The following is a 288,358-nucleotide window of genomic DNA, read 5'->3' on the forward strand; positions in this document are numbered from 1 at the left end:
TAAGGCTAGAACAGAAACATCTCTTTCTTGGGAAGAACTTGTCAGATGATGGGATTATAAGCATTCATCTAAGCCATAAACAGGAAAGAAGACTAAAGAAAGGGGTTCCAGCATTGACTCAAGATTATTCACTTTTAGAGGCTGACTTTATAGGCCCTTGTCACATAGGGTTTCTTCATACAGTCCAGATTTACACTCTGAAAAAAAAAAAACCAAACCAACGTGGATCCTGTAGATTTTAATAGAACATGTCCTGATCGCTGTATTAATACATATACGTCTGTACCTGTATACATACATACACAAAGTTTGAGACGGTATAGGCTGTCAGACTAATTCCTGTTTACAGTAAGAATAATTCTTACAGTTTCCACAATTAAAAGTATATGAAAAATCAGGATTAGTGCTCTGCTGACACTGTAAGAATGCTAGAATTTCTATAGAGACGTGTGAATTGGACATAAAATTTCCTACACTGATAATTTTTTTTTCATGAAAAATGCTTTTTTAAAAAAATCTAAAACTAAGAAAAAAATCTAATTGATATTGTAATTTGAAACAAAACAAAACAGAACAAACCAAGTTTTCAGTGTCTATTCAGACTGTTCCTCTTATTTCAGCTCTGAACTACCGGAGTGGAATTCATCTCACCCAGCTTAACTATCTAGTTGGTTCAGTAGCCTCAGAGACTCATGCAGAGAGCTGTTGCGCACGTGTATGGGGGGCTGCTGGGTTTTAAGTGCAATTGGTCATGGCTAGAGGCGTGATGGCAACACCCCTGCCAGGGCCAAGGTACAGCTCCTGACAGGACGAGGAGGACTGCAGAGCTCCCACACATTCTTGGCTCTGTCGTTGGCATGGAAAGGGGAGTCTTCCTTTTCTTAAAACTTAGGAACTGGCGTTGCTTATTAGCATCCATGAAGCCAGAAGCCAACCTTCGCAAACGTTTCCTCTGGTTTGGCACGCACAACTCTGGACGTAGTCCTGCGCAGCCATGGGGGTAATGAAGAGAAACAAGACTCAAGCATGAAACAAGAAAACCAGCCTAAGGGCATAAGCAGATGCAAAGGTTTCAAGAGTTTGTGGGTTTATGTTCTCCACTAGCATTACACTCTGGAAACACTAGTATTTAACTAAATGTTCTGTATATTCAAAGAAGATGATTTATTATGGTGATATAAAGCTAGAAAGAAGCCTGTATCTTTTTACAGCTAGGTTTGCCTTTGTTAATTGAATTCTCTTTACCTCAAACCTTCTTCTTTCAGATTACAATTACAGATTTGTTCTCGGTACTGCAATCTGGGCTCCTTTTAGTGTATGTTAAATGGTTTAAGTAGAGGATGTATGCTGAAGTATTCAATAATCATTAACTTTATAATAATTCAGCTCAACAACAACAAAGAAAATCTCTACTATTTAATTCCAGCTGGCAGCGAAATCTGAATGCCGACTAGATTAAGAAGAAAATATATAACACCTTGGTTCCCTAACGAAAAAGCGTATCTCAAAGCTTAGCATAAATAATAGTTTGGGAGCTGTGACTTTGACTAAAATATCGTTGATATGACTGCCTTATCTTGTTGCAAACTGCAAGCCAAATAATTTAATTTTAAAATGTACACTTTAAAAAAAAATTCAGTTAATGGGACTTCAGAAGAAACATTATGACACTGTTGGGAAAGAAAAGTCACACTCTCAAAGGAGGGCAAGCAGTGGGGTTTGTTTTTTGCATATGAATAGTAAGGTACCATCTGTCGTGCAAAGCAGTACGGTAGCAAAGCTTTTTGCCTACAGATCTTGTAGATCATGTAAACTGAAGTAAAATTTGTATTTGTGGAGGGGAACCTGGGGTACTTGGAGGTGAGAGGCCAGATTCCAAGAGATGCTGCTTCCCTGGAAGTTTGGGAAGATTTAGCCCTTTGTGACAGCTTTCTCATGCTTTGAGGCAACAACAGCTGCTACATCCCTCGTGTTCACTTCACTGCTCAAACCAGTGATGATTTACAGAAGTAAATCATTGGGTGCAGTAAGCTCAATAAAGCAACACTTGCAACAAGATAGGAAGGATCAAGAGTACTATCAGCTCTGAAGACTGTTTAGCCCCATGCTGACTTAATGTATCTGATTCACTGTTTGACTACTATGATGGTGGCTGATCTAGAGAAACCATAGGCAGAGATGGAGAGCTGCAGTGTAGCTTTTAACAACTGGATTTTGTTCCCAGGCAGCAAAATTCTTGTGCTTCCTTTGGTTCCCCTTCAAGCAACAGAAAAACCTGAAGAAGATAGCACCAGACCAAGGCTGCCAGAAGAAGGAAACCCTGTGTCTAATCAATCCTGATGGCCCTTTGGCAACTTCTCCCAGATGTATCTGACAGCACAGCATAGACAGTGATTCAGCAAAAAGAGACAAATGTACTCCTTTACATTTAATCTGGCTTGATTACAGTTTGAAAGGAAATATTTCTTTCTCTAAATAGCAAATTTAGAAAAACACCTCTCCTGTTTTTTTTTTCAAACATGTTTGTCTACTGATTCCTGTTACTTTTATTTGTGTATGTGTTTGTCCACATGATTCCCATTCTGTATCATATATTAATTTCTAGCTGTGGCTCCTCTTCAGATAGTTAATCCTCTAGCAGTTTTCACTTGATTATCTAGGAACTACTAGGGTGCATGCACTGAGCAGTTCTTTCTCATATTTTGGGTAAGTATGTGCAGACCAGAAAACATGGAAATGGCTTTAAGCAAGCAGTAAGGCAGGCAAGTTGAGAGAAGCTTATTTAATCGTATGGAGAATCGTATTTAATGTAGCGGTTTGTGTATCTGCAGGGATTTTTATTTTTTTTTTAGAAATCAAGAAATCAGGTCATATGCCATTTTGCTTTTCTTCATTATTATTAATAGTGCTTTCTACTTTGCTTTTAATTTGTTTTTCTTGTCTGTGTCTCCATTTTTCTGAATAATGGAGTAATGGTTCTATGCCAGTAGATAAAATATGCAGCAAGACATCACCTGTTACATTACTTTTTGGCTTTTATCCCTAGAAAGCTTGAGGACTCTACATAATCCGTGAAGGCAGGGGAAGTGCCATTATCTGTATTTTACAGTCAGGGAATTCAGTCCAGAGTGCACAGCCAGAGTACACGGAGGCAACAGCTCAAATGTACACCCGCCCTTTCCTCGCAACCAGGGAAATCTGAGGCTGCACCAAAGTGGGGGCCACCTGCGAGCTGGCATGGTGATGACACAGGCTCACGGAAGCAGGAAGCACGTTTGAGCTTTAGGGTCCAGAGGTCAGCAGTATGACACTGGGGACAAAAAGAAACAATAAAAGAACAACACAGGATTTTTGTTGGCCTAAAGAGTAGTAACCTAGCCTGACAGCCTTTGCAAGCACTGGGAATTTTACCACTGGCTTCACTGGGAGAAGGCTAATTGAGAGACTTTGAAAACACCATTTAGTTTGACTTTTTAGCAGTACGTAGGAGACCTCTGTGAAAACTTCACGTCCCAGTTTCCTCTTGTCTCTTTGTTAGCTGAATATTTCACCTACAAAACACTTTCATGCCCACTCTCTCCACCCCGCTTTAGTGCAAACTAAAATCCATCAAGCACTGATGTCAGGCTTGTTTTAAGAATATTTAGTTAAGTACAGCTGAAGCGACTGTACACTCATTCTTACTTGGTACATGATTGTATTGTCTGCCTTGACAGCCTGACAACTTCATCTGCTGGTTACCAGGCTAAGAACTGGTTGGATGAAGACCTCAAGTAATGATCAGAAAATAGTGCTAAAATGAAAAGCAGCAATCAATAAAATGCAGTAGTAGCAGATACTACTTCTGCTGGGGCCAATATAATGTTTTTCTTGGCATGGATGCTAAATGTTCCTGAATAGGTTCAGCCAACTGGGCTTGTTTATGCCTGGAAGCTAAACCTGGAAAGCCCTGCATTGCTCTTTTCCAAAGTAAAGAGATCACAATATGGTAAAAGGGTTTGAAAGTTTTTAATGAATAGCTGAAAGTCCATGTGTTCCACAGCTGACAGAGTTAAAAACCAGAAAAAACAAACTACCTCACTGAGCTACACTGTGCTCAGTGATACAACAAATGCCAGGTTTGCTTTTTTTAAAAAAAATATCTGCTTCTCAAAAGCAAAAAATACTGTGATATTTACATTTAAATCAGTCAGTTAATGAAGCTGAAATCAATTCTGATCTGAACTTTTAAGTTTTAGCAGTGATGTAACTGAATCTAACACTATACCAAAATGTTACTCAGGCTTTCCTTAGCAAATATTAAGGTGCTTGTTAGCTGAGTCGCAGTCACTCAGGTCCTTATTTGATTTCAGACTTACAATGATCAAGGCTATTCATATTGCCTCATTCTGTTGGATTTTACAGAAAGCAAACACAGGCTTCAAAACTTATCTTCTCCTGAACTAGTAATCTCTTCTCGTGATATTTGATGTGCACAAGGTAAAAACAATCAGTGGCATTTCATTTTTAGTCATCTTTTTTTTGTGTAAACTTCAGGGTAGAATCGAATAAATAAAATTATAAAGCCAAGTCTACACAACAGAAAGCCTACTTTTCTTGCTGTTCCAGTACAGCTATACCACAGACCTACCCAATACAGTATACCAGCTTGGTAGACATTGCGGTATAGAAAATAAGCTGTAGATCAGCGAATTTATGTATTTATTTATGCCATTATATTGCACTATTTTTTTAAGACCTTTGCCAGTCTAGAAAACTTATAAGCCCCTTCCCTCCTCAGGAAGGACCCATTCCAAGAGATCCCTGCGGTGAGTGATGGCTGGGACAGTCCAAACTGCTTTGTGCATAAACTGTATCGTCGTCTGGGTGAGCTGGGGTATGGATTGCTCCCATAGAGTTTGATGTTTGTAAGTACTCATCTCCCACTCAGGAACCCAAAAAAGGCCAGGCTGTCAAAGATCACCATCAAAAAAACCACAACTTTTTTCAATGTCTAAGCAAAGGTAGTGCACATACATAAAAAAGAACACTTGAAACTTTTTCTCTGATTCCGGATGCTGAGCAGTATGGAAAAACCTGGCCACAAGGAACTTTAAATCAATAAGTTTTCTTCTTCAAAAAACAAAAAAGGCCATGATCCAGAGCCCTTTGTGATGAGTGCACCCAATGTCATTTTTTGCTACATTTCCAGCAAAGAAATATATACGTCATACTATTTTGCTATTTGTGTTTATTTAAACATTTGTATTAGATTGTAAAAGGCCTTAGTAGAGCTTTAGCAAGTCTCAGATAAATAATGTGTACTTATTTTTATGCAACAGTGCTTCGTCCAAAAAAAAAAAGGGGTTTCTTATTGCCTTTACCCCACTATGGAAGAGACCATCATTATTACAAGCAGTAGGCCTTGACAGATGAGATTATCTTATGAGGTCTCTTCATATCTGTCCCTATAGCATCGTGTTGGCCTACACCCAAAGGAAAATTCCAACTTTGAGGACTATTCAATCAATTATTTAATTGCTTGCAGAAAGAGAGATCCAGAAGCCTTTCTTATTAATGCAGTCATTGTCTCATATCTAGCAGCTTCCCTTGCTAGTCAATGGCATTACCAGACAGATCTCCATACCAGGAGGTTTTTCTGATACTGAATGCCACCTAATTTTTTCACCTTCATGATATTAAGATCTCAGGAGTAGAAAGGTCTTGTTAGTTTGTTGTGCCCAGCCTACCATCACAGGCACCTTGTTATGTAAGGCTTTGTATAAATTTATAGAGTGCTCTTGCAAGCAATTTTTTTTTAAGTTCCATTTGCTTTCATGGCAAGGCAATTCTGGAACCTGATTCCAGCTGCTAGTGATGAGAAAACTTTTCATTCCAAGGTATTAATGGCCAGCTTATAATTACATATCATTATATCAATGTGGTATGTAAGCTTAAGGTTTTGGGTTTTCCTGTTTATGTTAACTATTCGCTTCTTTCCCTGACTGGATGGAGTAGGCTGCAATCATATTTCCACTCCATTTGTTTTATTAGCCTTAACGGCCAAGCTCAAAAGCTTGGATCACCATTTCTCTAAACACCCTAGAACCAATTATTCCAATTTTACTTTACCTTTTTTTGAGTAAGAGTGATGGACTTTTGCATACGATGGCACACGTGGTCACACCGCTGCTTCCGGTGGCACTCATGCCTCCATGTCTCTACTGGAAACACTTCTGATACATGCCAGATTGCAACACATTGTTCACAGCCATCTCATGCTGGCAATTCATAACCATCCTATGATCACAGAATCACAGAATGGCAGGGGTTGGAAGGGACCTCTGGAGATCATCTCGTCCAACCCCGCTGCTTGAGCAGGCACACCCAGAGCAGGGGGCACAGGGGCGCGTCCAGGCGGGTTTTGAATATCTCCAGGGAAGGAGACTCTACATCCTCTCTGGGCAGCCTGTGCCACTGCTCTGTCACTCAAAAGCCTTCTTCACCTGCCTTCCAAATGGTGCGCTTCTGATTTATCACGTGTCTACACTTTCTTTCTGACTTTATTTTTCTCAGTTTCTGCACTTATACAGTGCTAACTGGCTGCTGCTGTGCATTTCAGGGTCCAAGAAAGTTACTGCAAAATGAGCAAGAACAGGAACATCCTTTGGTAATCACCCCTGTACATGTATGTATTCTGTTAGAAATGGTTTTTCCAAGTGCTACAAGAGCATCTTTTTTACTACTTCACAGTACTGTAAATCTGCTATGTTCTATGAATCTAGGAGCTTGACAGGTTTGAATACCTCCAGTTTAGTAACTTATTTACTTGTTTGCCAAATGTGTTTCAGTTCTTTATCCTCAAGGTTCATCTATACAGCTATTGGTAGACCTCACGTAGATGTAGATGAATGTGGTGGGCTGACCCTGGCCAGCAACTAAGAGTACCCACCCAAATACTGACAGGCTCCCATACCCAGCAGGATGAAGGAGAGACTGGAAAGAGCAAAAGTGAGAAAAAAACATCACAGTTAAGACAAAGACAGTTTAATAACTGAAGGGAAGGAAAAAAAATAGTGATTTGAAAGCAATCACCCATATACAGATGGGTGCCCAGCCAGCCTCTGAGCAACTGCTACTTTAGAAAGACAGCCTCCCAGTTTTATTGCTAGGCATGATACTATACAACATGGAATATTCCCTTGGCCAGTTCGGGTCAGTTCTTCTGGCTGCATCCCCTCCAAATTTCTTGTGCACCCCCAACCTACTTGCTGGGGGGCAGAGTGGGAAAAAGAAAAAAGCCTTGGCACTGTGTAAGCACTCTTCAGCAATAGCCAGAACACTGGAGTGTTGTCAGTGATGTCTTAGTCACAAATCCAAAACACAGCACCATACAGGCTGCTATGAAGAAAATTAAGTCTGTACCAGCCAGACCCAGTACAAAGAGCTTGCTTTAAACTAGCTGGTGCAGAATACTGCTACACACATGGTCACAGCAGCATAAATTGCCTCCTCCCTTGGTGTCCCTAAGTGCTGTGATGCTTAACAAGGATTGAGCTAACGATGAAGTATTTTCTCAGTGTAAGTATTGACAGGTTTTCTGTACTTGACTGGCAGCCTATTTTTATAATTTTTATATCTTTGAGATCTTTTTGCCTTGGCAAAATCTGGTTAAAATTAGCTAACATTGAAAAGCTTCTGTGGGAGGACTGACAGACAGCTGCACAGACAGATTCGGACAGCAAGGAAGCTAGGCTAAGACCCAGACAGCTAACTTACTTAAATTCTCACTGAGCTACTGGCAAGTGTGGAGTAAAGGCAGAGAGACGAAGCTAAGCAGACTAAACAGCCTCATTTTATCATTAAATGACGGCTACACAAAGCATTAAGCATTCCCCAGTCCAGTCTTAATTTCTACTTGAAATTGAGATCAGAAGTTCCCCATTAACCTAAGGGGGAAAGTATTGCATAAGTTTGGGTAGGTGGCTGTGACAAATGGATTACCTTTCCCCCCCCATCCTCTTTTGGGGAGGTACAGTAAGCATGAAGAAGTTTTTTGGATTCAACCCAAAAATGGGGCCTTGTCCTGTGGTGTTATTGGGCATTTTTTCTACTGACTCATGGGAGAATGAGGTTGGCATTAATCAAACTATATCAGTGATGAAAATTGGAGAAATTATCTGATTCATTTTCACCAAGTGTCAGTCTGTCTCTCTCTTGACTACAGATGAAGTTTGGAGCAACCACACTCGTAACTCGGGTACCTTGGTTAAATATCTGGAATCGGTGGGATGACACCAGCAGCAGACAGCCTGATTTTGGCTACTCTTCAAAGATCAGTGGGACACGGGTGGCACAATTCCCAGCTCGCCAGGGAGGACTCCCAAGTCACAGCTGGTTACAATCAAACTTCTTTCTGTGGTGGCATTGGCCCTGTGATATATGAATTACGGAACCAACCTCCTCACTTCATGCAGCTTCAAAGCATGTTACATTCAGAGGAGAGATGAGAGGAGGAAAGATATAAAGGTGGCTTTCAGTGAGCTCAGTCTTCGGTCTGCCAGATGCCAGGCTAGGCCCCATTTATCAGCAGGAGGGAATAGCAAGAGTTTTCCAGAGAGGATTATAATGGCTTTTTATCAGTCAGTGCCAGTGTTTAAAATAATGCCACATAATCACATCCTTATGTTTTCCTACTTAGCTTAACATCTCATGGGGGATTTTTTAAAAGTACGTTTCACTTCTTTTTTGTTGAAATCATCGTACTATGGTGATTGGCAGAATACAAACTACATTGCTAGATAATAACTTTTTTAAAAAATTTAAATGGGACACATTTTTGAAGAGCTTTTTCACTCTTTATTGCAGTATCTAAGAACACTAAAGTTAAAATAGGATTTTGTCTTCTCTGCCATTTACACTTTTGAACATTTTCCCCAGAATTAATTTTGTCTTATACCACCTAATAGGGACTAAATAAACTGCATTCTATACACATTGAGTTGAATATTAAGAAGGTATACCAAGATAGCAGGTGTGATTTTATCTCATGTATAGTCTTCTTGGAACATATACTACTCTATAGTATGGATAGAGTTTTCTTTTCTTTCTGTAAGAAGGAATAAAAAACTCCTAAACTCTTATACAGGATTTTTTTTTTCATTAAAAAACATACATAAAACACTTCACTGGGCAGAAAATTATTCAAAACCACATATAACATTTTAGCAAACTGCTTAGTGGAAAACCCAGCAGCAAATGCCAGCACCACAGGGTAAGTGGCCTCAGTGCACCCTCTCTGCAGAGAGCAATGGTTTGTCAGAAACCATTTCTTCAAAACATGGTTTAATGTTTCTGGAGACAGACCCTGAGACTTCCGTACTCTGACAGCAAACATAATAATATTAGAATCTTCTCATGTAGCTATAGATCCTGTGCAATTCATTCATGTCCTACTTCAGTGAAAAAGAAAAAAATAAGCTTTTAATGTACAACCTTATCCCTCTGTTACTTCTTAGTTACAGACATTGTGAATCTTGCATTGCAAACTTCATAAATAGTGGTGCATCAACAAATGAACTTTGTTATAAATACGTCAACCAACATGGGAAGTTGGTAACAACGGAATGTGCATCCTGGTCTGCCCCTGATGACTTGTCTGGCCTCGAGCGAAATACATCAACATGTACTTTCAGATGTCTGACAAAACTATTCTGTGACAAGATATCTCCTTCTGTAGTAAACTGCTGAGGAGCAACTGTTGCTCCAAATATTCAATATTTCTCATTTAATAGCAAAAAAACCCAAACACCTAAACAAGCAAAACCTAATGGGTGCCTATGCTTCAGTTTAACTTCTTATTATCTTAAATAAACAAAGCAAGGATTGTAATTTCATCAAGAATTGAGTCTTGAAGAGTGAGCAGTGGTAGGAAACTTCAATTTGAAAGCTGAAAGTTTTCTAAGGTTATATGAGATTGGAAGAGCTTTGCTATAAAGGAAAGTATTAGACATGCTTTTCCCTTTTGCTGTTACAGTCTCTTATATCCCAACTGTAGTTTTCATGAATTACAACAGTAGCTATTATATCTAAGGAACAATGTTTTGACCCTGTGCACACAAATGGCTGGGTTATCAAATGTCCTGTTGTTAAGCAGGATGATAAAACGATTTCATCCTCTTTCCTCTGCTGCTGTTTCAGACTGCCTCTGCATACTTCAGTCTATGCCAGCCAGGAGTGCTGTGCATTACAACTGAAAGAGGCTGCATATGAGGATTTACGTGACTAGAGACTGTACGAAAGATAATGGAAAAACTGCATTTTCAGAACAACATTTGGACTCAGTGACACATCCCTTACTCACTGACAATCCAGATTCCTCCTCTTTGAACTTGCCATCATGTTCATTCTACAGCTCGCTGGTAAGAATGTAACTCATCCCATATCATGACTATCACATTCCCACATACCTTTCTGGTACAGGGAGGGCATAGACAGGAAGAGCAAACAGGCTGACTATAAAACAGCCCTGAATTTTCCTTCCTTCTTCTGAAGAGCAGCACCAGTAATCATGAAGGAAGTTACCACTTAAGAGTTAAGACGGCAGAATCAAGCTGATGCCCCCTGGCCTCACTTCACAGGCGAGCTGTGAAAATAAACTTGGATACTGTAACAGCCAGTACCATTAAAAATGCCCGTGAGGGTTTAAACAACATGCAATAAATATGAGCTTCTGCTGCTACCACACACATTGAACAAGGAAGAAAAAACAGTTTTGAATGACTTCTCCTTAAATGAGGCCTATTTGGTCTGTGCTCTGAATATGGGAAGTGGTCTGTGGAAAAAGAACAGGACAGCCATGCAATCTCAGACCTACACAGCATACCAAGACCCACAGGAGAGGGCACTTTCATTCTGGCATTCCACTTCTGAATGGTTGACTTTGCAAAATACCTTTTGCTGTTTATGTGAGCGGGTAGCATATAAATCTAAACTGGAACAGTGCATTAAAACACTTATTAGCTCCACAAAGCTTGAAGTCTCATGCTGTAGCCACGTTTTGCTACTCAGATTCATTTCAAGATCTGTTGCACACCTGTGCCCTCTCCCATCTCCTTACGAGAGCTAACTGTGCGAAGTAACTGTACCTTCCACACCTTTCTGCATAGATCCGATTTCAGCAAGGACCTTGGCAAACGTCCTCTGAAAAATTTTGCTGAAGTGGCTGAAGACGCTACCTTGCCCGTCTGTGTGTCCTGCCCTTCTTCTGTTACTTGCCTTATTCCAATCACCATTGAGCAGTTTGCCTTCGGGGATGATTTTGCTGAAAACCTGGGCTATGCCTTGGAGCAATTAAGACACAGGCACATGTTGCTCCTGCCTATTCTATAGGATCAGTAACCCAAAAGGGTAAGAAAGGTAAGCCAGGAGACCAATAACATCTGAAAATGCCCCTGTGAGATTTGCCAGAGTCTGTCTTCTAAAAAGACCCTTAGCTATGTTGGTAAAGCACAGTTAGAAGGCCATAGTCTCCTCTAGTGTAAACCAGTATCTACTGCTGTGGAAATCCATGGAGCTACTCCAGGTTTACACCAGTTAACTCGTTATACCTGTCATAGTTTATGCCCTGATAAAAATTTAGCCAGCAGAAGGCAAGGTTCTGAATATGCTACACTGACCAGACGTGTGTCAGGCCAGGGCATGTCTTCCTCTCTACGGAGCTGCAGGTCCATCCCATCCCCACCTGCCCCCACATCACTCCAAACAGAGCTGCCACAACCTTCCCCAAAGTGATTTGCAGTCACTCAGGTAGCGAGCTGAATGCAACATTAAGGAATTCAACTCTTGTCTAATTAAGATGATGCAATCAACTGGTCGACAAACACTTAAGGATCTTCTTAATAAGTCTATTTTTATCAGCTTGAGTGCCAGACACTGTAGTGTGAGGTGTTCATTAGTGCTGATATTTGAAGTCAGGGAAGTTTTATCTTACTGTATTTTCCCCCATGAGCATTTGCTCTCTGCTAACCTACTCCCTCTGCCATTACTGTGCTGGCTCCCATTTGCTGCTAGCATCCAATATAAAGTCATTTGCTCTAAATTACTTTAAAAGTACTGATGGCCATGCTTCCAAAAATACACTCTTAATAACTAGCTTCTAGGCACAATTTTAGGATACAGGAAACTAGAAGAAAGAAAGGAACAAACTCAAATTCCTTTAAGTGAAAAAATTTGGGAAAGAAGGTTTTCAAGAGCTATTTTCTTGTGGGAAGATGCATATTTTCTATTTGTTTGCCTTCATTTCCTAATTCAGAAATGGCTTTTAGATTCCCAGAGACATTTATAATAAAATAATTTATCAATAAAATTAAACAACTGCTGCTGCCCCAGCCTGTCACTTGTTGCCTCCATTTAGCTGTGGAGAATTATTAGTAATATTTTAGCAGTTCTTACAAAGCCTTATTGTGCTTCGTATCGTCTAGTGTTCTATCAAAAGAAGACTGTTCATGCCCTTAAGGTATCACGGCTCAGGTGGCTGGTATTTCTTCCCTCTCACCCCCTCTTGAGCTCTATGTAGTATCAGAGCAACAGTCCGAGGGCAAAACTCTTGGAGACACATTAGATTCCCACAAGGTCCTGTTCCATTAAAAGAAGACCTGGAACTTGATGGCAAATTCCACAAAATGCTACAAAGGCAGCTACACGCCTACGGCTATGGTACACAGTGATTTGGCACACGAGCCCAGGAATCTCTTTTGGCTGCCGGGTGAAGCGCACCACTCTATGCAGAAGTCTTTACCATTGGCTTGTGCCAACCTCACTTGTTTTCTCACATGATGGAGACCCTGCCCACACACGGCATTGCTGTTTCAAAGTCCATATGTCTTGGTGAGTGAATGTAACACTGGCTATAAGATCCTTACACTGCAGTAACATGAGCACTGGCAAATCCCCTTGTCTTTGTAGAAGCTTTATTAATTTCAAGTGGAATTTTCGGAAAGCCCCCTTAGCACAAGTCAGTGCAGAAGGAAGGGTCCAATTAGGTCTGCAATCGTTCAACCACTGCCGATGCTTAGAATTTGTCTTCCAAGTTCATTTCTTTGCCTAAATAAGGTACTTGAACTAAGAGAGAAAAAAAGCATTTCATACATGCCAGGTAGAAAGTTTTCCCTCTGGCAAAAGCCTTTTTAATTAGTTGTCATGATGGCACCACCCTGCCTGATGTAGGCCTTGTAACAGCGCTAGTGTGAGCGGGAGGTTTTTCAGCCATTGGTTTTGCAATTCTATCATGGGTGTTGAAATAAACACTGACTTTTTCGATTGTTTGTGATTCCCCTTATGACGAAAAAGGGACAGGAAAAGGAGACAACAGGACAGAAGAGACATGCCCAATGTATAAACAGTCTCAGACTACTAGGTCACTGATGTCTTAAAGGCTACAACTCATTGTGGGTGGCAAAAGAAAGCAATGCTTAGGGAGTCAGCTGCAGCCATCTGTCTCCAAAGAGCAGCTGGTGATGAGATGCTGATATTAATGAAATGGGATTTCTCTGTACTGTCAACTTACTGCAGCTGGTGTATCCAATTCTGATTCACGCTACCATTATGGCCACTATTCTTGGGAGGCAGCAGATTTTGTTGGTAGTATTGCTAATAGCTGGGACACCTGTGGTCCAAATAAGGTGTGAAAAGCAGTAGATTCTGAGTAGACTGTTTTGTGGCTGCATTGCCAGGTGACTGACAGATCCCAGGGCTGAGAGTTTCCTGGACTACTGATTCTTAGTCATCTAGGAGTTGGTGAGTAGGAAATTACATGAGCTATGTTATTCAGATTGGAAAAAAAATATGAAACAGCGTGGTCTGTAGGATTAATAACATACTGGTAGCATGGAAGCGAGCATACAAATAAGACTGTGTCAAATCACTCTGAGAATGGTTGTGTTAAAGCTGCCACTACACCAAACAGCTGGGTCTGGGCTTGTAGATCCAGGAGCTGGTAAGGACATGGGCTCACCAGGCTCTCTGTGTGCACAACAAGCCTTTTTCTGTTAACATTGATGGCTTGAGCTCAGGGGCACCTGAACTCCTGTGATAAATGACAGTTAGTAGGATGACACTGAGGATTCTCTGTAGAGCAAGAGGTGTCTCTTAACAGTAATCCAGATCCCTTGCCCCAGTTTTTAATATATCATGCAAAAAATACCAGATGTACAGTACTCAGCTTTGGCCTTTCTGTATTTCCTATTGCATTTTCTATAAAACAGTGCTGTTGAGGTTTTTATGCCTTCTTCTAATACAAACCCATGCCTAGGCAAAGCAATGCTGGTGCTGGGCTACAGAGTTGCTCTTTCCCAGAAAACAGGCCATTCTTTGAATACTATATAACAGTTTTCATGAGGGATTACCTAAACCTGTGGTCGTGACACTCATCTGACACAAGGTCTTGAATGTTCGAGTCCCGTTTGCAAAGCAGGCATCCCTCTGATGAGGTCTCGCCTAGCAACTGTTCTAAGGTACCACCTTAGTACCAGGTTGAGGCAGCCATCTCCAGGAGGTTGGCCCCTCCAGGGCCAAGTGGGAGAATTGCCCAATTTCTGGCTGAGCCATTTGGGCATTTAGCCCTAAGGTCACTTAGCACAGTTTCCTACTGGAGAGGTATTTGGAACAGAGCCTTTGCCTCAGGCTTGAGGAATATATTAAATTGGTGAGAAGGGACCCAGCAGTCTCAGGCAATACAATGCCCAAGGAATTTGAGGCTTGGTTTCAGGACAGCCTGCCAGTGGTTTGTAAGAGGTTGCTAATTACTATCAATTGCAGTGATTTTTCCAAAGGAAGTGGATTGCAATTGCAAATTCACGTTTGCAGTTTCACATAGACCACAAAGCAGTCGCCTGAATAAACAGCCTTTGATTCACCACCATCCTTTGCTGGATTCAGACTGCTGACTAGCTCCATACCCTGTTGTCACCCCCCCAGCTATCCGCTTTTCACAGGATCAAAGCACAGAAGGGAGGAAGACACAATAGGATAGCTTGTGCAGCGAAGCTGAGATGGAAGGGCAGATTTCTAGTGTGCACAGAGAATCAGGGCCCTTACAATGAAACAGTGCTGGGGGTTGCTGTGCTTTGTGCTGGAGGCCACACTTAGGACTGAGGCAGACAAGAGTCCAGACAGCACAGAGGGGCAGCTGGAGGCGAAAGCAAGCTGTTACACAAATGGTCTGATCTTTTGTGAATGACAGTGGTCATGGAGAGGCTCTGCCTGCACAGTGGCTGGCACTGTTTTGGAAAGGAAAAAGGTGTGGCATCATCAGTTCGTCTGCACCAAACCAAAGGCACCCCTGCATTACAAGCCCTTCCTACACTTCTGGCAAATCCTTTTAAGCTTTCCCCATGCACAGGCTACAGGACAGAACTGGAACCAAACACGTAACATACTGTGGTTAAGGATTCAAAGGTAAATAATTAGTAGATGCCAGCAAGCTACCCAGAAAATCTTTCACACTGAGGCAATTCCACTTCAGAAAGTATAACATCCCTCTGTCAACAATGGTTTCTTTTCATTACAGCCTGCCTTAAGAGCATTGTGGTGTTTTAAATAGCCTAAGCACTATGAGGCCTGGGCTCCTGAGAACTACTCAATCATTTTTCTCACAGGTGTCCAGTCTGCTTTCGTTTCCCAGGTCCTTTTCTTTTTGAGCAACAGCTGCCAAGGGATGATCAGATGTCTTGAAGAGATTTCCAGTTCTTTTAAGTAAAAACATTCCTATTTTAAAGTTTTCATGGTCACTTGATAGTTTTATATTTGGGAACTATTTTCCTTTTCTCTAGAACTTAGTATTTTTCTTAATACAGCATCTTTATGCAAAAGCCAGTTCCAGAGCTGTGTCTACATCCACTGAAATCAATGAAATGCCACTGGGAGCAAGATCAGGCCAAATCATAGCAAAAGGGGTCAAGGCAGAAGACCTGTCTCCTGATGTGACATTGGAAATATGTAGATTCCCAAGACTACAGCTTCAGAGGGGGAGAAAGATTAACTGGAAGAAAACAGAGGAAAAGTAGGGTCCTGTACGCTGGTCACACAGGACACATATTTTCTGTATTTAGTGGGATAAGACAGTCTAAATGCACAGCCTACTGTATTTTTTTAGTGGTATCACAGCCCAAGGCAAAATCAGTACAAAATCTTACCTGATTCTTTTACCACTTTTCTCTACGTCCTGAGCTTCTGATGCTGTTTGTCTCTGTATTCCCTGTTATCATGTCTTATGCAATCTGTTTCTGCAGTTTTGCAACAACAAAGATGTTGTCCCAAATTTTTTTGTTCCTTAATGTGCATAATAGACATTTACAAGAACTGTAAGTATTCGGCTTTTACCCAATTTGCTTTTAGCTAATGCCTTTTTATTTAAAAATCTATTTCACCAACCACCAGCTCATTTTAAGAGAGAAAACAACAATACAGAATGACAGTTGTCTCCATTTTTAAGGGGTCAACTTTGCTTGCATTGAGTATCTTATTCTATAGGGTGTACCACTAAATTTAACCCTTGAGTCTTCAAGAACCATAATTCCCAGAATGTCTTTAAATTGTGGGGTCTCTATGAAAAATTAGTGGGTTCTATTGAAGTATACAGAATAAAATTTGACACAAATATCTTCTGCAAATGCATCAGACTACATAGAAATAATAAAAATATATATGCACCATCCATATAGAGACTGCTGCAGAGTGGATATTTTCTGCCACCTAACCAGGGCTTACCCCACAATTTTCTTGGGAAATAAACATCTCCCTGATGTTCACTTCAGATAAAGCTGTCTTTACAAAAATACCACGTAAGACAACACTGGATAGAGACTGCAACAGCTGATCAAGACGAGAGTTGTGTCCCGTTTGTGCTTCCAGTATGGAAAGCATGGTGCAGGGTTGGTGTGAGGAGCTGCAGTAGGCAAGAGTGTTTCAGTGAGCAACATCTAAGGATGAGTATCTTCTTAAAAGTTATTTTCTCTTTTTTTTAAAATGACCTTTCTGATTCTGTGTAATTGAACGACAAGTAGATAATCAAATGCTGGCCTCAATGTAAATTTGGCAAGGGAACTGGAGTTGCTCCCTGGCAGAACGAAGATGAATGTTGTAAGTGTGGCTTAAAGCTAATGTCTTTTATGGGCAGGGTGAGCATGCAGCCATTCACAGGGTGAGTGAGGACACTGCTACAGAATTCATTACAAGCTAGAGAAAGCAGCACACACTTATTGCAGGGATTGCCATTTTCTGTAAGTTTGTAAAAGTTCAAAATGGCAGGCTCACATAGCTCCTCTCTACACATTATTGCAACATAAAGTATGCCGATATAATTATTTCTTCTTCTAGGTGAGGAAATGGATGTGTACAAGCAAAAAGAATGGTCGTGTGGATTTGTTTCTGACTGTTAATATCTGTCTAACTATATATGCAGATTAGGTATTGCCCTTGAAGACCTGGAGAACAGCCAGCATGCCTCTTCCCCGGTAAACTTGATGTAAACAGAGTTATGCATAAGCAGCATTTGTTATTGCAGGGTCTGAGCTACTCCAGCTTCCAAGTTGCTCAGACCAAGATTTAGCTCTACAGTTTCTTATCTCTGCTTCAGAAAGAGTGGAAGTCTCCTTGGTACCTGCTAAACAGCATGTACCTTGCAGCTCCAAAGTGATCTTTCCTCTAAGACCTTAGAGGAATTTCACCCACACACACATACCCATGACTGTGACAGTGACAGATGGTGGTATCTTTGTGTTTCCAAGCTGCCATTGAAGCCCTCACCTTTTTGTCTCTCTGAACCATGTTTGATCAGAGCTGCAAGATTTCCTCTTACCACAGTGGGGTGTGAGTGGTCCTACCCTCCTTTTAAGTTATCATTGTAATGCAAAGATCAATATTCGTAAAATACCAGGGTCGTTTGTGCTATGCCTTGGCAGAGAAAATGGCAGCCTTGCAACACTCTGAGCAGAGCACGCCACTTAGCTGGCAGAATCACCCTCCTGTGTATGGTTCACTTCAGGTTTTGTCATAATGGATTTGGGATATTTGTATTTTTCAGCCTGACATTTAAGTCCAGGTGGCTCAGCGCCTCTTGTACAGTCTTGTGGACTGTGTCTGAAAAACTTCTGCTCTGTCTTCTGCACATACAGGTATCTCTAAAGCCAGTCAGTCACCTGAGCCACCAAGTTTGGGCCCAAAGTGGTCCATGCAGAAGTCTTCATTTTAATCAGGCTTTAAGAAAACAGGGAAAACAAATCTATGGCATTTTGTATTAGATATGTGTGTAGAGAGAAACAAAGGCCCCTCTTTGCCTCATAGGCAGGCTCAAGTTGAATACAAAACAGCCATGGAAATAATATTTGTATGTGTGTAAGGACTGCTTATTTAATGGATGTCAGTAGATGTGAAAATATTTGGTCTAATTCTCCAAAGAGTAATTTGGAAAACTTTAAAACTTTTTGTATAGTATGATCCTTGGTATTCATTAAAGGCATGGTATGCCTCTAAAGGCATTTCTCTAAAAATTATACATGCACCATAATTGATTAGTAGCCATGGACTTGTTGCAGAAAATGAAGCATGCTGAAAGAAGAAACATTTTAAAAGAAACATGTTTCTTCTGCATCTCAGCCAGTATTCCTTCTGTATGTTCTAGACGTTGCAAAGGGTCAGGCTGAACAGTCTGGACTTAAATTCCTGTAATGCATCTCACACAGCTCCTTTGCTAATGTGTATTCAATTAAAGAATGAATATTCTAAAATTAACTGTGGCCCCAGGGTTTAGTATTAACAGGATGTTCCCATCTGTGGGTACCCCGTGTGGCTTCTGTGCAGGGAAGTGGGGTTTTCTAGAAGAAAACAGTGGATCCACTGTATGGCTGAGGCAGAGGAGAAGCTGGCAAGTCTCACAGCAGCGATAGTCCACACTAGAAAAACTTGCCTGGAAAAGCTAGTTACACAGGCTGTGAATATGTGACTTTGCCACCCCCCCACTGGCATATTTAAAATGATACATCTGCATCCGTATTATGACTTCAATCATTACAACAATGCGTTGCATCAGTACATTTCGGTTTTGGTTTCCATATTGAAATAAACTATTAGCATATATTAACCTACGTACACGTATTTTCATCTGATCCCCTAAAGGAAAAAAATTGTGCAGTCATGCTATACACATCAATCCTTACAATAATTCCTGAACTTGTTAGCTGATTTTAATCAAGCCCAAAAAAGCAGCAGAGATCTCAGACACAATTACTTTCCCACAGATTTCATAAAGACGGATAAGCCAAGTACAGGAAAGACTTCCTGTTATTGCCTGCACGGAGGGGCAGCCTGCAGTTCAGCCTTTATTACACTCAACCTACACAGAAGAGGAACGTTATGAATGCTTTTAAATGCAGGAAACATGTCTCTTATAATCCACACCTTATTAGAGAAACTAACCATAAGACATGCAGCAAGAACAAAGTGGGCTCCTTGAGTCCAGCTGCTCATGGCAGCGTATCATACCGTATCCCTACAGAGTAGCCACCCTATCAGTCTAGCAGTATCAACACTATGGGTGCTGCCTTTCTCTAGGCTGGAATAGCTAGAACTGCAGAACTTTCCAGAACAGACAAGCTTTTAACTGCAATTATATTTGTGAAATCGAATTCACAAGGCACTTAAAAGTGCATGTGGCGAGCAGGGTTGGGGTCCAGCTGTTAGAACCAGCAACCACTTAATTTCACTTCAGCAATGAGAGATACCTGGGTTCCTTACCAACTGGAGTACGTGCTTTGCCCAGTAGGAGTTGGGAGGGTTTTTTGCGTGGTTTTTTGGTGTTTTTTTTTTTTTGTGTGTGTGTGTTTTTGTTCTGTTTAGTTTTCTTCGTACAGGGAAACTCATTGAAAGTCATCCATTTCATGCACAATGAGAAGTGGCCTTTGGATAGCTGGGAGGAGTCATCGCCTGGTCTAAGTTCCTGACTCAACTCTTGAGTCTTGCCCAGTGCAAATAAGGTATTTGCATGTCCACAAGCAACAAGGAAAGAACATCACTGAGGTTGCAAACTCAAGCACTCAGAGTAAGGAAATGCCAAAACTGAGACCTGAGGAAACTCAATTTAGCTGCCCTCGGCTATACGGTGGCGTGTTTTTTAATAAGCTGTACAAATATTAATATACTCTATTCAGTGCTCTGGAGGGTAGAGCCTAAGGAAAGAGAAAGATAATCTGATTCCTTTTCATCCTCCTGGGTCATAGCCACTGAAAGATACACAGTGAGGAACTCACAAACCTTTCTCTTAATACAGAAGTATCTTCTTGCTATGGGCTTTCCAGTCTCAGTCTTTACCATGGTATCTAACAGCTTTGTAAGATTAATTTACCTTTTAAACCCCAATTTAAATAAAGGCGTTTTATTATTCACATTTTTTCTGGTTAGACTTTTGAAATATAGATGTACTGCATCAAAACTACAATTTATCTCTCCACTGGGGAGTTTTCTCAGGTGTAAAACATCCATAAATCCTATTATATTCAGCTGCAGCTTAACACTGATGAAAGCCAAGAAGCCAGATTTTTATTATGACTTCCCAGAAAATGGGGAACATAAAACCAACCAGCTGCAGAGGGTTTGGTCTCAAGGCCAGCTAAGTAAAAGGTGTTCAGGCACTACCACATTCAGCATCAGGGTGCCTGACTTTTGGACCCCTGGCTCTTAGAATAATGCCTAGACCATGAGTGAGATGCCTTGGAATAATACCCCAGAAATCTGTATGTGTAGTCCACAAAGCTGCTTAATGCAGCTACTAGGGGATGCTTAGGACATAGCTGTGCTACAAACCTAGTTGCTTTCCAGAATTAAGTACCTCATTCAGGGATTTCAAGTCTTCTCCCTCTGTCTGGAAGTGTCCCTTTTTTAAAATGCAGCCACAAGGTCAGTGTTTTAAAGTATGGCTGGAGAAATACCCTTTACCAATCTACTTCCATGTACAGTTCAGCAGTTAGACGACTAGCCTAAGGATGTCAGTGACCTGGATTCAACTCCTTCATGACCACGTGGGAGCAAGGGTGCCAGATCTTGACCTCCTGAACAGTACACACTCACCCACCCTACCAGCAGGAATCTGTCAGGGCCCTCCCTGATGGCACCACTAGGTGTTAATGGCACTGAACAGCCTCACCTGGAACCCATATGCTCTGCCCATGGACCAGGACTCCATTTAAGCCCAGATCTGGGCCCTTAGTCACTGCCTGAGCTATACAGCAGATGAACATACTTTCAGTTTGGTCTCCTGCCTTGTTTGCTGGATGTATCCATGTTGTAGCCCTATCTCCAGCTGTGGACCTGCCTCCTGCTGCTCCTGACTGTGGATTTCCTGAACAAACTCTGCACCTGATTCACTGCTTTATCTAGTCCAGGACTGTCAATGCACTGTGCTCTGACTGCTCTAGCTGGTGAGGATAGTGCCTGTGCTGTACACACCCCTGGCTCCAGGCCTGTATTCCTTTGAGCAGCAGCAGTCTTGCTCTTGCTGTTCCTTGAAAAGGTTGTAGCTTCTTGTCCTTCCCAAATGTGGTATTTTAGTCAGGATGCTTCCCTCTTGTTCTCTAGAGAATACCCTCCAGTGACTAGTCTGGGTGATCTTGCTTATATCCTCCTTATGCCCCTGCTTAATGCATAGTACAGCTTCCCTAGTTCAGTGTTTGCTTCAAGAACTTAAAAAAAAAAATTTACACTGAGGGTAAACAGTGATGCTTTGTGGCTGTTACAGACCAGGAATGTAACAGGGCTCTGCTCTGGCCAGCTCATCCAACCTCCCCTGCCAGACCACAGCCTCAGGAGCCCTCCAGCCCCAGTGCAACCATGCACCCTGCAGAGCCAACAGAGCTGTCCCGGTAATACGTCACCCCGGGCGTTATCACCTTCCAGTGCTTTAATAGACTCGGTTCTTCCTAGTCTCTGTTCAGGGAAGATGTTTTTCACTCCACAGTCTGAGCCTGGCATTTGCGTTTTCACAGACAGTGAATATCGCGTGTCAGGGCAGTCGGTGCTTGGATGACTGCCATCCGCATTTATTTTTCTCCACAGCACCCAGGTGGTGGAGTTGGTACTCTGTTCCCCAATTCCTACGCCAAGTGGCAGTCACAGGTGCCCTTCACTCTGTGACAGCTTCCAGCCTGCCCTGCAGGAGGGCCTCCGGCAGACACAGCCCAGCCTGCCCCCTCCATCCCTACCCCACGTTTGCCTCCCCGTGAGGGACGACGAGCAGCCAGCCCAGCCGCCGGCGGCCCTCAGGGGAAGGGAAGGGGCTGCCCTGCGCACCCCTGCCCGGGCCGCTGCCTCACCCGAGGGGCGGCCGCCACCGCCCGGCTCCGACGCCTTCCTCGGAGCCGGCCGGCCGCCCTCCCGCCCTGAGCCCCTCCTCAGCAGCGGGGGACCGTAACGGAGCCCTCCCGCTTCGCTCCCTCCTCCCTTGGAGCAGGCGAGAGCGGGGAGAGGTCGCCCCTTCCCGCTGCCCCGGGAGGAAGTGACATGGCGGCGGGGAGGGAAGGCAAGGCGAGGGGCGCCTTTTTCTTGCCGGAGCCGCCCGGCGGGTGGAGCCTGGCGGCCCCGCCCGAGCCGGCCGCCTCCCGGCGCGGGCAAACTAGTGGCAGTTGGTGGGGCTCGGCTGTCGCCCCGCCGCCCGCTCCCGCCGCCTCACACGCATGCCAAGGCCCGGCGGCGCCAGGTACGTGCTCTTCCCCTGGCGCCCAGCGAGCTCCTCAGGTGCGGGGCCGCCCTTCTCCAGCCGGCGTGGTGCCCCAACACCCCAAAACCAGACCCACCCCAGCCCCGATCCCCAAAACAACCGCTCCCCGTGCCGTAGCGGCGAGGCGAGGGGCCGGCAGCCGCCGGCGGGGTGCGCAGGGCAAGGCGGGGCGCGGCGCGGACAGAAGTTCCCTGATTTATGCGCCGCCGGGTCGGGTCTCCCCCTGTTCGCCGCCGCCGCCGCCGCCGCCGCCGCTGCCGCCGCCCGGCCCCGTCGGGCCGTTTCTCCCGCTGCCGCCGAGAATTTTCCTGCCGCCCCCCGGCCCCCTTTGTGTGGCGAGCGCGGCCCTCGCCGGGGTTCCCTTGGAAACGGCAGAGCTGCGCCGGCCTTGCCCCGCCGGGCCCCCTCCGGCGGCGGCGGGCGAGGGGCGCTGCCGGCCGGGCCGGGCCGGGCCGGGCAGGGCGGGCGGCGGCCCCTTCCACTTTCGGTGTTGCCCTCTCTCGGCGGTGGCGGGGGGGGGGGGGGGGGCTGAGGGGGGAGCGGCTGTGGGGCGGGTAGGGCGGTTGCCGTGGAAACGGGCGGGTGCGATCGCTTTTTACTGCCTCCTCCCCGAAGGCGCTTCTCCGTAGCGAGCGGGCGCCGCCTGCCCCGGTCGCGGCGGGGTGTGGGGGGTGTCGGAGGGGACATGCGAGCGCACGGTCGCGGGTGTCGTGGCGGCTGTTTTTTCCGTGGTACTTATAAGTCCGTGAGCTGAGGCAGCGTGAGCGGCGGCCGGGCGGCCGAGGGGGAAAGCCTGCCTCCCCGGCGGTGTGTTCGCGTGTTGCAGGAGCGCTGCCTTTCATCTGGCTCTCTCTCTTCGTAAAGATACTTAAGCCGTATTAAATAACGGCCACAAACTGATTTAAGGTGTGCCGACTGATATCGTGTGGTGTAGGGGAAGCTCCAAGGTGATTATTGTTTAACTAGGAAGTAGCCCTTGGTAGCGTTTAGTTCAACAAGTGAGTACTCACTCTTATGCCTGAAAAGACAACCAAGAAAAGAGTCTGTTTGAACAATATCACACGGAGACTTCTGGTCTTTATCTTTGATACGCATTTCGAAGGGTTGTGAGTGTTTCAAGACCATGTGCAAACACCTAAGTATGATGTACCTTATGGAGGTGCTTGTATGGGAGAGAGCAACCTTGCTGCTACATGAAAACTGAAAATGCTTTACAAGAGGTGGAAGGATGCAAGAAACTCTCTCTCTCAAAAAAAAAAAAAAAGTCCCCCAAGCATTTCTTTAAAAACAGTGATGCATCCAGCCCAGGAAGTTGTACCAGGCGATTGTAGCCTCAGCTTGTGCGGGCAACCGCTTCACACCAAGAGTGAATTGCAAAAGAATTAAAAGCTGGTGGAGTAGAGAAACTACTGTGGAACAACTTCAGCTGAAATTTGCAACCTTCATTCTTTAACTTCTCATGTGAATGATAAGATTACTGTAAACATAGAGAGGTCTGTTCATAGTGTGCCAGGACTACCTCTGTATAAATACTGACTGTGTAGATCACTAGAATAGTTGATGTGCTGTAAATGTTTGCTGTGAGTTCCTGACCAGCAGCTTTCTCTAGCTGTTTATATCTGATCTAACGCTGTGTTTTTCCAAATACTGTGGATTAAAATACATTTTGATTCATTTTAAGAATTTGTGTAAATGTTATGCATAGCTTTGCTCTTTCCTATTAATGTTTTGCATAACAATGCCTGAATTAGCTGTACCTACAAATGAAACTTTAACTGGATTTTATGGAAGACAGAGGGCTGGGATTCATAATGGAAGAACGTATCAGGAAGCCTGCAATGAACAGAGAAAGTATTGTAAGCTGCTGATGGATAAAGGTTGCTATTAAGCAAAGTTTGGTTGTGGGGTTGGCAAGCACTTAAATAGCAGATTTGAGTAAGTGCTTCACAAGAAGTCATAACTATTATATTTTAGGAGTGGAGAAACTGCACGGAGGGGTCAGCGCCTGCCTAGAGTCGCAGAACAGAGAGTGCTGTGCCCAGAACACAGTAGTTAACTGTGTTTCTTGAACCCAGTAGGCATCAGTTTGGTAGGGGGGCTGTTTTATCAGGAAGTCTTGCTCTGTCCAGCCAAAATCCAGAGTCACTGAAGCAGTGTTCATCTTCTCTCTGGAGCGAGGCGTGCTTTCCTGGAATGATGCTTGTACATCGTTTATGGTTTAATGTGCTTGTTGTACCATAACGGAGAGGAACTTCTCTGTAGGAGAAGGGTTCTCTTGCAGGTGATGGATGAGGATCTTATGACTGTGCTGTGCCCTGCTGAAAAGAGGTGGTTTATTGTTTTCTGTTGTATATCCTGATTTTATTGCTGGAAGGTGAAGACCGCGAGTAATGCCCCTTGAAGTCTCTTCAACACAGAAGACGCTGCCACAGCTGTGCTGAGGTTAGCAAGTTATTATTTTCATGTCGCAGACGTGCAGTTGTGGCCCTTAGAACTTGTATTAGTAATTTGGTCTTAAATTTTAGAGTCGAACGTCCACTGCGTGGTGTAGAAGAATACTTCCCTAACTAATTGCATCACTACTAGTGCTGTTGGTATGTCCCAGTAAGGGAGCAGGTGAACAAGAGGGTAACAACGCGCTGTAGTAGTTGCACTACACTTTAGTGCTTTAGTCAGCAAAAGCTTTTACAACTCTGGGCCTCCCTTATTAAAGAAAAAGTTACATGAGTCAAGGCAACTGTCTCCTCAGGTGTGTTTGATTTAGCTGCACTGAATGCAGTGGGCTTTTTTGTAAGGAAAATAGAAATGTGACTGAGAGCAGTACTCTGTATGCTTTGTTGCATTTCAGGACTGGTACGCGGCAGCTGAGTATGTGTTTTTTCCCCACGTGCTTTTGTCTACAGGGTGGCTTTCCCCAGTGATTCAGTTTCAGGCATTCGGGAAAGCATGCCCACCAATCTGTTGCTTGGTGGTCTTAAGCTCGTTCACATCTGGCTGTGTTGCAAGTACCCTGATCACCTCTGACTAATGCTCGTGTGCTTCTCAGAAACTGCTGACTCACTTCGTTTTTGTGCTTTTCTCTTGTCCTCCTCCAGTGCCTCAGACTGGAGATGTGGTAGGGTCAAGGTAAGGTCAGGGAAAGAGGAAATGGGAATGAATAACTGTGTGTTGTGGCAAGGGTGAAGATGCTGTAAAGACCCCTCTTTGCTAATGGGAGAAGATGATGATGGCTGTAATAGATTTCCTGAAAACGAAATATGAAAAGGAAATTAAAAGGTACATACACAAACCATGTATTAGGAACTGGACCGAGCAGTCTAATAACTCTAGTGAGCCCAGAGTTGGCAGAGGCTGGTCCTGCTAGTGGTCTGCTCTTCATTTTGAACTTAAAGATTTTTTTACTTATATACCTCTGTTTTTACCTCCAGCCGTTCTGTCTGTCCTGTTATATTCTGCCACGAAAAGCTTAACACTAAAGTAATTTTCTGCTGCTTGCAGAAGGGCTGACCTAGCTTGGGGTTTCTGCTGTAGCATAAACAACAGGAACAGGGAAAGACAATTAACCAGTTCTAGCCAGGAAAGAAGTCCAAGGTAAAGGTCACTGAGAGAGGGTTTACTTGCCAGAAGGTTAGGAGCTGCAGGCAGAGACAAGCACAGTGATTTCATGTGTATGTGTGACTCTTTATTAATGTCTGAAAAATTTCTGACATGCACCAGATTTGCTTTTAATCTGATCAACAAAGTTAAATTTCAGTTACATTTTTCCAGCAGGATCCAGGTGAACAAAAAGGTTTGCATGTACAGATTATGCAAGTTTTTTCACCTGACAGGAAAAGGGGAAGACCTGACATAAAACCTGCTGTTTAAGACAGGGAAAGAACATATTTGGGGAAAATCTATGTGTAGAAATGGCATGTGATTTTTAATTAATTTCAAGTGACAACCACTGTGTGAAAGCTAAACTGTGTCCTGCTTCTCCCTCTGTCCGTGTTATCCCTGTCTTCTTGCATCATAGATTGCCTCCTCTTACCGGGTTTTTCAGCACTTTGGAAACTACCATTGCTACAGATGCTGCTTTGCACTTCTGGAAGGTCTGGAAGCATTCTGTCTGCAGCAGTCTATACCTGCACTTGAATTGTTTATGAGGTTTCCCCCCTTCAAGTCACAGGTGGTTTGTTGAGGGTTAACAAGGCTTTAGTTTATTTTATGGTTCTGAGGATATGTTTAGACAGTGATGAAACTTGCATAGACATTCACATATTCCCCCCCACCTCCTTTGATCTGGTATTAGTGAAAAATACCATAAAACAATGCAGTAACATCAGTGTTGCCAGATTAGCAGATGGTAGGCAGAAGCATTACCACTCTCTTCCCACAACCAACAAATGTAAACCAAGTATCTAGAGGATCAAAGTATTTGAAAGAAACTGGCAATTCCTGTTGCCCAGTGGTGATAGAGGTGCAATAGGGTTATAATTAAGCAGAAAGATAACTGGGAAAGTGCTATTCCCAAGTTCATTGAGCCATCAGTGTGTCACTGTCTGGTCTTTACACGCCTATGCCTGTGGGAGTGTGCATAAATACTGCATTTCACCCAAGCCAGAGAAAAGCTTCATTCTGAATTTAAGCCGTGTAAAACTGTCTCAAAGTTATTTGAAGTTAGCAGGGCAAATGCTCAAAGCTGGGCTTTTAAAAGGATTTAGGCACCTGAACCTTTGCAGAGATGATGTAGAAAATCCAGGTAGGTGTTGATGTACCTGATGCTTAATTTAGTGCAAAATATGTGGAAATGTTACTGGATTCTTGCCAACATGTTTAGGAACTGTTACATCTGCACACTTGCCATCCTGTAATGTAAATGCTGTTGGATCAAGCACTATCTCTGAACAATTTTGTTGGAAGTTGAAGGTGGTTTTGACTAGCCCTGGCTTTAGGTGCTGAGAATACAAGTTCATTGATCAGTTAGATCACATTTGGCTGTTTTTGAGGGATAATGTTTTCCAAACAAGGACTATTGAAGCTTGTTGAGAGATTTCTTTTGGCTTCAACAGGATTTGAATCAGGTCCAAAATGAAACCTCCCTTTATTATTGGACTTGATAAATCTGGTGCCTGTGATAAAGGCTTTTATTCTCTGAAGTTCTCAAATTAAATCAGACTGTTATGGGACTGATGATCAGGGAGAGTGAGGAGGCTGAAAGTATTCTGAGTTCATGGTGTAGCAAAGCAGTTCTGAATACTTGTGTCTTAGATGCAGAGGTAAGTGAAAACTGATGTGGAATAGGACCGCTGAAATGTGAGCAAAGCAGTCACCATATTTATTTGGATTTTTACCTGGCATCTGGATGTCTGTTTTGTGTGGGTGCAGCTGAGCTTTTCACTGAAGCTGGCGTATTATTTCTTGGAACCATGCCAACTGCATCTCAGCTGTAAGACATATGTTTTTCTAAGTATTGGGTGTTAACTTTTTAAGGCAGGAGTTGGTTTTCTTAGAAGAATAAATCTGGAAGCTTCCCTGCCACATTCATTCTTCAGTTAAACTATTTTCTACAGAAAGAGCCATTAGAAAACACTTAATGAAGAAATATTAATATCCTGTGTATCCCTGTCTTGCTGTGGCTACATCTTGTGTATGTGTTGTCGTTTCCAGTTTTGGGATGTGATTTTCATAAAGGAGAAATTCAACTACTTCATACTCTACAGTGTCATATGATAGAATACAGCCCAATTAAATGAATACTTGGAAGTTAAAAACGATCTTGCAAATCTTTTCCTGTTTAACATTTTCTTAGTATTCAGAGAGCATACTAATGAATGTTATTTCATATTAATTAAAAATATGCAAATGGCTTAGCTGAAGGAGGCAGTCTACTGTCATAGAAGATCAAAAAAGCTAACAGCTCACTTGGAGCTGTAATCAGGTGGATGGCACTTTTCATTTCCAGTGCTGTTAACAACATCTTGTGATTTGCACTGGAAGCTTTTGGATCCCCTCACAGCCGAGGTCAGCGCTGTTCCCTCGTATCCCTGTGATTAGGAAGCACGGAGGATGCGGTCTGTCCCATGTACCCGCTGTGTCTGTGGTAGCGTTGTCAGCAGGGCTCAGATCCACCAAATGAGAGAACGGGGTTTTCTCCAGCAGGCCATACAGCTGCTCAGAAAGAGACACTATGTTAAAAGTATTTATACTGGGTTTTTTGGGACAGTAGAAAATTTGTTACCAGCCCACAGCTGGTGGCGGAAGTCCTACCTGTAAACCAGTGGTACTGCCACCATGGTGTTTTTCTCAGCTCAGTGATTTATGCCCCATCTCTGCCACTTCCCAGATCTTTTCTTAAGATTTTTGCTGCCACAAATCCTATTTTTTCATTAGTTGCATTTTCTGGCTTTCTTGAATAAACAAAACAACAAAGCCACACAAGTTAGGAATTAGACTTCTAGGAAAAGGCTTAAAGAGGCTGCCCAAAATTACTGCAATGTAAATCACAATTCCAGAAAATATAAAGAGGTCATTTTATGGGACTGTACTGAGGAAACAAAATTATCATTTTCCCAGTGCTGGTGATTTTGATCTTCTGATTGTTGTCCTTGAAGCATCTAGTGCAATGCCTTTAATTTCTTCCTGGGTAGGAATAGTGAAAGAGATGGACGTTTGTGTGCACTTGTACACAATACTGTCGGCTTGGTACTGAAGTTGTAACTTCCAGTTTATGGTACAGAGCCATCCAAGTTGCTGAATCCTTGGTTTCATTTCCTGAGGAATGGAGAAAGGAAGGGAAAGTAGAGTTCATTAGATCAGTACATACCTCCTGGTTTGAACAGTCTCCTGCATTTATACCTGTTGCATCATCTGCTGTCACTGAAGGTCCTTGTGGGATGTGTCTGTTCCCCAACAGCAGCCTGTCAGAAGCTGTTGCAAGGGAAATGTGACCATGGGCAAGAAGGTAAACAAAGGAGGATGAAAAGTACTGTTTTATGTTGAAAGATGGAGCCTGGGGAATTGACAGGTCATGGTTCTGGAGTTGGTTCTGCCATGGATTTGCTGTGTGAATGTTACAAGCTCTCTAACAGCGTCGTTCTGAGTTCCTGGTGTGTAAGATGGACAGCAAGACAGATCTTGTCAGGCTTACTTCACTAGTGTCTTCTAAATGCTGGAGCTTTTCAGATGAAAGGGGATGGATAAATCCAGGAAAGAATTGACAAAAATCCACACTGTTTTCTAATCATCATCTTGCATATATAAGTGGACTTGCTCATGTTACTAAGTGCTGAGTGGATGTGAAACTTCTGGAAACAAGTGCTATGTGTGCTTGTGGTGTGGAAAGCTGTCTGTCGCAGAACTGGAGTTAGGAGGTGATGCTTTTGTAGTCTAACTTTGTAAGTAACTCATTGTGGGTGAGAATACGAGTATGAAATATTTAAAACTTTAAACATGTGATCCATGTTTCCTTGTTCCTTCACACCTAAAGCTGGTTTGGATGTGGGGGAAGTATTTTGTCTGTTGAGAGTCTAAGCAGTTCCTGTACCTCGTGCTGACCCTCTGCATTGCTGTGAATGTAATTTACAGTTCTTTAAAACAAGGTGACAGTGATAGGTGTTTGGCAAGCATAAACCCTGAGCCTGCATAGGAGAGACCTCCTTTCCAAAGCTTATCTCTCACCAAAGGAATGTTTGGGCTCCCAGTGCAATCAAAAAACCAACCAACCAACCAAACCCAACCCCCAAACAAACAACCAACCAAAAAACCCCCAAACCAACCATGGTTTTATACAAGCTCCTGAATGATCTTTTGTCTACCTCCCTCTCTCCCCCTATTTCTTTGGGCTCTTCTAAAAGAAATGTTTTTGTAATAGCCACTGGAGAACTCAGTAGGTACTCCTGTGTTGGATTTGTTCCTGAAATGCCTAGTGCAGAGGTGATCAACCATAGTGCTGTGTGCCCTTGATGTTGGATAAATATCATAATGCAGGTGGCAACATCCTGCTGTACTGCCCCTGCTACCTCTGTAGTTTTTAATGTGGTAATTTTCTGTGCACAGGCGTGGTGGTGTGGATCTCGCCATTGAGAGATTTCTCCCAGGCCGCGCACTGAGGACCAATGGCTTAACTAGACAGACTCTGCTCTCTGTACCTCAAGAGTACAGTTGCCTCAAATGACTGTTCTGTACACAAATTCATGTGTCATAAACACAAAAACATCCTTACTTATGTACATACATACATATATTTATATTTGAGAAGGTTTAGTTTGTTGCAGACATTCAGATCCTGTTATTTGATAAGCCACCTATATTTTTGGACCAAGCCAGATCATCCACTGAGGTGGGTTTGTAAAAACACATTTTGGGGGGGTTGTTTTTTATAGAGGAGGGTGCCAGATGACAGTAATATGTGCCCTGGTTACCTTTGGCTAAGCACTTAATGTTGCCTATGAGACCAAATATTAAATTGGCAATGAGCACATGATATAGTTACTTGCCCTAGACTGTTGTTGTTCACCTGGTTATTTTTGAGGAACTATACAGGTCGCTTATGTTTCTGTGACAGCGCAGCCCACATCCTGCTTAGATTCTTAGTATACTTTCTTGTAAATTGTTGATTGCTGTTTAGTCCCACTGTCTTGCACGGTCCCTAAATTTGATTTGTTTGTTATGTTGTCCTTGTTGGCAGCACAAGTAACTCGTTAGATTGATGGACCCAGATAAAGCAAAAGAGGAAACAGAGGGACTCTGTTGTCCCCAGAACTGAAGTCTAGGGGTGAAGTCTGAGAGGCTCCTCCAGGTCTTACATACCTTAATGCAGCTCTTTCTTTTATTTTTCCCAAGCAAATTGCAGATAATTGTGCTTTGGATAAATAAATACATACCTATATACATGTATATATGAATGTATTAAAATACAGGAACTTGGGTGGGAAACAGTTGAAGAGCTATACTTGGCATGCTGGATAGAACCAACTTGCCTTCCACTGCTGTTTTTGTGAACTCGATGTTCTGTACCCGAGAGGACTTCTCCTCAATGTATTTTTTTAAGATCTCTGCAGGAGCTTGGAATAGAAATGCTTAACTTCAAGGGGTTTGCCCTCTTCAGATAAATGCCTCCTTCAGCATCAGGCCCTGTAGTCCCTAAACACTGCACTTACAGAAGTCCTGTATTACCTTGTGTTTAAGCCCAGCTTGCTATGGCTTCCTTGTTCAGCATCCTCCTCCCTGAGTATTTCATGCTCCTAGAAGAAGGAGCAAGACTGAACTGCTTCTCACCAGAACTTGGGCAGTAGCTCCCCATCTTTCCCTCTCCTTCCCAGACTATGCATGCCTCTCCCAGGCTGATGTCATCCCCTTTGCCTTGCTGTATAAACACTTTTGGCATGGTAAGAGGACAAGGATTGAGGCTGTCAGGGCTAACAGAAGCTGTGCTGTGCTGTGCTGTGCATTTTACCAGCAGAGAGTATGCATATACAGCTAGAGAACTTGCATCCTGGCAGGCATGCAGATTGTGTAGCTGTCTTGCTTTACACTAGATCACAGCAGGAAGAAAATAAAAAAGGGGAGGGGGAAAGCATTTAAAAAACTCCTGGGTTATATTCATTTCTTCAGTTTATACTCTGTTATGCTATTATCTCTGAGTTCAATAGAAAATAAATAAATGTTCAGGTCTATAGCAAATCTATGAACTGGAAATCCTAAAACTTGCTCGTAGGTGGTATTCAATCTTCAGTCTTTGAAACAGCCAGCTGACTGGTCTTTCTTTTGTAGCAGCGTGCATTACAAAATACGAAGTTCAGGAATGCATGAACTTAAAAACATTCTTAGGTTCCCTTAACTTTAGGGAGCCTTAAGATATGCTCAAATTCTTCCCTGATTTGGGACTTTCCTGATGAGATATGGTGGGTTGACCTTGTCTGACTGCACATCAGACTGCTCCCTCACTCCACTGCCTCAGCAGGACAGGGGAAGAAAAGAAGAAAAGCTCATAGGTTGAGATAAGGACAGGCAGATCATTCAGCAGTTACCATTGTGGGCAAAACAGACTCCACTTGGGGAAGACTAATTTAATTTATTGCCAACTGATAACAGAGTATGTCAGCGAAAAACAGAGACAAAACTAAAACTACCTTCCCCCCAAGCCCCTTCTTCCCGGAAGGGAAGGCTTCTTGAGCGTTCAAGGCTCAGCTTGACTCCTGGCTCTTCTACCTGCCCCCCCCACCCCCACCCGAGCAGTGCAGGGGAATGGGAATAGGGGTTGCAGTCAGTTCATAACAGTTCTTTTCTGCAGCCCCTTCTTCCTCATGCTGTTCCCCTGCTCCTGCTAGGTTCCTTCCCACAGGGTACAGTCCTTCAGGAACAGACTGCTCCAGTTTGGGTCCCCCACAGGCTCCAGCTCCTGCCAGAAAACCTGCTCCTGAGTGGGCTTCCCTCCATGGGCTGCAGTGGGACAACCTGCTTCACCATGGTCTTCACCACAGGCTGCAGGGGAATCTGCTTCACCATGGTCTTCACCACAGGCTGCAGGGGAATCTCTGCTCCTGTGCCTGGAGTGCCTCCTCCCTCTCTTTCTTCACTGACATGGGTGTCTGCAGAGTCGTTTCTCTCATGTTTTTCTCACTCCTCACTCACAGCTGCTGTGCAGCATTTTTTACCCTTTCTTAAATGTGTTATCACAGGGGTGCCACCAGCATGGCTGATGGGTTCAGCTTTGGCCTGTGGTGAGTCCCTTCTGGAGCTGGCTGGAACTGGCTCTGTCTGATATTGGGGGCAGCTCGTGGTGTCTTCTCACAGAAGCCACCCTGCAGCTCCCCTCCCCCCCAAAGCCTTGCCACGTAAATCCAACACAGGAGATAATGCTCTAGTAGTTGCCTTTGGGGGAGGTGGGAAGTGATACAAACCCTAATTAGGCATGAGGCAAATAGATGGATAATTCTTCCTCCAGACTTGGGTTTTTTTCTTGTAGCATGTACAGGTATAGTCTCTCTGAAGGCAAATACATACACGGACACAGTCTCACTTTTGCTGACTTTTGATGCTCACTGATAGAAAGAGAGGAGCATAAGGGCTTCCTGTGTCTTGCCTTGCAGATATATTCTATATACAGAAGCATTGTTAAAGTGGACTCTGATATGAAATACAGTGCTGCTTGCTTCTATCTGTGCTGTTCTGATAGCAACTGAAATTCACTTAGAGGTATTACTGAAACTGCTGTAATTTGACCTGAGCTTATTTTCATAGTCCTGACCTTGGTAACTATCCATCCAAGAACTTGGTTTAGATGAGAAAATGCAAGATGCATCATCATCATCATATGCTTGGTGGTTCTTAACTTGCAGCAAAGCATTTAAGGACTTTATCAAAGAGTAGACGTAAGTGAAAACCTTCGCATAGGCTTGAAACGTGCTGTTCTGCAAGTAACAGGGTATAGCGCTGTCTTGCATCTATTTGTAAGTATGGACAGTATTAGCTTAGTCCAGATGCTGTCAGATAGGTGCCATGTTGCTTTCCACGCTCCAAGGACTGTATTTACTACATAAATGTTGGAGAAGGTGGGTGAGTTCTTTGTTTCATTCTTGTGCTTTCTGTAAAAGTGCAAGCAGTTGTATTCTTTACGAGATCACTAGTTGTAGCCTCCAAACTTTTACAGACTTTGAAGTACAAAACAGCATCGTTAACTGGCCCAGCCTCTGCCAGATGAAAGGTGTTCACCTTGCATATCACTGGTGTGACATTGTCTTTTCATCTATGTCCTCTTGGTCAGTTATTCTAAGCAGAAATGCTGAGAGTAGTTGAAGTAGAAATCACAGTGAATCTTGCTGAAGAATGAAACGGGGGGTGGGGGGCAAGGGCGAGGAAAGATGGAGAGCTAATAGTCACGGAGTTCACTTTTAAACCTGATCCTGTGATCTCTTAGTCACATGAATAGACCGACCTTTGAGGTTTGAGTCTTTTATTTTCTATCCAGAGGAAAACTGTTACTAAGGAATGTCCCTTTTTGATCTTTTTGATGCTCTGGTTGGCCATTTTCTCGTTTTAAGGGGTATTTGACAGAAGAGAGTTTCTTGGCAGCTCTCCAGTCTTAATAGCTTCTGAGAAAATGCATTGATTGGCCCTTTTGTTTTCAAAAGATTGCTGTAATTTTCAGTCGTTGTCTATAAGGAAATCAGTTTAATTTATTAAACTAGCATCATGGATTAAGAATTAAAGACCTGATTCTTTATAACTTAAACTGATGTTACATTAATGTTACCCATGAGGAACTTGAGTAAGACAAAGAGCAAGTGGAAGAAGATTCTATGAACTCTTAAAAAGCAAGATTCTAGACCTCCTTCATAAGCTCAAAATTGATTCTTGAAAAAAAATTCTACTCTTTTGTTGCTTGTACTAAGAGTAAACTGCACTTCTTGGAGTTTGGGTAATGAAAACAGTGCAAAAGTATCATATTAAAAAAAATCTTCAAAGAATGAGTTTATGCGTGAGAAACAAAACACATAGCTAGCACTCTATGTACTTGGGTTGCAAATTTTGTAGGGAAAACAGCTTGCATTTAATCGGAAAAGGAAATTAATCTCTCTAGTCTCCCTACTTTTCAGAAAAGCAAAATTTAAACAGTGGCTCTAATTTCTTGTTCCTTTTACAAGCAAGTTAGGTTAGATGCATTTCAGTGGTACTGCTTAAGTAGATGTAGTTTGCCTTTAAAACATGTCTTAGAAGCTTTACATATTTGAAATTTGGTGACTAAGGTGTGAAAGCAAGGAATAAATTACTTTCAAACAGTCCATTCTGGCTTCATAAAATTGTAAGACAGTAATTATCTATTATCAGGGTCATCTCATCTTTGTTTGTTTTAATGCTGTGAAGTTTTGTTTTAAAGACCCAGTATGAAGTAAACGATTCACATAAACACTATATTTTAAGGCAGTTTGACTACTATTACAATGAAAAAAACGAATTGGTGAACTAACGGTCTGGTGAGTTCTTCCTTGTCACAAAGTCTGTTGATCAACTGCTTAGTACAGTAGATTTCTGTTGATTATGTGAAACAGTGAATTTTGCAGGTCTCCACTGTAAGTAGACAGTGCTTTAATCTTATTTTATGTATGGATTTTTTTTTTTTATCCAGTCCCTTACTGATATCTGGGAATTACATTAGATTAGAGTAGTTTTGTGAGATATAGTTAAACAGGCCAGCTAGCAGAAAAAACTTTTGATCACTTTTAGCCGAGGACATTGGCTTAAACCCAGTCACCAGGCTTTTAGGCACTGCAGTGTCTTTTAAACCATCCACTTGTAAGTAAGTGGTTGCTTCCTTTGTGACTTTTGAAGAAGTGATCTAATCCTGCTACTTGGTGAAGTACAGTAGTCTGAATTAGGGAAGTGAAATCTTGTATCTTTCACTGTAAACTTATTCAAAACTTGGGGTTGCCTTTTTGTTTGTTTGTTTGTTTATTTAAGCGTTTGGCTCTGTCTCCAGAGTGTGCGATGGAGGGGCTGGGGCATGAATCATTGCAATGGTTCCTACTAGACAACATTTCTCATTCTACTTAGCCTTCAACAAAAACAAAGCCTTTGGTCAAAGCCCATGCTAATAAATTGTCTGCCACCCTCAGAAAGCTATCTTTAATAGAATGGTTTGTTAAAGCTGGAAAAGCTTTTTGCAAGGATCATGACAGTAGTTACAACAATGAACAGAGGCCTGTTCTGCCATTCTGAGCTACAGATGGTGTCTGCTTTGGTACTGAATAGTACAGCAAGATAAAGGGAACAAAGTCTGTAATACACAAAGGGCACATTTTGTCCGCTAATAATAGGCTTGGGACTGCCATAAATTCTTTATATAAATGATACAACAATACAGGTTCTCTTTCTTAAATTTTTCTTCATCTTCCTTGCGGTTGAAAACCTGGCTAAATATCTTCCTATTGCTTTGCAGCAATTCTTGTGTGTGCTCTTTGCTGTGGTAAGCATAGTCAGCAAGGGCAGTAAAACAAATGTTTCAGGACACTGATGTAGACTCAGTGCCTCACATAATGGGGTCTCATATAAACTAAAAGGGTAGGCATAAAGATTTTTTTTTCATCAGTTAATTCCCTGAGATGCTGACAGCTGCCATTTTGTTATTGCCTATGACTGGCACATTCAGAAATACTGTCTCAGTCAGGCCTTCCTCCCTGGGCAAACCCTCCTGCGCCTCAGAGGGAGAAACAGTGTAGGAATGGAACAAGGTGGCAGCACCTCCTGCTTAACTGTATTCGGAATACTTGGGTGTTGTTTACTGAGAGATCATGTCTTCATATTTTTTCTCCTAACAGATGAGACTAGCATTGGTGGTAGTGATGGTGGGGGGAGGTCAGTGTGGTATTTGGTAGGCTATAGAATACTTGGCAGAGGACGCTTCCTCTGAATGCTTAGCTGCTAAGGTTGGACTGCTCCTTTCCAAAGTGATACAAACAATTCCTAAGTAACCTAAGATTTTTTTTTTTTTTTTCTGGAAACACTGCTGAGTCATGGGTTAGAACTATTGTTGATGTTTCCTTTTTAGGCTTGTGGAGTATAATTGACAGAATTACAGTCCAAAGGAGTAATTGAACATATTGTGTGTATTGTGCTTAGCCAAACTTTTATTCTTCTGCCAAAATCAACTGATATTTGAATGTGAGAAGGGAACAAGCCAATAAAGCTAGATTGAGGGCCTGCTGCTACTTCTTGGTTGGGGAGCGTGGCTGGCATAGCCTGTAGAGGAAGGCACAACTTCTAACATAAATGTCTAAAGCTTGCATTTGCTTTGCAGCTGCTCTTGAAGATAGCAGAGGCCACAGTACATGTCTTATGAAGGTCAGACCATTTAAATCAAAATACAAGTGGATTATTTGGCTCATATTTTATCAGTAAAGACCTGATAGAGGAGTATTTTAGTCTATGGAATGCGGTCATCTGTTCATACAGTTTTGCTGTAGTAGGGCTGAAATGTGAAAATTTGTTTCCAAAGCCAAATGTAAATTGATTCAGAAATATGGTATTCTCTTTCCATGCTCCCTTATGCAAATATTGTCATCTGGCCTTTTTCTACTATAGAATTAACTTTCATTTTAGTGTATTTAAGTGTAAAATGGAAAGTCTGTATTAACAGTTTACAGAAATAAATGCACTCTGTAACCACTGATACTGTTTGATTTTGCAGGTTGTCTTCTGAATTTTGGGTCTGAAAGTACCCTCATGCTTTCTCAGCAAATCATGGACATCATTGGCTTCCTGAAGTCTCAATTCATTTGCCACCTTCTGATCTGCTACATATTTATAGTGTCAGGACTGATCATTAACTTCATTCAACTCTTTACACTTATACTTTGGCCAATCAACAAGCAACTGTTCAGGAGGATCAACTGCAGGCTGGCTTACTGCATTTCGAGCCGTAAGATTTCATTTTGTTTTTTGAAGTATTTTTATATTTCATCTTGAGGGGATTGGTAGAAAAGATCTGTAACAGATTTCAAAGTAACATATATAAAGGTCATTACTACTTCCTACAGCACTTGTGTTTGTGTGAAGAGGTATATGCTTTTTTGAAATGTCCTGTTCTGCTGAAATGTTTTGCTCTTTTACGTTGGGATACTTGTTTGACTCAGGATGTTGAAGAAAGAACACCTCTGGTTTGGCTATCCATCATGTTCCATTAAGTCAAATGAGAAATATTGACCAAATAATAGCTGAACTTGCTGAGATGCATTATCTGTAGGCTTACAGTGTTAACAAGTCACTTCCGATAATGCTTTCAATCTTTTTATCATGCGTGATTTTGTCTATGATCGTGGTTTAGGTGTTTCATGGAAATACTGTTCAGGACTGGGAAACAACATGAAAAAAGGAAAAAGATCTTTGATTCCATGTGCTTCTTTCTTAAGCCAGCTGTAAACTGTTGTTTCTTTGAATAGGCATTTCAGACCTTAAGCTGCATCTGCATGTATTCAGTATACGCATATAGTTACAGAGTACAGCAGGTAGCCTGTAAGCACTGAAAGAAGCAGGGGTTGCAATTATTTTAATTTTCTGGGGGAGATGGGAGCATAAGCGCAGGATATCACTTGTAGAAAGACCAGACCTTTAACTGCCAGGAGACATGACAATTCACTGACACTTGACTAAACAGGTAATTCTAGTGGAATGAATGAGACTGGTATCAATTAATAATTTCTTTGTTAGTAGGAGGTTGGTAGAATCTCTACCCATCAACAGTGGATTATCAGAGCATGTGTAGTTTTCTTTATATTATCTGTCTGCTTATATCTTTGTTTTTGAAGAGCTGTGGCTGTAGTTTCAGCATGGATTTATTGGAGTACAGCTTCTGAATTCCACACAATTGCTCTCAACTTAGAGCAGAGAGCATTCTCCACAGAAGCTGTTAAAAAATCTGGTAATGTGCCTGTGTTCAGTAGCTGGGAATGTGCAGTTAAATGTGTCCCCCTTCCAGAGAGATTTCCCTGGGCCTTTCTGAAACTCAAAAGTACTTTCTAAAGATGAACCTGTTTCAAAGTGCATGCCTTTTGAGACTCCCTAAAGATTATTCAAGATGTCGCTGTCAATGCCAAGTGAGTTATGGATGGTTTCATACTGGGGAAAACAGCCCTCCAACCCAGTGTTTAAGAATTGTGTTGCAGAAATAAAGCAAAATGCTTTTCTTCAGGTCACCTGTTCTGCTGCTAGGAACCTGAAAATGGAAAGCATTGTTAGTATTCATAACAAACTGCTTGAGGGAAAAATCTGCCACATGCCTCAAATTGGAGGCCACTAGGGATTATTTATCTCCCGTCAGTGACTCTGATGTGCAACTATTCAAAGTACTTTTTTAAACATACTTTTGACTTAAATTTCAAAGCTGCTTCAGCATATATAGGCCCAAATAAATTGGGTGTTCTGTTTCATTATTTCTGTAATAAAGAGAGGATGTTCCTTCTGAAAAATTTCGTTTTTGCTGTCCATGTATGTGTCCCTGAAGTAGCGAGTTTGCAAGTACTATTCATTTGCATGTATAAACAGTGGCATGAGTATGGCCAGGTTTTCACCTTTTGCCTGGTAGCACAGTGTATGTTTGAAGCCATGGAATGTAGAAGATACTATACAGCTGTATACAAGTATAACGTTATTACTTTTCATGCAATGCCTTCTGCCCCATTCTTCCTTTTGGCTACTTAGTGCAGATACATCAGCTACTCTGGAGCCTCCAGACTGAATCCGTTAGCTGCCTTCAGTCTAGTCTCATCTATACTGGGGGCTGGTCACTGTGTAAGAGCAAGTAATACTGCATGCTTGTCCTTGGCTGGGCAGATGGCTTTGTACTCAGGGTGGCTGATCTAGCCTTCAGTGTTGATGCTACTGGAAAAGGTGGTGTTGTGAGATTTTTGCCCAGTCATGCTCAGAACAAACTATCTCTAGGTTAAAGACAGTTATTTTAGCTTTACGACAGAGCAAGCTAGCATTTGATTTCAGCCACTCTTATCTGAGTGATATTTGAAAAGGGGAAAATTATAGTTAATTTTAGAAAGTATTTGGAATAACTGGAGAAAGCAGTAGACCAATTAATCAAAATAGATGTGTTTTTTGTAGTAGTGTATGCCTTTTGGGGCCATTGGTGTGCTGACTAATAAATAACTTAAGCTGGGTCTGTATGAGTCTGATGAAAGTAATGGAAACAGCTTGCAGTTTGAGACAATGAAGTTTAGCCTTGGAGAATGTAGAGAGGCATGTACTTTGCAGTGGTCATAAGCATCATGTTGCTTTGAGTGGCTGGTACAGCCTGAGTCACCAAGTCAACTGAAGAGTGAAATAGAGCGGGCATGGTTTAACTTAAGAATGGAATGAAAGTAGCAGCTGCCTTTAGATCTTGCAAGTTAAGTCAGTTCCATTTGATGTCAAAGGTAGAGATAAATTATTTCATAAAATCAGGGGAGAGCGTTTCATCTTTGACACTATGCTCTTTGGGGAAGTTTTTTTGTATTTCTAGTAGTAGTTGAGTTTTCTTCTGTCCCTTTTCCTCCTATCTCCTTTCTGATATAGGAACATAATATTCTCACTTCTCCATATGCAATGTCTGCTGTCATACAGCATATGGGAAGCTAAACTGCTATTGTGGTTAATGACTTGTCCTTACTTCAGTAGTCTAGCTCGAGTTGGGGGTGCTTATCTGTTCACATGAATCAAGTCAGACTAGGTCACGTAAAAGAATTTGTAGAACCGTTTAGGTTGGAAAAGACCCTTACGATCATCAAGTCCAATCATAAACCTAACACTGCCAAGTCTACCGCTAAACCATGTCCCTAAGCACCACACCTATGCATCTTTTAAATACCTCCAGGGATGGTGACTCAACCACTTCCCTGGGCAGCCTGTTTCAGTGCCTGACAACCATTTTGGTGAAGAAATTTTTCCTAATATCCAGTCTAAACCTCCCCTGGTGCAACTGGAGGACTTAGCCTCTCATCCAATCGCTTGTTAATTGGGAGAAGAGACTGACACCCACCTCTCTGCAACCTCCTTTCAGGTAGTTGTAGAGAGGGTAAGTTCTCCCCTCAGCCTCCTTTTCTTCAGACTAAACAACCCCAGTTCCCTCAGCCGCTCTTTATAAGACTTGTTCTCTAGACCCTTCACCAGCTTTATACTGTAAAATGGCTGTATGGAGTAGTTGTGCTTTGGTAGTTGAGGATGTGTACCTGTGTGAGCTGCTACTTCTCTACGGTGAGTATGGCAACAGCACTACAGCTCACCGTAACTACTGACAATCCAGCAGGCTAAAGCCATAGACTTCAAACTTCTCTTCATCAATGCAAGTTAGAGAAGAGGTAGAAACCTGGTTTCCAGTTTGAATTTACAGTGGAAAGGATTAACTAGAAAAACACCTGCTTTTAATAGAACAGGTGTAATGGCACACAGCAAGTTACCTTTATTAATTGGTGTTGAGATGTTGTCTTTCTTCAAACCAGTTGTGACTCCTGGGTTGGTCAGATAGGGTGAATTTAGCTTTGTTACACATTAGCATTGGGGAGAACTTTCTAATGACAGTGTTGCAAATGAAAAAATATTGGTTCTGATAGGCTGCCAGGTTTTTTTTGCTATGACTTTTTATGAAATTTGAATTGGGTAAATGTTAATTGCAGACTGGAAGCCTTGTTCAGCTCAAGTCTCGTGCTCCCCAAAGGGTGTGTTAGCCATTCACCAGATTGCACTTTGAGTTGCTTTTATATCTCCAAGATACTTTTCATGCTTTACTATGAATACACTCTTCCTGCTTGATCCCATTATCCCATTTGACAAATAGCTAAAAAGTAATGTTTGGTTCTAGTCCTCCTTCCTCTAAATGTCTCAACCTTTATGGAAGAGTGTTAGTTGCAGAGAGTTGACAATTAACTAGAACAGACTTTTGTCTGTGTTGGTCTTGAAATGAGCTAAAAGACCAGTAAGGGTTATACACCCTCTGTTGTGTTTCAAGTTTAAAGAAACAAAGCAAAAACCAAAAGCCTTTGGGCTTCTAACTTTAAGAAAATATTGTCTGGCTCCAAGTATATATTCACTGACTGGTTCAGCTGCCTGTTAATCCCCTTTTTGTAAAATGACAACCCTGATAAACTCTTCCTAACACTGAACTCCACAGAGTGAACCTCTAATAAGGAAATTGAATGCTGCAAGCCTCAACAATGTGGTAACAATAAAAATTTTAAAAATAAGTGTGCTTGGAGAACAAAGGTTGGGCAAGCAATCAAACTTACTTTTTATTTTTAAATAATTTAGGGACATGTTGTCCTCAGTCTCTTTTTCCAAAAGACTGAAAGCCAAGATGTATGCCAAGGAAGGAAGCACTTAATGTGGAATACATTGCAGTTCTCATGGATACCATTTGTGCCAGAAGTGGAAGAGGTGGGAATACATCTTCCTCCTCCCCCTTATCAGAGGACAGCAAAGCACCACAAAGGGTACGCATGGCTCTTCTGCACTGGCTCATGAAGTTGGCCAAACACACAGAGGCAACATGTTGTCTTGGGTATTAGTGCCGTGTATGCACATTGCTGTTTGCTTGCTGGGGTAGTGGGAGAGTGGTTTATACCCCAGGGGTGAGCAGAGCATCCTGGGCTCCTGCAGGCTGTTTGGGACATAACTCTGCCATATGCCAAGACTGAGAAGGGGACATGGACACACAGAACAAATGGCTTCTTTAGTGATGCTGGGGGTATTTACTCAGGAAGGTATTTGCTTGTCAGAGGAGCAGTGGTTGCTAACTTGTCTTGCTGCCGCTGTGTTGGGGGAACATTAGCTTCTTGTGCTGAGATCCACCTTGTGCCCCCAGGGTGAGTGGCAAACTAGCCTCCTGCTGATTCTCTGCACCAGGTGAACTTTGCATAAACAAAAGATCTGCCAACAATGTCACAGTGGTGTGGACAGGTACACAAGGGCTGTAATAGCAATTGACTTAGCTTCTAATCTGCCTTCATAAATAAATTATAGGAGTACTAATAGCTATTCTTGTGCTATGAAAGGGGTGTTATTTCACCTCTGGGTAAAGTTACACTATGTAGGCTGCAGTTTGTAAACCCCTCTGAGGCTTTGCATCCATCCTGCTTTGCATAGAGGCACCCTGATGCCTGCTCATTGACTGCAGCCAAACCAAGGTGGAAACTGACGCTTCTCATGACTGAGCTTTCTAGAAACAAAACCAGAGGAAATTGAGAACTGCTTCAAGTTCATCATCTTGGCTGGCTGTTACGAGACAGTGAAGCTAACTCCTTCCACGTACAACTATAGGCTTAGCAATGTGAGAACCGCGCATCCGAGTAAGGCTTTGTGATAGTATCGGGGCCATGTTAATCCTCAAGATCATTTTAATTCCCTGTATGCAGTCTACTCTCCACTGGAGTTTAGAGGAGCCCTTGGCCATGTTACTTGTTGCTTGTGCCAAGGTGGTGCTGGGGCAGAAAGGAGATTTCTCTCCTCTGGTGCAGTTGAGTAGGTGGGAAGGGGTGGAAAGTAAGAGGGCCCTGGAGAGGCAGGGCTTTCTTCCTCCTCCACTTCCCTCTGCTGCCATCTTACACTGCAGAAGAAACAGCCTGTTATTTAAAGTATGCCACAGTGTCCTTAATATAATCCTGTAGTGTTTCATTTATAAAGCAAACTGAGTTAGGCTTGCCACCGTAGATGTAGCAAAGAGCTTTCATAGGGCACTTAGGACTGCTTGCTTTGCCTGTTTGCAATGTTGTTTTGAGCAGCACGTGCAAAATGACTTTTTCTCAAGTGTTGCTTGTACATATAAGCCTTTGTTTTCTTGGTTCAAAACCCCACATCTGTATGAAGCCACTGATAAAGACTACAAGTTTGCAACAAATACTGAGAGAAAATTGGAGGCCAGATTTGATAGTCACATGAAGAGAAAACATTGATTGGAACCTTTGGAGATCTAGACCATCACCTTTGCCTTCTTGTTTTCTCTCAAGCCACATCATGGGGATGATTGTAGAAATAGAGTGTACTAAGGGAATGTCCATTAGTTTTAATGCAGATAAACTCTGTGACTGAGGGCAGGATAGTTACGGTTGCATGGAGATCTGAGCAGGCAGGTGCCCAAGTACCTACCTGGGCAGCAAGGTGTTTGTTGCAGCCTGCATTGAGCTCCATGCTGCTGTGGCAATTCTATTCTTGGCACTTAGACTACCTTGGGTATCTCTAGACAAGCCATTGCCATACCTCTTTTCTGTAATGTGGTCTTAGGTTTCCTCTCATGTTCCCTGCAAATCTGAAGTAGGGGTTTACATGTCAGACTAGGGGAGTGTCCTGCTTGTAAGTTCTAATCATCAGTGTTGATCATTGCACTGTGTACAATAAGGTAGATGATTAGCTTTCTCTAAAATCTACTTTTGTCAGAATGATGAATATAATTGAATCTTTGGATTCTTTTGCTCTCAAAGATTACATCAATAGGGGTATGTTGTGTGTGACAGATTTTGTTAAATATAAGATATTTTTGGAGCAGAGAAGAGAGTGTGTGTATGTGTGTATATATGTATCTACACGTCATCACATGGTAACGTTTAATTTTCTAACTTGCTTTTTCTTCCCTTCCTTATAACTAGTATATACTTAGCACTGCATCATAAAAAAACGCTAGTGAAAAATGAGCAAAGTGACAGAAATGATCTCCCCTTTTGTTGGTAGCAAGGACAACAGAATGTGAGGAAGTAGTATCTGATTTACTGAAGCCATGGAAGTGGGGGCAGCAGGAGGTAATCCTCTGATTTTAAAATACATGACAAGTTACGAACTCTGTAGCAGTATATTGTTATCTTCTACAGCTAGATTGCCTTTTAGGGTTTTAAAAAAAGATCCATTAACATGGAGTGAAACTATGCTCCAGTTTTAAACAGTCTGTGTATTTAAATTTTATGATTTCAAGGTTTTGTTTTCATTTGCCCAAAACATACTAGTAGTCAACAGTCTTGCAAAGAACTCCCTGGATTGTACGTCTCCTAAAAACATGACTGTTAGTTAAAAAAATGTGTCAGTATTTGTTCACAAAATAATGCTGAGAGATCAGTAGATTAAATGTTTCGAGCTATGAAGTTACACTGCAGCCTGTATTGGTGTGTTTTCCAGCTCATGTTGGCTTCATTCTGGGGTCTGAGTGTTCTTCTGGGGGCAGGGGTTGGGCAGAAAGGAGTCTTAGGGATGTATGCCATAATACTGAAATACGAACCTCTTGACTTTTCAAGTGACAGGCTGTATAATGCCATTCATAAAATCAGTCAGGATCCATTTTAGGGGTAGCAGGGATATCACTCCATTTTTGTTTGTGGATGTGATTCTGAAATGTTTTCTTTTTGTTGCTGAGTATTCTCTTGTCATATGATGGCATGTGCCCCAGTATCCTACTGTTGAGTTGTCTGAATTATTGTCCCCAAAGCTTGTGTGTGCATGACCACATATGAGCTTACATAGTTTCCTTCTGGTAGGTCATATTTGCTCTTACGGTTAATTTCCCTTTTGAAGCCTTCCAAAGGGTCCAGGAGATCTCTGTCACCCTGAAATGAGTTTTGCCCTTAAAACCTATTAGTTTCCTTTGGTTTGACAATTTAGATGTTTTGTTAGAGTAGAAATCTTCCACAGTGAAGTGTCATCTACTCTAATTGGTTAATGCCTTCCCCCAGCCTGCTTCCTAATACCCTTTTATTCCTGTTATGTATTTATGGCAATGCTGCTGGTTATCTGTGCAGTTCCCCACTGAGATCAAACCTTGAACTTCTCTGCTTCAATTTGGAAAGACTGAAGGAGCCAACCACTGCAGCAGGTTCTCCATTATTTTCCTGGTAGAGTACGACAGTGTGTTTATTCTCTGCATCCATCACAGCTTAAACTCCCCTTTTTCCAGATTGTGTTAGCTGAATTACATTCATCACTGTGAATAAGTCCTCTGCAGTGCCTAGCAAATGCCTCCGTATTTTCCCTACTACCGTTAACTTGGTGTGTCATCTAATAACGTTTTGGTCCCTCTCATTTTATGCCACTTGCAGGCATTGTATCCAGTTTTCATAGTGGTTCAGGTATTGACCATGAGCTTTAGTGAATCAACCAAGACTGCATGCTGATTGCAGGCATGCTGTGTGAGTGTAGTGCTGTTATGTTCATGAAGGTGTGATCAAATGACATCTGTGCATGACCTTTAGGAGAGTTACTAACTAAAAAGGCTGTGGTCCGTTATGACCAGCTCTTAGTTTAGGAGAAAGGGACTGCTTTCTGGGAAAATGGATGTGAAAAATTTTTTTGATACTGATGCTTTCTATCCAAGACCAGTGAAGAGCTAGAAAGACACGTAGTCTGATCTTTAATGAAAAGAGCATCTTCACTATCACTGATATTATTTTGCTGTTGTTGGAGCCTTTGTAGAGGTTACTTGTCTTCTTTCTTTCTTTCTTTTTTTTTTTTTCCCCCCCTCAGATTCCTGATCTGAAGAAGGGTGATGGTGATAGCCTGCAGACTGGAGAGAGGGATGACAATAGAAGGTGAACCATTCTGTTTGGTGTCTGGCATCTCACATCACAAAGTTTCTAGCAGCTCTTCTTAAGTGTTAGATCTGGCCAGCAAGCTTCCTAGATTACTGAACTGGGGTAAATCTGGAGTGTTTGTATTAAAATACTTCCTTCCGACACAACATAACTCAGGAACATGAAGACATTAATGTTTGTACAAGTTTGGTGCTACAGTTGTTTATTCGTTAAAGGTGACTGTCACTATCAGAGGATCAAATTCTTCTTGAGAGACATTGTGTATTTGTAGAGATCCCATTTTAGTCATAGGGCTGATTTTAATTTCTAAAATGGTACTAAATCTGAAGGATAGCCTCTTGATTCTATGTAATCTTCCTGCAAAGATGCAGAGAATAGCTCACTGATCACCATCACCAGTTACAAGCAAATACAAACTAGAAGTAATCCAAATCCTGTCTTGGGAAGAATGCTACCTCCGCAGGCAGAACTACTGGAGGAATTTTGAATTCTCCTGTGTTTGGTCAGGGAATAGATCTACTGGTGTAACATCCAAGTGAGGTGCAGTGTGTCTTGTCTCATTTGCTATTGGTTGGCTATATATTCTACTCCCCTGCTCCTTTTTGCGCCATGTTCACCACTGAAAGTGTCTACCTAGTTCATTCACCCTCTTCCAAAAGCATGAAAGGCACATAGCAGCAAGTTGTGGAGTAGGTTTTGGGCCTCATCCTGCAGCAAGAATTGCAGCAGCTGGTCCAGTGAAAGTTTAGTGTCTGACTAACTTTTTCCAGGAGGATTTCCAAATTGGTAGGAAGCAGCATTTCCTTTCAGCAGGTACTTGAGGTCTTTCAGTGTGACACTTGGGATGAAAGAGCTTCTGAGAGCATGTGCTTGATACTCCTCTGTAGCTACGTGTTCATTCCCTGTGACTTGTTTGCAACCTTTGGGTTAAGGCTTTGTACTTGAGGATTATGTTGTTTTCTCACTTTGGAGACTATTGCAAGGTAGCAGGGACTTGTTGGGCAATCTAAATGTATGTTGCTGAATTCCCTTTACATCCATCTTCGCATAGGCTACACTTAAACATGTTTCTTCCAACACCGTGTTCAGAAGGAGGAATCCTTTTACTCTGGATAAGAAACCAAGTGGAAATGTGTGCAAAACAACTCAGCTGCTTGGTTCTGGGGCAGCAGTTACCCTTTTGCCAGACCCACTTTGGTCCTTGCTGAAATAATGTTTGAAACAAAATAAGGAACCACAAAGGGATAGGGTATAAGAGATTACAGGGCAGTTGTTTGTGGGTAGATTGTTTTGCTCTTCTGTTAGCCCATTTTTGTTAGTATTTTATATCTGTGTGCTTTTTCTGTACTCAAGCAAATTACATTGGAGTGTCAATAACATCTCCTTTCTCTTATGGTGTTAAGGAAGCAGGAAGTACACTTCAGTCTTATTCTTCAGCTCACTTAGCTGTGTTTCTAAGTTGAATCTGCATTATATTGCATCTCTGACTGTGGGATATTCTTTGAGAGATAGAAAAACTGTGAACTTCTTAATACATGAGAGTTTTTCCATTGTACAAAAATTTCTTACTGCTCATTGGTACTTATATAGCTCTGTTAAAACAAAAAAAAAATTCCAGGGATCAATATGTACTGCTAATGAAAGATTTTGATGAATGAATGTATCTGCTGCCTGTGATAAGTAAGGAAATATTGAGAGTGATTGTACAGACTTAATGTCTCACTGTCATGTCTAAATAAGCTTACCCGTGGTTTTTGGGAAAGCGTGGGAGATCTGCAGCTGTGAGGCTTTTGGCAGAGGGGCTGTCATTAATACAGCTTTGCTGCTGTAAAGAAGCTCCTTTCCTGTACCACCCTTGAATGCTGTGGAAGTTCTTTTATTGGATTTTTTTTTTTCTTAAAGGACACAAACTCATATCGTTCTCTGACATTTTCCAGGCTTTTTCTCTAGTTCATATGGTGTCTCATCTAAAGATGTGCAATGTGCTAATACTCTCTAGTTTGCTATATTGGCAAGCTAGCTGTAGAGAACGAAAGAATCTGTTACTTCCTTCAAACTCAAACCATTTATCTGTAAGGCCTATGCAATAGACTTTTCTAATGTGATTCTTTATACAAAGGTAAAACATAGGGAGGGGGGTGTTAACCTTGCAGTACTCATTAAAGTGCTTTCATTGGCTGGATTGGGTTATATTTTCAGAAATTGAATGCAAACTGATCTCAGGTCAATTTTTGTCAATGAGTTGTCCTACCCACAATTAAAGTTTTATTACTTGAACATGCCTTTTGTGCTCACAGAGGAGGAGGAAGAGACACAGGCAAAATAGCTGACATACCTCTTTAGGCTCCAGATGCTCTTAGTCTATCTAGAGTTTAAAATTGAGACCACAGTGCATTTCCTTTTTAGTATGATACTCTAATTGCAGTATTTTTTTAAATGCTAAGAGTTCAGAAAATTTCTGGTTTGACTGAAGCTTACCATGGAGTTTGTCTCCCTTGTGTACTCATAGGCTCTGACTCAGTGCTAGAAATCTGCATTAATTCATGCCTAAAATTCAAGGTTTCCTGAAAGGTGATTTAAGTTTCCTTAGTTGTATAGCAATAGCTCGTAGCTTCCTGTAGGTGCATGCAGTCCTCAGGTGAGAATTGGAAAGGCTGGAATGGCAGATCTGTGAGTCTTTGAGATACAGACTTTATTCTGATAAGAAATGATAGATTTCTTCATGTGGAAAGCAAATGATGGTTGATAAGTAGACCTTTATGCAAGTGCAGGTGAGCAGAAGAGCAAACAATGTGCCAGGAGCATCCTGAGCTGTGTCAGTTGCACTATTGGACTTAAAGCTAATGGGAAAGACAGGATCTGATATGTGCTGCTACTTGATGTATGTGCCATGGAAATAAGTCCTTGGAAAGTTATTTTTCTATGTTGGAAAGATGAGAGTTGGACCGCTATTAAGAGCAGTGGTATGCTAGGTTCTTTCTGTGTTATGTAGGATATTGGAGTGCTGTAGTAATCTTCTGGACTGTTTTTCAAAGGTGATTCCTGTGAACAGTATGAGAAGGTTGAAAATACTGTCGAGTACTTTGTCCCAAATGGGGTGGGAATGATAATGCTGTCTATGGCCTTCATACAAAGAGTAAGAGTCAGGATGCTGGAGTCTCGTTTATTTCCAGCTTGTGTCATTGACTTGTTGCTGTAGAAAAGTCCTGTAATCATGATTGCATTTTTAAACAGGGAAGACCAAAAAAGGGATAGGAAGGTTGTCTGTTGTCATATGAGCAGTGCCTGTTGCATTTTGGGGGCAGTCCTGTTGGACAGAGGAGCAGGAGGAAATGCCTGCTTGATTGTTATCTGCACTGACTGGTCCTGTTGCCAGGAGGAACTGGTGGGTTGTTGAAAAGTAGGAATATTGCTAAATTCCTTAGGGAAGAAGGATCAGAGGAGCCTTCAAATGTGAGACAAATATCTCCGACATGTGGCTGTTAAATAATTAATTTCCCCAAAGGGTTTGAAAAGAGCATTTCAAAACACTGAGTACTGCAGATCTGTATGTGTGTTAAACCCATTGTAGTTGAGGCTGGCTTTGTTCCACACACTGTGTAACTTGGAGAGAAGAAGCTGTTTTGCAGGCAGATTGTGTATGGATAAAAGACAGAAAAAAGCTGTGAAATGAAACGTTTGAAGCGTGCAGCTGTTTTTTCTGAAGGGACGGTTGCTTTTAACTTTCAGCGTGGAGCTAGTTTAAAAGGAACAGTGGCTAAAGAAATGAACAAAGCTTGTTTCCGTATTCCTCCACCCCCCAGCTCAGGACTGCACTAAAGAAGGCAGCATCAACTGAAACCTCTTGTTTCAAGAATACATATGCTGACTTGAAATTTTGTCTTCACCTGAAGAAAAATTGTGGTTTACATTTTGTGGGCATTATGTTAGAAAGAGAGAATCTATTTGTGCATTTTGAGAGGGAAGGCAATATGGGAATGGGAGCTGGGAAATGAGGGAGTGCCAGTACATATGCAGTAACTGGAAGGGTCCTGTGCAAGGCTCATGCCCAGATTAGAGCTGCTGGCTCAAACACTAGAGGCATGCCTTAATGTACAGGTTTTAACCACAAGTTCTCAGTTCCTATCATAGCCCCTATGAGGATCTGAAATACTCTTAACCTTCAGGATACATTGAAGAGTTGTGCATTTAAGATCTTGCATTAAATCTGATTCTGATCTTGGTTCCCAAAGCAATTACAGCTTGGCTGTGTTACAGGAACACAAGTTTGGCCATATTAAACTGTGTGTAGTTTATCTTGTTCGGTATGTTTCATCTGAGAAAACATTGATGACGCTCCATTCAAAAGGGTGAAACACTTTTATCAATAAAGTGTTTGTTGTCTTCATTCTGTAAGAAAATGAAATGGATTGTGTTCATGGAGCTGAGGCACAGCAAGCACCAGAACTATCGTTGTGTGATGTCGGCCTTCAAAATTACAGCCATAATGTTTCAATAAAGCAACATATTTTTCACTTACTACACTAGCCAGTTCATGCATGTGTACATGCACATTTTAATTCAGTGGCTAAGCAAGCATTGAGGTTAAACTGCCAAGATGATCAAACCGCAAATAAAGCTTTAGGTTTGTAATGGCTGTTATGAGTCTAATCCTTATCTTGTGTAACTCCGCATGGTGTAATGGTGAATACACTGGAGTCGAGGATTATTTTTATGCCAGTTGAGGATCTGGCCAAGTTAAACAAATGTCAGTGTATATTGGGGGGTGGGGGGGAATTAGTGTACTATCACTCTTGAGGAACTAATGTTTAACTATGACTAATGCAAAAATCACATTTCAGCTTAAAGTTGCATTCAATTATAGTTTACAGAATCAGCTTGCGGGGGCCTTTGTTTGGTTTGGTTTGGTTTCTAACTACATAATATATCATCCACTCTCCCAATCTGTGGGGTTTTTTTGTTTTTCATCTTGAAATTATCTTGACAAGTTACTAAGTGTTAAGAGGACATGGTTGTTTTCATTTTAAAGTGGTAGCTTTGTTTGTACTTTAATATTCCAGATGACACATGTATGAAGTTTTCCTTTTAGTGTATTGTTCTTTGCAGTCACAGGCTACCTCTGCACAGAGCATGCGTTTGAGCGGTTATCAGCGAGCTTTGCTTTCAGCAGCCTGTGTATGCCCCGTGCTCTATAAAATAACACTGCCTTGCACGCTTGCCTGGGGACTGTTTCTGTATGCTGCATGCCCTGCCTTTGCACTCTACATCTAAAAGGTGAGCAATGGCAGCGGGCTCTGTGGCCAGCCTGGGGCTCCCTCTGTGCCCCTCACCTAGGGATGTTCGATGAAACCCTGATTCCTGTCCACAGTCCTTGTTGAGTTGTATGCACTTTTTTTTTTTTTTTTAAATAAATAGACAGCTCTGGTTTGAAAAGTGAAGTGTATTTTAAAACAGAGTTTTGAATCTTGTTTTACATTTATTTTTCCTTTGCAGTTTGTTTATTTTTTCTTAGCTAAGAGCAGGGAGAGCCTTCCTTCTCAGGTTTGGGGCTGGCCCTTTGATGTGGAATCTTTATAGAAGAAGCTCTACTCCTACCCGTGTATCTTTCTATGCAAGAGGATATGCTCTTGTACAAAGTTCATAAATAAAAGTATTCCTTGTTGAACTTTCAAGATCTGCTTGCTTGACCCACTGCTTTACTGTGTCAAGGAGTGATCTGATGTGCTGCAGCATCTGGATTTGGAGGGCTCTGGGTTTAGATCTTCCTTGTGGAAGCCTCCACACAAGCCTTGTCTTGTAGAGCCAGGCTGTTGAAGGAGCCTTTGCATGCTATCTGCCTGGAGTGTTGTACTCTGCTCCTGTGCTGATTTTTTCACAAGCTTCTCAGTCACACCCTTAGAAGTCAGGAATAAATTTGAATCATAGAATCATGGAATGGGTTGGGTTGGAAGGGACCATAAAGATCATCTCATTCCAACCCCCATGCCGTGGGCACGGACACCTTTCACTAGACCAGGTTGCCCAAAAGCCCATCCAACCTGGATCTGAACGCTGCCAGGGATGAGGGAGCATCCACAACTTCTCTGGGCAACCTGTTCCAGTGCCTCACCACCCCCAGAGTGAAGCATTTCTACCTTATATTGAATCTAAATGTATCCTCTTTCAGTTCAAAGCCATTCTCTCTTGACCTATCCCTACAGGCCCTTGTAAAAAGTCCTTCTCCAGCCTTCTTGGAGGCCCCCTTCAGGTACTGGAAGGCTGCTATAAGGTCTCCCCACAGCCTTCTCTTTTCCAGGCTGAACAACCCCAACTCTCTCAGCCTTTCTTCCTAGGAGAGGTGCCCCAGCCCCCTGATCGTCTTTGTGTCCCTCCTGTGGATTTGTTCCAAGAAGTCCATGCCCTCCTTACGTTAGGGGCCCCAGAGCCGAATGTAGTACTCCAGGTGGGGTCTCAGGAGAGTGGAGTAGAGGGGGAGAATTGCTTCCTTTGACCTGCTAGCCATGCTTTGTGTGACGCAACCCAGGGTACGGTTGGCTTTCTGGGCTGCAAGCGCACATTGCCAGGTGATGTTGAGCTTCTCATCATCCAACAGTACCCCCACGTCCTTCATCTCAGGGCTGCTCTCAATCCACTCTCTGCCCAGCCTGTATTTGGGCTTGGGATTGGCCCGACCCGTGTGCAGGACCTTGCACTTGGCCTTGTTGAACTTCATGGGGTTTGTACAGGCCCACCTCTCATGCCTGTCAAGGTCCCTCTGAATGGCATCCCTTCCCTCCAGTGTGGTGACCACACCACGCAGCTTGGTGTCATTGGCAAAGTTGCTGAGGGTGCACTTGACGGCACTGCCCATGTTGCCGACAAAGACGTTAAGCAGCGCCGGTCCCCAGAGCAACCCTGAGGAATGCCACTCTCCACTCTCCACTTGGACATTGAGCCATTGACTGCAGCTCTGTGAGTGCGACCATCCAGCCAATTCCAGTCCAGGTAGATGATGTCAGTTGTTCTTCCCTCATTCACTAGTGCTGTAAGGTCATTGTAGAAGGCCACCAAATTGATCAGGCACGATTTGCCCTTAGTGAAGGCAGGTTGGGTGTCACCAGTCACCTCCTTATTTTCCATGTGCTTTAGCATAGTTTCCGTGAGGATCTGCTCCATGATCTTGCCAGGCACAGAGGTGAGAGCAAGTGGCCTGTAGTTCCCCTGGTCTTCCTTTTTTCCCTGTTTAAAACCAGGGTTTATGTTTTTCCCCTTTTCGAGTCAGCGGGAACTTCACCGGTCTTCCATGACTTCTTCAACATGATGGGTAGTGGCTTAGCAACTTCATCCACCAGGTGTGTTCCCTCAGGACCCACAGATACATCTCATTAGGTCCCATGGACTTGTGCACCTTCAGGTTCCTCAGATGGCCTCAAAGCTGATCTTCTCCTACAGTGAGTGGTTCTTCATTCTCTGAGCCCCTGCCTTTGCCTTCTGTGACTTGGGAGGTGTGGCTTGAGCACATGGCAGTGAAGACTGAGGCAAAAGAAAAAAAGCCCTTGAGTACCGCAGCCTTCTCCGTATCCCAGGAAAGCAGGCCTCCCATTTCCTTCCGGAGAGGGCCCGCATTTTGCCTAGTCTTCCTTTTGTCACTGACATACCTATGGAAGCTTTTCCTGTTGCCCTTGACGTTCTTGGCTCGATTTAATTCTATCGGGGCTTTAGCTTTCCTAACCCGATCCCTGGCTGCTTGGGCTCTTTCTCTATATTCCTCCCAGGCTATGTGTCCTTGCTTCCCCGCTCTATAGGCTGACTTTCTGTGTTTGAGTTTGTCCTGGAGCCCCTCGTCCAGCCATGCAGGCCTCCTGGTGTTTTTGCCTGACTTGCTCTTTTTTGGGATGCATCGCTCCTGAGCTTGGAGGTGATGCTTGAATATTAACCAGCTTTCTTGGGCCCTTCTTCCCTCTAGGCCTTTATCCCATGGTACTCTACCAAGCAGATCCCTGAAGAGGCTGAAGTCTGCTCTCCTGAAATCCAGAGTAGTGAGCTTGCTGTGCTCCCTTGTTGGTGCCCTAATGATCTTGACCTCCACCATTTCATGGTCGCTGTAGCCAAGGCTGCCCTTGAGCTTCACGTTCTCCACCAGCCCCTCCTTGTTGGTGAGCACGAGGTCCAGCGTAGCACCTCTCCTTGTTGGCTCCTCTATCACTTGGAGAAGGAAGTTATCATCAATGCATTCCAGGAACTGTCTGGATTGCTTATGCCCTGCTGTGTTGTCCCTCCAACAGATATTGGGGTGGTTGAAGTCCCCCATGAGAACCAGGGCATGTAAATGTGAGTCTTCTCCTGTCTGTTTACAGAGGGCCTCATCCGCTCTGTCTTCTTGGAAGGAATGATGTTTGGAGCAACCTAGGTCATGAGTGATTTCTGTCCTTCAGGTGAGCTTGCTGACATTGCTTCTTCCACTGCTTTCAGGCTACATGGGAGTTCCAGTTGGGGAAAATTTGGGCTGGTAAAAATTACAGTTTTCAAATTAACAGGTTCATAATGATAGAGGACTGAGTACCTCTAGGCTCTTTCAGTCCCTTTTTCTTCATTCTTTTGCGGTGCAAGCTGTTGCAAAGATATTGAAGCAGCGGTGTTGGTAACTGCTGTTGGTTACAGGAAGTTATTGTCCTTTTAAATAATGTTGATAAATTCAAATTCTAAATAGTGTTTATTTGCACTGGATTTCTGCTTTTAAGCTTTTTAGGCAAGACTTTTAGAGAAGATCCAAATGGCTTGCACAGAACCTCAGAGACCTCAGGCACAGTGCCAGCTGGCAACCTGACAACTCTGCAGTTTGCCCTTGGTGGGTCTGATAGAGCAACCAGAACTGGTGCTTATTACTGTGCTTCTCTTAATTTCAAGTGGTTTAAGTCCTGTGAGATTTCCAGGTGACCATCAGGAAGGGTTGATTTTAAAAAGCTACATGTCCTCCTAATGCAAAGAGGAAATGTCAGCCTGCATCAGTTAAAGCAGGGAATTTCAATCAGTTGTAAATCACTAGTGTGTATGGCCTAGAGGATGGGAAGATGATAACTTTGCCTCCACCACCTTGCAAGCTGATAAATGTTGCTTCCAAGTCAGTGAGTCACATGGGTCCTCTCTATCTTTAATTTTGAGAGAATTGGGGCAACAAAGTTGGTAAAGATAATCCAGAAAGGAAATCTCTAGCTAAGTTCAAGGAAATCACTGACTCTTGCAATAGGCTGCTGCCTTTGTTCTGGGATTTCTGTACAGTTTTGATCAGTTCATCATGGGAGAAAATTCTGGTACCTGATATACTTTGTGTAATATTGTATCCCCTGCTTAAATCTTGACGTTTTTCCTGATTTTTTTTTTCCTTCTGTGATTCTGTTCCACTAGAAATACTTGTGATAAAGTTGAAAGAAATATCAGTAGTTTTTACACATCTGATCTTGGGATATCTCTCTAGTCCTGACACATGCACGCCTTGTTTGTATGATGGGTCTTTTTTTTTGCTACTGCTGTGACAAGTCAGATCATGCCTTTTAAAAGAAGCAATAGGTGTTCTTCCTGTACCTACTTGAAATGGTATGTCTCACTTCTACTCTTCATAATTTGCAAAGCATTGAATAGAAAAATGTCTTTGTACCAGAGAAGCACAGCCTGCCTTTTGTAAGTGGCAGGGGCTGTCTATTCAGAAACTGAATAGAATAACGTAAACTCTGAGCCTGTTGATTACGCAAGGTTGCCGTGTACCACATAAGCTAAACCTGTGTTTCCTAAGAAAATTATTCAACACAAATAATTCTAAGAGCACAGTAGACATGCAAAACCAAGAAGCTAGTTACCTCTGTGCGCAGTATTTCTGCAGTGTTATACTGAACCACTGGGACTACAGAGCAGGAAGCCAGTAATGATTTTTTTGTTTGTTCATTTTTTGTGGGCACCTTTTTAGTTTAAGCAGTACGAGGCTAGGTGAATTAGGGGTATCTTCACATATTTGCCTGCTGGAGGACACAAGCTGTGGGCTGTCTGAGCGGGTTGTGATGTTCCTCCTGTGGATTTTCTGACTTTCTTGCTACCCTTAAGTTTTGAGGAAATATTAATGCAAGCGCAATCAAACTAAGTGTGATTTGAGAGGCACTGGTGTCCTTACCTGTGCTGTAATATTGTGCATGCTTTGGGTGCTTCTTAACGTAATGTACTATTTCTGATGTGTGTTACAGTCTTTGCTAAGAAAAAAGTGGGGATTTTTGTATAATTATATATTTATATATTCGGATAACTTTAGCTTGAGGGGTTACACACTACACCTAGTATAAAACTCACTGCTTTATGTGTACTTGATAGGTATATTTGATCTGTAGTACTTTATTTTTAATTCATGAAAGCCATTTATTTGATTTGTAGTTTCTGACCTTATCGTCTCTTTAAAGAACACTTTGTGAAAGTCACTGCTAAGATTAAGAAGCTAAAATAAGCACCAGGACATAGTTCTTGTCTCTCAAGATCTCACGTGATGAGATGCTGTAAGATTACAGGCAAAGACAGGGAATCCATGGAATGCAAGTGGAAAATGAATAATGGTTTTGTTCTGAACAATGTTCTCAAAGGGCTGGAGGTTTCGTGGCTATTCACCATTAACTCTGATGATATAATACAGGTACTCAGTTAGCTTTTTCTTTCCAGTCCTGAAATTCCAATAGAATATCTTGTGCATAAGAAGACTAAGTAGAAGTTATCTACCTTAAGTCTAAAAATAAATTGTAGCATATTATTTCTGGTAATATGTTAGTATTTCTTATGAGTGTGCTACTTACCTGAAATCAAAAGCCAAATGCAAATATCATTGGGAAAAATATGGAAACCTTAGATGCCATTACCTCTAGTTTTCATATTCTGCTGTTCTGCAGAGACAGTAATTCCGTCTTTTTATGTGTTTACACCTCTATGAAATGTAACTCGTAGTAACTAGAGGCTTTATTTAAAAGCACTGCAGATTTTCTTAGTATTTAAATCACCTTTTGCTCAGTTTCCTAACCAAATTTACTTTTGCAATTTGTGCTAAAGATTGCTTTCTTTGGCAACTGGTAGTCTCTTTTATCATCAGTCATTTTCCTCTGAGATAAATTCATATCCTTTCTCATCAGTAACTGAAAATGCAGGTTAAACATGATGAAGGCATGGATTTAGAGCAACAAAAAGAATGGAATTTTCACTCTTGACATGCCATTTTGTTCTGAAATGCTTTCTTTCCAAAGTTCAAATTTTTGTTTGATTTGAAACTATAGAGGATAAACTTGCTTTATGTAGAAATACGCATTAGAATACATGCTAGAAGGAGAGAAATTATATGAAAATATGTTTCCTTCCTAAATATGTGGATTAAACATGGAAGATTCAGTTAAGAGTTAAATAACTTCCCTAATCTTTAGATGATCTAATTAGTACATGTAAGCAATGCATACGGCAAAAAAAACCCAAAACTACAAGGATGTGTGGGCCGTTGTTCTGAGACAAAATATGAGTCCTAAGTATGGACAATGTTGATAGCCCTATAATTAAGGAAATGCTAATGCTTCATTATGTCAAAGAAGTCAATTGTCATTGAAAAAATACAATGTAAGACTATGAGATCTGTTAACTTGGTTCATGTTTGCTTTTGTGCATACCTGAATTTTCAGATCCTGGCCCCCTGGAAGGTGTTTTTCTGTTGAGAACTCCTTTGGGAAAGGTTGCTGGCTGCTGCTATCCTGCTTAAACAGAAGTCTTTGCATATTGCTGCAAGGTACTGGCTTCCTCCCTTGTCCAGAGAATGCTCGTTGCAGCCTGTGGCAGCATAGCTCTGCAGTGTGTTTCTCAAGCAATGATGGAAGAGAGGAGACTTTGGTCTGCAAGACAGCCTGTTTGGACAATCTCACTTTTTTCCTAATGATGGGAAATAGGACTAGAAAGTAGTTTCTGTGTGGTTGAAACAAATTAATGCTGTTTCTAGCAACAGTATAATGTGCTCTTTTTAAATTGAACAAGATTCATCTTATAAAGCTGTTAGGTATTTTTAATCTGCCAAAGCAATTAGAAGAAACTTCAGAATATCAGATATCTGTATTTTCAGTCGCTTTAGACACAGTTCTTCTTATGCTAGTGGTATTTAGCTTAAATTGTTCTTCTTCTGCACTGTTAACCTCCCACATCCTTAAGCCATATTTGTGGGGGGCAACCCGATCTTCTTTCAAAATTTGTTTGATAGCTTGAGTGAGCCAAGCTTTTCTATTTTCTGATCATCCTAATAGCCCTGGTCTGCATCTGCTTTGTTTCAGCTTTTCCTTCCTGAGTGTGGATGTCTGGTACTGATGTGCTGTCCCAGAGATTATCTCAGTAGTGCAATGCGCTGTTCCCTTTCTCTCCAGGAGCAAACATCCTAATGCCACCTTTTTTCTTCTTAGAGCTGCATAACATGAACAGAGCAGAAACTTTCAGTGGCAAGCTAATGTTCCCAGGTATCTCTCTCCTCTGTCATTTCCAAATTATGAGGCTCTGTTTTATTAGTTCTGCAAGGCATCACGCAATGATCTGCCCTATCAAAATTAATTCCATTTCTGTTACCTTACCTCTCACGGTCATCTGATTCTTAGAGTGTGTTCTGACTTTGTGTCATCCACAAAAGCTATTCATTTGCGTTGAATGTTTTAGTCCTCGGAAACACTTCAAGGAGATCTTAATTCAGATTGACCAAAAGACAACAAAAATATATAGTTGCACTTTGTAGTTTAGTTCTCCTTTAAAGCTGTTTACTGATCTTCAGTTTCTCTTTGGTTTAATAGTAATTTCTTTTATTGTACCATACAAATGGCTTAGCATAGTCTGGGTTCATTAGATTTGAAGTCACCCTTTTGTCTATAAAATCAGGGTTATTCAGTGACGACATACAGACCTGCCTCTGAAAAATTATAGAGTTTTTTTTCCTAAATTCCAATTCTTGCAGACACCTCTTCTGAATAGTTCTTTGTTTGTTTTTGTTTTGTTTTCATTCCCATGTAGTATTGAGGCCTGATTACTCCTTCTGTAGTTACCCTCATCACTTATCTGCTCACCAGTCTTAGTAGTGTGTTTTGACTCTATTTTTAAAAACATGGTTTCATGGTCAATCTGAAACTATTTTTTTTTTAATGAGACTTCATTTCACTTGTGATTCAGTATTCTGGGAGGTCATCTGGGTCTTCCCTAGTTGAAATTCATTAGATTATGAGTTTTGCATTACCTTTATTTTCATACTGCTGCCTTGTCAACAGTCTCCTTTTTACTTTCTCATTGATGATTCTAGGGCAAAAGTGTTTGTTTTACTGTTGGAACACTCTTGCTTATCTAAAGAAATTTCTTTCATCCCTGCTAGGAATGACTGTCTTAGTCATTAGCTGTAGTAATCAGTCTGCTCACCATTCAAAGACAGAATTTAATCATAAAGAGTGAATTCTTTATAGTTGTACTGGGTCTAGTTGGTGTGGATTTTTTTTTTTTTTGTAATAGCCTGTATGGTGCTGTGTTTTGGATTTGTAACTAAAACAGTGTTGCTACTACACCAGAGTTTTGGCTATTGCTGAACAGTGCTTGGAGCATTGAGGCTTCCTCTTTTTCATCACTCTGCCCCCACCAGCAAGTACATTGGGGTGTGCAAGAAGTTGGGAGGGGATGCAACCAGGACAGCTGACCCGAAATGACCAAGAGGATATTCTATGCCACATAACATCACGCTCAGCAACAAAAACTGAGGGGAGGGCTGGTTTTGGAAGGGAGCCATTGCTTCTAGACAGGCTGGACATGGGTCTGCTTGTGGGAGGTGATTGCTTTTGCATCACTCGTTCTGGGCTTTTTTCCCCCGTTCTTCTTCCTTTTTCCTTTGCTTATTAAACTGTCTTTGTACCAGCCCATGAGTTTTCTTGTTTCTGCTCTTCATATTCTCTCTCCTGTCCCACTGGTGATGGGGGCAGTGAGCAAGTGGCTCTGTGTCACTTAGTTGCTGATCAGGGTTAACCCACAACAGTCCTTTGTTATATGCAGTTTGGGGCAACACAACTGAGGAAGTGTTTGAGAAAGGGAAGAGAATAATCTGGATTCTTCTGAAAGCTGATTTTGCCATAAAATAAGGCAGGGTCGGAGGACCTTCATGGGAGATGCAGTTTGAGGGAATAATATATCAAGATGGGCATCATAACATCCCAATCCTCTGGGGGTATAGAGGACCCGAGGCCCGCAGCATCCTGAATGAAAAGCATAATAGCAACATACAAGGTGGGGCTGAGCTGATTCAGAAATAGTTGGTACAGAACCACAGCTCCTTCTAGCTCCTTGGCTTAACTGCTGGTGGGGGTTAACCCCATAACATACAGTTTTTGTTTGTTTGTTTGTTTTCTCCACCTAATATGAAAAAAAAATCCTTCCATAATCGAATGAAGTATGGGGTTCGTCCACAGTCTTCTGGTTCTATTCCAGTGGAACAGATTATCCATCCATTCCCCTCCTCTCCCATTGACTTAAATCCAAACTTATCTGACTTACTCAAACTATCTTTTCACAAAAAGAAATATCATGGCCTCAGTTATTGAGGAATAAGAAGCAAAAATCTATTTTGTTTAAAACTTCTGCTTCAGTCCTGACTTAACACTTTCACTACTTCTCTTCTAGCTTTTTCTGTACTAGCAAATGGGTTCTTTTTTGGCCTCTACTGTGCAAAAGTTTACAAACCTATAAGGTGTTTCTGATCCCTGAAATACTGGTCAAAGCTGGTAAAATCCTTTAACCAACTGCCCATTTAGTGGCTCCTGTGTTTAACAATATTTGTAATTTTTTCTTCTTGTTACCTAGTGAGTTTTTCACTGGTGTTTGCATCTTCAGTTATTTGCTTTTCTTTCCTCTGTACATGCTGTAAGTCCTGTAAATGGCTGGTGTTTCTTCTGAAAGTTTATTAAGTTATGCCAGATTCTCAACTTTAATTCAGAGCAAGTTGCTCCTAGCCCTTCTGGTATCGGAAGAGAGCTTGAAAAGAAACTATAGACATTCAAATACCTGGTGGCAAGTACTTTTCTGTGCATTGGGAGTATTTTATAATACTTATAAAAGTTGGGAGCCGATTTGTAACCACTGCATAATTATTGCATTTGATTTTTTTGAGTCTATCAATTTAAGATAGCACTTGCTTATGCTTAATATACGTCACCCTGCTCTCATTTAAGCTTCCTTTTTGAGATTTAGATAGTAATATGCCATCCTAACCATCAAAATGCGAACTGGAGTAACCTCATATGGACTGTTCATCCAAGATATTGTTGCTGCAACAACTTCATCAGTGGGACACAGAAGTTAGTCCTTGTGTGCTCCCCTGGCTAAGGCATGATGCAGGGTCATATTTAATCAAGGCATGCCAGGAGAGGAATGTGAGGTGGATCAGGTGGTGCTTTGCTTTGTCCCGGGGTGGGTCTGTATGCCAGAGCAGGAAAGTTGTTTGGTTGTCCCTTTAGAAGGCAGTTGCTGTGCAAGCCCAAGCTAAACTTAACTGATAAGGGCTATCAAATGCTGTATTACTGGTCAGTGCAGAACACTTAACACCTTTCTTTTAAGTTGTTTCTCACCTACTCTTTTCCTGTTTCCTCTCCCAGCACTCATCTCTTATGCCTGTCAGTGCTCATACAGATGAACATACTGGACTTTTTGGTTTGTGTATATCAAATACTGAATAATTTAATAAGCATAATCTAATATTCACAGAAACCTGACCTCAGCTGCTGCTTGCTGAGATAAGATGTTTCCTTCTAGTAAGGACAGAGCAAAACTTCCCCTGATATTCTTTATGTACATGTCTCATGCAGGAAAACTGCTTCATAGTACAGACCTTGCATAGCAGTCAGGGCAGAACCATTCCTCAGAGGATGTTCCTCCAGAATGCTTTCTGCATCCTAATAGGCCACTTCAGCAGAGCATATTACTACAGTGTATGCCAGAAAGCTATGTTAAACTTCAAGAGGGTGACGTGTAGTGTATAGATCCTTCATTTTGGAATTAAAATTTACTTTAGAAATAGTTGCATGCATGTAACAGTTGAGACAGGGGATGATGCTGGTTGCTTAAGGTAGACAAAAGTTTTTGCATGCTACAAGCGTAGGTTACTGTTATCCTAAAAAGCAGGTTAGTTCAGCCAGTGTGTAAAACACCAAACTACACACAGAGCAGAGGTATTTTATTTAATTCATTTTTTGTGCAGAGATTGGTGCTAGGTGGTATCCCACAAAGCTAGCACACCACACCGAGAAATTACAAGGCATTTATACAGTTAAATGTGTCAGTCACTGCTAATATTCACACGCCTCAGCTAATAATAGGTTAATTTCTTTCTCCCTTCAACTTAAAGGTACAGCTGGCTATTAAATTACCACACATGCTCAGACAGTAAGGGGCTTATTAGAGGGGGGGTGGTTTCCTGGTCTATGGGTGTGATTTTTAGTATTATAATGAGGATAGTTCACAAAAAGGGCACTTTGGTTTAGTTCTTATCAACATCCCAATTAGTTGTTCTTCTTGACTATACACTTTATCACCCTGTTCTAGTTCTCAGCGTCTTCTGAGGCAGGATGTTTGCTTTGATCAGTCTGTTGGCTCTCCTCAGGGATAGATTCATAAAACAAGGGCTTCCCTATCTCTCAGTTCCTGTCTCTGGCCGTCAAATTCTGTTCTGCCAAGCTCACATAGTTCATCATTATGGCTTAGCAGAAAAATAAAAAAATTCCATTTTTGGGGGATATCATTACTACTGTTAAATCGGTACCAACATCTGGAGCCCAACCTGCTTTTCATAGGGGCGGTGGGGATTACTTGTGTGAAGTGCTGTTTGTTAGACATCATGAAGTACTGTGACAGGCAATGCCTGTCAGCATGGATTACAGGAGGCTGTAATGTATCTGGTCTCTATTGTTTGGGATGATGTTTTCTGATGGGCCGCAGACAGTTGGGATAGAATTAAGAAAGGCGGATAATATAAATGATTTGTAGTCAAAAGTATTGTTTCTTCTTATACCAGTTGACATACCTAGAAAACTGGAAAGGATTTGCATGCAGAAACCCTTCTTCAAGTTTAAAAGAGAAATTGCAATCTTCAGGTTAAATTCAGACTGAGAACAGCTGATTTGCAGCACAGACTGGGATCCACCTGGCTGGAGAGCAGCTCTGTGGAAAGGGACGTGGGGGGTCCTGGTGGACAGGAAGCTCAACATGAGCGAACAGTGTGCTGCTGCAGCCAAGAAGGCCAACAGGATGCGGGGTTGCATCAAAAAGGGCATCACCAGCAGAGGTAAAGAAGTCATTATCCCACTCTACTCAGCACTTGTCAGGCCACACCTGGAGTACTGTGTACAGTTCTGGTACCCGCTGTACAAAAAGGATGTGGACAGGCTGGAAGGGGTCCAGAGAAGGTCCACAAAGATGACCAAAGGACTGGGAAGCCTGCCGTATGAGGATCGGCTGGGAGAACTGGGTTTGTTCATCCTTGAGAAAAGGAGGCTCAGAGGGGATCTCGTTGCTGTGTACCAGTACTTAAGGGGCAGCTACAAAGAAGATGGGAAGATGGAGACTCCCTTTTTACAAGGAGTCACATGGAGAGGACAAAGGGGAATGGACACAAGTTGCTCTTGGGGAGACTCCGATTGGACACAAGAGGAAAACTTTTCACAGTGAGGACAGTCACCCATTGGAATAATCTCCCCAGGGAAGTGGTTGGCTTGGCCACGTTGGACACCTTCAAGAGTCATCTGGACAGGGTGCTGGGCTGTCTTGTCTAGGCTGTGCTCTTCCTAGAAAGGTTGGACGAGATGATCCCTGAGGTCCCTTCCAACCTGTGATTCTGTGATTGAAGGTTAATTTATCTATTCATCCATTAGCCTGTGAGGGGAAGAAGGGTTGGCATCTGTGGATTGGGGAGGGTAGCGATACAGGACAGAGAAATACAGGGAATTGTCTGTGGAACATTGATGTTAGTTGGAGGTAGACAGGCATTCTGTCACACAGGTGACAAAAACCATAACTTCATAATCATCCTTCCCAGCTATATTCTGGCTGGTTTCAGTATGTTATAGACTAGGCTTTCTTTGAGTGGAAGCAGCAGTCACTTATATGAATCCACCAATGTGGAAAACATGCATGTGTGCTCAGACAGATGTATGTTGTTTCCTCTTCTCAGTTAATCTTCTTAGAGCATCAGTAACTTCTTCCCAAAACTTTTTGGGGATCACTTGCTGGCTGTATTTGGTAGTTTTTGGACTTTGGGGATGTCATCTCCCTCCTGCTGATAACTAATTCCCATGAAGAACTGAACATTGAGGTTTTTATTATAAACCGAAGGGTTGTAATGTACCATTCTTAACAGTGAAAAGGTTTACTCAAAGCAGCTAAGTAGGGACGGTATTTCTTAAATTGAAGATATGCAGGCTTAAAAATAATAAAATCTACAAGTAGGCCAAAGGTGCATGGAGAAAAAATTATTTTTAGTGTGTATATATAGGAAGTTGCTTAAAAGAAAGCGTTGAAACGAGGCTGGTGCTCCTTTTGCACAGCGACTTGCAGTGGATGCACTGCATTTTTATTTTGCTAAGCAGTTCCTCTGTGGTAGTGCTTCTGTGCACAGTAAAAGAAAGTCAATGGTGTTTTGGGCAACAAGAAACCACATCCGGAAGAGATGTGACTTCCTGGTTTCATGCCCATACAAAGCTAATGTTGGTGTAATGGGAATTTGCCAAGCGGCTTTGTTGTCTTTCATGTTTGTTAGTACTAACTCCTTTGATCAGCACATGCTATACTGACCTCAGTCATTTCTGGCAAAAGCAGCACATTGTATTTGTTGGAATATAAGACTGGTGAAGAGAAGGACATTAAAATGATTTCCTGCAAGAAAATGTTCAGGGTCTCAGAGCCTGAATACATGAAAGGGCTGCGCTTTGCAAGCGCATCTGGTAACTTCTTGTGATGGGTGAGCAATTAAGAGTTGTCATTCCTGCCTTGCTCTCTGTTGGTGATTTCTGTCCCTAAAAGCACAGCCATGTAATTCATTGAAATGTTATTCAAGGGAGTTGCTTACAGGATCTCCCATGGGGACTGGGGCAAAAATCTCCAAGAGCAGAACTGCAGCCAATAGAGAAAGGTTTTGTTTGTTTGTTTTTGTTTTTAAATTTGTGTGCATGGTTTTCCCTGCCATCAGCCTCCCATGTTTTGCTGTGAAACAGCTTTAAAGGAGGGGAAGGAAGTCCAGAGATAACAGTGATTGTACCAACAGCTAGGGTAAGTCGCAGTGGGTGATGGGTGGTGGTGCTGAGGCAAGAGGGAGCTGGACTTTGGTATTCTCTTCGGTTTAAAACAGTCGACTTACTCATTTTCCTATAGGTTGAAGACCAGGACCTCTGTCTTGGAGTGGACCAGATTAGTCAATTCCACCTTATTGGTAGACCTGCCTGTGTTGCTCACGCAGAATAAAGAATGGGAGGGAAGCTGCTTGAAGCTGGAGAGCTGATGCCTTGTGTGGCTGTGCTCCATGAATGACCTCCCCCTCATCTTGGGGAAGCGGGGAAGGCATTCCTTGACTTCTCAGCTACAGTTTTTTTTCCAAGAACTAGCTTTTTATTCCCCTCACCAGAAATATGTAGATGCTTTTTTATAATGATGTTATTTTTTAAAATTTTCTTGTACACATGTAATAATGTTCCAGCTCTGAGCTCCAATAATTTCATGTACCTAATCAGTGCAAGCTTACAGAAGAACTGCCTTCAAGTTTTCCTCATAAGTACTTGCAGCTCCTGTGGAGAAGAAGGGCATAGAGACTAGAAATAAATGACTGGTCAGGTTAGATGGCATAGTGAAGCACTAGAGTAGCCTGTGTAAGGAGGCTGTAGAGTCGTCACTACTTGGAAGTGTTCTGAAAACCTCTTAGGTAGCTTTGCCATTAATATAGTAGATATTACTATCTACTATCCGTGGGGGACAGAGGGCTTTAGAGTAGTCCAGAGAAGATAATAGACTTGCTTTTCTTAGTTACCTGTAGACTTAATTCATTCTATGGAAAATATGTAGGAGGTGCACCTAGACGTTATAGTCTGAAAATCGGGAAAGGTAGTAAGTTGTTATTGTAAGTCATTCTTCTGTGGCCAGGCACAGACTGGACTACACTGTCTGTCAGTCTGTCTTTAGCCTTTTTTGTTTGTTTGTTTGTTTTGATTTTTTTAAAATGCTTTCCCCAGTGTTCTATGCAATATACTCATTCATCATTTGCTGGCTGAACATGAGCCAGCAGTGTGCCCAGGTGGCCAAGAAGGCCAACAGCATTCTGTCTTGTATCAGGAGTAGTGTGGCCAGCAGGAGTAGGGGAGTGATTGTGCCCCTGTACTTGGCACTGGTGAGGCCGCACCTTGAATATTGTGGTCAGTTTTGGGCCCCTCACTACAAGAGGGACATTGAGTTGCTGGAGCATCTCTAGAGAAGGGTCTGGAGAGCAAGTCCTGTGAGGAGCGGCTGAGGGAACAGGGGTTGTTCAGCCTGGAGAAGAGGAGGCTGAGGGGAGACCTTACTGTTCTCTCCAACTACCTGAAAGGAGGTTGTAGTGAGGTGGGTGTTGGTCTCTTCTCCCAGGTTACTAGCGATAGAACGAGAGGAGGTGGCCTCAAGCTGCATCAGGGGAGGTTTAGTTTGGATATTAGGAAAAATGTCTTCACTGAGAGAGTGGTCAGGCACTGGAACAGGCTGCCCAGAGAGGTGGTAGAGTCACCATCCCTGGAGGTGTTCAAAAAACGTGTAGACGTGGCACTTCAGGGCATGTTTAGGAGACATGGTAGTGTTGAATTGACAGTTGGACTTGATGATCCCTGTCTGGTCTTTGAAATGGTGGTCACAGCTTGCCCATTTGTCTTGCTTTTTATTTGTATTGGAGAGTTTACTATGCTTTTACCATATATTCCCATAAGAATTTTCTAAATTCTCTTTCTTGGTGTTGCCTTGATGCATAGGTTAAAGAAAATGAAAAATGTTAGATGCAAACAGTTCTGTTGCTCTTTAAAACAGGTTATGTACTTATTTGAGATCTTCAAATTATTTATTTATTGAGTCAATACGTAACTATTCTTTTAGTTGCATTTTAAAATATGCATTTTATGGTTAATCTTGTAAGCAACTGGTTCCATGGCTTATCAAGCATAGTTAGCTAAAGGAATTACTAACAACTGCTATAGAAGAACAATGTTAGCTGTTTTAATGACTTACTCTTCCAAAACTTTGGGGTGTAAAAAAACAATTCTCAGTAGACTCTGTGTGCGTTTCGCTTCTTCCCTTAAATGTTTTTCATATAACTAGTTATAGTTCAGGTCAGCCTTAGAGGTGTTTTCTTTTTAGTTATTTGTTCGGTAAGTTCAGGCATTGAGGCAGTTCAGATTTGTCCAGTGAAGGGCTAGGAAGCAGTCTACTGTTGCAGGAGGTAGGGGCCGTTCTGTGTAGCAGGATGAGGGTTTTTTTTATTCCAGACAGGTAGAAAACCTCAAAATTCTTAAGCAGATGGAGTATCTGTATTAGGCTTTGCAGTCATGTTGTCTCCCTGTCATTAGCCTCTCCTGAAGCTAGTTGTAACATACTGCAAAGTCTTTGCCTTCAAAGCGGGGATGAGAGATTTCAAGTTCTTTTGGTTTTTCTCCCTCCTTTGTATTAATTGTGTGGAAGTGCCACTGGAGGAGTTGCTTTGCAAGGCAAGAACCCCCATGGGTGAATATGTATTTACCAGCTCAGTTGTGATGATCAAACTGCAAAACCTCATGAAAGGGGATGGGGAGAAGCCTTGGAAATCTTGTACCAGCCCTGGTTAGGAGCAAGAGAATAATTTTTTTCCCCCTATGTAAATTGATTTTTAGTTATGCAGTCTGGCTGGTGTACAAAGAGGAGGAAGCTTGCACTGATCATCTACACTGTGAAGGAGGGAAGGAGAGTGTGTGTGAGTGACCTTGTGCTGCTGAGCCACCGCAGCAAGTTTCTGGGTAATAAATTTCTGTGGCAGGTTGTGGAAGTAAGCTGGTGGCATGATGCAAGAGTAGCGCAAACTGACACTACTAATCATTGCTTGAGAACCACAAAGACAGAAGAGGCTGGGAAGAAGGGGAAAGAAAGAGTAGGGAAGGTGAGGGGAAGAAACATGTTAAGAACGTAAAGGCTGGCAGATGGTATTTATTGTATTTAATACAGGGTCATTCAGTGCCTGCTTGGTGTTTCTGCAGGAACTGCATGAGCACATCAGTCACAAGTGGGCATTCAAGGTGAGGAACAGGGACCTATTTCTGCAGTATTTAGTCAAACAAAAACCCCTCTTATCTGAAACCTGAAGAATCAAACCACATATAGAAATATTTTTGTCTATGCTTTTTTGGAATGCATTTGAGACTGAAAATATGTAACTGAAGAGCTCTATACATGCGTCACACCTATATAGTGAGATTCAGGGTGTATTATTAGTTTTGTTCAAATTCCTTAGGAAAAGACAAAATTAAAAAACCACACTTGAAGTGGGATAGCTTTGAAGTCTTTTCTTGGGCAAAGTTGGCTTTTTCTTCAAGGAAGCCTCACAGTCATCACCTCTACTTGTTGGTTTTAGGCAATAGGTTTAATGGCAGCAGAGGTTATAAATGAGAAAATCCCATCTGGCAATCATTTATTCTCTTAGTTGGGTTCCTAGGTAAGCAAAAGACAAACTAATCCTGTCACTAACATCCTTTCTTTTCTGTGATTGTGTTCTGCCCCAGGATGACACTGTAGATTGTGTAAAGGTTTGCAGCTTGGTGTGGTCATGTCTGTCCCCCATCCCATCCGTCCCCTTCAGGTTATTGTTCAATTTTGCTGTGTTTTGGGGAGTGGAAGGCTTTTATTTCCAATACAAATCTAATGGAAAGCTACACCCTTAGAAAGATGTAAAATTGTGAATGTGTGTCACAAAGCAGCTCTTAGCAGGGGAAGTCTGGAAGTGCAGCTGTGTATACACTTTTGTATCTGCACAGCTCTCTCGCTGAGATATTAATATCTCTGGTTTTCATCGGGAAATTGGTTTCCAACCAGTAAAATCGCTGCTTGGTTAACACATGGCAGTTTAGGTCTCCCTCCACATCTCTGACTATTGTTTTGATGCATAATAGCATGCATTGAATAATATGTACTCCTGTCATGGTAGTAGTTACCTGCCCTAATTAGAAATAAGCAGGGGGACTGACAAGTTGGTCATTTATCTGGACTATAAACATAGTTTTATCATATTAAGGTAATGTTATTTGAATAGAATTGTCTATTAGCCTGGCTGCAACACTGTTACATAAAATTCATTCATGTCACTAATGCCTGTTCTCCAGTGTACAGCACAATGTCATCCAAAAGCTTCAGGCAATTAATTTCGCTAATGATGACTGAAAATGTAGACTTGTTCTTAGCTGTTTTCTGCTTTTGGTCACTAGTTGAGGCCAGTAGGGGACCTAAATTGAAATTATTTCAGAAGTGTTTCAAAGACTGGCCTGGTTTTGATCTTTCCTGAGGTGAATGAGGATTTGTGGTGCTTCCGGGCTTGCCTGAAACCAGGAGAGCATCTCGGGTGTCTCATCCTTCCAGTAGAGGCATTCATATGGCACAGATATGCCCTGAGAAGGGGATAAGTTTCACTTAGCAAAAAACAACCCCTCACATTAGACCTTTGCTTTGGTGCAGATGTTTTGTGATAGCTTTGACAGGAAGCAAACATGTCCCTTAACTCCTCTATCTTGACAGACAGTTCTCGTTAGTCCCGTGGTCCCCTCGGCTGAGGACGTGGATTACTTAAGGAGAGCCACTGCTTTTAGATTTTCTTTTTCCATCTCCATGGACATAGAGCTTACCAAGCCTGTTGGCTTTACTGACTCATCTCAAATTCTCATGCCCCAGACCAGAGAGACTTTGCTAAATAAAGGTTTAATTCACAAGTCTTGTGGTCAGGCTTATAGTTACAAGCAAAACAAATACAAAGCCTGCTTCTTGCCAGTGCTTGGTAATGGGATAAGCAAATACGAGGGTGAAAGCTGTATGATAGTCACTAGGAGACTGCTGAGAAACCATTCTCCGGCTTGTAAGTACAGCTGTTTTAAACAGCCCTCACTGTCCTACCAATGCTTCTATCATTTCTTACAGTTAGGTTTTGGGAAAAATCTGGGTGCCAATCCAGAGTGATTTTGAGGTATTTAACTGTGATTTCCCTGTTACCCCCAACCCCACCTCTGTTTCCTGTTTGCTTTATCAGTTTATCAACTAAGGGACGTGCAGACGGTTATGCTCTTAACAACTATTCTTGGCTCTGCACACTTTGGCAGCCACCCACCCACCTTGTCTTTGGTCTGGGGATGGATGTTGTTCATTCAGTCTGAGCTATTGGCTTTGCTCTGGATGATTGATACATCCCTGTCAAATGTAGACTGCCTCAGCTGTAGCAGGGCATACTTCTGACAAGTTAACAGGATGATGCATAGGGTGTACACATAACAGACCTGGTTCCAGGTGTCTTGTCCAAACTGCTTTCTTGTCTATAATTGTGCAGTGTTTAGAGGAACATGAGGACCTGTGTGTGGCAGGAATAGGTATGTTTGTTTCTGCTATAAGCTTGTTCTGTTCTTCATGTATTTATTGTACTATTGTAAACTATAAATGCTAATTTACAGGTATTTTTGATGAAGTAATTTGTAGCATTGAATTTGCAGTTTTCAGATAAATGAAACTCCTTTTTCTCAATATCACTGTAGAAAATTTCTGCTCCCTCTTTCTGTGCAATGTCCTTATTTCCCTTCTCTTCCCTGTCCCCCCACCTTGCTGTACCAAGATGTGTGACACTGTGGTTTATGTTCAGCATTTCTAATTCATTACAACCTTTTCTTTGCCATGCGCTGTTGAGGTGACCGATACTTTTCAACATGTTACTGTTTTGTGGTTTTGCATATACTTTGTACATTCATGTATTTCTTGTTCTTTATTCCAGAGATGGTGATGTTACTGGAATGGTGGTCAGGTACCGACTGCACCCTCTACACTGACCCAGAGAGTTACCACAAGTATGGGAAGGAGAATGCCATTGTAATCCTTAATCACAACTTTGAAATCGACTTCCTCTGTGGCTGGAACTTTTGTGAAAGATTTGGGGTCTTGGGGGTGAGTTGTGATTAGCATTTAAAATGAACTTACTCTTCTTGGATGCAGAAAAAAACAAAACAAATTCTTTGTGTTTTTGAAAATTAACAGATCTGTGCTCAAATTTCACTCAGCCATTGTCCAGACTTAGAGAGGTGAACTTAAAGCAATGCAGTGCAAGTACGCGGACTACTGAGACAAGATTGCTTGGGCATCCACAGAAATTTTAAAAACATTGCAGTTATTGCTGATGAAGAAGATTATTTTAACCTGTGGAGGTCATTACAGTTGTTTCTCTCTGTGTGCTTGCTAGGTAACTATTACAGTTCATTGTGCTGCAGAAAGATGAGCTGTTCTGTGATTCTGTAGAATTTGTTTGCTTTCTCCAGTGAAGTCTTCCAAATCCACAGCTAGAGTTTGAATGATGTAGTTTCCGTCTCTCAATATCAAAGAGTTGCCACCTCAAGTGAAAGCAGTAACCAGGTTATAGCTAGTAAGAGGAGTGGGAGGAATGAGTTGTCCGTAGTTGAACACACTATTACATTAGGCTACGAGTACATGTGCATTTATTTTCATGGTTGGTTTTTTTGTTTTCCCTGTCAGCTCATGGAGCTGATTAAGTCAAGCCAGCTTGACTTAATTCTACAGTGATGATGACAGTCTCTCTCTAACAGGGATTTAGATAAAGAGTTCCTCCCTCCTAAGAAAGCAGACTAATACCTTGTTTTGGCAGTCTTCTGCAGCATCCTCTTCTAACTTAGCTACTGGCCACTGTCAAAAGTCCTGCCCTTGGATTGCGTGAACCTATGACTTTTTGCAGCCTTTCCTTTGGGCTCTTTGCATTTCCTGGATTCAGGCACCACTCCGGTTGCTTTCACATTATAATAATGACAGTCTGCTTGAAAAAATAAAAAGGGGCCTTAAAACTGGAGGAAAACGAACCTAAGCATTACAGGCCCTGTGTATTACCAAAATGGTGGTTGGCTCCAGATTACTGAGGAACAATTCTACTGTCATGTCTACAACTTGAGCACAGAGCAGGAGGATAACGTGAGACATCAGGAGATGTAGGGAAACCTGTTTCTGGCAGGCAGATGTACGTGCCAAAACCATTGTCCCTTCAATGTGCTCATTATACAGTGGTACGTTAGTATAGTCTATCTAATTGTGTGAGCCTAATGGCTACAGTTCTCTAAATAAATCTGTGTTTTAGAGGGTCAGGTGCTTCTTCAGAAAGCACTATTGTAGAAACTTGAAGGATTATTTCAGTATACAAAGTAATAGGAGCCTACAAGGTCAAAAATACCTTGTTTTACATTGGTGCTGTGTGGTTGGATTGAATCTCATTAGCTTTAATAATTTTTTTTAATAGTTTCCCAAGATAATCAGGATTATGTTTTAATTTTTTTATACTGTTCCCTACACATAAGAAAACCACTACATAAAAGCATAGCTGTTGGACAATTACTGTGCTGCACTAACTGAAAAGAATTTTTCCTATATTTAGATGCTTACAGTCATTATTCAGTTTGTATTTTTGCTAATCTTCAGAATATTTTAGGAGTGGTTTTTTTAAACTGTTTCACTCTTCAGTAATGTACTGTGGTCTTACTTCCCAGAAGCTAACTGTTCCAGTAAGAAGTAGTTCTCATGTGCTCTCACTTGCATAGATGTCTACACAGCAAAGCAGTGCATTTCCCTGCTGAATGGCTAACCAGTTGAGGTTCATCTTAAGCCAGGTTAAAACAACCAAACCAAAAACCAGAAAATGACACACCATCAGTTTCCTGAATGAATTGTCTGTGTGGGCATACTGGTACTTGGCTTGGGACAGCACGGTAGTGGATAAATGCATAGGCATGGGGGGTGTAGCTTGGTTTGACTTTGTGCTACCTTACACAAGCTTGCAGTGTGTGAAGCTTCAGAGTTTGGTGTGCAGCACAGTTAGGAATGTGAGAACCATTATGTTGAGTGCTGGTCTTGAACAGAGGCTAAAAGCAGATGTTTGGGAAAGGAGTTACAAGAAAAAGGCAAGTGTCTAGAGAGACTTCGAAGTGGTGTTCCAGCCTCCAGCGTTTTGTGGCTCAAGGAGTTTGTGAGCCAGTGGGGTTTTATATTTAATGCTATTTAATTTTATACTCCATGAAGTTTCTATGCAAACTTCAGGTATCTACCAACATCTTACTAAGCTGATCTCATGTCCACTGCTGCTGAAAATGAAATCTTGCACAGTGCCATCCTGTCTCCTGCGTCTGTTCTGGTGCTTATCTGCCCTGTGTTGGCATGTTTCAGACACCCCTCCTCTCTCTTCTGCCTTAAGAAATCCAATGAAAAAAGGAGAAAGGACTTGGGGAGTGGGAAGAGGGTGAAGGTGAAGACAACTTATGGCCATAGGAGTGGGACTGATTGTCCTTGGCTGCAGCAGGCAGACAGAAGGGCTTTGTTGTGACATCCAGTTGTACCCTGCAGCCCTGGCGGGCAACAGCAGTGCTCTTAACGGTGTTCCAAGCATGTGCCCAAACTCTCAGTATTTTATAGCTTGAACCTTTATTAAATTAAGCCAGTAAGAACTGATTTTTTTTTTTTGCTTGGTTTTGGTGATTTAAAACCAAAATTAAACTTCCTTAAATGTCTCTTGCCCCTTCTGGCCACAAAAGAGAAATGTCTTTCCCTTTTCCTCTATGTTTTTAATCATGATATGGAAACTATCCCTCCTGGTCTTAGTCACAACATTAAATCTGTGTGTTGTTCTGCTCCTTCTTTTGTTTCTCTTCTCCAGTACTGGCTTCCTCCTTTCTCCTCATAGCGAAAGTCTCAGCAGGTTTATAATGCTCTGTCAGTGTGGTGTGTTTGTTTTTTTTTAATCAATGTGGTTTTGGTTTTTTGCTGTTTGCAGGGGCTGGGGTGGGGGTGGCATAGTCTCTTGCATGTTGTTGTTAGGTCTGTGAACCTGAGTCCTCTTCTAAGGACCCAGTTCTTATACTTTGGTGGCGTGAGGTTCTCTGCTTTCATGAAGGTTTTTAAATGGCTGTGGAAGAAAATGGAGCAAAAATGACCAAAGGAGATGCTAAGAATACAGAAGCATGTGTTTGTGGAGGAGGGGAAAAAAAAAAGGATTGGCAATTTAACATTTATTTTACCTTTTAATTTTGTCTTTAAGATGCTACTTTTGGAGCACCCATTGGAAATGCTAGGAGGTACTAGGTTGACAGTACTGAGTGAGAGCCAGAGATCTATCCATTTGTAATGGAGAAGGAGAAAACCACATCAAGAAGCAATTCTGTGCTCACTTTTACTCTTGCAATTTTTTGTAGCCACTGAGATTGTCTTGCTAGCTACAGTTGGGCTCTATGCAGCTGAATTTACTGACGTGTAACTGTTTGCAGCACCAAACCTTAGGAAGATTTTTGGTTGTAGTGGAAACTTCAAAGAAGGAAGCAAAATTCACAAAAACTAGAAGCTGGCAAGGATTTCAGGCAAACCTGTGTTTAGCCCAAACTATTAATTACTTGCATGTGTATCCCACTTGTGGTTTGTTTTGGGGTTTGTTTTTTGTTTTTGAAGGGATCTTTCTGTTTTGTTTTCAGTCCTCGACACCCATCAGCCACACATACCTGCCTCCTGCTGCTGCCAGGCCTCAGTGATGTGTGCAGGAGGGAGGGAATATGGGGGTGCTTAACGCCAAGTCAACATCATGCTGCCATGGGCAGCATAGGCATCCCTGTACATCTGAGTCCTGACCCCTCCTGACAAAGAGGTGCCTGCAACAAGTTGCAAGGGAAGGAGGAGCTGTGCCGCCGCTTGGCTTTCCGTAGAGTCGGAAACAGCATAGCCCCAACAGGATGGAGTTTTGTCCACACCAATGTTTCCAAATAAAAGGCAGGGCTGTTGTTATGATCCTGAGCCAGGGTGACTGTGTTGGTTGTGTCGTGGATGCTCTGCTTTTCCATCCCGTGCTGGTGTAATGGCTGGGGTAAATGCCAACTCTGGTGTCTGTGTGTTGCTCTGCTCTGTACATAGAGACGTGGTCTTGGTGACAGATCCCTGCACTCTGCTGTGCCCTTCCCTTTTCCTGACTGTGACATTCCAGTCCTAGGACTTACCTTCTTCTTAGTGGTGGACAGCCTATCTACTGTATCAGCATTTAAAGACATTAGTAGCATTTAGTTTCTTCAAGGTGTGTGCTAAGCATGCCTTTGAAAACAGACCCTCTGGACACCAGAACTTGAAATCAGGACTCAGGCATGTTCTGAAGACGGAGGTGTTACTCAGGGCATGAACCACAAACACATTAGTACACTCCCTGCCAGGATTCACTGTACCCTTCTGCTTCGTTGCTTGATCTGACCAAGCAGTGATAAAATAGCTTTTTTTAGTAATTTTGCTAACCCTTTTTCTGAGATGAAGACATTTATACAACCAAAAATTGCCTGCGCTTTAAAGCTAAACCTGCGGGTTTATCTCTTCATCTTCTGGTCTCTTGAGTTGTTAATGCTGGTGGTCTTTCTACCTTGACAAAACACAAACATCATTCTGATTGGCTTATTATATTGGCATTAAAATATATGCATTTCCAAAAGAGGCCATAGTTGTTTATTCCTTGGCAGGGTAGACAAGTCAGAAAACCATTATGAAAAACCAGTTGTTAACTATCTTGCTTTCAGTTTCTCATAAAAAATTGCTAAGCACATGTAATAATTTTTAACCCTAACTATCTGTTTCATATGCCAGGAAACCCGAATTTTATTTAGAAGTTATTTATATTGAAGTTGCTCAGTTGGAAAAACTGAGTATGGCCTTAAATATAGGTGTGAGAAGAGACTTTTGCTAAGTTATTGTATGGGACTGAGTGTGTGAATGCAGTAGTTCGTTTGTACATTTTAATACATGAATAGAAGTTATATAATTGTTCACAAAGGCAGCCAAAACTACATTATTATTTGTATTGCATCTTAGCATATGCTTGGGCATACAACCTCTAAAATATTGCTGTGTTACTTTTCCAACATGGAATGTTTTATTCAATATGAAGTGTTAGAAATTAGGAGCCTAACTAAATTTCTGGAACCATAGCATTGAGGGACTAAAGAAACATCTTTCTACCTTGATGTCCTGGAGAGTATGATATGAAGGACTGCTACATTTCAGAAACAGAGCAGACTCATCAGAAGTATGTCAATGCAGCCTGGAGAGCAAATAAACGAGGCAAGTTGCTGCTGCTAATGGTTTGCAGCTACAATGAATTTGTTTTGAAACTGTGGAACAAATTTTGTTAGACATCCTCAGCTTGCAGGTTAATTTCATGCTGTTTGTTGCATTCTGTGATCAAGAGGTGTCAAATAACTGATGCTGGACATATAAATCAAGATTTTCTTTCTGTGACAGCATAACTGTACAAACACATCTAAATCAAGCTCGTAAAAATAATTTTTTTGCATTATGTTAGTGCGATCATTCACAAAAGGAGAACTTCATGGGTATTTCCATCTGAACAAATTCAGCCAAAAGAAATTAACCTGGATTAAAATGCTGTTACTGTAGACAAGTTGTCCTCATCCAGTGATAATTTCATTAACGCCTGTTGGAATTACACAGTTCTGAGCACTGAAAATGTTTGACTGCCTTCAAGAAGGCAGCTTACATGGAATAAATCAGCACTTTTAAATGAGATTTATTCTATTGAACAAATTTATTCTGCTGAATTTGAAGGTTAGAGGTGACTGTCACATATTTACCAAAGCGCTTTGGTAAAGGAAAAGGTAATGGCCGATTCAACTAGAGCTGCGTTTTTCCCCTCAGGTATTTACACAGGAGCTGTGCACAGGTAGGTGACTGAAACAGAATAGATTGTAGCTCTTGTTATTGCAAGAGAGATGGTAGCTACTGAGAGGGGGGCCTAATGTATTACTCCCACACGAGAGCAGTCTTACCAGTGTAACGCTCTGAGGAGTTTCCTTTCTTTAATTAGTTCGGTGTCATTAGCCTTCCTTCTACTCCTAGGATAGATGGGGTGCACAAAACAACATAAGGTGGTTTAGTTTCTCTTTATCTGCATCTAAGGAGTCATACACTCACGTGTCTAAAAGCACTTTTAAATTTTAAGAATGTGTCAGCACAGAAGATGAGTGAGAACGTGCCCTGGGGAAGAATTCAAACATCCCTTCTGCTTTGGTGGTTATACCTGCACTGCGTGACACCTTAGCTCACATTGGTTTTTTGTTCCACTGGGGAAAAAAACAATGGTGGCAACCTCTCTCCTTCCCCTTGTGTAACTCGCACACTTTTAAAAATATGCAAAATAGCTGTGGTGAAATAGTTACTTTAGCTTGGTTTTTGGAATAGGATTCCTGTGTTTTAAAGTCTGAGTGGGAGAACTATTAGATTGCCTTGTCTGACTCTGCTCTGGAGGTCTTGTACATCCATGTACATACAGAGCACACTTAACATTTGTTTATGATAGGTCTTATAAGACTGAACACTTACTGTGAATAAACTTTCAGAGTATGGGGGGCTTTTTTCTATTTTTTGGGGGGTGGCACTGTTGCTGTTTGCCTCATTGTGCAGTGGCTTGTGCTAGGCTGTAGCTGACAGCTGCCCTGGTTGTGGCTGAGGCAGGCAGCAATTCCCTAAGGTTCTAGCCCTCCCTGCTCAGCTAGAAACACTTGGCAGCTATTGGGGTTTCTTGGGGCAACACCTTGGCTCAGCTGTCTTCCTCGGGCATGTACAGGGGAGAGCAGTGGAAGAGCGTATGAACTGGTCTGTGTGCTCTGAATGGAAGCTATACTGTACATGGCCTACAGAAGAATAATGCTCTTTGGAGGCTTTTAAAGATATATGCTAGAACTATTTACATTTATGTTGGAAATAAGAAAATTACTTGTATTATGAGAAAAGGGAAAAAATAGAGAGCTAAGGAAAGTGGTGGGAGGAGAGCCTGTTCCTCTGTAGCCAATTTGGAGAGCTGGAAGAGGAGTCTGGGCTCAGGATTACTGCTGCCATGAATAGGGGCTAATGACCAACATGGCTTGAAATAGAAACGGCAAAAAGTGTGCTGAATCCTACGGCTGCTCCTTGTGGGACAGCTGGGTTTGGAGTCCTGATATGGGCCCATCACTGAAATTCTCAAATAATCAAGAGGGAGCACTTTATTACGAAGTGTTAAATCACTTGACAGAGATGGTTCCTGCATTCTTAGAAACAGAATTGTCTCATGTCATCTTCTGCTCTGCTTCTGTGTAACAGTTGCTAGTGTAGCTATATGATGTGCACTAGCCTTCCTGTCTTCTGAGCTTTTAGATAGCTTAATTGTTTAAGGTATTTTCCTTCTCAAGAAAGGAGAGCAGATGAGAGAAATGAGCTGAGAAAAAGAATTAGGTCAAGTCTCTTCCCCTAGTAACCAAATGAAGAAAAGTGATCAAAAAATAAAAGCAAATAATTTCTGTTGATGGGAATTTCTACCAGTAAATAATTCCTACCAGTCAAATATGATGTCCTGGAACCCATCTGCAGAGCACTTTGATGAGATACCTTATAATGATATAATGGATAAAAACTGGACCATAATTCCTCCATCTATCCTCTAAGAAAATGTCACTTTTTCAGGAAATGTTGAAGCAACAATTTCTACACACACCCCCTGACACATCCAAATTTATTCTTTAAATTACAAAGTGAAATATAAGACAGCTTACCAAGATGGGCTAGCTTGGAAGACAGGACAGGAGCAAGTGGAATCAGTTCTCCTCCCCAAAGGGATGTCATTCTGAGAGGATCATGGAGTTATGTTCTGGAGTCAGATTTGAGATTTGAAACTTGTTGAAAGCTTAATAAACCATAGACTCCTTCTGGAGGGTCTGGACGTATCACTTCAGTGTCTGTCACACCTGTGAGACAGGATCAGTACTTTTTTTTATATTTCAGAAGCATGCTCTGAAGAGAAATGCATTAGTGTAAGTATTTCTGCCCTTCCATAAACAAACCTAAGCACAACGGAAGTATTTTTATTGCTGCTGTTTGGAGTGTTGTTTAAGGTTTCTTCCATTGGGAAACCATGTGTATGCATCAACATATTGTTGTGCAGCAATGTCTCTGTGACTCTGCTTCTCATTCAGAATAGTTTGGGGTGTGTTGGTTTTTGTTTTTGTTTTTTTTTTTCCTGTCATGGTGAGATGTCCCAGCTTTGGGGAGAAGTAAAGATGCAAGGTATCTCAAGGGAACTTGAGTTGCCACTGCCCAGCGTCTGCTTGAATTAAGAATTCATTTTATGTGGTTTGGGTCTTTTGCATGGATTCCTCAGTGTTTTAAGGAATTCGGTTTGTGTTTTGGGTTTCAGGGTTTGAGTAGGATAGACAGACAGACACACACATATATATGTTTAATTCTGGAAGTCTTCTTTCATGCATATGCCCAAGATTAGATTTGACTATTCTGTTGTATGAGGAAAACCTTATTTATTTTTGTTTTGCTTTTGCACTGGTGTTAAAATTGGGACTGGTTGATATGAATCAATATGTTAGTACCTAACTGTGCACGTGTCATACCCACAGAAAACTCTAATTGGTGTAACTCTTCTACTTGCTTTGACTCTGTCTTGCAGAGTTCCAAAGTGCTTGCAAAGAAGGAGCTCTCCTACATGCCTATCATTGGCTGGATGTGGTATTTCCTAGAGATAGTCTTCTGCAAGCGTAAGTGGGAGGAAGACCGGAAAACAGTCATGCAGAAGTTGCTGAATCTCCGGGACTACCCTGAAAACTTCTGGGTGAGCGACATCTAAGAAGTGGAGTGTAAGGTGCTGTAGCACTTGGGAGGGATGAAGGGCATAGACAATATGTGATAGTCACCAGGTTGTTCCTGAGAACTTTGATTCATGAGTTTCCTGGCAGTATCATGAGGGTATTCGCTAAGAATTGAATTCTGTCTTGAATTTCAAATGTAATAGTCTGTCTTGTCTAGTTTCTTCCTCTATAGTATAGAGTCCTACAGATGTTATTGCAAAAATACCTCCACTGTGATCCATTCAGTAAACTTTGTGGTCCTCTAAATGCAGGAGCTGGAGAGGGGTATATGCAGGGGTTCATGGCGGTATAGCAGATGCATGTGACAACATTGTATTGAAACACGTTAGCTGTATTCTTTACCTAAGCTCCCCTCTCACAAAAGATTGCTGTGTTCATACTGGTATTTTCTCATTCCGTTTCCCTGTGGTTCTGCCATTCTTGTGAACACGCTAGGTCTGACATGGCCCAGTAGAATGGGAGCCACAGATGAGTACCTGGTCAGAGAAGTGGCCCCTGGGGCCATCGGCAGCATTACAGGGAGAGGACTGGTGTCACTGTTCAGTAACAGGAAAGCGTCACTTTTTGCATCACGATCATTTTTAGTATTGAGCTTGCCTTGGATTTCCTAGTCTGGGAATGAAAAGCCTTTGAATTTTTTCTCTTCTCAGTAATCAGAAAAATCCTAGTTCTCGTGAGCTGGTGATGGCAAAAGGGAGATTCAGTTAAGGAAATGGTACCTTAAGTAGCCTCACAAGAGCCTACTAAGGAACTATTGCTTAAGAAGCAGTTTCCTAGTGAAGATATATATGCTGTATCTCTCATTCTCTGAAACAAAACTTTTTTTTTTTTTTAAAAAAAATTGTCATTGTTTTAAATGAGCGCTAAGCAATTGAATCTAAGCTCTGTGCTTGGATAATGATTAAATGACTTCCAGGCAGGAAGCTGTCTAGCAAAGGGACCGTTCTTGGTTTCTAGTTCTAATATCTCTCGCAGGGATTTGCCTGTGCTCTGTGACTCTTAAAAAGGTGTTGAATGCCTTTCTGTACACCTAGGCAGTTCAGCACTAATTGGTGAGCTCAAACCACCACCATCCTTTACTGCTGTAGAGGGATTACTAAGTAGGAGCTATACCGATAGTAAGAGAGAGACAGTTGTTGACGCACACCTGGGGTTATTGCAGTGTGGTGTTTTAATTTGCATTTTTATGGTGATGTAATGTCAATAGGCACAGCAAGAGCACCTTGGAAGGTGGAAAGGCAGAGCATGCTAAGTGGGGTAGAAGGATTTTCTCATCAGCTTCTGTATGTTTCATCTAGCTGTTTAACATTATGCATGTGATACATGAGTAAAAGAGCTCTTAGATGAGCTGGAACTGAAACTGGTTGCTTGGCTAGTTTTCTTCAGTCTCTCTGTTGGCTAAACCTTTGCGGTGGGTTATGAGGACTTGGCATGATTTGGCGATGTTCTCTGATGTGTTTGCATTCAGGCTTGACAGAAAGCAGATAAACAAGTGGTAAATCTCCCAAGATCTGCCTGCTCTCCCCTGCCTGCCAGTAGCAAAATTGTAATAATTCGTGTCTGAACACTTCCACTGAATAGTTCATATGGGGATGAGGCTTTCAGTTGTCCTGGATCTAGTGCCTTACATCTGTTCCAGCTCAGTCATTGGCATCAAAGTTATGGTCTGCAGTTGTCAGTGCCCTCATGCCATAGTGAAAGCAAGTGGGTTGGAGTGAAGGGAAGCAAGCTGGGCACTGAAGCATTTCCTAGAAATGTGTTTGGTTTAGACACTTACCAAGTTTTAGATACCATGACACTCAAACACCTCACTAACAGCGAGAGATTTGCAACAGGAGGTATGTTTTGAGTGTCTCTTGTTAGAGATGGAGAGATGGAGTGACTCATTCAGAGAAAGCAAGTCATTCTGACAGCAAGTAGCAGAGCAGATGTTAAGTCTAGAGGCGAGAGTTCAAACCAGAGGATGGCAAGTTGGATGGGTGGGGCAATTGAGAGTGTTTGGTTTTGGCTTTTTTAGGGGTTTTTTTTTGAGATTTTTTTTTTGTGGGTTTGGTTTTTTTTTTTTGTTTAGGGAGGTGAATTGTGGGGTTTTGTGGTTTTTTTTGTGTTTTTGTTTTGTTTTGTTTTTTAACTCCAGGGCAATTAAATTACCTAAATGGGTATGTGACTACACCTGTCTCTTCTAGGAGTGTCCATTTGAGCTGTGTTGGTGGGAATTAGAGAGGCCTGTGGTCAGACAGATGTAGAAGACCTGAGCTGCTGTCTAACTGTAGTTCTCTCTTGGTTTTAGTTCCTGATTCATTGCGAGGGCACGAGGTTCACAGAACAGAAGCACCAGATTAGCATGCAGGTAGCCGAAGCCAAAGGACTGCCCAAGCTCAAGTATCACCTACTGCCACGAACAAAAGGATTTGCTGTCACCGTGCAGTGTTTGAGAAATGTAGGTAAGGAAAGTCACAAGGAGCAATGTTAAATGGTTATTTCATCTAACTACTGTCACTTTGCCATGCTCTTCTTTTCCCTGTAGCATGTGTCCTAGCAGAAATGCCCTGGGATCCTTTCTGACCTTTTTTCCACTAGCCTGAGAAAATGAAAGATTAGGTTCTACTAACAAAGTCTTGTTTTGGTTTGGGCTTTTTTATTTTTAATTTTTTTGTTTTGTTTTCTATTACTGTGAGTCTGTATCGGGGGATCTCAAGTTGCATGTTTCGTACCTATTGCCAAACTCTTGCCAAAGTATACTATTTCTTAGTATTTACTAAGCAATCCTATTCTAAATGAAGCAAATATCTCACTAGAGAAACTGAGGCAGCATGTCTTAAATGTTTTCTTGTCGCAAATACCTGCCTTAAATAACACCATTTAAAAATAGTAATATTAAAATATTTTTAAAATATTAAAAAATATTCTGCTTTAAATTTCTGTATAGATGTACTCTTTAGAGTTTCTTTGTGGAGCTGGGGAAGGGGAGTAGACCTCAACTGAAGATACATGTAGGTGAAATTTATAAATAAATTATTTCTACATTTCTACATTACAGAACATGAGTTTTTCTTTTTCAATGTTGTTCTGAACTCCCCACCCCCTAGTTATTTCTGGTTACTTGCATTTGCCAACTTTAAGCTGACATCAGTAAGCATATGGCATACATGCCTTTGAAGTTATTTTCTTTGACTAATACAATCCATCAAAGTCTTCTGCTGTGTACTTCATGGGCAAAGGAAAGACAGTTTTGGGGGGTTTAATAGATTTGGGTGTTGTTAGAAGGCTGATACCTAAGAAAGACAAAGTGGTTAGTGGTTTAGAAGAAAATGTTCTAGCTTGACTGAAGTTAATGTCAAAACTTCTTTTGTCTTTGAAGACATGTTTTCATGTGGCGTATCTGGAATAGCTGCTGTAAAAAAAAGCTTTGCAGTCAGCTGTCTTGCTATCCGTCATGTTTCTTCTATGTATCCTCATGCAAGTCAGGCAGATGATATCACTGTTGTAGCTTGTCAGGCATCCACAACTTCTCACCGCCAAAATGGATAGCATAGTTTGGACCTTTTCTGATGTGTGAAGACGTAGTAAGTTATGGGCAGCAACTCCCTTAAGGGCAGTTTAACCTTCCCTTTTGCATAAGGGTGACTGTTTTGCTGAGGGTGGGGGCAGGTAGACTTGAGGCATTGAAGAAGAGCTGCTGAGTCAAAACTCTGTGAACTCCAATGCCCTGAGCTGGGAATCAGGGACAGGTTATTTTGGTGGTGATTTTGTTCTTTTCACTACTCTGTGTAAAGCAAGCAAAACGCGGTATGATTGTAGACAAGTAGCTGATTTGTTGGAAAATGTTTCAAAAGGAAATGTTTCTAAGGAACCCAAGGGACATATAAAAAAAGGTTTGGGCATTCATGTGATATACTGCAGTAGCATTTCTTAGCATCCTAAATATTTGAAATACCTTCAGAAAAAGAAGACAGAGATTGCTAGATTACTTGTATGCTTAGGGAAGTGTATGTTACTACCTCAATCCAGAAGCTGTGACTTGCTAGATCAAACAGGGTAAAGCTAATAAGAAGGCAGTATTTCCCAGCGAAGGTTCAAGGGGAAGCAGAGTCATAACTTCTCATAGATCGTTTTTGTTGAAAAAACTGTGTAGCTTAAAAACCCAACCAGCAAAACTCTGAGGGAAACAGCTGATGACCACACATCAGAGCTACAAATTCTTCTGGGTATGTTGCTTTATTGCCTTGTTGCTTTTTGCAAAGAGAGGGAGGTAGTAAGAATTACTGACTGGGTTACTATATTTCTCTTCTATAGAGACAAGGGGTACATGTGAAGAGCATCTGAAACACCTTTGTAAACAATATTTTATTCTTAGAGCTCCTTGTAACATTAATATGTGCAGGTAACAAGAAGTCCATAAATGTTTTTTGAATTGGGAACATGATGGAAGTCTGTTTTGACAGTCCATGATCTAGAAATGTAAGTTCTGTCTAGAAATTATTCCTTTTGTGTATAAATACTGATAGGATTTGACCATTTATCTCTCTTAATCTGCACTGACAGTTGGTACCCATGTCATAAGTAGCAACATGTTGATGTAGGTGTCAATATATGGAGAGGATATATGCTGTTGAAATTTGGGCTTTTTTTTTTCTTTAAAATATTTACATTGGTAAATAGTACTATTTTACTTGTTTACTGTGAATCCCCTGAGTCTCATTGTTATGGTCTGTCTTATAGTGTGGCCCATCAAGAGACTGTACCCCTGTATTACAGCCTCAAATTACATGTTCCAGACAGCAGCAGTGTGACTGCTGAATTGCTGCTTTGTTTGCAGAAGAAGCAATGGCAACATGTAGATGTTGATGACTTCAGTTCAGTGACATCTCTAATGATCTAGAAGAATGACTTGCAGGCTGATCTGCCTCTCTTGCGGTATGATCCACATCCATTTCCACGGCCAAGTCTGCAGAGGGTATCCCTGTGTGTCTCTGAAACCGAGAGACTGGTGCTGAATTGCCTGAGCCCATTTTGGGGCCTGGCATTCAGGCTAATGCGCTTTCTGCTCTTCCACAAGGGCTGGTGGGCCGGGCTGGAGAGCCTCGCTAAAGGAGGTAGCTGCAGCATGACATAGCAGCAAAGGCAAGCCAAATGTTTGGATCTAGTTCCAAGCTGGGTGTGACAAGAGTTCAGGGTTTCCTTTTCCTCTATTCTTTGTTCTTCCTTTCTGCTAAGGGTGTGATTCAACCTGTCTGAGGCTGTGGTACTATAGGATGGATCAATGGTGGTTTCTGTGGCTGTGGAAGTAATTCACCCACAGCAGCAGTAATCACAGCTTGGTCCTTCTCAAAACTTTGTATCAACTCTTAATGCTACCTGGTTCGGTAGTTCTGTGTCTGTTGGAAGCAGGCATTGGTGACGTCAGTCTGGGAAGTCCATCTGTTTTGAAAAACTTAGCTTCAGAAGGAGTTTGTTTAATATGCATTCATGGGAAACTGCCTCCATACCAGTGGTGCCATATCTGTCAGCATGAGCAGATATATTTGGATAAAAATATCTTTCACACAAAATAACAAGAACCTTCCCTCCTAACTCATTTCTTGCATAAGTGATAATGGAATTCTATTCTCTTCGGAGACTTACTTTCACAAATTCAGATCTTTTCACACAGTTTGATTCTTAAAGGAGTGTTTTAAATATTTTTTGAACCTGCTCTGATATTTTTATTGGTGACCATCTGTGCCAGTTTGGTAGTACAGATGCAATCCCCAGGAACTTCATTGCTAGAAGCTGTTTGCTGTCTTAATAACTTATTGCTAGGTTGTAGAGTTTGCTACCTGTATTGTTTGTGGAAGCAAATGAAAATACAGATCTGTTTCTAAAACACTCATCCCTTACTTACAGTAAAAATAAATGTCATAAACATTGCAGAAGATATATTTCACTGTTACTTTTATTGCCTGGCTGTATATCAGGCAGCTTCTTTCAGCTGTTTTTCCTTAGTTAAGATTTGTATTTAAAAATGTGCCTCATGATGGATTGTAGATAAGTCCAAGTTGTCAACCTTTTCCTCCAACTGTGCATGCTGGGAACTACTGTCGTAGAGGGAATGCATGAGAATAAATTCTAGGGTGCTGTTGTCATGGAGTTCAGTATGACAGTGGGGGTTTTGCAATGACTTTTTTTCCCATGAGCTGCACTTTCTTTCCCATGAGTCCTGGATTGTTTCAATGTTTAGTGATGCTCCTGGTCAACCTCCTAAGCAAGCTACCATGTTAGAGAAGATGAGTGATCTTTTTGCCTAAGATGACCAGAGCAGTGAAATATTAAATCAAAGGATTGTGTCAAGGTGTCTCTTATACCAACAGTACAGTGAATCCCAGTGTCTCTTCCCCTCCCTTTCCCAGTCTTCACTTCCGATCATTGTGCGCTACTATGAAGCTATATGTAGGCATCCTTGTTGCCTGTAGGTTGATTTGTCGGATGATCATGCTGGCATGTGGCACCGTGTCCACAAAATAATGCATGAAATTCAAGAGGACAGTTGAAGGAAATAAAATTCTCTGTAGATATGTAATCCAAAGATTTCTTAGGTCAAAATTAAGAAATTGAGTCATAAATTCTTAAGAATGTAGCTCTCTGTCAGAATGCTGTACAAAGAACAACAAGTTAAAGATATTAAAAAAAAAAAAGCTGGATGGAGATGAGAAAACAAAAAAAACCCTAGTCTTTTTTTTGCCAGAAAATACCAATTCAGCTGGAGAAATCTTTTTTGAGTTATGAAATGTTCTGAGCCTTTGAAAACGCTTCCAATTATTGACTTGTGTTCATCTTTTAATGAAAAAGGTGTTTTATTTTAACTTTTCTGAGAAAATATTTTATTTCAAAATTGAAGCAAAACTTTTAAACGCTGACTAAATTAGTCAGAGAGTGAGACTGTTGCAATGTTTTCAAGATCCTGTGGGTTTATCTTTTTTACTTGGTTTTGAACGTGAAATTTCTGCACTCTTCAGCTTTTAAATGAGAAAGTCATGATATGTCCAGTTCTAATTATGTAATTAAGAAATACAAATTAATGAAGGACAATTCCAGTGTGTCATGCAGCATGCAAGTGCTGGTTTGGCTGTGGAAGCTTTCTGGCAATATTTAATTCAGTGTAGTCTTTTACTCTGGCACTCGTACTGTTGTTCTTTTCTTTCATTTCAAAATGGAGAGGCTTAACACTTCAGTTATTTTATAGTGTACAGGGAGGGTAGAATCATAGAATAATTTCGATTGGAAGGGACCTTAAAGTTCATCTCATTCCAACCCCCATGCCGTGGGCACGGACACCTTTCACTAGACCAGGTTGCCCAAAAGCCCATCCAACCTGGATCTGAACACTGCCAGGGATGAGGGAGCATCCACAACTTCTCTGGGCAACCTGTTCCAGTGCCTCACCACCCCCAGAGTGAAGCATTTCTACCTTATATTGAATCTAAATGTATCCTCTTTCAGTTCAAAGCCATTCTCTCTTGACCTATCCCTACAGGCCCTTGTAAAAAGTCCTTCTCCAGCCTTCTTGGAGGCCCCCTTCAGGTACTGGAAGGCTGCTATAAGGTCTCCCCACAGCCTTCTCTTTTCCAGGCTGAACAACCCCAACTCTCTCAGCCTTTCTTCCTAGGAGAGGTGCCCCAGCCCCCTGATCGTCTTTGTGTCCCTCCTGTGGATTTGTTCCAAGAAGTCCATGCCCTCCTTACGTTAGGGGCCCCAGAGCCGAATGTAGTACTCCAGGTGGGGTCTCAGGAGAGTGGAGTAGAGGGGGAGAATTGCTTCCTTTGACCTGCTAGCCATGCTTTGTGTGACGCAACCCAGGGTACGGTTGGCTTTCTGGGCTGCAAGCGCACATTGCCAGGTGATGTTGAGCTTCTCATCATCCAACAGTACCCCCACGTCCTTCATCTCAGGGCTGCTCTCAATCCACTCTCTGCCCAGCCTGTATTTGGGCTTGGGATTGGCCCGACCCGTGTGCAGGACCTTGCACTTGGCCTTGTTGAACTTCATGGGGTTTGTACAGGCCCACCTCTCATGCCTGTCAAGGTCCCTCTGAATGGCATCCCTTCCCTCCAGTGTGGTGACCACACCACGCAGCTTGGTGTCATTGGCAAAGTTGCTGAGGGTGCACTTGACGGCACTGCCCATGTTGCCGACAAAGACGTTAAGCAGCGCCGGTCCCCAGAGCAACCCTGAGGAATGCCACTCTCCACTCTCCACTTGGACATTGAGCCATTGACTGCAGCTCTGTGAGTGCGACCATCCAGCCAATTCCAGTCCAGGTAGATGATGTCAGTTGTTCTTCCCTCATTCACTAGTGCTGTAAGGTCATTGTAGAAGGCCACCAAATTGATCAGGCACGATTTGCCCTTAGTGAAGGCAGGTTGGGTGTCACCAGTCACCTCCTTATTTTCCATGTGCTTTAGCATAGTTTCCGTGAGGATCTGCTCCATGATCTTGCCAGGCACAGAGGTGAGAGCAAGTGGCCTGTAGTTCCCCTGGTCTTCCTTTTTTCCCTGTTTAAAACCAGGGTTTATGTTTTTCCCCTTTTCGAGTCAGCGGGAACTTCACCGGTCTTCCATGACTTCTTCAACATGATGGGTAGTGGCTTAGCAACTTCATCCACCAGGTGTGTTCCCTCAGGACCCACAGATACATCTCATTAGGTCCCATGGACTTGTGCACCTTCAGGTTCCTCAGATGGCCTCAAAGCTGATCTTCTCCTACAGTGGGTGGTTCTTCATTCTCTGAGCCCCTGCCTTTGCCTTCTGTGACTTGGGAGGTGTGGCTTGAGCACTTGGCAGTGAAGACTGAGGCAAAAGAAAAAAAGCCCTTGAGTACCGCAGCCTTCTCCGTATCCCAGGAAAGCAGGCCTCCCATTTCCTTCCGGAGAGGGCCCGCATTTTGCCTAGTCTTCCTTTTGTCACTGACATACCTATGGAAGCTTTTCCTGTTGCCCTTGACGTTCTTGGCTCGATTTAATTCTATCGGGGCTTTAGCTTTCCTAACCCGATCCCTGGCTGCTTGGGCTCTTTCTCTATATTCCTCCCAGGCTATGTGTCCTTGCTTCCCCGCTCTATAGGCTGACTTTCTGTGTTTGAGTTTGTCCTGGAGCCCCTCGTCCAGCCATGCAGGCCTCCTGGTGTTTTTGCCTGACTTGCTCTTTTTTGGGATGCATCGCTCCTGAGCTTGGAGGTGATGCTTGAATATTAACCAGCTTTCTTGGGCCCTTCTTCCCTCTAGGCCTTTATCCCATGGTACTCTACCAAGCAGATCCCTGAAGAGGCTGAAGTCTGCTCTCCTGAAATCCAGAGTAGTGAGCTTGCTGTGCTCCCTTGTTGGTGCCCTAATGATCTTGACCTCCACCATTTCATGGTCGCTGTAGCCAAGGCTGCCCTTGAGCTTCACGTTCTCCACCAGCCCCTCCTTGTTGGTGAGCACGAGGTCCAGCGTAGCACCTCTCCTCGTTGGCTCCTCTATCACTTGGAGAAGGAAGTTATCATCAATGCATTCCAGGAACTGTCTGGATTGCTTATGCCCTGCTGTGTTGTCCCTCCAACAGATATTGGGGTGGTTGAAGTCCCCCATGAGAACCAGGGCATGTAAATGTGAGTCTTCTCCTGTCTGTCTACAGAGGGCCTCATCCGCTCTGTCTTCCTGGTTGGGTGGGCTGTAGCAGACCCCCTCTATAATGTCACCTGCCCCTGCCATGCCTTTAATCCTGACCTATAAGCTCTCACTCGGCTCCTCATCGTACTCCAGGAATAGCTCCATGTACTCCAGCTGGTCATTGCCTTGGTCTCCCTGCCTGTCCTTCCTAAAGAGCCTAGATCCTTCCATTCCAACACTCCAGTCATTGGAGCCATCCTACCACATCTCTGTGATGCCTAGCCCTATAGGTGTGCGCACGTCTCCAACTCTCTTGATTCCCCATGCTACTTGCATTTGCATAGAGGCATTTAAATTAGGCCCCAATGAAGCTGAGTTACTGGTGGGAGTGGTTAGTATTCCTTTGTGTTGCTCTTCATGTTCTCTGCTCCTGACTGTTATCCTTCTCCAGGCTTTGGTCATCTATTGCTAGTGCTGGCATCAAACTGGTAGAAGTGGGATGGATTGAGGTTCCCCTTTCCCTGCAACTGCAATTTAAAGGCTTCTTCCCCAGCTTGACAGGCCTATGACTGATGATGTTCTTCCCCTTCTCTGACAGATGAACCCCATCAGCCCCCAGTAGACCAGGTTTCTCAAAGTGAGTCCCATAGTGTAAGTAGCCCAACCCCTGGCTGCGGCACCAGTCCTGTAACCATTTGTTGATTTGTCAACAAATGTGTTCTCGTGTGTGAAAACTGATATTTTTTTAGTGTGCTTGAAGTAGATTTTGGCTTATGTTTTGTAGTTTTGAGTTTGGGCTAAAAACCCAACTGTAGTAGGAAAAGAACAGTTGTTAATGAGCAATACATTCTGTATGCAGTGACAGGGTTTTGGCCTCTGTTTTCAGGATTTTCTTGCAGCGCTGAAGCCAGGCTGTTCTCTTCCGCACTGTGAATTCTGTTTTGCAATAACAAATGTTGTGGTGAGTTTTGGGGGCTGAGCGTTGTGACCAAGCCATATTTATCTCTTGTAGCTACAGAGGCTTCAAAACCAAAAGCAAATTTGTTCTGTGTAATAAAAAGCTTTCTTAGGTAGCTCAAGAGCTCTCACAATAAAGGTTCATCACAGTGTTCGTTATTGGAGACCTCTAGAGCAGAAAACCTAAAGTACAGCGAGCTACATGTGAAGTGCACGTTAGTCATTTTTGTGACCCAAAAAAAAAAGTTTTGTTCCTGGCATTGATCTTAGAATTCATACTATGATGCACAGTTGGTTTCAGTTTCAGGAAAATTAATTTTCTTTGGCAATTTTGTGACATCAGGAAAATAAGGATGAGTTCAAAGAAACTCTTTTGAAACGCTTTATGTGGTTTAAAAAGAGTGAACGCTTTTTTTGTGGAAACTGCTTGTTAATGTTGTCTTAGTTTAACTACGAATGACCTTTGCAAATACTTCCACTGTTACTGTGCAGTCCTGAACTGCAGAAACAGTGTTTTCTGGAGACTGAAATTTTGGTTGCAGTTTTGTTCTGTGGACCTTGGATGTTATATTCCTCACAGCTGAATGTCTTCATAGCAGCAGCCCAGCTCACACAGGATGTGGTCTGTTTTTTCTGTCTCTTCCTTTGCCCTATAGCAAGTGTCTCAGTTTTCAAATAACAGACCTGAAGGTCCCCAGAGGTTGTTCTGAACCCCAGCAATTCATAGTTGCATTAAGTCCTCTTGCTGTAGGATGTGTCTCACACACACTTTACCCATTCTTAGTCAAACTGCATATATTGCTCATTGTTTATCAAGTATGTATCAGTCTGGTTATTTTCCCAGATTTGGGGGGGAGTTGTGTCATTCACAGTGACTTCAGAAAGTTGATAGTTTTCAACCATTTGACTCCCAGGATGTCTTAGCTATGTCAACTGTCAAAAACTGTAACTGTGTTCCCTATGCCCAACATGATGTGCCTGATGGGGAAGGAGACATGGGTGGAGAGCCAACTCTTCCGTTCTACTGGTGCAGCTCCTGAAAGGGTCACTGTTTATTTGGCTTCTTAAAACCTGCAAGTTGAATATTCCATTGTCATCTTTACCGTGGTGACAGCTCAAACTATAGTGCTATTGCTGATGACTTCATATTTAAATATGCTCTTTGTCTGAGAGAGAATTACTTATTTCCATTCTATTGCTACAGTAATCACATAACCTGTTTCTCTTCTTGTAGTTTCTGCGGTCTATGATTCTACCCTCAATTTTAGAAACAATGAGAATCCAACATTGCTGGGAGTTCTAAATGGAAAGAAATATCATGCAGATTTATATGTAAGGCAAGTAATCCATGTTTTAATTCCTTTTTGTCATGCAGAAGTGTGTACTTGCAGTCACAATTCCACAAGTAAGGAAATATTTTCAAGTAACTAACTGATAGCAAATCTCTACCAACATAGCTTCACAGAGCTGCACATAAAAACTCATATGGGACGGGAAGAGTTTCTTGTCACGTTCAGTGACTATAAATATGTGGGGATTCTATAAAGCTCTACAAGATTTTTTTGTTTGTTTGTTTTATTAATTTCTGTGTCTGTTTGTCAGCTCAGCAGCAACAGTGGGGTCTCTTTTCACTTGCTTGTCCAGAATATCAAACATCTACTAAGTGTTCAGATGGGGAGACTTTACACCTGTCTCTGGCACAGTAGTTCCCACTCAGGCGGAGGCCAGGCTCAGGACTGTTACGGTTTCTGTTTGTGTAGTTGTTGATGTATTTGACTGCTGCTCCTTCCCTACAAAGAAGGGGGTTGTTTAATGAAAAAGCAGTTACCTGGGGTCTGAATCATTAATGTTTCTGTAAGTGAATGATACCCCCACAATGGCCTCCTTTAACCTTCATGAGAATGGGCCATCTCTAAGGCCCTTCTTCCCAGGCCAGGTTCTACCAGCAGCACCAATGCTGTAGGCACTTAGAGTATGTGATGGTGTAGAGTTGGAGCATAGGAGCCTAGAAGTGATCCCACAAGTGATCAGGAGTTAATCATAACCTCTTCATATCTATAATTGGCTGATCTAATTGGTTTACCTTGGGTAGCCACATGAAGTGGAAGAGGGTGACCTTTTCTTCTTACCTCCCCTTTTCTGCCTGTTTGAAAAAATATTTTCTTCAGAACTGTTCTTGCCCAAGGGTAAAAAGAAACTTTCTCTTGATTCCTCATGGATGCAGCCTAGTGGCCTTGTGTTTGGTGTACGTGGCTTGTCTGGCTATTGTTTATGGAGAAGCAGCTGGCCCTACCTGCATGGGCCACTCCTCCTTGCCATGTCTCCCTTTACACCCTTCCAAGTGTGTAAGTCCATCTGGCTGAGCATGGAGATTGCTTTTCACAACTCAGGCTAGCTACTTGCCCCTCTGTCCTCTTGAGCTTCCTGAAAAACTCTTACAGGCAGGGTAAACCTCATGGCAAAATTTGTTTTGGCGATTATTTGGGGGCCATCACAGATATTCTTAAATATCCTCCATATTTGCTTACTGCAGTGCTGTAGATCCTGCACTCAGTAGAAGCTTTTACAATTTGGATGGCCTGGTTTGTCTCTGCTTAAATTGTGTTGACTTCTAATGTTTGTCATCTTATGACTTTCTTAAAGGAACAAAACAGCAGTGTTGCACCTCGTAATTTATTAACTGCAAACAGGAGTGTCCTGACTGTGAAAAGTGCTCTTTTCTGTGCTGAAGGAAGTTAATTTGATGTTGCTCTTAATGGATATTAATTAAAATGTATGCTATATTGAGAAATGTAAAATTATTAAATATTGCTATTCGCATACCTAAATGAAGATGAGAAGGGGTTTTTTTTCTGTCACGGGATTATTGACCTAAATTCATGTAATGTGATGAAAACTCTGTTTTGTCAGGAGAGGGTTTTTCAGAGATAGGAGCCATTTTGCTGGAAATTATCCAATCAAGCTGCATGTAACAAGAATTATAGGAACTAGAAATGTTACCTGAGAAATACTAGAGTGCTGTACCCTAAGTATAGGAGAACAGTTTGTTTTTTTCTCTCTAATGGCTGGCTGATTAAATACAGCCTTGTACTCCATAGGTGGGGTAAGAAATTAATTAATTCAAAACCTTTGTTTGGAAACAGAAAATTGCAAACCTTTAATCTAGAAAGTGGCTCTGGTGAGTTCAAACGTAATGCATTAGTATTTCAGAAATCTAAACTGAATTTTAGATACATCTAAAAACTGGAGGTGCCTCTAGAAGCAAACTATACTTTACTGGTCTGGGAGCTATTACCACAAATTTTAAAGAAGCTGGAAAATGTAGTGGGTCTTCTGTCAGATGGACAAACTGTCTGCATAATATAAATGCTGTTCATGGGAGCTGCAGTATTTTATATTCTTCAATTTCTCTTGTTTACCATTGGCAGGCGGATTCCCCTAGAGGAAGTCCCAGAAGATGAGCAGGAATGTTCTAACTGGCTCCACAAATTGTATCAAGAAAAGGTTGGTTTTTTGTCTAGATAGAACTTGCAAGCCACTCGTGCTCAGTGTTTTATACTGCTAGTAGACCTTTACAGTGTGCATGTGTAGTGGTCCTGCTTTGGGGGCTTGGGGTTGGTTGGTTGGTTTGTATTTCAGGATAAGTGCTCTGTTTCTGCAGACACAAACTGGTCTTGTGCTGTTTGTCATGACTGCCTTTCTTTTGTACTTAAAGTGAAGTCTTACAGACATGGGTCGGGCTCCTGAGGTAATAGGAGACTTCAGGGAAACACCAGTGAAATACTTCAAAGGAATTAAGGGGTGTTCCTGTAAGAAGGTGACATGGCTGACAGCCCAGCTGAAGTGCCTCTACATCAATGCATGCAGCATGAGCAACAAACAGGAGGAGCCACTGCGCTGCTAGAAAGCTATGACCTAGATGCCGTTACTGAAACTTGGTGGGATGAATCCCATGACTGGAGTGCAGCTATCGATGGCTACAGGCTGTTCAGAAGGGACAGGTGAGGAAGGAGGGGCAGAGGCATTGTCCCCTACATCAAGAAATGGATAGAGTGTGAAGAACTGTCTCTGAAGAATAGCCACAAGCAGGTCGAAAGCTTTTGGTTAAGAATCAGAGACTGAGGCAACAAAGGGAACCTTGTGGTTGGTGTCTACTACAGGCTGCCTGAGCTATTACCCTCAGGGACAAGGGAGCAGGACAGAGCTGGCAGATCTTTAAGGGTGCTTTCCACAGAGTGCAAGAGCTCTCAATCCCCAGGTGTAAGAAATCAAGAAAGGAAGGCAAGAGACCTGTATGGCTGAGTTGAGACCTGCTGGTCAAACTAAAGGGCAAGAAGGAAATGACAGACAGTGGAAGCAGGGACCCGCATCCTGGGAGGAGTGTAGGGATGCTGTCCGTTTGTGTAGGGATGGGGGCAGGAAGGCTAAGGCGCAGCTGGAGCTGAACTTGGCAAGGGGTGCAAAGAGGGCTTCTACCAGTATGTCAGCCAGAAAAGGAAGGTCAAAGAAAGCGTACCTCCTGTGTTGAGCAGGACTTGGCAAACTGGTAACAATGGACAAGGAGAAGGCTGAGGTACTGGACAACTTTTTGCCTCAGTCTTCACTTGCAACCTCTCTTCCCACACCTCTCAAGTAGATGGACCACAGGATGGAGACTGGAGGAGCAAAGTCCCTCCCACTATAAGAGAAGATCAGGTTTGTGACCACCTGAGGAACTTGAGCACACGTAAGTCTGTGGGACCTGATGAGATGCATCCCAGAGTCCTGAGGGAATTGGGTGATGTAGTTGCCAAGCCACTCTCCATGATATTTGAAAAGTCATGGCAGTCAGATGAAGCCCCTGGGGACTGGAAGAAAGGAAAAATTGTGCCCATCTTTAAAAAGGGTAGAAAGGAGGATCCTGGGAACTACAGACCAGTTAGTCTCACCCTGTGCTTGGAAAGATCATGAAACAGGTCCTCCTGGAAGCTATGCTAAGGCACATGGAGGACAGGGAGGTGATTTGAGGCAGTCAGCATAGCTTCACCAGGGGCAAGTCCTGCCTGACCAGCGAAGTGGCCTTCTATGATGGAGTGACTACATCAGTGGACAAGGGAAGAGCTACGGATGTAATCTGTCTTGACTTCTGTAATACCTTTGACACGGTCCCCCACAGCATCCTTCTCTCTAAACTGGAGAGATTGGATTTGATAGGTGGACTGTTTGGTGGATGAGGAATTGGTTGAAGGTAGAGATGGTATCCAGAGGGTAGTGGTCAATGGCACAATGTCCAGATGGAGATAGGTGAGAAGTGGTGTTCCTCAGGGGTCCTTATTGGGACCAGTACTATTTAATACCTTCATCAGTGACATAGACAGTGGCGTCGAGTGCACCCTCAGCAGGTTTGCAGATGACACCAAGCTGAGTGGTGTGGCTGACACCTGAGGGATGGGATGCCATCTAGAGGAACCTGGACAAGCTTGAGAAGTGGGTCCCTGTGAACTTCATGAGGTTCAACAAGGCCAAGTGCAGGGTCCTGCACATGGGTCAAGGCAACCCCTGTCATCAATACAGGCTGGAGAATGAAGGAATCGAGAGCAGCCCTGCAGAGAGGGAGCTGGGGGTACTGGTGGATGAAAAGCTGGACATGAGCCAACAGAGTGTGCTTGCAGCCCAGAAAGCCAACCATATCCTGGGCTGCATCAAAAGAAGTGTGGCCAGCAGGTCAAGGGAGTTGATTCTGCTCCTCTACTCCACTCTGGTGAGACCCCAACTGGAGTACTGTTTCCAGTTCTGAAGCCCCCAGCACAGGAAAAACCTGTTGGAGCACGTCCAGAGAAGAGCCACAAAGATCATCAGGGGGATGAAGCACTTCTCTTTTGAGGACAGGCTTAGAGATGTGGGTTTGTTTAGCTCGGAGAAGAGAATGCTCTGGGGAGACCTTATTGTGGCCTTTCAGTACATAAAGGGGCTTATAAGAAAGATGGGGACAAACTTCTTGGCAGGGTCCGTTGTGACAGGACAAGGGGTGATGGTTTTAAACTGAAAGAGAGTAGACTTAGACTAGGTATAAGGAACTAGTTTTTTACAACGAGGGTGGTGAAACACTGGACCAGGTTGCCCAGAGAGGTGGCAGATGCCCCATCACTGGAAACATTCAAGGTCAGGTTGGACAGGACTTTGAGCAACCTGATGTAGTGGAAGATGCCCCTGCTTATTATTGCAGGGAGGGTTGGACTAGATGACCTTTAAAGGTCCCTTCCAACCCAAACTATTCTATGATTCTAAAATTTTTGTCCCTTGTTTTACCCTGTCTTTTTCACCAAGGCAAAGATCCAACATTAATAGAACAGGCTGATGAATTGCTTTCACATTGCCATATATATTGCCATAGAAGGTGTGCATTTGATTCCTAATTACATAGGACAGGGGCAGAATAATAACGACCGTGTGTTTGTAGATGTCTGCTTTTTTCTTTTCCAAATACTTTCATATGTACCCTCCAAACTTTTAGATTCTGTTTCTTGTGGTTTTTGTTTTTATGAACATAGGAGATAATGGCTGGGGATGTGCTCTTTGAATACATGCAGCGCTCCCATTTCAGTCAGTGGGAGTCATAGGTATGCAAGGCACAAAGGCCTGGCAGCTCAGTTTGCTTCAGTAAATTGATCCAGGTTATGTATTCAGAATGGAATACAGCAGTGCTTCAGATTGAGAAGTGATAGAATATAGCTACGCTCTGGTTTCCTGTCAGTGGGGTGGCAAAATTCTGCTGTCCCATTTGTTGTACTCCACCCAGCAAGCCACGTTAGCATTTCTGTATTGACTATGTTCTAGTCTTTCTCTGCCTCAAACCGTGACTGTTTCTGTTTTAATTCATAGCCCCTTTAAGCAGCTTGATTACAGGAATGTGGAAAGTAAATGTTTTGAGACTTCAGCTGTAGGTCTAGTAGTCTGTAGGTCTCTGATGTGGCTTCTTGTAAATTGTGCCACTAACACCTAATTCAGACATGACCCCTAACACCTTTCTGCAGAAGGGCATTATGTTACCCATGGGCCTGTGCCCTTTCTACACTCGTATAAATCAAATGGTCCTTTTGCTGAACATTGCAAGAGTTCACTTTCTGCTGCTGTGACTTTATCTGTAACCTTGTTTCAGGTTCCTCAGAAATGTTTAGACGTTTGCAGGACAAGAACATAAATCAAATGAGAATGTGGTGATTGTTTTCCTGACTCCCTTCCTACATAGTTTGCAGTAAATCACGTCAAGTTTTTTCTGTTATTCCCTCCTAGGCAAACACTCAGTTATTTCTAGTGCAAACAGAGTGTACATCTATCCTGCTTTCTTCATAACAACTTAGTTTGCTGGTTGGTTAAATCCATAGTTCCTATTTAAGTATAGGAGGAAACAATGTGTGTTCAGTTTTCCTCTCCATTAAAACCTTTTTGGTTGCGTGGCTTTTTTTGATTGGTTAGGGGTCTTTTAGGTTTCGTAGGTTTGGGGTTTTTTTTTCCTGTACATGGCATGTTCCTCTTCCTTCAGCTGTTTTACATCAGTGAAACTGTTATTTCATTGCAGTCATTCCTGGTTTACACAAGCCCATGTCTCTGTGAAATCAGACTGGGAGAATACAGAGCAGGGCCAACCTCTTCAAGAGTTTTGAGGTGATGAAAGACTACCTGCAGGGTAAAAATACAATTCTGTTTCACCTTTCTGCCATGCATCTTTAAAAAGATAATTGGATCTTAGGTGGGATAACAAGCAGCATTGCCACCTAGGTGTTGTTTCCAAAAATGAATTCTGTTTCAGGTCAATGTCTTCAGAGCCAGTAAATATTTATGATAAAATGTAACAAATTGTATTCGAAGGGCAGTAATTCAGTGCAAGATATGCACTCATACCCTGCTTTGTCTGTTTTGGTTATAGCACTCCACTTTCTCTTTCAAAGTAAGAAAAGGTATGCATGCTACTGAAAAACAGAGGCCCTATTTTATCTTGCATTATGGTTGTACGGTCCGTTGCTTATTTTCTGTGATTTTCATAATTTTGTAGTACCTTCTCAAGACTTACATACTTTGTGCTGAATTATCCTGTAACAGCATGATTTAGTAGATGGGGCATGCCACAGGTACTGAGGTTGAGTCTGGAGTGCCATGCACTCATGATGATCAGGGACAGAAAGCTGTTCGAATGAAATCAGCAGTTAGTGGGCATGAAGGAACATGATTTTTTTTTTTTTAAATTGTCTTTAGTAAAGGAGTTCGAGTCTTTGGGAAAAGCTTCTTCCATGGGTGTTTTACCTCATTACCTGATCTCAGTTACATGTACCTCAGTCTGAGATACTGCTGTCTGGGAATCTGATGGGTTTATGTTCTTGCTACTTACCGCTTCGTTTTCTGGTTTAGCCAGTGCTGCAAATGCAATGAACAGGGCCTTGCCAGATGAACGTCAGCGTCAAGCACTGTTCTTCTTCCTTTTCCAGGCTTACTGTAAAGCACCATGTCCACGTGCTTCTCCCTCACGTGGGGTGAATTTTGTCCTTCCACAGATGGCCAGCACTGTATCAGTTAAAGCCAATTTATGAAAGGTGCAATTTGGGTTGCACATTGCCTTTTCTTTTTCTTTCCTTTCCCCCTTCTTTAGCCCTTGCATATTTGGTTGGGTTGGTTTTTTACCTCCTTATAGCTTCAGCACCTGAAATAGGAGTCCTGCTTGCGATCTTAATTTCCATTAAAAAGAAAGCAAGCTTCTAACTCTTCTCACTTGTAAGAGAGGCATGGAAAACAGGGCATGAAAATATATGCTGAAATGCCCCAGGGAGTTAGCAAAGCATAACTGAAGAGGGGAAGGGTACAGAACCGCAGTGTTTGGGAACAAAGGATGTATTTTTTGATACTCATTCTTTGTGGGCTTCCTCATGAAAGGGCAGTAACGTACCTCTGCAGTCAGACCTCCCTGGTGGGAGCAGGGAGGAGGAATCCAGTCAGCCTCTCACAAGATGATGGATATTCCCTGATTTCCCTGCACTGCCTTACCCACCCCACAATCTGAAGTAACTCAAATCTGGTGGGGGCATTAGAGGGAGCATGTTTCTGTGTCCAGATACGATACTTGGGTGGGTGGGATTTATTACAAACTGAAAACAAGCTCTGTGTGCAGGGGAATGAAAGGAACTTAATGTGGGCGAGGTGACTGAGGGAAATTTTGAGGTATGTCATGGGTTTAAATGCTGACTTCAGCTGTTGATGGGTACCATAGGCACCCTTGCAAAAGCTTAGAAGATAGATCAACCTACAGATCTCTTCTGAAAGGAATGTGAATATTTTTAAGGGTAGGACATTGTAACTGAACTGAAGAGCTGTTCCCCACAAAGGTGTAAAACATGTAGTGGAGGTGATGGCATTGACATTGTTTTGCCCGTTGTATATTTCTTCCATCGGTCTCAAACCTCTTGTGAGGTTTTGCCGCCCTTAATGCTGTGCAGAGCCAACAAAAAGAAAACTGCTGTGCTTCTTTTAAGGGAGTCTGTCTTTCCGTCTGTAGTAATAGGCCCCCTAATGGCAATACCAATAATAGTCAGAAATTCTTAACTTTTCTGGGTAATGCTGGTGTTTAGAAACCTAATTGTATATAGTAGAATTAAATTTACTGATGATTAGTAGCTCCGTGTTAAACCAGTTATCAACCAAAATCCTCAAGGCACTATAAAGAAAACTTCATACACTGTGTAATTTGTTGAAGACATCTAATTAATTGGCCACAGTGATCCCAGTACAATCTAGCTCGCATGTGCAAAACAGTCATAATTTTTCTAATCTCAATAAAGAGAGCACAATGTTTTAATTACTGTGTAATCTCTTAAAAGCTGAATGTTCCCTTTGAAATAGATAAAATGGTAGCAGCCTGTAATTGCTCAAGTTGCCATTAAATAATTAAAGAATTGTCTGTCAGCTGGAGTGTAAGTAAATGTAAAATCATACCATGGTAGAAATAATCTTCCTGCGGTTGATTAGGACAATCTTGTCTTTGCCAGAATTTCTGGAAACTGTCATGAAGCATTGCTTTCTTTGAAGAAATGTAGCACTTCATTCTGACTAAACTGAGGTTCCTTTTTCTGTGAGTCTAATTCTGACTTCATTAATTAACCGGTTTTATGTGATAACATAGATTAATAATCTTGGCTTTTGAGCCAGAATGGTGTGTGGGGGGGGGGGTGTTCCCCACCCACTTTGATATCTTCGGTTGATCACATTGGTAAAGGCTGTGCTATTCGCCCTGTTATGGGCTCTAGAGGAAGGTACTGAATTCTGAGTTTTCTGTGTGTTAAAAAACACACAACAAAACAAAAAACCCCAGACCCCACCCCATTATCATCTTCATATTACACTAAAAAGGAGAGTCCTTTGCTCAAAATCTGTGAGAGATTCTAAACTGTTTGCATGCTCAACTGTCTGTAGAGAGAGTCAGCACGCAAACTTCCTTCTGGAAGCTTCATGGGAGCAAGACCAACAAGACCACATCTATGGGACAAAGCAGACAGGAGGGGGTGGTGTTCTTTAGAGTATGGGGCAAGATGGTGTCCGCTTAACTTTTCTGACAGGGATGTGGGTGCTGCTTTAGAGCAATGGTTGGAGAAAACATTAGGGAACAGAGGATCTGCTGCTGAACATGTAGCCCAAACGTTCCTCTGGCTTACCAGCAGTATTTGTCTAGTGACTGTGGCCCTTGCAGGAGGTTCAACAGCGATGTCTACATTGCTGCAGGAGTGTACATCCCCTCACCCTTCTTGTTTGACTGGGCTTGTTATGCTCTCTAGGCATGCCATTTTTCAGGCTCCTTTGTGTAGGAGGCAGAAAGGATGTGTGCATCAATGTAAGCTCTTTGTTTTTTGACTGTGTGTTCGTTGATTTCAAAGTACAAGCTTTCCAGCCATGATTTGGTCTTTGATCTTCCTCCCTGGTTACAGGCATGCAGAAGGAGGAACATCAAAGTCAGGAATGGCTAGTTTTGTTGGCAGATGGGAATTTAATTGTTGCCCTCCTTTGTTCTACTAGGATGCATTCCAGGAAGAGTACTACAGAACAGGAACCTACCCAGCAGTCCCTATAGTGCCACCCCGACGACCATGGACGCTTTTGAACTGGCTTTTCTGGGCCTTATTGCTGCTATATCCTTTATTCAAGCTGCTCATCAACATGATCAACAGTGGATCATCACTGACACTGGCTAGTTTTGCATTTGTCATTGTAATGGGTAAGTTTTCTAAAACAGATTACTTACAGGGTAACTGTCAGACATGTTTTATTGAGGCTTACTAAATATAAACATGACTTGTGAGTTCAACAGGTGATCTGATACTGTATCCATTTTAGCCTGGAATAAGTTAAATAGATTTTTTTTGTTATTTTTTCATAGTTGTATTATTTTTTGTAAAAGCAGCATACAAAATATTCTCTTTTTTTGTGGAAATCAAAACAGTAACTTCCCTGTGGGTTGTCTACAAGAGGTTTTCTTTTCTTGTGTAGTGTATTGCTGCATTGCACTTTGAATGCCTAGAAGAGGTGCTCAAGGCTAGTTTATTCTGCTGAGAATTATTTCATCTAATCATAGTCTGATACGTCACCCACTGCAAATCCATGAACGTGTGATTTAAGGACAGCCTGTTGTGGCCATCCACTCTGACTTACGTAGCACAGGGCGTATACTATCACAGGTGATTCGTACAGTTCCTGTGGTAGTTTTGAACTCCCTTGGTTTGTGTTTAAACCAGTATGTTATTTAAGAGGAGGAAGGAAAACAAAACAAGGAGCTGGCCCACAGAAAGGGAGGGAGATCGCATTTGGTGTCCTTCATGGAAGCAGGAACCAGGTCAGTTTGGCAAATATCATATCTGGGTGTCTGTGCTTTATGGCATATTGAGTGCCTGTTTGAAGAACAAGTTCCCTTCCAGAATAAGCCATACATTTATAAAGAAATACTTTCTATGGCTGCACTGACCATCACATGTATTTATGGCTTGAACACCTTGATGCCTGTGTATATTACAAGTATCATTTGAAAAAGAAACAGAACTTCACAGTCCGTCTGACTTTGAGTGAACTTGGATGCAGAGAGATTAGAGTTGGCTTAAAAAGCCACGTCCAAAATAGCAACATGGACAAAGCAGGAAAAACATAGAGCATTTTCTTGTCTCAGAAGTGCATCTTTGCTCCCTACCTAGGAGATTGTTTCTAACACATAATATTTCTTTGCATTCTCAAAAAGTCTGAATCTTGAGCAGGTCCCATGCTAGACTGATCAAGATGATTCAAGTAATCTCCTTTTGCCCCTCTATGAAGAGCTTGATATGGTAGGCACGCAATGTTCTTTTTCAGAAAGTACCCACCAAGTCAAACCTGCATAAGCTACTGTAGAAGCTTCTTAGATGGAGAAGGGAGAATTTGTGTGTGTGCGTGCACACACACAGGATACTTGCTTTGTGATGCTTTGGGCCAGAGGAAGGAAAATGAGCAAGGATAAGGTCCAACACAGTAGTTGGTATGTTAATGTGGGCAAGGTGGAGGGAAGGGAAGGGAATCCTGTGCTCTTGTCCTCACCCGGAGAAATTGTTGGTGCTTTTTACCCTGGGAATGTTTTGTGTAAAATGTGTAAGAATTTCTTGGAGCAGTGACTACAACTTAGAAGCACCTTTTTTTCACCCACTTTACTTGTTGGAAGGCACAAGTAGTGCTCCCCCTCGCTCCTCTCCACCTTCTCTGACTGATGAATAGGATGGGAGCAAAGAGTGAGCACCGTGGTTGGGGTGTGCTCCTCAGGAATGGGAGGTGTTGGGTTCAGATCCCCTTCAGCTGCAGAGAAAGGTCAATACGTCTCCCTTGTGCTCTTGTTCAAAATAGGTATACAGCAGTGGGCAGGATGAGATACGACACCATTGCAAATGCTATGTTCCTGGCAATAGCACTCAAGAGGGCATTTGTTCTGCCTTTGGAAGAAATGCCTGTGTAGTCTGTTTCATACTGGGCTGTGGAATGATGGCATAATGGAGCACAGAAGCTTAGCTGTTGCAACGTTTTTTAAATTTCTCATCTTTCCTTCAGCATTTCCTCTTAATTCAGCTTCTCCACTCAGTGGGCTGGTTGTTCAGGTGCCATTCCAAAGTGCCTCATGCCTTCTGTACCATTCACAGGGAGCCTCACCGCATAATTTAGGGGCCTGGATTTTAACCTCAGGGCTGGATGCTTTAATGCTTGGCATTGTGGCATCTGTGATGTTTCTGGATTTAGCCCTTATTAATTTAGTTGAGTGACACCGCACCCCCCACTGTAAGTGCAATACCGTCTTGCCATTAGTGGCCTTTACAACTAGGTCACATCTTCTCTCTATGAGGAAGGGAGGGAAAGAACCTGTAAAGAAGAATATCTATGATGCTACTAAGAATGGAGCCCCACTTTCTTGCTGTCTTACTCCCCACTTAGCTTCCTTCTGCTTCTAGCCACAAGGAAAGATTAATAAGCAGGCTGCTGTGAGTCCTCTTTTGAATGCAGTGATAATCCAAAGGTTCTCAGGTTATTTGTAACACTGGAGCTAACAGAAAGCTACAGCAGCAGTCTGCTGCCAGAATGAACGTCTGAGTTCCCAGGCTGCTAAACAGCTGAGGAATGCATTAAGAGTGGTGAGATTAATGGCTCACTGCTGCCCCATACGTACCTGCCACATTCGTGGGATGCTGCAGGTTGCAGTCCTTGGCAATCTTTGAAAGACCCCCATGCTTAGCAACAGCTCTATTCTCATTCTGAATACCTGGTGTGATCAAGCCCAAGTGCTTGTAATTGGCCACATTTGTGGCGCAGCAGAAGATACTGCATTGCCTGTAGTAGTGGCTGTCACCTGATTAGACTCAGCCAGCCACCTCCGTGAAGGTGTGGAGGGGGGAGAATCTGTGGGAGTGGAAGGAAGCTCAGCCTTCAGCAAAACAAACAAAAAGCAAAGCTGGTTTATCCTACTCACTTAAAAATGGATGTGTCATTGCTCACCAAAAGAGCAGCAGTTGCCTTAGTGTGTTACAGTCTGCTTCTGTTTAACTATATCCCTTTAAAAGCAATGTTATTGCTGGTTGGGAATCATTGGTCTCTTTCTGTGGAAGCATCTAAAAACTTCAGCCTAAGCTGTCACATTGACTTTTGCAGCCAATAGCTGAGTTTCTGTAGCAAGGCTGTTCTCCCCAAACTGGGTTTTATATCCGAAGGGGTATCTCTGTCATGAATGTCCTGGGAGTGATACAGCTGTCTTCTGACAGAGGAACAACCAGTATTTCATTTTGCAGTTTGTCTCCAGCCTTAGGCAAGGTCTCAGAAGTGACTTCTACAATGTTGGGAGGTAGCGGTAGATGAACAGAAATGTACCTTGGAGGTTGTGACTCTTGGTGCCGGTTGGAACTGTCCACCTGGCAGAGCCAGTTTGTAGCAAAGCTGGGAGGACTGTACTCGCTGTCTTTTTCCAGTGTGAGCAGTGATTGGTACCTGCTGGCTTAACAATGTAAAAGGAAGCTTTTTCTGTAAATCAGATGGATTTATTTAACATTGTGATCAGGTGATAAAATCACCTTTTCACATTGCTCCTAGTAGACCTTTTCCCTCTGCTCGGTAACTGAAGCAGCATAGGTAGCTTTGGGACATTTTTTATATGGCAATTTGATAGCTCACCTGATACTCCAGAATCAGGAAGCTTATTGCAGTCCCTAATAGCCCATTATAAGTAGATTGCTGTTTCTAAGGGCAGATTTTAGTACCTGATAACATTACTTTTATTGGCATAAGTGCAGATAGCACAAGATATTCCTAAACCTTCTGAGATAGGAAAGAGCGGAGGGACTAGGAGGTCCTTTTACCTGGTACCTTCTGCTTCCTTTTCCCTGTCATTTGTCTTTTAGACAGTCTCTCCTAATTGTGCTCTCCAGTAAAACACTTACTGGCTTGTAAGTAACCGGCTGTTCAGGTCGAAGGAACCGTAAGAGAAATGCCTTATGGCAGGGCAGTCTAGCTGGAGTGAAAGCACTGTAATCCTGCAGACCCTAACTCTTGGATCCAGCGAATGAATAACCAATGTATATATAGCTCTGCTGGTTCAGCTCAAACACTTTCAGCCCTAAATAAACAATGTCTCCTCTTTATACTGAGAATGCTGAGCCGTCCCCTCTTGCTTTGTTGTGCAGCAGTTTGGCTATTTATAATCGTAACAATCCTTGCATTGTGCTAATATCTAACTACCAGTCCGGGGCCAGGAGCCCTTTGTGATACTACTTGAACCAATACAAGGCAGTCCCTGCTCCAGAGGATAAATGCTGAAGCAGTTGGAGGGCCAAAAGTCTCTCTTGAAAACTGGCTTTTGTTTCCTAGGACACATGGCAACAGATTTATGTACTTAACTCACAACTGCTATTTAAAACCTGGGCTGATATTTTGGTGTTAAAGCAGTGAGTGAGTCTGTCAAATATCTGTATTTGACAGCAGCTTTTTTTTGTCTCCTCCTGCTTCCCCAAACTCATTCGGCTCCAAAGAACCCAGAGGTTGGTTGCCTTTCATGTTTTGGTAACTTGTGTTGAAGAGGACAACCTTCATGCTCTAGAATTACTTTATTACACAGCTGTCAAAGCGGTTAAAGGGGGATTGTTGGTTCTGTATGTAAAAGATGAGAGAGCTTCTCTTGGCCTTCAAATGAAGAAGTAGCTCTTCCATGTCTATGCGAAAAGCATAATGGCATTTGGGCTTATGGTGTGGGGCCAGCAGTGATGTATCCGTCATAGGTGAGAGAAGTATTTCTTTTGAACCAAGCGTAAGTAGTAGTGAGCCAGCTTTGATTCTGCAGGAGCTGTTGTATGTCTGCTGTACAGTATGTGCACAGTGCCATTAGGAAACCTGTTTCAATGGATCATGGTAGAAACTGTGAGAGTGAGTCCTTGGTGACTTGACAGTGTCAAGCGCATTTTGGACCAAAGGGTGGTTGGAGTGTGATGTGATCTGGGCAGCGAGGCTCTTGATGCCCATAGGCTGAGATGAGTGGAAGGTGAGGAGTGCATGAGCCAGCAGTGTTACAGTAAGTTTTACAACAGTATATAAACCGTGTACAGGGTTCTGCTTGTGTTCATTCTGCTGGTGGAGCTGCCAGACAATCTGGCCTTTCAGCCTGGTGCCCCAAACTGCTGGGGTTTTTTTACTTGCTTGTTCGTTCTCCTTTATAATATTTAAGATAGGCCCTCAGTGGCAGTTTTACCATTTGTATAAGCTTTAGTTCTACAAATCTTTATTTCGATGTATAACCTATATAACTCAGGTGTCCAGCAGACTATATATGGGAATTTTTTATGCCCCTACCTGCTGTGCTGCTTATAGCACTTGCTGTGTGGTACAAACCCCAGGTAACAGATGAGAAGAAATCCTGAGGTGTGAGAGAAAAGCTCTCTCGCTCAGAGGAAATCCTCTGTGCTGAGCTAAGGTTTTACTGAGGGATGTGGTACTATGTGTGGAGGTGGTGGTTTTCCTGGAGCTAAAGTGTTCCAGGAACGAGATCACACTATTGGCTCTGTCGATTTGTGTTAGCTCAGCCCTCCCCCAGCCCCCAGAACTCTGGCAGGCAGAGCAGGGCCTCAGCAACCTCCTGCATATTTTGACTGGTGGGTAAGGATGGGTAGGAAGACGGCAGGAGCTCAGGTACCTTCTGTAGTTTGCTGTGTGGCAGTGCAGGGATGCCTCAGCTGATAGCTTCTCTCTCCTGCTCTTCTCAGGGTAGGCTTAAACTCTCACAGCTGATTAAGTTAGGCACAATTCCTGCTTGATCTCCCTTTCTCCGCTTCCTTGTCATGAAAAAACAAAACCCTAAGCTCCCCTTACTAGAGTTGTATTTAAAACAGCAGCAGAATAAATCCTTAAACATGATGGTATCACTAGGTTATTGTCATGGTTTAGCCCCAGCTGGCAACTAAGCCCCACCCAGCCGCTCGCTCACTCCCCTCTGGCGGGATGGGGGAGAGAATCAGAAGGGTTAAAGTGAGAAAACTTGTGGCTTGCAATAAAGACGGTTTAATAGGTAAAGCAAAAGCCATGCCCACAAGCAAAGCAAAACAAGGAATTAATTGCCTACTTCCCATGGGCAGGCAGGTGTTCAGCCATCTCCTGGAACACAGGGCTCCATCAGGCTTAATGGTCACTTGGGAAGACAAGTGCCATGACTCTGAACATCCCCCTTTTCCTTCTTCCCCCAGCTCTATATGCTGAGCATGATGTCATACGGTGTGGACTATCCCTTTGGTCAGTTGGGGTCAGCTGTCCCAGCTGTGCCCCCTCCCAGCTACTTGTGCACCCCCAGCCACTTGCTGGTGGGGTGGGGTGAGGAGCAGAAAAGACCCTGCCTCTGTGAGCACTGCTCAGCAATAACTAAAACATCCCTCTGTTATCAACACTGTTTCCAGTGCAAATCCAGACCATAGTCCCATACTTGCTACTGTGAAGAAACTTAACTTGATCCCAGCCAAAACCAGCACAGGTGTACACTAAGGCTTTGGGAGAGTTGTGGAGAGGAGGCAGGCAGTCCAGGGAGAAACCGCTGAGGCATTTCAGCACTTACCCCACTTGCTTCCACAGGCTTAGAAAACATAAACAGTACCTTCTCCTTGCACCCCACCTTCCCCAGGGTGCTGAGGGCTGCAGGGTGAAACGAGGACAGAAGGCCAATGGCAGCTTCTGCCAGGGGGCAAAGGAGGATTAAAAAAAAAAAAGTCTGAACTGCTGAACTAGGTATTTTTTTGGTGTCTAGGCAGTGGCATTCTTGGAACTGGATGAAAACCCCAATGTGCTGTGTGGTTGCTATAACAGCTGCTCTTATTTATGCTCTGTGTCCATCTCCAGATGCTGTTTCTATCCCTTCTGGTTAAAATCTTAATGATTTCATGCTTATTATGTTATGATCCCAGACTGCAGGCTCCATGTTGGATCTCTTGTCTCCCCTAGCTCTTGGCTGTTTAAATGTCAGAGATGCGGAGTTTTTTTTCTCCTTCTGTTTGTGAAACCCTTCACTTGTCCCAGTTATGTGCATTTCCATCCACAGACTAACAGTGACAGTGACCTCCCTAGGAGCCATCTGCCTTTCTGGGCTGTTGACTGCACGGCTGGTGCCTCAGCATCCAGGAGCCCCGAGGGCAGCCCCACGGGCAGCCCAGCTTCCCCACTGCACCACTGTCTGGTCAGCCATTGCTGTGTCACACGAGTGCCCCATCTCTTGTATCCAGTTACCACTTGCACTTCTAAAAACTGTCACTTTACTGTCATACTACAAAACATGACTCTAGCTGATCGGTTTGTTCTCAAGTGCTGGTATTTTAAAAGAACAAAATACACAGCGCCTTTCATCCAAGCAAATCAGACGGAAGACAGTAGGTGAGGTGGGAAGGCACCTCTGGAGACCATCTAGTCAAAAGCCCAGCTCAGAGCAGGGTCAGCTACAGCAGGTTGCTCAGGGCTGTGTCCCATTGGGTTTTGAATATCTCCAAGGATGGAGGCTCCACAACCTCCCTGGGCAGCCCGTGCCAGTGTTCAACCACCTGCACAATAAAGATGATTTTTCTTTCAGCCCTCTCCCATTCCTGTGCTAAAGAGCAGCAAAGGCCAGGACAGAGGGTGCTGTAGCACATGTATGGCTTTTCTGAGTATGTACAGTGTGGGCAGCCGAGCCCTTTACAAAAAAAAAAAAAAAAAGAAAAGAAAAGCAGCTGTGAAAGGGGCTGGAGGGCTTAGGCTAAGTTGTGTTTAACTTAACTTCCATAGTCACTTCAGGAAATATAAAAAAATTTTTTAAAAAAATCAAAAAACAAACGCTGCGCATAGTGAATTATTACCACTAAATCAGCTATAAAAGTCTTTTAAATTAATCTGGTCCCTTGTAATGGACTGTTTCATGAGCTGTAGTTAAAAAATGCCACTTCTTTTTTTTTAATCAAGATCTGAAGCACCCTTGCACATGCTTGTGCTCTTCCAGGCACAGGGTCTGTTAAAAGTAGGCAGAATTCCCTTCCCTGTCACATCAGCATATTTCGTCCCTCAACTCCGGGGACAGGTAACACCAGCAAGCCCCAAAGCCACCCCCCCATTTCACAGCCAGCCTTGTCTAAGGTTTAACAGGGCTGGGCACATTGTGCCAGTGCCTCTTACGCTTGTGTTGGTTCACGTAACATCTTCCCTGCTGGTGGGAGAGGGTGCTCCTGGCCTGAGGCCAGCAGCCTCGCGTCATCCTTAATGAAATACCCTGGGCAGCTTGCTTGATACAGGGGCGCAGGGTTGTGCCTTTCATCAAAGATCAAGTACAGGTAGTTACCCTTAATGCTGTGCTGCTGCAAAGCTGAGAACACTGTTAGTCTCTCAAAATGCAACACCTTTACTGACCTTCAGTCTTTGCCTGTGAGCAGCTTTTAACTTTATTTTTATTTATTTTGCAGCTTCTGTTGGTGTCAGGTGGATGATAGGGGTTACAGAAATTAACAAGGGCTCCACCTATGGCAACAATGACAACAAGCAGAAACAAAAGTAGTATCTTCAGAGACTGCTTCAATCCAAAGGGAACAAATGCAACTTCTGAAAACTCTTAAGTGCATATCATGGTCCTTCAAGTGAGATCAGAGGATGGGTAGGAAGAGCAATTGCCACGTATATCTGAATTTGTGCTCCTGTTATTTTTCTCTGGGGGTTTGGGCTGGGTGACATGCTTGAAAGATGCAATCCTTCGTATACTCTCCACACCAGGTTTGCATTTGTTTGGTTGGTTTGTTTTCCTATGAAGTGTCCTAAGTTTTGAAGGAGGGGAAAAAAAAAAAAAAATAAATCCAATGTGCTTGTATGATGAGACTACCTGGAAACTAACCAGAGGTGCAGGCTTTATCTTTCTTAATGTGCTCTAAGGAATGGATAAATGTCAGAAGATTGTTACAAGATGATTAAAATTGATAGTTGTATAAATCACATGTTAACAATTCAACAACCATAATCTGTCAGTGTTTAAATACAGTATGATGCTCTGCCTGGTTATAGCAGTATTGGACCGAAGCAGCTCCACTGAACTGGCAGTAGAGCTTTTCTACACCTCGAACTTCGTGACAGTGCGCACCACGTGGGCCCTGTAACGCGTCAGCCAGACCCTGGCTAAGGGCCCACTTTGTTTCATCGGAGCCTTGCAGCGACATAACCTGGGGTGGAATTTGGCCCTGGGGCCTGAGCAGAGCTAAGTTACCCACTGCCACATCTCTCCCCAGGCAGTACCTCAGAGGGATGGCTGAAACCTGTAATTCTTTTGAGAGTAAATGCCATTTATAGTTTGGAAAAACTGAGGTAATAAATTCCTTTCAGCTTTAAACACTGACTGAAATTCTAGGCCTTCCTAGCAATGGTGGAAACAAAACAACTGGGTATCCTGTAACTAATGCAAAGCGTGCATTAAAAGTTATGCCCCACACCCCATACTGTTGTGATCCCAATTAATCCGCTTGTCTGTCTTTTCTGATAAATTAGTTTACATGGTGTCTCACAACAGTCAGCCTGAGGTAATACTTAAATTCTATTTTGCTTTTTCTTTTGGGGAGAAGAGGGGAAGGAGGAGACACACCTAGGGCAGCGGCACGGCATCAGTTTTTTATGGCTGTCTGGACTTGCTTTGACACCCTTCTGAATTAAATAAAACTAGAACTGAGGCCCTTGGGAAAACTGTTGTTCTGACATCCCTGGTACTGATTCCAGGGCATCCTCCTCTTTTTTTAAAAACAAGAGTTTAACAAGAGTTAAGGGTAAGTCACTAAAAAGAGCTTGTTTGAAAAAAAGGAAAAGAGGGGACTCCCAACTCCCAGCAATTATGATTGAAAAAAACCCAAACCTTTAAAATTTAAAGATACTGATACTGAGCAGTGGGGATTATGATTGACACTTTCAGTGATGGTGCATTTTCATTGCACATAGGACTAAACTGCACTAGTCTAGGAATGCACAGCCTGTGTGTCTCCAGAGAAGAAAGTGAGCAGTCTTAGTTCTACCAGTTGGTATTAAAAACATTTCTCTCTTCCTATAATATAACAGAGGCCAGAAGCAACAGAGGGTAATCCAACAGAACATGAGTCATTCCATGAAACATGCATTTGCTGTTCAGTACATCAGAGCATCTAGAAACTAGTCTTTCCAATACGCAGCACCACAAGAGCAGGTGTACTAGTGCTTTTAGCATGGGGTAGTAAGTAAAGGTTTTTTTGAGCATGGAGGCAGTAAAATGTACACCAGGAAGGAATATAGGCCTTGGGAAGTGTGAGGGACTAGTTTTGTGGGCTTTTTCCCCTCCCTATCTTGTGTACGCATGTTTTCCCAATGCTCTGAAGATTTCTGGAATAGGCTGTACAATGTCATGAACGCAAACATGGGCTTCAGCGTGTGGTTTTTCAACACATGAAATAAATAAGAGCCCAAGGATCAGCGAATACTGCCATGCTTATAAAGCTGGTCTCTGAACAAAGCACACACCCTGCACCTCTATTTGCTAAAACAATCTTAACCGTGGAAAACTGAGTATTATAACCTGTCAGAGCAGCTGAAGGCCCAGCGATCCCATAGTACTGCATCAGGCACAGTAATGAGCCAGGCCTGAAGACACTGTACACAAGACTTTTTGAAAATGGGTGGGACAGAGAAAATATCTCTCCAAGCTAGCATTTTCCTGTAACCCTTACCTGGCAGATGCAGTGGGCTTTTCTCAGAGTGGTTAAACCCTTATACGCACAGGTGGATAGTTCTGAACAGCAAACACACACATTCATGTAGTGCTAGAAACAAGCTTTTTTTCTTTTTAATTTTAAAGAGCCACTGATTTAACATGTTGGTAGGGAGACATTTAACATTCCTTATGAATCTTAGTTCTTTCCAACTGCATGCAGTGCCACTTCTCCCAGAGGAAAATACCAAACATGCAAATACTTTTGAAAGAGTATTCAGATTATGTCATACCCATTTTCCATGGCACCAACCCTTAGAACAGGCTGAGGGCCAGACGTGCCACTCCTGGATCCATCCTCCTAAGCACTTCTAGACGTCCCGGCACCCAAGGACCGCACCACCGGCCCCTTCCAGCGTTCACTGGCAAACAGAGAAAGCTTAATGGTACTTGCCAAAGTTAAACTGGTCCAGTTCACTGTATTAAAAGAACGATGTATGTCATCAGGAAGCAGTGTTTGCCTCTCATCCCCACAAGCAACTCTATGTTCTACAACTGCCTTAACAAAAGTAGTCTTAACATTTGTTTATACAAAAATAAAAGTATAAAAAGCTGACATGTCGTGAATGAGTTTTCTTTTGGCGGGCAATGAGCTGGTTTTACTTTTCACCTTTATGCCGATTCCTAAATGATGTCCGCTGTTCCTGTGTAGGTACAAGGGCACCTGAAACAAGGCAAATAAGGATACAAACCACTCTCATACTTCTGATACACCACAGAATATGTGTGAGGCACACAGCAGGCCAGGGGCAGGACTTTTACCTCAGATGCTTCCACAGTCATACTCCTATCGTGACTGAAAATAGAGTACTGAAGAGAAGGAAAAGTCTTTGTTTAAACTCAGCATTGTGGCTGGGTTTTTTTTTTTGTGTGTTTTTTTTGTTTGCTTGTTTGTTTTTGTTTGTTTTGTTTTGTTTTTGGTTTTTTTTTGAGAGCCTAGATACACTGCATTGATGACCCACACCGTGAGGCTCACGCTTTCCTACATTTAAATGTCAGATTTCATCATACCTTCTCAACAGCTCACCCAGCTGCTGAAAGCTATCCCCCACCTGTAACAAACCAAGGATTTGTGAAGTAAGAGACAGGACTTTAGAATAAAGCCAAATATTAAAAGCAAGTTCTCTGCTTTGTAAGTTACCCATATTAAGGTCTAAAACTGTAACAGGAACATGTAAGGCATTACTGCAAGTTTACAAGTAACAGTTTTAAGTAATCTGTAATAGGAAGCCAAACAAAATAGTCTGCAACACTTGATCTAATTGCTAACCACTTCTAATGTGTCTCCATTTTCTGAGACTGACGACAGCTGCAGGGTGGTGGGAAGTCAAAGTCCAGGATCAGAAATCAGTTTTAAAAACCTCTTAACAACAAGTTCTTGGTTTTGCCAAGCAGAACACAAGAATAATGTTATCTGATTCTCCTCTTGGCCCCAGAAATGCCATGCAGACCATTCCCTGTTTGCAGTACTCACATTCAAGAAGAAAGTTATTTCGGACTATGACTCTATCCCTTAGGTACTCGGTAGCGTCAGGAATTGCACATCACCTTATTTTCCTCAGGAGCAGATGAAGGAGGGACCCTAATTCTGTTACCACTTGTGTAGTGGAAGCTGCTTCTACACATCTTGAACTTGGCAAAACATTGACTACTGCAACATAAGGGAAGCTTCTTCCCGTTAGGTTAGCTGAGCAGTCTTAAACAGGCATTGAAAAAAAATGTTTAGTGTGATATGACCCCACGTACTTAATTTCAGAAGAAAAACCCTTCACCAACAGCTCCTAAAATAAACCATTTATTGAGAAAAAACTTTTTTAAAAATTTCATTAATCAGCCTTGTGCATAACAAATCTGAAGCTTGCCAAAAACAAATAAACAAAAAACCAGTAAAAGTTCACAGTCAGTGCACTCAACAAACAGATTAAAAAACAAGGTCCATAACGCCTGATAACACTACAGCATTTTTCTGAACCTAAAGAGTTCAAAAATACTACATATTAACATTACAGTTCTCAATCAAATGAGAAACGGGAGAAAGAACAAAAAAGGTATGGTCCATATACAGTAGTAATGGCACTTTCACTGAAACATGCAGCTTCTTCCAACTCGCGGACACCGTCACAGGAGCAACATGTGCCAAGTAAAACATACAGGAGCAGCAGAGGAAGTGACGCTCGTCACTTGTGCAGTCTTCGTAAATTCAACTTTTATACTGTTTCTCAGCACAGTCTTTATGTAAATATTACATACAGTAGTGATTAAAAGATATTTTGCCAGAATAAAAAAGGTCAGAGATTGAATAACTTCATTCTTCATCTGTGCAAACCTGTGAAGAGGACAAGAGGCAATCAATTCAATTGTCTCCCTCCTGCCGCAGGAAGACGACAACAGATCAATTTCTTCAGCACCTTCACTGAACACCTTTGAAGCTTTCTTCTTTCTCCCTTGTTATACAGATAACAAATCACAACTACTTATATACGCATCCTGACGTCTCCCCTGTCACCATGCAACTCCACCTCTGCATTGGATGGGATTTGGCTACGCTTGCACTGATGAGAAGGATAGGTATGATGAACCCCAAACATGCTGTTACCGAACCAGAATACCAAAGTGAACAGCTTTATGCTGAAAAATGGGACAGAACTCATTAACCTACCACGCTCCTACTTCTTCAAAAAAAGAAGTTACTAATACACCTAAATTTGTGGCTGTGAATATTTGCCTATTCTTAAGCAAAGATTAAACCAAAGTTCATGCAAGAACTGCAGATAGTTATGCCAACTGCCAGACAGACATTCAATATGAACTGATTATTAAGTAGAAACTTAAAAGAAAAGCAGACCCGTGCACTGAAGGATGGCACAGTTCTCACACATGTGCTTGTTTCACTTTTTATGGAGGGGACCCTTATTATCTCTATATTATAGAAGTCTCCGCATGTGTACTCGCTAAAGTTTTAGGCATATAGCCCTTCAGATCCAATTAACTGCCACTAAGCTGAAGGTTGACAAGTCTTTTTAATATAAAGATAACGCATCTCAAAAGAGCAGTGAAAGTTTATTGCGTGGTGCACACCAGGTTCTTTTAGTCAAATATTTACCAGCAACATCACACGTGCACCTGAAGAGCTGCCAAACCTTGTTTTCTGGACAGCATCAACTTGTGTACTGGGTTTGTGTGGCAAAGTTTTGGTAGCAGGGGTGCTACAGGGGTGGCTTCTGAGAGAAGATTCCCCTATGTCCAAAAGGGCAATGCCAGCTGGCTCCAAGACAGACCCACCGCTGGCCAAGGCCGAGTCCATCAGCTACGGTGGCAGCACCTCTGGATAATGTATTTAAGAAGGGAGGGGAAAAAAAAAAAAAAAAAAAATCTGTTGTGCAACTGCAGCCAGAGAGAGGAGTGAGAATATGTGAGAGGAACAGCTCTGCAGGCACCAGGGCCAGTGAAGGAGGAGGAGGAGGTGCTCCAGGCACCAGAGCAGAGATTCCCCTGCAGCCCGTGGAGAAGACTCTGGTGAGGCAGGCTGTGCCCCTGCAGCCCATGGGGGTTAACAGTGGAGCAGGTATCCACCTGCAGCCCGTGGAGGACCCCATGTCAGAGCAGGTGGATGCCCGAAGGAGGCTGTGACCCTGTGGGAAGCCTGGGCTGGAGCAGGCTCCTGGCAGGACCTGGGGGCCCATGGAGAGAAGAGCCCACGCTGGAAGAGGTTTGCTGGCAGGGCTTGTGACCCCATGGGGGACCCATGCTGGAACAGTTCATGAAGAACTGCAGCTCGTGGGAAGGACCCACATTAGAGAAGTTCATGGAGGACTGTCTCCTCTGGGAAGGACCCCGCACTGGAGCAGGGTAAGCGTGTGAGGAGCCCTCCCCCTGAGGAGGAAGGAGTGGCAGAGACAACACCTTATGAGCTGACCACAATCCCCATTCCTGGTCCCCCTGTGCCACTGGACAGGAGGAGGTAGAAAAAAAAAAAAAATCAGGAGTAAAGCTGAGCCCGGGAAGAAGGGAGGGGTGGGGGGAAGGTGTTTTAAGATTTAGATTTTTATTTCTCATTATCCTACTCTGATTTGATCGGTAATAAATTGAACTAATTTCCCCAAGTTGGGTCTGTTTTGCCCATCATGGTAACTGGTGAATGATCTCTCCCTGCCCTTATCTTGACCCATGACCCTTTCATTATGTATTTTCTCCCTTGTCCAGCTGAGGGGGGGAGCAATAGAGCAGCTTTGGTGGGCACCTGGTGTCCAGCCAGGGCCAACCCACCACAATTTGATACCAGCCTCCCACCATGATACAAAGCCCTGTGGCACAGCTGCAAATGATGAAGCCAACTAAAAGCTGTTTCCAATTCCCACCTACAGCCACGAGACAAACCTTGACAAAAGGATGATCGAGGAGCTGGCTGGCCGTCCACCTCATCTTTGGGTCACTTTCCAGGCAGTGGCAAAGGAAGTCTTTCCCTTCTGGGCTCACTTTGTCAGGAATCGGAGGCTTATGACCCATCCCCACTTTATACATGATCTGGAAGTTGTGCTCATATTCGTGCCAAGGCCTCTGCAACAGGTAACAGAATTGTTAAGTGCAAGGTTTCCAGAGTAACTTGCTATCCAACAGAGCGTATATTTCTGTACCCCAGGAAATTAAAAACCACCCCAGTGCTCGACGACTTAAGTGTGACAAATTGCTGGGAGTGGGACCAGAATTTGCAGAGAAACTGCTAAGAACAGTTTGCACTCATTCAGTACATGAAACATCCCTACCTTGCCAGTGACCATCTCTATAACAACACAGCCCAGGCTCCAGATGTCTGCTGCCCGTCCGTGCCCTTCTCCTTTAGCTCTAGTAATTACTTCCGGAGCCATGTACGCTTTGAAACAACACATATGATGTCATCAGCTCATACAGCAGAAGGAACAGTATACATTAAGTGATTAACTGGGCAAACCAAATGTTTTTTAATACGTCTATAATGCACTACTGCTCAGCTTTTCTTGCTAAGTTTGTCATTTGCTGGCTTCTTGTTCTTTGACACGCTTCTTGTTCTTTGACACGCTTGCAGCATAACTGTCTTTGCGTTTGAAAAGTGATAGCGGAAAGGCTGGTACAGTACATGCTTTCAGTTATTTTCATTTTTTAAAAAAATAGATTAAGCAGCTGTTCAGAAAGAACAGTACTGTTTCAGCAAGGCTGCAGAGAAAGATACAACCCCAGAAAACACAAGCTCCAGCATCTTTATAATTACCAGACAAGTATAATTTTGTCTTTCCAGTTACATCATTCACCCATTGTTGGCTTCTGGATGTAAAGCCCATCTAACTAGCTACGGTAAAATCAAGTTTCCCTGAAACACACCATTTTACTCCAGCCCAGACTTTTGGCAGAGGTATCTTCTTTTATGGTAACTAGGGAAGGTATCTGCCTAGCACATGCTTCCTTACCTGCAGTCCCCAAAGTACTGTTCACTTCTCCAGGCATTGTCTGGGTGTTGTTTTTCAGTTTCACTGAGCAGCCAAAGTCTCCTAGTTTAATCAGTCCAGATGAGGTAAGAAAGATGTTGGCTCCTAGGAAACACAGTGAAAAAAACAGTAACGCTTGTTAAACTAGTGCTGAAGTGAGGAATGAGGCCTTCTTGATATACTCTTGGAAGTTACACAGTAGGTAATAGCTGAATTTGCACTTAGATATTCACCTGTGGATTAAGCGTGGAATATGATAGCATTAGAGCTGTTGCCCAAAGGGTACGTTACCATTAGCCAATGGGATTTTCGGTGGGTTTGTGTTAACATCAAGTATACTGGAAGTTGAAAACACAAGGTGTTCAAAACACAAAGCAGTACGGCCCGCAAACTCATCAACTTTCCATAGATGCTCATTATGAAATGACTCCTCCAGGAATTTATGAATTCCAGAGTTTATCCTTGTGAACACTGCACTGGGAAGAAACACCTATCCTTAAGGGGCTTCCTGGCAGATGCCATTGCTGCATACCTCCCGCTAGCCATATTTTCAGTTCTGCTGAGTCAAAACAGATGATATCATACAGCTCTGTCATCACAGCAGACTCACAAAGTGGAGCTTACAGCATTTTATTATATGTACTACCAAATGCCCACTCCTATTGTGCTCTACTTCCAGAAGAATTTCTGGAGGAGGGCTACTGTTATAGTAGCTGGCTACACTGCCAACTTACACTAGAAAAAAATTTCCCTAGCATAGCTGAACATATCCAAGGGGAATCTGCAGTTGGCTTCAAGTCACTTGCTCTACACAAGGCTTCAAAATAAGCAACATGATTTTGGTAACTAGCGGTTTTCTTCCGTTCAACATCCTGCCAAAACACATGTTGACAGCCAACAGAAAACAGGCAGGGCAGACAGAGCTCACTACACATCAGGCCAAATCCCTGGATTCTGCAAGTGTCACAATGAAACCACAGGTAGGTTGCAAGAGTCACCTGGCAGAAATACAGCTCGAGCTGCGGTCTCTCTTGAGGAAAGATCAATGGTTTGCACAGAACAAGCCTGCATGTCTCCTCAAGGAGTAGGCAAATGCTGGGGACTTTGTTACACGTAGCCTTTCCCCAGGTCACACAGAAGATTCTTTCAAAAAACAGCTCATCTGAATACAACCTTCAAAAGTTTCTCACTTTTGTTCCACCTTGAACATAGGTCAGTGCAGGGATTCTTGGCTGCTCCTCCTTTGTGTTATGTTCTCTTAGTTAATAACTTTTTCCAGTTAGCTTGGCTGGGCATCCCCAAGATATTCATGGAAAATACAAAGAATCCTCAAAAAGCTCAAGTCAAAAAAAGGCAGTGCAGGTCAATGATGCCAAAACCCTGCCCATTTCTCAAAGGGCTTCTCTAACTACTATAAGAATGCTTGATAACTAAACCAAGATTTATTTAGTCCAAGAAGCGTTGCACAGAACTGCAGAAATAAATTCCAACCTTTAATTACTGGAAACCTTTTACAAGTTCTGAAAGAAGAATTAACTTTTAGTGACTACAACTCCTCTGCACATTGTGCCCCTAAGTCTGCTCCCAGCATTCAGGTGCCAGCACATACTCAAGATCAGAATTCCTTGCCTGGGTTCTGCCGTTTGCCATCAGAGGGACATACATGTCCAGAGTCACCCTGCAATCACGTCTAACAGAGCTGGGTAGACCATCCCTCAGCTCCTTGAGTGAAAGAGAATCCAGAAACACATCAAAGCTGTACAAGAAAACGGCTCAATGGGACACTAAATATGGGCAACGCATCAGAAGAGTGACAGTTACTCTATCAGTAACTTTGAACTACTGCCCACAGCTTTTCTTTTTCTAATGATTACCAAGCTATTACTTGTACAGAAAGTAGATGCACTTAGCCCACACAAAGAACTTAGGAAAAATGCCCATCACTAGCAAACACTTTTAAAAGGATGCTTTGGAAACCTGTGTTCCCATTCCTCAAGAAAGAAACAGGCAAATTCCATGGAAGGCTACAAAGTGGTTTCTCACTTACTGCAGCAGGTAGAAACTGGCAAAGCTGAAGTGCAGCATCTCTCTTCTGACTGAATCTAAAGGTATTGTGATAGTTTGATTTAATACAGTTCAGAAACTACTTACAAGGCCTTTCAAACCAAAGTTTGTCCCTTTAAAAAAGTATGACAATTTAGTGTAAATGTTACTGTGAAAGTCTCTGTTTCGGAGAACAAGACCAAGCTCTACAAGGAGTCTTTACAAAGGGTCATCTTGTTAGACGAAACCTGCACAGAATCCAGCAGGACCTGGCTGAGAGAACAGGAGACACAAGGGCGGTGCCTTGAGGATGACTGATCCTTTTTACCTTTGCCAGTTAATGTGACCAGGAATGTAACAAAATTCCTACCATATCTGCATGGTTAATAAGCAAAATGAAACTGGAGAACATGGCTAAAACAGCAAAGGCACAACATGCACATCTGTTCCTCTCCTCCTTCTCACAATCAAAAACATCTCCATTGGATATACTTGGCAGAGGCAACAGGCAGCCCAGTTCTGCACAGCCCTGCTGCCATTTATACCACAAGACCTGGGCAGACTGAAAACAAAGAGCAAATGTCAAAAGCTGTACCCTTGCTAGAGAAAACAAAAGCCATGACCCAAAGCATTTAAAATGAATTTTCATGCCCTACATCTCTGTGCCATGTCAGCCCCATATTACGCCCAGTGAAAACCGCACTAGCGTGATATTCTACAGGTGCTGGTATAAATACTGTGAGTCTGAGGACCAGCACCAAAAGCCCCACTAAAGAGTGTAGCAGTTCATAGACATTCCTCAGCCAGTACTTGAGCAGCGCAGCTGCCAAATTCATTCAAGAAACAAGCAGGCCAAATGCTACCCTTTGATAAGAATATCAGTTTTGGCGTTCTCTTTTACTCAGCCTCTTCAAAAGCATGACACATGCCCACAGTCTCCTGTTGAGCAGGCTTCCATTACTTACTGAATGACCTTCCTTCTCTTGTGCTCATCATGAAGACATGAAGGCAGGAAAATCAGAAATTTTGAGCTAACAACAAAGTGCACAAGAGGACAATAACACAGTAACACTTTGATGAAAACTTCCTGGCCTCAATCAGAGATGTCCAGAGGTTCCCTTCAGCATTAAATATTCCATCATTCTCAATCATTGAGCAGAACAGCTTCTTTGCAAAAAGTGAAGTAATTATAATTGAGGAATCTGGGTTTAGCCACAGGGGTTAAAATCCAGTACCCAGAAGAAAGATTGAAAAAGTATCCCAAAAGACTTCATCACCTGCTACATACTAGCACCAACTACTATACACATGGACAGACTAATCAAAACCAGGGCAGCCAAGTGTAAAAGCCAGCCAACACCACCCTCAGTTTGCTCTCACAACCATGGGTTGAAAAAGAATTCAAGGCAGCTGTGTCTTGCTTTGTCTTTTACACTCATAGAACTGGATGCCATAATAGCCATCTGAAAGACAACAGTGGCACAAGAGGACACTATTAACCAAAAGATTCCATTTTTGAGCACAAGGTACTTGCAGACACCAGCTGTGGGATATAAACAATCACTCTAAGAAGTAGCTATCTGCTGCTGAATGAAACACATCCGCAGTGATGTATAGCCAACTGGCCACGAGAGATGTAGTGTGATCTGCCAGTGAGATTTCCACAGGAAGGTAGTTTTGGCAGTCTGAATTATGTATTATCATTCTTCCTTATCAGAAAAATAAGAGTACGTGACTACAGAAGAGCTAAAAGTAAAACCAGAGTGTTTTTCTTTACTGCTCTTAGCCTGAAAACTTGAGGATGCAATGTTAGCATAAAAGGAGACAGAGAGCAAGAGACTTCTAATGTACCATCAGGCCTCCTTTATAAAAATACCCTCTGTCTTCTGTCTTCATATTCTGTCACTAAGTTTCAGGAAGGTCTACGCATAGATGTGTCTGCACTGACCCTCTGTTTATAGCTGCTGTTATTCTCAAGGGACACCCCAACATTTGGTATGAGGAACCTCTTGCAACAGAAATGCCCTCAGATAACATAGCATTACAGTTCTGTTGAACAGCTCTTCTCAATTCGCTGCATTTCCCTGCTGAGAGAAAGACCTATTTGGAAATAGATCCAGAAATCAGCAATGACAGAGCAGCACAAAAGAAATCCCTGTCAGCCAGCCTTGGATTTTGATCACAACAAGCTTCCAGGAGAGCGTAATCCAGCTAAGCTGAACCTGGATATGGAATGATCAAGTAAAGGGCAAGGAAGGCACTGTGAAAAGCATGGAGAGAAACATTTGGTCAGGAAGGAGAACAAGAAAAGGCAAGATTGCTGGGGAATGGAGTGAGGGAAAGTGTTTTCTAGGAAAAAAAGCCAAAACTGACTCAAGAGTGGCCTACCTGGGTGGAAGGCCTCTGGATCGTAGATAGTTCTTTTCCCAAATGAGAAGCACGAGGCCAAAGGACCAAGAGCAACTGGGAACCTCCTACACTGCTGCGGTGATTCAAAACCCTGTGAGCAAGAGGGACATAGAAACCCAGCATCGTTGCGTTGCACTGCCTTGTCATAAAATGAGCATTCGCAGGGCATAGTGTGTGCATCGTTTCCCCTACCTACCGTTACATTTCTGCCATAGGTGAGCAATATATGCCAGACTAACAAAACCAAGATAACTAGACATGGAGGATGTTCTTGGAAGGCGCAGGAAAAGAAAAATGAATGTGAGATGCAGACTGACACTGGATGCCTTAAGCAAATGCCAAAACCAACCCCCCTTCAGTTACTGTAGTTCCAGTTTGCTCATTTTGTAAGCAAAAGCTGAGAGCCAGGCATGAGTAGACAAATGTGTGGCAAAAAAAACCCCACTAGATAAGCAGTTTTACTATATCCCTTTAACTTCTTTTAAGAAGGCTTTTATTACTATGTTTAATCAACCATTCGTCTGAAATCCTAAAGCTCCTCTGGAAAATGGGAATCACAAGGAAAGTTCTGATCAACAACTCTAGCACTGTACACTGCTTTTCAGCTCCTAGAAACACCATTGTTTCTTGCATAGATGAGAAGAAAAACAGCATTACATAACTCAGTATATTAGTACTAGAAATAAAAGCACCAAAATTTGAGTTTGGATGAATCCCCAACAATCTTAACAACCTCTACAGAAACTATACAAATCACAGGCAGAATTTCTGAGTTTGCAATGCCAACTGTGAACAACTTCTATGTTCTGCAGTTAAAAATATGCACGCAACTAGCCAGTAACTTGTACACTGAAAATTGAAAAATGAGTGGAAGGCTTTATACAGTTAATGGCTCTATAGGTAACATGCGCTAAGTCTGCAAGTATGCCCCCCATCGCTCCCCTCCACCCTCATCTACAACACTGAAACAACATTACCTTTTTTGATTAACGTTACCTTTAATGTCTCGATGAACAATACCATGTTCGTGTAGTACATTGATAGCAACCGTGATTTGCTTTGAGTAGAGCCTAATGACATGCTCCTGAAGGCCCAGTTTTGATACCTCCTCCAGAGTGCCCTCATCACAGTACTCCATGAAGATGTACATTTCTTCCTGTTGTGGGAACCAAACCGGATTTAATTGGTTTTAGTTTTGGGTTTTGTGTTGTTGTTTGTTGTTTTTTAAAAAAAAAAAAACCAAAACTGAATTAGGATCAAGTTTTTCTTCCATCCTTCATTGTTTGTGAAAAAAGTAATGGAAGTACCGTGTAATGTTTTAATGGAAGTACCTTTTACCATGGAATATCCAATAAATCATTTATTCAGAACTCTATTTTCTTGGGTATGCTTCAACTTCATATATTCTATTGCACAGCTATGGAAAAATCTCTGCTACATGTCTATCTGCATCATTTGTATTCAGCAGATACGATTTGGTGGTATAAAATACGTTACTTTGGCATCAACCAAAAAGCACTCTGGAAATCTGTATGTATATTATGCAGAAATACAAAAAGAACCTTTGCATATTTAGAAAGAAAGTTTGGAGCTTGATTTTTTTTCCTTTCTTTCCTTCCCAGTTCCTGCAATATCGTGTGTTGATTGCTTAGGGAGAGCAAGTTTTTTTTGTTGTTGTCTGTGGCTTGAACAAGCATGCCAACTCTAACTCACTTAAGGAAAAGTTAGGTTCTTGTTCCCTCTCTCTGTCTCCAAGCCCAGCCAATTTCAGCCACACTTAATTCATACAAAAAGATGGCAAAGACACTAAGCTCTTAGAACCAGCCTGAGAAACCAGTGACCCAGTGGCACAGACACCCAAAGTTGTGTCCCCGAGTAAAGAAATGCAGACAGAAAGCAGCCTTTGTCCCCTCCTAAACCAGCAATGGGTCACAGCAAATCAACCCATTCATACTGAGCAAATCAGTCAAAACCACACACTGCTTTCCAGCCAGACACCAGGCATCCTGGTCCCTGCCTGCCTCACTGGGTAGAGTCACAGGAAGGACCCGAGACTCTCAAGGGTAGGTGGGAAGAGCACATGGGAAGCAGAGAGGAGTAAGAAGTAGGAGTATCTCAGGATGCAACTCTGGAATCCAGCTCCGTAAGAAAACCAGGCTTCATTAGTTCTGCTGCTTAAGTAAGAAAACACATTTTTCCTTCTGAAGAGATGCTAGCTGAATTCCAAAAGATCTGCTTCCTTAATATACTTGACTGGCATCAGGAATTAAATGCCAGCACAAATTTTTTTCCAGGAATCAACAAGATATTGATACAACCTTTCCTGCTAACAGTGAAGGGTTTTAGGCTGTCTAGTCTTCATCTACACACAAAAGTTACCACACTGTATATGATACAGCTTGCTTTTACAGCAGTTAAAAAGAGTAGCAGCATTAGAATAGCTCCAGCATTACTCACTCTATTCACTTATTGTGAACATCTCTGTTTATGCACCAGTTCCAAAAGAATTTCTCCAAACTATGTTTCAGAGACCTCAGCATTCAGAGGAAAAAAGACACACTACAATTCACAGAGATATCCAGACAATTAGGCAAAACTAGTATGTTCTCAAGTAAAACCTCCATGATCCAAAGCTTCTTAGGATTTTCCCTCTGCCCTATAAAAAGCCCCACTAATTTACGTTTTCTTACCCTATGGAGCTCCACGCCAAAATAACGAACAAGATTTGGGTGTTTGATGCCTTCAAAAATCTTCAACTCATCGGCTGTTTCTTTGATGGTTTTGTGATCATTAGGTTGAAATCTTATCTGCAAGAAAGATTTTGTTGTTATTTTGGCACTATTTCAAAATACTAAGGAACAACCTCACCCCAAAACCCCAAACAACCCGTCCTAAACCCAAACACACAAACCAAGAAAAAACACTTTTTAAAAATTTTTATTTTTAAATAGCACCATCACACAAGACACAATGTTTTTAATCAGTTTAAAAATAAATAAATTTTCTCCCAAGGTACTCTTAAGGAAATCCAGAAAAGCCTTTTATTTGGAAGTTGCAAACAGTTTGCATTTAAGCCCACAGTGGGGAGGTGGGGAATGTTTCTTGGTGAAATAATTCTGGAAGTTAAAAATAGTACAGGAAAAGGCAGGATACTCTATATTTAGCCTACTGGTGAAGTGTTTCTCAAACAATGTCCATTTAACTTATTTATTCTTCTGCTAAAGAACAAAGACATGCTAATCTGTAAAAAGCACCTGTATCTAGAAAGCAACTTTGAGTGCTACTGATGCAGGGGTGGGGTGGGGGGAGGGAAATATTATTTCATCATCAGAAAAAAAAAACCAAAACAACCCAAACAAACAAAACACAAACCCCACAACACACCAACAAACCCAAAAGAGAACCGCCAACCCCCCCAAAAAAAAAACCAACAGCAAAATTTCAAGTGTTGTTATTAGTTATTCAGTGAATGAGTATGGTACAAGATGTTAAGCACAAGCCCAGTCCTGCTTTTCCACACCTTTGGGATCACACATGTATTACACGTGTGGAAGAACTGGCTCATAAAATGCTCTAGCATCAAATGGCTGGCATGGTAACTGTTGTGAACAGTTGATGCTCACAGTTGTCTGAAGATGTAGAAATGCAATAAAACTAAACAATACGAATGTTCTAAGAAACAAGGTGCTGTAGGGAAAATAGATCTCTACACCTACACAGCTTTACTTACTTCCATCCTGAAAATTAAATTTTCTGCTCCCACCAAGTTAGTCAACAGTTTTGTGACTCAGCCTAGCTCACTTAAACTACAGGAGAAGCTGAAAAACACTTTCTATCTTTTGCTTTAAAGAATAAAGCAGAAAGGAATAAAATGCAAGACGAAATACTGCAAAGTAAAATGTAAGTTTGTGTACAGTCTTCACTAAACAGAAAACTCTTTCCAAAATAATTTAAGATCTCTTAATGGGAGTTCACACGTTTTAAGTAAGCATTCATTAAGTTCACAATACCCCTATGAGATTAATAAAAAAATCCATTTTACATGCATTTAAATTGAAAATTGTGAACTGAAAAGAAAAAGCTTAAGCAACTTCAGGAGGAACAAGTGATAACAGCAGATGTGGCTACATGAAGAAACAATTCGTCCTCCCATCCTTTCCAGTCAGCTAACAACAGCGTTCAGAAATCCTTAATGCCTGCTAAGTCATGCACATGTAGTTTGGAAGAAAACAAGGGCAGCAGTGATTCTTGTATACAGAGTACTCACTTCCTTCATAGCCATCAGCTCTCCAGTGTCAACACTGATACAAGTATAGACCTTCCCATACTGGCCTTCACCTGCAGAATTAAAATATGAAACATTAATTACACTACATTCAACACGCAACACGTACATCAACTGCAATGAGAAAACACCACTGAAAACTGAGCTTGCCAAGGTTATTTGCCTGTATTTTAATTTAAAATTTCAAGTAGCATTTACCCTGTAACACCTGATACTACACTCATAGTCCTGAATTCAAGCTGATTAAAAGTAAAAACGTTATATTAACAGGCTGACCTGAAAGGAAACATCTCAGGAATATGAGGGTTTTCCCCACAAATCCCAAACCAGATAGGAAACAATGATCATATGGGGAAAACAACAACAATATTGGTGAATTAAACAAATCCCGAAGTTTGTGCTCATTTCCATTGATATTTCTGGTTCTCTCAAAAACAGACCTCAAACATTTTATAGGGTTAAACACATGCAGGAATCGCAGGTTCATACCTAAGCAACTGTCCTATTCAAATCCTTCTCCTGCTCTGTTTCTTGTTATTTTACCAGTGAAAACTTCACTGAAGTTCTATCCTTGCTGCATTAGTATTTTGTATTTTAACATTCTGATTTCAGTAAAGCTGATACTGCTTATGTGGAGACCCAAGACTTCAAGACAGTCTTGGATTTCCTTCAGAAATACTAAGCTTGGTATTTCAGGCTGATAAATGAAGGTATAATGAACGTACCAATTTTGTTTCCCCTCTGCCACTTGAAAGTCACTTTCCTCAAACCTACATGCATGACATTATCATAAGATTTCGGTGTGTCACAAACTTGGCCAATGATGTTCTTCCTCCTCATCTCTCTGTATCTCCTTTCTTCAAACAACTGAACAGACTTTTGAACAGCTTCAATCGGTGCTTGCTTGGAAGCAGTGTCTAAAAAGAGTGATGAACAGTTTCCTTGATTGAGAAATACTCGCTGTGTTTGTATTTTGTTACCTTTTGATATCACATGAAGTGACCCAAGTTAGAAGACAACTATTTTGTGAGTCAAATTTAAGATGTAGGAAAAGAATAAAACATCTTAGCCATCACATATGAGACTATCACTTATGAATCACATATGAAACTAAAGTAAAATGAGAATACTGGTACTTTCCTAATCATCTCTTACTTGATTAAAGGAAATTAAATGTATGAAATGCAACACACTTGTTTGCATTTGGCCTGTAACTAACCACCAAGAGATAGTGGAAATTTGTTAGGGTCATTAAGAGCACCAAGGAAAGAAGGAGAGGTAAGGTTTTGCTCTACATAGATGTGAGAGGTTTCTAGGAAAACTCATAGCACCTGTTATTTCAAACGTTTAGGCGTATAAGATAACTCTAGCTTTCAAGTCTTATTGTGAAACAATCCTGTGAGTGAGTGAGGCTGGAAGAAATCTCAGGGTAGTATTAATTTATCCCCTCCTTGTAAGCACAAAAAAAAAAAAATCATACACCTGCCACTGTTGACAGACAGTAGTCTAACCTGTTTCTAACAGCCTCCAAAAGATGGAGATAGTGATACTCCCAAATTATATATGCTACTGCCCACCTATAATTCATACCACTTCATTCACACTAAGTCTGCCTTGCTTTAAACCAAGTCTTTGTCTTATTCACAGTGGACAGCAAAACCAGTTCCCATTGCAGTCTTTTAGACATTTTCGAGTTTTCCCTCATTCTTCTTTTCCAGTTTAAACAAACTCAGTTCCTTCAGTGTTTATGTTCTGAACAAAAAATGTCACCTGGATTTCAGAAAAAAATGTTGCTGTTCTTCCTGCGTTCTGTCTGAGCCACATAATGAGACCAGTTTTTACGTGACAGAAAACTTTTCTAATGTTTCATGAGGTTCCACCCTGCCAGAATATATGCAAGCAAGCTACATGTATATATCTGTACAGTATAGGAGTCTCAGAAGTAATCAAGTTATTTAAGTTTCCTGAAAATAAGCAGAACAGAAAGGAAGGAGCCCCATAATAGGCTTGTATTTGGGAAACAGTATAGGATCACATGCTGTTAGACACCTAAAATAAGAAAATCCCATGCTGGGGAGAGATCTTAGGAAGTGAGGAAGTGCTTCCTACTTCATGCAATTCATAATTGGGCACTGAATAGGGCCAGCAAACTTCCGCAATTCCTATAGTAATAGATGTACTAATTTTACAAAACACTAGCTCATTTTACAGAACTGCTAGCGTATCTTTCAGAAATTGAAAAGATGTAACTTTTATGAAGTTTAATTACTTCTACCTCAGAGAGTACACCTTGTGATTTTGTTAGCAGTATCTTCTGTCTGCAATCAGGATTTTATTTTTTGCCCTTCCTGTGCACAAAGCTGTGAAAACCTCTTCACAATCAGCATTAAGATTCGACCTCTTATTACAGCACTAGTTTAATAGACATGACGTTACAGTGGCTCCTGAACACCTACCTTTGGTCTGGTTGATTAAAGTTCTGAGCTCCCAACTCCGCCGGGATGAGCCAATTGAGTCTCCTTTTGGATATGATGGTTCTAGAGAAATAATACTGTGAGCATAAAAGTGGCTTTATCTCATATTAAGGATTATACCACTATATTCAGCAGAAGCCAATTCTTATATATCAGGACTAATACACCCTACAAGTACAGAGGCAACCTTATAGCAATGTATGCTCTTGAATTAAAAAATTCCATCATTTGTTTTCTAAAGATAAGTAAGCTACTCTGAAACAGCATTTAATTTAAACAAGAACAGAGTTCTCCTTCCACAGCTGAGGGAAGCACTTCAAGTCAGGGCACTCAGAAACAAGTATGTAAGAAATCTCTAGGAAAACAACCTTCTGGGGTTGCTTAGAAAGACCTGTATTCATTCCAAACGTAGCCAGTTTCCCATTCATACAGGTACATAAAAAATGGAATAAGCATAAGGCAGACAGTATTTTCAAGATCTACTTAAAAAAAATTAAAAATCCCCCACACCTCTTCGTATAAATTTTTAAGGCATTTCTTTATTCAAAATCCACTTCATTTTGCAGGATGACCAAAATATGAATTCGACTTTGCTTGGGATTTTCTACTTCATTTTAATTTGCACAAAACACACTATCTTAAAAATCAGTGTTTGAAGGTATTTATTGTAATAAATACCACATATACAGGGGCTGGGGAAAGCTGAAGGAGGAATCCTGACTGGACATCAAGGCACACACCCTGTCCCTTCTTCCAGGATGCAAGTAATAGCAAGTATTTGTAAGATGAATACTGCAGTGGTAGTTAGAGAACTAGATCGAAAACTCTTTGCTGTCCTGATGGGTCCAGTTCATACCTCATTAACAGCATTTAGAAATACTATCAAATGGCATAGATAATTTCATTTTTAACATTGTATCTTAGTAAGACACCAAGAAATTCCTTCAGGTACAATTCAGAAACAATACGAAAGGCAAGAGAATAGCGGATATGTCTGAAAAACACAAGAACTTACTCTGACAATATAAGCCTAGAAGTTAAAAATCTAAGATTTGTGAATGGGAAAAGGTGAAAAAAATTTTTTGGAAAGGCTATGAACTGGGAACAGAGAGAAATATGTTAACGACATAAATCATCTGCACATCCAGGTCACTATCTATCCCTGTGACAATCACCTTCTCGCTCTTCAGTGGGACTGGAGTGACGACTAAGCGATCTGAACTGCAACTCAGCTGCTATTGAAGCCAGTCGATCATTTTCAGGGACGCTGGAACCCCTGTTGAAAAGAGCCATTGTACTAATTAACTTAGCATTGAGCTAAATAACTACTAGTGACAATTTAACTGCCATTTTAAAGAGAAAGAACCTCTGAAGCCTAGGACATGAACCATTAAAGTAGCATGAAAAAAAAATTATACTGAGAAGTAATCTCAAAACCCTTTCTCTGCTATTTTTTCCCTGCAAATGAAGACTTATAATTTTAGTTATGCCCTGGTATGAAAAAGCCCTAAGCTTCAAAAGCATTAACTACTTGAAACTCTTACTTGCCCATATCAACAGAATCCACTATAATGACTACTAAGACAGTTGCTGCAGGAGGCAGCTGGTGCCAGGTATGGATGTACAATCAGAAGTGATTTAACTGGGTGATAACATGAGCCACATTATAAGATGAAGGGTGGTAACTGAATTCATATGATCATAGTGTGCTGCAAATACAGCCACAGTCCATAGTCAGTAATTCAAAAGTTGCTTCCAAATTCTATCCAATTATTACCTAATAGTAGTACAAAAAAAACACCCACAGGAAAAAAAACAAAACAGAAAAAAAAAACAAACACAAAGAAAAAGGACACAATCTTCACAATCCCAAGACATCCTATTCCCAGGTGAATGTACTCAATACGATGTTTACTTTGTACTCCCTACGACTGCCAGCTACATCTTTTAAGTATGAGGAACTGAAACTGAACCACTGGAAATCCTCAGTACTCTTCAAGAAGTTGAGGTTTTAATCAGCAAGAAGGCTGAGGTTATTCCCAGCATACGACATCCACATACAGCACAACAATTCTAGATGCACAAAGAGCTTAAAAGCAGGCAAAGCTAAACCAGCTTTAAAATGTTGTAGGAGCTGAACACAGGACCTTAAGTATCATAGCTTTGAATGCAGGTGTCTAAAATCCATTTCAGGCCCAACTTAGCCACCCAGATCTTTTACTCTGTGTGTCCAGAAAGATTGTGTGCATGTTATTAGGCAAGGAAATAGCGTAAAAGAGAAGGAGACTTGCTAAATTTACGTTCCAGTCCTGGATAAATTTGAAATTCTGAGTAATAACCCCAGCTAGCTCAGAAATTAAACATTTATAAAGGTCATTAGTACAAACATAGTGTAAATGTACAACCATAAGAAAGCTCAGTGTAAACGACCAGGTATTGCTGCGTTGGATTTTACTTTCTAGTTATATTAAACTGATTTTTTTTTTTTTAAATGAAAAACTTCAATAGAACTATGGTGGCATTTGTGCACCACGCACTGCCTAGTACAATTGATTTATGAAGACCCTACAATCAAGTTCCTACATTCAATTTTTAGTAGGTATATAATGCCTACAGTCATGTCATAAATGTCTAAAGAGTTTCTGGAAAGCATACAAATTTTCTGTTTCTGTGCTATTCCAGCAGCTGGACCCCACACCTCTTGCATACATAACCACAAAACACTTTCCAACAGACCAACCTTTCCAACAGACAACAGGATCCAACAGACTCCATTTCTCTTTTGGAGCACAAATAAGTGAAATCCATAATTAAGACTGCAATGTGTTAAAGTTTGCACCTTTCTTTTAGCTATATTAAAACCAGAAATTTGCTATAAATACATTAGGTTATAATATTTTGCCTTCCTCAATAAGCAAAACCCCAGCAGCCTCCAAAACTGTCTCTGCTTTAATAATTTTTCCTAGGTAATACAGGGGGTTAAGCAATGCTACTGAAAAATCCAGGCACTACATGAAAAAAAAAGATAAATATATATCAAGGGATGTTTTAATAACAACCATTACAAAAGTAAAAACTGAGACCTCTAAGAAAAATACAAGTCTCTGAAAAACAGGCCTAAGCAATTTGACTAAAATGCTACATTCACATCAACTTTCATGTTACAATGCATGAAAGTATTACGCATTTGATTGCAACTAAGAAGTAGAATTCTCATTTTTCTTCCTAATGACTATCATCTTGAACCAGAAGAAACTGTAAAAATGCCAACCTTCACCCTTTGATTGATATTGTGTAGGACACACATGCAGAATACACCACTGTATTCAGGTGTGTCAAATTACAAACCTGACAGTTGCGCTGAGCGGTATATAAATCACAACAAAGCCTACAAGTATTAAAAGCTAGCCTCCTATCTCCCTCTTGAAAAACTGACTAACTTCAACGATACGCCTTGGCTCAAAGTGCTGTACATATTCTAGAAAAAAAATCCCACTTCGTATGTTGTGTAAAGACTAATTATTAAATAAACAAGTTCTGTGTTTCCAAAATCATAAATAGTAAGTAACCATCACCCTGCCAGCTTACAAAGCTGCCAGAACCTCTCAGTGAAAATTCTCTAGAATGTTACTTACTTTAAAAGGGCTTTTCAAGAGCATAATGCTGCAGACTACCACCTACCCAGTCTTTTTCAACCGAGGACTTAAAACAGAAGCATGAAGGATATATAATAAATAGATGTAGTTTGAATGACAAAAATTCAGACATATTTGATGTATTTTCAACCAAAAGAAGGGCCCAGACTCACAAGCTGTACATCTAGATGCTACTGTAGGATGCAAGTCACATCTTATCATAAAAATAAGCTGAAAAGGGTTGCAGGAAAGATTTTTATGTAAGAAGTGGCCATTTACTTCCCTCTTAACACCTGAATGCATGCTTCATAATGAAATTGTATCTAAGTTCATTTTGGTCACCATCCGTCTGCTGTTCCTTCACTACCTGTTCTTTCTTTTCTCTATGGCTGTGTGACACAGTCAGACCACGTGTCCCCACTCATACTAACCTCTTGTACAAGGCAGCTCTGCAGTAGAAATAAGAATCCAAAAAGCCATTTATAAACCCTAAGGTAATATCATTGTGCGAACAGCAGGATTTTCACAGTCAGGGGTGCGGGGGGCATCAGAAGTAAAGAAAAAGTAAGTTTAGAGAACTCGGGAGAAATGTCAATGGTCTGACTGTGGTATGGGAGGAAGGAACACCAACCGCCTGAAATATAACAGCCAAATCAGAGGCCAAAAAGCAAGATAGATACTAACATAGGTTTGCCAAAAAATTCACTCGTGACCCCTGCAAACAAATGATACAGGAGTGGTTCTTTTTACATATCCTGATACAGGAATGGCTTCTTTCATGTTAAGTTTATTCTGCACAACCCTAAGAAGCCAAAGGGGTAGCAAGAAATAAAAAACCCTCCTGAAATTTTGTGTGTTTAATTCTGGGTTTGCCACTATATTGTATTTCAAAATATTTATGGCAGACAATAACAATACCAAAACTGTTAGCCAACAACAACAACAAAAAAACCCAAACTGTTGGGCTTATTTACATGTTACCATGTTACAGTCATCTTAGTGCAAAGTGTTAGTTATCAATACTAATTATTTAGTAAAGTTATACCGGCGAACTGACTGGCGTATGTTAATTTCATGGACACTTTTACTGAGCAAATTTGTAACCTATGTCAGAACCGCATGCTTTAACTAACACATTTTTCAGGCGTTCTAAATCTGAAAGCGGTTTTATTTCTAAGACATAAGATTTTGCTCAAGTCAAACATGAATGAAGGGGCCAGTGGAAGACATGATGGGACGGAAAAGCACGGTGCAAATGATCTACTAGGATGCAAGTATGCAGAAACAGTTATATGGGTGATGTAAATAGAATGAGGCTGCTACGTCATGGAGCGGAGCTACCTGGTATCATTTGCACTGCTGACAGGTTTGGGTTGAGCTGAGTCGCTACCGATGGGAGCGGGGCGACTGACAGCAACGCTGCAATGGTTCCGTGCATCACAAGGGACACTCCGCGTGCTGTGGCAAGAAGAAAAACTTCAGGAAACAGTTTAAAAATGTTTGGAGTTGAAAGTTTATTTTAAAAATAAACTTTTGAGGTGTGCATAATGAGGCCTGATTTTAAAAGTTTTTGAAGTACATAAATACTTTTATGTGGAATGAGACTGGGTCTCAAAAGCTTCGGAACTATCAATACGTACGATAATAATAATAATAATGATCTTCAAAACCAAAGTCTCCAGATCTTTAGGGTGGTACTAGTTTCTGCCAACAGCTAAGCAACTTTCAAAACAAAAAGTCAAATGTAGAGTCTGACACTGTGCTGATCTCTTGAAAAATAAGGTCCTCTGTTTGTGTAAAAATATGCACCGCAAAGTTTATTTTGAAATTTTTTAAAACTACTTTTGCATTAATTCTCATGTCTGCTCTTTCAAAGGGAAGCAAAACCATGCATTGTTTTAAGCTTCTTCACAGCAGGTTGGTAATGATGCAGAAATGCCACCATATTCCAGAATTTTTAAGTCTTATCTGTGCTAAACTACAGAAAGCACTGTCACATGCATGTACACAGTCATTCAAAGTGGGAAGGAAATAAAAATCTTGTTAATGAGCAGTTTTCAACAAATTTAAGCTTGTTACATTGAAACATTTCTTTCAGGAAAGACAAAGAGGATAGAAATTAATTCAAAGTGAAAAAACATGCAACAATAAAAACTGTAAAATAAAGGGGGGTCAGGTGGGGAGGAAAGGGGAAGAAACTATATTGTCCTTAGCACAATCGACAAAATCTGGATCACTAACATGCTAATTTTTACTACCTGCTTTGCCCTCAATGGGAAGAAAAGGTGTTCCACTTACTGACAAGTCAGCATAGCCAAGAAAGGATAAACCATTTTAGAAGTCTATACTAATGCTAAATACCTGAAGCCTTCAGGTGTCGGTATGATAAGATGAGGATTTGGTGGATCACTATGGCACCGAGGTACTTTTACAGGACGGGGACTGTTTCGATGAATAGCTGCAAACATAAACAAAGGTGGCACATTTACTCCGATGTCAGAAAAACTCTGTTAGGGCCATTTCAAGACACAAAATTAAAACAAAGTCCTATTTTACAGAGTAAAGTGTGAGCTGGCATAGATTTTCTTCTCCTTTAAGAAAAATCCAAATTATCCCAATTTTAAATAAATCAGTTGGATGTATTAATATTACTCATAATATTGTATCATGTAACTCCTCTATAAAATAATGAAAATTCTGCATAGAATTAGAAACTAGCAATTAGAAGATGTGTACTTACTTCACTAAAACTACACCTTCACTATTTCAACTTCACAGATTAAAGATTTGTTTTCTTATTGAAAAATAAACATTAACAAACCAAATAATAATTACAAAGCAAAAAGCGTTATTATGTTCCTTTTGCCTCACAATTAGTTTTCTCAAACAAGAACAGAAAGCAAAATGAGCTCGGAAAAAAGACCACCACATATGACAGTTTTACCCATACTAATGCCGACCATGAGTCTGCCCCCAAGGAAGCGGTAAAAAGGGACAGGATGAAACCTAAATGAGCCATCATTGTCCTCATGCCTAGCTCACTCATTGCCCGTAAGAGTAGTCTGCAGTGTCGTCCCCTTCCCTCAACTCCTTCTTAATTAGCCAGAAAAATATTGCAGCAGTCACATTGCAAGATAGCTGATTGCCCATCAAAACACGAGTCAGTACTTTCTGCCAGACTAGGTTAATCACAGTGAGCTGAGGTTCTGCTTTGTTTGCACTACCAGGACAATTAAAAGATGCCGGGGCCAGGTGTTGGTTGTCTTGTTATAATTCACAAGGACACTAACAGAAGACCCAGAAGGCAGAACCTAACCCACCTGGGTGGACACAGGCTGTTTCACAAAGCAAAAAGACAAGATAAAACACCAGGAGGCCCCCAGCTACATGCCTAAAAACTGGGTCCTCAGCTTTGGGAAAAGGGGTAAAGATCACAGCCCCTCAACATGGTATGCAAACGGAACTAGGAATTATTTTTCTCCTGGTGATGAGACTGAAAGGAGTATCTGCAATATCTGCAGCCAGGATACAGTTTACATTTAGTTATGTTTATTTCACATGTATTAAAATTTCAGCCTGCTGTTCAAGTCTGCACCATCCACCTGTGTCACCCCCTCCCTGTGCCTCTCAGCCAAAAGCTGTCCAGCAATTTAGTTTGTGTGATCTGCTGTGTCTGCAATAGCATTTGTAAGTGTTTCGGTACTTTGGGACTGTCATGCTAGTGATCTACCTAAAATGGGTCTTCCTCTGAAGAAGCGTATCAAAGTGAATGTGCAGGTTTTACATTACAGTACAGAACTTGCCTAAAATTTATTTTAGACTATGCTTCTTTCCAAAGGATTGGACTGACTTTCATTATGAAAGGTTTCTCAGCTATAAGAGTTTCTCATCAAAATTATATCAAAACTGAAACTTCCTGAAATATTGAAAAACCTCCCCTTGCCTGACTCAGATTACCTTCCCTTCATGTCTTCTGCCATCACCCCTGTCCAGGAAGTGGATGGACATCAAGAGAAAGAAAAGAAGATGACGTAATATTCTGTAAATTAAACTAGTCAGTGGACTTGGGAGAAGGAAGACAGAAACAGTGCTCAGAGATACATAAAAGGGCAACACAGCTGAGAAAACATCCTTTTCTTAAGATAAACAATAACATATGTTGATTTCACTCTAATGCCAAAGATATTTTTCACACTATGACAAATTTTGTGATATTGGAGAACTATTTACCACAGCTCTATTGTCAAGCCCTCAGGTGTAACTCCTCTGTACCTCCAACACTTATATAAGGTCTGTTAGAAGCGTAAATACCTGCAGCACCACCATGAAATTTCTGGAGAGGGAGCTGTCACTGCCTCCTTAAAGTTATAATCACTTCTTTACCCAACCTTTCAAAATATCACAATCCTTTTCCAGCAGATTTGCAATACTTCACATGGATTCAAGGACAAAAATCTGAGGAAAGCATCCGTAAAGCTTTTAAATTTCTTGAGTAAAACCGCCACACATTTACACTTTGTCAGGCAATAATGGTTTCACATCAACAATCATTAGAAGTTGAAAACAGTTTTATTGGTATTTCTAGCATTTTAAAATTACTATCAAAATTCTCTAACTATAGCAGCAAAGCTCCAAAACAAATGCCAGTAACTTCTGCCTTACCAAGGTACAAACCTGTAACAGGACTGTGAGGTTTTCCAATAACATGGCCGATGCACTCATTCATCAGAGCTTGTAAACTCTGGAAAAGACAAACAGAAGTTTGATGCTTTATGCTTAAGTTGTGATGCTTTATGTTACAAGACAGTTGATAGTCATGTGGTAAAGCTCACAGTAATAGAATTACACTGGTTAAGTATGTAATCTGTCAAGTAAGCACCCCCACATTCTATCAATTATATTACACTTCTGGTTTCACATTAGGGTCTTGACTTGGTTGTTTTTTTTTCTTTTAAGGTAGAAGTCTTAGTCTTGCTTGCTGTAAAAAGCTGCTACAACATCTACTGCCCTTCCTCTCCCCACCTCAAGAAGAAACACCCAAAGAAAATGGGTAAGAGTATGACAGCCCGAATCACAAGACTAAAGCCTGTAAAACAACAAATACAAAGCACTGCATATTAAAAGAAATCTACTTTCCTTATTTACCTATGAAGTTAGCAAAACTCACAAAAGGGTGTTCAACAGTTAAGCCACTGAGCTGGGGCTCAGGCAATCTGAGCCTAATTAGTGGGTGTACTATTCACTGTGTATGTAATTTAAATCTTCCTTCTGGTTCAATTTACTTGTCGGACCACCAGGGATAAAATTTGTCTTCACAATAAAGAATTCAAATTATATTGCCAGGTACAGTTGTTATGAAGGCCACTTCTATATACCAGTCATTCAGACTAGTCAAAGTTTCTTACAGAAATTCAGAAATTTAGTGAAGACCAGGAACTTGAAGCTAGATCAACTAAAAAAAAAAAACAAAACACAAACAAAAAAACCCATAAAACTATTTAGGAAAAAAAAAAGTGTTTAGTCTGTGATTGGCATATCTTAGCAACCCAGACTGAGCCAGAATCTTCGCTTTAGATCTACAGATCTAGACTGTCCTTCTATGACATCAGGTATTATTTAGATATCAGATTAGGATTGACATATGCATTTCTAGGTGAAATGCTGTGACCTGTGGATGCCGGAGTTAGATTAATCAAAAGGGTTTCAAGTGATGCTCTCCAAAACTGAAATCCAGTTTAAGAAAGCAAAAGTTCTGAAATGCAGTTAAGGTTTTGGTTTCCCCTCTTTCTCTCACATTTGTTCCAAGTCTGACTTTACTCCATCTTAAATAACACTGGCTCTGAATTCTCTTTTCTGCACATGTGAAACCTCTGTCATAAAAACAGTCTTTTGGAAGAAGCGCTGTGAAAGATAGTTATCAGTCACTAGAAACAAACTCATGCATGATTGCTTCTTAACTCTCCTTCAAGGTCATAACAAGATTATCCATTCAATTTTTGGACAAAATTACAATTTATTATGTCAACAGTCACATTAAATTTTCTAATCTTCTTTCCTCCTTAGAAGCTTCCCTCTAAATACTGAAGGGATCTCTAGCAAGACAGTATCATTAAAATTTACATACATTACTCTTCAAAACACCAGGTGTTTTAGAAACTGTGCGAAAGCAAATAGATATGAGGGTCTACTTGCTAAAGCTAAAGTATTAGTGCATTTCAAATAAAAGCTTAACTCTGTCCTTTAGGCAGACAACCCTTTCCCAACACCACGCACATGGAACTTGCTTATGTAACTTACTTGAGAACTCTTGATTAAAATATATATGAAAAAAGACTAAACCATATAGTTTCTGTATTATGCAAGATTAATGTGGTTGCCATTTCATAACACATTCTTGAAATGAATAAAAATCAGAGGTGCTGACACTCACATTCTGCTATTTTGTGGCAACTGTGCTTTCACTTCTCTGTAGTACTGTACCAAGATCAGAGAAATAAATTCTCAGAATTTTATTTCCACAGGAAAACGGGGAAGGCAGAGCACACAAAAAAGCCAGTTTTAGTCTACTATTTTTTACATAGTAAAAGCAAAAGAAAAATGCTTTAAAGTCTGTTTCACGTTGGCACAATTTGAAGAAATACCTTTAATCAACTGTGATATTGTATTCATACCCATAAATGAACTCTGCGAGCTAACTAAGCCTCAGTAGCTTATACTCAGAAATCTATTATGACAACTATAATTTGTAACTCTACAGAAAAGGTGCTGTCAAATTACCCAAGAGACAAAGGGAGATAGCCTCCCAAGGCAGTACCAGCAACTTGTCAGCAATCTAAAAATATCAATGCCAACGGTCACAAGCGTACTCTATTTAGAATCTTACAAGCTGAAGAGATATCAACATCAGTTACACAGAACAGCAATTGTTTCAGAACGGCATCTGTATTCAGACATAGCTGTATAAAAAATATCCCTGATAACATCTACTGATAACTTCACGTGTATTTAGAAATCAACAGCCAACAGAATAACTTATTCCATACCAAGAAGTCATCTTCTGGGAGAGCTGAAATAAATGCCGGCTCAATGGCTTGAAGAAAATCAAAGCCTTGAGTTGCCCACCTATCTCAAAGAAAAAGACAAGACAGAAAATGAATTGCTTTTTGGCTAAAGCCATCGTAAGAGTTTCAACAACATCCAAGAACAATAAATGACAGTTACTTATTCTTCCTCTGGAAAATATGATAAAATCATTGTAAGAAAATTGATTAATATATAAGAGGTCATATATTTAGCTTGTATTAATATTTGCCCAGTTATATTCACATGAAGTCTGATTTTAGCAAGGACACGGTCAAATAAAGTGAGCAGGCCATGCTTTATATCTCAACTCATATGTGCTTATCTTCAGGAACAGTAACATCAATTCACTCATAATATTTTGGCAACAAGCCAATCCACTATGTTCCCTGCCTAAATTCTGCCTTCTGAAACAAGATCGAAAGAGTACTGATGATTTCATGACTATCTGATCAGCAGCAACTGGGAATCACTGGTTTCAGGGCCTAGATTAGTGAAGTAAAACAAATAAGTAACAGCTAGAGAGAGTTGTCTCTTCAGCCACTTGCTTTTCCCCACTGCCTCCTTTTAGACCTACCAGAATTAGCAGCTTCAACCTACAAAATGCAAGTAGAATCACAGGATATCCTGAGTTGGAAGGAACCTGCGAGGATTATTGGAGTTCAACTCCTGACTGCACATAGGGCAGCCTGAAAGATAAACTGTGTATCTAAGAGCATTGTCCAAATGCTTCTTAAACACCAACAGGCCTGGGGCCATGACCACTTCCCTGGGCAACTTGTTCCAGTGCTTGACCACCCTCTCAGTGAAGAGCTTTTTCCTAATACCGAGTCTGACCTTCCCCTAACACAGCATTAAGCCATTCCCTCACATCCTATCACCAGACACCAGAGAGATGAGATCAGCATCCCTCTCCACTCCCCCTCTTGAGGAAGTTGTAGACAGCAATGAGGTCAGCCCTCAGGCTCCTCTTCTCTAAGCTGAACATATCTAGTATTCTCAGCCACTCCTCATAAGTCCTGCCTTCTAGCCCTTTCACCATCTTCACTGCCCTCCTTTAGACACATTGTAGTATTTTTACATCCTTATACTCTGGAGCCCAAAAGTGCATGCAGTACTTGAGGTGAGGCTGCACCCATGCTAAGTATGGTGAGACAATTGCTTCTTTGAACTGGTATACTGTGCCTAATGCACCCCAGGATATGGTTGGACCTTTTCACCACCAGGGCACACTGTTGACTCACACAGAGCTTACCATCAACCAGAACCCAAGATCCCTTTCTCCAGGGCTATGCTCCAACCTCTTGGACTCGATTTATACATACATCCAGGATTACACTACCCCAGGTGTAATATCTGGCATTTGTCCTTGTTAAAATTTCATAAGGTTGATGATTGCCCAGCACTTGTAATCTATCAAGATCTCTCTGTAAGGCCTCTTTACCCTCAAGGGAATCAACAGCTCCTCCTAATCTATTATCGTTGGCAAACTTAGTATGTACTCAACTCCTGTGTCCAGATCATTGGTAAAAATATTGAAGAGAACTGGCCCTAAAATTGAGCCCTGGGAAACACCCTAGTAACTGGCTGCCAGCCAGATATTACCCCATTTACTCCAACCCTTTGAGCCCAACTCTTCAGCCAATTGTTCACCCATCATATTATGCACATCTAGCCATATGCTGGACAGTTTGTCCAGACAGATATTGTGAGAGATAGCATCAAAACCCTTGCTAAAATAATAATAATTTAAAAAAAAACCCAACCAACAAAAAAGAAACACACAAAAAAATAAACAAACAAAAAACACACCAAAAAACCCGCAAACAAAACCACAACCATATCCACTGCCTTCTCTTCGTCCACTAGGTGGGTAACCTTGTCATAAAAGGATATTTAGTTAGCAAGGCATGGCTTGCCCTCCATGAACCCATGTTGACTTTGACCGATTACTACATTGTCTCTGAATTTTTTTTTCCCCGACAACTCCCAGAATAATCTCCATAATTTTACCAGGAACTGAAGTAAGACTGACAGGCCTATAATTACCAGAGTCTTCTTCCTTGCCCTTTTTGAAAATTGGAACAATGTTTTCAAGCTTCCAGTCAAGAGGAACCTCTCCAGATTCCCAAGACCGTTGATAAATAACTGACAGAGGTCTCACAATAACATCAGCCAACTTCTTCAGTACCTTGGAATAAATTCCATCAGGCCCCATAGACTTGTGTGCACTTGCAGCAGCAAATCTTGTACCAGTTGAAAGTCAACTGGGAGCTTATTACGCCCCTAGTCGTGGTCCTCCAATCCAGGGCTCCAGGGGTCTCAGGGCCCATCATTTGTGTTAAAGACAGAGGCAAAGGGGGCATTAAATCTTCCCTATTTGTGAGGTGACCAATCTCATCAAGTTATGGACCAATATCCTCCTTTTGCTGTTAACACACTTAAAAAGGCTTTTTAAGACTTAAGTTGTTTTGGGGTTTTTTGTTTGTTTCCTTTTGTTTTTAAGATCAGCACACCAAGTTAACTAGCCTATCCACATATGGTTCAGCCTACCCGCTCTTTCCTCTTCTTCCAGCAAGCAGAATAAACCACCACCAGGACAGACTAATCAGCCCTATACTTTAAGGAAAGAAAACTGTCACTGATGTGTAATCTGCTAGCTCAGACCAATATAAGGCACCTACTTTAATGCGAAAGAATTCTAAGTTTCTGATATACGAGCTGCAAAATGCTGCAAAACCACCTAAATAAATCAAGTAATGGTATCATTCTGCTTAGGTCAGTTTCCCAGTTCCTCTGTTTACATCCTCAAAGTGATGTAATTTTGTAACTTCTTTCATTAGTGCCCAGCAGGACATTTTCATAGCACCAACAGTAAGCACAATTTGAGAGACCACTGGACACCACATTACTGTCAACAGACAAAAAATACTTTGGGCTACAACAAAAAACATCCACAAATGCATCCATTACTGCAATCATAAAACTGAAGAATTTTCACTGGAGTGGAAACGCTTCTTCCTCATCTGTGGGGCATACTTCAGATGCTTTCAGAAAGGACTAATGGAAGGACTTCTACAGGGGCTAAAGTTTCCATACATACATCGTTTCTGCGACTGGCACAAAACAATACTCCTTTCTCTGCAGAATGCCCAGAGAATGACTGTTGAGAATTCCGCAATCTTTATTGACTCCTGATCACATAGCAATTTTGTTCCAACCTAACAACCCTTATCTAAAGCCTTTCAATTGTCTGGGTCCAACAATCTCCACTTTTTCTTCCCATTTCCTGTCAGCTAACATGAGGCAAAATGTTCCACAAAATCTTCTCCTAAGCAGTTGTTCATTTGACCATATGCATTTACTATTCAAATTACTTTCAAAAGCCGTGAGCCAGAAGCATCAATAGTTCAGAAGAACTATTACTGAACAATAAAGCATTGTCCACAGTGTAAAAAGTCCTGCATGGTATTTAAACACAAACTACTGTGGCAGTAACAAGTTGTCTGTTACCTGGGTCGCGTGCCTCGGCCACTCTCACATTTTGTTAGCACATAATTCATCCATTTTCTGGCAAAGCTGATATACTTGTCTCCAATTTTCTGTCTGAATTCTCCAGACATCAGACGAACAACTTCTTTATGGTACTGTAAGAAACTAAAGATTACTTTTCACATATTAATAATAAGAAAAAAAATATCATTTGCAATATCCACTGAACTATTTACAGGCTAACAAAACTCTACAGTATGGTAACAGTCGCACCCTATTCTTAGGCTAAATGATTTTATGTAAGCAGTTGCATATTTAGAGAAAAAAATAATGGAAAAGTATGATAGAAAATGTGTTGTAGTGAGAGGCAGCACTTGAATCATATTGCATCCTTGTGTGTATACGGGCATGTGCTGATGTTTAACAGCATACACATCATTTAAGAAACATCCTATGTAAATAAATGCTCAGTTCTGTAATCAGACATTGAACTGCAAAGCAGTGTCTATTTTTAGTTATACTGCAGGTAAGATTAGAGGAAAAAGGAGTTACATATGTACATTTCAAAAATTAAACAGAGATACCAGCTGTTTTTTAGAAGACTATCCTTAGAAGTATGTTAGTGTATGACACAATCTAAAAAATTTTACAAAGCTCACAGGAATCAAATAGTGAAACAGTATACTAAAAGCATCTGCACTCTAAGGAAGGCACTCAAAAGCCATATTCACTGCATCAAAGAACTACCATAAACTTTGAAAGAATGGCTCATATTATAGTAATATGCCAAGTAGGCTGAAAAACTGTGAGAAGCCAAGTTACACAATGAAATTCAATATCAAAGCGTGTTTCTGATTTCATCTAAAATGCTGCCAAGTAGCAAAGCCTACAAGACTACACCTGAATTCATCAAGTTCTTAAAGCTTTTTAGAATTCCATGCATTGGTAACTGGAGTCTGAATTTAATAACCTGTTCTTTTTCAATCATTTTCACATAGGATTTCTGCAGCAACACGTATTTTTTTGTGATGTTCTGCTGGAACTCTTCATATTTCCAGAGTTACAGTTACCTTATTTGCACCAATGTAAAAACAGACATTTGAATTGGTTTTTACCAAAACTACTGTCGTGGTTCAGCCTCAGTCGGCAACTAAACACCACACAGCCGCTCGCTCACTCCCCCCACCCCTGTGGGATGGGGGAGAGAATTGGAAGAGCAAAAGAACTTGTGGGTTGAGATAAGCACAGTTTAATAATTACAATTAAAATAATAATTATAATTATTATGATAATAATAACAACAATGATAATATAATAAAATGGGAAAGAAAAAAAAAACAGAAACACAAGCGATACAACCGCTCACCACCCGCCAACTGATGCTGCACGTCCCCGAGCCGCGATTGCTGCCTCCCTCCCCCGGCCAGCCCCTCCCAGGTAACATACTGGGCATGACGTTACATGATATGGAATATCCCTTTGGCCAGTTTCAACCCGCTCTCTCAGCTGTGCCCCCTCCCCTCCCCTCCCGGCTTCTTGTGCACCCGGCAGAGCACGGGAAGCTGGAAAAGTCCTTGACTAGTACAAGCACTACCCAGCAACAACCAAAACATCAGTGTGTTATCTCAACATTGTTTTCATACTAAGTCCAAAGCACAGCAATGTGCCAGCCGCAGTGAAAAAAAAATTAACTCTATCCCAGCTAAAACCATGACAACTACAAAACAAATGTGTTGTTACATTGTTGCTTCCTTACCTCAAACCCAAAATTATAACCCTGAATCATGGCTTCCCGGTAGTACTGCTGCAAAGTGGCAGATTCAGATTCATCGACTTCAGCATCAAACTCAGATGTGAACATGTGATCAACTCTATCAATGGCACTGCTTATCTTATTGCATAGCTGTAACGCATCACTCTGAGTAACAACAACAGAAAGGGATGGGGGGGGCATCAAATTATTATTTATATTCTACAGTCGACAAGACTAAGGCAAACATGAATCTAACAACTACATTATTTTAAATGGAAATGTACTTTAACGCCATCACCATTCATTCCGTCTTGGAGAAACACTTTCCAGCAGTTGCACTAAGCACGTCTTATAATTAACTGAAGTATTTTAATTAAGTTTGTTTGCTTGAGTGAGATTAACTTTAAAAACCAAGACAGTGAGGGGGTTGGGGACAAAATAAAAACCAAACAAAAAACACCCAACCAAAAATCAGACAGACAAGAACAGAAAAAGTGAGTTTTATGATCTATGACATGACCAAGCCTTTTGTTGTATTTTCACCCTGGTATGCAGACACACCATCTATTAAACTCAGAGGGAAATATAGGGACCTGATATTGCAACTTCAACCTAACAAATCTCTGCTTTTCTGGGTCCTCCAAAAAAACCAACCAAACAAAAACCCACCAAAGAAAACCCTCATCCAACAAACCACCCACCACACACAAAAAAAACCAACAACCAAAAAAACAACAATAAAACCAAGCACAAAAAACCAGAGAGACACCAACCCACTTTTACCTCACAAAGCAACCATCTTCTCCAAATATGGGAAAAAAGTTTTCTTGCAGATCATGGATTTTGATAGAATTTATTTTTATGAAATCAAACACCTTTCAATTCAATAGTGCTTTCCTATGAAGATGTACTTATCCTGTTGCCATTAAGTCCGCTGTGCAATGGAAATATTATTTCCCATTTACCCAGTGCAAAAGTGATTAGACCAATATCACTCAAAAATACACTCACAAATCCTTTGCAAAAACAGAATGAAAACTGTACTGAAAGTAAAGTCCATAAAGGTTCCATAAATACATTTGTGGAATATGTCACTAGCATTGCAATCAAGTCTACTTACATGTTTTAGTTATCAGTGAGCAAAACACCATCAATTTTGACCGAGATAATCTCGAAAACTGCTTACCTTCAGCTGTTGTAGAGCTTTGGCGATGACTGGTTGGCTGGATGTCTGTTCCTGGTGCAGAGATATGAGCCCTTCAATAGACTGCTGGAAAGCTTTTCTCTGACTCACAAGGTGGGCAGATTGAATGACTACAAGGAGGAGGTTATCAACCTAGGAATGCAAGATACCACTAGTTCTTATAAACAAAATCCTCTCTATAAAAACACATCCCGTATCAGCAAACTCTAACTGGTTATTTTTTTTAATTCTACAGTATGAAAGACCTCTCTCGTCACTGTTAAATAAAATCTTTAATTCACACAGAAAAGCTTGATGCTGGCAACTGAACTTGATAAATTCTCATCTTATGAGCAGAGCTCTATTAGGGCAAACACCACAGCTAATTTTCAAGGGGAGTATACTCCTATTCGCTTCTGGAATAGTTTGGGTAACACTGCACTAGAATTACCTTCAGAACAGTTATTCACAGAAAGGCAGCATTTGAGCAAAATAATGATATTTTCCTCAAAGCAGATGGAGGTAACAACTATCACCTAAATAAGCAGATTTTATCCAAGTAATGTAATACACTTCAGTACAAAAACCTACTATTGAACAGAGAAAGCCATAGATTTACCACACAGTATTTACTTAAACTTTGAAAATTATTGAAATGTAAGAATATGTTTTGTAATCCAGAGCTCTGATATTGCAGAAGTCTATAAAAGTACAGAGTCACAGATGGTGTTGACTTTGCTGTGGCACTATGAGTCACATACTAAGCTCTGTTGATTTCAAACTACAGACAATGCATCTGCAACGAGTTACTCACAAAACAAGCACTAATTCATCCAGATTTTCAGTATCTCATCCCCAAAGAATATTTTCACGCTCAAAATTCTTTAAATGTTGATGTGATTCTTCTAGCTTAAGAATATTTTTAAAATAGCATCTTACATTTTCTCTAGTTTGCAATCAAAACATTTTTTTAAAAACACAGAACACAGTCTTCCTGAAGGACTTTTTACTGTCTAACCTTTCAATATTGGATTTTAAAAAATTAATAGAAGTGTTATAGACATACACAAACACACAGTGGTTTATGTGCACTTAACAAACATCAGATAGAATAACCATTTGGAAATGAAATTCCATCTTTTGCTGTTTTAATTTTCTGAATGAAATCCTAACTTTGATAGAAGTACAATGAAATTCTAAGCACTTAATCAAAGGCTATATTTTTACTGTTCAGTCTGGAAGAAGCAACGTGCTTGCACGATCAAAATGGCAGCAGGCATAGGAGAGACTTTTTCAATGGCCTGTAATTGCTAGAGCCCTCTGAATGCTAGAGGCCAGGCACAGTGACATGGAAAGTCACTCTGTTTGTGGACAGTTTAATCCATTTATGGTAGGGATCCAAGGAACTGCATGACATACCAAAAGGAAAATTCACTTAGCTTAACATAAGGATATGAGAACAGGAGGGGCAGGGAGCTGCAGCTGGCTCAGTTGCTAGAGCACAGCAGAGCTGCTGGCAGGGAACCCCTGTTGGCTTGGGATGAAGGAAAGTATGACTGGGAAGATTTCTTCCTGCAGAACTGTTGAACACCCAGTAGCTTCCACAGAAATTTAACTTCAGATGTCACAATTCATCCAAGATCAAAAGTAACTGGTTTCATGCCTCAGTGTGGAAAGCACACAGCCCACCACACATTTCTTGGAGACTAGTGACTTCTTAATAAAATGTACAATTTTCAAGCCCTATCCACACTTCTGATAATGAACACCCAACTAGATATTGAAAGTATCTCTTTATTATAGAAGTCCAACACTGAAAAATGCACATTGTAGAGATTAATCCTTCTAAGAAATGCTAAAAATCAATTTAATTCAATACTTGCATTCACAAAACTGAGAATCAATCCTGTCCTTGAACTGAACTTTTTATTACCTATAAAAGGATGCATGCCTCACTTTATTTACTGTGGTTAATCTGAAAGGATAAGCATTCATAGAAGTGTGGAGATCACATAAATAGGGAAAAAAAAAATCAAACCCACCTGCATGGTGCGCAGCGTGTCGACAGTTTCTACCTGTGGCACTACTTTGACCGGCTGCCCCTCCCATGCACTCCAGCTGTCATCCAATTCATGGTCTTTATCACTGTGTTTGGTCATTAGTAAATAGGCCTCATATGCAACCTCATCTGAATCCTTTGAACAATCCTTTCCAGCAGCTGCATTAAGGAGCTGCAAAATCACAGATTTTTCCCCTGCAATACTATTTGGTACAAATACTTGTAAACTCTCGAGTCCAGGGATTTGTACCTGTAGAAAAAAAAAAAAATACACTGAATAAGTGAATCTCACTGTCTTCTATGATACATAAAATAGATAAAATAGATATATGTCATCTCATTTAAGCAACAGGGGGAGTTTCCATATTAAACATCTGTACAATATACATACCAAAACAATGCATTCAGCCATTTTTGCACTAAAAGTCAAAATGCATTATAAGAAATCATTTGTCTTGAAATCCACTAGATCCCCAACTTTCAGAGACATCTTTCCTTGCACCTTCAATTGATCCTCCTATATATTCTTCTAAAGGAATCTTGTTACAAAAAAGTCCTATTTCACATATATACTATATATGTGTGTATATATATAAAATATGTATACACAAATTTAAAAAATTATTCAAGACTAATTTAAGGCTTATGAAGTACATGTTTTAAAGACTGGAATATTAAAAGAAGAAAAATTCCTTCAGGATCTCTATCAATCCACATAACATTTCTAAATGGCTGCAAAAGATAAGAGTAAGCAAAAATATGGCTAACAAAACATCAGCTATTGTTTTACTATTCAGGGCAGATTAATTGAGTCCAACAAAAGTGTTCTCTTCTAATAAAATACTACTTATACTACTTAAAAACTACTTCTGCATTATACCCGTCACATTGGTAACAATACTTTAACCAAGCCAGGCATCAGAATCACCATGAACACAGCAAAATAGTTGATACCTGTGATTTGACATGAGGTAACTGACTTACACTGAAGTTCAATTCCCTTTTCAGAGTTTGATGTCATCAAGCTAAAACAAAACACTGCACTTAACATTTTACCATTAGGCAGCCGTATTTTGTAATTAAAACCATTACAGTCTATAAGTCAATGTAAAAACTAGATGGCTGTTACTTAGAGCTAAAAGAGGTTCCCAAAACAAATGAGCATCTGATTAGAAAGGCTGTTAAAAATTTACCTATGTGATGTTAGAGGGCCAATATATGAAGTGTTAATCACCAAAATGTGTGTCATTTGAGTGGTGAAAAAGGGGAGAGGTAATACATAAAGAGGATAAACTTCAGACTCAAATAATCTATCCTGATTATTTAACTCATGGGCTTACACAGATTTTTCAAACTCAAGATTCAATTTTTTCTTCAAAACTTGTGTATAAAGAACAATGATACTACCTTTAACTAAAAGGTCTGCTAAGTTTAATATTGTGCCTTAAAACAGCCAACAGTGGATGCCTAGGGAAAAATATTTTTAAAAAGTAAACATTGATTTCCCTGACTATTCTCCCACTCTGAAAACAATTCACAGATCAGGGTCCAGCTGAGCCAAATGTTTCATCCATGTATTTAATAATCCGTTATGAAATTCTCTCCTATGAACTTGCCAGTCCCCCCTTGAACCAATTTCTACTTCTAGCAATCATTTATATAAGTCTAACAAGAGTTTTGTCATGCAAAAATTAGTAGAATATTTCCAATTGGGAATTATATATATTAAATGTATGGAAGGACAAAAAAGAACAGCCGATCCAAATAAATTTAATCTGTTGAAGGAATTGATTTACTTAAAGCCAAACTACAATAAAAACTTGTGGACCTAGGAATTTGTAAGGAGTAAAGTGCAAAACCATAAATGTTGTAATTTATAGCACAGTAAGTATCAGGCACTGAACGTTTAGTCTACTTTTGTTGTACAACAGTTTTCTAGCAAATGTTATTCTGGAACAGAACACAGTCCCTGCATTTCTCACATCCTTGGTATTCTGAAGGAAGCTTGCTAGAGCAGACCTCCACTACAATATTGTTGCTTTATAAAAGCACACAAAACTCAGGTCCATTGTCTGAGATTAGCTGCTTAAACATGTCCATTTTCTGATGTATCTGTTTATCTCAAGCTTTAAAGCACTTCTTTTTCATAACACTCCCTACTAAGTGTTATTATTCCCCTCACAAATGAATAAGTACTATTGAAGCAGAACGGCTTTCCCTAAGTCACAAAGGGAATCTTCGGGAACACAAGGAATTGGACACTGATTCCCCAGAACCTAGATAAGCATTCTCACTCACACACACACACAGGTACAGAAAATAATTTGACTGCCACAATTCAGTATTAAACATATGACGTTTTAAATGTTGAGATATAGATGCCACATTAAAAAATTGAAAGTATGTCAATAAATATCCTTTGGCATTTTGCATAGCATCTCCACTCTACTTTCATGCCTCTAAATTGAATTTACCTTCACATACTCTTTTGTTTTCAGAGCATTCAGAAGATCTCGCACAGGTGCTGACAATGCAAATTCTGCTGCTATTTCAAGGTCCTACAAGTAATGACAAAACAAAAGAATATGCTTTCAGAAGAGATTTCTTTAAAGTAGATAACTAAGATGAGACTCTACTGTTAACTTACCTTCCTCAGCATTTTAGCAAAACCAAGAGCTTTGGAGGCCCTTTCTCTAGCTTCATGAAACAGTTCTTTGAGTGCTCGGCTGGTCTCTATAACAGACCTCCTGAAACATTGGTAAGAATGACGCGACAGTGTTTTAATAAATCATACTGATTTTTTATACCTATTAGGAAATAAAGAATTATCTACATATATGCCAATAGAAAGAGCACAGAAAAAATAAATATTTACAAGCAGCTGACTGAAATAAATTGAACTTGTGCAGGCACATTTTTGATAAGGATATAAAAATCAAATTTAAACAATAAACAATCTCTCATACCCTGAACTGAAAAGGTTACTAGGCTTCAAACAAACAAAATGATGGTTCATTACTACTGCATACAGAAGTATCAGCAATAAAGTCTACGGAGTCTTACATTTACAAAGTTTATATTCTAAGAAATAAAATGCAGTTTGTACCTGTCAAAGGTATAGAAACATGGGTAAGTGTGTTTATTACTATTAAGCCGAAAGGCTTAATACCTGATTTCATCTGATGCAGTACTGTCATCGGCACTGGCCCAAAATTCATCGCAACTGTCCTGTAGTCCAGAATCTAAAAATATTCCTGTAGATTTCAGCAGCATTCCTGCAATATCACTGTAGCAACAGAAATGGTGGAACTTCAAAGTCTTATTCAGGTAGCATGGCACCTTAAACTTCTTCCTACTCTGTCCAACGCGAGAGCACCGCGTTGCCACGTCTGCCTGCAGAAACAAGCATCTTGGGGGCCCTCAGTTACTCTATGTGCACAGGGCTAGCTGGAACAGGGACTTTCCACAGAAGCAGTGATTCCTGTTATAGGTAGACTAAGAGCAATCTGCACTTACTGCATCCTGTAGCTACAGTCATTGTAATAATCCATAAATTCACAAAGACTATCAACTGCTTACTGAGGCCTGAAGAAGCCCAATCTGGGAAACATGAACAAGTGCTGACTCAAATATGTATCTGGTACAAGTCAACACCATAAGCAGAGAAATTAAATAAAACTTACCAGAATAGTTTTCCAGCTTGAGCTTCACCTCCTCTTATATAAGGAGTTATTTCTTTGGTGAAATTCCATTCTTCCTCCAACAGATTTTTTAAACTATGAGACGCTTGAGGTAACTGCTGTAGCATTTGGATCCAGCTTCGCATATAATCAAAGTAAACCTGTACATGGAAAAAGATAATTTAAACAGAAATTGTTAAATAACATGTAACCAAGGACTAGAGCTTCTCAAATCAACAAAAAATCTCAATATTATACGACTTGTAGAAAATATTTCTACAACATTTTTTGTTTGCTATGACTGAAAATGAGCTACACCTTTCCAAACAAAAGGTGCAATTTATGGCTCAAGAAGTAAAAAGTTCTAAGTATTAAATTCTATGTCTCCATGATACTTTTCTGAAAATATTGACAGTATCATCACTCTGCTTGCTGTGCTGCTATCCACCATTGTATCAGTGAATACCCGCAGCAGACAGAGTTTTTGAAGCTGAACTACTGAAAAACAGTTCAAAAATCTTTTAACTGGATTACTCCAAAAAGTTTTATCTCAACATATCCTCCTGGATATGGATAAGTGCAGTGAACAGGATTCTCCGATTCTAGATTATTCCTTGTGTGCCTTGGTATCAAGTCTTATCTCTTTTATTTATTTTTGTTTCAAATCAACATAAAAATCCAGGTAAGTACAATTCTTCTTCAAACATCTGCCCTTCAGGATCATACTGAATGCAAAAAATTAGCTGCAATTTGTTTTAGTTCAGTAATCCTTAACATCAAACAACATCCCTCCTTAGAAATGGTTAAGACGCTTCCTATTAGTTTCAGGTATTTTCAGACCACACTGTAATAGTGCCAAGATCATAGAATCTTAGAATGGTTTGGGTTGGAAGGGACCATAAAGATCATCTCATTCCAACCCCCATGCCGTGGGCACGGACACCTTTCTCTAGACCAGGTTGCCCAAAAGCCCATCCAGCCTGGATCTGAACACTGCCAGGGATGAGGGAGCATCCACAACTTCTCTGGGCAACCTGTTCCAGTGCCTCACCACCCCCAGAGTGAAGCATTTCTGCCTTATATTGAATCTAAATGTATCCTCTTTCAGTTCAAAGCCATTCTCTCTTGTCCTATCCCTACAGGCCCTTGTAAAAAGTCCCTCTCCAGCTTTCTCGGAGGCCCCCTTCAGGTACTGGAAGGCTGCTATAAGGTCTCCCCACAGCCTTCTCTTCTCCAGGCTGAACAACCTCAACTCTCAGCCTGTCTTCACAGAAGAAGTGCTCCAGCCCCCTGACAGTCTTTGTGTCCCTCCTCTGAATTTGCTCCAAAAGGTCCATGTCCTCTTTATGTTAGGGGCCCCAGAGCTGAATGTGGTACTCCAGGTGGGGTCTCACGAGAGCGGAGTAGACATGGAAAACCTTGAAACTCTACTCTGGGTTAGGAAGGTACTGTGTTCCGACAGTCTCAGGCTGTAGCCCCATTCTTGACTTAATTTAATTCACCTTTCAGCCTCAGCCTAATTCCTCTTCTAATACTCTTCTTAGCTACCTTGCCTGCCTCTATGAGGAGTACACAGGGAAAAGACAGTAAGTTCCATCCCCCACCCTCACTAATCCTATCTTAGCCTTCTGATTTTGTACCATTTTTTCCTATCCCTATTTTCAGTCCAGACCATCTCTTCAGCTCTCTTTGCCCAGCCGTCCCGATCTTCTGACAATCTTGATCATTCATCCAATCTTTCTCCCCTTCTGTTGGCGCTACAGTAACCTGCAACTCTGAATAGGCACAAACTGTGATTCTTTGAAGTCTCACATATTTATTATTTACACAGTCTTGTTATCACCCTTTTCAAGACCGACAAAAAGCAAAATACTTATACAATTAAAACTGCTGCCAAAGTTCAAGCTCTTGTCTCAAAGCACCAAAACATTTCAGCTACCTAAAAAAACCCAAACAGGTAAGGAATTTCAAAATGGACAGGATGAACCATTTTCCTTTCATCTAGTCAGGTCATTTCTGCTGGAAGTTTGTAGAAATTTCAGACGGAGATGAAGGCAGGCATGCAGCATAAGAAACTTCAGGTAAAACATTATATTTTCACCACTGCAGGCAATGAAAGCATGTAATACGAAAATCCATGTGTACTCAACAACAGATGTTACCAACAGCTCTGCTGACAAAAAACTAGTAGTGAGGTACTGAGGTGTATCTTGGGCTTTTTTTTTTTTCCCCCCAGAATAATGAGAACAAAGCTCACACAACTCACAGAAGAACAAAGATCAGTCACATGAAAGGGAACAGTAATTTAAAGTAAATTTACTGAAGAATATGTCATTTAATACCTTTCAGAGGCCAAGCATTTGTCTTGAATATACTTCTTTGTGTTTAACTTGTTGCAATAATGAATACACATTAAAAGTAAGGTATCATTAATGGATGACTGCAACACCAGGATATTAAGACATTATGTTAGTCAAACAATATTGGTTGGTTTTTTTTTAACACTAAAAGGTTATTAAAAGTTTAGTTTAAATGTATGGAATTTACTGTTCTATTTATGAACCATTTTATTGTAAATACAGGCAATTTAGAAGTATACCGTACCACAGTCCAGTAAACAAAAATCAGCATTGCTAAAATCATTGCTAAAATGTCAATGGCTACTGTGTTACCTTTATAAATCCATTAAACCAATAAAATTACATTACAGTAGTACAACAACAACAGAAATAGCAAGACCTATACCCAACAGAGACAACAGATTTCTTTTAGCAGTATTCAGATTAATACACTTACTAGAACTTCAAATATTTTCTCCTTTTTGAAGCTTACCATTAACATTTTATGCAGATCCTCTTCAAAAGAATCAATGTTGCAATTAATCGTTTGTAAGTCATCTAACACCTCCCGTAACATAAACTGGTAATATTGCTTCATTAACAGGCCACCCTTCAGAACCTCTTTACACTCTCTCACTAGCTGCAAGAGAAAAACCCAAAACTGCCATCAGTCAAGACATTACTCTTAAATTCTCCCTGGGAAGTAAAAGCTTAATTTGACAGTCCAGTGAGCCTAAATATGTTAGTTTATCACTACATAATTTCTACAGTTTTTAGAAATGCATACAGTCGCTCTATATATCTGCAGGAAAGTTATGAGTAGTCTTCCAGAATTATTTAATTGCCATCATGCCACTTGCCACAAAACTGTAAATGGAGATGGGGGTAGATGTTTCAGGCTTCCCTCCTTGCACAGGGCCACAGCAAGCAACTTACTGGATAGTTAAAAAAGTTTAGAAGTGGCCAAGAGGGCTCACAATCATCAAATCGCCATTTTAAATGGAAGCAAGTCAGCAATAATATGCAACATGTTTGACAGATGCTTAGAGACCTGTCAAAAGTGTTTTACTTGGGAAATTCATTGTCAATCTACTGGGCAGGAGTCCACAACTTTAAAACCCACACCAGACCTGAAAGAAATTGGTGTTTCCTTTGTTGTTTCCCTAGGCACAGCTAACACGAGGAAAGTTATCTTTTCAACTGGAGAAGTGGTCACTTTGAGCCAAACAGCTGTCACCCCTCTCTGAAAGCTTACAGCTTTTATTTATTTGAAGAAACATGCACAACCACAGACACATGAGTACAGAATCATTAAGGTTGGAAGAGACCTCTAGGACCATCAAGTCCAACCATCAACCCAACACCCCCATGCTCCTAAACCATGCCCTGGAGTGCCACGTCTACATGTTTTTTGAACACCTCCAGGGATGGTGACTCTACCACCTCTCTGGGCAGCCTGTTCCAGTGCCTGACCACTCTTTCAGTGAAGACATTTTTCCTAATATCCAATCTAAACATCCCCTGACACAGCTTGAGGCCATCTCCTCTCCTCCTATCACTAGTAACTTGGGAGAAGAGACCAACACCCACCTCACTGCAACCTCCTTTCAGGTAGCTGGAGAGAACAGTAAGGTCTCCCCTCAACCTCCTCTTCTCCAGACCAAAGAAACCCAGTTCCCTCAACCTCTCCTCAACAGCAAGAACAGTTTCACCTACACTAACAAATGTCTTTCTTTCAGAAGTCCTTCCAGTACTAAGTATGTATTCTTCTGAAACTACTACCAGTCTCCAGGTCTGACAACCCCTGACGTTTTCTGAGCAACAATTTCATTAAACCAAGAGTTTAAGAGGAACAGAGGGGTTCATTTGGAGGGTCAGAGGGAATGGAATTATGGGTTGGTTAATCTGCCTTTTAAAATCTTGTATAATGGTTATTCTGGCAAATTAACATATCAATATAGTGGACTCAGTGCGTAAGACATTATAATGGCATCAAAGCAAAAAACATACGATAATGTTATTAATTTTAAAGGAGTCTTTGGAATCTTTTATAGGCCAGAACACGTTACACCATGCTTCCCCACATGCAGGGGAAACAAGGGTAATATTCTGAAATCTGTAGTTTAAAACTTACCAATAGTTAAGTGAAAAAGGAAAAAAACAGTAATTTTTAATAAGGTGGAAATCCAAAAATTACACATTTTATCCCTAATGTGTCATACATTTAAAAAATGAATGTGCATTCTTAACTCTCCACTCAATCGCATTCAGTGTATTGTGTTAACCTAGTAAAGTTTTTTGCCCTTGGATCCAAAAAGTAAATCATAAATACCAATTTTAAATTCTTTGAACAAGTTAACTATCCATTATTCACAAAGACAGCTGGGACTTGGCAACATGACTTATCCATAAAACTTTATAGTATGGCATATCTTACAGATACAAGCAAAGTTCACTTCTATAACTTGCAAAGAGTAACACTGTCTATTCCAAAATAAAAATCCTCTCAAAACTTCATTAATAATAGAGATATTTTTTGTTTAAATAATACTGCTATACAATGATGTGTACTGCTACTGAATAATAGCATCCAGGATTTACAAAATACCCTGTAGTTCTAACTTTAGGTGTCAGCCTTTGGAACTGAAGCTCACAAGGCAATAGGCAAACAAAAAATATGGTCTACAATAAGCACAGTAAAGAATGGGTATGTATTTACACCCAATACTTAAAACCCGAGCAAGCAGAACACAGTAACTAGTCAGTACACTCTGGCCCTGCTCCAAGTGGTGTCAGTCACTTACCAGAAACCAGGTAGGTGTGACTTTCCCCTTTGCAACTAGGTCAGGCTACCTTAGAGTTAATGTATGCCACATGACAATAACAGACCATAGCAGTCTGAACAAAACGTTGATGGCTGACATAAGTACTGTTTACCCAAAAATTCCAGGGGGTACCATGAGCTGTTAAGAACATCTAAACAGAGTGCTGGTCATCAGATATGGTTTTCCCCATCCAAACACACATCCTTTAGCTGGTTTCCTCTGTAATCTTTAAAACATGTTCAAATACTACCTGGTTAACAGGTGTTGGATAACAGAATTGGTAATTAAGAAATCAGCACCTGCATCAATATCCAATATGCTATTGTGCTTCTAGTTATAGACTTAAATGGGTGTTGATGAAGCAGAAATTACTTATTTGTAAATTGCATTTCTCTATTACAGTATCTTATGATCTGGAACTAAAAATCTTCTAGCAGTATTGACCTAATTTCCCCACTGATTTTTGCAAGGAAGAAGCCTTTATGAAGTGACAGTATCATGTACTACCTTTCTGAAGATACAAACTGGTATGAAAAATGCAGAGAGATCTGACAGTTATTTTGCAGAAGATCATGGTGCTGTAAGACACTCAACACAGGTTATAACAGACAAAGAGTACCTAATTTAACCACCTAACAGAAAGAACCCATGTGTATGTGTGCATACGCACGCACCCCCACCTCCACTTCTCAGCACAAATGCAGAACCATCTTGAACTGTTCAGAAACTACACTGCTACCACATAACGGCAAATTGCCATTGAAAGAGAACAGCTCTCTCTAGTAACAGGATCATCAGGATCACAAAAGCTACTGCTAAAAATGAAACATGGATGAGATGGCTCAAAAAGGCTAAGCTAGTGAGAAAGGACAGGAGAAAAAGCACACTGTAGGAAACGTACAATCTGTGCTGGTTTTCATGTGTATACTTTTTCTTGCAAACCAGATTTTTGTTTTCACATAGAATTGACTTGCTAGTAATCCAAAATTTTAACCTCACCTTGGAAAAGTTGAGTATCAGGACTAGCATGCTTGATACCTTCAAACTGTACTACTACATTCTTCAAACGGTACCAAAAAGTAGGAGACACTTAAAGGCCTCAGTGCCCCAAATGACACCCACTAGGTCAATCGCTATAGAAACCAAACTGCACTGTGCTACATGCATACAAAGAACAATTCAAGGGACTGGGTTTCTTCAGCCTGGAGAAGAGAATATACAAGAGGAATCTAATCACCGTTTTCCAGTGCCTAGAGGGTAGTTACAGAGAAAATGGGAACGCTCCTTTCACAAGGATGCATGGCGACCCAACAAGAGGCAACAGGCACAAGTTGCTTCAGGGAAATTCTGTCTGGATACAAGAGAAAGATGCTTTACTGGGAGGAAAAATACACACTGGAGAAGCAGTGGATTCTCTCTCTCACTGAAAGTATTCATGATCTGGCCTAACAAGGCCCTGGATAACCTAATATAGGGCCCAGCTTCCAGGAAGTTGGACCAGAGTACTTCTAACCCAGACTTATCTGTAATATTCTGTGAACTCGCAGAACAAAACAGACCCCTAGACTCTGTTTGGAGCCTGCTCAAGACTTTAGGAACTATAAGTTTTCAAGAAACAAATAGATCCATTTTTGAAATATCCTCCTTAGCTCCTTTGCCTGTTCAGAAATATTGCGTGGGACAGCAAGCATTTGCTGAGTTGAATTCATTTTTTCAATATGATTAGCAAGACAGTATAAACCATCAAAACAGCGTGTAACACACACACTGCTTTTCCAGGAAGAAACTGTCATTTTTTACTTAACCCAAAGTCCACAAGGAGAATACAACATGTAAGGGAAAAAAAATAGCCCCAGTCTCTGGAAAAAAAAAAAAAAGGATATATTGCGCTTTACAATACAGTATGCTATACTATATTTTACTATAACTATGACTTTTAAGACTGAAATTGTAGGTACTGTGCTTTTGGATATTTGGATATAAGGGCACCTAAAATCCTAGTATACCAAGGAAAGAAAAAGTGGAGGAGCGAGGCAGAGGAGGGGGAAGAGAGAGGACTGAAATTTAATTTGGGACCATAATGTAATACAGCAATTTATTTTGGAGCAGCAGATAACTGGAATGTGAAATCATAATCGGCTCAAGAGCTTAATTAAATGTTTACCCTAAAAGACCACCTGATAAAACCCTGATCTGGTTATGCTTGCCAGGGAGCAGGGAGATGACTTCAGGCAATTTTAATATGTCCTGGACTAGACTTTGAAAAATGGCATTGATCTAAGCAGCCTACATTGTATCAGACAACCACCAGAAAAGAAATTCTCATACAACATTCTGAACCAGTGACAGAACTGACATTCTTGGGTCGCTACCTACAGAAAGTATCAGATATTTATATAAAACAATATGCTGAGAAAGATGATCTTTTTCATTTTGTTTTTCTTCTTAATCAGCTTCTATTACGTGTCCACCACATGTTGGCACAGGTCTTAGTTTTGCAAAGAAAAAAGGATCAAATCAAAGGAAAAAATAAATATACAGACCCTTAAAACTGGTTTGCTGCCTAAGAAACCCAAATGGAGGAAGATGCGCTGGACAAGGTTAAACAGTTCATAATGCAAATGGAACAAATACTGTTTACCTCCGCTGGCTGATAATTCTTTAGCCACCAGTTTTAGTTCCCAGAGTCTAAATCAGAGAGGTATACATGACCAGTGGTTTACTATGGAAAAACTAGATCTCCATATGAAATGAAAGACTATTTATAAGAGTTATTACATAATTATACAGTCATTTCTTTAATCCTTTTTAAACCAACAACCTTATCATAACAAAATTACTTTGTCATTTCCAACAGGAAATAAAAAAGAAACAGTCGAAGCAGACCTGTTTAATACTCAAAAGAGATGGTTCTCCAGCAGGTCTTTGTTCCAACCTTAGCTTGAGACATTCATGGATAACATTGAGCAGGACTCGGCAGAGGACCAAGAACGCAGGTTCAAAAGATGGTAAGTCCATGGATTTCAGCTCCTCCCATGATACAGTGCTGCATTTTTGCTCAGAACAAGGTGGGGAATTTAATAACTGCACGTAATCTGAACACAACATAGGATCTGGAAATTCTGAAAACTGTAACAAGAAATAGGTATCATGAAAAGGATCCTTAAACTCTTTATGATTTAGCATTTGTTTAAAGTAGCATGTACAAAAGTCTAGTTTTAAAAGGTAAAATGCTATTAACTGGCAAATCAACCACAGAAGTTTCGATTTCTCTCTTTTTCTTTTTAAAGCTAACCTTTTTTTTTTTTCCTATGAGGATCACCAGGCTGAGGCAAACGATTATGGAACAAAACAATCTCTAACTTTATGTTTCTGTTTTAAAATTATTAAAGCATCTGTTAAAGCTGGAGATCACCTCACTACACAGGAAGAAACTGCTGCTTGAGGTTATGGTGAACGTACAAGTCTAACATAATACATAGGAACATACATTCAGGTCTTTATAAGATACAATACTTGAGAATTTCAAATTATATTAAAAAATAAATAAACCAAAAGGTCTTCCACTAATGACTATACGTAGAGAAACAAGTTTGCACTTGGCTACATCAGGTGAGTAACCTCGTTCCTTTTCAAATACACAGTGCATATATTATATAAAACTCCACATTGTAAAGTAATGCAATATTCAAGAAAGTGTCACTAGCTAAATTGAAGAAAACTATTGAAAAGTAACTTATGAACTTTGGTAGATGTTAAGAAATTGAAACTGAGCTCTTTATATTTCATCTTCCTTTTTTTAATTTCAAGGTAGTTTTTCAATTAATAAATTCATTTTTCATTTAAATGAAATTACATTTCTAATTAGAGAAAATAATTGAAACTATCTGAAACAGATATCCTAGATATCTAAACTATATACCTTGTGATAACATTCCAAGCAAAGCTGTACGTGGAGGTATTCTGGGGTTTAATTCAGGAAGAAAATTTGGACTATAATATGTGTACAGCTCTTGAAGATAACAACACACTAAATCATCTAAGGATAAGTTTTATTTCAGATTAAGTTTATCTTATTCTAATTCTCATTTCACAGCTGCTAACTATGACACCTGAATATCCCTCATTCAGATGTTAGACATAACTACCGTTTTTAGGTTTTTCTTCGGCACCAAATGTAGATAATATCACTTCAAAGGAGGGGAAAACATTACCAGAAATTAGATCAAACAATTAAGTGCTGCCTAGAAAGTTCAAAAATATTTAAGTCACTGTTAAGATTATATAGCAGAAAATAATAAAAAAGGACATTGTTTATTCCTTTACACCTACACACACATTCTTGACATTTGTGCCTGCAGTGTTGTACAAGCTCTGCTTTCTCAGAAGAGCCACACAAAATTACAGCTACCAACAAAGTCAGTTTTCTTACTGTTTTTATTTTTGAATACTGTGATGTTTCTTAACTGTCGTGGGGGATGGAATAGCATATTCATTACCGTTTAACGTTGGCAAAAAACATACCATACGCTGCAGATTCTTAAGTCGTTTATAAAACCATTAGCTCATTAGGCAGAGATAGCAAACATGCTTAAGTGGGGACTTCCTCTATACCTAATTCAGTTGAAGTTTGATCTGTAGTTGATCCACAGTATAAGAATTTATCTTCTTAGATGGTATATTAATGTCTTCTTTTTACTAACTCTGTTTTAAAGAGGCGCATAGTAGCAGAATAGTACCACAGCACCAGAGCTAAAGGCTTTTATACAAGCTTTCATTAATAATAGATCATGAAAATACTGCACTTCTACAGTACAACAAAATATTTAAGAAATACAATCCTCATTGTGATGCGAGTATAGTGCTGGAAAATTTAATTCTTATGAAAATATTGAAGAACTAGTTTACGAGCAAAAATAACACAACAAAATTGAATAAATGCTTTTTCATTTTCTAACATTAAGGGTAACAGCAAAGGACTTTAGGGCTTAGTATTAGACACCTAAACTTCTATTGCTCAAATTGACTGATCTTAATCTTCAATGGGCCCAATATGAAATGTTTTGAGTGACTACTAAATACTTCTCAGAAAAACCCAAGAAAACAACATCCAATCCATTTGAGCTCACACAACATCCATATTCAAAAGCGCAGCCAGCTGACTAAGCAACAAAGAGGGTACCCAGACTTAAATACTGTTCTACTAAAATAACACCTCTGATTTTGTAAACTAAGAAATATTAGCCATTTCCTTTAAGAATCAAATCATACAACTTCTACATAAAACAGACTCTATAGTGCCTAGAGCCGTGTTAAAGTGTAAGAGCCTATGACGAATGAAACTTGTACTTTAGAAAAAAACTAAAAACAGCTATCTGTATAAAAATTTACATACATTTAGCATGAAACAAACATTAAAATGCATACAGTGGAAGAATCCAGAAAGCACATTTCAGATAAAAGATAGTGTTTAAGTAACAATAGAAATTAACATATGTCCAGAGATTTTAAAGTGTATGTACACACATAAACAGAGAGTCAAGATATAAAAAAAAAAATTAGAAAAAACCAAAGATTAACAAAACACTAACAGCTCTGGCTGTGTACAGATATCAAACTCAACTGCACTAAAAAAACCCAAGACACTACATGCAAAGTACCATCAGATGCAACGACTAAGCAATGCAAAAACATCTCTTCCATTTCAGTCTGATATCTTCTGCTGCAGTAGGTACCATGCTTCTGACAGGCAGTGTTTTCTTTTTTTGACAGCATTCTTTTAGTTTGGGGACAGGAAAGAAATATACAATTTTATAACATACACCTTTAGTCTTATAGTAATTTCTTAGAAGAGGACTATGTTCCAAAGAATATGTAATAATTATTGAAAATTAACAAAGAAGTCACAAGGGTAGAGAAGGAGGGAAAAAAGATTAACCTTACATCTTACAGAAGTCATCCAACACTAAATTCCCAAAAAGTTTAATTCTGTGAAGCTGCAGCAAGAACTCTAGCTACAAGTGTTTCATTAAAGAACATTTATGAAGTCCAAACATTTGAGGTATTTAGCAATTTCAGAAATACATTCAAAGTAGTTTTCGATATCCCCAAATTATGTTTTATTTCCTTTTTTATTTAAAAGGTATTTCTACCTATATATTTAAGCTGAACTTTCTATCAAAGTATATACGGTTTGGGGGTACTTTTGGATACTGTAACAGATAGCTGCAAGTTTTGCTCAGACACATGACTCTTTAGAAACATACAAATATTTTCCTAACAGAAAAACTTCCTAGGACGCAAGTTGAAACCAATTAGAGAATAAATAAATATCCAACTAATAGTTTCATTTTTTACAGTAATATCTACATTAGCAACAGAACAAATAAAAGCATCTTCAAAATAAAATAACTTTATAAATTTATTCATCCTAAAAAAACAACCTCCAAGGGAGATAAACAATTCTTGTTCCTTTTGCAGGTGTAACAGTCAACACTAAGAGATCAGCAATGCGTCAAAGACCACATGTGGTAACCATATTGGAACAGGCATGTTGGCTAATAAATTCCTTTGTCCAGAATCCATGGTTAGGCCACACACAGTGCTACTTTATCAAGGAGGACAAGTAATCCTTACTACTGGTTCTTTCTAACATACAAATGCCTGCAAATTAGGTAACAGTATATATTAAGAGACGATATTCTGGCCTGAAAGAATTAGTGACCACAACTTACCATATGAAACTTCAACTACTCTCCTTTGTTTACTGCTTATTTCATAAGTTTGTTTTTAGTAACTCACAATCATTCTTAATTAAGAATACAAAATGACCCAAAGAAAATAAAAATTCAACTAAGAACCACCTGAAGAATGCAACATGCTAACATGACTTGCCTTCATAGATTTCAAGGTTAAGACAGTCCATTCAAGTATCTCATCTGGCCTCAAGCATAACGTGACACCACAGTACTTCATTCATTTAGATGAGGAAAAACCCTAAACAATAGTGACATTTTCATAAAGATGTCTTGCACAGAGATACCCAGTCTTGAAGACAAAAAACCGACCATTTCCATAGCTAATTTTTCTCATGATTCTACTTTTGTGCCTAATTTTCCACAGTAATTTTTCTGACTTACAGCTTTAGACATTAGAAAATGTAACGAGCAAAGATGCTATCATAAAAAGTCATTTCAGTTACAAACAGTAAGAATCAACTAGCTCATGCTTCACACAAATTCTAAGTCAGGTCATATGACAGATTCATTTAAGTGGAAGCAGAACTGGGCTCTTAGTCATAACATATACAATCTTTCAAAAATCAAAAAAGTAACCAAAACTTTCATTAAGATCCCAATTCCTCACGTTTCAGTTAGAAACAATACAGCAGGGGACCCATTTACAGTAGTACACTAGTACTAGTACACAAGTAGCAACCTACCTCCAGCTGGTGATCACTCCTTACCAGCGCCATACGGGCCCTTTGCAATGAACCATGCATTAGCTTGTGCAGTCTTAAAATTAGCTTCCTCAACCCCATTTGCTTCAGTGCTTTATCTACAAACGGCCTGTAAATAGAGGTCAAACAGTGTTGGCTGCAGCTTGCCTCAGCACTGCATTCTGGAATAACCCAAGAGACAGAGTCATCCTCAGATTCAAGCCTATCAAGCCGCCTTGAAAAATGGTCCTGAAAGTCAAAATTTGGCTTATTGGTAAAATTGTTCTTGATGGCTTGTCGAAGTTCCTCAACATTCTCCTCAGAGATTTGTTCTTCACCATCGCTCTCCTCTGTGCATGTTCCTGAGGATTCCTTTACTTCCGTTTCCCTATCCAATTCTTCATCCTCTGGATCATTGTCCTTAGACGGTCGAGGAGAAGGTATTTCAAACACTGGCCAGCCAATGTCAGAAAGATTTTTGATGCCCAATACAGTTCCCATAATCCTTAGTTTTTGATTTAAGTCTTTTGTAATATTTAACCATAGACAGAGTGCCTGCACTCTGTCTTGGAAGTCCTTTGCAGCATACTTTTCATAGTCCTTTTGAAGAGCCTGCAGAGACGGATAAAGTGCTTCTATATACTCTAGCAGCTCCATTATCCGCTTTACTTGCTCAAATGAGACCCGCTGGCGATGGAGGTGATCATGGTAACTTGAGTAACCCAAAGCACTAGTTCCACGTGTTGCTTTGCAAACTCCTTCTCCTGAAGTACCATTGAGACTGGCTCCATTTTTTACACAGGAGAAGCTTCCATAGTTCACTTTGAAGGTGAGGATTTCATTGATGATATCAGGGATAGCTTGACGGGCTGCATAGAGATAGAGGTCTTGGTCATTAATGCTCCGGCCAGCATGCCAAGCTTGCAGCTCCAGCCAGATCAGTTCATTTGATCGGTTCAGCCAGACAGAAGAGGTGTTTTCCTGTCCTCTTTGCTCCCTGTCCTTTTTCTTTGAGACTGAGGTGAGTTTTAACAAAAGCCGCAAGGTTTCAAAGAATTTTAAGCGGTCTGCTGGGCAATCAGTCCTAGAAGTCTGGCGTGCAGTTCTGGGTATTGGCATGGGCACAGAGACTGGAAGCTTAGCATTGCTACAGCCAAGGCTGAGGTAAGGCTTATTGAGATCAACATCTGGAATTGGTTTTTTTGGCAGAGACCCACCAACTGAGTCTAACATAAAGGAGCACTGCACATTTTTCTTGTGATCTCGTTCTGTTGTCCTTAGGGTGTCTCGGATCTTTTTCCCTTGCTTATAGCTGTGCTCCTCCACATTCTCAATGGTTTTCCCATTGTCTTTATGCACAGACTGAGTTGGCACACTCATCTTTTCTGTAAGAAAAAAAAAAAAAGAATGTGACTGCAGCAACAAGAAAAAGCATTGTTCAGTCCAGCTCCCAATCACATTCCTTAGGTTGAGCATAAAACATTGTTTAATACCAATAAAACAAAATAGGCTTGAGTAGAAGTAATACATAGTCTTGGAAACTGCCATTAGAATAGCTAAATCAATAGTAGCACCAAAGGAATTTTTTTTCTCCTTTTGCTTTACCTCTTTTATAGAAAGGACCCCAGAGAATTCTCATTACCCCAGGCATGCCATCCACTGAGAACCGAGTATGATCAAAAAGAAAAGAATTATTTCCAAGTTCATTTTCCATACATTTGTCACAAACCTTCCAAACAAAAACTGAAAGTGCAACAGAGCATTATTAAGTTTCCAAGTCAAACAGAATTAAAGAGACTCCATTGCACATGCAATTTCAAAAAAAAAAAAGTAAAGCATGTACGGATTCTTAAATTTAGCCTGAATGATCCTATCCTGGCTCCCAGGGGGCTTGATCTTAGTTCTGGGAACCTCTCTGTAGTCTTAATATACTGCCTTAACACCAGGAGCCTACTTTCCCACTCTCCCAACACACAAACACTTGCTTTCTCCTTTACTACATACATTACAGCAGCCCCTTCCTGCCCAATTGTGCAATCTCCTCTTCTCTTCCTGTTCTTTCCTCAGGAGCAGCAGACCTTATCACTCTTCTGCAGCACTAACAAAAGCACTTCAGTCTAAGCTTCGCAGATCAGGACAGGAGGAACTACCTGGTATGAAAAGTGTTTCTCTCTCTCTGTAAAGGAATTGGTGGCAGGCTGGAGAGAAGCACCTGTATGTGACTAGCTGCAGTCCAGGGATCAGCAGTTGGAACACACAAGCTACACAATCACAGGGCCCCTGCTTATTCAAGAACAGAAGAGACTTTCAGAACGATGGCTGAATACTTAGTCTTCTTTTCATTGTTCACTCTGACCCTAAGGATTATCTGCTGCACATGGCTCGTTCCCCACTCTAGAAGTAGTAATTCCCTTAAGAGTCTTTGCTACTGTGCTCCTCACTATAACATCCATTAATACCAGAAATACTAATAAGCTTATTTGCAAAACAGGCCTGCTCAGTGGAAGAATAATATTATTCCCTTTCTATACAGGGAAAAACATGACAGAGAAAGATCCGTCAAACCACCATACTTTTGGGTGCCAAAAAATGGGAAGAGCTATTGCTCAACATTTCAGAGCACTGAACACTTCATGTTCAGAGCTCCCTGACTTCAACTGCACCTTGAATTCTCAACAATTTGCAAGCCACATCCCAGAATCTCTAGTTTTCCTAGAAGCAAGCTAGAAGCAGAAAGATTTTAATTTGTGCTATTTGCCTATCACCACACAAATTTTCATGACAGAATGCTGTTATCACGTGATGCACTTCACTAACAATTATCAGATGGCCCTTCATTCTTGTTTCATCTTCTAGCATCTGCAAAAAAAGAAGGTACAGTCATACAGAAACCTGCAGTTTCTCTGGAACCTACAGTTCTCTGGAAAATAACTGGTGTGGTAACACAGCTCAAAGGCTATCCAATGTACGCACACAATGGCATTGTATTAAGGTTGCAGGGATGTCTGAAACGAGAGTGGAAAGGTACGTGGTCAGAGCGCCTTCCTTTGCTTGTCTCCATTACAAACCGTTTTCAGGTGTTAGTGAGCTATCAGTGAGTTAATAAGGGTGTCACCTGCCACACTGCCTCCTTCCAATCCCCATATCTTAAAAAAAAAAAAAGTAATTTAACCCTTGCCATAGCTGTGTGGCATCAGGGCATGTCACAATGCACACAGTGGCACTTAACTCTGGGGAAAAAAATATTTTTAAGGATATGAGGAAAAGAAAGAAGAATCACGAAGTCATCACAGAAACAGTTTCTTGCAAATATGGACTTTATTAATGCCTCTTATATTACTTTTATTTCAGGTATTCATACATCTTTCTCCGAATAGCTATGAAGTACAACAGCAGATGACATAAAACCTAACTCAAACATAGTTTTTCTCCTAGAAATGGAAACCTATCAGTGATTCTAAGAAATTTGCTATGGAATTCACTATAATTGATTTTACATTTATCTACTCAAACACTCTAAGACAGTGGTACCTCACCCTTACTGGTTACTAACTTGTGAGGCTAACCAGCACCAGACAGAACACAAGAATAGAAGTCCTGCTGAGCATATCAGCTTGAATGCCACGCCGTGGCTGGCACTGCCGCGAGGAGGCAACAGCCTAAAAATCTAGGACAGGCAAGCAGCAGGAAGACATTCTGCATTGGTGGGAAAGAAGAAGGAAGATGAATGAGGTTGGCAGAGATGAAACACACACACATACACATCCTCCCCATACTCGGAGGTAGGTTAGAAATTGATCAACTTTTAACAGCACTTCGATGCTGAAGACTTTGGTGACCTTGCAAAGTAAGTGAAAACCCTGGCACATTTAAACATCACTTTCTGAACTTACACTCTAGCTACCAGGAGGTCCTCTAAACCCCTTCAGTTTGTTTTAATGTATTATTCTTCTTCAATATTAATCTTCAGATTCCCAACCCCACCAAAACACATTGAAAGAAAGGTAAGTTAAAAATATGAATTATTGTTAGACATTCAAAATGTTTGAATATTCATCATTCTTAACAAAGCCCAGGCACAATAATCTTCAAATTGTTTCAAAATCCTCTCATTTTATCAAATAAACAGGTGCCAATGACGCAAACATACCTGACAATTCTGCAGTAAGTATTACTGTTGTAACTGTATGAGTTCCTACTAATTTTATTGCAGTTTTGTAATATAGACTTAAATTAATTGGTAAAACAAGTTCAGCTGTACTAACAAATTTTGAGTTACAATTACCTTTAGAGCCACATGGGGCAGGCAGGTTTCAGGACTAGGCAACAACTGTTTGATTATGGGGGCACATGGTACATGCAGTCTGAGATCTTAAACAGCTCATTAAAACAAAAATGAGAAAATGAACTTGTGGAACTTGATGAGGGTAAGAAAGTCGGGAGTGCAGAGGTTCCCCTTCTAGTATGAAGTTGCAGAAGTTCCCTAATAAAAAGCAGACAGGGGCACTCTTTTTTTTCACTTAGTTCAAGAAGCTAACACTTCCATAAGCAAGCAAGCATCGCCGGACTGACATTCCGTACCCTCGGAGTCAGGAGACACACACATGTCTTAGAAGCAACTCTGAAACGCGCTCAACTTAGAAAACATGAATCCCAGGGGTCTTGGGCTACAGGAGAAACAATTCAGAAAGTAGTTTAAACAGATAATTGCATCAGTTTATTTTTTTATACTAAATCCATTTATAATAATATTGGTGTGACAGAAATTAAATGATCATTGGAGATGCAAGTAAGCAAGCCTCTAATGCCCAAAATTCTTTCAGTTGTCTAAATAAAGATACATTAAATGTGTTATATGTAAGCATCTGAAAAGTTATTTCAAATTTACATTTTAAACTGATTAGTTATATCAAACTAACCCCTGAATGAATTCTCTTACTGAAGTAAAACCAATTCAACGTCAACAACAGCATATGCATACACATTCAAGGTCAATCAACTAGTCTACTTTGAATTTGTTGGGTATGGGATCAGTTCCTCCCCAGCCCCAACACAGAATAGATTTTTTGAGATTGTACATATAGGCAAAGTTAAACAAAATGAACAATTAACTTTATAGAAAAGGTATTTTACACAATACAACACTATTCAATTCATACCCAATATATTTTAAGATACACTCACAGCAACGAAGAACAGGATATTATTATTGAGAAGCAAAAACCATTCCCCTCACACATTGCAAAAGAGAGACCTTCCTCCAAAAACTCAAAATCTATTAGCAGGGATGAACAGCTCCCTATTTCTCATAAAGGTATCAATTCTCAATACACGCTTAGCAAAGGGTTACTATGAAATATTATGCATTATAGTTCTTTAGTATCACAATTCCTCTGTTTAGAAACTAAACTTGTTTTCTAAAGCACAGAAAGAAACAAGAAAAAGCACAGAAAGCAAGGGAAGTTATAACTACCATATACAGAACTAAATAATGTTAACGTTGCATTAGAAGAGTTTAACTTAGCCAAAATGCATAATTAAAAGCCAGTAAAAGAAGCTTAATAATTCCAATGCCTACACAGCTCACTAGCAAGTATAATGAAACTTCTCTTCAATTTAGTTTAAGGAAAAGGACTTTTGGTGAATGCTGTCTTCACAGTGAGAGTATTCAGAGCCTGTACAAAATGGAAGGGAACCAAAAGCTTTGGAAGATGTTTGGATGGGCCTTTCTCGTATTATGAATTTGCATTCTACAACCCTCTGCAACTGAAGTACAGCTACAATACTGACTGTTATTCCCTTATTCATCCTAAACCATTTACGTTCTTCCCCCCTACAATTTACCTTGAGAATGTAATCCTTGCAAGTAAATGCACTCTGTGATAATATTTCCTGTTTCATAGGAAGGAATTTTTAAAATTGCTTTCAAAATATTAACTGGCAATAGTCAAGCTGCCATAACAACTCTACCAAATAGCTTTGTCTGACACAGTTTGTTTGGGTTTTTTGTTTTGTTTTGTTTTTTCAATCTATACATAAAACCACGCCCCTAATATAGATATATTCTGTATGAAAATACTGAACATACAATCTTTAAAAAATGGCTTTTTTGTACCCATCATAGACTCAGCAAAACCACTAAAATTGCATGTTTTTTCTTTTTTTTCTTGGAAGGGCAACTTCACAAGATGTAGCTACTGCATGCTTTTTGAAATTATCTTTTCAACAAGCAATTACCATATTCTATATATCTGCTCAGAATTAAAGAAAAAGCTTAGAATTCATATTTTAACCTACAAATCTTTTATTTAGTATTAGATATCATTACTTAGTAACATTAGGAAAAAAGATATTTAAAGTACCTTGGTTTTTTCCCAGTTATGACTTTATAACTAAAGTGTCAACAGAAGTAAATAGTGGTAAATACAATTTAATTGCTTCAGTGACACTAAAGAGTAAAGAATAGTCACTGAAAACCTTATTTTTCTATAAAACAGATGATGAAGTGCTGCAGAACATGAAATTGGGGCAGAGAACCAACTACACCATTAGTGGAGACCATGGAATCACAGGAAAAAAAAAAAAAAAAGACTGGAAAATCTCTCTGAAGGTCATTTTTTCCAAGCTCCAGCTCAAAGCAGGGTTTATTTCAAAACTAGCTTAGCTTACTCATGATCTATCCAGTTGTGTTTTAGAAATCTCCAGAGATAGAGATTTAACCACCCAGCAACCTCTCTGGCAAACTGTTCACTGTTTAAACACTCTCATGGTAAATTTTTCTTCTAATACCCAAAACAGTCTTGCCTTGTTGCAACTTACAACAGCTGCCTCCTGTGCCTTCACTGCACCTCAGTATCTGGCTCCATCTTCTGTATATCTCCTCCCTCAGGTAATGAAGAGCTACTACTATGACTTCATGGTCATTTTAGGAAAAAAAACACCAAAACACCATCCCTACCTTTCAAAGTGGAGCGGCTAGCAGGTCTCCCAATGTTATTTTTCTGATGCTTTGTTGACATACGCTTCATCTGGCGGGGTGTACTAGGAGGAGAAGTTCCATAGAAGGTGTCAGCACTTGCTTCATCTGATAATTCCTCAGGGTCAGATTCAGAAGTCTTGCAAGTAGCATCTTCTGATTTGCTCTCTTTCCTGTAGAGAACAGGTTAAACCATGATGCTAAACAAATAAAAATTATTTGCAACATCTGTTTAGAAAGCTAACCCATCAATAAATCCCAACCACAGTCAACCTTCTGTATTTTCTTGCCACAGCCATGTACACTTAGCCCAAGTTTTTTTTCACACCCATAAGGACAACTTTCCAATCAAGCAAAGTATAGGCAACATACAACAAAGAGGACGTCCTAGTGACACTCTGGTTGTACAATACAGTGTAAACATACATGTATACACAATATACTTGTTTCTGAGAAAACTTGTGGCAAGCCTAAACTAAGAGGTACATGAAACAAAGAAAAGTTCAAAAATACAAACATAATGCAAGAGAGTCAATCTAATAAGTAGCAGAGGTCTTCCCTTCCGTCCTCTACCCCCCAACTTGTGCATACCATGAAGGCAACTTCTAAGTTCACTGAAAAGGCTCTCCACCCCTTACAAAACTTTCATCTAGAATAGAAGACCTGAATGGATTTTACGTCTCTTCCACTGATTTTAATATTTAGTAGGTTTAAACTCAGAACTTTTTTTTTTTCTTAGCAAAAAAATAACACGGTGTCCACAGTAACTTTTTAACTAGCCTCAATTACTTTGGCACTTTGGAAGAAACACTGGTAATACTTAAGAAGAAGTCAGAGCTCATGCAAACACAAAATTAAGATAATGTATACAAGTTCTTCAAACTGCAGCTCCAGATGGTCAGCTCAACTGCTGGATGCTGTATTAACTGAATTCAACAGAAAGCATGTATCTGTGCAGGATTAGTACATATGTCTGTCCAGAGGCCGGTACAACAGCTTTCTAACCCCAGGCAGAACCTTTCATTGCTATTACATCTAGCAGTACCAGCAAAGATTGTAGAGTAGTATTACAAACAGTATTACAAAAATTTTATTATTTTAAAAGTGCTGACTTTTCTTTGTAATTTTCCAAAACTCTGAACTATTTTCATTAAATTGTTCAAAGATAAAACTATAGAGTAATGTTTTTTTTTCCTTCAGGGAGGAACAAAAAAACCCATCAATTATCACAGTTATCCCCTAGCAATGGCACAATTCCACCGCAGAGCAAGACAATCAAAGTCCAGACTGCTATGACTTGTCTCCTCTTCAGCCAAAAGCTCCCATAGGCTTTCCTTCAAGTCAGTGCTGGCACTCATACAATTGCCCACCAAGCCAACACCAGGAGCTGATCTATTTGTAAACTCACATGGCATTAAAAAAGCCATTGTTTTTCGTATGTAAACTCTGGACAAGCTTAAAGACAACTTCCAGTGCCAGCTTCCTCTCACAAGAAGAGGTCAGACGTAAACTAACCATGATGGGCAGCATGCATGCACTTTTATATTAGGACTTGCTTTAAAAATAAAATATGACAAATACAATAAACGAGTAATCATGTCAGATACCCTTTCCTTCCTCCTGGACACTTGCTCTGCCCCTCCAAATAAGATTACTTCAGTAGAAGAGCAGTTGGGCACAATATCACTGATAGCTGGATCTCCTCTGCATCATGAAGTGACACACAGCAACAAAATTAGTTTCAGGCTAAACCTCAGTACCTTTTATGCTGGTCACGGACATACTAGGAAACTTCAAATGTATACATGGAAACAAACAGTCTATCATTGCCCCACCAACAGCATATCTTTTTTATTCTTCACGATACCAAAAAAGCCTCACAAAATAATGAAATCCCTTGGGCAACTCAGGCATCAGGGGAAAGAGCAGGACAGGGTTTTAACCTCTCTCACTATCCCTTTATATGCACCTGATGTTTATATACCCAGGGTAAATATAGAGAAGGAAGAAAAAGGGGAGGAGGAAGAGAGGACTCCAAGGCCAAAATAAGTCCCTAACTCACTTAATCCCATGGATAGGCTGGAGCTCAAAGTGACACCTAGACCTTCTCCCAGATATGGGATTCATTACCCCAGCACAGTCCTCATCACCACCACTCCCTACTGGTGCCATACACACAAATCTCTTGCTTTAACATGTATCTGGGAGAAGAACATGCACCACTCTAGCTTGGAAGAGGGGAAAAAAAATGCAGTTTGCCTCCATCCCCTCACATGTTTTATTTCTTTTGCAGGCGTGCAAATAACACCACCTTGACTGTGGTAAAAGATATGGAGGCAAAGAAACATTCAACCTAAATCAGACATTGCAAGACTAGCATCAGTACCCGATAACTTCAATTTCAATTCACATGAATCACAAACAACATTTTACTTGCTACTATTTTTGAGGCAGACGAGGAATGTTACTCATGCCCTGGTGAAATGAGTCGGACTGTCTGCAGAAAGAAGTATGCCAGAATATTTCTAGCCAGTAGAACAGCAGTAAGGCTAATAAAAAAAAAAAAAAAAAAAAACACACACACACAAAAACAACAAACCACACAACCAACAGATACTATACTTTGCCTTTAGCTATAAACAGAAATAAATACCTTAACTTGCTGAACAGTTCTGTTCTCTGCAAAGCCAAGGAAATTACTCTTCTCACATTACAGCTTTGAGAAGAAGGCAGGCAAGTTCACCAGCTATTGTAAATAAAATTTAGAGGTTACCTAACAAAAACAACTCGGGCGGTACTGTAGCACCACCTGTAGTCTAAGGAAAGCCCTACAGTGAATTTGGCCATAATAACAACCACACAGAATCACCAATACTTTTAGCCTAGTTTTCTTGCCTTGGGAAATCATGCTGTTTTTGCTCTTCTGACAATCTGATTTAATTAACCACTATTGGTCAAATATAACAAAAAAAAAAAAAATCTTAATTTGTTCCTACAGATCTTGTGAAAACAGGTGATAAATAACAGAAAAGGATCTTGTAAATGCTGAACTGGGAAAGTGGAACACAAGTTTACATCTTTTTGGACACCAGGAAAATTTTACTCCTGAGAGCTCTTGCAAACAGCCCTACTGCAAAAAAAAAAAAACAACAAAAAACTTCAGGCAGAGCACACCCTTCTGATTTTGCCAAAGAGAAATCAACCACAAGAAACTAAACCACATGAAACAAGAAGTCATTAGTTCCAGTGCTTATGGAGCTATTTATTTTTTCAGTGATCTCACTGGCCTGGCAAGGCGCAGGGTGGGGTGCTGATGCTCTTGCAGGGCCTTGCAGAGCAGCTCCAGCAGCACTCGCATTAGGTCTCAGTTCCAAGACAGTTTTAAAGTAGGACAAGTTACCTCATTATAAGACGACCAGTGAAAACACGGTTTTCCTTCTGTTTTTCGGTGAGTAAACTCTTAAGAGTGTAACAATCAAACTTCTTCACCAGGCTGAATGAACTGATCTTTAAAGACTGTAAGCTCACTCTTTCCCCAACAGTCACTACCTTGTCTATTTCTTGCTATGTCTGATGAGAGGGCATGAAGTCCAGAAGTATTCAAACACCCTCCAATCTCACACCTGAATTACATACATACCTGTACAGCAGGATCCAGTATGACTTACTTAACATTCAGACTTTTTTCCTCCCCTGGGTAATTTAGTAAGCTGTTCCTTAATTTATTAAAAACCACAGCAGATTTATCACAAAACATGCAGCACTAGAAGTCACATCACAAAACAGCAATCATGCTTTACAGAACTACTCTTGTTAGCAGTAGATGAGATGATCTAACTGGAGCTGGCTGGTCTGCTTAGACAGAGAAAGACACAGGTTGCAGATCAAGTTTAAAAATTCAGCATGTTCAGTTTAGGGTTTGTGTGCAAAGACGCTACCTCAACTCAGAGCTCAAATCAATGCCAGTGAACACAAAGACTCAGTTTCACCAGTGAAAGCCTTATTGTACAACTCACTACATACATAGAGTCTGAACTAAAGCAACTACATCAGCTTAGTCATGCTGGTATCAATTTTTCTCACCCAGACGACACCAGATATCTATGATCATCAGCAGGAACTCTCTGGTATTAAAACCAGCTATAATTTTACTAGATTACTGAGATAGCATTTGTAATGTTCGTGTGCTAAATACCTTTATGAGCTAACCAAAGGCTAATTAAATCTGCAAACCTATAAAATGCACTGCTGGCAAACCAAAATCAGATTATAGTACTGGTTATTACACAGAATTGTTGGTTCCTAAATACTGCTGCTACCGGAGTTGGGAAACATTAATCAAAGCTAATTTCTTGTTTGCTACCAAGAACTGCAGGTTTTCTCCCCCACAGCCAGTGAAAACCATCCTAATCTTAATTAGGCATACACCCAAAAAGTGAAAGCTACAAGTGTGACAACTGAAGTTACTATTTGCCAAGGACAGTTTAAACCCAATGCTTACAAGGAAAACTGGAAGTGCATAGATTTTCGCATCCATCTATTTACAGGCGGCTCCCAGCCTCAATTTTAATGAGCAAAATGCTTCTTATCAATTTCACCCCAGGCATATAGAAGAGACTGTAGCCAGGATGCATACATCAGCAATATTGGGAAAGTTACAAGAGCAGTATGGTAACAAAAAGAAAAACAACCCACAAACCCCCCAAAAACCCCCAAAATACCAGCCCCCACACAAAAATCACCTTGACAGCTCTGAAATGCAACAAAAAATAAACAACCAAGAATGTTTCCAACAAATAACTACTGTATGTGACACCAGGTGCATTTCAACCAGAATCTGAAAAGACAGAATAGAGAATTTCTTCAATTTGCATATGAAGATGACAACAGGATTTTTTTTTTAACTAAGCCAAAGTGTTGGCAATGTATCTACGATTCCAGCTCAGACATGAAAACCGAGATAAATCTAGATTTTCAAAGCCCTGCAAAAAGAAAATAAGAGGGGGAAAATTGAGATATGAAATTTGAAGCAGCAGGACAGGGAACAAAAAGTCTGGTAACCGTTGCTGTTGATAAAGGCCATGAGCCTTTGGAAAAATACAGTCATTTATCACTATAAATAGATTAACAAATGAAAAGGCCACTGAAGATCACATGGGACATGTTAAAATTAAGTAGGCTAAAGTCACACTGAAGAGTATGATTTTTAACCAGTGTAAACTTTTTGCACTTCACTGAAGCATTATTCAAACTATCAAAGTTTGCAACAACCAGTAATAAGAGGTCATACTAAAAACAACGACAGATCTATGGGAGAAACATTTTTTTAAAATCTTCCCTTTATAACAGCTACCCTGATCCTCATAAACAGGAGGTCAAATGTATTAGGCACTTACATAATTAACACAGGTTCAGTCACTGCTTATCATCCCACACACAGCTGCTGGGAATCAGAACAGTAGAGGTCAACTGATAGGACTACAAGCACATAGCAGTAAATTTGAGTTAGAATCATTAAGGTTGGAAAAGACCTCTAGGATCATGAAGTGGTCAACCCAACGCTACCATCCTCCTAAACCATGCCCTGAAGTGCTCCCCTGACACAGCTTGAGGCCATTTCCCCTCATCCTATCACTAGTGACTTGGCAGAAGAGACCAACACCCACCTCACTACAAAATCCTTTCAGGTAGTTGGAGAGAGCCATAAGGTCTCCACTCAGCCTCCTCTTCTCCAGACTAAACCACCCCAGTTCCCTCAGCCGCTCCTCACAGGACTTGTTCTTCAGCTCCGTCGTTCAACAGCTTCATCACCCTTCTCTGGACGCGCTCCAGCACCTCAGTGCCCTTCTTGTACTGAGGGGCCCAAAACTGAACACAGTATTCAAGGTGCAGCCTCACCAGTGCCGAGTACAGGGGCACGATCACTCCCCTACTCCTGCTGGCCACACTACTCCTGATACAAGCCAGGATGCTGTTGGCCACCTGGGCACACTGCTGGCTCATGTTCAGCTGGCTGTTGACCAGCACCCCCAAGCTCTTTCTCTGCTGGGCAGCCTTCCCGCCACTCTTCCCCAGGCCTGTACCACTGCATGGGGTTGTTGTGACCCAAGTGCAGGATCCAGCACTTGGCCTTGTTAAACCTCATACAATTGGCCTCAGCCCATCGATCCAGCCTGTCCAGATCCCTCTGCAAGGTCTTCCTACCCTCCAGAAGATCAACACTCCTGCCCAATTTGGGCAACTACACACAGAAGCCAGGAAAATCACCCACCACTACACTTACAAAGCTGCGCACTCCACAGGCCACTGCACCAACAGCTTCCTGCAGCTTTAAAGAGGTTACACACACCAGTAAGGCTTTCTCAACACTTCCTACAACTCCCTGCCATTTCCATACAGAGAACTGCAAGGTCTGTATGAGGTCCACCACCGAATTACCAAGTACTACTTCTTGACACCCAGTTCCTTTGTTTTAACGGCAAAGTGTCTATTAAATACATGTTCCTTAACAGGGATTCAGCTAGATAAGTAAAGTATGAAGGAAGACAAAGCTTCATTAGCCTGTTTTTAGTAATGTACCTTGTCAATTAGCTACAGTAGCAGAAAACATAGGCACTACACATTGCCAATCAAATATTTTTAAAGCTAAGGTAGCTCTCCCTAAATGTAGCTGTAACCATTCTATTTCAAAGATAAACAATATTCTGACAAGAACATAATTGCAAATTGTCATCATCCCAGGGCTGCTGGTAATGCAAACAGGATTTTTAGGTACCATCTCTGCAGCTGTTAAAACTGAAAAACAAAACAGTATCCGGTTAGAGCTGCTAAACGCCACACACAACACAACTCTGGAATCCACATCTCTAACTCCGTGGGGCAATAATGAGTTTCGTTTTACCTGCACAGCACAAGGGAACGTGACAGTACTCCTGGACCATCAGCACAAAGAAGGAACTTCATTAATCAACCTGTAGCATTTCAGGAAACTAAGACTGAGGATTAAACAACCTAAGTTAATAAGGCTAAGATGAAATGAACTGAAGTTCTGCTAACGTATAGGACTGCTGCTCTGGTGTAAACTCCTAATGTTACATTCCAATATTATGAAAGCATCACATGCTCCCATTTTTTTAATCACCTTTTAAACATTCCCTGTTCTGAGGGAAGCTTTAAGCTTAAATAAATAGACTTGGTTCTGAAGAGTTCCTGAACTGAAAGCAGAAAGGTCTATAAATCCAATTTCGCATACAATCTTCTCTTAAAGATCTGCTACATTTGCGAGTACTAAAAGTAAGTGCTTGCAGCTATTGCATTCAAAGCAGTTACTACAAACTGCTGTAAGGGCAGCAAAAGAAACAGTAGCAAAAAACCTTGAAGGAAGGACTCTAAGGGTAATTCCAAGGAAGCCTTCAGTAAAGAGCAAGAAAAAAATATTGGGGGTTTTTTCATTACATTTTTTATTACAGAGCAACAGGAATTTGCTCACAGTTTTACACAGGATGTATTTAGCAAAAAAATAGCTTTATTTGTACAATCTGCACAGTGCTTACGGGGGGGTAAAAAACAGCCTGGTCAGCAAGACAGAAAAATTCTGTGAGTGGCATGGACATTTAAATGGTGTACATGTCACGTATTCCTACTGTGACTATACCTCCAGACACAGTAAAAAGAAACTGTTCACATTAAAACCTAATACTGACATACAGTAACAAAGATACTTGACTTTGTATTCACATTTGAGCCTCATATACCTGAGCTCAGCATTTCTGAGCAGTCAATGTTAAATCTTACTCACCAATAACTTCTAATTGCTGCCAACATATTAAAAGGACTTACTGTTACAAACTTGGGAATATACTTGGTAAGATTTTTAACAGTATAATTAAATTTTACGTGAAACTTGGCTGACTTTTTAATTTGTTGTCCTTAAGATAATTTGGGTAAGCTATAGGAAAGCACCAAGTTTGGGTTGGTTTTCTTTGTTTAGTTTTTTTCCAACAACAATCACTACCATGAAGATAAATTGCAGATACAGTCCTTCTTAGAAGTTCTTCTAGGGTAAAAATTTAATAAGAACATAAAAGTTTTCAAATTATGAAGGGCAAATGCAATTAGACTTGTAAAAAGCACCGTGTCTCTATCAAGACATGGATCAGCTTCCTTCTTAAAAAAAAAAAAAAACCAAAACAACAAAAACCCCAACTTTATTACTTTTGGAAAATACCACTGCTTGGCAAATGAATACCCATGGGTTTGGGTAAGAAATTGGAAGGAGTATCTGTTACCTACTGCCTTCCCAAATTTTAGAGAGAACAAGAACACACAGACCTGTGCTATATCCAACCAGTAGAACAAAAAGCACTGAAAGCAACTTTGAGCTGGAAGGGGGAGCAGTAACAAGAGCTTTGGTGTTCCAAGTTTCCAGCTCACAAGAATCTTGTAGACATTATTTTACTCTAGAAAAGAACCATCTAGATAGCTTGACAATAAAGTCTGGCAGAAAAACACATAACAGCAATCCCATAGTGGTAAAGGGCAACTTCAGAGTATCATCTCTCCTGGCATGAAGGCTGTATTTAAAAAAAAAAAAACAAACAAACAGAGGAAGCACAAAATAAAAACATTGTTCTCTAAAGCACTTGTTTCCCTTGCAACTCTTCCTTCAGCTGGTAAGGAAAAAGCAAGATTGCTAACTCATTTCTCAAGACCTGTTTTTCAAGCATGCTTCTCTAACTCAATTAGTGTATCCCTATGATCACCCTTACATCTGCACTGACTATTCTACCTTTCTACAGGAGGTGGTTAATCCTATCTAGTTAAATGCATCCATTTCCCATCTCTTCTGAAAGCTAAGACATAAATATTTATGAGGGTCACTTTCAACCTTTCATCAATTTCTCTAACCATAAAAACAGATACTATCTTTGGCACACCAATGTCACAGCTAAAATGAATAAGAAGAAACAAACTTGAAACTTATCTTAAAAGTAGAAGGAAGTTTGAAGGAGACAGAGATGCTAGCAATAATGTCCAGAAGTAATTTGAGGAAAGGAAAAACTATTTTGTCGTGTTGTCACCCTAAGACAGAAATCTCAGGCTTTTCTGTAGTCATCAAGTATTTCAAAATAATTTTTTAAAGAAGAAATAGTATCAGCATAACAATTTCAGTTTTAAGAAATATTCACATTCAAATTCAGCTGTACATAGCTACATTTTTCCTCCCAGAGGCAGAATATGTGAGCAGTTGTCTCTGTGGTCTAGGAATGAACAACCAGTATGCTGGGGAAAAGAGGTGGCAGGGGGAAGGGGGGATTTAGTTATAACAGACACACTAATTTTACCATTTACTGCTGATGGTAACTGAAAAAAAAACGCACTTGTATCATTAAGCAAGTAGGTCTGCAGATGCAGATTTTGCAGAATCTAAGTTTTTATTAGAACAGCTTACAGCACAGAAGCTTGTAAGAGCACAAAAAACATGAAGTAGTATTAAAAAAAAATTAAAATCAAGTATAAAATGTAATGAAGCTACTTCATCCCTGTAGAAAAAATTGTGTGAATAGAAGAGCCTCAGAAATTACCAAGACTATAGCCACAGTAAGCTGACACAAAAAGGGGAACCTGTTCCAGCGCTCCTTTTGTCTCCCAGGTTGCGCATGCCTGCCTCCTCTTCACAGAGGCCAACAATCATGTGAACTCAGTCACTAATTTGACAGGGGAAAAAAAACAGGTAATTGTTTGGTGCACCAGTTACCCATCAGATCAGCAAGCTGAAGTGAAAACTCTACAGACACGACTGCTAGATCCAGAAAGAATGCAGTGGAGAAGCTTGGCTTCCTCTCGGGGAGAGACCGGGGGGAGAAAGTAACCTTCTGTTCCAACACGTAGAGTACAATGTGGAATTGTGTCCTCAGTCACTCTCTTCTGGCTGTAGCTGAAGCAATTTATAAGAGAACTGGCCCTTCCACTTTCCAGTGACACAGTGAGACTTTGCCAGAAGTCACCAGCCCCCAAGATGCACAGGTCTAATTTAAAGTACCAACCCTGTTTCTTCACTGGTGCTGCCGAAACAATCCAGCTTAGCTGGAGTGCCTTCATAAGCAGGATTTTTCCAATTTCAACCACTTCAATTTTGATTATGCAACCAAACGTACCTAATGTTATGCTAGCAAGTTTCATATGGCAGATATTCCTAGTTGAGAGGGGAAGAGAGGGATGTTAGGAGATGAGAATAGTAACTGCTAGTCTGGGTCAGCTGCAAAACTAAAGCAATTTTTTACTTGCAGCAACGATAAAAGCAAAACACTCGTGCAGGAAGACGCTCTAAGGTAATACCTGTATCACTACCAAGAACTGATTGAATTACATAATTCCAGTAGCTTATCTATAAATTAACCTATGAACACAGGCTCATCAACATAGAAATAATAACAGAAACACTAAAACTTCATTAGTAAATAGTCAGAATGTAATAGTAGCCCTGTAATACCCATGTTTTGCTCACTATTTACGCCTTGTTTAGCTTTGAAGACTAACCTATAGCATGGCTGCACAAATGCAAACACCCAGTGCTCCTAGGAAGCCCGGACCTGCATCTTGCCAACTGCTTGCAAACTATGGGTTTACGTTAACAGTTAAGCATCGAGTACAATAAATCCCAGATCACCTAAGGCCTGAGAGAAGTACAAAGCAAGTATTTCTACTGCAAGATCAAGAGTGGTTTGTAGCAAAACTTCATTGTGATAGAACAATCAATGTCTCTGCAGAAATCTACAAGGGAAAAAGTCACTATTGAGGAAAAGGCTAGTATAAAGCTTAGAACAAAACAGTTAATCTTTAATTGATTCCAAATGACATCTTTTCCCCCTTGGTAACTCTCAATTAAGCTGTTTAATTAGAACAGAAAGACCCAGCAAGTGTGAACACGCTTCATTTCTACAGTAGACCTCAAGTGCATGTCTGACTGTAGCCAGTTGCTCCCATTACAAAGCTCCTTACAGCGCTACTGTACTGACTAGCAACATTTATTTTAAGACAGAAATTCAGACAAAATCTTCTGCTTCTCAATATCTGGAAACTACCACAGATAGTTTTATAAATTACTAGCACTTTGATGCTTTTCCCAAAATTCTCCCATATTCTTCGGCAGAAGCTTCTAAGTGCTTGATCATTATATTTACAACAGAAAGACAGAGTCACAAAAAAAAAAAAAACCAAAAACAAAAACTAAAGGCTATTGAAACAGCAGAGAGGTGTTGAAGAACCTTTTGACTGACTATAAAAATATGGTAGACTTCAAACAATGAGTTAAAAATAAGTCAAGCAAATTGCAAATTAGTATTCAGTACATCTTTCTTGCAAGCAGAGATGAGAGCTATTAGACCTATTTAAATCATCTAAGGAAGTGATTTTTCCTCTGCAAGTTACACCAACTAGAAATAAGTATAAAAAAATAAATAAAATAGAACTCTTATAACCATTTTGGCAGCTCTTCATGTTCTCATCTCAGAAAAAAAATAAACAGAACTTCCTGTTCTTTTTTACTAGTAAATTTGGAAACAAAGAAAGGTTAACTAATTTTTCCATCTTAGATTATAAATTTTCATGCAAATTTGGATTACAACGTAACAGCATTTACAGAATATGCATGTACATTCAGCTCTGAGTTTTCTTCCCCATTGATAAATAGATTATTTGATTAAAACTACGCCATATGTTATTTCAGTAGGAAAGAACAACAGACCTATTTAATTTTGACATTGCTCTATAACATGTAAAAAAGTGTGAAAATGTTGATGGATTTGCCAGGTTTCCGCATCCATATTTAAGCCTACCAGGTGAGGCTGCAAATGGATCAAAGGTTAGAACGGTAGAAACAGGCGCTAAGAGAGGTTCACCCAGCCCACCTAGTATCCAGCTCTCTTCTCTTCAATGCCTCAGAACAACTAATGTCAAAATATTGATTGGTTTCAGTCACCATGCTTCATCCTCCATGCTGCTTTTTCAACCTCAACTATATCCTAACCCATCTTTGGCGAAAAAAAAATTTTTTTTTTAAATTGAAATTTCCAACGCTTTATCTTTTGTTGTTTTGTTTGTAATGAGAAGCTCTGAAATATGTTCTCATCACTAAAGACGGTTGAGTATTACATAGCACAGTATAAATCCAAAGTATAAGTGTCACAGTTAAGTTCTTGGCACCTGCACAAATCAGATCCCAAGGTCTCCAGCTACTCAAGTTACACACCCAAAAAATAAAGTATATTTAATTAAGAACTACTTATGAAAAATCTATAGTAACAAATCTGGATGTATTTTCAGGAAAATTTAACCCACACCAGGAGAAGTTACATGCTACTGGGAAAAGAGATACGATGACAGAAAGTGTTAGACTGCTGGGCTCAACTACAAATACATCATATATAACAGTGACAACTTGAGAAACACAGACCTAGGATAAAAGATAATAAGATCTGTAACAGCCATTCTTCCCCCACTCTCACATGCACGAACTTTAGCCTTCTGGCAGAAAGCTCCATTTCTAGATAAGAAAAAGCTACCAACTGGTTTTGATCCCAAAGAATCAGTTCATCTTTTAGATGAAGTCAAAGTCTACTAGAACCTAAAGGTGAAGCATTAAAAGTTGAATATGTTTTTAGTGGAAGCTGGTGCCTACACACTGGATGCTAGACTACTGGACGTGTAGAAAACCCAGATAATGCAACAGAGTTGCAGCACTCTGCACTATTTGGAGCATCCCAGATGCGCAGTGGACATGCCCGTGGAGAGTTCTACAGTGCAGTTGAGAACTAACAGAAGCATACATAACTGTGGCTTTGTTAATACTTCCTGGAAGGATGTAAAGGTTTTTACCATTTTAGCTATGAAACAAACACTGCTCTCAGAGAAGCCATCGGCACACATAAGCTGATGGCAGAATAAATCATAAATGTATGACACATTAGAAAGCAACACACAACGGTCAATGCCATTAAATGTTAGCAGGACACATAAGGAATAGCACAAATTTATTCCTCCTACCCCGTGACAGTAGGAGACATTGATCAGGGCAATAAAGTTATATCCCATCTTGTCTGGATCCAGAACAAACCTGTCCAAGGTTCATGGCAAGCTGATGTGATCTTACATACAGGGCTCTTGGACTGGACACGGGTGACATTTGACAACTCAGCAACACTCAAACTCAGGTGTTCAGAGCAAACATTCCCGTTTGGCTTTATGTTTGCAGTTAGTCAAGGATGAGCACGGGACAATTATCAGCTCTTTAAATGAATAAACTTCAAAGTTATTTTTTTAAATTCAAAAATTTACTTAATAGATTACAAGCTAAACATAGCATCAATGCAGTTAACACTCAAGAGCAGAAGAAAACTTAAGGAAAGTAATAGCCTTGCAAACATAAACAGCATATACAGGAGCAAATCCAACAACACGGCTGAAGAAACAAGAGCTGAGATCCCCTTATCTTCCTGTGCTGACAGAGGTCAACATGTTACTTGACTAGCAGTGAGTAGTATAAAAAAACCTTGTCTTCTCAAGCCATTTCAGATGCAGTTTAAGAGAATGATTTGTATATAATTTAAGAAATGTGGTTGTCATGGGAGCCAAATCTTTATAAGCCTCTGAAAATCCCAATCCACTCCCTAAAATAAAAATTACTGCATATCCCTTATCCTTCCCTCTAAATTCAGCAGGTCTGTTTTTCATCACAGCAGTTTGCATTCCACAAGGGCCAATATCACTAGCTTACATAATAGTAAAACCAACCTTGACACAGACAGCACTAATTAACAGACATAAAAACAACTCAAGCAGTCACACAAGGCAGACTAATCCTTGCTGCTACAAATGCCAAAGACATCTCAACTAGCACTTCGTGTGTGTCTGTGCGTAGGTGGAGCAATCAGTCATTCATCCCAATCTTGCACATGTAAACAAGAAAATGCAATACATGAAGCATAGAGATTACATCTTACCTCATTTAAACACATGACAAAAACAACAACAACAACAAAAACGGATGGTAAAACTCTATCCACTTAAATTGTTTTTTCTGCTGAAGTTAGGATCCTAAGTTGATAAAATAATTTCAAACTCTTTCACTGCGGATACACCATCAGTCATACAGATATTTTGGCAAACAGAAAAATAGGTTGAGCACAATTCATGACATGACCTCAGGCTTCCCCCAGACAACAGATGCTGCAGACTGACAGCCCAATTCATTGTCATCGTAGAGCCAACAAATCCCATAGACAGACCACTGAAAAATTCCCCAGCACAGAGGAAGCCTCCACATTATTCACAATTCTGTCCCACTTTATTCACAGCCTTGCTCCTTCCTTTACCCTTTGCACTGGATGTATGCCAGGAGAAAAGAGGGCTGCGAGCAATCAAGGCACAAGTTAGAGTAGCCCGATGGCTCTTCATGCCTTGGCAGTGCCACCAAAATTGGCATCCCAACAAAGGGAACGCTTAAGGCCTAATTTTATTCTGCAGTGGATTTTGTGCCAGAAAATGCTTTGGAAAGCCTAAAATTTGTCTCAGAAAATTTAAAGCCTATAGGCACCAAACATGTATCTGTTTTGATTATGGTTCTAAATTATCTAGGTGGAAGCTTCTTTCCTTGAAATCCTTCTGTTTGATTTGTTACAAGAATTGATACTAAAATGTGATTTCTTCCCGAAACTTTTTAGTAGCATCTCTTCATTTGTCCATTACCATTGCAGGCTGTCCAATGTACAAGTGCAATCCTACCTCAGAATCAACAACTGCTCACAAGCTCCCCGAGTATGTTTTTGGTTTAGAGCTCCACCCCTCTCTCCCCACTCCGAAGTGTATGTTTCAAGAAGGAAAGAAAGGCCTGGGAAAAACAGTTTGCTTTTGGAGAGGGATTCTCAGTCAGATGCTTTGGAATAAGGACTGTATAATTCAAAAAAGCCATTACTATATTGTGTGCTTGCCTTAGATTTACAACGTATACCACTGCGTTTATATACTGACAAGAAACAGAACCCTTACACAAAAACAGATTTCCAGCACATAAGGTAGTCTCACAACAGTACATCACTAACTTTCTTTTTTTAAACAAATGTAGGTGCATTGCTAATGAGAATGACTGAGTACTCTCCAAGAGAATTAAATTTAACTTCAAAAAAGTGCATTTTACCAATGTCCTTCAGTGCCAGCCAAGAACTCTTTATCATAAGAACACATTTATACCCTACAAACAAGATTAAAAGCTACCTGCTATCAAATGGATTTCGAATTCTCAAGCCTGCACACAGTCCCACTGATTTCAACAAGATTCTGACCTCACAGCTGCAAAACTAAACACCTAATAACTCCAAGATTTAAATCAACTTTAATCATGTTGAAAAACCTTCAAATACTTTACTCTTGTATTACTTTTAAGAAAAAGCAAGTATTATGTTAAGCCAGAGAAGTAGTTCTGTTCTAAAGCAGATGTGAAGTTGATACACAAAGCACACAGAGAAGTGAATCACAGTGGAATACATGCATTACCTGACACAAATTAAGGCTACCTAATTGTTTAGAGACATCTCCTTCCCACGCACCAGCTCACTCTGAAATAACTAATTCAATTTTCATTTGCTGGGTAAAGTTGCCACCACACTATCCACACCCACATCCGACTCATATAAACTGTCTTTTAATAAGCAGAATCCAGCAGAGGTCAGAAATGGCCCTAGACAGGAAATGCCTGGGTGTTTTCCATTCAGGGACTGCAGATTACTCTTCTACACGAAGACAGCCTAGGTCTAGGGTCATGCTGTTGTACAACTTAATTTTAAACCTTTTTGCTTAACCTGCACTATTACTCTTTGAAGATAAAAAGGGACTTGGGAGCTTACAAATTCACGTGCCCTCTTGGCATTCGTATTTCATAATATTTCTGTTAAATCTTATTAACTGTTATACACCTTCTGGTTTTGAAATCCTCATGATGTAAGAAAAACAAATCATTAAAATACATTGATGAAAACTCAAACCAGACACTGTTCAACTCCACAGCCTCGATCCAAACTGGAGTGCATCACCACTCCCCTTTTATTATATCAGTACAAAACAGTAGCTTGCAATATCCAAGAATGATCTCAGGAATGTGACAGCATGAAGTTTTTTTTGCACAGCACATCTGGAATACAATGCTCCTGACTACTCCCTTACAGCACTAATTGATCACACAAGCATTTTAAAAAACGTTTCCTGAATGCCTCCTAGTGAGAAGTGAAGGACATTAACAGGATGTTACTTTAAAAGGAAATATAATTGCCAGGGAATTAATAACTTGGACTTAAGTAACACTTCTATAGCCAGTTGGAAATACTAAACCATGAAGTAATTTGCACCTCCATCTCTCAGCAGGGCACAGATGGAGACTTGCAAAAAGCCGATGCGCAGGTCAGCACCTTTAGGAGGTAACAGCAGTGCAAAACGCTTGAGGCATCACAGCGCTAGACCTCTTTGCAGAATTTAAAAAAAAAAAACAAACAAACTGTATCTTCTGACAGGTACCGATGGCAAGGTTGCCAGGAGCGATACTCCACGATCCTGCTGTTTTATCGGCGCGCCAGAGACACCCCAACTGCCAGGACTGAATCAGGGCCCCTACAAAGACGAGACACCCCTGCAGAGGGGCCGGGGTTTATCCCTGCGGTTCACAGGTCGCGCTCCGTGAGCCCCGCGGGGGGCTCCCGCGGCTCCTCCCCCTCCCCTCTGCGCCCGTCTTAACCACCGCCGCAAGTTTCTCTCCGGGAGCTGGCCCTGCGAGCCCCCAGCAGCACCCGCTTGCTCCTGCTGCTGCTCAACTGGCGGGGGGAAGGAAACGATTTGTTTTTAATTGCGAAGCGCCCACAAAACGCTGCCTTACCCACCGCAGCCAGTAGAGATTTCTTATCGAAGCACTTTCTCACTCGGTGGGCGCTTTACAGGAGCGCTGAAGCAGCACCAGCAGCAGCACTACCCGGAGCTTTTGCACGACGAAGGGACCGGGCGGGGGGGAATGTTAAAATGCTAAAATGTTAAAAGCGCAGCCCCGGCAAGGAATCGCTCCTTCCTGCCGCCGCGCCCGGGGGCGGGGGCGGCGGCCCCGGACCCCCACCACAATCTGGCAGCGGGCGGCCCGCGACGCTCCCTGCGCCCAGCTCCCTATTTAGCAGCACCGAGTACTGACCTCCCCGGCGGCGGCGGCGGCGGCTCCTCCATGGCGGCGGCAGAGACCAGCGCGGCGACGTCCCTCATGCATGCACCGAGGCCGGCATGGCGGCCGATCGCGGTGCGCGGCCCGGCCCGCTGCTGCGGCGCCGGGGGTGCAGCGAGGAGGAGGAGATGGAGCGGGGGGAGGGGGGGGTGTCTCTAACCAGCTGCAGGAACCCGGCCGCGCAGAGCCGCCTGCGCGGCCGCCATCTTGAAGACAGGCTCGGCGGGCAGGGAAGCCGGGAGCATCGCTACGGCGCGCGAGGAGGGACCGGCCGAGCCAGGGGCGCTCGCTCCGCCGCACCCGGGCGGGCGGGGAGCGGCCGCGGGCGTGGGCTGCCGCCGCCGCGGGGACGGCCGCCCCTCACGCAGGCGGTGGGGACCGGGCGCCCTGGGGAGCTCCGGCGTTCGCCTCCCGGGAGGCGGGGGGGGAGGGTGTTTCCCCAGGAGGGCCCGCGTTTATTCCGGCGGAGGCGCGGCGGGAGCTGCCGCCCCGGCAGCTGGCGCCTGGCTCCCTCCCCACCCGTGACAGGGCTGCTAACCGTTGTCGGCTGCCGCGCACGGCGGGTGCCGGGAGTCTCAAAGCCGGCGAGTTCCCACAAGCTTAGCGGCCAGGGAGAGAAGAAAAATCTGATTACCGAGAGGAAGATGGTTTTTACCTCAGCAGGTACCAGCTTGCTTGCGCGATGGCCAACGCGTGCTGAGGCTGGAGCTACCACAGCCCTCCCCAAAGAGTTCAGAGGCGTGAAAGGCCCTCAAGGTCCCCTCGTGGGGGTACATGGAAGAACGAGCAGGGGTGCTCATAGCTTTGCAGAAAAAAAACCAAACCCGGCATCATTTATTCTGCTGCTTACGGAGCACCTTGTTTCATTTTATAAACCTGTTCATTCTAAAGCCTCCAGCAGCACTGGTTATCAGTCCTGAACAGAGAACTGGAGCCCCGTTATCCATTTAGAAATACAGGGAGGGAAAAAATGTAATTTCCTGAACTATAGCTTGGCTAGAATAACAAGGTTAACGCCCTTCAAAGGCAGAAAAGTGCCACGAGTTATTTAATTGTTAGAACTGATAAGACAGAGCCTCGTATTTTGTTCTATAGGACCGGAAACTGAGCAGCAAACCCTGGCATCAGCAATGAATACACATCAAACAGTATATGTTATTTCTGAAGACTGGAATTCCTTCATTAAATTAACAGTGCAAGAAATTTACACTGATTTCTAGTCTGATACTAAAGTTCAGTTGTAAAGTCACTGTTTATGGTATAAAGTTGTCCATGTATCTATCCAAGTTTAAGAGAAGTTTCTACAAATTTATTTTAACAGGCCCTTTGAAATAAGAGATTTTTTTTTTAAGCTGAAATGCAGAAGTTACTTCTACTACACGTTTATCATCTTAATAAATAAGTGCATTAAAACGTGGGACCAGATTAATAACATTATGCAGGAAGCCAGTTCCCCATTTTCTACAGGTCAGAGAAAATATGTGGATCATCATCACCCTGATGGTCATGACATTTAAACATCAAGACATTTAGCATTTATGTGCAGAATTATTGCTTAAGATTACCTCATACAATGGAAAAAAGCAGTATCGAGCATATTAATGATTTTTGGTCAAATGCTTGAACCCAAAACCAATAAAGCAGTTCTAAAGGTAGGTACACACAATACATTCCTCCTAATCTGTCATTGTGAACAAAACCTAGAAATTATAGATGAAGAAAGTCACCATTATAAATTCTGAAGTGCTAACCGAATAAATTACTTGTCATCTCCATAAAAACATAAATTCTCTAAAGCAAAGCTGCTTATTTCACAGTATGCGCTTTTAGTATGACTGCAAATAACAAAGGGCCGATGTCGTTGATTAAATAATTGCATAGCAATGGCTTTTAGCATTCTTTTCAGCTGTGTTATGGATCATCGTCTGACACCATCTTTTGAGCTATTTGCAGGGCAGAGAAGTCTTTATGTTTAGCAATCACAGCAAAATTTTTCTGCTTCTTCAATCAAAGCAATCAGTGTAGTGATATGTTAGAAGCACAGAGTTTTCATTAACTAGGGAAAAAAAAAAACACCGGATACTGCCTTTTGCCACTGACGTGATGGCATGATGGTGTGGATGCGCAGACATCCCAGGGGCCCTCGGCAAAGGTGGAAATGGGGGCTGCCCACTGCCACTACTTTCTGTAAATATTAAGATGATTTACTGAAGCAAATTGGGGTTCACTGTAGCCTCTCTAACAAGGAGGTCCAGAATAATCTTCCCTGCATGCCTCTTCGCCTTTCCCTTTAGGGCAGCCCAGCGTGTTGGGTTGCATCACATTCATGTAGTATACCATGGAGAATGTGCTAAAACGGCAGATAACTGGCCAAACAAAGCAAGGCCGTAAGTTTGATACAATGGCACTTCTTTGTCTGCAGTAGGCCATAATGAGCAACATAGCTCCTGGCATCAAGGAGAAAATTGTAAGAGGAAAGGTTTATGAATGGCTTACAGAGAACTTGGAAAGAAAGAAAGAAAAAGAATTTGGAAAGAAAGAAAAAGCAGGAGTATATGGAGCTGATAGTACAGGAAAGAGCAGATGACATAAGACTGTCACAGCCTATATAGAGATAATATTTAGCAAAGACAAAATTTAAAGAAGTTAGAGGTCTATACAAAACTTAATATGCACAAAATTCTTTTAATTGTTTTTGTCCTTTTTCTAAGGAATGTCTTTTTTTTTCAAAGACTCCCTGACCGCCAGTTTGTGAGTGTAAACATACCAACAGTGCACAAGTGCATGGAAATTGATAAATGAAATTGTTCATTCTAGTTCCACTACTGGAACAGAAAAAGGCACAAAATTAAAACAGACATCACAATAAATGATGTCTTAATCTGTCAGGAAAAAAATAAGTTAAAATATTAGTAATATTAATGGTATTTATTGCCTGATGTGGCAAAATCATGACCCCAAAATTCTAGGTTTAAAAAAAAGAAAACATGCAACTGTCAAATTAGACAAACTTTTTCCAGTTTAAATTCTGTTTTCTGAAGTTTTAGGATTAATTTTCTTCCTTTTCTCAGCAAACGTGTAGGTTCATATTTTTAGCAGATACTGCAATTGCTTAGGAATTGCTTTTTATTCCAGCAGTATACCTTTTATTACACCAGGAGTCCTAGAACTTGCAATAAAAATTTAAGAGATGGCAATAGCATCCTAGTAACAAAAATAGGTCTTCCAAAAAGCTTTTTTTTTAAATCTCTACTGCAGCTACCGTTTAAATTTCTACCTGTTCCTGAGGCATAGATTCTGTTATTCCTTTCTCCTCATTTCATCACAAGTATCAGATGGGATTGTACGTGCAGCTGTGCTTTTGTCATTTGTGACTTCTACAGCTCTTTTTTGTATACAAAAAATATTAATGAAGAAAAAGAAAGATTGGGTCCGTGTAGGTAATTAAATATGTTATAAGAATATCTTTCAAAATTTTTCTCCCAGTACCTGTCACAAGGCCAAACTTTTATTTTACTTTATGAATGTTACGCAGAATAAGGCACAACTTCTCTTTTTTTTAACCAGTCATAGTAATCAGATGGTTCTTCACTGTCAACTGCATACAAAGATTAATTTCTCAAAAACAGGCTTGTAGATTTAGTTTTTCCTTCCAATAAGTTATATATTTTAATTCCACTAAAAGCTGTTTGAAAGTAAAAGCAAAGTTAATTAGACATAGTCCCACTTTCAGCAGTTGACCCTGGAAAGCAGCCTCTTAGGTATAGTTATTGTAAATCTAGTTAAACATGCTGAAGATAGAGTTTTCATTTTTTTCTTGGTCACAGATGAGAAATGCTCTTCTGCAATGCAATGAAGAATAAAACATGAACAATACCAGCATTTAATACCTAGAAGATAATCTGGCACCATTTATTTGTTATGCAGATATTGCAGCTAGCTGCTCCAGAGTCAAAATAAAACACCAAGACATATTTCTACCTGGAAATATGCAGATTCTTCCATCTACAGTTTTGTTGCTTTCACAGAAGATCAGGTTGGGGTTATTTTTGAAAGAAACCGAACTCGGTTTTCAGTGTCGTATAACTTGAGCTTTGCTGCAATTGATTTGAAGTGTGGACCTCTGAAAGAAATTAAGGAGCCACGCTGTATATACCCCTGTTCAATCATCCGCTACCACTGTGATTCATTCACTTCAGAAGCTCGCATGATAGCTGCCAAAGCTTGTTCAGCAGCATGGTTTAACACCCATGCTATAATAGGAGCCAGCTAGCTTGACGGAGGTAGAGTATTTCTGTCTAAACGCTGTCATCTCACATGCTGCATGTCAGATCACACAGGGCTTGATATCATTAACTCATCACTATTAAAGGAGTATTTGTCGGTAAGAGTATCATGAGGTCAGAAGCATTCCTGTGATTATTGCCTTATCATTTCAACTGGGTATTTTTTTTTTTTTTTTGGTACTTCCTGTCCTAAAAAGCAACTGCCTGTAACGCTGCCTCTGCCCTTACTGAAATGGCATGACCCACATAAGAGAAGTGTAAACCTCAGGAAAGTAGTATGCTTTTACTGTGTAAAGCTGGTCTTTGGGCGTAGCGTCTATAAAGCCAGGCATAGCTAAAACCGCTGGCTGGCATTCAAAGGTGCCTGGACACTCGACATAGAAATGATTGTCCATAGATATAAAGAGACTGAAAATGTTTCTGAGTCTACACATGTATTGTAACAGTCTGGCTACAGTAGCTTATGTCTCTTCAAGAACTGTCTTTGGACCCATGAAAATAAGCTACACTGAATGTAGTGCTACTTGAACTTGATTATCAACAACAGAGTAAGCTTGTTTAAAGCTAGCTTTGCTCCTGCTAAATCACACTGTAATTCTTTCCCCAATTGTATTAACAGACATACACAGTGACCAGCTGTGGGGCATTTATAAACAAGACCAAGATCATTGCAGAATTTGTTTGCATTTGTGTTCAATATAGTAATTTCATGTTCTAAGAAGCTCCACTGAAGAACTGGGGCCCATCCTCTGAAACCATGTTTGTAGACCCAGAGCATATCCATCTGTTTTTTGTGTGTGCCTGACAGCATAATTTAGTGCATCATTGCATATAACTCTCCACATTTTCAAGCATCTTGCAAGTTTGAACACTTGCTTGTATTAAAAGTTTTAAAGTGATGCTATTTATTTTCATCAGCCCAGAAAGCAAATAAAACCGTTCCAGACTGTATCTTTTAAAGTAACTGGTTGTATATCTGAGATTCTTTCTATATCCGCCTTATGGCAGCTGCATTATCCCAGCAGAAAACAGCTGTGAGATCTATATCAAACTTCCCTGCCTAGGGATATCTTCTACAGCTCCTGTCCATCTCCCCTCCTTCCAACAGCTCTTTCTATAAATTGAGAGTACTCACAGAAAAGCAACGGAGACGACATATTCCTTTACCCCAGCAGTTCCTGGCTGTTGCATCAGCTGTATGGAGTTATAAGCAGCCATGAGAACATTTTAGTCTTCATTTAAAGTTAATGCCTGCAAACGTTTATATACACAGCAGTTCACTTATGTAATAGGCGTGCTGAAATCAATGGGACAACCTTGGGAGCACAGTCACTCTCATATATAAATGTTTATAGGATCCATTTCCTCCTTCTGCTCTGAATCATCTGGAATAACTTAGCACCCACAGCTTCGCAAGGTGAGTTTCATGGTGTAACCCTGTTGATGGCTCTGTTCTGGTGAACAGCAATAGGAACTAAGATATTCTCCACTTGTCACGATGCCCCCCTAACCTGAGGATAGCAAGATCAGTAGTAACTCATTCTACAACTCCCAGTTGTCTCCAGTTCTGCAGTGTTTCAGGTTTTATCTTACACCTTCATTTCTGTCCACTTCATTACTTAAAAAAAAGCTGTTACCTCATTGAGAACATAACTATTTTCATCCTTCTAAATAATTACACAGTTCATACAGTATATAATACTCTAAAGAGGTAATCGCCTGCCATTTGACATTATTTCAATGCATTCAGAGATTTTTATTCTCATTTGAGTCTTATTGGCCCCTAACATTATTTCTATGATATTTTTGCATTTCCTCTTCTTCACAGGTACCGATGCTTATTTTAAGACACATCCATGCTAGGAAACGTAGCACACAGCACTTGAAATAACTGTTGAATGATGTGAGCTAATCTGCTTTCCTGGCAGCAGCAGTCTCTCCAGCTACAGCCAGCTGAGGAATCCAATTTATGACCCTTGTGTTAGGGAGCTGAGATCCGTGTGACATTCTCTGCTGAGCAGCTACAGAACAGGTAGCCTCCATGCATTTAGCACCTCTGTGAAGCAGTTCAGAAGGAATCATGGATGTTAGTTATGAATTAGTTAATCTATAGGATTTTAAAGAGTCTTTTTTTCCCTATCCATTTTGTACAATGGAGTTCACACATTCTTTTGCAAAGAATCAGAGCACCACAGATCTGCAGGTATCACACAGCATTTGGCTGTCCTACTTAGTACCTTCCACTGAGATGTCCAGGTGCCTTACAAATAGAATGAGATAGTGCATTGGTGGAGAACGGGATGACCTTGTTGAAGCTGAGGATCTGCCATTGCCCCATTCCTCCTCTCTTACAGGCTGAATGCTCTGGCATGATTGAGCCCGATTTCTGCTGTATATCTATAGATGGTCTGAAGTCTGGGAGAGAAATTTTCTTCACCCTTAATGCCAGCAGAGACACCAGCCAGTTAGCCCTGCTACTTAGCCTAGACATTAAGACACTCACATAAAATACACTGAACTCAGTTAAAGGACTGCAGCTTTCTAACGATGCATGGATGTTGCGGCATACAGAGCTAGGAATAAAAATTGTTATCTGCAGATTCAGCACCCAGTTCAACAAGGCAAGCACGCATAATTCTTCCAGTAGTACTGGAGAAGGGCTGCTGACTAGAGCTTGCTTGTTCACCTGTCGGAAGCATTCAGTGTGGGTCAGTTACAAAACTTTATCTCATGTTGCATAACTGTAACCTGCCTGAGATGAGATCACAGAATTATTTATCTTCTAACTAACCCTTTAGATGGACATTTGAGCTATAGCCCATCTGTCTGAGGTGGTCTCTCATGGTCTTCATTAGGCATAGATGGCTACTCACAGAATGTGAAGATACGTATTCTATAAGCTATGGCAGATGACTATAACACATACTATATTTCTAAAGGGACAGTTAAGGTTAATATAAAATAGGTCTGCTATTCTTATCTGGATTTAAAATTTCAAGAATAACACTTCAGTTAAAATTTTTGCATTAAAATATTATATTTACACATTTATAAGACACCTCCAAATGACAGGTGAGTTCTGGGCTCCCCAGTACAAAAGAGACACGGACATACTGGAGTGAGTCCAGCAAAGGACCACAAAGATAATGAAGGGTGCGGAGCATCTGAGATCTGAGGAGAGGCTGAGAGGGCTGGGACTGGTCAGCCTGGAGAAGAGAAGGCTCAGGAAGGATCTTACCAATGTGTATAAATATTTGATGGGGGGAGCAAAGAAGATGGAGCCAGGCTTTTTCCGGTGGTGTCCAGTGAAAGGACAAGAGGCAATGGGAACAAACTAAACCACAGGAAATTCTGTTTCAACATGAGAAGAACTTTCCGTGCCATGACGCTGGTCAAACAATGGCACAGGTTGCCCAGAAAGGTTGTGGAATTTCCATCCTTGGAGATATTCAAAACCCAACTGGTTGCAGCCCTGAGCAACCTGCTCCTGCTTACCCTGCTTTAAGCAGAGGGTTGGGATGAGGTGATCTCTAGAGGAACCTCTCCACCTCAGCGATTCTGTGGTTGATCTCATAAATACATTTGAATTACCAGTAATCTCTAATACACAGCACCATGAAACTTTTGGTATTATTTATCATTTTGCCACAAATTTTGGGTTTTTTAAATTACGGATTTTGAATAAAGAACAACTGCAGGTAAGAAATAAGTTATTCTAAAATATACCATTCACACTGCTGTTAAGTAGCCACTTCTGCTTATTAAATTGTAACTTCCTGACAGAAGAAGGTGCACAAAGACTGCATATATGGATATAAGGACAGCTCTGTCAGCAAGTCCTTTTTCTCTTCCTTTCCAAAGATGTGTCATTTCTTACCAGTGAAGTTTTACAGCCAGGCTGACCACACCGCCTTTTTTTTGGATTTTATAGTTGGACTGTAGGTTAATTGTTTTAAGAAACTTTTGAGGAACAACTAACATTAACAATATCTTTTGCTTTTGTACTCAGGTGATACAAAATCCTGATATCCAAATTGTATAAATTATAAACCATTGCATTTTACATTTCAAATTAACCAAGCCTGTTGTTATTTGGATGTGGTCAGCTTTACTGCTCCACAAAAAGTGAATATGAATATGATGCCCGTATTCTTTTGTACAAAGGATGATTCTGAAAATCTTAGACTCATCTGATTTCAACAGTTGTTTTCCCTGTGTGAGCTTTGCCCAAACAAGACCTGAATTGGCTCGGTGCTATTCCCCATTCATGGCACTACACCTCAGCTGAGCTTTCCGATATATTTTAATTATCTCACTGCCTGTATTTGAAAATACCCTGTAAGCATGTTTAGTGTGGCAAGTACCTAAGATATATTTATATTACCAATAGTTTTCAGTTACGTTTCATGCTACGTTTATTGCAGCTATTCCAAATGTCCTATCCACAACAGCCTGCCAACCAGAGAGTTGAATACGCGCGTTTAACTGTGAAGGGGTCTCTCTCTGTGAAGTAACTAGCTCACATAGACTTCAGAAAGGGATGTTTTGCCTGCCTCATCACTTGTCTAAAGAGAGCAAGGGCAGAGCTATCAAAATTACTCTCTGATGTAATGCAGTGAGTATGAGTCTCCTAGAAAGCTGCAAGTTGTAGGTGTCACAGTCACAGCTTGTAGTGCTATCATCACAGAGTCCAGCTTCCTGTGAACTGAGGTAAAATGATCTTTATGTGAATTTAAAAGATTTCTGCCTGAGAAAGCAGTAACAAGCAACCAGCCTTTTAAATATGCCATTGAATGCCTTTCCTATTTGATCATCAGTATTTTGGTCCACAGCTTAGTAACTAAAGTGCACTGACACTATTTGCAATTTTTAGTGCAAACCAGAAGTGAATCTGATTACTAGCTTGACATCCTTATATACGTGCATAAATATGAAGATTGAACACAAAACAGTTGTGCTTATATTGGTATTCAGAGTCCTAGAAGCTGATTATGAAAATGTGGCTATTTGCCTTTAAAAATAATCTGAAAGATACTGTTTAAATGTACAGTGTCTGCATTCAGAGCTATGTGAAGAATCAGCCAGTTTACCTAAATGATGTTACAAAGCAAGTCCACTAGGTTTTCTGCCTCTTTTTCACATACTTCATACTTTTTAAAAATTTTATTTTAATTTAGAAATATAACATTGCTGATGTATAATATGGGGGGGAAGGGGGGCCGGGGCCAGAAATTAAGAAACATCCTTAAACACAATTACAGCCATGACAGGGCACATCCAGATTGAATGTTTAATGGTAGGTTCTGTTAGTAATCATAGTTATATACAGCAGGTATAGAAAGGATGGACACCAGAAACAAGAGGATGCTGTAGGCACTGCCTTTCTAGTGTAACTTGAGCCTCATACTGACCTGGTTTAAGTATTCATTTAACAATGGTTGACTGCACTGAATTTAGCTGATTTTTTTTCCAAAGAAGTCTTCCTTAAGAATAACTAATTGAGGCTTAATTTATGTCCTTTATTACGATGTGTTTATGAACCATGCTTCTCACCTCTATATGTTGCTTGATTTTGCTGCTTCCATGTTCTTGGATTACATGGCACTTTGTTCCAGAGCATTCTCACTCAGAGTGATCTTCATTTCTGTATGATCTGCCTAGCTGAAAAAGGTTTTCTTGGGGTATTTATATCAGGAAAAAATGGCAGAACTATAAATACAGCTCCAGCAGTGCTTATGACCATAATTGAATCTCTTCCTGTTGCAGCATAAGACTATAATAAAGTGTGCATTTTTTACCAGTATAACTAAATCAATAATAGAGCTGCTACTGGCATGCATCGTAGACATCCATCGTTAGCTTACTGTGAAAGTCTCACTTATTGTATTTATTGTGCATACAAGTAGGAGAAAAGTTTATTCTTATCAGTAAAATAAGAGTCATTTTCAGTGCCAGAAAGAAGCGCCTTTTTTTTTTTTTTCTTAAAAGGGCAAGGAACTTTCTAAGGAACAGGCTGCACAGTTTAGCTGTTGAATGCTCATCCAGCTGCATGCTCCCCATCTGCCAAATATATTATCAGAGCAGTACCCAGGTTCCTTGTCTATAAACAAAAGCCTGGATGTTCTCCTTAGTGCCACCAGCAGCCCTTGATGCTCAAGGCTCGTATTTCCTTGAAGTTCTAGTTAAGGAAAGAAATTTTTCTAAACCCCTAACTCCCACCTAAGTAAGAAAAATAATTAATATTAACATTTTTCAGTCTAGCTCAAGGTCGTTAAACCAAACTGGATTGTTTTGCATTTTCTGTGCAAAATGCAAAAACACAGAGGGAGTTGCAGTGTTCAGTGTCTCTGAAGGTCTTTGCAAGGGTAAGTAGCTACGCATTTAATCGGCATTTGGTAGGGCTAAACCTTAAAGAAAACATTTGCAAAATCAAAGAGCTGCAAATTCAGCCCAGTGACCTGGCAAGAAACCCCTGTGGCTTTGCAGGAGGATGAGGTCACAGCAGAAGGCCAGACATGTCCTAGGCCAGCTCACTTTTGCTGCAGGCCTCCTTGCTCCTTGTCTGCAGAGTCCTGACCTGCCATAAGCCTGAAGGGGAACCACTCTGCAGAGCTTCTGCTTGTCTCTCCCTTGCCCGAGTGCTCCATCCCCTTACCCCCATGGGTAGTAGCAGTGTGCATGGCCCATTCTGACTTGACTTTCAGGTTATTGTGGTGTGAGTCATAACCCTGCTGCATGCTGCGTGATATCTGCAAGGGTAAGGGTACAAACCAGGTGACTGGGGAGGTGCTTTGCCTCTTGGCTGGACATCAACACTCAGCCACAGGAAGAAAATCCAGAAGAAATTGTTCAGGGACTCTGGTTCTTCCCCCCAAGCTCTCTGGTACAGTTGGAGGAGTATTCAAGTTACACCTGTTTAGGGAAGGTGTAACCTCTGACTTGGGCTGCCTAGCTGGCTCAACAAGCAGGAACGGGTCAGGGTGATGCAAGCCCTGCCCATGCCCTTCCCTGCCAGACTATTTGTTCCCTCGTAGGTATCAAGCAGACTCTGAAGCTTTTAAGCAGGGGGGAGGGTAAAATAAACACACAACCATCTTTGAGAGCTACATGCAAAAATAGCCTGGCATTATTACAGTATTTTTACAGAAATAAATCTGGTTAATTTGTTTAGGCAAAAGGTTGCACCTGTAAGGCAAAACATAGAATTCATGAGAGCAAGCAGAAGACAGAACAGGTATTTGGTGAATGGCTAATGAACCGATAACCAGATATTATGGTGCTAGGACAAGTTTGTTAATTTCCAGCAAAGACCTATTGAGAGTCTTACACTAGAAAAGGATGCTAGAAGTATTTTATAGAAGGGAAGCTTGCTCATCTGTACTATTGAAAAGGCCAATATATTCACTGTGTATGAATTTGTTTTTGAGGTGTTTCCAGGAAAAACACAATAGTGAATAAAGGGTGCTTCATCCACAAAAATGTATTTTCAAGTGCTCTTAGAAATGAAACAGTCACCAGCTCTTATGGCACTGATTGCTTAAAAATGGATCCTTTCAAGGGAAAGAGGACAATAAACCATTCTTGCAGGAAGTCTTAGTTGCTAGCATCATTGGCCAAGTTTAAAATTTGCTGGAGAGTAGAGCTGAGGATGTACTAAATCATATTGGGCTTAAGGTTACAAGTGGACAAGCAATACATTATTTTCATTTCACTGGACAAAGTTAGATCCTTGTTCTGCTTATGAGCAGCCTATTAACAGCTTTTAAAATTGAAAAAAAAAAAACCCTCCCAAATGCGTCACAAATTGTAATTACTTGTACAAAACATTCATCAAACAAGTTTAAGCTAATGCCTTTTGCAAGTATTCCTCAGAGTATTTGACATTTGTGCCATGATATTTGTGTGCTGTGTGACATTAATGATGTGTTTATGCTGCATGAGCAAGTGCCTCACTCAGAAGGTTGCTGCTGTTCTGCTGTGGGTTGACTGATGTCACCCCTGTACAGGGAGGCACTGAGGTCCCCATATATTAAAGCTTGGAAAACAAGGGAAAGTGGGAGACGAATGGTACCTCAGTCTCTGCTGGTCTGTCCGTTCTCTGGTGAGATTCCTAGTTTTGATTAAAGAAATTTCATCTACCAGTATGACATACCCTTTGGCAGATGAGCAAAGAAAGTCTCTTGGCTCTTCTCAGAAAGCCAACAAGAGGTGAGAGCATAATGCAAAATAATTAAAAAAAATTTACGCTGTTTCCCAAGATTTCCACTTGTCTCAGAGCATTAGGAAGAACTTTTAAGTCCCAGCTCAAGGAGCTGTGTGAATTAGAGGCAAATATAAACTGAGATTAAATTTCTGTCTTCGGTTTTGAAGCAAAGTGCTTGAAGACGTGATCCAGAAATATTCTAAAGTTTCACTAAGCAAAACAAACAGACAGCAAATAAAAAAGTATCTACATACTTAGGCCAGCCTTCCCATTCTGAGGACCTGAATCATGACTTCTGAATCCTTGGGTTAGCAATTCTGTATTTAGCAGTGACCAAAATGTTCGAAAATAGCTTCTCGCTATTTGTGCGGCTATATTTATGCTTGGTAAAAGCTGCGCTAAACTGCTAAAAAAAGAAACCCAGACCTTGGCAGTTAGCAGAGTATGTCCACAAAGATCAATATGGAACATTGCCTCTTGAATCTGAAGTTCTCTACTAGTGCCTCTCTGCAGTAGCAGAGACTGACAGGAGCTGCCCCAAAGACACTCCTCCTCCTCTTCTATCACACTTCCTTTAAGAGTGATGCATAAAGCAACAGTATTCAAATTGATTGAAAATCCAAAAGGGCGGGTCCACCAGGCAAAAATGTTATTTCCTTTTCAAGTGAAAAATCTGTGATCTCATAAGCTACGTAATTGGAAAACTGGCAAGTGTTCCTGATTAAACGCAGACAAGTCTTAACCAATCACCTGCATTTCCTGCTCTTGTCTGCCCCAGTCTGATTTATTTGCTGATCTTATCCACTCACACATGTGTTATCTTTCAGACAGTTAGTTCTTTGGGACAGAAACTATCACTTTCCATTTTTCTTAAAGATAACAGTAGATAATCTGGCTGGACTTTTTCACTTGCTATATTGTAAGTGTTAAATAAATAACATTTTGGTCAATTCCTAGTCTCAGTGTTGTGTCCAAAGCTATAACAAGAAGCAAATGAAGTATCAGAAATCAATTTGTTCCAGCCTTTATCTGGGAGACTTTCTCATTCTAGCATACAGGTTTGAAAGCTGACATCTGGAGCGATACAGATTAAGTTTTCTTGTCTACCACATAAGCCTTCTGACATATATATGTACTTTAGATGGAAATTAAGGTTGATATGTTAAAAATATGTCCCTCCTGTTATATGTTGGCAGTCTCAACACTGCGGACACATCTTAAAAATCCTCCAGTCCAAATCCCAAATACGGGTACTTTAATGTCCAGAATAAAACCTGGCCAACCCTTACTCAGAGAAGCAACCAGCCTCTTCTCACCCTAATGTGGCTTCTGCAAGTGCCAGTCAGTCACAACTGCACCTCCTCAGGGCACCAGCTGCTCCCTTTGTGCTAGCCTAGGAGAGCCGACAGACCACAGGTGTGCCTGTCATTGTATTGATCAGTACAAAAAAACCCCCTCTAACCCTAAAACAAAGACTATAGAAGGAGAAAATACTGCTCTAATCAGAATAGTGAGCTGTTGTGGGAGACTCCTTTTCTCTGAAATAAAACAGCAATATTGCAGTACACTGGCCTGTATGCAAGCCTGTGCCTGCACTATTGCCTTGAAGATACTATGATGGAAATTTCTGTGTGTCTCATTTTGATTTTTAAGTGACTTATTCTGCCTAGAATTCCTTTATGACTTTCCTTTCTAGAACTTGTATCATCCTATCTCTGTGGTGCAAAATCATATGTTGTGTTATTTGAGCTGTTTATTGCTATCTGTACATTACTCATCTGTACATACCTATATGAATGTGTTACATACACTTTAATGGGACATGTTTGTAAAATATACTGGCATATGCAACTGTAATGAATCTAAAGATCAACAGGTTTAAAACTATGCCAAAGGTGTTTTGGATGACTGTATTTGCCAAATGTAGCTAGCTGTGTAATGATGTTTTGATAGCTCCTGCATAGCAGATTCTTGCACGTTATTCAATAGAGCTTTTCATTGAATATATGCAAGAAGGACATGGAAGCATCCCTGATTTTTCTCTGTCTAGTGTCCTTCAGGAATCAGCTGCCATTGTTCTGGATTATACAGGAGATGAGATCATAGAATCAGTCCATTCTACACCATTAGTGTATCAGTGAGAGGTTAGAACACATTGCCAAGTAATTTATCCAGTTAGTGTTAGAAATTATGATCATGTGTAACATAAAAAAAATATGCAGAGCGAACTATGCAATGTGACCTGGCACAGCAGTCCTTCTGCAACAGTTCCTCCGAAGATTATCTGCCACCTGAGAAGATGCACTTCCTTCCCACCTTCCACCTTCCCTCATGGACAGCAACATGTCTCAGCAGCAAGACACTGAAAAGCAAACAGGCCTGAGCCCCACAGGAAACTAATGGGGTTTCTGTGCTTCTATGGGTTCTAGCTCTGTAGGAGTGAAATCCTGCTCTTCAGTCAACATTCATACCAGCTACCTGGGGAACCACCCTTTCAAGACTACCTAAAAAAGAGACAGTAATTTTTTCAGTTGAGTTCTTTCAGCCTGTTGCTGATATATACACATCTTTATATGTATATAAATATTGGAAAATAGGCACAAAATTACAAAATGCTTGGCTGTTCTTTTTTGTTATTTGCATATTCCATAGCTGTTATTTTACAAAAAAAGACAAAAATATTTTATTAATGGTAACTGCTATTATGCGACTCAGTTGCCTAAAGAAATGCTTTAGAGTGAAATGCAAAACCCACATGCTCTTCCAGAGGATTTAAAAAATGTGATTATAATAACACACAGCCTGTCAGTCCAACTTCCAGCCCTGTACCCAGCAGGAAAAGTCACAGTGAACGTAAGCATGGAAAAAAATATGTAAAAGGTCCTTGCTAGTATTACATTTGTGCATCTGTAGGGACAAGGATGACAGTTAGCCAAGTGCCCTGAACACTCAGTTTCTCCTTTGAGAGAAACTGTGTTCACAGTTTTTTTCTCTACAAAGACGCCTCTGAGCTTGGATTCTTTCCTATGGTGCAGAATGCCAGCTTGTTCTGCAAAGAAAAGGGATTTAAAAGGACTTGAAGCTAAAGGACAACTTCTGGATGGATGGGCAATCATAACAAAAGGAAGTTTGCATTATGCAGAGAGGCAGAACTTCTTACTTCATTGTAGTATGTGCACAAGATCATTTTATTTCTGTTAAATAATTTCCTTTGCTGGTAATGCCCTTCTCGTGTCCTAAGTGATTTCTCTACCTGTGAAACTAAATAGCTACTAGGATGGCAGGAGGAGGCCCTCATAAAAGTTGTAACCCGGCTTTTTTTTTTTATCCCCTGCGTGAAGACCATATGACCCCGAGAGACCAGCTGAATGCACAGAAGCCTTCTCTGCAGTTCTTGTGTTTGGGAAGTGCTTACACTATTTATTTTTACTCTCTGTGTTAGGCTTCTTGGTTGCCTGCTCTTTTGTTCTTCCCTGCTTAGCCCTGGGGAGGAACACCCTGAGGCAGGACCGGCACCAGCAGCACAGGCAGAGTGAGAGGCTTCTCTTGCCCATCAGTGAAGCAGATGGGCTTATTGGTTCAGCTCGTCCACCAAACTTCGCCTGCACTGCCTGGCCAGAGCAGTCTGGCAGGCTCCAAGCACTGCCGCTCTGCACTCAGACCATGAGAAGCTGCACCTTTTTCCATTTCCACCTAAACCCGTTGCATGACAAGGCCAAGCCATTTTCCTCAGACCCTGTCTTGAGCCAACTAAAAGCCAGGCTTGCTGTATGTTTGCTTGTCACTCTCTGGGGAATGACTTAGTGCCTGACTCGTTTATGGGCAGCCACCCTCCTGGGCGGAGGGAACCAGCCGGAGCACCCCAGCCAGCCAGGCACCCCCTGTGTGGCTCGGCCTGGTATTCGCAAGACATGCTGGGGCAGAGGCTGAGGGTTCACCAGCAGCAGGACAATGGAGTAAAGATGATTTACAGAAAGGAGACTGATCCTTCCCACACTGGTCTATAGCCAGGGGCTCCATAGCTGGTGGCAAGGCTGGACAGAGGTGACTCACTGAAGTGACTCAGAGGTGACCTGTGACAGACCTCGCCTCTGACGGTATCTGCTTTGCTGACCAGAGTTGTTACAGATGACCAGTGGAGAAGAACAGCCCTTGCGGGATGTTCCTCAGTATCAATGGGAGCTGTGGGATTGGTTTGGGGTTGGGGAGACTTCACCTCCCTTGTCCTGTGGCACACACCACCCTTCCATCTGCTAGAGAGCACCTCTGGCAGCAGGTCTCCCTGGTTAAACCGTATGTGTGGCCTGGGCCAAGCCCTTAGGTTTTGTATTTGAGGACATGCAGAGCGCTTACAGATCTGCCGCCGGTATGCAGCAAGAGGTGTGGGAGCTCCCGCGGGCCTGCAGGAGAATGAGCAGAGGTGTGGGAAGCAGTCACACCTCTGGCCATTGGAGGGTGGCTTCATCCCTATCAGCCTGTTAGTCACACAGCTGGGCACACGCTGCAGCCGCTGACTGCAGCTTTAGGCATGTCGGCTACCACAAGTCACATCACCCGGTCTCTTCTGCTGCCTTAGTCATTTCAATCCGCTTTGTAAAGGGAAGTCAGGTGAACTCTAATGATGAGCTGGATTAAAAGATTATCATCCCAGATGTTTGCTGCTGCTTCACCACTCCAGTGCTCTCTAGAGCTGCTGTGCAGCTCATCTGTTCTGTGAAATTATGTGAATGAGGAAACAAACCCACCTGTTAATGGCAGAATAGGGAGGGATGGGTTAATGGTGTGAATAGTCTGGGGGATAATCTGGTCTCAGCTGAAATATTTTATCTGGCTGCAATCTAAGTCAAGTTTTATTTGGAAGCAGCTGTAATGGCTTAAAACGTAACCATTTCCTAGCTATCCTTTGCAGTGTAGCGTTTTTCTGCTGCAGACTACTGCCCGTCTAACTGAGCTTCACTCACAGGGTGCTTGCCTGAATGCAAGGCAGGCGGTTTAGACTGAGCCACAGCAGATGGGGACTTTTAAGCTTAGCCAAGCAACTCTGCCCAGAGGCTGGTGTGTAGGGCTCAGATGATGTGCTATTTTAGGAGGGTGATCCTCAGAGAAGACAAATAGTCAAATGCAGGCAATAGTATCTTAAAGCACCAAAGCTGTTTGTATTGTGAAGCTTAAGCCATCCTGTCTGTCCCTTTAAATTCCAGATAATCTGAATTTTCTCTGTACTTGTAAAAGGAATACTTTAATAATTAATCAAAGTAGTTTTACAAAAGCAAAATATATTTTGATTATTTTGTGGATATAGAATTATTTTTTATGTTTTCCCACATGTCTCTGAAAATTTCAAATTTGCATGTGTTGGATGTATAAATCAGAAAAGCTGCAGCAGACCATTATATTGGATTTATTTGCCAGGAAAATCCTCTCAAAATCCTGAAAGTATTTGAATTCTAACTGCAATGAGGTAAACTTGATTGTTTGCTAACTTTATGTAAGGAACTGTAATGTCATACCGTAATAATATGTAAGCACTTCAGTCATTTTTTCTAGGAAGCAGAGGGCACTCTGAAATTTTCAGATGACCCATTCTGATTGCTTGTTCTCATGTAGGATAACAAATACACTTCCCGAACACCAGGGAAAGAAAAAAAAAAGGAAGAAAGAAACAAAATTATTGTCTGACTCCCTTAAGAAGCAGCTCCTGACCCAAAGCACCCCTGGGAATGTACCACACCTTTGGAGCTTCACAGATTAGGGAAGCATGAACAACCAGAAAATCATATTTCTTGAGCAGAAAAGGAGAGCTCACTTTGTCCTGAAAACACAGAGGTCCTTTTATTTTTAAGTTAAACTCAGTCCTACAGTGATCTGGACAAAACCATAAAGGCTGGGTAGGTATTTAAAATACCAGCTTCCCCACATGTTCAGCAGGAACACGCCTTGAGGCTCACCAATAACTCACGTAGCCATAGCCCTGAGCAGGTAGGCAACGATTTTAATTTTTAACGCTGTTAACAAGCACAAACTCACTACGCAGAAATTGAGGAAGCAGATAGGCACGTGTTGTCACCCTCATTTTACTCACAGGGAGCGTAAGCAGTGCTTTACCCAAAGTGGGCCATCAGTCGCTGGGTTTAAGCGTGCAGGGCTCGGGGTGCCTCCCCCAGCTGGCGGTGGCTACCCCACAGGGGCGCCCAGGCCAGGGGTGCCTGCAGAGGGCGGCAGCTTGCCTCTGCCTCCTCCACGCAGTCCCACCGGAGGTGGAAAGGGAGGTGACGTGGAGTTGAGAGAGATGTAATGCGAGAAAACTGGGCACTAGTTTGCAACGACCATGGGTGTCAGAGGGTTTTGGCCTTGTCACTTTCTTGTTCCCTAACCTTGGTCAAGATTTTTTTTTATTCTTCACACCTCCATTTCACCTCCAAGGCCCTTTCTCCTAGCCTGCTCAGCTGTATGGCACCAAGCCCTGGGTGCCTATCTCTGCTGGCAGAACTTGTAGCAATACTAATCAGGATGATAGTCATGATTAATAAGAAACAATTATTTTGAATGTGGCGTCTTGTATAACAAAAGAAAAAAAAGCTACTAAGCAATCAAAAAACCCAAGCAAGACTGGAACCCAAAGAAAGAAAAACACAAAAGTTTAAAGAAAACTTCTCTACTTACTGCATACATAAAGGCCTGCTCCAGAATTGCGCTGTGCTGAATGTCTACTGGGGTCCAGTGGCTTGGGTGGAGTGGCAGTGGGTAAGAAACAAACTGCAGATCAGCAGGATCAGATTTAAAGGTCACCAAGCTCATTCACTTTGGAAAACAAGTGAACACTGCAATACTGTGAGCAACACTGTGCCTACTGTCTATTACACCACTCCCCGTGACTGTTATCCTACTCCTTTTCCACTGTCATTACAATATATTTCTCAGTGGAGAACTGTGACACACCAGATATCAGAGTTAAAAATGCAGAGAAGCAAAGGAAATACCCTGCATACGTGTCCACGGTGGAAGAGTGATGTGCAGGTACTCACACTTCATGGAGACCACGACTTGCTGCTGGCTCCATACAACAAATCAGTCCAAGAATGTATGAAGAGCAGGGTATAGAAATGATTTTTCCTACCCTATTAAAATATATTTAAAAGGGAAGCTGTGTGCCTAATTTTCCATTTACTTGTCTAAAAAATACTACTGTTTCCTTTTATGTTCCCTATGCTTGTTTTCCTCCAAGATCCTGTAACTCAGTTCTAAGGCATACATAACAGATAACAAAAGGTGTGACAGAAAGTGCATGGAGGCTGTTGGAAGTAGTTCTTTGCCACTGCCTTCAGGTGTTTGGTCAAAGAACTCAGTAAGAGAGAGGGAGTCCCTACCCCTGCTACTCCCAGAGCTGTTGCAGGGCACTGATGGGCGTCACAGGCCAGGTGGGAAACTTGTCTAGGTGGGCCAAGGGGCGGGGGACTCTTCCCAAAGCACTTTCAAATTGACGGGGAGTTACCGCCTAGGGGTTACGGACTTACGATGGGAGGCAGGGGAAGAACATCTTAGGATTGTACAGTACTTACTTTGGGATGTTTAGGGAAGGAAACAAAGGCAGGGAATGGGAAGTTTTAACATCATTTGGGGAGGAACAAGTGTGGGAAAACAGAGGGAAAAGGGAACAAAAGGGGCTAAGAGCATGTGAATGGGTGGGTGGTCAGTACACTTGTCTAGCCATGCTCTGCACTTGATCAGCTGTGTGTGTATGTGCAACTGTGTACATGGTGTGTGCGTGTTGGGAACATGCGCTCAGCCTCGCTACGGGATGGACCTGGGAAAATTGAGCTGCAACAGCTCTGTCAGGCTAATGGATTCGGCAACTCCTAACAAAAAGTATACATATATGTATTCGAAGTCAGTAAAAAACAAAGCTGACTAATATTTCCTATGGATATATTGTTCTGAATCTTCACCTTTCCCTGTTATATGCCTCATCATATGCTTCACATTTTTCATTTGCTTCAGTTATTGTGATATTTATAAAGTCAGATTTTTGCTAACAAGTTTTAAGAATTCATAAAATTAGTTTGAGACCCTCAAATACACGTCCTTTCACTACCCGCACTGGGTTTTTTTTTCCCTAAAATTTGTTTGCACAATAAATAAAATGTTAAGGCACCTTTTCTAATTAATGTGTACTGAGGTTTTCTAGTTCAAATTGGTGTGAAAGCTTGATTTTGGCCTGGTATTTTTTCATGCTTTTCATAGTATATTCATAGCTTTGTCTCTCATTGCCCTTTTGTTGCCAGTGTCTGTGCCATTGCTTTCCTAATTACTTAGTCTTCTTCCACTTTTTATTTCATGTCTGCTCCTCTCTTCTCACATGGATTTAGTGAAGCATGAATCTAGCAATACACTTTCTAGGGTCAAACTTTTGCACCCTCAAGAGCAGGACGAATTCAAGGCAAAGCTCTTCTGCTATTCCTAGAGTTCTCATTTCAATAAACAATTACTCGTAAACAAAATACTCCAAAATACTCCAAACAATTACTTGGAGTAAGACCTTGAATTTTCTTACTTTTACTTGGACTTTCCTTGTCGTTGTTACTCGGTTTATTGTTGCAGGCTGGTTCAAATTAGCAAGACACTATTCACGTTATGGGAGCGATCCAGCTCTGGAAATAATGGCTAGAGTTCTCTGCAACATTTCTGTGACTTTGCAAATGAAAGCAAGTGAAAGTCTGTCTCTGGGTATCATGTTTAAATTCTCCGTTGCACAGCTCTCCTCTTTCCATCAGCACTGACATTTCAATCTTGAATCATTTGTCCTTTTCCTTTCTAGTCCTTTTAATAATTTCAACAAGGGAGCAAGAAGCAGAGGGAAAACAGAAGGGACTGGAATCAAGTTTCCGTATAAATTTAGCTCAGTGGAATGGACAAGGAAATAGCAAAAGAGTTGTGAATTAACTCAGTTAATAACCAAATACCTCCTGCTTACAGGTGACAATGTGGTTACTAGGATCTTTATCATTTTGGAACTTGTGCTGTTTTGCCTTTTTATCAAAATGAAATGTCATAAGCAGCACTCTTCCAGACATCCACAGAACAGCCTTTTTAAAAGAAAGTTTGTACAGATACATAGTAAGATCAAAGGATGGATTGGATCAGCGAAAATTCAGTTTCGATGCTTTTAGAAGCAAAGCGTATTTTAACTTCCATCCTTCTGGCTGATCTGGAGACCAAGGCAGATTCAGTGGAAAAAAAAAAAAATGTTTCAGTACTATCTTCTGCCCAAATTGAAGTATGATTTCAGATCACATGTCTGTACTTACACCATATGACTTTTTGCTGCCTAAGGACAAAATACTGGCTCCCACATTTCTTATATAATGTTCACTTAATTGCAACCACAGTATAATATTTTGTAAATTGGAGGTAGACCAATTAGAAGGTACATGGAAAGTACATGCATTTTATTCCTCTTTTTGCTTTTTCCCTCAGGAAATAAAAACAATTTGTGGAGAAGGAAGATATTTTTCATTGCTGTTACATGTTCTTGAGCTGTGATTTTCAGTCCTCACTGTCTTCAGTGATAAACACCACGAACAGTGAGCATGACGAAGAAGTGATACAGGTAAAAAGAAGGGCATAATTGTTGAAATGAAAGAGTATCAGTGGAAGTTAGACATGTTTGTGTTAATGCCATACCTGTGCAGCCTTAAACTGAGAGATGTCCTGTTTCCTCGAAAGAAGAGGATCTTCTTCTTTACCAACTTCACATGCTGCCTGCTACAGAAAAGACCTGAAGATGTGTGTATGTGTGTGTGCGCGTGCTTCCAATGGGAAAAAAAAAGTACTTTGGGCTTTTTCTTTTTGTCCTCAGACTTGATTACTGGAAGAGGTATTGTGAGGTTTTCAGAAAGATGCAGGTCATTTCTCAGTACACTATCCTATACGTAGAGTAAAAGAACAGAAAAAACGACAATTGAGATATTTGTCGTATTTGTGGTCTGACTCAAGGCATCTTGAACCATAAATAAACTGAATTTGTCCACAAAAAATAATGTTAATAATACAGTAGATGTTTGAATATCAGGATATATATTCTCAACAGCAGCAGTGTACTATTATTCTAAGAAAACAAATGAGGGGTGATAATGTCCAAGAGATCTCAGGGGACTAACTTGAGTTTTACAGGTGTACATTAGTTTAGACTTGGATGGCATACCTTAAGTAGCAGATATTTTCTTGAGAAAAATAGTGGTTTTATTAACAGACTCATAATAATGCTTTAGTAGAAACCTAAAAAAGTTACATTACTATGAACTGAGAATATTGATATAACATTGCAAATAGACCAGGTATTCAGTTTCTTTTCGTTACACATGTGCATTTTAAAGTCTGCTCAGCCGCTTGTACCATATTGCTGAGGATGATATTTTGATCCACTGAAGGCTGTGACAACTCCCCTTGATTACAGCAGCACTTTGATGAGCTCGTTTTCATGTACACATTGAATGAAATACAGTAGTCGTTCATTTCTTTGCCTGTTTAGCATTTTTATTTTGGTTTGTGCAGAGGAAAGAAATTCTTACCGGTTCGTGATATGATAATACAAAATAAATAATAAAAAGAATAAAGTGTTGAGTGATAACCTTAACACATGGAAATGTCAAAAAGACTGTATTGATGGTATGAACATATCTGCAATATGGAAATGAGGAAACTTTGTCAAAGTGTGCATGAGGGCCACTAGCAGGGAAAGCTGCATAAATGAATGCTCTGCCAATCCCACATCCTGACTACAGACTTTGAGTGGCAAAGCTCCTTAGATATTGCAATCACCATAATAGTCTGCACCAGAGTACCTCAAAGGTCATCACAAAACACATCACAGGCAGGCACTGTCCTGTTTCAAGAAAATGTCAGAATGATGAAACTTTATCAGCTTCTGGGGGGTCTCCTTAGCCAGCTGGGTGACTCCTGCCTAGAATGTAAAATCTCTCTACACTCCTGTAAAATTCTCTTCCCCAGAGTCTCCTCCTTTTCCAGACAAAGGAGAGTACGTAACATTTTGTTCTCTCGGCTAAATTCTGCCACCTGATTGTCAGTATTTGTCCCCTCATAACTGAATGGAATGGCTGAAGCATTAGGCTACCTTGAGAAAGAAGAAAAGTCAATAAAAATAGAAAGCGCAAAGAAGAGTCTGTGGTCACATATAAAAGCTTGCACTATCGCAGAAGAGACTGCTTGACTACCTTGTCCAAAGAAAGGATGTGTGGTCACAGCCCCCTGACCACAAGGATCTTGACGGCAAATCAGTTATCCCATGTAGTCTCTCATCAGCAAAAAAAAGAGTAAATAAAAAGGCCCAGAGGTTCGCTCCTTTTCCCATCCCATCATCGGTAAGCATGTTGAAGTGGAAGGAGAACTTGCTCAGCATATTCCTGAGAACAGATGGAAGGGAAGCAAGCTCTCTTTCAGTGGGAATATGTACACTGTAGGTGGATTTATCTGATCAAATGCAGAGATCTACAGTGTAGATGTCTCCTGCCCAGTTCATCACACTAAATTCCTTTTGTAGTCAGTGGGAGAAATGAGAATTCCCAGGATGTGGCTCATCCCAAAGTAGACATACATATTTAGTCAGTCAAATTATTTCCAAATACCTATCCCTCAATTGATTGGAAAGGGAATCTGAAGGGTGACTAATTAATCACAGACACAGAAATCAGTATTTAGTTAATAGCTTTATCTTAAGTTAGGTAAGTTGAATTCCACTCTGCATTTCTTTTCTAGTAGGAGCAGGACACCAAAAGATTTTCCTGTATATTCCCCAGGAATGGTGCTGCCATTTCACCTGACTGTATGCTGGGTTTCAGGGGATAGGTACTGAGTTTCAAAAAATCCCTCTATTAACCTGCCTTTTGGAGAGTCCCTGCATCCTCCTATTCATTTTGCCTTGTTTATCCCCCATAGCAATCCCAGGCTTCACTATCTGAAATTGGTGACTACAATAAAAAACAAAACCTTATTTTGGTTGTCCTTTCCAAAGCTCAAGTCCAAAGGGCGTACTTTATTTTTCTGCTAATTTAATTTCCCTGACATCCAGTAATGCCATAAATGCTTGAATACCTAAAATATTTGAGAACATTTGGTATATTCTCAGTGCAGAAGAGATAAAACATTAAAATGGCATAATTAACTTGTAGGATAGGATATTTGCATTATCAGAGAGCTTGAAAACATAAAGCTGGGTGTCTTGAAACCTGTTCAATAAGATTCAAACCCTCTTCAAAGTTTCAAACTTTGAAGTTTGAACTTCAAATTGGAACAGGAAAATGAGACACAAGGAAGTGGCCTAAGACACAGTGACATTTGTTTTGGCGCTTGTGGTCCCATCCTTGTTCCAAGTACCAGACGCCACAATTTCCTGGGCATATGGGATTACAGAGAATTGAGGTCTGAGGTCCTAGAAAGTTTCAGAGAAAAATAGGATATCTGTTCTACCCCTCCCTCCTACAACAGTGCAACTTTTTCTACATCAGTCCTATGGTAGGTTTGTCTAACCTGTCCTTAAGACAACTTTTCAGCTGATCTATTCCAGGGCTTTCTTGTTATGCCATGGCAGGTTGTTCTTCATGTCTGTTATGAGTCTTTCAAACTTAAATTTAAGCTTATCCATCACAAGCACAGAGCCTTTTGCACACCTGAAGGTTTCTTTTGTATCTACCCACTGCCACAGAACTGCAAGTTTTCTTTTGATGCCAAGAAACCTGTGTCTTACAGGCTTTCTTCACAGGTAATATTTCAAGATAATTGACCATTCTTAGTGTCCTCTCTCAAACTGTCTTTGGAAATGCTGTGCCAAAACTGGATGATTTTGGTATTTAGCCCTCTTTGGCTTGTGAACAATGGGAATGCTCAGTCTCTTTTTCGCAGACTAGTTATTTTCCGCTCCATTTTGTGTAACTATTTTGACTAGATAAAATTAAGGTCTTGCATTGCCATTTTTTCCTGGTTGCTCCTGCAACGTCAAGATAATGTGCAATGCTACTCCTGTCCTCGAGTGTACCTGAACATGGTCAAGCTTTGGGTCAATGTTAGTTATTCCATCATACAGCTGAGCCACGGAGACTCTAAGTGCTGCAGAGTCTGGTTGGTAAAGAAATTTGACCTCTGAGGTCAAATGCCAAGACTGTTCTGCATTTTGTGGTGTTTTCAGTCCTTTCTTGAAAACTACAGTTGCATAACAACTATACATTGTGAAGCCAAAGGACAACTGAACCTTCTGTACTGCTTTTTCTTCCTCTGCTCAGCTGTTTTTCCCCATCTGTGATGAGTCTGGCTTTCAGGTGGCACCCACCTCCCTAGACTAAAGCACCTCTTATCTGTCTGTGGAGCTAGGAACTTCCACAAGTGAAAGTCAGCTTTAATAAGCAACTGGGACCCCAGGCAGAGCCTGCCTCTAGGGAGACTGTGCACTTCTAGGCCTTGCCAGGTGCTTTCAAATAGTATTTAGTGCAAACAAACTTCTGTTAGGAGATCCTATTAGAGAAATTTAAGTTAGAGAGAATTCACTCTAAATTCTGTGAAATTTCACAGTTTTGTAAATGATAGCTCAGCCAACTCCTTCCCAATTTACATTAGTCCTTGCTTTCATGTTTTTACCAGAGCTGTAAGAGTTAGGAACAGCCTTCCTAGTTGGAGTAGTATGTGGGAGATAAGCTTTGAACATACACAATTTTAAAACGGACTTTGATAATTTTTTATGTGCGATGGCATGGTACGACTCTCCAATTGCAGGGATCTAGATTGAAGGTCCTTTTCAGTCATGTATTCCTTATCTTGTAGGTAACCCTTTCATAGCACAGAGGATTGGAGTTGAACTTGCAGAGTCCAGGATTCTGCTCGGAGATGTTGTCAATGATATTCAGCAATATTATGTGCACCTTTAGTTAAACAAAATGAGGCATAGCAATTTCAGAATAACAGCATGTCTAGTAAGACGAGCACCTTCACCTTTCCCAGCACCCAGTACAATCATTTAAATATATTTTTTTGTAACATCTGGTATCCCAGGTCATGTCTGGAGATTAAAAAATGAAGGTTGGAACTGAGGAAATTATTAACTTCACTTACCACATTTGTTTGCTGATGTGTAACTCCAGTGGGAATCAATAAAACTTTATGCCTTCACACAGGCAGCTTCCAGCCCCAGCCGGCTGGGCCAAAATGGCGAGTAGCAAAGCTATCTTTCTTTTGCATTTTTATGTTCCAGTAAGATTCTTTGACTTACATTTGAATTAGTAAAGTTAAACCCAAGTATTTTCAAAATGAAGTTTATGAAGTCAGGTTGTGATTTTCAGATTTGCTGACCAGCTGCCAGAGTCACTGCAAGAACACTAGACCCATGCTAGCTGAGCATTGGAAAAAAATCAAGAACCTTTGTTACGGTCTCTGACTATCTGAAAATGGTGATATATATATTTAATGTACAAATGCTAGTAACTTTGTTCCACATTAAAGACCTGTATCATATCAACAGAATCTGTAGCTCTCATCTTGTCTTTGAGAATTGTCTTTTGCAGGGGTTGGCACAGGCATGAAAATGGGTGCCACACTCCTAACAAGCTACTGCAAGATTCTGTGTGATTTAGGGGTGGGCTTAAGGTACAGAACTCAAGTACAACACTTGAGTAGTACCTGAGTATCAGGCTTGAGAAATTAAGCTGCAATCAAGCTGGTGTGAAAATGGTTGGCTGGGATAGTGCTAGAGAAACTGCTATATTTGGATACCCTGTTATCCAGGGTCACTTCCCTGGTCATCCCTTTATAATTACTTTTGGGGAAAGGATAGTGTCTAGACATGGATGTCCTTCTGAAGTTATTAGAATTAGACTTTTTAAAGTCTGAAAAAAATAAGTCTGAAAAACATACCCTATTTCATTTCAGCTAAAACATCTATTAAAACTCCATTGAAATGTGCTTCTGGTCCTGTATCGACTTACTGCCTCTGTTACTATGAAATATTTCAAAATATAGCAATCCTAATTTTAATCCTCCTTTTCTGAAATCCAAACTTCTAAAAAGCAGTGTGAGCAAAGGCACAGAACATTCACTCTTTTCTATGACTCTGTGTTGATGAGGCTTTCTTATTACATATAAAAATGGGAGCAAAATAGGCGTTTAGCAGCTTAAAATATAATTTTTAGTTGCCTAGATGTTGCAGGATTTGTTTTTCAAGGAAGCATAAGTGGATTTACAAAATGCTAAGCAATATGGTAAAATTTTAAAAATATTTATGTTGCTTTTTAGCTTATCTGTAAAAGCTCTGGGAATTTGGGATAAAAATTTCAGTGAACACAGTACACAATCAGCTTTTGTGTAATATCAAAAATGTTAATGTGTTTTCATTTAGACATTAGATAAGACTATTTTATTGTTGTAGCTGCATTTTAAAGATACAGTAACTAGCATGTCAATAGATTTTGTACAGTTATGTAGTAATTCAGAAATACCATATGACAAATATATAGAAAAATGACAAAATATAGCAGGAATGTATTGTGCGTACATTGGGTTACATTGGGTACATAAAGGATTATTTTATCTGATCATCCTTATCATTGCCAGGTAATGAGGGATCGTGCCTCTTAAATATTTTGGATTAATCCAAGCTCATTTCTAAGAGAAGAGTCTGCAAAGCAAATAGATCAGTTTATTTTTATGGTTGTCCTGATCAATTTTCCTGTGCTATTCCTGTGCTTATAATAGAAGGGGATTCAAACCACAATGATGTGTATTATTTATGTTTTGAAATCAGTTTTTAAATTTTTATTTTGAAGTCCTTCTCAGACAGTTTAAGCCACATTTTCCTTTTCTAGCTGCTGCTTAGAGATTCAGTTAAGTCTCACTCCTACTTAAGTATTCTCTTCTGTACAGTTTGCACCAGCTAGAATGCACATTTCTTTATGAGCAAAAATGAATGAGTAGCTGAACTGGAACCATTCTGAAGAACACAAGGAATCTCAGGTTAGAGACAGAGAGAGTCACAGATGGCTCACAAAGTCATTGCGTTATAATCCTGTAAGGGAGTGAAGTATTCTGTCTCACCGTCTACATACTTCCAAGGCCCTCCTTGCTATCACATTTGATTAATTAATAACTTTGCATATATTTATCCTCATGACTCCTCTGTGAGCAAGGCATTTACAACATGAGCTAACATGCAAGGAAACTACAAGTGAGTTCTAAAATGGAAGAGTGCGAAGTCTCAGGGCATTGATTGGGAAAACCCCTCTGCCGCGCACTAAGCTAACATTTGTCTTCAAAAGCAATGCTCTGTACCGCTCTCTTTGCCCTGCCTTCTCCTGTGTTCCTCACTCCCTCCTCCAGCAACACTACCCTGTAGCCCTTCGAGGAGAATGAACTTTATCCAGTTTGCCACCATTAATACCAATGAAAGAAATAACATTTTATCGCAAATGCTACATGGGAGGCTGGAGATAAAATCACACACTGTCAGAAGCTGCAGCAGGAGAACAGCTTGAAGAAAATGGCCTACTGTTCTTCATATACTGTCCCTTCTCAGTTTCTACAGGGCACTTTTAATGAGTTTCCTTGTATAAGTACTCCATTAATCTCTCTAATTTTCCTTTACTTATGATAGTGGAATAACATACATGTTTGGGTAGGACTGAGGTTTGAAATTTGGTAAATATGTTTTAACAAGTGCAGAATATCAGTTAGGTAAGACATATGTAAAGTGATATTGATTCATCAGCAGTGCATTTTGTTTCAGTTTATCTTCTAGAGTGCAAGAAAAGAAAGCGGGAGTATTACAGAGGAATAAAAGACAGAACTCAGAAGGGGGTGCTATGCCAGAAGCGGGCATGTAGCACAATCCACACATCAAAGTTTGGCCTTCTCATATTTGGCTAAATATTATGAATGATCCTTTCTGAATTATCCATTAATAGTGTGCTTTAAGCAATTCTATGCCATAGATTATCACTGAGGTTAATTTATAATTGTTTCCTCCATGTATCTCTCATTCTGACTTTTATCTCTTACCACGAAAATAAGCAAGACAGATATGCTTTTAAGACACTGTGTAATTTGTCCCATTTTGGTTAAAATGGTATCATATGTTTCCAGTTTTTGTGGTCCTTATTTAAGCAAAACACTTACCTGGAAAAAATAGCATTCACTTGGAGAAAAAATAACACAATGAAAATTTCATCCTTAAACTTAAATGGGACCAGAATTTTATTGTTTAGGTAAGAGATAGCATGTGAAAAATGAAACTGAAATAGTATCATTATGTTGATAGGCCTTTTCGCTGCTAGTATGTTATTGTTACTATATGGGAAGCATGCAAAAAGGTCTGTCTGCTCTTCAGGTAGATTCACACAGGTATGACATTTGTGTTACTGGAAACCCTCTGTTGTTTTGTCAATGTCCTCCCTCTGTATCTTCCAAAGAAAATCTCACAGTTCTTTATGTGAACCTCTTTTAAACCCTGTAGGTTAGAAACTATAGGTATCACAATAAAAGTTATCTAGATCAGCTGCATGAAAATATAAAGTACTGTTGCCCTTCGAGACTGTTGAATTTCCTGTAAACTGTGGACATGAGGCTGGTGGTTCTTCAGGGCATTCCAGTGGCGACAGAGAGAATTTTAATGACAGCTTATCTTACAGAAAAATATTCAGGCAGAGACATCAGATCAACAAGAGGAATATCCAGTTTCTTGGCTCTCAGGTTGCATGAACGGCCACAAACATTTAAAATAAAAAAGAAGTACTGTAGTGGTATTGTTTTTTTCTGTTACAGCTTTATACCTGAAATTTTCACTCATGTGGGGTTTGAAGAAAACTACTGCAGGAATCCTGATGGGAACAAAAATAGACTATGGTGTTTCACAACCGATCCTGCTACCAGATTAGCTTACTGTGGCATCCCAGAGTGTAAAGGCCAGAGCATGTATGTTTCTGCCTTCCATTCTCCATTCTCCCCACTATGTCCTCTGTGATGATTTTGATTCTCTTTTGTAAGATATATTTGAGTGTGAGAGAATATTCAAATTCTTCTATGTTTGCTTTATTTTGAATCAGGGATTTGCTTTACATGTGGATTTAGAGCATTTTTATTGATAAGGCTGAATTTGTTCATATGGACTTGTGGCATAACGCAGCCATTAAAATGTTGTAGTTTGATACAGTCCAGTTACTGTGCATAGAATAATGGATTTTGGTTTGGCTTCTCCTTAGGGTAGGGTTATTTTACTTTTCTGTACCTTGCAGTGCTTCTCCTCATACCTTATTCTTGTCTCTTACCTCACTTTTTCCTGCTCTCTCCAACTTTGCTCCTCCAGCTGGCTTTTCACATTTTTCTTTCCAGTACTGCTGCTCATTCACCTACCAGTGCCTCACTCTTGAGCGTGGTGGAGTGGGATCATGTTCAGATTGTCGTGTTTCTGCCTAATTACCTTTAAAAGAAAGTGCAAAACACACCTCAGAAGTCTTAATTACATTTGCAAATATATTGTCAAGGTGAAATCCTACCCGCAAAAGAAAGAGTATGTCTCCCCATAACTGGTCCAGTGCAAGAGCCACCTGAGACTGGTCAGCATTTTCAATATGAGCCAGTCTGGACTGGTCAGCTGCCAGTACACATACCTTACAGTAAACATTTTTTACTGCAAGCGTAAAGGACACAACTTGAAGCGTGAAAAGCTAATCATATAATGTCCATCAAAAAAATGTTTATGACAGGATTTGTAAAATTCCAAACCAGTGGTTTTTGAAATAACGTGCCTCTGGTATGAATGAACAGCAACATGGGATGATGTTTTATCTGTGATGATGACCCTCCAATAAATAAAACTAATTTTAAACAGGTCAGGAAAACACTTTATACCTTCATAAAACAGCTGGTTTCAGATTTCCAGAATGCTGTTATTCTCACTCTATGTTTCTATTTCAGGAGGTTAGATATAAATTACCGTAGGAACCCAGATGGTAAGAAGAGGCCCTGGCACTATATACTACCACCAACATGACATGATCATGGCATTATGGCATTCCTCAGTGTCCAGAGACAGCATCAAAAACCCCTGGTAAGGTGGGGGTGGGGGAGGACACAGTTGTGCTACAGAAGCGCAAAATACAATGGGAGGTGGTCATTTGTGTGTAAAAATCTTTACTAAAACTCTGCACAGTACCATTGATTGTTTATTGATCTTGTGTGCATGCTGCAAAGCTTCCTCAGTCATGGGTAGGAAGTAGGGCTTTTTGATTATAGGGGAACTGACACTGAAGGTTTTAAGTCTGCTGACTGACAAGTTAGAGAGTTCTAGTTTTCCTTTTATATGGAAGTAAATATATGAACATACCAGAAACAAACACAACTAAAGATATATAGTAAAAATCAAAATACTGGGTACCACATTTCATATTGCATGTATTGACAGGGTGGGGGAAAATAGAAAATGTGGATGAAATAAAAAAATAAACAAAAGGATAACAATCAATTATTTTAAATCCTGAGCATTAATCCTCTAAATATAACTCATGAAAAATTACATCTGAGTAAATTTTAGAGCTGTATGTGAAGGTTTTACTTCACTAGTAGAAACAAATGCAGCATGCAGAAGTGAAATTGAAATGCAAGTGCTCCTACCAAGTACCATCTGTTGCATGAAGTCGTTCCAGATACCTTTGCAAATGCCTTCTGGTCTTTATTCTCAAACATTCCTGTGACTGCTTACTAATATGTCTGATTTTTCTGACTCACTTTTATCTATTTCCTAAGGGTTGTGGGAGTTTTTTATTTTTTAAACTTAAACACTTAAATGAAAGTAAGGGAGTAATTTCTGCTGTTCATTACAGACACTGATATGTCAGCACAGTTGTCAAGTCTGGAGGAGTGCTACTGAGAGATAAAGGTTTGGCTTACCATGGAACAGTTTCTTTTACTGTCATGGAAAAGAAATGCTGAGCCTGGAGCTTGGTGATGCCACATCATCACAACAGAACAGCAAGGGATTTCCCAAATGTGTCTGCTTGTTTTGCATTTTTTGTGTTATGTTAGCCAGTTGCTCTTGCTTTCCACACAGTTGCCTTACAGTATTTAAAAGTAGAAGGGAATGTGCTTGATAAAAAAATCAGGGGTCCAAACAGTGAAAATGATCCTTTAGTAATTCTTTCATGAAACTTAAGTTGTGGACTAAATGTAAAGGAAGAGGGTCCCTTTAAATTGCCCTTAAAAAGTTTAAGAGTTACCATTACTATTCAATGACATATTGAAGAACAGCCATTCAGACATATGGCAAAATGGCTGTCTGCTTTCCAAAACTGTCACTTTATAAATATTTGAGAGAGCTGCAATAGCCTTTAAAGTGCTTTAGAGAGTAATAGATGGAAGAATTGAACAGCTTGACGTTTATCAGTGGCCTGGACTCTGTTTTATATGGCAAAGCTATCACAATGGCTAGCAAGACTACCCTTAGTTGTAAACTGGAATGGAAACAACATGGTTAATTTAACTGACTCCTGTCCTTTTCAGCTTTCTCATCTGTCATTTTTCTCCAAATCCTTCTAGTGTATCGTTACTTCTTCCCATATAAATCTCTTTTCAAACCTGCCAACAGCTCATCTTTTATTTTCTGTTCCATCCTAAATCACCCTTTTCTGATCAACAATTTTTTTTTTTTTGTGAGTAAAAGGTTTCTGTTTGTGAAACTGTTGGAGATTTTGTGACTTCTGATTCAAGATGGATAAATTAGTTGAGCTCTTAAAATTCTTGGGGAAGGGAAGACCAGTCCCCTCACTGTCCCATCCAGCCTTCACTGTGCAAATGCTTATATGGGGAAAAACTCACTGAATTCAGTAGAAGTATTGGTAGATAAGAATCCCTACTCACATTCACATGCATATGCATTCATGGGTCCTTGGACATAAAAACTATAAGGGGACTTATCTGTTGTTTTCTCAATTTCTTACAATGAAAAAAAATGTTTTTAACTTTATGGTAAGCTCCTACTTATAAAAGGTGTGGTTCAGTTCAAATGCGCATTAAAACAAATATGACGTTTTCTGCAGTTGCGTATATGTTCTAATGAATGTCAGTAAAGAGCAATACTACATCATTGGTCATTAGCCTGTCGGAACATTTGTACAGCTTGAGGTTAAGACTCTACAAACTTTGTTAGGTTTTTATTAAGAATGAAATGGACAGTTACACTGCTTGCTGGGAAAGTCCCTAGACTCTGTCAGCCCCCAAACTATGTCTTGGCACTATGTGAGACCATGCTAGCCAGCACGGGCCAGAGCCATGCCAGGGAATGTGCTAACAATTAAACAGCTTGCACCATCATGGGATAGCATGCAAGAGCCCAGGCTTCGGCCATGTTTAATTTCCTAGCACAGATATAGATAGTCTTTGCCCCCTCTTCAACAGGCAAGGGACATCTTGATACCGAAATCATTACCAGTCAGGCTGGAAGGACTAGGATTACTGCAAGAACATTCCAGCATTCGGGTGAGTGGGGGACAAGGAAAAGACTACAAACATTTATCCAGGCAGCTAACAGTACTTCCAGCTCTGGGCATGGACACAGATCACCCTCTGAGATGGGCTGTAGATGTAGCTGCTGAGATGAAGACTTCTGAAGTCTTTTGTGTGTACTTCTGAGTCAGCAAGAGAAAGTAGGATCCTGGCACCGTGGCAGGCCACACTAAAGGCCTGGCAAGAGTGGCAGATGACTTTGTACTGGGGAGTGCGCCAGGGCAAGGGAGATGTCACAAGGCATAACCACAGCTTAATAAAATGGAAGCAAAATCAGAAACAAACAGAAACCCTTGCCCTTCCTCAAGTTCACAGGAGCAAAACTCTCAATGAAGAAGGGGAAGAGGAAAGTAAAATCTGTGAAAAAGGCCAATACGGCTAGCAAAACACTCCCTTTAAATACTGCAATAGAAAAAAGTTCTCAGTCTTTGTTATGCACATGCAGTTATGTGCATAATTACTTATGATTGTCCACCTGGACAATATATTGCACTAATGAAAAGTAGGAGGGAATACAGACTGTGCTATGGTCATTGTTGCCCTTTGGAGGATGAATCCCCCTCCCTATTAAACGTGCTCATTTTTGGCACTTGTCTCAGACTTTGAAGGAACTTGAAGAAAGTGGATTTGACTGTAATGTGGGTAGATGATGAGATAGGAAATGCACTAAAAATAATTTAGGAAACAGCTAGGTCTAATTTCCAGCTAATGTAGTGAACTGGGAATAATTTCAAAGTTTCATACGTATTCCTAACCTAATACTACCTTCCTACTATAAACAGCTGGTACGCTTCCCTCACAATGAACTCCTCTGCCCTTCAACTCTATAGTATAACGTTCTTCATCCTAACCCACTTTCTTTATCCTTACTGCAAGCCTGTAGAAAGTACATTGCTCTTAGAAGTTTATTTTCCTAGTTCTTTGGTCATGTCAATATATTCACTAATTTCCCGTAATATTTTTTTATGACTGTATTTCAAGTTTCTGCTTGATGCTCTAAGCAAATCAAAATTTTCTGTTAGTCTTTGTAGTTCAGTTCTTAGATTATTGCTCAAGTGATATATGCCCTATCCTCCATCTCAAATGTAAGAGCTGAAAGGTATGCACCATGCCTTGTCCTTCCGTTTCTAGCGCTTGAACTGCATGACTGCACACCCCATTATGCCATTCTTTTCTCTGTAACTGATCAGGAAGACAGGCTGTAGAAAAGGGCCACCCCATTACAGCTCTTGACTTCTAAATGATGTAAAGGTTCTGTCCAAAACCTAATAGCCATTCCTAATCAGAAATAACCCCAGAGACATGATGAGGGCTCAGGACCCAGTATCCCTTGTCCCCCACCAGTGATCCTGGGCAAACTGCTTGGATGCATAGGGGTGCAGTGCCAAGAGGTGCTTGTTGTGCCTGTGGGTGTAGGAGCGTGGGCAAATAAAGTTTATAAGAGAATGAGTTTGAATAGGCATAATCAGCCTTTTTAGGCATTCCGTAAAAGAAATCACCTTTTCCTTCCATGAGTTTTGTTACATTGATCTCCTTCCGTGCAGATTACAATGCAGTGCAACAATAGCTGCAGACAAGCTCGTGTCAGCACCTGAGCCGCTGCTACAACAGAGGAGTCACTAACTCCTGTTGAGCACCACACTAGTGCTGCTACACCACCTCAGGAGAGGAGCTTGTATCTTCTCTGGATATTTCAGTAACCGTGAAACATAATACATGAACATATTCTCTCAGACAAGCTCAAGAGTGTCTGTGCCAGATGCTGTTAAGGCTAATTACTTTAGTTGCTATATCTTGTTGATATGGCTACCCTGCTTTTTACTCCAGAGCAGAGTTCAAAGCTCTATTGCGTGAATCACATACCTGGCAAAGACAGGTAGAGGGAAGGCAGGGAGGATTGTAAATGAAGAAAAGCCATCTGACTCATTACATGTAGTTTGCAGAAATAACCCCTCGCATTGTTCTGTAAAAATATTAAATAAAAATATTAAAAGTAATGAAATTAAATTAGTTGAAGAACGAAATAAAAGGCCAGTCTTAGCTCCTGTCTGCATCTTGAGCTTTTATGCCTTTATAGCATACAGATTTATGATATTTATGTTATAGATAGGGAGAAGACCTCCCTAGGCAAAGTTCAGGTTATACTATTTATTTGTCCTTGTACAGCTGTGATGATACATTCAGTACACTTCTGTGCCTCCTTTTTGCACATTACTGATTACTGAAGTACTGTCACTAATAGATTTACATTATTTCTTCTTCAGGGAGACAGCTGAAGACATTTAGTTTGTCTTGTCCAAGACAGTTTTGTCCAATATGCACTAACATCTTGGGGTCTTGGTTGTGCCCTGCCTAAGAAACTTTCAGTCTTTGTCAGAATTTCTAGTTACTTTTCTCAGATTAAGGACATGACAGCAGCCAACTGATCCTGGGAATGGACTGCCCTCTCCTGGAAAGCAGCATGCATATTCAAAATACAAGATTCCAAGTGCTGCATTAAAATTATATTCAATTTTAAGAGTAAAAAAGAAATATAATCCATTATAAATTACTGTAAACTAACACTCTGATAAATAGCCAAACTGATTGCTTTTTCCCCTCTTTCAGTATGCTCTGTATTTCAGCACATTATACAATAGAAACAGGTGAAGCACCCATTCAAAACATCCTGTTCTCTCCATGACTGAATCTCACACCTATTTCCAGCTTTCACAGAGGTTGTATTGTTCTAGGTCTTTTGTGACCTCAAAATTTTCACTGACCTCCTGCATTATTAATGGCTATACTTCCAGTTTTCTTTCAGGGCCTTCCATAAATCATGAAGACATCAAGCTGAATTGTGGGACACAGAGATTCTCCATAGGTGTGCTTCGGACTGTGAATGCCTTTCAGACAGCAGTATGTGGCTCTGGTAGTCTCCATGCTCTGGAACTTACCTAACAGCCATCACAATGATTGCCAAGCATGGGGGTTATTTTCTCCTCCAGATGCTGTGCAGGCAGAAGAAAAGAGTCAGCAAAGAACCCTTCTGTTTTGGAGGTTTCTCATCCTTGACAATGGGCATTAGGTGGGATTTTTCACAGGGTCTCATCTGGTGGAAACGGATGAGACTTTTTCTTCATTTTTGTGTATGGCAAATTCAGGACAGTTGCTGAGTCTCAGCGCTGGAGTACACACGGTGCAGTAACGTATCAAATAGCCAGCTCAAAACTTCTCCATTGGACAGGTTGATACACTTCTCCAGGTTGATATAAGTCTTCAGAGCTCTTCAGCACTGTTGTTGACAACCAATTACAGTGCAAAGGAAAAACGACACCAGACCCCCAGTACCCACCTTGTCTCAGTGTTTTAACATCAGAGGTAGGATTTAACTGCCCCAAAAAAGATGGCTGGGGCCATTTAGAAATCTTCAGGTTCTTGAGATCTGTGGATCGGGCTGGCAGAAATATTACAGGATTTGTGAGAGATACACTCCTTTCTGAAGCAGCAGCTGTAGTCCCTGGAGGATTCCCTAGGGAGTCTATAATGGTATTAGATGTTTTACTTAAACAAGTCCCAGCCTAGCTATAATTCTTCTGCCCTATTTGGAAAGAATTTATATCACAGTGAGGCTAATGAAGGTTTTTTCCCATTAGCTATTAAGATACATAAATACGTTTTACTGTTCCATGATAATTTAAGACATGCAATGACGGAAAAGAGAACAAGGTAGCTGTAATGCATTTGAGTCTTTGCCATTCCTTATTATACTAAACTAATGAACCTTCATATCTCAGTATAACTATTTTAATGTTTTAATGTTTTGTTTTGCAAGGGCACATTTTTTCTTGAGTAGCCCATTCCATCATGGTCATCCCTGCCTCCAAATACCATTTCTGCCAGAAAATGTCATAAATAACATTGCTTTTGTTTCTGACAATATAATGAAGTGCCATCTTTAAGAAGAAGACTGACAAGCTGTCTAGAAATGTCAATACACCCAAATAATCATCTGCATTCACAGCCCCAGGAATAATTTTCACTCTGTGTTTAAATAACAAGCACCCTGGACTAGATTCAAATATCTATTGCACAAGACTTTCATCATCCTGATCTTCTCCTTGGAGAGCAAAGAATAGATAGAAATAATTTTTAAGGACTTCAAACTGCTTGAGCTGTGAATTTTGCTGCCTGTGGTTTGGTCACATCAATTTACTTTTTTTAAAAAATGCATGCTTTGTTCATTTCCCCACAGAGTCAACACAGATATCAAAGGCCAGCCTGGCTCTTATTTTTTCTCTTCAGCATGTTTTGTAAATTCCAGTGACAAAATCTCTATTGCTTACAACAACATGTACGTGTGGCAGGAGGAGCACTGTTTCATCCCAGTCCTAGAGCCAGTTTGGCTGTATAATATTGCCAGTTAAAATGTTGCTGTCCTTTATCCCATGTCCTCACTTGCTACTTTTGATGGTTTAGTAGAGCTGAGAAAGCTTTTGAGCAATACCCAGTTATTTCCAACAATGAATATTCTGTAGAGATGAACAAGAGCAATCAAATAGCTATTCCCTAAAAATATGTGTAGAAGTTATTAGATTTATTATAATAAATGCACACTTGTGCAATAGGAAGAGAATAATGGCATAGGATATGTATTAATATCGAGTAAGTTTTTCAACAAAATAAAACCCTAACAGTTGTTACCATGTCCATTATCTTGGCAAGAGCTAAGCAGATTATATATATGAAAGAACATTTCTTCAACAATTCGTTTTCTAACTGAACAACCAAACTTGCAGTTTTTATTGTTAAAGGATCCACTTTTTCCATGTATTTACATGCAATATACATTAGTAGATATACCCAGTAGACTCTGGTTATCTTATTTGATTGGATAATACTGTAATTTCATCACTCATTATTAGAAGAGTAACAGTAGTCCAACATGAATTTTGCAAATGTCTTGACTTTGTTGTCTCATAAAGATACAAGGCTAAAACAGCTCTGTTGCTTGACTTACAAAGCTGTCACAAAGCTGTCAAATCCATTGCATTAAGACATTACAAAATTAATTGTTCATATCACTCCCGTGGAAATATCACCCCTCTTTCATCTTAATCACTGTGCACTTATTGTCTATGGTTTCACTTGTGCTGTGCTTAATGATCTTACATATATGTAATAGAACCTGATAAAACTTTTAACTGGGTCTCTCAAAAACCCGATTTGTTTCTGTGTTGATTCTGCCATTTTTGCTAGAAGACTTAGTCTGAATAACAAAGACTAGCAGTGTGTAGGTATTGTACCTTTTTACTTCTCATATGAAAATCTTATAAAATGGAGAGATATATTTATAGAGAAAAAAAAAACCCAACTGAAACAAAAATTACTTTGAAAAAAACAGAAGAACTTGACAAAGGATGATTTACTTACCCAGGCAGTTTTTATCATCACACACACAATTCAGCAGAGAACTAGACTGATTTAAGATTACTGATCTGATTTGGGTTTATGTAAACTTTTTCATTCTATTTTGCCTTTAAGGATAGTGCACTATACTATACTAGGCTACAAATTTCTCTGTTATATACTGGTTTAGAAGGCACAGGCTGCATAACTCTATAGTTTTTCATCTGCTGTAGGAGGCAGAAATATTTGACACCTGAGGTGTTATATTAAGGATTTTACACCTCTGTAGTAGGGGTAAAGATACTATAGCATCAGTAGCTAATTTTATTAATTATTTCATTGAGTGCAATATTGTCAACCTCACCATTGTCTGTGAACTAAGTTTTTTGTTTTATCATGGTTCTAAATGTGAAATATACAAATATTTTGAGAAAGATTTTTAAAAGTTGCTCGTTGCTTTTAATATAGTTAAACTTTAAAAAAAAAATTACTGTACTGATTTCTTTATAGCAGCTACTGTACATAAGTCACAAAATGTTCAAAATACTGTTTTGCTCTTAAACGGAAATTTTCTAGCATTAGTCTCTTTCAACCAGATGTTCTTGTTTAGAAAAGTTTGGATTAAATCCAGTCAGCAGTTTGGTGTTCTGTGTGTGAGATCACTTCCATTAGGGAAAAAGTAATAATCTGTTACAAATTCTGTTTTTCTTAGAAAATGAATGAAAAAACAGAATTTAAACCAACACTCAAATACTTCTAGATGATGTGTAATACCAGGATCATATCAACAATGTTGGTCTCTGTATATTTATTATAAAATGGAATCGGTTATCTAGATCGAATTTTAGTATTCTGAGTAAGCCTATACAAAAAGACTTGCTTCAAAGTAAATAATATGGCCTTACAGTGTATGTGAAGCAACCTGCTCTATCTTGCCCCTGGGTATCTCTTGATTGTCCTGCTACCACCTTTATCAACCCACCTTGCATGGCTGGAAAAATTAGATGAGCTTTTAGGCGCAAAGAAGGGCTTGCATGCACAAAATTTATCTAATTTTTTTGAATATATTAGTTGATCTAACAGAAAATCTTAACTCCACTTACAAATCTTGTCTTGCCCACGTCCCTAGACCGCCATCACAGCAAGAGCAAGCAAACAAAAAGCCTCTTCCACCTTTATTTACATGGAATGGAACTCTGTTCCAAAGGATTCCCAGTCCACAGAATTATTTTAACATCTGTAGAAGATAACTGATAGACTTTTTCACCTTAATTTTTCTGATGCAGTGAAACTGATAAAAATACCGAAAAGTAGTTGTAGTTACGTAAGAGTTACTAATGCAGATTCTGGCTGTGCCCTGCCCAGCATTTTTTTCTCCTATATCCATATCTTTATGAGGGTTTTACTGATGTGACTTTGCTAGCTTGGCTTTCTAAAGGAGATCTAGCCATAGCTTACCCGTGATGTTTTGCTTAAGATACACATAGATAAGTCGCTATTCTGACTGCTAAAAGTGGGTCCCCTAAAAGTGGATGAAAAAGCCCAGTCTTTGTTCAGTGGGAGAAACAATTCATTGAACAAGCCACACAGCTGAGTTGCTGAACTTTAAATAGTTTTCCAATCCCGCTGCATGCTTTATTTGCCAAGCATATTATCATAGCAATACCAAATATTCTTGACTGTGAACAAAAGCCTAGATGCTGCTTTAGCAGTAACCATCTTTCCTCCCTTCTTTTTAGCAGTAGGTAAGGTCGTTGAAAGAAAACATGTTTTTCAAACATAAATAATAGTTTATATCCCTGTGCAAAGGGTGATTAAAGCTAATATGCTTTCTGGAAGGATTCCCAAGATCGACAGCTAAATCCATTTCTAGCTCACTAGATCAAGTGAGCTTGTTTTGCTTTGTTAACGTGAAGTTCAGGTGCAAAATAAGAATTGCATTTGTACAATGTCTCTGAACACCAAGGCCTCTTTCCCAGGGTGCCTAAGTATGCATTTAATTTGCAAATGTAGGGCTAAACCTTAAAAAGGCATTTGCAAGCCCCTAAATCTGCAAGTTTTGCAGATGATCATGGGGCCACACTACACAGCTCCTGCCTGAGTGCTCTGTCCCTGGGTTTGCTCCCACACATGGAGGCACGATTGTGAGGGAAGAGTAAAGGGACATTTTCTGCAACTGTCCTACCTTTAGGTAGACAGGGCTCTCCTTCTTCTCACCCCAGGCAGCCAATATAGGTCCCTTTTTTACACAAATACTTCCTCCTAGCATCTCTAGCCAAGAAGCAGGAGAGCTAAAGATTGTATTTTTTCAGTCTCCTCCAGGAAAAAACGTAATGTCTCAAGCAGGAAATCTGCATAACCTGATGGTCTGAAACTCCAGAAGCAAGAGAGAGGGCAGAAGAGAACCTAGGTGACAGCTGCACAGAGGACAGAGGATCATGGTACTGAGAAGCTGTTTGCTAACTCACCAGGGAAGAACATGGCATGACCTCACATCAGAAAAGGGAGGAGAATAAAAATAGTTCATTACAGCATGGGTTGGCCAGCATGTCCTAATATAAAGGCTAGTAGCTTCTGCCTGTAGGAATTTAATGTCAAGTTGTTTCCAAGGAAAATAAAACTGTTATTAAAAGGGACTTCATCCAAAAGCACATATTCTTAAATTGTTTTAGAGGTGGAACAGTCCTTTACAGGGAATAATACGCTTTTTTTTTTTTTCTAGAAAACCCAGTTGCCAAAAACACGAGCTAAGTGTCAGATTTGCTGGAGAGCAGGAGCTGAGGATGTCTGAGACTGTTTTAGTCTTAATGTTAAATCTTGACAAATTATATGTTGTTGTCATTTTACTGGAGAAAGTTAGCTCTTTCCTGTGTTCTGAGCTGACTTCTGACAGTTCATTTAAATTAAAAATATGCAGTCATCACAATTGTTCGGCGTTTATTTTATGCTAGTGAATTTCGGTCACCAACAAGTGACCTGTGACAGGATAGGCAGCTGATCACTGCCACTTCTATCAGAGGGAAAAAAGAGGTTTGAGTGAGAAATGTTCCCTTCAGATGAGAAGGAACAAGATTCCTCTCAAAGGGAGGCCCAGTTTAGGACAGAAAAATAAATTTCAACATAATAGCTGAGAAATATGGAGGAAACAAGGCGAACGTAGGGCTAAATAGTTCATATGTTGTACTTGTAAGTATTGTCCAGCATTATAGCTTGCTGTGTTCTTATGTACAGTTCTGACATTTACTTTAAACCCAATAAAACATGTAATAATAGATGTCATTGCAGATTATTATCTCTTTGCTCAGTGAAATGAGTAACTTCTTCCCGAGGGCTGTAAAGGGCGATTGCGCCAGTGCTTCCTGTGCCAGTCCAGCTCCCAGCCCTGCACCCTGCAGGAAAAGTCACAGTGGACGTTAATTATGGGAAAAAAAATTGAGGATAAAAGGTCCTTATTGTAGATACATTTGTGCATCTGTGGGCACAAAGATAAGAAGCAGCCAAGTGTCCTGAACTTTCAGATTCTCCACTGAAAGAAACTGCTTTCACAGATTTTTCTCTACAGAAATGCCTCTGACCTTGGACTTTTCCCCATGGCGCTGGATGCATTGCAGTGGCAGCTCCTGGGAGAGCAGGAAGGGATTTAAAAGGCATGAAATTAAATGGGCTTCTTCTGGACAGATGTTGTTTATAACTAAAGAAACTGTGTGTGCAGAGGAAAAGGACTTCATAGTTCTGGCATGGGGGCAAGACAGGGAAATAAGCTCTTGTTACCTCAGTTCCTTGGCCTGTAGCTGCCAGCCACCAGCCCAGACTGTCCCTGCCCGGCCCCCTGGGGCTCCCCCACAGCCCGTGACCCCACGTCAGCCCCTGCCCCAGCGATGCCGCAGTAGGGCCGGCCCTCAGCTCCCCATAGCCCTGCCTGGCCACGGGTCCCACCAAGGCAGGCCCACCCGTGGGCCTTTGTCCCAGCCCGGCCTTCGGCCTGTCCCCATCCCCGGGGAGGTGCCCGATGCCTGGGGCTGGGGCTGCCCCGGTGGCCCCGGCTGCCTGCTCCTGCCTAGGGGCTGCCAGGCACTGCCCCGATGGACTCATGGGGAGTTCCTTACGGAGCGAATGGTTTTCTCCATGGTCCTTGCCATCAGGAGAGGGTTTGTGCCTTCCTGTTTGTTCCCCTGCACGTGCCTCGGTTGTCTCCAGGTAGTGATTCCCCTGGTGGGGAGGGTGGGGAGTCAGAGCCCATACAGGAGCCGATGCACAAGAAGCGTCTGTCTTGCTCAGGTGGGGTAGGTTGGGTGACCAGCTCAGCTCTCCAGCAAAGTGTCCTCCTAGCCAGACAAACACATGCACTTCACAGACTTCAGGAGCTGTCATACTCTACATTCAACCCAATAGTACTTATACTGTCCCCAGCCCTGTCAGAGCATGTTTTACAGCAGGAGTAGGATAGACGCCCTCATGTGAAGACATCCTGAGACAGGCTTTTTCCTGAACTAGCCCAAGATTTACCACCTGCCAAGAGAGTATTTACCACCTAATATGTCAGAGTACCAGCAGGTCTAGCTTTGTCTACAGCTACAACAAAGGTGATCTAGGACCATTCGTAGGAGAAGGACAAATGTCAACAATGTGGTAAACAGCAGGGATGTAGCCTTTCTTGTGTTGCCTGCATGCAAGCTTTGCTGGGATAAGGAGCAGCCTGGCTGGTACAACTGAAGCACAACTGGAGGAGTACAGTCTGGGGCCACAAGGCACAGGGGTGGCCATAAGGCTGTGGCTCAGCACAGGGCTATGAGGCATAGCAGTAGTCTCAATAATGTCAGCTCAGATATTTGTTCTCAAACAGCTTTTTGGGGCACTACTGTCATACACCTACTTGCTTTAGCACTGCTGAAATTTATCATTAATATATAATGAATATGTATTAGTTATATATGAATATAAATTACTGTGTGTTAGTTTTATGTGTTTTGCTTGAGGTGTTCTGCATGTACTTCAAACCTAATATTGCGTCCATTTGTCTGAATGCATTTTATAAAAGCCTGCCAGTATATTTGTTACGTAAAAATACCCATCCACACAGAGGAACTACTAGGACTATTACGCTTGTACTATCCTGGGTTATTTTTTACAACTCTGCTATTCTACTTGATATTATCAAGCTATTGTAAGATATATATATATATCTTCCTTGCTAATTTCTCACATACTATAAGATGTGAAAGAAGTATACCACAGCAAAAAGTTTTAGGTTAGACATCAGGAGAGCCTTAACTGTAAGGATAATTGTTATCTGATTTCCTGAGAAAGGTGTGGAATTGCCATCCTGGGAAGCTTTTAATCTGTGGTTGTTCATGCAGCATCAGGAGGGACGTGGTAGAGTTGATTCTGTTTGAGGGAAGGGAGATGGACTAGGTGGCTTCTGGGGACCTATTTCCAGCCCTTCAGTTGCTATAGTAAAGGGCACAAATTCACACTTTTGGTGTATGCAGTACATTTCAAATTAAAGATTCAGTTGTTTGTATCCACATGCAGGAGAAGAAAATATGGGACCAAACAATTCCAGAAGGAAATGAGCTCTAGCCCTGTGCCTCAAACCTTCCTCAAAGGCAGCAGGCTATAGAAACCTTCAATTTTAGAAGGAGTTAGGCCTAGACAGCCACCTGTTTCTGACTATTAACATGGACATTATTCCTCTGAGTATGCTGTCAGTGTGCTCTGTCCTTCAGGTGTGTCTCCTGCATATACCAGTATGTGCAGGTCATACAGACTAAAATGAATATCAGTCTCTTGTTTAGCAAGATCATTTACATCAAGGTGTTTTTCTGAAACATTTTGTTATCTGATAATTCATTATCTGGCTATTCCAAGAAAAGAGCTTTCAGTGGTGGTGGGAGCATGCTGGTGACGCCCGTGGTGCTGATGCTGAGAGAGGCTGGCTGGAAGAGAGCTGCTGGGTAGGAGCCAGAGCCCCAGTTTGGTGGGTGCCAGGAGGACACAACCTCTCTCTCACCGACTGCAGGAGAACTGGCAGAGGCCAGGAGATCAGGCCTAAACAAGTCTGACTTGCATGTATTTCTCATCATAGCTGGGAGGCACTCCAGCTAAAAACAACTGAACTGTCAAGGTGAGGCAACTCCAGTTGCAGTTATGGTGTGAAAAGCAGGGGTAAACCGACTGTGCTCAGTGTGCCCCTGGGGCAGGAGGAGCTGTCACCTGAATGAAATCATGTTGCTTGTAGGCTCATACTGGAGAGTTTTTGAGAAAGGAGATTTCTGGGTGTTCCCAGGGTTGTTTGGAGAAGATATTTTTCTTCTTTCTCTGAAGAGTTATTCTGCTCAATCAGTCTTCCTGGGGCAAAGATTCAGTGTGCTGGACTCTTCCCAAAGGAAATCAGAATGCTCTAATAGATGACCTACAGCACTGAACTGCTGCCTGCCAACTGAGCAGAGCAGGTAGATTTGAGGAATTGTTTAGGTGTCACAAATCTAATTTACAAAAGGACAACAAAAAGGATTATCTAGTTCAACCATCATGGTGTAGGAACACATACAGACCCAACATATCTGTCAGACATTTATCAAGCTTGTTCCTGAAACTTCCAGTCATGAAGATCCCACAACCTACCCAGGATAAAATCCAGTGCTTCACTCTCCTTCGTGTGAAAGAGATATTTTTTTTCTAATCTTTATTTTAAATCTCTTTTGTATATTTAGATCCATGCTGCTTGCCTTATCATCCACATTTATGGTGAATAGGCTATCTACTCTTCTTTGCAGCATTCATTATATATATATGCACAAACATACATACATACATATGTTACAATAAACATATATTTATATATCTATATTTGAAAATCCTTCTTGTGTATTCCTCTAGTAATATAATCCCTAGCCAAAACAACCCACTCTTTTTCATTCTGTCTTTCCTCTGACCCACCCCACACAGCTTCCCAGTTCTGTCTGACTTGTAGTTCTTAAACCTTACTCCTTGTAAGGTTTTTCTCTGTCAGACAGCCTCATTGGATCTTTCAGGTGTATGGATAAGGCCTCAAGTCAGTATTATTTATAAGATTTCAATACTTACATATAGATTTTGAACCATACCTGCCTCACAGCCTGGGAAAGGATTATGCTTAGGCACTTACACCGTCTTTTCCTCTCAACTCCAAAATAAGCCTGAATTCACTAACCTCGCAGCAGACAGGCAGTGGAGTATTTGCTGCCCCTGGTTTATAAATAGCAGACCCATTGCTGCAGATGGGGAAGGCACTAGCTTCTTGCCTTTTTCTCATGTCCTTTCTCACAGACACTCCCTCTGCTAATTAGAAATACAATGAATATGCTGTTGCGTGTGAATCCAAGTGCTCATGTGCACCAATTTCTGAAGTGGACAGGGCCAACGTGGATTTCTGGCCATGCCACTGCCTTGGCCATCCACTGCCTTGGCCATGCCATTTTATCTCTTCACACCTTGCCTGCCACCAGAGTAATCTCTTCAGGGTTGAGAAAGTCTAATACCTATCTCAAGCACCTAGTGCTTGGGCTCTGATTTTAGGTGGAAGCTCTGATGTTAATAGTAATCAGCACCATCAGTGGCATCCTCTGGAAAAAAAAAAGTAAGCATCCATGACAACACGCAAATGATCAGTAAAAGAAACCCCCAAAAATGAGGTACCAAAATTTATAAAAATAACTTTCACATGTTGTTGATGAATGGAGCTAGGTCCTGCTCTGTGCTCAGTGTATCTAAACCGTGCCCAAATAGTCTACCTGATTCAGGTTTGTGTCAGTGGGCAAAAACTACCATGAAGCAGGAAACCATTAGAGAGGACACTGCGCTCATTCCCCTTGGAAACCAGCTTGGAGTTGGGAATTCTGTGACTAAACATGGAGAAATATGAAACTGAAAAATAAACCAATTAGCCAAGCAATACAGAAGATGTGCCCACCACTCACTATCCACTCTATTACTTCTGGTGGCTGATCTCTTACTTGCTACTCCTATCAATGTGTCTTTACCAGGAAAAGAAAATTAGTGACTAGAGAAAGTATAAAGTACTTTAAAAACTGGTTCTTCGGAACATACTTGTACCTGATGAGGAAACAATAACTAACTTATATTTCATGGAGCTTGTGACTCACATTATTCTGTTCAGGAAAGTATAGAGAGATGGGTTTCAGAGGAATTTTTCTGTTATTATTTACTCACAGAGGAACTGTCCTTGATGAGGGGTATTTGATTTCTCACTCATTTATTTGGAGATGCATTCATTTTCTTTTCTATTCCTAGATTTGTTTTCCTTGCAAGAGTCTTTAACTGAATCTGAAGGATTAAAATTATGCAATGCCTGTCTAAAAGACCTCTGAAGTCAGCAGAAATATATATATTCCACTGGCAGAATTTACTGAATCAGGGGCTGGAATTGTCTTCTTGATTAACTGACAAGTCTCATGTTCATCACTTAGAGTACACACTCCAAGCAAGTGCAGCAGAGCTGCATGATGTTCCTTAGCAAAGGTATAGAATGAGCAAAGATGTACAAATCTCTCTTTCTCCCAACTAAAAGCATAACGTATTTTCATTTTGACACTTGATATTTAAATTCTTTTGTTTTCATTACTGTGCAGCTCTATATCTATGTTTTTCCAAATGAATTTAAGAACGCTAGTTTGAGCTCACAACTCATTTATTCATTTTATCCATATTTATTTTCCTTTTCAAGGGAGTTGTTTCTTCTCCTTCTCATTTTTCTAATTTAGATGAAATCTGCGCTATGCTCTCACAAAATTTGGGGGTGGTTTTTTTTGTTCCAAATAGGTGCCTCTATTTTTCAGTGCATCATAACCTTTATTATGCTTTTCAGTATCTTACAGTAACAATGTTACACTTGGCTTTTCCCCTCATTCATTCTCATTCTATTTTATTCTGTATTTCACACTGACATGCTGTCTTTCCTACATGGAATATCACTTTGAGAAAATAAAGCTTTTGAACCTGTTACTATTACATAGGTTCAAACCAATCAACTTCAAGTCTCTTATATTGTGGTGGGAAGGAAAAGAGGGAACTGAGAGCAAAAAGAAAAGCATATTTGCATATTTCCTTATAAGCAAGTGATGTGAAATGAGCAAAAAAGAATAATAAAACCCTCGGGATTTTTTCAACCTTATGGACAAACGTCTCCTGCCAAGTATCATGAGTGCTTACTGACATATTTGCTTACACTGGTGGTTTAATGTCACCTCCTTTGTCAAAAATGTATCATCTGCTGCACTCTTCTGGACATTACCAGGACTGCACATTCTCCAAATAATCCCAGACAACGTCAGGTAGAATTACACCATAGTTTTCCATGAACAAAGATGTGGCTTCCATTGTTTCTAATAGAAAGTGGGTGTTAAAACTTCTCTGCTTTTGATTCGTTAAAAATTTAAATGAGATGCAAGAGAAAAGTCTTTTCCATGCTATTTACTAGCAGACCTAGAGCGGCTTCAGATTTCTGCATCTATAGTCTCTGGCATTTGCTATCTGAAGGCAGAGCAAGTAATGCTGCCAGTGGCAGAACAAAAGTGGCTTGGCTCCGCGTAGTTCATACCCCTGCTCATCATGTCCTGCTGCATCTTGTGGTGACCCCACCTCTCCCCTATATCAAACTGGGAAATCTTCAGGTCCTCCATGCCCTCCTCACTCCCAAATGGTCCCCTAATCCTGCTTCTTCCCATTCATGTCCCCATAATCTCTCTGTGGGATACGCCTGGCTTCCATTAGGACAGCCTGTCTCTTCCACATCCATGTGTATGAGGTGGATGTTGCCAGAGGTTGGACTCTTCTCCCTAGTAACAAGCGATAGGATGAGAGGAAACGGCCTCAAGCTGTGCCAGGGGAAGTTTAGTTTGGATATTAGGAAAAACTTCTTCACTGAAAGGGTTGTCAGGCATTGGAACAGGCTGCCCAGGGAGGTGGTGGAGTCTCCATCCCTGAAGGTATTTAAAAGAAGGGTAGATGTGGTGCTTGAGGATATGGTTTAGTGGTGGGCTTGGCAGTGATAGGTTAGCGGGTGGACTTGATGATTTTAAGGGTCTTTTCCAACCTTAACAATTCTATGGTTCTATGTGCTGACATGCCAGTTGGAGGGTACAGACCTGCTGACTAGCCAAGCAGAAATTAATGGTGTTTGCTTCCACCACGAGCGTCCTTATGGAAAACAAATTTTGATTTCTTTTCTCTGTCCAACCACTGATTTTCTGAAGCTTTTCTGAAGCCTCTGATGGAGGACCATCAGCATTCCATCCCTCTGCCAGGTGTGGTTGGGGTTGAATGATACGCTTAAAAAGTGACTGTGGAAGTAGGGATGTGGAGGAGATGTGGATGTGATGATACATGGACACAACTGATGCCAAAAAAGTTACCAAGACCAACCAGCTGTTTTCCTCCTGGCATCACTTCTTCTGCCCATCCTGACTGTGGGCTACACACTGGCTCCCTGCTGAGAACCCTCTGCAGTGCCGCTGAGCTGAGGCAGAAAGGCCACTTCCCCACTGCCTCCCCACCAGTCCATGGTGCATTTCCCACCTGTGCCCTAGAGGCATGCACCTTTTGAGCACTGCTTTTACCCCAGGTGACTCATCTAGTCACCAGTGCTCACAGGATGTGGCTGCTGCACGTGGCCTTTCCAGAATCATCATTCCCCCAACACAGAGGGGAATATGTGGGATTCCCACCTTGCTCCTAACTGTTCTTCTCGGCCCCACCAACCCCAGCTGAAGGCTATACCAACTTGCCAGGCAAACCAGTTGAGACTCCTGAGTGCACTTAGGCTTGGAATGCCTAGCTAGTCTTAGCTGAGCCCCATGGGTTTGATGGAGGTGAAGATGCTGAAATGCATGGGGCACCCTGTGTGCACCCTAAGGTCTGGGCAGACCTAAGATATCAGGAGCTTTGCCTGGAGGGCAAAGACACATTATACAGTGAACCAAAGTGAACACTGCCCCCCAAGTCATGAAGAACAAAAAGCAACTGTGAAATGGGGAACAGCAGTGGAAGTAAGCTTCTTTTCCCCAGGAAGGATACTGGCAATCGTTGAAAGAAATTCTGATACGGAGTTAGCAATATCAGGGTCTGGGTTTGGGGACTAGCGTACAGAAAAACATAAATCAGAAGTTCCAACCTAAGCAGTGCAAGTCTGTGACTGAAAAAATCATTGAGACGTAACTATACAGGACCGTGTAGAATTACATTGTGATTGGGTTCCCATACTTTCCACCACCATGATCCCCATCTTTACCTTAGCAAAGTGAGGCCAAGCAATCTGAGAACAAAAACATGCCCCACAAAACAAGAGAGTGCCTTTGCATTCCCTAGCACCCAGTACAAACAATTCAGCCTGATTTGGTAATCCATCCAATTCAAGGTTGTTTGAATGGACACACCGTGGCAAAGGGGGGCACAGCATGGGAGAATGATTAACTTAACCCACCTGCCTTGTTTGTTTGATGCCGCCTCACTCCCGTGCGAGTCAATAAAACTTTGTGCACCAACACACACAGCTTCCAGCACCTGCCAGCTGGGCCAAAATGGGGATTAGCAAAGCCGCAGCTGCCTTTCTCTTTCTTTTCTTGCTCAGTTCAGGTAAGAGTCCTTTGCCTTCTGCTTGCCTAGGTGAGGCGGGGGCCAAACGCTTGCAGGCTCCATTTGGTGAAGGTAGGTCTGTGTTGCCACTTACCTGGACGATGATAGACTTGGGGCTCGTTGGCCCGCGAGAGTTGCTCTTGAGCAAAGCGAGAGCTGTGGTTGCTCCAGTGTCGCATTCGTTAGAGACACCAGAAGAGCAACAGCCTTGGTGTCTGCATGGGGAGCAAGTGGCTCCCTGCAAACATGCCCCATGGCCAGAAATGGGGGCACCCTTGGAAAGCAGCCCCAAAGCCTGCTACAAAACCCGTAGCAGTCGGTGAGATGGCTGTCTCTGGGTTTAGCAGGCTTTGGATGAAATGCCAAAGCTCTTTTTATTGCCAAGCGTTGCTAAGCACGGTGATCCTGATTTTCATTTATGGCAGGAGTTTAGAAGTTTTTAAATGAAATATTTAAAACAAAATTAAAAATGAAAACCCTCCTTTATATTCCAGCAATTTGACATTTTCTGTTGTCAAGCAATTACAAGAAAATGTTCTCTCTTGTTTTCTTGGGGGCAGTAGGTAGAAAATTAGTCTTCAGTAACTCAGATCAACTTTTCCAGGAATATGTCTGGAATTTTTTTTTTACAACTCCAAAAGAAGATAGGTGTTCCACTAAAGGTTATATATGAATTTCAAGCTCATCTATGAATTCTGTAAATAAATATTCTACCTGTAGTATACATTTCAATCGGAATTCAACCAGATATCATATTCTCTAGTACTTTAACATTGCATATCATTGTATGGCCCTTAAATTACTTTTTAAAAATACTGTTATAAACATATCAGTACAGTTTGTAGGATTTTCTAATAGCTTAGACATTTAATATGACAGAATAACAGGGATGTATCATCGTTCTGGCTTATAAAAGACAAATGATAAAGTTATTTTTATTTGCTTATTGTTATCAACTCTAACTCACTTTCTCCAGAGTGATGGTTCACAAAACTGCCTTAAAAATATTTTTCATGTCTTCTGGATTAGTACTGCTGAAGTCTAGAAAGTTACATATGTAAAAGAAGAAATTGGTTTACTCACATGTATTTGAGCATGTGTCATGTCTGAGTTTGTAAAGATGTGTGCTTTAGCCAGAATAATACATTCCCTGCTGCATTTTTGAATATATTGTATTCTTTTTTAAGTTTACACTTTGCAGTGTTTTTCAGGCAACTAACATCACATTTTCTTTTCTGTTATCTAAGCTTCTGCCAATCTGTGCTGCCTTTTCACTTATGCATGCCACCCAAAATCTTGTGTGTTCGCTCTTATACAACTGAAATAAATCCTTTTTATGGTCACTGAAAAGGAATGGTGTCCAAAGTAGAGCTCTTTGGACAAACATATAGTTTTAAGATGAGACAGTAAAGTTTGGAAAGTAATATTTTCCTATTCTGATCCCCTGCAATTCTGGAAAAGTGGCCTCAGTTATCTTAGGAAAAAGGTCAGGAGAGGAAACACCTTTTTTGCTTAGTCCATCAGGAGACATTGGTAGGGTGTTGGTGCTCCAGACAGTCCTACTGTAGCAGTAAGATTAGATATGGGTGGCCTCAGTGTAAGGGATTTCTTAAGATGTGGATTTTATAGCATTGAGCCAACTCTGCAGTGAGTCACAGAAGATTGCCCTCAGGCAATTAATCATCTTACTTCCATTAGTGGCACAAATACCTTTTATTTTATATGAATATATGTCATGCGGAGGTAGGTGATGCATGACCTATGTCATGGGAGTAATTACACTGGAGTGATTGCAGTGAATTGAGCCTAACATGGGTTTTTGTATAATTCACGTTACCTGTGAGAATGCTGTACAAGATTATGAATTTCCTGTGTCTGTCAATAATAATCTAGCTTGAAAAGTGACGTAATTAAACCATATAACTTCTGTAACATTGTAACCTGATGCTAGATACTGAAATAAACTTTTGTAGAAATTAGGAACAGAAACATAGAATCTTTATAGAGATTAAAGGAAAAGATCAGTTAGGTGGCAAACTCCATTGTGAGCAACATATCGGAACTAAGTGTTAAATGTATTAGTGGGTACATCATATACATCTTATGCACATGCAGCTTTCAGATATAACAATATTAACTGATCTACTAATTTTAAATCTTGGGTTAATTTGTTGCAACAGAGATGCAGCCTGACATACTCATTAGTAAATCCGCTCAACCCATTACATCAAAAGTAATGGTGGCCAGTGTAAGAGACTATATAGTCATCTTATGATTGAGGTTTCTTGCTCCAGGGCAAGATATCTGAGGACAAACAACTATTTAGTGACCAGTAAAATGCAGTGATTGCACCATCCACATGGGAGGTCATGATCTCACATCCCCCCAATTCATACTTCTCCAAAACTTTAATATTGATATCACTTCCCTTCATCTTTCTCTGACTGATGTTTTTTTGACACCATTTAGTCCCTCTCTCCAGCCACTCTCACTCGTTTCACATTTCTTGGGCTCTGCTCAAACCCACACATAACTCTCTTCAGAACTGCTTCTCTACATCTGAGAGAGATGTTTTTTCCTATGACATGTTCCAGTCATACAGCTGTAATTTGTCAGGAGACAGAAATTTCCTCAGAGTTTAAAATGTTTTACCCAGAATTACACAAAATAAAGGGTGCCTTCACCTGTCAATGCTACATGAAAAATGGGGCTCAAAGTCACAGATCTTCTTAACTGCAGCATTCTCATTTTTAATGTCTAATTCCTCTCCTTCCCTTGTAGTGAAAGGAGATATACTGGATGACTATTTAAGAACAGATGGTGTTTGGCTACTTAGTCGAAATAAACAGTTTTACAAGACAAATAATGAAAAAGAATGTGCAGAGAAATGTGAAGCAGAAAGAAATTTTATTTGCAGGTAATTTTCTGTTGAACCTCATAACTATGTCATTGTGGGTATCTGCATATCAGTGATATTTTCCAACTGTTGCTCAGAACCAATATTGCCATGCTGCTGCAGCTTTGCCTACAGCAGTGGTGCACATGCTTGTGCCTTTAGCTTGTGGTTTACCTCCACCCGTAAATTACCACAAGGTCAAGTAAAGGGTGGATTTACAATGTGTTGCTCATTCTATAGTAAATGCTCAAGTTCCTGCTCCTATCAAATGTTACATGGAGAGCTGCTTACATCTGTTTAGCTGGATGCTGCCTGGTTTCACAAAAGAAGGGTGAGGTGTTTCTAATTCATTGTAGGGAAAGGACCTAACCTGAGCAGCCAGGATGCTGTTGTAACATTTTGCAATGCAGTAACTAGATTCTCACACAGTATCTTATTCATGTAGTCATGCATCCTGAAAAAGTCAGCCACTTCAGGCAGAAGAAAGTGTCAGTGTTTCAAATACTGAGTGCAGTATCTGAAAGATATAAATGGATACAAGACAGCGCTAGTAAATTAATAATTTATAGACAAATAACTACGAGTTGAATAATTTGAATTGAATTAAAAATATTGCTTCCTATGTCAATATTTCTTCCTTCTCAATTTCAACAGGGCCTTCCTATTCACCAGGAAAAAACTAGAGTGTTTAACGCTGGCTGAAAATGCCAAAATGACAGTGACGTTCAGTGGCACGGATGCAGTTCTTCATGAGAAGAAAAGTACGTATACAGTAAGATGGTACACATTTACATGTTGAGCCTATTTTAACTGCATCTTTGCATTCTCTGCTGCAGTGATGGAGCACACCATTGCAGGTGGTGACAGTTTCAGCGAGGTGGGCCTGCACCCATCATGAACTGTAGCACCAAAAGCCCTTATATTTCAACTTACATGTCACACCTTTAGTCATATATTATTAGGACAAGGCAGAATAAACATACTCCAAAGCAAAAATCATGTACTTCTCTGCCCTTTAAGTATCTGCAGTCCTCTGCTTCATGGAACTAGTAGAGTCCTTGGTCATACCAAGTTTCAAGACTACAGGATTATCTACTTCTGTGTACCCAGTACTCTAATTTTCTGTGTAATAATTCAGCCAAGAATTACTTGACTGAAATATTGTATTGACTTATAATTGTTTGTTGTTGTTGTTGTTTTAATTACAATCAAATGTTCACGTTTTGTAAGCTGTTTTGTTTATGCTTAATTCTTGTTGTGTGCCAGGCTCAGGTAAGTGGGTTGGTTTTAGGATTATTTTTGGAATGAATGAATTAATTACTTTCTAAATTTGGAATAGATGCTATGTAGCTGGAAAAATAAATATTTTTTGACTAGGCTATCTTCATAAGTTTTGTGGGAACATAGATAATGCAGTCACAAACTTAACTTCAGTGAGTCTTCTAGAAAAATAAAAGCTCCTATTACTAACTGATATGTAAGATGAATTGTGAGCATTTCTTGTAAGAACATTTCAGTTTGTTTGAAAAGACAATTATTTTCAGTGTCTTTACAATTCTGAAGCATTTGAAAGACATACAGAAAACGGAAACTGCATGAATAATAATGGCACAGGTTCCCTTTGTCATATCAAAGTTTTAAAGAGAAAACAGTTCATGGCCAAATTCCCAGCTATGAACTGATACTATTCTGACTAATTCATTAACTTTTGCTGATGATCTGGCCCAAACATGACAAAAAGCTAGAAAGTTAATATTTAAACAGCTTTATGCTAACTCTTCTGCTACTGGACTGGATAATGGGTTGCCAGGTTCACAGCACCAGGTACAATTCGGTTCGTAACAGCTATCTTCAGTAAGTACTGGCTTAACCTCTAGCGGATTAACAGCCAGTGACATTTTGTTCTTATGGTGCAATATGTGGTCCTTGGTGCCTTCTGGTATGCTAATAAGTGCATTTTCTCACCAGTTTTCCTGAACTTGCAGTTTATGTTTAACTCGGATAGATTACTAAAGCCTTAAAAGTCAGAATTTGAAGTGGACTGCTTGATTCTTGAGTGTTATTATGGTCATATTCCTTCCTGTTTTAAAAGGTAAAACCACTGTTACAGTTGTTGTGATCAAAAGACTTTAGCTCTACGGTCATATCCTCCCCTGCCGCAGTAACAGACCTCACAAAAATAAAGCCTATGGAAAGCTCTTCTCTACTTTAATTTTTCACATATTCTTCATAGACCGCTGATGTGTGAGTCACCAGTAGAGCAGAATATTGGTGCAGGTTCAGCCAAATAATTTCTGGCACACGTGAAATATCTTTAGAAATAATGGGTGCAGCCAATTCCTCAACATTTTAAATGTGATTTTTTTTTAAACTGAATTCAGAACTGATTGGAGTTTTCCTTTGATGTAAGAACAGGATAAAGGAGGAGTATGTGCTCTATAAATTCCTCTGCATATGTTGAAAGCAAATTGACACATGCACTAGGCATTAATTATTAAATTGAAATTAGCCCTTCTAAGTGAATAAATAATTCTCATTGTCCCTAATTATACGCTGTCACAGAGGGCCAGACAATAACTCGGGCTTAAATTGGTTCAAATCAAAACAATATCCCTGACTTCATCAGGGCCCCTTTATATTGCTTGTCATTGTCCAAGTTCTTCCAAACTTCTGAAACACCTGAATAGACACATCTGATCCTCATTTCAGCAGCAAAAGTCTCAATTTTATACCGAGGAGCCTTGGCCTCTCAGGAAAAGGAGAGAGCACTGCTTGGCTTCTCTTCTTTCTTGTCCACCTCCTCCACAGCTATTCCCTGGAAGACAGACCTGGTGCCTCCAGCCTCAATGTTCATCCCAGTGACCTTCCTGAACACATGTAATCTAGAAATTTAGACAGAGCTTTTAGCTCTGCTGCTTATACCCCTATCGGAGCCACCTTTTCCTGCAGAAAAAAAAAAACGCCTAGCTTGGCACCCTCTCATGCTTCAGAACGGATTTGTCTTGTTTACTTTTTACCCTTAACTGAAACTGTAGGGTTAGGTATGGGTCTGATCCCCTGACTCTTCATCCTCTTGGAAGCAGAGCTTTTCGTTCCTGGCCATGACCAGGACTGAATGAAGTGTCACCACATGAGTCCACTATAGGAGGAGACACTGAGTCTGGTTCCTCACACAGAGGAACCAGCTCATCAGCCTGTAAGTGCCTGACATAGCAGGGGGTCCCTCATCCCTCATGAAGGGAGGCACTTGTCCAGGTGTCAGGTGCAGGACAGAGACATGGTTACCTGCTGCCCTTCCACAGGGTGAAACTAAGTGTCCCACCTAGAGGTGGGCAGCCACCTCTCTTGCCTTCACTGCCATCACTGTGTGGGCTGTCAGAGCAGATGCATTCATCTGCAGCCCTTCTGCAGAGTTACCAGTCCTTTGACATGACTGGGAGACCTTTTCTGATCATTTTAAAGTAGAAGCTGGCTTTTCCCAGATCCTACTGCAGACTGAGCAGAAGTCAAGTCTCTTTCATATTTAGCATCTATCAATGTCACTGAAAGCTGCAATCAGGCACTTCCACAGCTTGGACAGCGGGTCATCGATACCAAATCCCTTCATGTGGAATTTATTTTCTCTTTGCCTATTTCGTCCTTGTGCTAATGGTGGTCATTCTTTGAAATGACCCGACCCATAATCCTAAGCTTAAAGCAACTAGATGCAGGAAAAAAGGCATCTGCATTACAGACTCTTCATTTTCATCTAATGAGTTATCAGACATCATTTGTTCATCATCCAGCATCCTTATGATGGACAGCAATTTGGGGACTGCCTGTCGTGGTTTTATCTCCTGCCACCTCTGCACTCTGGGGGACCCACCATTGACATCTGGGACACATGCTGCCTCCCTTGGCTGTACCATCAGACCCTATGCTGCCACTACGGAACACACTACCTTCTTAGGGTTACCTCTTTATGAGAGTCTGCTTCAGCAGGAATTGCTTTTAGCTCTAGCAGCCAGAGAACTGGTTCCTTTGTTTTTTTCAGGGGACACTTTTACAGTGCCTGTAAAGTACATTTCAGAGAATGTAGAGTCATCTTCCTTGTCTTTTTTACTAGCAGGAATACAAGACTCTCTCATTCCTTCTGAAATTCACAGCTACCACTGCCAACATCTTTGTGAAGTCTCTGAATAATCTAAATGGCAGCATTTGGTATCTGTAATAGTCCTAATCCACCTCAAACCAGAGATATTTCTCATAAGGCTGTTAAATGCATTGTAACAGTGAGACTCACCTTCCTAGAAGCAACATTATTATCACAGCCAGCATCACCCAACCTGGACTTGAATTTGCAGATAAAGACATTTAGTGACCTTAAGCCTCAGAAAGGTTTTCTGTCCCCACCATGACTTCTCAGCACCAGGAAATAGCTGCTGTAAAACTTTTCTGCTGAGATATGATGGAATCTGTTCTGCTTGGAGGAAGCAACCTCCAGGTCATTTTGTGACTGCCACTCCCTTAGGAGTCAAACCTTAATTTTGTCTTAACATATAGCTTGGCTCTTGATCCCATCACTCTTTGGAGGAACACAGACTTTCAGGGGTTATAAGCCAGCACAGCAAAGTCCGGTACCGGACAGAAAAGTAAGAGAGACTTTGCGGGTCAAGAGGTAAGGAGCCATGTTACTAAAATTTCTGTTTGAGAGGGAGCAAATACCGAGGTTTAAATCCATGGTGGTCTCCATGTGCCATTTGAATGGGAAATTTACTTACTTGTCTTCATTCCTGACCTGACCCAGCTATACAGAGCCTCCACCCCCTCTCCCTAGGTGTCAGATGAGTCTGGCTTAGCATTTAGACGTGCTAAAATCATCTAGGAGGTACCTGGCAACATCAGAAAGTCCATGGGCAAGGCTATTGAACAGAGATGGTCATGCTGGGACCTGCTACTGGTTTATCAGTGTTGAAGCAGCAGTGACAAGACTTTTGGGCACTCCAGGAGTACCCTGACAACCAGGCAGCACCTCCAAGAGCCCCCGTTCATAAGACACAAAACACAGACATTTGTAGTCCCAACCACACACTGTGATGACAGTAACTATTGCAAGACGCCCAAACAAGGCTCAGCTTTTCCTATCAGATAGGTCTCCTGTTCTTGCTCTACCATCTCCATTTTATATTTGAGGGCTCAAGGGGATTCTTCTTGTGCAAAGAAATTTCTGGAAGGGGAAGTGAGGATCACTCCCCCCAGTAACTGGAGGTTTTTCAGTGTCTGCTGCAATAAAAGCATCATCAACACACTTTGCATACTCTCTACCTTGGAATCCCAATAGAAAATACCTGGGAGTACCTGGCTAAGAGGAATAAAAGGTGTGGGGGCCACTTATGTGACAAACGTATTCTGATAACTGAAATTTCTCTGCTTTGAAGGGATAGTTGCGTGATACCCATGCTGCAAATGTGCTTATGAACAATAAATTTCAAAGAATCTCCAGCTGTTGGTGAAAGGCCTTCCTTTTTGGTCCCAGTAGTATAGCAATATAAGCATGCACTTTATACATGTCAAAAATAATTGTAACTTGCTATATCTGTTTTCTTAACTTGATTTTATTAGCTTTATGAAAATGCTTCAGGAATTTTCCCCTGTAGTTGCCTAGTAGTTGCTAACTGATTTGTTTTAAAATACCTTATGGAATCACATCTCTCTGCAGGCACAACATGTTCAAAACATGGGTAAAGCATGGTTCATCATAAACTGATGAACTTCAGAGTTATATCTCAGTTTCAAAGATGCAGTGTTGTAATACCATTGAATTAACAAAGCCAATTCTATTTCAGTTTACCTTCTACAGTGTAAAAGAGGGATTGGGAAGGACTACAGAGGAATGGAAGCCAAAACTCGGAGGGGTATTCCATGCCAGAAGTGGGCAGAAAAAACTCCTCACCACCCAAAGTACAGCCTTCTTTATGTTTGTCTTCATGTTGTTCTGAATCTTTTCCAAGCTTCCCCAACTTCATGTGTATAAATTACTTTATAGTGCATGTTACTAAATCCAGTTGTCCGGTGACTTTTAAAGACAACTTTATCTTCATTGGTCTTGTTACTTTTTACTGGCAGAGAACTGCAATGGTCTAAGTAAGGAAAGGGTGCACTGTCAGCCAGAGAAGTTGTGTCTAAATGCTGGGCTTCTTAAGAAGATTAAATTCTCCCTCTATCAACCCATTATGAAAATTTTGCTCTAAGTGACAGTGAGTCCATAATTTGTCTCTTCTGTATGATGTGTGAAATAAAAAGTGGCATCTGTCCAGCTCTAAGACTTCCTGCCTGCCGTGCAGAGAGAGTCAAGAAGAAACATTCAGCAAAGCATCCAAGTGCCCAAGGGACCTGCCCAGGCAGAGTTTTCTCAGAATTGGCTGCCTCTGGGCTCACTGAAGCAAGTGTGGAAGCAGAGGGCCTATTTTCTCTGATCTATGTTGGAGTTTCATCTGTTTAAAAAGTTACTTTTTGTTGTTATTCTAATGAAATTTGGATGTGCTTATTTCAATTTTTTTGTTTAAAAGCCATTTAGTCTTCTCTAGGACGATTGCTATAGGAAGAAACCCAGGATCACTTGCTTCAAAATCTCTGCAAATTAGGATCCAGTTGTGAGTAGTCTCTAGAAATAGTCAACTTTTAAAGTAGCTGCATTAAGAAAAATACATGACAGAGCCACAGGCCATAGTGAACCGACTAGATTAGCTGGATGCAAGTATTTATTAAAGTCAATAATTGTCCTTTGAGACTGTCATAGTCCTTACAGGCTGTAAGCTCACTCATCATTGGCAAATGGGACCTAGGGAGAAGCTACTAATAATGGCAGTTAAGGGATGTTTTTCAGACTTTTTATGGGTTACAATGGGGAACCTGTTTGTCTCATTTTTACTGTGAATGAATAGAGCCCACAGCTATCTGAGCAAATTGGACATCTCCCTTCTGCTCCACTAAACTGCTGGAATTAAAATGGAATTTTAATACTATTACAGTTTTACACCTGAAAAACACCCCAATGCAGGGTTGGATGAAAACTACTGCAGAAATCCTGATGGGGATGAAAGTGGACCCTGGTGTTACACAACAGATCCTGCTACAAGATTTGATTACTGTAACATCCCAGACTGTGAGGACCAGGTTACACACACTGCAGAAGGTATATTTATTTTCCAGAGAAGGAGTGTTTGAGCAGGTAATATTATTCCTGCTATTTGTTCTTACTTTACTATTGCAGATTGGTTCCAAATGTGACTCTAGATCAAGCTGGAACTTAAGAAGTTCTCAGCATGAAGGTTGTTTTCCTAATTGCCTCCAATTACCAAAGTAATTTTGTAAATATGGAGGAACTGAAATTTTGTAAATCATTTGCTGATATTGTCCTGCTCTTACCCCTAGCAATTTATTTAATTTTAACAAGAGTAAAGATTGACTCAAGTGCTGTTACATACAGAACTCCTATTGCTATCAGTACATAGAGGTATGTGGTAAAGTCCCTCCCTCCAAAAGACATGTATCCCTAAAGCTGTATTCACTCAGCTGGGCTGTAACGCATGGTCTTCTGTATTCCTTCCATCATTAGCTGGAGCAAAATCCTCTTTTCCTTTCAGTGTAGTCTTCCATGAATAGATCAGGATTAGAATTCATGGGCTGGTGCAAACTTTGCTTTGTTTTCATCCTGCCTAGTCCCTACAGGGGACTGCATGCAGTGTAATGGTGAAGACTACCATGGAGAAGTTTCCAGAACAGAGTCTGGGCACGAGTGCCAGCGCTGGGATGCCCAAGAGCCTCATATGCATGGATTTACCCTGAAACAGTGAGTCACTCTCAGTGCTGAATTCATTCCCATAGTGACTGGGAGACCTTACCAGCAGACAGCCTAATTGCCTCAGTTGCCCATAGCTGACTCACAAGCTCCTTCTTCATTTTCAATGTGCAGCTTTCCAAAGAAGGATCTGAAGATGAATTATTGCCGTAATCCTGATGGCGAACTTCGGCCCTGGTGTTTCACTACCAGCCCTGCTAAACGCTGGGAATATTGCAACATTCCTCGTTGCAGTGAGTCTGATTTCCTGAGATCTCTCCATAGGGTAGCTTTTATCTTCAAAACGATGCAGGAAGGGGAAAGACGAGAAGTGACAGTTCTGAGTAACATGAAGAAATCTTTGTGAACCAGGGAAGGTGCACATTAATAAGCAGAATCACTCACTAAATTTATGTAACATAAAATCATGTAAGGTCAGTGAGGATGCAGGTGTCACAAAGTGCAATAATATCAGAGAAGCTGCAGAAACCCTAATGTTTTTTTTAACCACCTTACTTTTCAATTTACCTGAGAGGCATGGTATTCAGGTTAAATCAGGTGGTAGTTCTCAGCTGACCTGCTAACTCACGGAAAATACCTAAACCAATGTGTGGCCATACAGTGACATTTTACCTGGGTCTCACCAGTACAGCCAGCACTGCCTTTTTCTTAACAAGGGATGAATCCTGAGTAACAAGTTCAGGCCTCGGGAGAAAAACTTGACTTACCAGTGAGCTAGTTTAACCCATTAGGCTGAACACACTAAATCTGGACATTTCCAAAGCACTGAATATTGAGATTAGCATTGCCGTTTGTAGAACTGGATTGCACTTTGAGAAAAAAAAATTGTGTTTTTATCTCTAGAGCTTGCTTTCTTATGCATCTGTGCTTGCCAGTGCTCTAAGCAGCAGCATGTGTTTGCTAGGTGTAGTTCACCCGAGCATGCTCAATTGCAGGTTAAGAATGACTTTTTATAGACTTTTGCATGATAAAGTAAATTGTGAAAGTTTCCGTAGGATCTCCATTTTGTGCTTAAAACTTAAAGAACGTTTAAGGAACAGGCCAACCTTTTAGAGTCATACTTGTCTCCTTTGGAAATTCCATATAAAAGGTATATATAATAGGTATGCACTGTAGATTCATTTTCCCTCTGCCTTCTGCAGGTTCTGTGCCTGTGATCAGTACTCTTACTTTCTTTGCTCTTCCCCACATGCCAGATCAATTCACTTTCTTTCACCCCTCCTTCTGCCCCACTTTCCCAGTTCACTGATTCCAGAGGCTCTGCTCTGGAATCAGTTTTGCTTTCTCACAATTTCTTCTTGGCCCTTATCCTTACCCGTTCTGCCCTTCCACTCTACTTGTGTGTATTATATTAATGTGCTCCCTTCATCCTGCTTGTTTTTACCAGACTGTACAGGACTACTTACTGCCTTTCCAGCTCTGCTGTCAAGGGTCTGGAGGCACAAAGTCTGGCTCAACCCAGCAAAGTTATTTACTGACTGCTGTAAAAGGGCAGACATGGGACATTTGTCTGGCAGCCTGACTGCCTGTGAAAATGTATACTTTGGTTTTGCCATGGCTTTCAACCAATGTGACCTCTGCTGAAAGAAAAAAAATGCATGCTTGACATTACAGATAACAGAGAGCTTTAAATTGATTTGAAAGTACTACCTAGCTGTGTTTTTTCCTTTATTGTCTTTTCCTTTTTTGTTTTTAAATCCTGTTACAGCTACACACCCACCAGTCTCTGGCTTGGGCTCCCAGTGTCTTTCAGGGAAAGGAGAAGGCTATCGAGGCAGGATAGCCATCACCGAATCGGGAAATGCCTGCCAACACTGGAACACACAGTTTCCTCACAAACATGGCTGGATTCCTGACAGATATCCCTGCAAGTATGTTGAATCTCCCCATTTTAACAAACATAAAGGAAAACAGTTATTCCTTACAGATCCGGAGGCAGACGCAAGAGTAGCACAGGTTTTCTGCAGCTATGTTGATAAGCTGTTTTATCACCTTTTATGAACTGTCATTACTTCAGCATTTCTTTTTTTACCAGCTGCCTTCTCTCACCTGTCTGCTCTACATCCTACCCCAGAATTATACCTATTTACTAGTTTTATGTTAAAAATCCCCTGGCTGTGTTTTGGCACACTTTCAGTATGTTACTCTTCTGAAGAGTGATGCTCCAAGGTCCAAAATGCTCCAATACATCCTCATGCTCCAAGGTCAGAGGAGCAGGGTTTGCAGGGCATTATCAATGGGCAAGGGTAGCAGGGCCTGATCAGGCTTTTAGCTCTGTATTTTGATTCCATGGGTTGTGAAATGGATCCTGCAAGTTTTTCTGGGCATGTGAAACCCTGTCCATTATCACAGGGCAGAGAGTAGCATGCACTGGTGCTTGTACTCACATTCTTCCAGCATCAGTCTGTGACATCCAGTCTCAACTGGTTCTTACAGTAATGGTCAGGTACTCCCATGGCTCATGTTTTTAAATCAGCTTTTACTGCCATATCATGGCCTCAAAAACAAGAGCAGAAAGTGTAAGCACTGGAAAAATTCTTCATATATCATCAGCATTTAAACTACATATGAAGGCTTGTTGATTAGTCCCAAAATAGTGGTGCATGAGGTAATCTCCAGAAAGAATAAATATAACACTAGATGATCCCTGAGGTCCCTTCCAACCTGTGATTCTGTGATAACTACTGAGTTGAGCTCTGCATTCAGTAGTTGATAGTAATCTTGCACACGACTCTTCCTGATTTCTCTGAGTAGTTTAAAGCCGGTGTTTCTTTTTCAGGGGCTTAGAGGAAAACTACTGTAGAAACCCTGATGGAGAGAAGAGGCCTTGGTGCTACACCATCAACAGCAGGGTTCGGTGGGAATATTGTGCAGTTCCCCACTGTGATGGGACAGAACAAGGGATTGCTGGTATGAGTAGTGGAGTACTTGAAAGAAGGACTTTAAAGCAGTGAAAAACTTACTGTTTCTCACTGTAAATGTGTCAGCTTTTTTTTAGTCACTTTGTCACTGTTGTTAATGGAGTTTTTCTGCTTGACATGTTATAAAACCTGCCAAATACTGGACTTTCAATGGTTAAAGAAGTACAGTGAAGGATGTAAATCACTAGCTGATGCAAACAAAGAATTGCAGGATGAAACAAGTTTATTTCTTAATATTCCTCTTTTTTCCTAAATGTAGGGATTTTTTAGCAAGTTAACTGAAAAATGAAAAATAAGTTTAAAGGGTTAAAAAACTGCTAAATAGAAGGAAGTCCCATTTTTTGGAAGTAACCATGAAAGAAAGGACAGAATCTTCCAAGCCATAAAAATCTAATCTGAAACATCCATTCATTTAAGCATAAAAACCTCCAAGAAAGTCTTAGTGCAATCAAAAGGATAATAGAGAGATTAGATTTTAACATAACATCCATTTTAGAAATATATCAGGGCAAAATGACTAGCATCTAATCCTTGAGGATTTTTCATGGGAACTTCCCAATCTTTAATTCAAACATGTTCACATGTACCAAAATGGAACTGAGGGATGAACCTTCCACTGAACGGCATCTGACATATGAGGGTAACCTGTGAAAGTTTTCTAAATATCTTTGGAAATGCCCTTCTGCTTTTCAAGCTGGCCATGATGCTCTCACTGGATGCTGTCTGTATAAAAGAATAGTTTGGTTTTGTCATCCTGTGTGTCAGACGCTTTCTTGTGCCTACTATTTTAAAAACATAAAATATTGACGCAAAAGACCAGTTTCTGTTCACTGCAGATGCGCCTGTGCAGGTTCCCCCGTCAGAGGAATGTTACCGAGGCAAAGGCCAGAGTTATCGTGGCACAACTTCCATCACTGCATCAGGAAAGAAATGCCAGGCCTGGAACTCCATGTTCCCACACAGGCATGAAAAAACCCCAGACAGATTCCCAAACGCGTATGTTTTATCTCAACTCCTCTTGCTTTAACTGACAATGACCATTGCTGCATGTATTATCTTCGTACAATCATACTTTAAAATGCTGCTGGGGAATGTATTTATAAGAAAATAATTTTTCCAAGATGCAGAAACATTTTCTGTTAGTCTCATTTTTTAAAACTGTATTTTCTTGTTATTTAAACTCTGAGTAAAATACAACTGTGTCCTATTACTCTTAAATCTGAGCTTCTGTAACCAATTCCAGGAGACTTGTATCCAGAGCCGGGCATCTGCTGAAATATGCATTTTATTTATGAATTTGAGACCTTTGTGGCGGCCTTTCTACTTATTTCACCTGGGGACAACACAGCATTTATGCTGCAAAACACACAGTCAGATATATTATGATAAGAACTACCATTTAAATGGTCTATGTAGTCGGAATAGAGCACCCAGAATTACATACACTGGATTTTCGCCTTTATTTCTCTTCTTCAGGCTAACAAAACTGGACCAGTGATGACTTAGAGAGCTATTCATGATTAGTAACGTGCCAGTTGTTAATAAGGGTAGGAAAGCAACAAGATGACAATTCCTAGGAAATCCGTTGTTGCTTGGTAGATTACAAGTAAGAGCAGGAAGGTCAATAGTTTTCTAATTTTTTGCGTTTTTTATGATGACACCCTAAATAATATTCTTTTAAACTTTTCAGTCATACTTTGGCATCAAAAATACTGACATATTGAAACTGGAACAGCCTCAGAACGAGTGCTGTTTTTCACAAACATTTAAAAAATTGAAATCAAGCTGTGAAAATGTGGAATTAATGTGTTCTAGCATATTTGAAAAAAGCTCTTCAAGTGTTTTTGTTCTGTGACTGTGCTGTGATTCAGGATGGGGAAATACTGCAACTCCACAAATTATTGAAGAGAGGAATTCTACTTCCCCCTTCCCCGGCAATCACAGGCATGGGAGTACTCCCACTAAATTCAGTAGAAGTGCTTTTTTGGGGAATGGAAGGGATCATTTCAATAAGTATTTATTTGCCATTCTTCTGAATAAGAGGAAAGACCCTTTGACATTTAAAAATAAAAATTTTGGTAAAGCACAACTGCAATTGCCTACCAACAGTATGGATCTTTCTGCATATTTATTACTAATTCAGACATTCACACAATTGTGTATGCTTTTACATATGTTGTTAGAAATTAAATTATAGGCATATCGGGCATTTATTTAGCACATTGACATATTACATCCAGAATTTAAGCCAGTAGTTGAATTATGTTTCCTTATGCATACATATATTTATGACTCTGATGTACATGTGTAATATAACTCTCCACTCGTATCAGAGCCATAAATGTGTTTGCTGACAATAGGATAACTGGCAAGAACAAAAAAATTAATAAATGCTTTTATCTCTACATAGGACAGATTGCACATCTTTCTGGCGGGATATTCCTATGTTTACTTTCAGTCTTATGCAGTGTCACTCTTGTACTATTTTTTGCAGGGATTTGAGACACAACTATTGTAGAAACCCAGATGGTGATAACAGCCCATGGTGTTTCACCACTGACCCCAACATGACATGGGAGTACTGCAGTCTCAAGAGGTGTGATGATCCCACACAAGAGCCTCCACCAAATGACCCCCCTGCAACGACGGCACAAAGCATTGGCCTGACCACACGCACCACATCTGGTAACAGCTGGCTATAAGTGTCACCTCCTGTAGAGTCTGTGGCAAAAGGAAATATCAATCTATCAAAATTATTCTTGAGTAGTGCTACAGCATAACAGTCACATCCCTCCTCCAGCTTTCAGTTCTGTACTGTTGAATTTTGCTGTAAGTATGCTTTAGTCAGTTCACATCCGGTGGCCCATATCATTTTACAGTGCGTTCTGTAGGATATCTTCTTCATTTAGTGGAACAAGAGGAAAATAGACAAAATCTCCGGTGTTTGTATAGCTGTGTGCTGTTGAAATAGGATCATAATGAATATTATAGGAATTTTGCTGGTACTGTGCCTTATGTTTTCAGGAGGCTGACCTTAGCTTGTTGTGTTGCCTGTTGTTCATAGGCAACCATGTTTTGCAAAATGTACGCGCCAAGAGAAATAGGGTTTTGCTCTATCCTGCTTCATTGCTGTCTTAATTAATACTCCATGTTGGTCAAAGTGGTGTGACTTTTCTGAATGTATAGTAGAGCATTCCACGGATTACTGACTTTACGAAGGAAGGTGGCAGGGTTGGATAAAAGCTACATTCCTAAATGGAGCTGTGTCCTCTTACTTGCGGGCAGCAGAAGAAAGTACCTGAAGCAACGTCCTCAGAAGCAACAACTGTTCTCTCAGTATAATGGGCTGCTGACTCTGCAATATGCTTCTCTCATGGAAGGTGCTTACCGATACCAACTTGGCAAAAATCTTAGAGCATTTTCAGATATTTGAAATACCTTACAGAAAATGTTTAGCCTGAAGTTCCTTGAAATTTTTTTTCCAATTTGTATATCAATTCATACAATACATCCAGGAAGATATCCATCTTGACAAACTGAGAGATCACTTCACAGGGTTCTTTTTTTGGTCTTTTTTCTGCTATAGACACTAGAGAGTGTGCAAGTCCTAAAGGTCCTTAATCTTCCTTCTTTCTGCTTACCACCACCACCACATAAGATTCAGCAACTAACAATAATTTCCTTGTCCTCTTTTTTTCACAGACTGCATTAATGGTAATGGTAAAGACTATCGTGGCACAGTAGCAAAAACTGGAAGGGGCAGGACCTGTCAAGAGTGGAGCTCTCAGAAACCTCATAGCCACAAATATTTCACTCCTGTGACCCATCCAAAAGCAGGCCTAGAGAAAAATGTAAACAGCTGTGAATACCATTGGTGTCATTGAACATTGTCTCTGTTCTCCAAGATCCCTCAGTAAACACTTCATGTTCAGTCTTTATAGACCAGGTTAAGCATACCTGGAAGTCATCAGTTGACAGCCCAGACCTATAATAGCATTGCAGAGGGAAGGGTGCATTTTACATTACCTAAGATATTGATACTTGGAGCACATGGGTGCACCATGGGGTGGATGCTGACAGGCAAGCAGCACAAAAGAAATCATACAGCACTTCCCTGATTTCTGCAAACCCCAACGCGATGCCTTTTTCTGTTTGTCACAAACTAAGCAGGGTTCTGGCAAATTCTTGGAGCTGACCTAACTTGCTCTCACTGACTTTAGGGGAAGAAGGATAAGGCCAACAATAAATATTTTAGTGCAAAGCTATTCTGTGTCAAACTTTACTTCTCATTAGGCCTTAAAAAGGACTAGAGCTAGGGTGACTCTTGGTGGATGTAGGAAATGATAGCTATTTTGTCATATTTTTCTAATTTCACATAATGGTTTTGAGATATAAGAAAGAAAGAATTTTGTGATCAGAGGAAATAGAAAGTGTTAACATCCAGTGGCAAAATAGTTGGGGGAAATAAATTAAAGCTTTAGTTTAACACTTTTTCAAAAACATGCACTTCTTCATTCTGTGGCTAACATTTGGAATCTTCATTCTCTGTTTTTGTAATTATCACAGTATTGCAGGAATCCTGATGAAGATGTAAATGGTGTTTGGTGCTTCACAACAGACCCAGAAAAAAAATGGGAGTACTGTGAAATCCCACGCTGCTGTAATTATCTTTAAAGACTTCTCTGTCCTCCCTTTCTACAGCTTGTTACGATAGTTACAAAATGTTTTCAATCCAACCACAAAAAAGTGCAGTAGGCAGTAGCTTTATATTTTAATTAGGTCTGTATGGAAGTTTGACAAAATCAGGCACCTGTAAGAGTCAGCCAAAGTTTAGATAACCTGGTGCCAAGGACCATCAGTAAGATTTCATAGATAACAATCTGTATGCTCTTTATTGTCAATGAAGCTAAGCACTCGAGTTGCTAGCTGAACTGGAAATATCCAGTGAAGCTGTGGAGAGAGGTATTCCTTCCCTGGGCTCCTCAAACACAGAGGAGGATTTCCTTGATGTTTGTGGTAGGCTTTCCATGCACTTTGTGCAGGACTAATGCCTCAAGAACCTGCTCATATATTTTTACTGTTAGTTGGGAGCCCAGAAATTACATCTTTTGAAACCCTTTTCATCCTCTGCTGACTTAATTTTTATTTTGATCTGGATGTTAAAATAACCTGTCCCGAGATATTTTGCCTTTCTTTTGGGGTAGGGAGTGAATTTGGTTCTGGATATTTTACACAGATTTCCTTAATTCTTTTGTTCAATTTTGGGATAGTAATCAGCACACTGAGCAGGTGTAGTGTTTGCTGAAAAATTCAGCAGCAAAAGAGATTTTTACCTTCTGTGGTGCCCTGGCAGTGGACATCAATAACAGCTGTGATGAACTGGGAGCCCTCCTTGGCACAGCTGGCAGTCATCTTGTTTGCTTGCTCTTCCCTTCCTTGCCTGCAGTTTGACAGATATTTTTTTTAATATAGCTGGCGGGGATGTGAAAAATCTATTTCTTCTTCATCCAATGTATTGTTTTTACTACAGTAACATCTATAGGCCAGGTCTCTGCTCTGTTGGCCAATGTAGCAATACAAAATAGTAAAGAATGGTCATTCCGTCAGGAGTATGTGATATTCTTCATGCTGGCCATCCAATGTGCTCCTCTAAGCAGCAGTGCATCATGATTGTACATGTTCATTTTGTCAACCAGACCTAAGAGCTGTGCAGGCAAAAAGAAGAAGGAGTAGTATACAAACAACACACACCACAGCTGTAAAAATCTGCTCCCTAAACTGCTGTGGTGGAGCGTCATTTTGAGATCTGATCTCTCTTTAAAATAGCATTTGAATGCTAGATTTTTAAATTAAGGTGTAGGGGAACCTTACAGTCTTTTTGCCTTTGATTACTTTATTAATTGTCTCATAGCAGAACTAACGAATTTACCATCCATAACACCATAACAGCTCTGGAAAGAGTTACTTGGATCCTTACTGAGCACCTAAAATCAATCCATTTTAAAAAGTTCAGAGAGATTTGGATTAACAAGGAAGTAGAGCGAGCCGTGTGAAGGCAAAATTGGAACATCAGATGATAAGGGGACAGTGACTTAATTTTATTTATAATCTGGGGATTGGTTGGAACTCAACCAAGATGTAGACTGTAATATTTTAAAGAATTTAGAAATTTTTATTGTCCGGGCAATAAACTCTTCCACTTTGTTTAGCTTACTTTTCCTTTCAGCTTCTTCCACTTTTGTTAGGACTCTTCCCTTTAACTTCCCTACAGATTTTCTGGGGCTCATTGTAGTTTATCTCACTACATCCAAATACTTGACATAGTTAGCAATTTTTTTTCCACCTGGCATGTCAAATATCATATATTAGCCCCAGGTTTAAACACTCAAAGTGATGATAATATAATGGAGTCTAAAGGTTCTAGTTCTTACTTTACTCTTAGTTTCTATTACCCAACGTAAAGAGTGAAAGCTTAAGGAAGATAAAAAGAAGCCCTATGCCTTTCTCTTTTCATCTGATTGCACTGTGGATGGCATTACAGAACTGCCTTAAAATTCTCCATTGTAGCTTTTTTTATTCTGTAGCTTCTTCTGAGCACGACTGTGGAAAAGTCCCAATGCAGAATGAGCGAGCCTGTGGGCAATATAACATGTGTGACGCATCTCCAGGGTCTTGGCCTTGGCATGTCAGTCTCAGGATGAGGTACTGGTATTTCAGACTGTATCACCATCTGTGACCGCCTGGGTTTCACATGGAACAGACATTAGAAAGACACTGACAGGGAACAATGCATACGCTTCTGGAGACTGGCCTTGGCTTCTACATAAAATGACTTAGCATGTAAAATATACTTTTTTTTTTTAATTCTAAAGTCCACAGAGAGCTACTTATTGTGTCATTATCCCAAACTTCCCACTTTCTCCTGAATCTCTAGAGGGCAAACTTGACTTGCAGACATTAAGTACACCATTATTTACTGAAATAGGGAAGGAATAATTTCCATTGAGGATAATAACAGTTAATTGCATTCTGCAATGGGGAATTTAAGCCCAGGAATATATCTACCAACCTGCAATGTGCATGAATGGATTTTGATCGCCCATTTTCACCCGACATCCAACCTGGTTCAAATGTAAATTGATGCTGTGACCACACTAGTTGTGTCAGAAGCCATAGGACGACCTCTCCTCTCAGTATAAAAAAATGATTATGCATAGCATTTCCACAGTCACAATGAGAGTGGCTGAACAGGAGATGAAGAGGTGCTTACAGAAAGGTGAAAGAAAATTTCTATAGAGCTATTGACAGTCACGATAATAAATATTATCCCAAGAAAAGTTAAAAGTCCGTAGTAAGGTTTACTAAAATAACTAGTCCATAGCAACCCCACATATCAGAAGGATGTATCCTTTTATTAACTGCTAATCAGGACAAACCCATTATGTTCACAAGTGACATTGTTCAGAAATGTAATTATTTTTATTAAATTCCTGAAAGCAATAATGCCCTATTGCAAAAATTTCACCTGGGTGTCAAATATTTTTTCATGTCTTTCATGTTCTGGAGCAAATAAAACTTTTCCTTTGAAAATCTGCATTTGATTTCTTTTGCCATTGGCAAAAGACAAACTATGACTAATAAAAGGTTTGAATAAGGGGCATATTGCGAGTTTGTTAATATTTCCCATTATGCACAGAATAGATGGTGGAGAATTGGCTCTGCAGCCTTAAATGAATGTGATGTCTTCTCTATTCTAGTACCAACGTGCACCATTGTGCTGGCACTCTGATACATCCACAGTGGGTCCTTACTGCAGCTCAGTGTTTGCAAAAGTGAGTATCCGCTAGAACGAGTGACATGTATTTCCTAAATCTGTATGAGAAAATCAACAGAGGAGCAAGATGTACCCACCTTTCTTTACTCCAGAGCACTGGAACAGCCTCCCCAGGGAGGCAGTCACGGCACCAAGCCTGACAATATTCAAGAAACATTTGGACAATGCCATCAGACACATGGTGTGAATTTTAGGGTTGTCCTGTGCAGGGACAGGAGTTGGACTCAATGATCCTTGCAGGTCACTTCCAGCTCAGGCCATTCTATGATTCTTATTTCCTGTCTTTCTTGCCAGCAAGCTGATTTTTATCTTCTGCTCCTGTCTCAGTCAAACAGCAGCAGAGCATAACAGAGGTTACTTCTGTCCTCTGCCCTGTCTCCCACCCCAAAGCATGCCAAAAAGGGTGCTAATGATGTGCTGATGGTAACTGCACCTGGAAAAACTGTGGCTAGCAGCTGATCCGTAGGACTTTAGGAATTTTGAGCACTGCAAGAAGGTACCACATTATTTACAGTCCATGGGATTTTTCCATTATCATAAAAATCACAGTTTAAAAAAAATCCACATTTTTCTCCTCCCCAAGAGTAAATGCAGGCATCTGTTGTCAGAAGCAGCAGCCTGACCATCTTGTTAATTGCAGTTCTCTAGGGAAATCACTGAATTTTGTAAGAGTGATATTTCTGATTACAAGTATGGATGTATAACCTTGCTGCTGTCATTTGTTCCAGGTCAACAGAGCCTTCTTCCTACAGGGTGTTTCTTGGGATACAGAATCTCAATGCAGCAGAGCCGTCCCTTCAAATCCAAAGTGTTCAGAAAGTATTAAAGGAACCAAGTGGAGCAGACATTGCTTTGCTGAAGTTGAGGAGGTACTATTTCAGTCCAAGTTTTCCATCCCCAACACCTTTACTCTGAAGTGAGTTAGCTCAGCCTGGAGTTAGCTCTCAGGAGTCGTTGCGGGATGGTATGAGAGAGTGTGAGTCCCTTCAAGTGTTAACATAGGCATCTGTTCAAGGGTAAACCCTGAGCATTTCTCCTGCTGAATGTCCCCACTGGCAGAAGCCATGTGAGCTTCTTACACATTTTAGGAATGGCAAGGACCAGTTAGGACGGGTGGGATTGCCACCCACTAAGTGACAGCTCTACTGAAGCAGGGAGGGTGGAGGCAAACCAAAGCAGAGTTGTATCTGGACAATCTGCTTGGATGTTTTTCCTGCACAGCCCTGAGGGTTGTGATCTCTAACTGAAGTTTTGGCCAGGAGGCACCACACCTTCTGTATGGAGCAAACAGAATGGTCCAGTTTCCCTGGCAGTGCTCCAGGCCAGGCCACATCCAAGTTTCATGAACTGCAGACTTGGCCAACAACTCAGTAAAACTAGACCCTGCTTGTGATATAGTGAAAAACCCTGTGCATAACTGTAATTGCTGAAGCCCTCTTTTGTGTCCTGCTTAGATGTCTAAGCAGTCTGCTCTGAAATGTATGCAGTTATTCTGTTATTTGTTCCCATTTGGAATGCTCCTGAAACTTGTCTACCTACTCATTGGTTTCCCTCTTGTTCTTACACTCACAACACATGGATTAAAAATCGTGAAAAGCTCATGTTTGACCTGAGAGGACATTGCTTTTTAAAAATTCACCATACAGCTTTAGTGAACTTAGAACAATGTCACTTCAATTTCAACTCAGGTTCCCTGGTGCTTGATTAACCAAAATCTCACCGACTTCAGGTAAAAGGATCTCATGCTCCACCAGTTTTACTCTTGCTAGTGCTTGTAACTGTGTCATTCAGTTCCTCTTTCATGGGGTGCTTTTTGCACATTTGCACTGTAGATACATGCATGTTATAGCACTGTAGTCAAGTTTTGCACCAGCAGCACTCACCATCTGAGCACATTCTGCATGTGAGATGCCATAAATAGCTGATACGGACATCATACCCTTCAGTTTCTGGCTTAGATCAACTTTGTTTGTTTTCAGTTTCATTAAATTCCTGCTTTAGACTTGTCTTCAGCTTTCTTTGTGGCCCTCATTATTTCCAAATCTCCACTGTCTTTTCATAAAACAGATCACCCAAGAAATTATGATGTGAGAGTACTGGTTGCTACTCCTATACCTGCATTTTGCAGCAGTAGACAAGCCTTGTCAGAGAACTGATGTAGGTCTGTGAAGATTTTGACCAAAATGATCCCAAAGGAGGGCTGATTTATTGAGGAGGATGACTGGTTTCAGTGGAAGTCTTGTCCCAGGTGAATTATGTGCCATGCTCCTGAGCAGATGTGTGCTGTCTGGGACTTTATACTTCTATTTCAGTGTCATGTCACCCATATTCAGGTTTATCTTCTGAGGTCTTGTTCTCTGCTCTCCTGTTCATTTACCTGTCCAGACAATGGAGGCCTCTGAGAAGGTGCCAGTGTCCAGGTACAACCTTGAATATAAAGGTGTTAGAGGAACAGCACTAGAAATGTAGAGAAACCTGGAAACCAAGAAAACCCCACACCAATCTGAGCATTCTTGCTTTAATCTCCTCTTGCCTATAAATTTTCAGGAATTCTTTCAATAAAAATGGACTTTATTGAGAAGTGAATTAATTAGTTTTAGAAGCTGCAGAACTGATTTCCATTCTTATAGGAAAAAGAACAGACATGGGATTAATTATATGGAACCATGTGAGAGTGGATGTTTCAGAACACCATCTTGGACTTCAGAGGTCTAGAGGATAGAGTTCAAAGTGATGGTGATGGCATTGGCACAACTGTAGCTTCAGCACAGGAGCTGGTTAGCATCTCCTACCCTGCTGGACTGCTGCATTCATGTTTCATTCAGAGTTTTGTGTTGGAGACATCTTTATTTTAAGATGAGCCAGAATCAGTTCCCTTTGGTCTCTCTTTCTCTTGAATTTTCTTGGGGCTCATGGCCCCAGCATGGCCTGATTAGGAACAGGGGGATTTGTTAGTTCCCTTTAACCAGACATTGAAGAGCTCACTAGCTGTCACGTCATATACATTGAAAATCATTCTGGGCCTGAAAAGAGATAGTTAAGGTTCACTTTACCCTGGCCAAACATCTGGAGTTCATTCAGGTCCTTTCACTCTCTTTCACAATCAGGACTAACCTTCACAGGGTAGGTTCCTGACAGTGCTAGATCTCATTTAACAGCTTGTTCAGAGATCCTTGCACTGTACCAAAACTGTTCCTTTTTTTTTTTTTTTTTGGTTGGAAGGGACGTCAGGGATCATCTAGTCCAACCTTTCTAGGAAGAGCACAGTCTAGACAACATGGCCCAGCACCCTGTCCAGATGACTCTTGAAGGTGTCCAATGTGGCCGAGTCAACCACTTTCCTGGGGAGATTATTCCAATGGGTGACTGTCCTCACTGTGAAAAATTTCCCTCTCGTGTCCAATCAGAATCTCCCCAAGAGCAACTTGTGTCCAACTTTGCACTTGTCTGGCTCCTACGGTGATATACCTTCCAGAAGCCATCACATCTTTTCACATTTACATCTGAAAGTCAATAAGGGATAGTCCTATCCAAAGACCTCTCGATACAACGTTTTCATCTTCTGCAGAAGTGCTTCCCAGGGCCCTGTCCACTCCACATTGAACTTTATTCCAGTGCTGAAGCCTCCAGGCACAATGTTGTGATGAGGAAGAGTTTTATTTTGGTATTTATTTTATTGAGGTTCTAGACTTAGTAATGTGCAAGATACTGCATAATGTCATCCACAGTTGTATCACTCACGTAACCAGAGGAGAAAGGAATTTTCTGCAGCTTCAGTTTTGTCTGCTTATTTACTCATTCATCCATCCTTCCCTCCTCCTGTAAAGTCCCTGAAAACATCCACGACCTCTGAGGCAGGGAGGATCTGAGAGAAGTCAGGCTGACACCACCTGCAGGGGTTGGTAGGGGCTGGGCTTGGGCTTGTGCATGTTCCTATATACACCGCAGGGGTAACCAGAGATCAGCACTCTAGCACTATGCTGCAAATACACTTGCACTGTGACTGTGCCCACAAACACATTCCAGAGACTTTCAGTTCCTGTATGTAACCTCCTTTTCACTAAGTGTCAAGGCACCATCTTACAACCATCTCTACAGTTTTAAGGCACCATCAGCTTCTCCACCTTTCCCCATGCCATTTCCATGCAGAGCCTTCTGAGTGTGAAGACTGAACAACTTGATGGAAATTTTTCTAAGGGTCTTTTAATTATTCTTTGTTTGTTTTCCAGTCCTGTAACAATTACTGACCATGTAAAACCAGTTTGTTTGCCTGAAACCAGTCTGATGGTAGAAAGAAACACAGAATGTTTTCTAACTGCCTGGGGAAAAACAAGAGGTAAAGCATATTCGGTGCAGTTGAAAACTTAGGCAGGTTGTCAAATCCTATCCCAAAATGCATGCACTCTCAGGACCCGAGAAACACATTTTACTTAAATTTTAACAAAGTCAGAGGTCACCAGGCAACATTATTATTTTTATTTCTTTCTCTCAAAACTTGATTTTCCCCCCTGAGATAGGATGGCATTCTGAGAACCATGCAGCCTTTGAGTCAGAGCTGCTCAGATCCAGCCACCTTTGGGCCACTAGCAAAATGAGTCCAAGCCAAAAGTTCTTATCTCAGTAAAACCCTTACGTGAATTATATTCACAATCCAGCATTAAAAACTGACCTATGTGGTCTCCTGCTGCCCACCTCTCACTCCACCTGTGCTGAGGGTTGAGAATACCCAGCCCTTTTTGACCCACATTTACTGCAGCAGGAGGCGATTCCTCGTCCCTGCAGCTTCCAGCAGTGATGTCGGCATCTGTCCTCTTTCAGTACCAGCTCCCACATACACACTTCTGGCCTTGCTGAGCTGAGCATAGGGGATGTCCTTCCCACCCCATTTGCCAGACACCTTATTAATACTCCACCTGTAAAACAAAGACAACAGATTCTTCTATACGTATGCATCCACAGAATTAAAAAAAAAAAAAAGAACAGAACATGTCATCCCTGTCTCTGAGTTTCACCATAAAAACCTTCCACACAGATTGCAGTACTGATGCTATGAAAATAAGAATAATCACTCTACTATTAGTGTAACTCATTAGCATTATGAAGAAACACTTTTCTCCAGCATAGACAGGGTATACTGGCTCATCTTTTTATCCTTTCTCACTTTGCATTTTTTTTCTTTTTTGTTCAGTTTGCCACACGGTGGCAGCTGCTTCCTATGTTCTAGTGATCACAGCCCCAAAAGAAACGGTTACAAGCAAGATTTATCCTGGAAGTGCATTAGGATGGAAAAATCAACAGACCATTGTTGCATTTAGGCAATGGGAAATAGGGTCCTGCCATGTCATGCAACTAGGTCATGAAATCCATGGGGGAGGAGGAGCAGAGCCAGAGCCCCACATCTAAATAAATTGTGTTTTGGGAAAATTCAACCTTGGCTTCAGGAAAATTCTCCTTATCTAGAAAACACTACCTTTAGGCTTGAGGGAGGTCAAATAATGTAAAGTAAATCCAGGCTAACATTTTTTCCCACTGAAACAAGCCATTGCTACTGCACCATAATGAAAGCCTACAAACTGACACAGTGGCTCAGAATACCAAGCATTTGTTTTCGTTTATTTTGTAACACTGTGCAAAGAAGAATAACCTCTGCTTGTTGAGAGCAGGTATGATCCAACTACAAAAAAGTTGGAAGATTTAATAAGGTCCTTCAAGGAGCTCAGAGACTATAGTAGAGCTGGGGATGGATCCTAGCCCTTTCATTACTGAGGCTTCACTGGACCACAATGCCCAGGCTACCATTTATAACTGTTATATTTTCTTGATTGTTCATAAAGGTACGGATACAGACAACAGATTAAAAGACGTTGAATTACCTGTGCTTGAAAATAGAATATGTAATCACCCTGCATTTCTGAACGGAAGTGTCAAAAATCATGAATTTTGTGGTGGATTTACTTTTGGAAGCATAGGTAACTGTGAGGTAAGAATAATCTAGCTTTGTGTGTAAGCAGGTCACATGACAATTTGTGCTTTCAAGTCTCGGGAGTAGCTTCAGCAATTCAAGGCTTCTGCGTAAATCATCAGAACTGACGTATATGTGACATTTTGTCTTCACTCACACAGTCAACCAGAATAGCAGGGAAATTTCATAGGGTAATTTCTGCTTCCTTTCAGAATGGCATGCTGACATATTCTACACATAGTAGCCTAGTGTTGTGAATAACCCATCCCACCTGAAATAAAGCCTGTGATATACTACCTAGACTTAATTTTGTTATTTTGTTCCTAGAGACAGAGGGGAAACTAGTGACTCTTTCTGGTGCAGCCTGGAGTTGTACCACATCTTTATTTAATCCCTTGATTAAATAAATCTTTAAGTGCTTCCAGTTTCCTAATTTTCACAAGTATATGAAAAGGCTTTTAAAATGTGGTTTTCTTAATGGAGGGTATCATGTTGGGAGCTTTTCAATAAAAAGCTGGTAGTTATTTGGTGGCAGAGTCAGAAAGCAAAGGCTGGTCTGCCTGAGCAGGTGTCCAAGACGGCCAGTGCAAATGATGTCTTTGAGAGTGTGGATAGCGCATTCATTGACAGGCACACAAATCACTGGACATAAGTATTCGTCTCCTGCCATGTCTGGATTTTAAGAAACAGCATTAAAACAATTATATTCATTTTGTCCAGGATCAAGTAGGTCAGAGGATGCGGAAAACTGAAAAACTTCCTTTTTTTGTGTAATTGGCTTTATAGTGATCTGGGGATGTCCCCACATCCATGACTGGTGGTTGGGTCTCTCTTCTTCAGACTTTGCTCCCCCCATTTTTTTTACTCTAACAGGTCTAATAAAGCACTCTTCCTCTCTCTACTCCCCTTGCCTCAGTGATATTTTGAGGCCTTCAGAGTTACTACAAAATTATTCCTGGCAGTATTTTGCTGCTTGCACGTCTGGTCGCTCCAGAACTAAAGAAGTTGCCTTATTCTCTCTTTTCCTCCCTAGGCTGAAGTTGGAGGGCCTCTGGTCTGCCAAGATAAAGACAGATTTGTCCAATATGGGGTCACCTCTTGGGGACTGAACTGTACCCAGCCGTCAAAGCCTGTTTTTGTCCGAATTCCTAGTTTTGTTTCCTGGATCAAGAATGTAATGGTTGCCCACTGAATCTGGATGCAGGCTAGCTTTTCTGGAAAGCATTCCAAATATGGTTTAAAAATTGTAACAAAGCATAAAAATCTTAAATAAATATCACTACTGGCTTAGCATAAGTAGTTATTGCAAAGGAATATCCAAGTTGACCGATTATTACTGTCTATCAGTATGTCTGTGTTGTGCCTGGGTAAGTCAACCATGTTGCATGTGGCAGCAGCTGTAAGGTTCCTGGAGCACATGGAAGGCTTGCTGCCACCTGGCACTTGCTTTCTATTCTCCCTGTACTGTTGATTTTGTAAGTTCTGCCAGAGGTACTGTTCCTTCAAAAAACATTGGCACAAATTTTTTGTAATAACTGGCCAGACCCAGAAATCATTCCTGTTTCTCTTGGTGCCTGTAAGCTATTGCTCAGTGCCTATAGGCATTGCCTAATGGAAACGTCAGGTATTTGATACCAACTTCTGCTAGTAAATGCTGAGCAGTACCCGCTGGTGGTCTGCCAACCTAAGCGATACCATTGCCTGCAGAGGTTTTGTACCGTCTGCTGGTAATTCGCAGATCACAGTAAGACAGACACGTGCAGCTGCATACTCCTTACGGAACCCAACAGCCCCGCACATTTGTCACTGAAATGCTGCTGCTGTTTCATGTAAGCCAAAGGCTATTGTTCTTGATTTCAAGGTTTAGAAAAGGCCACTCTCCCCGTATGCCCTTGTCAGAGTACCTCTCAATACTATTTGATTAGATTTGTGGTGACCATCAGTGTAGCTCTCCCTGGATGCTCTAATAAATACGACAATTTTCATGTCACTATGCATCACATTTGGAAATTGGGTTTCTTCCTCAGAAATCCATGTGATCCATTAGCAGTCCATCCTCTTGCTGCAGGATATTTTCAGGGCTGAAGAGTCTCTTTGGCCTTCACTTTATATTATTCTCTGAATCTTCTTTGACTTGGTTCCACAGTTATTTCAGTCTTTTCTGAGTGTCATTTTGTAACCTGCAGAGTTTTTTTAGCTTTTATGAGAATACACTCAGGAAATCCGGCATTATTTTCTCCACCTGAGAAAATTACTGCGGTTTTAGCTGATACATAGTGATACACGACCCCTGGCAAGGCTTCTTGCATTTTCCAGTCTTTTGGTATGTCTAAACAATAAATAATTTTTTATATTTACAGTGCAACTCATTACTACTAGAACTGTATCAATACATTGTCATAGATGTTAGTGACTTGGACCCTGATTCTGATAATAACACCAGCACTTTGTTATGAGATGGCACCCTGCATCCTTCGCACACAAGTACCATCCTCTTAATTTCATCCGTGCTTCTTGAGTCTACTTTGGTGCACTGTATGTTCTTACTCTGTCACTCTTGTAAATATACCACTGGATTTTTTTGTTTTCCTGTACTTTAAGCCTGTAGGCAACTGCATTTTCTTCAAGAAGCTATCTTATACAAGATGTTACAAGACTAATGAGCAGTTTGTAACGGGGGAAGGTGTTGCAGACTTTGAAAGCAAGTTTGGAAAAACAGGTATGAAGGTAACTCCAGTTGCTCACAGCATCATCTGCTTAAGTTTTCACCCCACTTTCGTCCGCCTTCCACCTCGTTGTTTGTGATGAATCATATTCCTGCACTTTCTTTGGCAAAAATAGAACATGATATACTAGAGTCTTTTGGACACATGGCATATATAAGTGGCATATATTTCAGAAATTTACTTTGAGTTAAAATATAATATGAGCAAACAATAAAGCTGATCAGCAAATTTTCCATGATTTCTAATGCAAATTTTCCTTATCTTAGCTCAAGAATTCACATGAGAGTCAGTGAAAAAAAACACAAGCAACTTTCTTCCAAAGCCAGCTTCCAATGCTGCCTCCAGCAAATGCAAGCTGTGGAATCTAGTGGCAAGGTCTTTTTGCATAGGCACATAAAAAAGAATACAGGATTTTTAAACAACATCTATTAAATTTGAACCATCACAAAAACTTTTATAAACTGCTTGTAAACAAAGATGTTATTGTATGATATTGTAAATACACAAACTCACATACACACACACACAATCTGCCAAAATATTAAATCAAATCTGAAGGTGATATTCTCACCTCACTGACATATTGTTGAAAATCTCATTGACTCGAGTGGCCTGAACTGATCCCATTCAACACAGCCTTGAATGGAATATAACCATGTCATTTGCTGCCTTGGCCTTTTAGCATTTCATTTCAGTAATATTAAACTGGTTAGAACATCCTTCTTTTATGCAAGTTAATGAGTCAAGAACAAGCATGGAAATAAACCTACATGTAAGTGACAAGTAGAAACTACACTGACAGTTTCAGTATACACATTGTGTGAAACATGGAGGTTGCTTGTCCCTCTCTTCTGAAACCATCATAGAAGCAAGGAGCTATAAATATTAATCCTAGACAGCTGTCCTGTCTAGACAGCTAGACCTTTCTAGACAGCTGATTGCATCACTAGCTGGAACCATCAGTAAACAATACACTGCTCCAGGGATTGTTGTATATAACACTGTAAGTGTATAGAAAAATACCAGAACAGCACCTCACAAATAGCAGGCATTTGCTGGGGTCTTTGGAGGCACTTGGGCAATTGTTGGGTATAATGCAAAATCTCTCCACACATTCTCCTCTCTGCTTTTCTAACCAGAAGTGGCATAGTGGTTATGCTTCTTTTCTTCATTTTCTCTCCCATGCCAAATGGCCTTCATCTTCAGCCAAGGACTCCCCAGTAACTGAAAGCATTTTGAACAGAGTGGTCAAAGGGTTAAGCTGCACCATTACATGTGAGAGGAAGGACTGATAAGAGTTCAACAACCCTCCGTCTGCATGGGCTCCAGAACAGCAGTCACAGCTGAGTCCTGTGATTTGGGGCAGCGGAGACCGGAGCTACTTGCCTGCTAAACCCAAAAAAGTGTAGCCATGACCTGCCAGGCACCAGTCTTTGAGGAACCTGAGTTCAAACAGATGCTCACTTTCCTACAGAGTCTTCCAAGCAGAAAACAGGATTAGAAAGCAAAACAGACACAGAGGTTGAATTTCAGGCCCTATCATATGCTGCTTCTCCATTTCTGTTGTGCAGCCCTACATGTAAAGAGTGACTAGCAGGCAGGGTGGCGGCTGGGGTACACTAGGAGAATAACAAAATCCAGAAAGGGCAAGATTGCATGCAGGATGTGCTCCCACTAACAGAAATGTGGAGTAGGCTACAGTGGATCACTGCAGTGGTTTTGCTGAACCATATCCCAAAGCAGTGCTACCGCTGAGCATTACGTGAGAGATGGGACACTCGGGCAGGGCTCAAAGCTGCTCACCAGGTCGCTCTGACGTATGCTATCTTTTAGCTTAACTATGGTTTCTCCAAAGCTCTCTGTCTAGGACATGGAGAATGCTAACAGTGACATGATGAAGTTGTCCATCATGTACAAAGAGATCTAGCACACTGCGTGCTAAGTGTCCCTGCTGCTAAACTATTTCTAAATATTTACAGCTGAATTCACTCTTCAGCTGCTTATTTTTAAGGCAGGGGAAAGCACAGCATTTTCTCTTAATAGTCTTCAGTAAAGGCTGCTGTCAGATTCTCTATGGCATTAATGCTCTTCACAGCTCTGTTAAAGGCAATTGCAGGATCTCTGGTTTTCCAGATATTTTTTCAGCAACACAGAAACCCCAGTAGTTAATTCTTTAGATCTTTCTACTATAAATGACACTTAGTTTCTTCACTTCCTAATCTCTCTGCTTCTCATATGTATCTCTGACTTTATTCTTCTGATTTCTGATATTTGGTAGCAGCCAGAACAAATAAACGTCTCAAAGACTAAAACTTTCACTACTGGAAAAGCCTCCTCTTTGTCTCTCATTACTTTCACCATCACTTTCCTTTTGTTGAATACGCTATCTTCTATGGCCAGAAATTGCAGAGATGAGCTTATCCGCCAGGTCTTATGCCCTCTGTGTTCCTTCATGTCTAGGGCAAGGACAGAATTTATTTTTAACTTGGCTACCTTTTTCCTTCATGGATGCCTTCCCACCTTACCCACAGCAGCAACTGCCATTAGAAGCTATCCACATTATCCCTCTGGGGTCGCTGCCCCAAAATGCCCTCTGGCTCTGTAAATCAGGGCTATGTAAGTCTCACTTGATCACTTGTTCTGGTTATCTTTGAAGAGAAAATAAAATACATTCCTTATTTCCCAGCTGCCTATGGATCTATGCCACACCATTACCCTTTGGAGCTCTTACACGAGCTCCTTCAGGTCACTCTCACCCCAGTCTTGCAGCTGTACCCTTCCTTAGAGCTGCCTTTTGAGATTTTCCCCTTCAAACAACTGAATCTTGCCTTTGGTCCTTTCTCCTCTCAGCAAATAGCTGATACCTAAATGGCTGGTTTCTGACTTTTTCTGAATCTGAAATGTAGGAGAATTAGGTTTATGTGAATTTATTCAACAAGATGTGACCTGTGTTATGACATTGTTTGCAATTTCTTTTGCAGGGGATTTTTCTGAGTTTACAGTAAACCCAATTTCAAGGGTCAATCTCTATTTAAAAACCTCCTACTCTTGTTTATATTTTAACCACTGTGCTAACTAATGTACCCTGACTCTGAAATAAGATCTGATAAACTTCCACCTATGGTAGGCCTCACAGTGGTCAAACAAACGAGAACAAACACCACAGGACCAGAACTGGGGAGAGATTTAGGCACTTGGGTCTTATGAGGGAAAAGAGGAAAGGAGGAAAGGCACAAAAGGAGACAGTTTACAACAATTCATTCCAGACACAATGCTTTGAGAAGTCTCATCCTTGTCACAATACAGCAGTGAGGCATGCTACTCTGGCAGATGAAAGACGCTTCTCCTGTTTTGACATTTTCCTATGGAAAAATTACAGAATGATCATTTTTATACCAGGATCAATTGCTGGTAATATCCTCATGACCAGTCTTCCAGGATCAGATCCATTAAGACAAAGATATATAAAATTTCTCCAAATCCACATTGTCATCCTTGAAAGCAATGGCAATATAAGTGTGCTTTTTCTTTCCTCAGAAACAAATTGGGAGAAGCTGCACTGAATTAGATTCATATCAACCAGGTTCAAGGCAATGAGATTGAGAGAGTACCAGACCCAAGTTTGAAAGTGGAAACTGCTATAGACCTGAAGGAGTATATGTGGACCTTTAATGTGAGGAAAGCTTGCAAAAGAGTGTTTGCTTACACAATGCATGCAGATGTTCCTAAACTTTCCTGGATGCAGTGACATGTTAACACATCTTTGGCTGCCACAATTAGCTCCTTTGGTTCTGAATACCTGTAGGAAAAGCTGATCTGAAAAAAATCTCTAAACCATCATGTTTATCAAAGTGTGTTACAAACTCAATTAAAACTCAAGGCTTTTCAAATCCTCCCACACACAGGAGAAACAGCTGCATGTAACCCATACATGCATCTTTTTTCTTACACTTTAACAACCAGATGTGTACCATAATGCAGCAACCCAAGTGAATACCTTAGTGGAAATGAGGGATACAGAAGGATGTGGAAGATGCCAGAAGTGCTGTGGAGGGTAGGGCTGTGCAGAAAACAAATTTTGCAGTGGAGTAAGGGCAAAACAATTATCTGATAATATCTGATGGGAAGGAGGCATAGGGATTGGTGAGCAGATGCTGGCCGTGGCTGGGGACAAGACAGTGGCCAGGGCATCTAGGGATGTGGAGCAGGAGAGAAAGAACCCAGGATCTGGAGCAGGAATTGAAGATGGGGTTAAGATTGTTAAAATCATGTGGGACTAAACCAGACTTGAGTAGCTTTCAAAAGCCTGTTGGCTAGTTAAGCCTACTTTGTATTCTGCTCCTACATTTTATCCTTCTTTTCCCACGAGTAATTGTTCCTAAAACCCGATAAGCCTGATCCCACATAAAATTGCACAGTATCATAGAATCATAGAATCGTTAAGGTTGGAAAAGACCCTTAAGATCATCAAGCCCAACTGCTAACCTATCACTGCCAAGCCCACCACTAAACCATATCCTCAAGCACCACATCTACCCTTCTTTAAATACCTCCAGGGATGGAGACTCCACCACCTCCCTGGGCAGCCTGTTCCAATACCTGACAACCCTTTCAGTGAAGAATTTTTTCCTAATGTCCAACCTAAACTTCCCCTGGCGCAGCTTGAGGCCGTTTCCTCTCATCCTATCACTTGTTACTAGGGAGCAGAGACTGACCCCCGCCTCACTAAAACCTCCTTTCACGTAGTTGGAGAGAGCAAGAAGGTCTCCCCTCAGCCTCCTCTTCTCCAGACTAAACAAGCCCAGTTCCCTCAGACACTCCTCATAAGACTTGTTCTCTAGACCCTTCACCAACTTTGTTGCCCTTCTCTGGACACGCTCCAGCACCTTAATGTCCTTCTTGTAGTGAGGGGCCCAAAACTGCACACAGTACTTGAGGTGCGGCCTCACCAGTGCTGAGTACAGGGGCACGATCGCCTCCCTGCTCCTGCTGTCCACACTATTCCTGATACAAGCCAGGATGCTGTTGGCCTTCTTGGCCACCTGAGCACATTGCTGGCTCACGTTCAGCCGGCTGTCAGCCAACACCCCCAGGTCCTTTTCCACCAGGCAGCTCTCCAGCCACTCTTCCCCAAGCCTGTAGCATTGTGTGGGGTTGTTGTGGCACAAGTGCCGGACTCGGCACTTGGCCTTGTTGAACCTCATGCGGTTGGTCTCAGCCCATCAGTCCAGCCTGTCCAGGTCCCTCTGTAGGGCCTTCCTGCCCTCCAGCAGATCGACACTTCCACCCCGCTTGGTGTTGTCTGCAAACTTACTGAGGGTGCACTCCATCCCCTCATCCAGATCATCAATGAAGATATTGAACAGGACTGGCCCCAACACTGAGCCCTGAGGAACACCACTTGTGATTGGCCGCCAACTGGATTTGACTCCATTCACCACCACTCTGGGCTCAGCCATCCAGCCAGTTTTTAACCCAACACAGAGTGCACTTGTCCAAGCTGTGAGCAGCCAGCTTCTGCAGGAGAGTGCTGTGGGAGACAATGTCAAAGGCCTTACTAAAGTCCAAGTAGACAACGTCTACAGCCTTCCCCTCATCCACTAAGCAGGTCACCTTATCATAGAAAGAGACCAGAATAGTGAGGCAGGACGTCCCTTTCATAAACCCATGCTGGCTGAGCCTGATCCCCTGGGTGTCCTGCATGTGCTGCGTAACGGTATTCAAGATGATCTGCTCCATGACCTTCCCCAGCACTGAAGTCAGGCTGGCAGGCCTGTAGTCCCCCAGATCCTCCTTCTGACCCTTCTTGTAGAGGGGCATCACATTCGCTAGTTTCCAGTCATCTGGGACCTCCCTGGTTGACCAGGACTGCTCATAAATGATGGAGAGTGGCTTGGCAAACTCTTCTTCCAGCTCCCTCAGTATCCTTGGGTGGATCCCATCCAGCCCCATGGACTTGTGAACATCCAGGTGAAGGAGCAGGTCGGTGACTGCCACCTCTTCAACAACTGGGACTTCATTCTGCATATTATCTCCATCTCCCAGCACAGGGGCCTGACAACCCCAAAGATGACTAGTCTGACTATTAAAGACTGAGGCAAAGAAAACATTAAGTACCTCAGCCTTCTCCTCATCTTTCCTGGCAAGGTTACCTTCCACATCCAATGAAGGAGGGAGATTCTCCCTGGCCCTCCTTTTGTCACTGATGTATTTATAAAAACATTTTTTGTTGTCTTTAACAGTGGCGGCCAGTTTAAGTTCCAGCCGGGCCTTCGCCTTCCTAATCTTTTCCCTGCATAACCTCACAACACCCTTGTAGTCCTCCTGAGTCACCCGCCCCTTCTTCTAAAGGCGGTAAGCTCTCCTTTTTTTCTTGAGTTCCAGCCAAAGCTCCCTATTCAGCCAAGCCGGTCTTCTCCCCTGCCTGCTCAACTTACGGCACATGGGGACGGCCTGCTCCTGTGCCTTTGAGATTTCCTTCTTTAATAACATCCAGCCTTCCTGGACTCCTTTGCTTCCCAAGGGACTCTGTTAACCAGACTCCTTAACAATCCAAAGTCTGCCCTTCTGAAGTTCAGGGTAGCGGTTTTGCTGACCCCCTTCCTTACTTCTCCAAGAATCGAAAACTCTATCACTTCATGGTCACTGAGCCCAAGACATCCTCCAACCACCACATCACCCACCAGGCCGCCTCTGTTTGTAAACAGCAGGTCCAGTGGGGCACCTCCCCTGGTTGGCTCGCTTACCAGCTGCATCAGGAAGTTATCTCCCACACACTCCAGGAACCTCCAAGACTGATTTCTCTCTGCTGTGTTGTATTTCCAGCAGATATCTGGTAAGTTGAAGTCTCCCACGAGAACTAGGGCTAGAGATTGTGAGACTTCAGCCAACTGTTTGTAGAGTACTTGATCTGTCTCCTCATCCTGGTTGGGTGGTCTATAACAGACTGCTACCAGGATGTCTCCCTTATTGGCCTTCCCCCTGATCCTTACCCATAAGCACTCAACCTTATCATTACCGTCATTGTGTCCAAACCCTTCTCTCTGTCACCCTTCAAGTGTTTCCTTGAACTGAGTCCAGGTCCCATCAGCTCCTCTCTTGGACCCACCTGCTTTGCTTCCCTGGCCTAGCATTAATGGTCTCACAAACCTCCACAGATATCCCATGCTTTACTTTTGCTCACAAGTTGCATTAAAAAAGCTTCAAGCACGGAAGACAACCAAGATAATGTGGTATTACAGCACCCCACAGGAGAAAAATCACACAGAACTACAAGCAGTATCAGTTTCAGATTTCTCACATAATCTGTAAAATAGCAGCCAATCTCGTTCTGAATCTGGTTCCCATACCAGAAATCCTCTCTTATATATTTACTCCTGCACCCATAGCTTTATCCCAAGCACTCAGTACAACATAATTTCTACTTAAAGTAAGCAGGTGTCTAGCCTCGCGAGGTTTTAGAAGGGAACTCATGATTCTATGTACTTTTTGCTTTCAGTTGCAGAAGACTGACTGTGTGACACAACAGTGCCCATTCAAGCCTGCTTTCCTCATCCTGTATTCAGCCACCTCCTGCTTCTGGTGAGTCACTAGTCATTTGATTCAACAAGTTGTTCTGAAGCAACACTAGTGACCTAATATGCAAGAGAAGCCATGAAATGGTTCTGCAGTGCAACTTTTCCAAGGCAAAGACCACTTGGGAAATGCGGAGTGAGCTGATGTTGAAATCAGGATAACACATGGCTGAGCAAAGTCTGACATCCTCACTGGATGAGTTTGTGCGTGCAGTGTGAGGTTAAATGTCTGGTGAGGAAGAACACTAAATAGCTATCTAGGGATCTTAAGCCTAAAATTATGCTATTGAACTAAAATGAACTAAAGCTTACTCCCAAATAGTAAAAAAGAGAAAAGCCTAAGTCAAGGAAACACAAGAAAGAAGGAATTCTTTAACAAAAAAGTAAAATTAAACTATTTTACAGACTTAATATTGTCTGGATCTGAAAATAGTCCTTTCCCTGAGATTAAATGGAAGTTGTTCCTTATAAATCAATACAGGTATGCATGGCTGAAATTACCATTGGGACTCCAGTGTTAGCAGAAATTCAAATTCTGCCTGGACACATGATTTCCCATGCTTTCCACCAACATTATTTCTGTCTATTCTCTAGCAAAGAAAGACCTAAACATTTGAGAACAAAAACATGCCCCACAAAACAAGAGAGTGCCTTTGCATTCCCTAGCACCCAGTACAAACAATTCAGCCTGATTTGGTAATCCATCCAATTCAAGGTTGTTTGAATGGACACACCGTGGCAAAGGGGGGCACAGCATGGGAGAATGATTAACTTAACCCACCTGCCTTGTTTGTTTGATGCCGCCTCACTCCCGTGCGAGTCAATAAAACTTTGTGCACCAACACACACAGCTTCCAGCACCTGCCAGCTGGGCCAAAATGGGGATTAGCAAAGCCGCAGCTGCCTTTCTCTTTCTTTTCTTGCTCAGTTCAGGTAAGAGTCCTTTGCCTTCTGCTTGCCTAGGTGAGGCGGGGGCCAAACGCTTGCAGGCTCCATTTGGTGAAGGTAGGTCTGTGTTGCCACTTACCTGGACGATGATAGACTTGGGGCTCGTTGGCCCGCGAGAGTTGCTCTTGAGCAAAGCGAGAGCTGTGGTTGCTCCAGTGTCGCATTCGTTAGAGACACCAGAAGAGCAACAGCCTTGGTGTCTGCATGGGGAGCAAGTGGCTCCCTGCAAACATGCCCCATGGCCAGAAATGGGGGCACCCTTGGAAAGCAGCCCCAAAGCCTGCTACAAAGGCATGTCTGTCTCTGGTTTCAGCAGCCTTTTATCCCAGGGTTGTTTGTTTTCTCTGTTATTGCCAAGTACAGTGATCCTTATTTTGATTGTTTTAAACTTTGCAAATGCATTGTGAAAAACAAACTCATGACGAAAAGTAAAAATTGTTCTACAGACTGGAGTTTCATTCTTTTTAATAGCCACAATCTTATCATGAAATTTTTCATTCCATGTGACAGGGAGGCCAAAATCTGGTCAGTGTTAACTTCTGCAATATTTTTGGTGCTGCAAGAATATTTTTGTGGAAGATAGTACAAAATAATTTGTAACATACAAGAACGGAGTAAGGCTTTTTACATATATGTTTTGGTGTTTAGTAGACTGTAACTGTTACAGAAATTTTGAATAAATACTCTCTGCCCTGAAAACTTTAGGCTTCAATGAACTATGGGATTCAAACAGCACATCTTTCAGGCGTTCTACACAGCCTGTTGTGACTGCAGTTAAAAATAAAGTTACGAGTGTGCCAACATATATAAAAAAACCCAGTAAAACATACAAGCATTTTACACATGTCATTTTAAAATATTAAAAAGGTACCTGTTAGAAAAATGTATGGGTAGATTTTAGCTAGGAATATTAGACACATGCCCAACATAAAAATTCTAGATATTATTTAAAGTTAAGAAAGATCACCTTAATTTAAATTCTAGATTCTAAGCTCTGTTTTTGCAGAACAGCCTTGTGCAAATCAAACACACTTCTCAAATAACTAAGAATTTTATACTGGGGAGGAAAATATAGGATTTGGGCTTTTGTCTGCAATACTCTGCTTTTGTTTGAAAATCCTTTTTCAAATGGCAGTAAATATTTGCATTTCAAAATAAGGCAGTAATACATCTTTCTAACACTGAAAAATTCTGTAGACATAGGAAAAATGGTAGCAAGAAAATTTACTGCATTTTTATTCAGCTTGCATATATTTCCCTTTTTTTTTTCTTAAAATATTATGCCCTACCAGGTAATTTTAACAGAAAAAGAGAAAAAATATTTTTATGACCCTGTCAATATTTCTAAAATCAAATGCTGCAACTATAATGGCAATATTATTGCAAAGTGTCAAAACGGAATTAAGGTTGCATGGAAGCTGTACCATAGCAGGAATTCTTTCCTTGTATTTCATGTCCTTGCAATATCCCTATGATATTGTTTTAACCTAGTTTAATGTTTTATCTCAAAACCTATTTCTTCTTAATGTAAATTTTTTTAAAATAACTAGTGGAATCAGTAATTCCTGTGCCTGTCACATGAAATTTTATTGGATCATTTTCACTTTATCTTTTTTAGCAGCTATCCTTTTCTTTCATGCATGCTGTTAAACTGTCAACCCTGAAGGCCAAACTCCTCCCTAGTCTACATGCAGACAAAAACCTCCAGTAACTTCTCTGGGTTTGCAGTGGTATAAAAGGAAGCATAATTTGGCTTTTGTGTCTATTTTATCAGTTCTGTCTTGTAGGTGCAAGATGATCTTAAAGAAAATATTCACTGCAAGCTAAGCTAGAACTCAGGTGAAGGAATTTAACTGTACCAGGAGGCACACGAGCCTGCTTCACACCACAAAGGAGTGTTACTCAGGAAAGGGAGGAGTAGTTGCCTTCCTCAGCCTGAAACACCCCTGTGGAGCCCCCCAGTCACAGGCTGTGGGTCTGAGTGGGACAAGGCTGCCTTCTGTCCCTCCTGCTGGCATTGGGCTATGGCCAAGGAAGAGAAGGGTCAGAAAAAGATGAAGGAAGTCTCTCTCTTCAGCATGGCTGTCATGCGTAAGGGGGAAGCCAGGGTCTAGGTCATACCCTGTATGCCTTTTATTCAGCAATCGTGTAAAGCAAGGCACAAAAACAGGGCACAAAGCAGGACTGAGGTGTGTCATAAAGACCATGGGCCAGTTGTCTGGGGTGGAAACCATGCAGAACGGTTATGTCCCAGAGCCTAATGTTTGTCAGTAGAGTCTTATGCTCATCTGATAAAGAAACTGTAAAAATCACAGGAGTCATGCAACTCTGTGACTCTGCAGCAGGAAGTCATGAAAGTCACAGTTTTAGGATCTATAGCTAAGCATTCAGAGGTTGCATAGCTGTACCAGAAAAAGAAAATACTAAATGGCAAAGTCCTTTACAAGAAGGATTGGACTTGAACAGTTTTGGAGCTTGTCACTAAACATAGCTTTATTTCTTAGCATTCTATATATTTCACATGCAGCTGTAGCTCAGAGGTTGTTGGGTGAATTTATTGACCAGTTTAATGTCTTGTTTTAATTCACTGCAATGAAGGGCAACACCTGCTACTTCGATTATTGAGTAAGTTCAATACAGAGTTATTACAAAAATTATAAACTGAACGTGAGCACAGTGATAACCCCAGTGGCTGAGGATAGCTTGTTTCTTGCAAGAGCAAGAGCATTTGAAAAGAGGCAGCTATCGGGTGGCTGATAGAACTGAAGTCATTCCATGTGGGTAGTTACCAGCAATGGGCAATCATTGTCTCACATCCTCTTGAGTCCCATTTCTCCACTTTCTCCAAAGTACAGACGACCAACATTTTCTTTCTGAAACACCTCACCTTTTTACACTCCCTGGGTCGTCTTCTCTGTTCCCATCACTTTATACCCTAGGTTTGTGTTCCTTGTTATGACTTTCAGAATGATACAAAGCACTGTTCAAGCCACTTCTCTGTCCTGCCTTATGTGGGGTTTTCAGTGACACTATCCTTTACCATACTGGGAAGGCGAGATTTACCCATATTTTTTCACCATTAACCCAGTTATTCCAGCAATTAAATGATGATGTTGTTCAACTAGGTGACAAAGAATTTAACATGAAAGCTTGAAACAAATCATGTCAGCGTTCACATTTTCACCTCTTTCTTTTTCCTTTTAGTGCAAGGAAACATACTAGACAGCTATGTGAGAACAGAGGGAGCTTGGCTGCTCAACCCAAAGCAGCAAATTTATAAGACAAATAGTAAAGAAGAATGTGCGGAGCGGTGTGAAACTGAAAATAAATTTACTTGCAGGTAATTTCCACTGGTTCCCATATGTATCTTACGTTGCAAATGATGGAGCAGTCTGCCTTATTTATCAGCAACCTGAACTTTTGAGGGATTCCTTAGGAATATGTGTGTCTGAGGCTTGCTGGAAAAACAAAAGATGTATAGAAACAGAGTATCTGGGACATATGGATGAAAACAGCAGAAATAGAGACATTAATAAAATTATGTTGAATTTTTACTGGAAATATTATGATATCTTGATTCACAACTTGGCATACTGAAAATCAACTTGACATGGTTTTATCAAAACTCTTGCGCTCCTTTTGCAATAAAGTGTCATAATTAATTGCTTGGAAATTTAGGACAGCAATAATGACATTGCTTACGTTCATGGCATTACCAATTATCTTGCAGATATATCTGTTATTCTGAATTTTACTAGAATTTGGACTTATGTAACTTCTATTTCCTTTGAGAAGGAGTCAGCCATGTGAACCTTAATGATCCTAAACCCTAATTCCAGCCAAGTACTCTCTGCACTTATGTTTAACCAGGCCAAGGGGCTAGAAACCATGAAGGATTCTGGCCGGTCTGTACCACTGGCCTTTGCTCAGGCTCCTGTCTCAGGGGAGCCTATTGTTTTGAGCCTAAGGCTTCTGAGCCTCCTGTGCCAAAGCCTCAGAGCCCATTGAGTTTCAGCTGTACAGCAGGCAACTGAAGTAATGAGGAAGGATATCCATTAGTGTGGTGGGAGGCTGTCCTCACATATGAGACAGGGAAGTTTTCTCTTCTAATCTCCATGAGTCCTTCATCTACCACTTCTGCAGCATACACCTTTTTGAACTCAGCAGACTAACGGTCTGCAGGGCTGTTTCCAGCACTTGGTTCTCCATCCATCCATCCATCCATCCAACAATCAATCAATCAATCAATCAATCAATCAATCAATCAATCAATCAATCAATCAATCAATCAATCTCCATCAATCAAGACAGGGATACCCTGTTGCTGACTTTTTAAATGTGTTTTGTAACTTTGTGTTTTAAATTAAATGGGAAAATGAGACTTATTTTAAAGAGGTATAACCCTGAAGGATGACAGGGGTTTGCTGACAGTGTCAAGTACCACTCATTCCCTTTGATCCTACTCCCCTCTCTGAAAACCACACAGAGAGGGCAGAGCTTCAGCAGTACTTGTCTCAGGAAGGTAGGGAGGAAGGCAGAGAGGGCAGGTCTGTATATTCAGATTATATATTTACAGTTTGCAGAGGATTAGTGTTCTCTTTTGAGGCATATTCAGATAAAGTGTCATTCCTTAGACTCTGCCTCAGTTCTGAGCCTACTATCACCTGACACTGGGATAACATCAGGGTTATTTTGCTCTTGCCTCCCTAATCAATTATGTGAGATCTATTACAACTAGTAAAGAACAGATGCTATCTGGCAGCGGAGGATCTGGGGGAAGAAGCGTAACTGTTAAGCAGAGCTTTAAGGCCAAGCCAGCACTGCAGCACCTCCACCACATCAGTGCTTCAGACCAATGAGTTCAGATCAGTACTTCAGACTTGTTATCCTGCCTTAGCAGTGTGTCAGACCATGCTCATCCGCTACATCCCTACTTGTAAATTTAACATTACTGAGAGACGGGCTTGGATTGGGGGTAACACTCCCCAGTGTAATTTTGACCCAGGGCAATCAGCGCTCCCCAGACAATGCACAGACACCATTCCCAGCACTGAGTCCAGATGTGATCCAGATGTGTGTGCGAATTTACATGTACAGGCACACCGGGATCGTGCCAGCTGGTATCAGGGCTACCGAATGAGCTTTGTCAATATTTACATTCCTGGTATAGGCCTACCCACTGAATGCCATGTTCCTATTGCTCTTTTTTCATTCAGAAACACTAGCTGTAGAAATTACTTAGCCTGTCAGTTTTCCTTAGATGATATTGTAAAAGTTACACCATCCACTCCAGTTTGCAGACTTACAGTCTAGATATTTGCTGAAAAGACAAATGGCAGTGTTTTCCAAAGCACCTACTCTGCTCCATATATGATGACTCAGTTATCATAACAGAACAGTTGTCACAGCGTGATTTAAAGTCCTGGCTTGTCGTGTTTTCCCGTTCCTTTGTAACTGCTGAATACTGTAGAGTGTCTCGCTTCTTGACTGACCACTAATTCTTTTGAAATAAGGTCAAGGTCCCTTGTGCATATATCCTCTTCAGCATGTTCCCTGTAGTCTCTGGCACATTATAAATCTCCTTTTTTATCCCTTGTCATAATTTTTTCACGTAGCTCCCTTTCAACCTAAGTTTGGTATGAAGACTTAGGACTCAAAGTCACCACTGAAAATGGGAGCTGCAAAGCTTGGTGATTCGTGAAACATTACTCAATCTTAAATATCGCTGAAGTGTAGTGCTTGCTGAAATTATAACAATACTAGAAAAGTTGTTTAGGAAAATAATGCACACATGCAGCTATTGTTTCTTACATTGCTTTCTCCTCTTAATTTCAACAGGGCCTTCCTGTTCACCAGTAAAGACCAACAGTGTTTAACATTGGCTGAGAACACCAAAACAGCAGTGATATTCAGAAGAACAAATGCAGTTCTTTATGAAAAAAGAAGTATGTCTATGTCTTTTTTATATTATTTCACTGAGATATGCTTTACAGTGGGACTCACATAACACGGGGGCTAAGCCTTCACTGGGTCAGATGAAGTGGGTAAGTCAGCCCGTACCTAACACCTGGCTTTTGCCACATTACTTGTAAAGCAGTGGTACTAATTTTTTTTCCCCCCAGATTAGTGCTTCAGCATCTTTCCTGCTCCCTAAGTCCTAGGGTCCACAAGACAGAAAAAAGCACCGTTGCTTGGGGAATGCAGATGGTGCTGAGAGTAATGGCGGTGCTTAAGAGTCCCTTCTCTCCTTTTAAACCATCCAGTAACCCACAGCCGCATCTTTTCTGTCTGTGCTGAGGGTACTAGGAAGAGCTACTTGTCCTGGTTTCTGAGACAGACCTTTGCCCACTGGAAAAATGGTGGAAAGTACCAAATAATTTCATTTGTATGACTAAAGAAAAGTCACAGTTTACTTGGGTGGGGCTCAAATCAGCTTTCTTTTAGTTGCACACATTGTCAGAAGTATTCAAGAGTTAACTATGCTTCAGATAAAAATTATCTATTTTTATAGTATTAGCATGTCATTATATGATCTTTCTACTCTTCAATTAATGAATTTGGTGAAACTTTTATCCTAATCTATATATTTATTGTATAATTAATTGTCTTGTTGAATTTTTGTATTCACATTTTGTAAATGTTTTATTTCTGATCAGTTCTGTCATTGGTGAGGATTATGTGACATAAGTGTATTTGACATCCTTTCTGAAAATAGGAAGTCTTCCTTTAAGAAATAGCAACTATCCAACTCTCTTTTATTATCTCTTATACAAGGTGCAGACAACCGATGGGGTTTTAAGACTGTTTATGAATTACAAAATCAAGAATTGACCTCTTGCTATATGCAGGGAAGAAGGAATATGTTTTATTTTTAATATAACATAAGCTTTATTGTGTTGTCCTCTGACTTTAGTAATGCACAGGGGAGAAAAGGTCTCCTTTCTGATCATTCAGACATGTAAGATAACGTGGTAAACTTTGAGTAGAATTACTACTGCTCTGTGTTAGAAGATTTCATGAACATTGCCTTTCACCATTTGCTGATTTGTAAGTTTTTAAAAAACATTAATGCCTTTGAGAATATTCAGAAATCGGAAACTATAGTATCTACCAAGAATCTGGTCTCCTTCCACAGATAAAGCTGCATGAAGAGGAAAAATGAACCAGATTTTCAACTGCTGCAAATCGTGCAGCTGTTTCAATAGGCCAGTTTCTAACCAAAAGTCAAGAATCACAATAACTAGACTGTAAATACCAATGGCCTCCAGAAAACTACATCCTTACTCCTCTGTTGACTTGCAAAGACTTGTAGGGTAAGATAATGCTATGTGTATAGCACCTACAAGAAGATTTTATGTGGTAGTTCAATAGCTTTAGCTGGATTGCAGCTGAGCACTCAAATGACATTTTTTTCAGACATTGTGGATAGAAGAAAAATAATTTTTTCACAGGGAGGGTGGGTAAGCACTAGACCACATTGGCCAGAGAGGCTGCGGTGCCTTCATCTTTGCAGATATTGCCTGGACATAACTCTGAGCAGCCTCATCCAGCTTAGGAGCTGGCCATGCTTTTTACGGTAGTTTGGACCAAAGACCACTGAGGGTCCTTTTCAGTCTGATATTTTCTGAAGCCTACAGCCAGATGCTTTATTTTGTATATGTAACTGACAGGTAATTTAATGTTTTGAATGTTGGGTATTTTTATTATATCTAGAAGCTGGTAGGAATTTCCCTGAATCATGATTAAGTAATGATAAGAAATCTTCTGTAGTTCCTATTGAGAAGAGAAACTGACTCGGTCAATTGGCAAGCAACAGATTTTAAAGGCTGAACAAATAACTTACATCTAATAATCTGTACTGATTTTGCTTCAGTATTTTGATCAGGAGCTAGACTGTGATTCTCGTTTATTTTTTTATTCTGTATTTGCTGAGGTTAGAACCTGGATGACAGTCCTGCAATATTCAGTGAGGATTTGTTACAGCATCCTCTTAAGCCTTTTGAGGTCATAGACATGGATTTTAGTTCCTTGAAAAACAGAACCCCATCAGTAAAGGTGTGAAAAACTGTAGTTTTACGTAACAAAAATGTCCAAAACTTGCACGTCTACCAACAGAAAACAAACGATGGACCTAGGTATCGTAAACATGAAAAATGCAGCCTGTTGTGTGTGATTCAGATGGTTTCTCTGTTGCTCATTTCTTCATTGGCAGAGGGTCTCAGATAATTATGTATCCATTCTAATGACATTATCAATTTAATCTGTTGTTACAGAACAGAAGGGAAAATACAGCTTTTACTTAAGCAGTTCACACCACTGGCTCCAGCAGCTGCTGCTGTCCTCATACCTCAAGGAAATTCCTTTCACATGCCCAGATGCTTTTGTGATACTGTTGCTGAAACCAACATTATTTTTTCAGTTGAAGCAATTACTTGATGAGACCTAATTACTCTTTAGCATTACGTTCAAAGATTGGTATAAAATCCACAGGTTTAAAAATTATTTTTTCTATGGTATGTGCTATAAAAGAGAAAGTTAACCTTCTCTGGCTTATAGAAAAAGTAATAACAATAAAAGCTAGCATTTGGGAATTTTTCTCCACATATCTGTTTGTAAATAGTTAACCCAAGGGACATGGGTTAAGTTTGGGGATCAAAGTTAGTTATTTGTCGTCAGACAGAAAAAATCCTAAAGGTTATATAAACGGTCAAAAGTTTACGCAAACAAAAGCAGTCAGCACTTGGCTGATTAAATGTTCAGTTATTGAAGTTTTTAATGTTAATTTATTGCAAAACTGTTTAAGGGATCCAATGGCTTCCAGCTAAGTTTCTAGAGTAAACTTGCCCATATATATACACGTTGAAATAAAGAAGTGCGTAAAGGTATATCTATAACTCCAGATCTAAACTACTTATCGTCCCACAGAAGAACTGGACCTTATTTCAGATTCAAATATTAATTATTTTCACTTTTAACAAGACATATCTGTGTAAAATGGCATTATTTCTCCAGATTTATGTTAATCTTCTGCTTGAACGTCAGCTTTGGTATAACATTGATGCTGAGAAAAGCTGATGCAAAACTGGGTCTCTACAAATATCTGATTTGGTCACTACTTGAAGACATTGAGACAAGCC

At 40.9% G+C, this 288,358-nt stretch overlaps 4 protein-coding genes and 1 long non-coding RNA gene across 14 annotated transcripts in view; 4 read left to right on the top strand and 1 right to left on the bottom strand.

Annotated features, from left to right (window-relative positions):
• The first annotated feature begins 22,505 nt into the window (after window positions 1-22,505).
• Window positions 22,506-113,644, top strand: AGPAT4 (1-acylglycerol-3-phosphate O-acyltransferase 4). 3 transcript variants are annotated; one of them, XM_064446944.1, is made up of 10 exons: window positions 22,667-22,723; window positions 25,119-25,186; window positions 37,911-38,141; window positions 71,795-71,964; window positions 80,540-80,701; window positions 83,029-83,182; window positions 92,554-92,656; window positions 94,748-94,823; window positions 102,354-102,552; window positions 110,783-113,644. In XM_064446944.1, the coding sequence occupies exons 3-10, from the start codon at window positions 37,946-37,948 to the stop codon at window positions 110,872-110,874; spliced, it is 1,152 nt and encodes a 383-aa protein (XP_064303014.1). In that variant the 5' UTR covers window positions 22,667-22,723; window positions 25,119-25,186; window positions 37,911-37,945; the 3' UTR covers window positions 110,875-113,644. The 3 variants fall into 3 exon arrangements, with proteins under 3 accessions (XP_064303015.1, XP_064303013.1, XP_064303014.1); XM_064446943.1 differs by lacking the exon at window positions 25,119-25,186 and having other exon boundaries at window positions 22,510-22,723; XM_064446945.1 differs by lacking the exons at window positions 25,119-25,186; window positions 37,911-38,141 and having other exon boundaries at window positions 22,506-22,723.
• A 1,223-nt stretch (window positions 113,645-114,867) lies between these two features.
• On the bottom strand, window positions 114,868-189,866 carry MAP3K4 (mitogen-activated protein kinase kinase kinase 4). Of its 6 annotated transcripts, none has more exons than XM_064446947.1 (27): window positions 189,440-189,863; window positions 172,201-172,391; window positions 165,246-166,627; window positions 160,691-160,933; window positions 155,473-155,619; window positions 152,644-152,801; window positions 152,130-152,246; window positions 151,608-151,707; window positions 151,435-151,518; window positions 148,944-149,210; window positions 146,905-147,054; window positions 145,722-145,883; window positions 143,987-144,120; window positions 140,437-140,515; window positions 138,068-138,134; window positions 135,755-135,851; window positions 134,735-134,851; window positions 130,934-131,034; window positions 129,741-129,821; window positions 128,010-128,201; window positions 127,267-127,337; window positions 125,690-125,806; window positions 123,996-124,155; window positions 118,530-118,652; window positions 117,852-117,958; window positions 117,466-117,645; window positions 114,868-115,414 (listed from the first exon to the last, which is right to left on the bottom strand). In XM_064446947.1, the coding sequence occupies exons 1-27, from the start codon at window positions 189,505-189,507 to the stop codon at window positions 115,394-115,396; spliced, it is 4,716 nt and encodes a 1,571-aa protein (XP_064303017.1). In that variant the 5' UTR covers window positions 189,508-189,863; the 3' UTR covers window positions 114,868-115,393. The 6 variants fall into 6 exon arrangements, with proteins under 6 accessions (XP_064303017.1, XP_064303016.1, XP_064303019.1 ...); XM_064446946.1 differs by having other exon boundaries at window positions 138,056-138,134; XM_064446949.1 differs by lacking the exon at window positions 134,735-134,851 and having other exon boundaries at window positions 189,440-189,861.
• A 50,530-nt stretch (window positions 189,867-240,396) lies between these two features.
• Window positions 240,397-269,269, top strand: LOC104044644 (plasminogen). Of its 2 annotated transcripts, XM_009504501.2 has the most exons (19): window positions 240,397-240,520; window positions 243,302-243,437; window positions 244,071-244,177; window positions 249,242-249,356; window positions 250,427-250,590; window positions 251,118-251,247; window positions 251,371-251,489; window positions 252,965-253,127; window positions 254,036-254,166; window positions 255,014-255,173; window positions 256,672-256,862; window positions 257,880-258,028; window positions 258,744-258,837; window positions 260,762-260,879; window positions 261,935-262,009; window positions 262,740-262,880; window positions 266,241-266,347; window positions 267,846-267,991; window positions 269,007-269,269. In XM_009504501.2, the coding sequence occupies exons 1-19, from the start codon at window positions 240,466-240,468 to the stop codon at window positions 269,163-269,165; spliced, it is 2,460 nt and encodes an 819-aa protein (XP_009502796.2). In that variant the 5' UTR covers window positions 240,397-240,465; the 3' UTR covers window positions 269,166-269,269. The 2 variants fall into 2 exon arrangements, with proteins under 2 accessions (XP_009502796.2, XP_064303022.1); XM_064446952.1 differs by lacking the exons at window positions 257,880-258,028; window positions 258,744-258,837.
• Window positions 269,270-279,096: 9,827 nt separating this feature from the next.
• Window positions 279,097-288,358, top strand: part of LOC104046128 (plasminogen) — a 25,678-nt gene continuing 16,416 nt past the window's right edge. For both annotated transcript variants that reach the window (XM_064446953.1, XM_064446954.1), the window contains exons 1-3: window positions 279,097-279,206; window positions 282,426-282,561; window positions 285,060-285,166. In XM_064446953.1, coding sequence (XP_064303023.1) covers window positions 279,152-279,206; window positions 282,426-282,561; window positions 285,060-285,166 — 298 coding nt within the window. In that variant the 5' untranslated portion in view covers window positions 279,097-279,151. The remainder of the gene's footprint in view (window positions 279,207-282,425; window positions 282,562-285,059; window positions 285,167-288,358) is intronic.
• LOC135312561 (uncharacterized) lies at window positions 285,173-287,375 on the top strand. The gene is made up of 2 exons (XR_010372153.1): window positions 285,173-286,268; window positions 286,357-287,375. It is a non-coding gene; the product is annotated as an uncharacterized LOC135312561 (long non-coding RNA).

Source organism: Phalacrocorax carbo, chromosome 3, assembly GCF_963921805.1.
Source record: "Phalacrocorax carbo chromosome 3, bPhaCar2.1, whole genome shotgun sequence".
Taxonomy (NCBI): Eukaryota; Metazoa; Chordata; class Aves; order Suliformes; family Phalacrocoracidae; genus Phalacrocorax; species Phalacrocorax carbo.

Coding starts and splice junctions, on each gene's coding strand:
- AGPAT4 (XM_064446943.1), top strand. CDS start 22,528: ATGGCGGCGGGGAGGGAAGGCAAGGCGAGGGGCGCCTTTTTCTTGCCG. Junction 38,142..71,794: donor GGCTTACTGCATTTCGAGCC/GTAAGATTTCAT, acceptor TCTTTATTCCAG/AGATGGTGATGTTACTGGAA. Junction 92,657..94,747: donor CATGCAGATTTATATGTAAG/GCAAGTAATCCA, acceptor TACCATTGGCAG/GCGGATTCCCCTAGAGGAAG.
- MAP3K4 (XM_064446946.1), bottom strand. CDS start 189,507: ATGAGGGACGTCGCCGCGCTGGTCTCTGCCGCCGCCATGGAGGAGCCG. Junction 155,620..160,690: donor CTCTTTTGAGTATTAAACAG/GTCTGCTTCGAC, acceptor TTTCTCTTGCAG/CTAGTGAGAGAGTGTAAAGA. Junction 124,156..125,689: donor TTGGCGTGGAGCTCCATAGG/GTAAGAAAACGT, acceptor TTCCCACAACAG/GAAGAAATGTACATCTTCAT.
- LOC104044644 (XM_009504501.2), top strand. CDS start 240,466: ATGGGGATTAGCAAAGCCGCAGCTGCCTTTCTCTTTCTTTTCTTGCTC. Junction 255,174..256,671: donor CCAGACAGATTCCCAAACGC/GTATGTTTTATC, acceptor TATTTTTTGCAG/GGATTTGAGACACAACTATT. Junction 267,992..269,006: donor GAAGCATAGGTAACTGTGAG/GTAAGAATAATC, acceptor TTTCCTCCCTAG/GCTGAAGTTGGAGGGCCTCT.